The sequence below is a fragment of the Myotis myotis genome, unplaced genomic scaffold, assembly GCF_014108235.1.
Source record: "Myotis myotis isolate mMyoMyo1 unplaced genomic scaffold, mMyoMyo1.p scaffold_m19_p_10, whole genome shotgun sequence".
Lineage (NCBI taxonomy): Eukaryota > Metazoa > Chordata > Mammalia > Chiroptera > Vespertilionidae > Myotis > Myotis myotis.
Window position 1 is genome coordinate 69,150,738 of NW_023416314.1, and position 211,064 is coordinate 69,361,801.

The 211,064-nt window shown below is 42.2% G+C and overlaps 3 protein-coding genes and 1 long non-coding RNA gene across 11 annotated transcripts; 1 reads left to right on the top strand and 3 right to left on the bottom strand.

Moving 5' to 3' along the window:
- Positions 1–5,878: 5,878 nt before the first annotated feature.
- CUNH11orf96 (chromosome unknown C11orf96 homolog) lies at positions 5,879–7,242 on the bottom strand. The gene has a single exon (XM_036326126.1). The coding sequence runs from the start codon at positions 6,864–6,866 to the stop codon at positions 6,495–6,497; it is 372 nt and encodes a 123-aa protein (XP_036182019.1). The 5' UTR covers positions 6,867–7,242; the 3' UTR covers positions 5,879–6,494.
- A 17,832-nt stretch (positions 7,243–25,074) lies between these two features.
- Positions 25,075–57,750, bottom strand: ALKBH3 (alkB homolog 3, alpha-ketoglutarate dependent dioxygenase). 3 transcript variants are annotated; one of them, XM_036326133.1, is made up of 10 exons: positions 57,619–57,750; positions 55,630–55,779; positions 55,184–55,287; positions 53,663–53,697; positions 51,165–51,212; positions 50,161–50,264; positions 48,364–48,452; positions 42,344–42,553; positions 26,415–26,513; positions 25,075–25,450 (listed from the first exon to the last, which is right to left on the bottom strand). In XM_036326133.1, the coding sequence occupies exons 2-10, from the start codon at positions 55,706–55,708 to the stop codon at positions 25,358–25,360; spliced, it is 861 nt and encodes a 286-aa protein (XP_036182026.1). In that variant the 5' UTR covers positions 55,709–55,779; positions 57,619–57,750; the 3' UTR covers positions 25,075–25,357. The 3 variants fall into 3 exon arrangements, with proteins under 3 accessions (XP_036182026.1, XP_036182025.1, XP_036182027.1); XM_036326132.1 differs by having other exon boundaries at positions 57,377–57,702; XM_036326134.1 differs by lacking the exons at positions 25,075–25,450; positions 26,415–26,513 and adding an exon at positions 26,530–26,742 and having other exon boundaries at positions 57,377–57,706.
- Positions 57,751–57,783: 33 nt separating this feature from the next.
- Positions 57,784–66,807, top strand: LOC118665115. 2 transcript variants are annotated; one of them, XR_004970541.1, is made up of 3 exons: positions 57,784–57,852; positions 58,248–58,392; positions 65,255–66,807. It is a non-coding gene; the product is annotated as an uncharacterized LOC118665115 (long non-coding RNA). The 2 variants fall into 2 exon arrangements; XR_004970540.1 differs by lacking the exon at positions 57,784–57,852 and having other exon boundaries at positions 57,864–58,392.
- Positions 66,700–204,446, bottom strand: HSD17B12 (hydroxysteroid 17-beta dehydrogenase 12). 5 transcript variants are annotated; one of them, XM_036326130.1, is made up of 13 exons: positions 174,122–174,204; positions 169,480–169,606; positions 162,276–162,322; positions 156,691–156,766; positions 111,791–111,898; positions 96,421–96,485; positions 95,271–95,315; positions 86,529–86,563; positions 76,759–76,840; positions 76,120–76,191; positions 75,150–75,215; positions 68,400–68,549; positions 66,700–68,105 (listed from the first exon to the last, which is right to left on the bottom strand). In XM_036326130.1, exons 4-13 carry the CDS (start codon positions 156,749–156,751, stop codon positions 68,001–68,003), a joined length of 789 nt encoding a protein of 262 aa, XP_036182023.1. In that variant the 5' UTR covers positions 156,752–156,766; positions 162,276–162,322; positions 169,480–169,606; positions 174,122–174,204; the 3' UTR covers positions 66,700–68,000. The 5 variants fall into 5 exon arrangements, with proteins under 5 accessions (XP_036182023.1, XP_036182020.1, XP_036182022.1 ...); XM_036326127.1 differs by lacking the exons at positions 169,480–169,606; positions 174,122–174,204 and adding an exon at positions 204,181–204,446; XM_036326129.1 differs by lacking the exons at positions 169,480–169,606; positions 174,122–174,204 and adding an exon at positions 183,685–183,814.
- Positions 204,447–211,064: the final 6,618 nt, after the last annotated feature.

The following is a 211,064-nucleotide window of genomic DNA, read 5'->3' on the forward strand; positions in this document are numbered from 1 at the left end:
TCAGCTATGGCAGGACCCCATTCTCGTGCCCATTTTTATATTCATCAGGGTAAGGATTATTGGGTGTGTGAGTGTGCGTGTGTGTGTGGGGGGGGGGAGGGCGCATGCCCCACAGTGCACAGGGCATGGCTCAGCAGGTCCTAGCCCTCACACAGACCACTCACTGATGATGCAAAGCAGATTTCGTGTGCCCAGCAGCTTTTTATGGGGTGGCATTGTACAGCAGACCAAAGAACAGCTCATTTTAAGACCTCAGAACAGATACAACAGCCAATACGGTGGGTTTTATGAGGCATGGATCTGAGGGTCGCAGGCTCAGAAGGTCTGGCCTCTCCGGGAATGTCTTGCACATTCCGGAAAATGTGGGAAGGGGGAGTTCTGTCAGAACCCTCCCCGGAAGACCAGAGGTAAGGTCAGAGGCTACCTGAAGGCCAGCCTGGCAGGTCAGAGAGGCAGAGCGGGGCCAAGGGCAATGACACATTGCTGAGGTCTCGAGCCGGCAGCAGGGTGGCACTCATGTGGTTATTTTGGGTTTGGAAGGAATTGTTCAGCACAGACAGACCAGCCCAGAGTTGCTTGGACTCTCCTCGGGGCTGGGAAAGGGGGGTGGGATGAAGGCCTCCATCTCCCCATCGTGCATGAAGGAGCTGGGTGCCGAGTCTGTATGAACGCTGCCTCTGCCCAGCCACCAGGGCCAGGACCCTACGGCTCTAAGGTGCTGTATGATAGCCCGGGGCCTTTACAAACTTCAGAACATAAAGGTAAGAAAGCCATCAGGGAAAGAGAGAAGAAGTGATTTGCTCAAGGCCACATGCAAGGGAGGAGCAGAGTGGGGCTGGAGTCCGGCACGTCCCGCTTCCCACTAAGCACTCTTACAGACCCACTGCCATCTTCCCCGTCCCCACAGCTGGAGCACATCGGGGTGGGAGTCGCATGTCCCCACCCTGGTGAGGGGAACAGGACATGGCCCTGTCATGAGGAAACCTGCTCTGGGTCAGAATGGCCGAGGGAGGACTCTTAGGCTGCTACCAAGAGACCCAGCAGGAATGCAGCAGGTTCGGGAAGACAGGAGTCCACATTCCACAGCCACCACAGGCAGCTCGGTGTCACCAGACGCCCGGCCACTGCAGTCATGCTCGGCCAATGGCAGCCGCAGGTAGCCCCCTGGTCTGTCTTTAGGGGAAAATAAGAATGACCTGCCCACGTCTTCCGGCCCGGGCCCAGTGTGACAGGCACGCTTGCTTGCTCATCCCTTCGCAGAGAGCTTCAGCGCGTGGCCATGCTCTCACAGAAGAGACAGAGATCGGCCGACCCTGTGCCCAGGAAGATGCGGAAAACAGGCTCCAGGGGAGCATTTGCGGTCTGCACTGCGGGCTGCCCGGCTGGCGGCCAGGTGTCAGTGTCATCTCCCACAACAGAACACGCTCCGCCCCCTCCGAGGAAGTGGATCCCAAACTCCACCTAGTTACACTTCCAGGATGTCTGGGGAAGGACGTCCTCTCCGCCACATACGGTTCCGCATGGTCTAGTGACATGCAAACTGCAAGGCAAGTCATGTGTCCCCCGCAGCTCCGGGCACCTGCTGGGAGGTGGAAGGGGGTGCCAGGCAGGGTTCTCTGAGCAGTGGATTGACAATAGGATTAAGCGTGCAAGGATTTCAGTAGGAGACATGCCTGTGTGGAATGAAACAGAGAGGGAGCCAGCAGGCTACGAGGCAAGAGACCCTGAGAGGAGAGCGGGGGAGGTGTCTATGGACAGCCCTGCAGTCTAAGAAAGCTCCTGCAGAGCCATCGGGAAAGCCTTGAGCCCAAGTCCACCAACAAAGGAATCTCAGGCCTCCCAGGACAGTTCTGCCTTAGTTTCCAAGCCATGCACACAGGCATTGGTGGGGAGCAGCCTGTGGGGAGCAGGGGATGGATTTCAAAGCCAGAGCTGCTCTGGAAGATTCTCCTGTAACAGAAGGTCTGCAAGGCCCATTCTCATGGCTACCACAGGGTGTGACAGTAAGGAGTTGGGGTTCATATCCTTGAAAGAACACAGGCTTTGAAATTAAAAAAAAAAAATACTGGGTTGCAACCCAGCTCACCACTGACTAGCTATATGGCATTGGGCAAGAAACCTAACCCTAACCCCGTTGTAGGTTTGTCATCTGTACAACGCCTGGGACAGGTTATCAGGACGGAAGTGGAGTACCCCTCTGAGGTGCTCACTCAACAGCAGCCTTTATCTCCTCCTATTTTGCCAGAGCCCAGTGGACTAGGGTCCACCGCAAATGTGCTCCCTAAGGGAGGATGCTCAAGTCCACGGCTGACCCATTCCCTGGAATCACACACAGCCCATCCCTCTCACCCCCACACCAAGCGGGCCCAGAAATGGCACACAGTGAGCTGCAGAGACCAAGCTGGCCTTCAAAATGGTCCAAGAAACACCCTGATAAATAACTCCCTGAGCCAAAGAGAAATATTTAGAAGAGGCTGCCAGCTGGAGCTGGGATGGCCACTTGTTACCTCCTCTGGGATCCAGCTTGTTTGAAAACTGGTCACCCAGGACAGGACTATGGGCTGAGGTCCAGACGGGGACGGGAAGGAAGGAGGTGTCTCCTTGGACAAGCCTGCAAATCCCAAGGGCTGTAAATCCAGACGGCTGGGCGGGCTCCCACCCACCCCAGCTCCGCAAGCGAAGCAACTCCCTGAGAGGCACCCTCTCTCCTCCCATGCCCATTCTCCAGAGCACGTCTCTCTCTCCTTCCCTCCCTCCTACTCTCTCTGGGTCCCTTTCCCCACCCCCCACCCCCCTCATTTCTGTCCATCTTTTGAAAATTTCTGACTCCTGACTCTCTCTGTGTTTCCCCCTCTCTCCATATATATCCCCGAGTTTCCTGTCTCTCCAAGGCCCTTCGTCCTCCCCATCTTTCTGGTTCTCATGCTCTCTTGCTCTCTCAGCCCATGTCTCTCCCTCTCTTTCCTCTTCTCCCACCATTTGGCCTCCAGGCCCAGCTCAGCCGCCTCTGTGGAGCTGTGTGCTGCCTTGGAATGCCTTCAAGCTACTGGGAGGAGCCGAGCCCCAGCAGTTCCATAGGGACCTCATAGGAGCCCCTCCCGCCCCCTCCTTTCTCTGCTGTGCAGGGAAGAGATGCCCAGCAGAGAGCATCCTAGACCAGCCTGCTGCCTCTAACATGGGGGCATCCCAACCTCCCCCTCCCTTGCCCCTCTGTCCATGTCACTGCCTCTTCCAAACGTCTTTCTATATCCAACCCTGGGAACTAATTGCCAGTTGTAGGCAAAACAAAGAAACTGGGACAAATTGGACTCACTTTTATACCAGAGAGTGGGGAATTAGCTTGATTAAATGCGGAACATTTATTCAGTAGAATAACTTAAAGACAAATCAGGAAGCAGGCAAGATGAGCATCAATCTTCCTCACTGCCTCCTTACTCATCTTAACCCGACAAACACTGCGGAAGCACTGACTGAGTAGCTGAGCAGGAGCTGGTGATGGGACGTGGTCCCCACAACAACCCCCGGATGCTGGCCAGGGTGACCCACGAAGGCCTTCAGCTGGGGAAGGAGGCCTTCCAACAGGAAGAGGGGTATTGTGGTGCCCACAGGGGAGACGCCCAAGCCAGGATCTCTGGCCTACAGGGTGTGACAGCCACTGGGAAGGTTTGGGGCACTAGCCCCTGACGAGTAAAAAGAGGAACTACTGCTGAAGCTATAAGATAAGAGAGGTTGCCAAAACCGGTTTGGCTCAGTGGATATAGCGTCAGCCTGCGGACTGAGGGGTCCCGGGTTCGATTCCGGTCAAGGGCATGTGCCTGGGTTGCGGGCACATCCCCGGTGGGGGGTGTGCAGGAGGCAGCTGATCGATGTTTCTCTCTCATCGATGTTTCTAACTCTATCTCTCTCCCTTCCTCTCTGTGAAAAATCAATAAAATATATTAAAAAAAAAAAAAAGATAAGAGAGGTTGGGGGACAAGTTGAGGGAAGAGAAGGGGAGTAAGGGGATTCAGAGTTCAGCAACCCTCCTCACTCCCCGAGGTGCTCAAACCAGCCTAGCCATGTCAGCTGCCAGACATCAGAATCAAAGCCTCACTCACAGCTGCCTCCCAGGCTGAGGCGTGTGCAAGGAAGGGCTGTCTGTCAGGAGCCCTGGCCACAGTGGAACTGGCTGCCACTGCGAACTGCCATGGCCAGTGTGTTCCCTGGGTCTAGGACAGCGACACAGACCCCAGTCCCCTCTGAGCCAGTGAGGGGAACATTCAGGCCCTGTGGGTCCTATTTTTCTTTCTTTCTTTCTTTCTTTCTTTCTTTCTTTCTTTCTTTCTTTCTTTCTTTCTTTCTTTCTTTCTCTCTCTCTCTCTCTCTCTCTCTCTCTCTCTCTCTCGATCTAATTGGCCGCCCTAGCCGGTTTGGCTCAGTGGATAGAGCGTCGGCCGGTGGACTGAAGGGTCCTGGGTTCAATTCCAGTCAAGGGCACATGCCCAGGTTGCGGGCTCAATCCCCAGTGTGGGGCGTGCAGGAGGCAGCCAATCAATGATTCCCTCTCATCATTGATGTTTCTATCTCTCTCTCTCTCCCTCTCCCTTCCTCTCTGAAATCAATGAAAATAAATAATTTTTAAAAGATCTAATTGGCCTTATTTAACAATTCAGTACATAAAAAGTTGCTCCTATTTTTGTATCTTTGTTTTATTTCCTCTGCTGCCTCGTTTTCTGCAGAGTCGGGGCCTACAAGAGGTGCGGTGTGAAGAGTAAAAGTCGGTTCATCCCCCCACCACCAGAGGGCGCCCAAGCACAGAAACTGGGAAACCTGGAGAAAGAAGGAAAAGCACCCAAGCTCCCAGCCTGGAATGGTGGGTCAACCCTGAAGTAATCGTGGAGGGGTGGGATGGTATGGGCTCCAAGTGGGGATCCTGCCCTCCTCGACTGAATGTCACTTATTACCCCATCACCACCGCTGCCAAGTGGCCCTGTTACGCTGCCAACCCCGACGGCTTAGAGCGGAGACAGGGGTGCGGAGCAGCTGCTGTAAAGCACTGGAAAGACAGGCTCCGGTGATGTTAGGAGCCCTGGACACGGAGTCGGGGGAGCTGACTGCGACTCCTAGCTACTCTCCACGTGACCTTTCCTTCGCTGCTTGCGAAGGTTTGTTTTTCATCTGTAAACAAAAGGGGGTGGGGAGACTCGGTGGTACCCAAGCGCCCTTCAGGCTCCGACCTAAGACATGCCCCACCCTCCTCGCGGAACCCTGGAGAGGCCCAGGTGAAGGGCTGCACGGAGGAAGCGAAGAACTGAAAACACCGCTGTTTGCTCCCGAGGCGCAGGGTCGCGGGCACTCCTCTGCGTCAGGGCGCGGCAGGCAGGGGGGTGGGGGGGACACCCACTCTCGCCCACTCAGACGGGCTCCCAGCCCCCTCGAGTCCCACTACCCACCCAAATGTCCCGCCCGAGTCTTCCACTGCCGGCTCAGGCATCTCCCCACTCGCCACCAGGAAGGGCACGGAGTGGGTGGGTCCTCCGGGGCCGGTGGAGGGCGACGACCCTGACCCCAGCCTCCCGGAGGACTCAGCCGCAGAAGGGCTCCCTCCATCCTCACAGCGCCGACTGCCGCCTCACCAGCGGCTTCAACTCCATCCCGGACGCCGGCGATGGGGAGCAGCCCAGGGAGGCAGGTGTGGATCCACCTGGGAGGCGAGCAATGGACCCGGGCAGGGGACGCGACCTCGTCCCAGTAAGCGAAGCCCGTGGAGTTGCCTCCACTCGGGGATCCTGGCCTCCCATTCCAGCCACACCCAACCCCCCCCCCCCCCCGCCCCCAACCTCCCAGTCTGGTGAGCCTGGGCCCTGAAGGTTCAAGAGGTCAAGAACCTGGAGAAATGCACTGTGCAAATATATTGACTTTATTTGTCTCCGTTCGGGAGCCTCATAGACATATCCAGGTAAAAAGACCGTTAAATAAACGCCGCCAGCCATCGCAATGCAAAAATAAATACCCATCCTCCGGCCACAGCAGCGGCTGCGCTGCACCAAGTCCCATCGGCCGCGCCTAACGATTATAAAAGTGTTCAGCGAGCTTATGTTGGCGTGAGTGTGCACTGGGGGCGCTGGGGGGCGCGGCGGTGGAGCGGTGTGCAAGATCGAAGTTGCAACCCCTCGGGCAAGGGCGTGGAGCGGCTCTCCAGGGAGCCCTGGCGACCCGGCGCGGGTGCGCTCCCCGCACACACTCACAGCAGAGTTCGTACTGGGCAGAGTTTAAAAATAAACATGTACAAGGGCAGAGAAGCGGCCCCCTTCCTGGCGCCCCCGGCGCGCTCGGACCCAGGACCAGCGCAGCACAAGGCGCACCGACCAGTTCGGTTTGGCGGGAGTCCCAGCGAGCGCGAGAGGCGGTCGTCCCAGGTCCTCGGGGGTCCCCGGGGCGCGGGCCCTACCGGGGTTCGCACGCTAGTCCCCGGCGGGCCCCGGAGGCGTGCGTCCCCGCTGCCGGCGGCGCCCTCACAGGGCCGAGTCGGAGTCGCTGGAGTCCAGGCTGTTCCTCAGTTTGCAGCTGCTGAGCTGCTCCCGCTGCAGCGACAGGCTCTGCGTGCTGCGGCGCAGGCACTCCAGGCTCTGCAGGAAGGACTTCTTGGCCTTCTCCTCCTCCATGGGCGACACCCCCTCCTCCTCCACCTCCTGGATCTCGTCGAAGGTCACCGGCTGCGTCTTGAAGCGGGACTGGCGCGGCCGCCGCAGCCGGCCCTTGCCCTTGGTCAGCTTGGCGGGCCGCACGGGCTGCGGGAACGCGTCGGCCAGGCACACGAAGTGAGGCATCACCGCCTGGTAGCTGGAGCAGATGCCCATCAGCTCGCTGGGCTTGGCGGCCGCCATGGCGCTGCCGGCGTCTTCGGGGCCGGGCGGCGGGGCGGCGGGGCTGTCGGGGAGCGGCCGCTGCGCCGGGGCCCCCCGGGAGGCAGCAGCCTGGGGCTCGCCGGGCGGGGGATCCAAATCTGCTGTGGGGTGGCGGCGGCCCTCGCGGGCCCGGCTCGGCGCTCCTCGGGAGGGCGGGCGAGGGCCCGTCGGGGATACACGGCGCGGGGGGCGCCGCTCCGCTGCGATCCGAGGCGCTGGCTGCTTCCGCGCGTCTGCCCCGCGGCGTCCGCCGCCGCTTATATAGCTGCTCCTACCCACACGGCCGGGCTCGGATGACAGCGAATGCCATTTAAAGCGTGCGCCCCGCGCCCTCCCGCCTGACGTCGCCCGCCGCTCTGGGAAAGTAACGGCCCCTTTCCCGGAGCCCCCCGCCCCCACCGACCCGTTCCGGAAGGCAGGCCCCGCCCGCGGGGATGCCGGGAGCCTCCCGAGCCGCGGGGCACGCGGCTGGCCCAGGGCGGCAGGGAGCAGGGGTCCTGGGATGGTACTATTGGTGCTGGGACCCCCAAGTCTGTAGGAACCGCGGCGGCCGCGGGACGCAGGTCCCGCTTCCCGGCGCCTAATCTCAGAGGCACACACTCGGCGCGCCGGTTGTTCTGCCTCGGGTTCTGCGCGTGGGGGTGGCCGCTCCTGTCCTCACAGCGGGCAGAGCCAGGGCACGGCTCCCCAGAACTGAGTTCGGAGGGAGAGTTGAGTTTCTTCTCTGGATCCTTGTTCTTCTCCCTAACCCCACCCCACCCCACCCCCTCACACACACAGAGGCACGCATGAATACAGTCACAACCTGTTATTCCATTCTGGTTCTCCTGTTCCCTATGTCTTCTCCATGTTTATCTCCTCACTACCCCACCCTCTTCAAGTCCCTCAGGCACACCCCCCCTCCTTCATGCGTAGAAGAATGACACTTGGATATTCCACTAACAACAACAACAACAACACAACAACAACTACCATCTGGAGAGTTGTACTCCAAGCCAGCCAGTGAGCTCTGTGTTACGTATTCAATCTTCCTAACAGTGAGGTCATCGGTATTCTCCCAATTTTACATATGAGGTGTCAGAGGCACCGTGGGGCCAACTCCAGAGTCCGCGCTCTGTAGTAGCCAGCTGAGGGTGATGCCCACCAGTGCCCGGGGGTCTCCTGTCAGGTGTCCCAACTCCCAGCGCAAACCAGCGGAGCTGAGGGCCTGCGGGCCAGAGCAGTGCCCCCTACCGGCTCCCAGAAAGGAAACTGTAAACCCGGGGAATCAATGGGATTTGGCCTCTATTCCTTCCATAGCCATTCAAGGAAGATGTATTAAGAACCTACTGAGTACCCGCTCAGGAATGGCCTGCCCTCTGGAAGTTACATTGGGGGCAGGGAGATACAGACAGTAAACAGGAAACAAGAACATGCACTAAGGTTGGGGTGGCGGGGGTGCAGATCCAGCCACGTGCATGGGCAGTGCCTGGGCGGAGGGGTGGCCAGGAAAGGCTTCTCAGAGTGGGTGGACAGTTCAGGTGACACCTGAAGGCCTGCAGGACAATAATAACACTACCAAGTACTTGGTGTGTGCCATGCTCTGGAGCACTTCTGATGCATGAACTCGTCTGACATGTTAACTCCTGTACTTATCCTTGTAGCAACCGTGGTAACAAGTCCTTGTAGTGTCGCCATTTACAGATAGGAAAACCGAGGCACAGAGAGGCTAAGCCATTTGCCCCAGGCCACATAGCTGGTAACCAGCAGAGCTGAGGTTCCAACCCAGGCCCCTTGGCTCCTAAGCTGCTTCGTATCCACTGCACTGAGTCCGTGTGCCCTGTGGAGGGCAAAGAAGAACCCAGTGTGTGCCCACTTTGGGGGGAAGCATTGGGGCAGAGGGGCCCAACCCTAGTGCAAAGGCCCTATGGAAGGATTGAGCTTGGGTTCTTCAGGAACTTCTTCAGGAACTTCAGGAGAGCTGCGAAGGGTTGAGAGCATTTTATTCTAGGGGCAGTGGTGAGGCGCTGGGGTTTTAAGCAGGGGAGCTGCACACTCCAGTGTATGTTTTTAAGACTTCACTGTGGCTGCCATGTGGAGAGCAGACGGGAAAGGGACGGGGGGGGGGGGGGGGGGCGGGGGGGGGGAGAAGCAGGGAGTGTGCTGAGAAGATCATCCCTCCCTCACTCTACCCCCCTTTCCTTCCTATCATGCTTAACTACGATCTAAAAGGCCTTCTCATCTGCTTGTTCCCATCGGTGTTGTCTGCCTTCCCCACTGGATCACAGTAACAGCCACTGCCTTTGCAAGCAGGAGTCAGGGGTCCTGTGGAGTGTACCACCTCCACCCTGCCCCCCGAGCCTGCTCCCACAGCGCCTGGTTCCACCACAGCTTTCTTTCCAACCCATGCAGCTCCTCTGGACCCCAAACTCCCAGGCTGGGGACTGGGGTCCCTAGGCCAGCGGTGGCCCGTGCGGTCCGAAAGGTTGGCGACTGCTGGTTTAAAGAAACCTTTGGAGCAGCGGACCATTGGTGGTCTGTGAGGTCTGAAAGGTTGGCGACCACTGCCCTCAGCCACTCCTGTCGGCTTCCCTGTCCAGATTCTTGGTCCCACTGCTGACCCTTCCCATCCGTGGCTTCTCCCCTTCAGGATGCCTCATGGTCCAGCCCCATACTTAGTGGCCTTTTCACACTGTTCTGTGCCCTCTGGAAGGGCTGCTATCAGGTTAGAACACAGACCAGATTCTAACCCTGATCTGCCACAGGCTCATTCTATGAATTCTGGGCAGGTCCTACTCCCTGAGACTCAGTGGCTGCACCTCAGAGCACAAGTAATGCCCCGGGAGCCAGCGATCGCTGTAGGGGAAGCTCCTGGCATAGTGCCCAGCATGTTTTAGGCATGAGGCACACCTTCCTTTTGTTTTCATTGTCTCACACCCCATCCTGCCCAGCCCCCAACGTGGCTGAGAAGATGTCCGGGGAAAGTGCTCCCGACATCTGGCTCTGGTGGCTTATCCCTCTGCCTAACTCCGTGTAAGGGAGGAAGCCAGACAGAGCAATGTCTCCAGGCATGGGATTCCCGGGGAACCAGTGCCCAGAGGTGGTCCTAGGCAGCTTCAGGGGATATCAGCCTCTTTCAACAGACCGCCCCTCACATGTGTGATGAGGATGGCAGATCTAGGCCCACAGCCTAACCAGGTATCGGGTTCTGTTGACCTCTGGCCTTGCTGATTCGCAGGGTCAGTGTTGGGTTTTCCAGGACAGGCTACGTAGCCTTTCTTGGCCACCTTGGGGCAGGGGATGGCTATTAAAGGGGATGCAGGACAGTCCCTCTTCTCAACAGGCCCGTGTCCCTGGGACGACCAAGGAGAGACACAGAAATGTCATCTGTTGAGCACCTATGTGCCCGGCACTGTGCCAATGATGCTTGGCACGTGCCTCACCTAATCATCCTCATGGCATCCTTTGAGGGGTAGCATCAGCTCTATTTTAGAAATGAGGACTCTGGGTGCTTTGTAGCCCACCAAGGCCCCCCTCAGTGCCAGTGCTGACACAGCTGTCTGCCTGACCCCAGTCCAACACCCATGCTCTGTGCCCGCACCCGTCTCGCCATCCCTCTGAAGTGACGGAAACAGCACGGACTAGATAGAGGTCAGACCCCCAGGTTCCATCACCCGCATATGCTGTGGCCTTGGACCAGATGCTTCCCATCTCTGAGCCAGTTTCTTCATCTGTGAAGTAGGGAGACTATGCTCTGATTTACTGGGGGCCCCTCCAGCTCTGACATTCTAGAATCCTCAGAAGGATGCAGGGATGGGGGGACCCATTCACAGGAAGTTTCAGGCTTGGGCCAGAGAGTGGTAAGCAGCCCCGCTGAGGTTGCGGGGGCGGCTCGCCTCTGTGGAGGGGCTGCTGGGGGAGCAGATGGGGCAGGAAGATGGCAGCTGGCCAAGGAGGCCTGTGCCTCCACCTCCTCCACTGTCCCCACCCACACTTTGGCTTTGGGGCAGAGCCAGGGTTTAAAAAAAGCAACTCCAGCTCTTCAGCTATTAGCAGGGCTTTGTTTCCAAGGGAGCCTGCAGTGCCCAGGCCAGGCAGGCAGAGCAGGGATGCCCAGTCTGTCTGGGATGCAGATGGGTGGTGAGCCACAGAGCCAGGTGGGAAGAGCCCGCCGGGCAGTGCTCCCTTGCTTTTCTGGGGGGGGGGGGGGGGGAGCAGGGTAGGCCCCTTCCTGTGGCTGCTCTGCCACCCTGGCACTGACCGACTGCCAGCTAGATACCTTGGTCAACTGTCTGTCCCCTCACCCTCACCCAAAAGCCTCTCCAGAGGGCTGCCAGGCCTCTGAGTGCTGAGTGAGGTGGTGGTTACTCTAGACCAGCCATGGGCAAACTACGTTTGAAATGAATAAAACTAAAAAAAAAAAAAAAAAAAAAAGACCGTACCCTTTTATGTAATGATGTTTACTTTGAATTTATATTAGTTCACACAAACACTCCATCCATGCTTTTGTTCTGGCCCTCCGGTCCAGTTTAAGAACCCACTGTGGCCCTCGAGTCAAAAAGTTTGCCCATCCCTGGGCTAGACCTTGCTGTTCTGGTCAGTATGCACATGTGTGCATTCAGGTGTGTGGGGTGAAATGAGAACGTGAGTGCGGCATCAGGGGCGGGAAACGGTCATTGGCAAACAAGGTCCATGGCAGGCAAGCAACAAGGCCTCTCTAGGCATCCTGCCTGCTGGCTCCACCCTCACCCCCGCGGGGGCCCAGCCCACCCCTCGGCGGGCTTTCCGCACAAAGCCAGTGATTTCAGCGTCCTACCAACTGCTTCTGTCTCACTCAGAATTACCACTTCGTCTGGTATGATTGTGAACAAAAGTGTTTTGATAATTTTGCTGGAGGGTTGCCATGACAATCTCCAGCGAGCTCCAAGAGGGGTGTCAGTGTGTGCATGGGAGGTAGACAGAGGAAGAGAGTCCCAGAGACTCAGGCACAGAGAGACAGCGGAAGGGAGAGGATCAGGGAGAACCCCCAGTGACATTTCCAAGTTAGACCTTCAGCCTTCCTGGCCCCCCACCCCGGGGGGGGGGGCATTCATGCTGCAATGAGCTCATGGTCTAATCTGGGCCTCACTGTAGGCCCTGTAATGGAATACCAGCTGCTAGGGCAAGCTGCCATAGCTGCCATGGCAGGGCTGGCCCCGCAGGGGAGGCTCCTCGGCACCCCCCACTCCCAGGATGAGCCCCAGGAACACCAGACTGGAGTGGGGGCAGGGAGGTTCTTAGGGACTCAGAGGGAGCCAGAGCCCAGGGGAGCCTCCTAAGAATCACCCCAGCCTGTGGGCCTGGCTGTGCTGCTGGGAATAATGGGAGCACATTTCCCGCCATGGCTGCTTCCTGGCACAGCTTCCGCAGCCTGGGTCTGTGCTCAGTCCTTCCGGCATGCTTTCTCGCAGGCCGGAGGGTCTCTCTCCTGGGACGACCAGTCTGAGAATCACTAAGGATAAGGCTAAAACCCTGCACAGTCTGTGGCCCTAGAGCTTTGCAAAGCAGTTTCCCTCTCTGTGACTTCAGCAAAGCAGGACTATCTGCTGTCTTTTGAGATGAGGACAGAAAGGCCCGGAGAGAGGCGGGAACTAGATCAAGGTCACACAGCAAGGCAGGGGAGAGTCAAGATGAAACCCAGTCCTGGACTCTCCCCCAGCCTCACCACCCTCGGGGAGGACAGGTTCTGTGGAATGGCCCATCTGGCACTACCCCCTCACATGGACAGGGAAACGGAGGCCCAGAGACATGCCCCAGCTAGTACACATAAAGCCCGAACTCGCAGCCTCGGGTCCTAAGACGTTTCACTGCCTCTACTGAACCACAGCCCCATGCGTTCCATAAACAAGCCCAGGAAATATCTTGTTCATGCCCCAGTGTACAGTGTCCGCCTCTGCCTCGGAAGGAGAATCTTCTGGTTATTGGCAAAATAGAGCAGAGGGCAGCGGGGCTGGCCAGGAACACAGAGGCCAGGCCAGAGGCTCGCCGAGTTCCAGCTGCAGAAGGCGGCCTGCCAGCGGCCTCTCAGCCTGCGCTCCTGGAGCTGTGAGGCCCTGGGCCAGTCACGCTGGCTGTCGGAGCCCAGTTTCCTGAGCTGCTGAGAGCCGTGCATAGGAGCCCTCGGGGAAACTGCTTTCCAAGTGCCGGGAAGCGCCTGCCAGGAGCAGCAGCCCCTGGTGAGAGAGGGGCCCTCAGCCTGTCTCCAGCTCTGCTCAGATCTACCTTTCAATTATTTACCATCATGGGGGGTGGGGGAGGGAGAACCACAAAGAAAGTGCTGTGGGCTCTGAAGACAGCCGCAAAGATGACTTCCCTGCAGTCTTGGTAATGAGTAACAGCATGAGCATGAGCAAGCAGCGCCCCAAGACTGCCTGCTGGAGTCCCCTGGTTCCAGTGAAAGTTCTCACTAGCTGTGGCTGTGGAAGCTTTGTGTCTGCCCCATCCTCCTCCCAGGGGGGTGTTTATAAGGCTCAAACCAGATGATTTATAAGAACACTGTGAGGTAAAGCCCTGTAGGAGGGTGAATTTTAAATGGATTCCAAGGAATCAGGGTTAAAAGATGCCATTCTCTGAGCCCTGCCTCAAGACAAGACACATTGTCAGCCTTGTAAATAGCTACTGGCTCATTTTGGGGGTCCAGAGAGTCTGCTCTCCCCAAGACCTGCCTGTCTTCCTTCTTGGACACTGTCTCAGGCTGCCCAGCAGACAGGCGGTGCCTGCTGTGCCCCAGCCTCTGCACGTTTTGGACATGTTGGGGTGGGGGCTTACTCTCAGGCCCCCAACCTCAGGCAGCCTCTCTCTCATGTTGCTGTGCCTGTCACTGGCCAGGGAGGCATCTCCTCCATCTTTCTCCAGCCGTCCCCTCACAGGGACAACAGGATGGGACTCAAGGAGAATGAGTTTATCCTGAGCATCTTTGTCACGCCAGTCACCAACACACAGCACTATGAACCTATCTTCGCACCCGTAAGTTTATCCTCTGAGACAGGTGTTATTATCCTCAAGCTTTAGCAGAAGAATAGGCCCAGAGATGTCAGGGAACTTGCCCAAGGCCACCCAGCCAGGCAGAGATGCAGCTGGGAGTTGATCCCAAGCCCACCAGTTGCCAAAGCTCTTCTCACCCATCAGCTGCTCCAACAATGGTGATCCTGGAGCTGCCCAGGCAGGTTCAGTGGGAGGATGGACACGGCGAAGAGTCTGGAATTCTAACTGGGAGCCAGGTCCCACTTCCCAACAACTTTTGCAGGGAGAAGACTGCTGTCCTCCGGCCCACGCAGCAGTCAGCGTGCGGCGGGGAGGGGAGCATGGATGACATCCAAACCCAGTCCTTCTCCCAGGGTGGTGGCAGGAGGGGTTGTGGGGGCCGTTCCCCACTCCCAGGCCCCAGCACTTGAGACCCAGACAGGGGCAGCGCCAGGGCCTCACACCTTGAACTGAACTGGGGCTGGGGGCCATCAGAGCACACACGCCAGCAACTCAGCCACGGGCCTCGGGACCACGCCTCCAGTCAAGTCTCAGCATCTGAGATTGGAAACCACTGTCTGCAGATACAAGAACTAACGCACAAAGGCTCTGCTGGCCGATGGGGTCCGGAGGACCGCCGGCTGTCGGAGCAGGGAGGAACGCTCAGGCGAGCTGGGCCAGTGTTTTCATACCAAGAAGTGGGACTCAGTCGGTTAGGACAGAGATGTTCAACCCATGTGCCCCCAGAATTTTTAAAACATGTAACACCTGACTACTTAGTCCAGGGCACTGACCTCTTTTCCCTCAGATTGCCAAATAAAAAAATGACAACAGCCAACACAGTAGCCGTCCGGTGTGAATGAATCAAAATTATACCCCTTTTTTGGTCAGATTGGCAAAATATGTTATTTCTTGGTGTGCCACAGAATTTAGGTAATTAGTCTATGTGTGCCATGAAATGAAAAAAGTTAAAGATCGCTGGGTTACGAGGCCATGACTGGCATTTTAAAATAATGTGCAACAAAACAAAATATCAGAGTAAATATTGTTTCGCAAAGCTTTAGCTTTAGTTTAATGTGTCTCTGTAAAAAAAATTTTTTAAGTCTTGGGCTGTGGTCAATAAAGCTACAAAAGCCATTAAATTGGCTCGACCCTGTATTTTGCAGATGGAAAAACTGGGGCCAAGGTCAGGAAAAGGCTTTGCTCAGGGGCCACAGGCAGTGGATGCGGACCAGGCAGTCCCCCGATGCTGGGACACTGCGTGTGCCTTGCCCCAGGCTGCCTTCCAGGGGCCCCACATCTCACTGTCTCACCGTCTTCTAACCTTAGCCGCCATCAGCCTTGCATTGTATCTGCTGTTCCCAGGCCAGAGTGGGAAGGACCCAGAGCTTCATGGGGCGGGGTGGTGGGGGTGCCGCGACAGAACAGACCCAGGCCTCCTTCCTCAGCTGTCCCTTCTCTGCCTCCTTTCCCCCTCCCACCCGCTCTGGGGGAACAGTCCATCATCAGGTCCCTCCACACCCCTCCCACCTGCCTCCACAGTGGCCACTGTGCAGCCACCTCCCCCTCTCTCTTGGCCATACTGGGCCCTCTCTCCCCCAAGGCCTGTCCTAGGCCTGTCCTAGACCCGTCCACGCACAAGTCACTCCATCTCCATTGCGAGATTTGGCCAAAGCCCCTGTGAGCCCTGCCCTGCCCCCAGGTCGGGGGCCTTTCCTTCACATCTACACACTACTGGATAAGAACAGCTGCCAATACTAAGAAGATAGGCACAGTCACACTCAATTCTTAAACTCTGTTTTAAAGAGAAACTCAGGCTAAGAAATTGGCCTAAGGTCACACAGTGGTAAGTGGAGGGGCCGGATCTAGAACCAGGTCTATATGGCACCAAAACTGACAGCTGGGTGATCGACACCTCGGCAGTTGACACCTGCCTGCCATTCCTGGCAGCCTCTGCTCCAAAGCAGCGTGGTCCAGGGGCGGACGCCATGTGGGAAGGGGACAAGCATCTCCTACTCTAAGTTGCAATTAGGAAGAGACCACTCCAACCCCAGGAGGGACAAATATAGGAAAAACAACATCTACCCTTCTCCCAACCCTCCCTGCTCTCTCTCCCAGGAGAGGAGGGCTGACTTCTCCGATAAGGGAGCTTGGGACAGGGGATCCCTCTCCTGCTCACTGTCAGTCCTGCCTCCCCGCAGAGAGTGTGCATGCAGCTCGGCTCCTGAGTCCCCCACTTGGGAAGGGCCAGTGTGCACCTGCTGGAAGCAAGTCTGGAGGCCCGCCTCCTCCGCTCCCCACTTGCACACAGGCTTGGGGGGCGGTGGCAGGGACCTCCTGGCTGCTGGCAGGGCGGGGCCTGCTGTGCTGCTTCCTTGAACGATGCCCCACAGCCTCAACGAGGTGCAGGAATGTCAGGAAGTCTGACTGTGGTCATGGATGTGAGCCAAGGTCTCCCGTCCAGCTTTGTCAGTAATAACACTGATATTTTTAACCTAATAGCTAAGTCCTGCATTTGTTTTTCTTTTGCTTCAGCACTTGTGGGAAGAAGGGGTGTTACTTGCGCCATGAAACCCAACATCTTTTCTCTTCACCACTCCCAGGCCTCAGGTATCTCTGCTTGGACTCCTATCATGGTCTCCTACAGGTCTTCTCACCTCCACCCCATCCCCTCACTCCCACCTACTAAATACATTTTCCTAAAAGTTGCCCTCTCAGCTCTCAGTGGCTTCCCACCACCAGAGCCCTCTGCGTGAGAGGCCTCCCAGGCCTGATCGGCGCCTGACTTCCTCTTTCACTATCTTTCCCCCAGCTCAGCACCCCCTACACAAGCCCTGGAAACAAGCCACCCAGGGCCCTCAATGCTCAGGAGTCTTCAGATGTCACTTTGCAAGGTCTCCTCCCCAGTCCCCAAGTGCCTCCTCCACCATGCAGCCTTCCCTGACCACCACCCTAAGTTACATCTCCTGTTCCTCTAACTCCTGTAGCATTCATTGTCGGGACCCCTCATTTTACATTCCCTTTATTGAGGTACATCAAATGTGTGTCTTGTTTTCTCAACAAATGACACAAAATATAACAACAATGCAGCTGCTGGCTAAGATGTGCTTGCTTTGTGCAGGGCACCGGACGGCTTCTCCTTCAAGGGGAAAAGCGTCATAAGGTACAGAGCGCAGAGCCTGGCCCACCATTGGTGCTCCCGCCACAGCATGAGCTTTGCAGATATGCTCGAACACTTTTGGTAGAAGAATCAGTTGGCACAAACTTTCTGGAAAGCCATTTACATTACGTATTCAAGGCCTTAAATAACATACACAGCCTTTGGAGTCTGGGCCAGCACCCCCCCTTTTAGAAATGTGCTTGAAGACACAGCCGTAGAGTGCACAAAGGCCCCGGTGCCGGCAGCTGCAGGAGTTGGGGGCTGTGCTCCCTCTCCCTCAGTTGTAAAATGGGATAAAAATAGAACCCAGCCCATGGCCGTTGTGAAGATTAATAAACCGTGAATTAATATATATATAAGGCATTTAACACTGCCTGGCACTGTATTCAGACTCTATAAAAATGTTACCTCTTCCTTTTACTATTTAAATTGAGATCGGAATGAGGCCAAATCCTGGACTCATAGCTATAACACCACCCTGCCTCCCACATCCACTCCCATGACTTCCGAAATCAACAGAACAGTTAGTTACTGATAACAAAACAACACCAACATCAACACTGGTCCAGAGATCCAACACAAGGGGGCGGGTTACATAAGCGCAGACATCGCTATGCAGCCTCTCAAAAGCCTGTTATGGCACAATAATCGATGCCACGCACCAACATACAAAGGAAGCGGAGAAAGGCTACAAGAGGTGAGTGCAGTATGAAGTTACTTTCCTCCCAGTTATACAAACGTTTAGAAAAAAAGACACTGCAAAAGGTAAAAACTCATCATCCCAGGGCTGTAAGTTACAGATGACTTTCCGTTTCCTTTCTATCTTCCTGACTTCTTGCCTAGGACACATAACTCCTTTTGTAGCTAGGAATAAAAACTAATTTTGAAAAAGAAAATAGGAGCCACGCTGGTTCACTTCTGTCTGTGAAAGCAGGGGTCGTGTCTTCCTTTCAAGTATCCCCACTGCATCTAGCACGCCATCGCTGGACACAAAAGCCCTGGGCTCGGACAGAATCTTGCTTAATCTTCCAGGCCAAGGCGTTCTGTACAGAACTTAGAAATGGCCTGCAAGGACAAGGAAACAATGACTGGCGGGGATGCGTCTCAGCCTGGTTGGTGACCCACTGCTGGGAGACGTCAAGAACTGACCTGAGGGGGAGGGGTGGCATCGGGCCAGGGCGGGTGCATTAGGAGACCAGTTATCTGGGGAGCATGTGGTGGGGCTGCCAAGAGTGCGCTGGGCCTCGACGCGAAGCCACTTTGGCACCTGGGAGCTCTCTTCGGCCGTTTTTAAAAGCTTCCCAGGAGACGCTTAAGTGCAGCTGAATCTTAACATGATCAGCCTCACTGGTGAACCATTTTCATTTTGCCCAAAGCCTCTGGGGGTACCCCTGCTAAATGCAATTGAGGTATGGGCACTGAGGGAGCCTACCAAGGGGAAGGGCAGGGTCACAGGGCCATCGGGCAGCCACAGAGGGATCACCCACCTGACATGACATTAGGGCTGGGGGTGGCAGGGCATGTGCAATGTTCTACTTACAACAATTACATGACTAAGCACATTACCATCAGGCACGTTACATTCATGCTCTCAACCCTCACAAGACCCCGGAGAGGTGGCTGCTTCTGTGTCCATTTCACAGCTGAGGAAACTGAGGCTTGGGGGCTGCCTGACTGGTCCCCGGTGGCTCAGTGAGGAAGGGCAGAGTGGGACTAAGCCAGGTCTGCCTGACTCCAGGTGAGGCTGCTCCCCCAGGGCCCCAGCAGTAATTCTGATAGACATGGAGGCTGGGGCAGGGGTGGGGGTATCGTAGCTGCTCCCTAATTTCACCCCTGCAGGCACCACTGTGACTGTAAGAGGCCCCTCCCCGGCCCTGGGCTGGGCTTGCCTGAAGTTGGCACAGAACTCGGCTTGCACTTTTTTCGGCAGGAGGATGCTGCCTCCAGCTGCAGCAGGGACCTTTGCCATATATCGAGCTGCCCGCTGGTGCGGCAGGAAGACCGTCAATACCGCTCCCTGGAGGGCCGCCCCGGTGGGCACCGTGACCTTCTGGGGCTGTCTGTGCCTGTGTTCCCTCTTGCCACCGGGTTCTGCTTTAGCTGGGGGTCTCAGAGGCCACAGAGCCTCAGAGGGGCAAGAACACTGGCCTAGGCACCCGAGGATGGTCTTTGAGGTGGTTCTGCCTCATGTCCTGGGTGGTCCTCAGGGGAGCCTTACCTGCTCCGGGCCTCAGTTTTCTCATCTGTCCAATGGGGAAGTAGCCCCTAACCTACACCCTGACAGGACTTTGGGGAGACAAAGGGCAAGGTGTGCCCAAGAATTCACTAGCTCTCCTCTCTGCCCACCCCTCCCAACACAGGGAAGACTGGGGAGCCGAGGGCCCTGGGAAGGAAGCCACACATTCAGACTTCCCTCTGGACTTTCACCTCCAGGCCAGCGGCCTTCCTTCCCTTCACTCTGGGTGAAGAGGCCAAAGGTAATGTCGGGTGGGGAGGAGGATGAAGGGAAGAATTGGGTGGCTAATCACTTGATACATTTTCAGAGGAAACATTGCAGAAAAGTTTTCTCTAATCCTTGGGGCCTCTCTCCTCTTGAACTCTCCTGCCTGAGTGGTCCCTGCAGCCTGAGTACCCCTGGGCCAGAGGTTGGGAAGCCATGCCCTTCATCCACCCATCCCACCACGATTCTTTAAGTAGAATGATTTGCCCTCAATCAGAGTCGCTGCTGGAGGGTGTGGATTCCCTTCCTGGTGGGTCTCACCCTTGCCCCTTCCTTGCCTGCCCCTTCCCCAGGACTTGCCCCTACTCCAGGCCCTGCCCCTTCCCCAGGCACTGCCCCTTCCCCAGGACCTGCCACTCCTCCAGGACCTGCCCCTCCTCCAGGACCTGCCCCTTCCCCAGGTCCAGCCCCTCCTACAGGACTTGCCCCTCATCCAGGACCTGCCCCCCCTCCAGGACCTGCCCCTTCCCCAGGACCTGCCCCTCCTCCAGGACCTGCCCCTTCCCCAGGCCCTGCCCCTTCCCCAGGCCCTGCCCCTTCCCCAGGCCCTGCCCCTCCTCCAGGACCTGCCCCTTCCCCAGGACCTGCCCCTCCTCCAGGACCTGCCCCTCATCCAGGACCTGCCCCTTCCCCAGGCACTGCCCCTTCCCCAGGACCTGCCCCTCCTCCAGGACCTGCCCCTTCCCCAGGACCTGCCCCTTCCCTAGGACCTGCCCCTCCTCCAGGACCTGCCCCTTCCCCAGGACCTGCCCCTTCTCCAGGATCTGCCCCTTCCCCAGGACCTGCCCCTGCTCCAGGACCTGCCCCTTCCCCAGGACCTGCCCCTGCTCCAGGATCTGCCCCTTCCCCAGGATCTGCCCCTTCCCCAGGCCCTGCCCCTCCTCCAGGACCTGTCCCTCCTCCAGGACCTGCCCCTTCTCCAGGACCGGCCCCTCCTCCAGGACCTGCCCCTTCCCCAGGACCGATAAGGAGGGCAGGGAGGAGAGGCCTGGGGAGCACCTTCCCAGGCAGCCTCTTGAAAGGACCAGGCAGCCCTCCATCTCCACCACTAACTGCAGCAGGAAAAGTTTTGATCGGATCCGGTGGTGAGGCATCTGGGTCCTCACAGCCCTTGCATGGCAGGTGACTGTCACCAACCCCTCTGGACACCCTCCATGATCACAGGGCCCTTCCTCCAGACTCCTCCCATGGGGAGGAGCTCCCAGATAAGGACCAGTCTCCACCTTTGCTTCCCTGATGGAGCCAAGAGAACACTCCCTCCAGCCCCAGGCGACTCCGGCTGCTGCTGCCCCACAGCCTGGGGCTGGGGTTGGAGGAGGCCCAGCAAGCACAGAATGCCTGCTGACAAGTTACCACACAGGGCTCTCCCCGCCCAGCCAGGATCTCAGGATCTGACCAGTCCTCTAGGAACCTCAGTATCATCATCCATTATAAGCAAACAAACCCCAACCACCTCCTAGGTTGCTCTTAGGAATAAATCAGACAATAGATGTAACCGGCCCAATAGATGTAACTGCTCCGGGCCTCAGTTTTCTCATCTGTCCAATGGGGAAGTAGCCCCTAACCTACACCCTGACAGGACTTTGTGGAGACAAAGGGCAAGGTGTGCCCAAGAATTCACTAGCTCTTCCTCCTGGCTTTCCTTTATTTTCCTTTCAGAAATGCAGAATCTGTGCTCAGAGTTAACAGCTCGTGGGGTTGGAGGCCAGGATTCTGCCTGAGCACGTCCACAGGCTGGAGGCCACAGGAGAGGGACTTTCCCCGGAACCCAGGGAGTGTGACTTCACCATTGCACTGAGGAGAGTGAGAGCACAGAAATAACAGTAGTGACAGCGCATCACACAGACCTCAGCCAGCTCCAAGTTGGCTCATTTGAGAAAATAATCTTTTAGGTCATGCTGACGACAAAGCTACTACCTAATTTTCCTGTTTTCCTACTCTGCTCTTGGCCCCCATGCCCAGCCCAGCCCAGCCCGGCCCAGCCGGGGCTCTGTGTGTGGCTGGGGAAGCTTCCATAGCTCAGCACTTGGCAGGCGCAGCAGTAAAAGGCTCAGCTGGAAAGGCACCGTGAGTCAGGGTGCCACTCTAATACTCAAACATCAAAGCCCCCCACCCCCACCCCAATCGCTGACCCCAGGCACAGAAATCATATCCAAGAATGGGTTCCACAGCACAAAACTGACAGGGGCCTCCTGTGGCGGTTCCTTCCAGAGAAACCAGGAGGGAGGAGGGGACAGCTGTAGACTAGGTCCCTGCGAGGGGGCATGTGGATGGAACCATGTATAAGTAAAGATTTAAACAAACAATGCATCGCTATGAAAACATTTGGCTTTTTCGAAGGCATTATTAAGAATAATAATCAAGAATTCAGATTCAGCCTTAACTGGTGTGGCTCCATGGATAGAGCATCGGCCTGCAGACCAAAGGGTCCCAGGTTCAATTGTGGTCAAGGGTACATACTGAGGTTGCAGGCTCCTCCCCAGCCTGGGCCCTGGTCAAGGCATGTGCAAGAGACAACCTATCAATGCGTGTCTCTTACATGGATATTTCTGTCTTCCCCTCTCTCTAAAAATCAATGGAAAAATATCCTCAGGGGAGGATTTAAAAAAATAATAATTCAGATTCAACACTACGAGTGTTTACTTCCAGAAAGGGCAAAGTGAGTCTCAGATATTTTGCAGCCAAACAGAAGTCGCCAGAACTCAAGGAGACATTCCCCACAGGGCAGGGACCCATCATGTCAGGCTTTCTCTTAATTAAGCCCTCGAACTGGGGCATTCCGCTCATCTCGGCGCCCACTCAACTCTTCTGGGGTTGCTGTGACACAAATCAAGAGAAGGTGCCAGTTGCTGGCAGGGTCCCATCGGCCATGGAGGCAGCAGGAGGGAGTGCCACGAGGACATGGCAGGCTTACAGGCTGTGTCCCACACTTATTAGGAATCTCAGAGGCCGCCTGAGCCAGTGGGCCCTATTTCCACACTGCGGATACACTCTGATGCCAGGCACACGTTCCGACCCGCGCTTCGAGACAAGCATTTCTCTGGGCTGTCTGCTGGCTGGCACTGTGAAGTGTTGTGAAGAAGCCTGATGCTGAGTCTGGGCATCATTCACAGTCTCCAAATGTACTCCCAGGTAAGAATAAAGGGAGGAAGGACCATTCATCTACCTCTGAAAGTTTCTTAGACATGGTCAGGAAACATTACCAGGAAGGCTGGATGAGAACTTGTCTAACTTGCCAGAAACTGGATTCTTTCCCCGCAAATGGGCTTCCCCAGTAAAATGGCCAATGACTAGTCCATTTGGCACATGGTCTCTGACAAGGAGATGCCAGGTTGAATGGGAGGAGTTACAGATGCTGCCCTAATGCACAGGAAAGCCAGGGGACAAACAAGGTGGCCTGGTCATCAGCTCTACCAGCAGCTACGGGGCTGCTGGGCCACCAGCCTTGCCAGAGGTATGGGGAGGCTAGGTTACCAGCTCTGCATGAGCAAGCCCTGAGCTCAGGGCCCAGGGGTGCTGAGCAGACCACTCTGCCTAAATTCAGGAAGGCAGAGGCAAAAGCAGTTTAGGGACTGGCCTGTGCTTTGAATTCTGGTTCTGCCACTTATAAGTCCTGTTAAATTTCTTAAGCTCTTGGAGACTCAGCTGCTTGCTTGGTCTCTGTCAGGGAAACAGCATCTTTCTCGCAGGGCTATGAAGAATACTAGGGACTCTGCATAAAACGCTCCTAGGACAGTGTGTGGCAGGATATTAAAGCTCAAATAAAGGGCAGCTAAAAAACAAAACCTGTGTTTTCCATCATGCTACAGCCACATATTTGCTTCCTCTGCTTTACCAGGAATGTTAGAAGAATAGCTTCATTCCTAATCCCAGGGAAGATCTACCACCAGCAAAAGCCCAGCAGCAGGCAATGCAGTCACTGAGTAGGGCTGCCCCCGCCAGGGTCTGAATTCCTGTCTCGTCCTAAACCCTGTCCTATGACTCTATGGCGAGTCCCTCCTGCAAGGTTCAGGAGGGACACTATTTTCGTGGTGGGGAAATGGCAGTTCTGGCACCGGGCAGCAGGAAACAAAACCTCTGGTGGCGCTCAGCTGAAGAAAGCCAGCACTCGCCTCCCTGGCAGACGGGGCTGCGATGAGTGAAGAGGTCGGATCTGCAGCTGACGCAGGGGAGGTCAGGCCCTACATTAGGAGGGATGCTGTAAGACGTGGGACCATCTGCCAGTCCTTTCATGTCTGGGAATGGAAGAGGAATTTCCCTGTGTCAGGTGTCAAACTCATAACTGAAGCAGACTCTACCACCCTGGCCAGGTTTTTTGTTTGTTTGTTTTAATAGGAGAAAAGCTGGGGATTAAAAAGAGGCTTTGTTTTTATGGTGATTTGTACCTCCCTCACAGGAAGGCTTAGTATGATGGTCAGGTTTTATGAGGCATTTAGAATTTCTCAGAGAAAGGAGCTGTACTCAGGTAACAGCATTAACAGAAAAGGTGGAGGGACTCCAATGCAAGAAGCCGAGAGCTTGCGGGAGAGCCCGTCAGAGCAGAGCCTGGCTAGGCGTGGTACTACACGGGGCTAGGAGCTCGGGGCAGACCCCGCCCAGCCTCCAGCACTTCGCCCTGATCATGGGACCCTCAGCCTTACAGCACTGGATGGAAACAAGATCAAAAGCAAGGAGGCTCTGTAAATTTTCCCCACAGGCAGCTAGGGAAACTAACGCTCCTGGCCTATTTTCATCCATTTTCTTTCCCTCTGCTTTTTCTTATCTTGGTTTGGAATTAATCTGGCACACTGCCTAACTCACGAGGTCAAGACCACATGGTTTTATGGTGCAATAGGGGCCGCTATGTTGTTGTGTTTTGGGAACCTTGGTGACATCATGGACTAGGCCCTGAGTCCCGGGAACTTGGGTCTAAAGGGAACACTGAGTCAGAAGACAGCCTTAGTCACAGGGCCACTGGAATCTCAATGGAGAGAACCATTAGGTAACCGAGTCTGCTCTCTGCGGGGCTACTCCAGCTTCTGTCTGGTTTGGGTTTAAATGACTCAAGTCATTCTCCAGGGGAAACTAATTTATGTGGAACAGCTGCCACTAGCAGAGCATTTGCTGCTCCTGAGCCCAAATTTCTCATGACATCAGGCAAGTATTCCTCCCTCTGAGGGGACAGTTTTCTCTTGTATTAAGCAGTCTGGGTGGCGGCTTGAAGATGGCGGCCTAGTGAACACTGCCTTCACCTTTATTCCCAGCTGTAACCTGTCTGGGGTGTCCCGGGAGGACTGGCAGTTAAATACAGTGCCCCCAGAACGCGCGGCTTTCCATTACAATAGCACACACCGCTAAGGAGTCAAGGCCGACTTCAGCTAGGCTCTGTGAGCCACGTCTGTTTGGGTTTTTGCAGCTGTCTGCCTACGGACGGCTCCAGAGTCCCTGACGCACATTTATATCTCCACTAAATTTAGTCACGAGGAACAAACACGTGTGCATTTACACCAGCGCAAAGGCCATTCACGTTTTTTCAAATGGAGCAAGGGAGGGCAGCAGAAAAACTGTTTATGGACAGACTCATCCGTGAGCACAGCCGTAGGGGTTTTTAATTTGCCTAAACAAAATATGTGCTTTCAAGATGTGATTAGGGATTACTGTTCCCACAGTAAACATTTTATGGATGTGAACTGCTGGCTGGTAGTTAACAGGGCTCTGAGCTGGGAAGTCAGTCCACCCTAGTCTTCCAAACAGCCATCCGGAGAGATCAGCTGGACCAGCCTCTAGAAGTTTCTTCACGGTGGAAGGGTTGCTCAGTCTCGGCACGGCTTCTCTCTCAAAGATTTCACATCACTGGTGCGCCCCTCTCGGGTCTGGATAGACTGTCCGAAAGGTCAGGTTTATTCTCTGTGCTCTAGAGTGGTACTCTTTGGGCACCCGATGCTAAATGGAAATAGAAATAACTTTGACATAAACACACACACATTTTTATTTCAGAGCCATTTGAAACTTATTTATGAGTATATAGACACATTTCAATTTTATTTGCCCTTATGTAGGCAGCGTTAGATGTTTAGAGTCTTGTGGAGAATGGTCTCCTCCTCTGAAACCACCCCCCCACCTCTACGAGATGCCAGCACCCTCACAGTGCTACAGTTTTGTCTTATCTAATACTTGCTCTTCCTCTCAGCCTCCTGCCATGTTTCTGAATCTCATAAGAAAACAAGTAAATGGTTGAAACCAAAGAAAGATGTGGGATTCTGCTCTTACGCTAAGTGTTCTCACATTAATTTGCACAACATAAAAATGACCTGCCCTGCTGGTGTGCTTAGTGGTTGAGCATTGTCTATGCACCAGGTCTCCAGTTCAATTCCGGGTCAGGGCACATGCCAGAGTTGCAAGCTCAACCCCTAGTAAGGGGTGTGCAGGAGGCAGCAGATAGATGTTTATCTCTCATCAATGTTTCTCTCTCTCCTTCCCTCTCCCTTACTTTCCTTGAAATCAAGACAGACATTTTTTTTTAAAATGACCTCCCCTTAAGATGGCCTGGCCCAAGCTGTGGACCTACACAGCTCAATATGCTGGTCACTAGATATCTGAAGCTACTACATTTATTTAAATTAAAGCTCAGTTCTTCTGCATACTAGCCATATTTCAGGAGACCCACAGTCACATGTGTCCAGTGGCCAGAACACTGGGCTGCACAGATATAGGACATTTCCCTCACTGCGGAAGGTTCTATGGACGCCGTCGCTATAGAGGTCCGGTTCGACTATCAGTAGCATCAAAACTCCTGGGCAATTATAAAAGCAACTTGCTCTGCACCATGTTTATAAAAATGGATTATTGTCAGCCAGGCAGACGCTGCCTCCACATGAGCGAATCCACATTATTTGCGCGTTCTCACCTGCCAGTCCGCTTGTGTAGCTCCTTCCATGATTAGCAAGGTCCCGTGATCCAAGGGTATCTTCACTCTTTCCACATATGTGTAGTCTCCATTCTCTTCCTAGAAAACAGCATTCACTGCACTGAAGTTTGTGCTCGTGTGATCAAGATGCAACAGAACACAACTCTGGTCAAAGAAACGGGCGCCTCCCCAGTCAGACTGCAGGGGTCAGTGAATGGCTGTCACTTGGCAGCAGCTTGGCCTTTGTACTGTGGGGATGATGACAGCACCTGCCACACTAGTCACAGGGCCATCGGGAGCCTCCAGTGATGCAGTGTGTGGCAATCACCTGGAGACCAGCACAAAGTGAGTCATCGTAAGTGCTAGCTATTGTTATTATTATCAGCATCCAAAACGCAGAAGAGCCCATTCTGGCCCATGAAGGAATTACAATTCATCTATCCAAGAACTCTTTACGCCTGCTTTATGCTGTGCGCTGTTTAACATAGCGTGGGAGGATGGCTTTCTAAACAAGACATGGTATGATGAGTTCTGATCATTGTCCACAATTTATGCCAATTCACTAATCAGTACCTATGTTAAAACTAGTCCTTCGATGTTCTGGCGACATATTCCTGTTTCTTCCCAGAACAGTCAACAGTGACATTTTCTCAGAGAAGTGAGCTCTGGCTCGACCAGAAAGCATAGCAAACTGAGACTTGCTGTTTAAGCCTTGGAAAGTGGGCCACGATTCCTGAACACTCGGGACACAGACGCCTGGCATTTTACATTGCCCTGTCTTCCAGAAAGTGCAGGCATGGCCGGTATCGCAATGAAGCTCCACGGCACAGTCTGCGAAGCAGCCAACAGGTGATGTTGCTCCTCCCGCACAGCTGATGGGGTGCATTGCACAAGTTCCCTGCTCGCAGAGTTGAGACTGGGACTGACCCGCACTTCCTGATTTCTTCATCTCTTTTCTGAGCTGATCCACCCATTCCTCTGGTGCACGGGGCTACCTCTAAGTTAGTGCAGGATTGATTTCACTGCAATACCGTGTTTATGCTCATTATTGCAGGGGTGCTTCTGAGAACATAACAGTTTACAATGACTTCCCCCAGGAAAATCAAAATCAAAACAATAATGAACTAGAATAAACAGTCTAAGTTCCAGGCCCCAACCATTGGCGGAGACTGTGCAAGCAAACTCATAATTTTTACAGACAGAATATAAGAAACAATGTTTGAAATAACTTTCAGTGATTGATTTTAATGGTGTCTGCCACCTCTTTTCTTCCAGTAGTATGTATGCACCAAAGCATTTACCTCTGACCCCCTCAGCCAACCAGAGAGCAGTGGGAAGGTGACCTTGTCCTTCTCAGAAAGGCTCCATCTCAGAAGAGCAAAAGGTCTCTCTGAAATAGGTGTTCCAGACGGAGGACATGATGTCCTACTAGAGAGAAGATATCAGGAGGGAGTGCGCTGTCCATGAGATTAGAAGGTCCCAGGCCCTGTGACTTAGGCTGGAGAGTCAGTTACCAGACCAAGGTTCGCACAGCGAGAGGCAGACCTGCTGCCCTCTTCATAATCTGGGAACGCCATGGGTCTTAATCTACCAAGCATAGACACGAGGACAGGAAAGGGAAATGAAGCAGAGAGGAAAGACGCTCAACCACAACATGAAGGCAATCCTGAGATGAAGATCTCGTAGAACATTTAAAACAATATAGGGAGGAGGGGTGCCAGGCCAGTGGAAGAGAAGAGGTGAGCACTGTAATTCTACCTGGAAACATGAAGCAGGAATAAGCCTAGCAAGTGAAAGAGAATTCCAACTGCAAGAGGGAAATACCAGCACTAATGGAAAGTGATGCTCAACTGATCTTCATTTCTCTTAATGCTCCTAAGAGCTGAACTTTTCAAATGAGAGAAGGCCGCAGGTTGGTATGAATAAATTTCATCCAGTGTAACCATTAGTTGGGCCTAAAAGTGGACAGGGGTGAGCCTGCACTTGGGAGGAAGCTACTCTAATCAGTCCCCAAAGGAAACAGCAACACACCTCGCACCCACCATGAAAGGTGACACCAATACCTCAGGGTTTGTTATGTGTTCCTTCCAATACCTCTGGCTTAGAAAATGTGTTCCTGGTTTGCAAGAGATAGAAAAGGGGGCAAAGGATTCTACCAGGGCAACACAGAGCTCACAAATGCTTCCTTCTCCTACGGCCAGAGGCAACAGACCGCCGTGCCACCGCCGAACTTAACCAACACGCACAGAGACTTTCCACTCAGGAAGCAGATAACAGGCCAGAGGAGCCCATGTGGCTGTGCTGAAGGCTGAGCTGATACATGGGTAAGAGCAGTAGTGGAAGCACAAGCCAGGCTGTTGAGAGGAGCACATTCCCAGGCATTAAGCATGGTTACTTTACCAAAACACATCTCTGTAACCGTTTCAATCTAATCAGGTCTTTCTTCAAAACAAAACAAAACACAGCCCTAAAAAAACATGGCTTAGGATAAAATTTTCCATCCCCGATCCCAGTTAAAAGAAGTTTTTAGGGCCACAATCAGTCTACAGGGTTGGTTTTATTGGTCCTGGTCTCGGTTTTCCACGCATGTGAAACCTCACAAGTAGATGGGAAAAGGAAAAATATATATTTTATATTAGTGGAGATCAACATTCTCCCTCCTTCCCAACGACAGTCAGTTCATTTGAATGCTGAACCATAATTTCCAAGGGAAGTAGGGCTTCCCAAAATTCCACAACTCTCATGTCCACCTCACCAAGATATGAGCCTTTTCAGTTTCCTTTAGAACAGTGGTTCTCAACCTTCTGGCCCTTTAGATACAGTTCCTCATGTTGTGAACCAACCATAAAATTATTTTCGTTGCTACTTCATAACTGTAATGTTGCTACTGTTATAAATCATAATATAAATATCTGATATGCAGGATGGTCTTAGGCGACTCCTGTGAAAGGGTCATTCGACCGCCAAAGGGGTCGCGACCCACAGGTTGAGAACCGCTGCTTTAGAAAAATGCTATTTAGGAAAAAAAAGTCTGGATGTATTTATTATGTCATTACTAACCACCCAACAGACAGGAAATCTAAACATTATTCTCTTCATTGGAAAGGTAACTTCACACTGTATAAGCTCTGTGTTGATTTTTTCACATAATTATTCCTTCCTTGTCCTAAAAAAGTGTCTTAGAGATTACAACCAACCATCAATGCCTGAAAAATCACCGTTGGCATAGATTTTCTTTTTACTATAAAATCAACATAAGCTTACCAAAGTAAATGATGCACTTGTAATTTGCCTGTTCAATGTCTGCCTTCCTACTCTGATAAACTCCATGAGGAGAGGTCAGTGTTGTCTTGCCTTTCAAAATATGCTCAGTGCCAATCATCACCTACATCAACAAATAAGTGCTGAATGACTGAGGAAAACCACCAAGAAATATAAAAATCACCTTTAATCCTACCATCCAGAATTCATACAACACATGTACAGGAATAGTCTATAGATTATTCTACATTATTCCACAACCGTGTTCTCTACATTTTAACACTATGTTGTGAGCATCTTCCTATGTCTTAAATATACGTATTTCAAAAATATGGCCATATGATATTCCTTTGTCTGAACATATCCTTCCTTCTTTAATCTCACAAATGTATTTTATCACCTGTTTATGTTAGGCACTGTGCTTATGGTAGGATATAGCAGTGAGGTACACATGTTTGGAGACTGAGATTTTCATTTACAAGTACTGCTAAAAAGGAAAGAGAAAGAAAAAACTACTGCAAAACATTTCTGAGTCTATTTCTAGAATATATTCTTAAAATAATTGCTGGATCCAAGGGCATGAACTTGAAGCAATTTGAGTTATACCACAAGGCTGCCTTCTTAAGAAGGTTGTGGTAACGAATGAATCCATCAAGAAAGTATGATAGTGCCTGTCTTCTGGCCATATCATTAATACTGAACATTATCAACTATCTACGATAAAAAAACTTAGGGATAAATGGCAAGTTATTCTCAGAGCCCTTTAATTAATAACCCAGATCAACAATTTCTCACAAGCCTATTTGCTGTTTGCACCTCTGCTGTGAACTCTCTGCTCATGTTTTTGTGCATTGTTCCACAAGATGTTAACATTTTTCTTATTGATCTGTAAGCGCAGATAGATATTTTGACTTTGTCTGTCATACTCATTTGCTACTTGCCTTCTGTTTTATCATATTTAACACAGAGTAGCCCCAAAACTTTTAGAGTCAACTCTAATGACCTTTCTTTGGCTCTCCTCCACAGTTTTTGTGCTTAGAAAGTCTTCTCCTATTATGAGGAAAATTAAATATACAACTGCATTTCCTTTTAGTTTAAAAAAAAAAAAGAGGGTGTTTATATCTTTTAGATTTAATCCTAATCCACTTGGAGTTGAGTTTTTTTCTCTCAGGCTTCTTTTTATAACTATTTCCAGGTATTTAAACCGAGGGACCTGCTGGACTTTTTGGACAGGATTAACCATGGTGTGTGCTGCTCAGGTGCCAGGCATGCTAAAATACTATAAATACATTATTTCTAATCCTCACTACAATCCTCTAAGGGAGGTTATATTATCCATTTTTCTTAAGCCAAGGGAGCTGGAGGGAAAGTACGTTTCTAAGGCAGGAGGCGGGCAGGACTAGAACTCAAGCTTATATTTGCCTAGCTCTAAAGCCTCTATACTTTCCATTATTCTGTGCTCTCCAAAGTGACCTCTGTTCCTTCTGAAATCCTGCAATATTTCCTGTCCTGTCCTAATTATGTGGCACCCTGACTGCACTGTAAAGATCACAAACACCAGCAAGTAGCACAAACAAGGGGTGTGGGCCGAGCACAACACAGCAGGGAGTGGGGACCGCGGAGAACCAGGGAGCATGGGGCCTGCACAAGGATGGCTGCTCTGCAATGCCAGCTCACTGTCCCCCCATGTTGCCAAATCTGGGAAGCTGATAAGTGAAATTTTTATGTAAAAGCTCTTGAGTTACCAATTTTGGCAACTAATGCAGTTTCTTTAAAAATACTGGGTAGTATAGAGGAGAACCAAGATGGCGGCATAGGTTAACGCCGGAGTTTGCTGCTTTGAACAACTACTTCAAAAGTGAAACCAAAAAACGGAAGGGACATCACCCAGAACCACAGGAACGCTGGCTGAGTGGAAGTCCTACAACTAGGAGGAAAGAGAAACGCATACGGACACTCAGAGGAGGCGCAGTGCTGAAGTCAAATTCTGAGGTGCGGAGTGCGCGGAGCGGGCTGGCGGCGGAGGGCGCGGTTGGCGTTTTCAATCGGGAGGGAGTCGCAGACTCTGAGCTCCAGATCCGGGCGAGTCTTTAGGGACCCAGACTCAAACGGGAGAAGCGGGACTGTCTGGCTTCGGTCAGAGCGAGTGCAGCTTTCTCTCTGAGCTTTGCAGCGGGTGCTGGGACTCAGAGAGGCAGAGCCCCTGGGGACAGGACTGAGAGCCGCCATAACTGCTCTCTCCGGCCCACCCTGTTGATCCTGTTCTACCCGCCCCGCCCAAGCCCTGCACACAGGCATTTGCCGGATAGCCTCAGGCAAAGGCTAGATTAGCACCTCCCTAGAGGACAGAAGTTCTCTCACTACTGACACAGCTGATTCTCATAGCCACTTGGCCTAGAGGTCAAGCCCTCCCTGGAATTAGCTACAACAATCAAGATTTAACTATAAGACTGCAAACAAAGACCACTAGGAGGTGCACCAAGGAAGCATAACAAAATGCGGAGACAAAGAAACAGGACAAAATTGTCAATGGAAGATATAGAGTTCAGAACCACACTTTTAAGGTCTCTTAAGAACTGTCTAGAAGCCGCCGATAAATGTAGTGAGATCCTCAAGAAATCTAATGAGACCCTCGATCTTATATTGGGGAACCAACTAGAAATTAAGCATACACGGACTGAAATAACGAATATTATACAGACTCCCGACAGCAGACCAGAGGAGCGCAAGAATCAAGTCAATGATTTGAAATGCGAGGAAGCAAAAAACACCCAACCGGAAAAGCAAAATGAAAAAAGAATCCAAAAATGCGAGGATAGTGTAAGGAGCCTCTGGGACAGCTTCAAGCGTACCAACATCAGAATTATAGGGGTGCCAGAAGATGAGAGAGACCAAGATATTGAAAACCTATTTGAAGAAATAATGACAGAAAACTTCCCCCACCTGGTGAAAGAAATGGACTTACAGGTCCAAGAAGCGCGGAGAACCCCAAACAAAAGGAATCCAAAGAGGACCACACCAAGACACATCATCATTAAAATGCCAAGAGCAAAAGATAAAGAGAGAATCTTAAAAACAGCAAGAGGAAGAAACTCAGTTACCTACAAGGGAATACCCATACGACTGTCAGCTGATTTCTCAACAGAAACTTTGCAGGCCAGAAGGGAGTGGCAAGAAATATTCAAAGTGATGAATACCAAGAACCTACAACCAAGATTACTTTATCCAGCAAAGCTATCATTCAGAATTGAAGGTCAGATAAAGAGCTTCACAGATAAGGAAAAGCTAAAGGAGTTCATCACCACCAAACCAGGATTATATGAAATGCTGAAAGGTATCCTTTAAGAAGAGGAAGAGGAAGAAAAAGGTAAAGATACAAATTATGAACAACAAATATGCGTCTATCAACAAGTGAATCTAAGAATCAAGTGAATAAATAATCTGATGAACAGAATGAACTGTTGATTATAATAGAATCAGGGACATAGAAAGGGAATGGACTGACTATTCCTGGGGGGGAAAGGGGTGTGGGAGATGCGGGAAGAGACTGGACAAAAATCGTGCACCTATGGATGAGGACAGTGGGTGGGGAGTGAGGGCGGAGGGTGGGGCGGGAACTGGGAGGAGGGGAGTTATGGGGGGAAAAAAAAGAGCAACAAATGTAATAATCTGAACAATAAAGATTTAATTAAAAAAAAAAAAATAAGTAACATAAATAGCTGGTTCTGCTTAGCCAAAATAGCCTCAAAATGTTTAAATACTTGGTAGTAAATAATCTGGAATTCTCACTCCATATGAATGAGAGCATTTTCAACTATTGTGTTTTCCTACTAAGTCAACAGACAATTTATTCCAAGTGACTCAGAGGAAACTGCTCCCTTGTCTTAAATAAAACTCATCACACAGCATTAAAACTTGAAAAACACTATAAAACTAAAATAAACACCAGAGCCATCCTGAAAAAAATAAAAAAAAATAAAAAAAAAATAAAAAAAAATAAAAAAAATAAAAATACTGGGTAGTATAAACAAAACAAGTCTGAGGACCAGATTCAGCTCAAGAGCTGCCGAGCTGTGCTGCCGATGGACCCATCACATGACTCCTCCTCTTAGGCCCATGTCTCCGTCCTCCTGCCTGGCTGGTAAGCTCCTAAGCAAAGCCATCATCTGCTGGGCTTCTTGATGCCCCTTTGCTATTCCACATAGTAGTGCCTGATAGGAAGCTCAGGACACACACACTATTTCATCTTCAAGAGTCCTATTCTTAATCTCAGGTACATCAACTCAAACGGAAAAGGCCGTTGAAAACACACAGGAACGCACACGCACACACGCACACATGCACACACACACTCACACACACTCACACACACCACACACACAGATTACTAAGTGCTGGGGACATAATAATGAATAGGACAGAAATGGGCCTAGGCCATATGGCGTTTGCAATCTATTGCCAGTTTATGATCTCCTAAAAATAATGTAGACAAAGATAGCAGAATCAAAGATAATCTTGAACATCCAAATTTAGGGGGTTGAGGCAAAAGAAGATACCTCAAAGGAGATAGAGAAGTAGCAATGAGAAAAGTATGAGAATAACAAAGGTAATATAGTATTTCAGAAGCCAAAAGGAGAAAGTAAAAGCAGCTAATAGATGGCTGAGTTTCCAGCAGAGAGGTGATGGATACTGGTGACCAACATTACAAGGAAGAAGAGAATAATGACGGAGAAGAGGCGATGTGTTTGCTCTTTCTGTCAATGGTGTTGTATACACCACAGTGGTGGGGATGTATCTAGACAGCAGGTGTTTCCAGAGTGAGGTAGGTTGTGAGGAAAGGGAAACTGCAGATATAGACAACTTATTGCAGAATGTGTGCTTCAAAACCAAGAAAAAAAGCAAGATGTTACTGTGAATGTCTGGAGCGTCAAGCAAAGTGTTTCCTCAAGATGGCAACAGATACAATAGGGACTTCCCTGGCTCTATGATCCAGGATCAGACATATGTGGAGCTGCTTGGAAGTATGGCCCAGGCTTTTGTTGCAGACTGAAATACTCAAAATCTAAATGTTAGCTTGTGCTACAGCTGCTTAACCTGCTGAGGGCAACTGTCCCTTGACCTGCCCTGGCTCCCAATTTATGACTATGCCAAAATCATTTTTTCGCCCCCCCACCCCTTGCAAATTGTGGTGTTGACTGGCTTTGAGAACCTCGCTGGCTTCTAGGCTGCTTCCTGGATCATCTGGATCATCTACTCTGGCAGCTATATTTAGACTGCAGCGTTGTTTCTACAGCACCAACACAAGAGCGCAGCTGGACGTCTTGTCCACAGTGGTAATATATTTTTAAAATCTGACAAAAACAAGCATATTAGCTATGAAAATTATGGAAAGACAACAGAGCTAGGACCCTGCAAAGCCATCTCTATAGTGTTCTGCTGACTCAAGCCACACTTTAATAGTAAATGACATCCTCAGCATCGATCTGAAATACATTAATTTCAAAACAGAAGCAGCTGTTTCTGAAATAAGATCTGCTTAAGTGTGGCTAGCTGAAAAAGCATAGATTTGAAGTCCCTGAGGTTATCTGTTCAAAAAGGTTTTAAACTCACTTGCCAAAACAAATCTTTGGGTTTTTACCAAACTTTTTCCTGATTTTTTAAAAAATATATATTTTTATTTATTTCAGAAAGGAAGAGAGTGGGAGAGAGAGATAGAAACACTGATGATGAAAATCATTGATTGGCTGCCTCCTGCATGCCCCCTTACTGGGGACCCAGCCCGCAACCAGGGCATGTGCCCCTGACCAGACTCAAACCCGGGACCCTAGAGTCTACAAGCTAATGCTCCACCTGCTGAGCCAAATAGCTAGGGCATCCTGATTTTTGGCACTGATCTGGCATGGAGGGTTCTGGTGAGGTAAGTGAGAATAGTAAGCACAAGGACTGGCACATGCACTCAATCATCCTACCCTGGCACACCGTGACCTGTGCCTCACCAATGCCACACTCACTCACTTATGGAAGAGGGCTTGCGAGGTCGGGGCAATCACTCACTGCAGAGGCTCTCTCCGCAGGCATCCAGAACTTAGCACTGCACACAACACTAGTACGGAGACGCCCGTCTTTCCTTCCAGACTGGACAGGTTAAAGGCAAAGGCAGCTGAGTATGACATACTTGCTGATAGTGTTTGCTGTTCAGATTTGTTGTTGATATAGTACTGGGGTAGGACAGGGACAAGAAGTTACTAAATTTAAGCAGAAGCAAACTTCTTTACACTTACTGTCACAGTCATTTCAGCTACACAAATGTGCACTTGAAATCAGAGGAGTTCGTGAGATGAAGATTCCATTCTTGGTAATATAATATTTCCAAGAAATGCACCTTAAAGGAACTGTTATCTCAAAGAGCTTTCACCTCAGACTGTTGCACCAAACACAAATGCTCTCTTTCCTCTAAGGTTTAATGAAAACATGTTCCACCATTCCTGACATCCGGCTGATCCCAGTCCCCAGCAAAAGTGCAAACTTCTCGTCACCTGTCAACAGCAGGGCATTCAGTCCCACACCATTCCTGGCACAGCCTGACCAGACAGAATCACACCCCACCCTCTCCTTCCTGCACCTTCCACTGTGTCTTTTGAAATTCCCGTTCGGTGATAAGCAAATATCCCTATATCCTTTCAACCTTGTGTGCTCTGAGGAGTCCCTCTACATTTCCTTGTCCCAACTGAAACCTAGCTCTCACCAGAAGACTCCAAACTCCCTGAAACTTCCTCATGTGGAAGGTGACTGTGTCTCTCCCATCCAGTAGAGCTGAGAAACAAGTGGCAGGCCTCCGAACTTTCAGACCATTATTCCCATGCCTCTCTTCAACACCCTACCCCTTGAGTTTCATCCACGTGTCCCTCCTTCTCTGCCTCGATCCCACACATATTCAAGGTCTAACAACCTCCTAACTGGTCTACTGGCTTCTACTCTTGCTCCTTTCTAGTCCAAGCTCCCCACAGTAGCAACAGACCCTGTAAAACTGTCAGTCAGAGCATGTTGCTCTTCTGCTTAACACACTTCAATGGCTTCTTGATGTGCTTAAAATAAAATCTACTCCTTCCTGAGGTTCATGAGTCTCTGCGTAGCCTGGTCCTGCCCACTCGCCCCATCCCATTACCCGCTACTCTCATTTGATCACTTCCTCCAGCATGGGGCATCCTTCTTCAAATTCACTAAGCTCCTTCCTGCCTCAGCTATGCAATCATCCACCATGAAATGTGGCTTTTGAATAAGAAATCACCACAAGGCTTAGGATTAGTTCCTATGAGTAAAGAGAAGGGAAAACCCCTACCATTGGGAAAGGTCTAAAAAAGCTGAGTTTGGAAGCAGACCCCATACCCATTGCAGAAATCTCACTGGTTGTTCTCCTAGGACTAAACGTACTATTACCGGAAGCACAAAAGTGGAGGGCTCTTTGCAAAAATTAATCATACCCAGTGGCCACCAGAGCCTGGATTCTAGCCTGACATAAAGCCTGAAGGAAGCAAAGGATGATTCCAACTCCCAAAGGATGTCAAGTCTGAAGATAATTCAAGTCCCCCCAGGACTACCTGCTTACACATGCACCCATTCATTTACCCACTCACTCCCTCACACTCTCCAAACCCCTTAAAAATGACCCTAGAGATAGAAGCTCAAAAACTCAATCACCATGCCTGATGCACAGGCACCTTCATCCTCCCCGAGCCTCTCTCTACTCCTTCAGTGAATGGCATTTCATGGGCCCAGGGGATCTTGGAGTTCAGCTTCACTGCTAGTCATTTCCTTTTTCAATTCCCACATCTACAAAGTCACCATGACATCTAGCATTTATAACAGCTTAAAAAAATTCACTGATTACTGCAACAACTTTCATAGTGCCTTTCCTGGGAAAACTTTCTATTACTCCTATCAAGTGGCTGCCAATTACCATATCCACCTACAAAAAAAAGGAGTAAGTATAAATGAGGCAGATGAGTGCTTTTTACCAACATCATTTCAGAAATAGGAAACAAACCTTGATATTCTAAATTTCATTAGGGTATGTATTAAAAAAACGATGATAATCAAGGATTTCTTTCAAGTATTTCTTGTAATTTCTCGGGACAGATGCTGTAAGAAGGGAACAGACTAATAAGTATGGATAACTGGAACAGCATGAGGGGGTGCTAGCTAAGGGGGAGGTTGTTACTACTCTATGAAATACTACACATGGTTTATCTAGTTTTCAAATTGAAGCTAGTCACTATATTATTTTGGATTCCAACATCATCATTTCTTCTAAAGTCCTGGAAAAATGTCAGTATTTATGATCAAACTGACCTTTTTATACTCTGCTCTTAGCAAGGGAGGCACTGGGAACTCCAGTTCATTGGGCTCTCAGAGCCTCTGCCATTAGAAGTGGTTTTACAACCATCTCTCCTGGTGACACACACAGGGTTCACATCCCTCAGAAGGTGCTAGAGGGAGGAGTGGTAAGAGAAATATCTAATTTGCCTCAACTCAATCACCTTATAGTAGATAAGAAGCCCCTCACCTTTTCAGGATCCAGCTGATGGACAGAACTTATCCATGAGTAATTTGCTACCAAAAAAAAAAAAAATGGCTTTTGGCATCTAAATCTCCAGTGTATCACAAACTTCCTGTTATTACCTAATAACAACCCCCAACTCAGCCATCACTGTTTCCATGGTAACTGACGGAGAAATAGCAGCCTGCCAAATGGCTTTTGTAGTTCCCCATCCAGCTTGTTTTTCAGTATAGAATTAAAGCTAGCTGGGCGAAGGACCAGACTAATCTTTACAACAGGGACACGATGCAGTTTGAAAAGTACAACTGCATTTGGGACAAGGAGTGCAGAAAAGCTTGAACAAACAGCTTGCTAGAATAAAAAAGGTTCTTGGTTTCTAAACAATGTCTACTGAGGTATATTTGGTAAAGTTTACTTTTGTCTTAAGATGGTATATCCTGACATTGGCAAGTAAGTAGATAGATAAAGTGTGCTATTCACTCAGTCTTTAACTGAATTAACAAAAGGGATGGGGTGAATGGAAGAGCAAGATCTGGCTAGTTTACTATGCCCCAAGCACCTTATTATCACTAAAGGAAACAATAACCTACTCTACAATCACAATGAATGGGCAGGACAGTGAAAAAGGATGGGCATCTTGGAGGAGAGAAATGTGTAATCCCAGGGATGATGTAAGCATGAAACTGACTGAGCCAACTGCACGAATCAGAGGGGCACTGATGCTTAGGAAACAAAGATCTCCTTACCATCTCAGCACAGGGAGAGATTGTTAGGACTGCAATATGAGGAACTGGAACAGCTTTCAGAAGATCAGCAGCTACAGAGATCTGCTTAAGGTGTCAGACCAAAACAAACAGCTGCTGCAGGGGTGGAGGAGTGTGAATGTAAAAAAGAAAGACTATTTCTCTTTGAAAGTACTCCATAATTTAAATAGATGCCTCTCTGTTTTAACATTGCATATTTGAATAAGTGCAGGAAATCTCATGATTCTTCTATGTCAGTTTCAGATGAGAAACTGACTCAAGTCAAACAGCTATTAGCTTCCCTTCTGATAGGCTAAAACAAACTGGATTTTGAAAGAGATTCCTCTGACAGCTTCCAGCACACTCTGACTGTCTTGGTGACAGGCAGGAAAATTACAACCTATAGTACCATACAAAGACAGGTGCCTAAGAGCTACAGAAAGTCAGACTCCTACAAATTCCACACAGCAGACTCACCCAATTTATGCTTTTAAATTTATGTTTTACCTGAGTTGTATGAGTCATGAGTCATGTTCTCAGCGCTATCACTGGAGTGTGGAAAGAAAGTAGACAAAGACTTGCAATAACCATTTCCTTTCGATCCTTCAGAAAGCTATCATTTTAATAGGATGAAGACAATGTGCTCTAGATGCATTGCAGGCTGTCAACTAAAGAAAGGCTTTTGCACTTCTAGTTTTGCTGGATTTGCAGAGCCCTAGATTTTTATTTGTTAAAGAAACTGGCAGGAGTTTTTGAAAAAGTTTAAACGTGGGTCCTCTTTACCCAAGAATGGGACCTATAGGTTGGGGGGGGGGGGGGAGAATTCATTTATAAACAGTATTCACGTATGCATGATCATAATTTAAATATATTAACATTTAACTTCCCCATCTTAAACAAAAGCCAGAATTGAAGGAATATACAATTGCATCAAGTTCAAGCATAGCTAAGACTATGTAGGAGGAAGCCAAACTTATTAGAGTCAATAACCAGAGGTACTGACACACTTATATTTCTTCCCAAATCTGTTTCCTTTGCCAACATTATTTCAAGATCTCAGGCAAATTTTCTTACTTATTAGATCTGTATTTTTATCAACTCAGCTACCATCGTTACAGTGCAGATTCCCTTGCTACTGGCAAACAACTAAAGGGACTTCACCACATAGTGTTTCATGGCCTGTACTTTCCCCCATGTTCATCAAATAGACTCCAAATGCCTTGAGGAGAGAGGGCTTCCGTGTGAGCAGCCTCTCTCTAACAGGTGTTGTTCCAAGCGGTTGCCCTGAGAAACAGAGCTATGTGACAGTTATATTCCCCACCCCCGCATTAACCTATAACATAACTGAAGTATGTTACCAAGAAACAGCTCTTGAACACCATGAATGTTTTCTATCAGTAAATGAAGACCTTCAGCTTCCTGGAGGCGAAAAGGGATGGGGATATTCTGGGCACAAGAACATTATTAATGCTTAATAGTAGCTGGAGACTGCTTATACAGTAAAACTAATTATCCAGAAGTAATGCTTTGGGAACTCTAAAACTTCAATCTATAAAGAGGCAAAAACGTTTTTAAAAGAGGATGATGGTAAATGTACGGGTGTAAAGAAACAGTCACTGAATACGTAGATACTTGGGAACAAAGAAAATAACTGTGAAGAACTAGACACTAGGATTGCAGTAAAGATTATGTTGGACATATTACAGCTTTTTGCCAATTGGAAGGAAGGAGGGATGACCCGGGGGGAAGGCACAGCACTAGTGCGTGCTGGATCATGACCTCCAAGGGGGAGGATCACTTCATCTTTTTCGTAGCGACAGCCCTGCGCCCAGGACCACACTCAGCACATAGCTGGTGTTCCACACGACTGGCCTGAGAAGAGGGTCTGAATTAACAAATGAGACGTGGTGTTTCTCTGCCACTCATGTAACAGGAGTCTTACTAAGGGCAGGATGAATTCTTCGCATGTGTGCACTTGGGATGTAACTGAGTGGAAGCCTCTGTAGAAAAGCATAAGCAGACCTAAAAGGAATACGGCAAAGGCCAGGCACTCTGCTTCTCGAACGGTATTCCCTGGTGCAAGAGGAGGCCAACTGCCAATGAGAGTGTGAAGGCTACTCAAAGTGCTCAGGGAGCAGGTTCACCCAATAACTAACTCAATGGCAACTGACAATCCCCTGCTAACATCGATCGGTTTCTGTGTAAACAAAGTAAAGAAAACCTAAATCAATGGGAATTATACATACAAAAGGTACTTAATGGCATAAATGTAAAATAACACCTTATGCTTCAAAATACTGTGCTAGGAAACCCAAACACATGTCAGGAAACAGTCCAGTCCATTAACTGCATTCTCAGAGAAGATGTCTGATGAAGGACAGACACAAGCACTGCTTGATTAACAGTAACTATGAGGTCTGGATCAAGTCATATTCAGGACAGCCTTGCAGGCCCTTCCACACTGCCTGGGTCTGGTTCAATGTTGTAAAAGGAATGATCGGGAACCTTGGTTAGAAAAAGACACAAACTCTGGAAATAAGATAATTTGGTAGAGATTTGTTTTTTTCTTAGAGTTTCTACTATCTTTTTATCTACCTTAGTCCTAATCTTCTATACTTAAAAAAAAAAAAATTAACAGCCTTGTATTACTCTACGTTATATAATACAAGAGCTGGGATGGAAAAATGAAATTACTGAATAGTCAGTTTAGTCACTGCTTTTCTATCTGAACTTGGACAGACCACCACCACCTCCAATATCTGGCTTGAACTTCCTCTCTGAAGGAATGGCAGGTGCATCCGTATTCCGGGAAAAGGCTAAGGAGGCAATGCGGATGCACGTGATGCTTCCTCACAGGGAAGAGGCAACAGTGCCATGAAGAACACTCCTTCCTTTCCCTTCTCGCCCCCTCTAGCTTGGGCCATCTCTTTATAAGTCCTCCTTTATAGCATTTACCATCATTGTAATTATGTGGGTAATTAGTAGTATCTGTCTATCCCATCTCCAGGAGGACAGGGGCTGTGCCTGTCCTTTCCACCAAGGAAAAATTTTCTTACTTATTAGATCTGTATTTTTATCAAATTAGTTCCCATAGTTACAGTGCAGATCCCTTTGCTACTGGCAGACAACTAAAGGGACTTTACCAGCACCTGGCACATGGCAGGCAGTGGCGGGTAGAAAAGTAAATGAGTGAATGGGCACTTCAGAAGTCAAAAGTTAACCATGGGGTAAGCAATCAGTTCAAAATGTTTCATCAGCAAATCACACACTTCTATCCTCTAAATCTGAAAACAGGAGCACTCTTTTTTTCACAGAATAACTGGAGGCAGGAAGAACATAAAAGTTAAAAAACAAAAAAGAGTACTCACTGGCGGGGGCTTCTTTCTCATCTCAAAAGTGCGCGTGGCACCAAAACTGAGAGAAGCAATGACCGGGCACCTCCCTAGTGAGGGTTCATCATCGCTGTGCCAGTCCACACTGTCCTTCTCATTGCGGTAAAGGTTGCAGAGCAAGGAGTTGAAGGTGTGGCCCGTGTTCTCCTCAATTTGGTTCTTAAGTGTGCGTAGCACAGGGTGCCACTGCAGTCACCAGGCCAAGGAAAGGAGCAGAGAGCCACATGGAAAAACAGAAAGAAAATGCAAAATCAGTCGCATTTTATACACAGGAGCATGGAATAAGCAAACCACTTGGAATGAAATAGACAGAAGGCGGGAAGAGTAGTTTAATTCCCATCCGTTATTTCTATTTTGAAGCAAGTTAACCTCTGCAATTTTATTAAGGTACTAAACTTAGTATAACAACTCTATGAGGACCAGGCCTATCTACCCATCTCATCCTTTCCATGTTAAATACATGACCCTCGGAAAGAAGAACTGTCCATTCAAGGCAGTCACTTTGGTTGTCAATAAGGTGGGAAGTGGAGCAGTGAGTCTGGTTTGCACCACAGTTGATGGGCTGCCAGGTAGATAGCAAACACAGACTGAAGTGTGAGGAGCGAAACAACTTTCTTGCTGGGTGGCCCTCTGTCCATCCTATTCCTATTTTATTGTGAATGGCAGAATTGCTTTAAAAAATATTTAATATTTCCAGAGTGGCTAGTTTTCTAGAAACTCAACCTAATGGGGGAAAATACTCTTTTCTACAGGATGAAATTATGACATAGCCTTGATAAGTGTATAGTCTGTGAACTAGAGAAGATTTAAGCAGATCCACAGCCCTGCCTCCTGAGCACCAAGTTCATTATGTAGTTTATACTTTAGAAATCACAATCTACACTACAGGAAGCTATGACCCCTGACCTTAGGTTGTACTTTGGAGCTATAGCAGCATAGCTTGTATTGATTCTTGTTAAAATTCTGTCTTCCTCCAAGAAAACGCAATGCTTTACAGAGCTTCTTTTAGGACAGTGGTCGCACTATCAAAACCTACTGAGGACCCCATAGACCTTCTGTTTATATGGGTTATGGCTATGAGATTTGCCATGTTAAAAATTACAGCTGAAAAAAATTTTAGCTATTGGTTAATTCATTTAAAAAATAGCAAACTCTGTTAAAGACACTATAGCCGTAACCGGTTTGGCTCAGTGGATAGAGCGTTGGCCTGCGGACTGAAGGGTCCCAGGTTTGATTCCGGTCAAGGGCATGTACCTTTGGTTGTGGGCACATCCCCAGTAGGAGGTGTGCAGGAGGCAGCTGATCAATCTTTCTCTCTCATCGATGTTTCTAACTCTCTATCTCTCTCCCTTCCTCTCTGTAAAAAAAATCAATAAAATATATTTTTTTTAAAAAAGAAAAAATAGCAAACTCATTACATGTTAACAAAATAATGTTTTATGAAAAATAACTATATTTTCTAATACAAACAATGGGGGAGAAGAGCAGAACTGCTTTGCAAGTCTCTTTAATGTCTGGCTTAACTGAAGCCAGCTGACTGTCAGATCTGCTTCTGTATTCAATCTGTTACAGTATGTTGTTTTTGCTGAAGTACGTGAAGAAAATTGCCTTCACACAGATATGGGGTCAGAAAATAGAGTCTTTGATAGCCTTTTCAAATAATTACAGATAGTCTTTGATATCACACCAAAATTCAACAAGCCATGATTTCTAAAGGTTAGCTGCAATGTGGAATCTGAAACTGTCTGAACAAACTTTTCATATTGTTATATTTAAATCACTGGTCCATGCTGCAGTTCGAATGGATCTTTTAATCCTGTATACTTCTGTAACATCTAGGAAATACTGGTTCACTGAGTTACACAGATCTTCTAACTGTTGACACATTTCATTATATAATATCAAAAAAATGACATCCATTAACTTTACCATGGATCTCATCAGAAAAGGCAAAGTAATGAGAAGAGGTCAGGCTCAAGGTGGTGGTTATGAGTTTTTCCAAAATGCTAATTTTTGCTTGAAAATGCAACCTTTATCATTAGTAATAAATCCTGTTGTTTTTCCTGAAGTAACACTTCATTCATTTTTTGAAATATGTCTGCCAAATACTCAAGTGTGAATAACTATAGTTTGTCTGCTAGTTGATATTTCAAAGAAAAAATGGTCCATAAAAAAGTAGCCAGTTCAGCTTATGGCTTACACAATCACACACTTGTTTTTTCTTGATAACCACCATCCTGGGCCTGTATCAGGATGCTTTGCACATACTTTCCATTTCCTCAAACTATTAAAAAGATTGAGATTTCATAAAACTAATGTTTACTGCTTCATCCAGGGATGTTCTTAAAGGAAACCAGCATTTTTTTAAAAAACTGGAAGTGCACAAATATGAATACAATGGTTTTTAGTACAGTTTGATGACAATGCCTGGTTCAAACTAAGTTATATCCACCATTACTTTTTTTATTCACCATCAGTGCAAATTCAACATAGTAAAAATGTCACCCAGTCTTAGTATTACTATAAAAATAGTTAGACCTTGTGGATTTCCAAAGAGGATTTCGTGGCCCTCCTCCAGGGTCCATAGATTGTACTGTAAGAACTGATACGTTACAGAAACCCTTCAAAGTCCATGTTTGAGTTTTGGTAGCGAAGGAATGAATGTTCAGCAAAGGAAAGCATAATAATAATGTTATTATATTATTATTATTATTATGTATATCCCATGGCTACTGTCAGGTAAAACTGCCAGAGAAGCATATGGGGGAATCATTCAGCTTTGCTGTGATAGGGAAACCATAGCAAAAGCTGGGATTCCTTGTTATGAATGTTAGCATTGCATTCTAACAGAGGATTTTTAAAGATAAACAGTGATAAGAACAAAACTTAGATCAATAAAACAGAAATCTTATTAAATTACCCTATATTCAAGAGAATAATTTTCAAAGTGAAATTCCATAACAATGTTAGCAAGCCATATTTCCTATTTATTTTATAGCTTTAAGCTTAACTTCATGGAGATAAAGATCAGATGCTAGAATTATACTCAACAAGAAAAACGAAGGAAGATAGCTTTTCTGCCATGCGACTGAGAAACCAATTAGCACTTCCCTGACTTGCTTCAGGACTGAGCACTGTAATAACACCAGGTTTGCATTATGTTTCTAAGTGGCTATGTATTTTTTCTTGGTTATTTTTGGTGGTGAAGTAAGGAGAAAAGGAGAAAAAGGGGGATAATGAACTAGAGGATTAATTTAGACTCTCCACCCAATACTCTATATACAGATCCCTCAGAGCTGAATGTCTAAATTAAAATTCAGCGTCATCTCACTGTGCAGTGAAGCCATGCTATCCTTAAAAGACATTTGAGGAAAAGAGTCTGAGAAAATATGAATCGCAGAAGTGAAAGAACCCATTCAGTGGATTTCAAACAGTGTTTTGTACAGTCTTAGGTACCTCAGAGGTGCCCCTGGGATTACCACAGGGGAAAGGAGAGGCCAAGTGGTGGGACTCCAGGCAGCTAAGGCACTCTACTACTTCCATATGTTGGGTTCATATGAGATTTAGTTTGAGCAAAGACTAAAAGAAGTTTAATAACCTATGATTGAATCTGCTCCTTTGTTATGCGATATTAAGCTTGAGATAATTATTTTAAAATCAAACAAGTATCCCCAATACACACATATATACACATTAGTGAATCCCCCTTAAAAAATATGAGAAATGCCCTGGTCTAGTGGTTCAGTTGGTTGGAGCACTGTCTCATACACCAAAAGGTTATGGGTTCGATAAGGACACATATGTAATACCTTAATCAATTAAAAAAAAAAAAGGTTATGGGTTTGATTCCTGGTCAGGACACACACCTAGGTTTTGGGTTTGATCCCCAGTAGGGGTGCGTATAGGAAGCAACCAATGGATGTCTATCTCTCACTCTCCTTTCCTCTCTCTGAAATCAATAAAAGCATTTTTTTTAAAGCAACAATGAATGCATAAATGAGTGGAACAACAAATCAATGTTTCTCTGTCTCTCTAAAATCAATTTTAAAAAAAAGAACAAAATCTTACCATTTGCAATAGAATGAATGGACCTAGAGGGTATTATGCTGAGTGAAATAAGTCAGTCAGAAAAAGTCAAATACCATATGATTCCACTTACATGTGGAATCTAAAGAACAAACTAAACAATAAAAATAGAAACAGACTCACAGATACAGGGAAAAGACTGATGGATGGTTGCCAGAGGGACAGGGGTTAGAGGACTGAGTAAAAAAGGTGAAGGGATTAAGAAATATAAATTTGTAGTCACAAAACAGTCCCAGGGATGCAAGGTACAACTTAGGGTATATAGTCAACAGTGTTGTAGTAACTATATATGGTGCCAGGTGGGTACTTGAAATATTGGGGTATAACCTTATAAAGTACATGACTATCTGACCACAATGCTGTGTAGCTGAAAATAATACAAAATAAGTAATACTGAATGTAAACTGTAACTAAAAAACAAAATTGAAATTATAAGAAAGAAATGAAGTATACATAATTTATTGTATTCTTTTCATATATTTGCCTAAAATGAAATAAAGAGACTGGCACTAAAACATCAGGTGGAAGAATTATCCAAAATTTTGGTATTCTTCATGTTTATCTGCAGTTTCTAAATTTTCAATAATACATACTTATTACTTACATTATAATAAAAGGATTGTCATTAAAAGAAATACCCTTTAAGAGTTGTCAAAATGTCCTCCAAGCATAAAAGACTACTCTATTCAGCAGATCTTATGTGCCTTATGTTTATTCTAAAGCAGTGGTTCTCAACCAGGGGCAGTTTTGCCCCTCAGCAGATGTTTGGTCAAGTCTGGAGTCATTTTTGGTTGTCACGACGTGGTGACAGTGCTTCTGGCATTCAGTGAGCAGAAGTCAGATTAACTGCTAAACATCCTACAATGCCCAGCACAGCCCCAACAACGAAGAATTAACCAGCCCCAAAGCAGTAATACTAAGGTTGAGGAATCCTGTTCTAAAGGATTAACTGGAATAAATGAGGAGCTTCTCCTCCACAGCCTGCTGAATCCTCAGCTTCTCTGCTGTGACTGCTGACAAAAAGGCACATTAATTCGGACAGGACCATGCAGCAGTCTACATTGGGTTGGCCTAGTTCCATTTTCTTGTTTCCAAACCAATCTCAGATATAAGGTCTCAACACCTCCCTGGATCACATTCTAGATGCAGTCCAGAAACAAAGCGCAGAGCTCTCTCCTTACGTAAAAAAGCCACGACCCCACACCAATGTTTTACCCACGAACATTTTAGCACAGGGATAGTTTATAATTATAAATTATGGGAAGCTCTGAAGTGTGTCATGTCACATTTCTGTTTATCCCAATGCCGTAAGCAAACTCCATTTTCTTCAAAGTCTCTTTCCATAAAGCATAACATTATCTGCCAAAGGCAAGATTCCAGGGACTAAACAAGGAGCTGTTTCTTGGATCTCAACTCCATCCTCTGGACAAGCTTAATTTATATACTAGCATCTCTTTGTCTGTCATGGAAATTTTTAGAAACAAGCCAAAGCAATAAGTTGAGGTCTAAGAAGAAATCCAAAGTCAACAAGAAAAACACCAATGTTTTCCACAAATGACAACACAGCCTGAAAAATGAAGAGACGTTCTGACCTCGTTGGCCAGCCATAAGGACTCTGGGCTCACAGCAAATGTGTCCCAGGGTATGCAAAGAGGGCTGCAGCCAGATAGGCTTGGGGGACGGGGAGACAGGAGAAGAAGTGGTTCATTTTCCTGAAATCCAGGAGTCTGATCCCATTTTACTTCAGTTCCACATTTTCTCACCAATGACGGTGCACACACAGACTCAGTGTTTGAACCCAGAGGGTTTTTGAACTAGGAACCATCATGCAGCTCTGTAAGGTGTTTTATTGATCTTTTCTAGTACTCTACAGTTATGTAAAGAAATACAACAGCAATGTTCCAACATACGTGAGGATTTGGTTCCATAGTGATTCTGGAGTAAGTGTAAGGAAGTTCTCCATACCATGCTGTGAGTCTTGGTTGCTGGTAAGTTACATCTGAGAAAGAAAATACAGGGCCTTTGAAATGGTTTAATGCTATTTAAGGTGTACCTACTGAGTGCTAACCACAATGTGCAAAAAGCTATGAGAAATACAAAGGCAGAGCAAGGATGGGCTCTGACCCAGGCTCCACCTTCATAGAGAACATGCGATTTCAAGATGAGAAGAGGTGTTGGCAGAAACAATCTGAGCAAACTATGAGGCGAGAACATGTGACTTAGTTGTGTCAGACACAAATAAGAATGAAGAAGTCAACAAGAGACAAGGAGGATCTAAAAAGCAGAACCCAGAGTCTGAAGCCTTGTAGGTAGGAACTTGTGGCACCAACATCCCTACAAAAAAACAGGACAGGCCCTGGCTGGGGTGGCTCATTTGGTTGAGCATTGTTCTGTGCACCAAAAAAGTCACCAGTTCAATTTCCAGTCAGGGCACAAGCCCAGGTTGTGGGTTCAGTCCCTGGTATGGGTGCCTCTAGGAGGCAACCAATTGCTGTTTCTTTCTCCCTCTCCCTTCCTCTCTCTCTCAAATCAATAAAAATATGTATTTTTTAAAAGAAACAAGACAAACCATTTACCTATGTGCCACCACCATGTAAGCCCCTTTGATTCTGAACAAAGAAAAACGTACTCTGACCAACTACACAGCATGCAGCTGATTTTACAAGTTCTTTATGTCCAATTTATTTAGAAAGGGAGTTATTCATAGATTTATTTCCCCCTGCAATTGGTATCAACTACTACAACAGTAAGAACAATAATAGTAAAAGCAGCTAACATTCATTGAAGGCTTACTATGTACCAGCCATTCTGGTAAGTACTTACCATGCATTATCTCACTTAATTATCACAACAACCTTATAAGGTAGGTATTATTATTATTAGCTCCATTTCACAGATCTGAAAATTAAGGACTAGAAAATTACTGTATTTTGCTTAAAATTAACAATTACTTTGAATAACAAAGTCTGTAATCAAAGGCAAGTCTGTCACCAAAAGCCCTGCTATAGAAACTGCTGGGATTGAGGAGAGAGAGCTGAGTTGTTCGGATGCTTGAGTCAAATGAAGCCAGTATACTTCGCCTTTTTTTTACTGAAAATTTAAATTCACTTGATTTGCCAGAAAGAAATTGTATGAGAGCACAGATGCCCCTCAGTGGCCCGCTCTGGTACTACAGGTGCTTTAGTAGCTTGTGGCTGACCACAGAGCAGGCTCCAAGGCAGGTAATCTTGACAAGCTCAGGAGAGAACAGCTGAAGCTACAGGATACGAGACTCTTCCAGTGAAACAAGAGATTAAAAAGCCAAAAAGCCGGTAAGAAGGATTGTGAAAAAACGTATGCCGAGTAGAATCAGAAAAAAATAGAAAGCCCTGGAAGTTTCTATGAAGAAAGAGGGACACTGCACCATGTGATGTAATAAAGGTAGTGAACAAACGCAAAGGGAGGTGAGCGTGTCAGCCACAGTTCGGCCAACCCAAACGCTCTGGTTCCTTGAACTCCCGCCCACCCCATTCTCCTGCCACGTTCTGAGTACCACTGTTACTCCTCTGTCCCCTCTCTCTGACTGGCTAATTTCTACACATCCTTGAGGCCTGGTAGGCTTCGAATCTCTATTTAAGATAGCTGTGGAGAAAAGAGGCAACGGTGTTGGAAAACACTCCAGAAAGTGAGGCAGGCGGCAACAGCTGCGATCTCAGAGGTCCACTCACCCTCTCTGATGCCGGTCCTCTGTTCCCAGGGAACGTCCCGACAAAGCTGCTCCAATACCCAGTCGGCTTCTCTTAAGTCAACAAAGGCAGGATACAAACGCACCCTTGAAGCAGAAAGAACCATCAGTAACTAAACAACACAAAAAAGACGGGTTGCAGACTCTGTTAGCAGAGTGAACTAAGCTGGATGATGCCTCCTTTCGTGGGGAGATGAAATCATCTCACCACACCTCCCATAGCAAGCAGAGCCCAACATCACCCAGGTCACGATGCTCAGATGTAAAATAAACGTGTGTTAAGACAAATAAAAGCAGCATGAAGGATAAAAGGATTCATAAGGGCTCTTATAGACATGGTTCAAATCTTGCTCCAGCACTGCTTAGCTGTGAAACCTTGGGCAAGTTATTTAACCTCTGAACCTTGGTTTTTGTAACCTGTAACATGAAGTTCATATCCACCTCAGAGGGTTGCTGAAAAGTAAAGCAAGCCTGGCCCTGTGTCATTTTAACAACTGGTATTCTTCTGATACTGTGCCAACTGTAGGGGAAACAATAACTTATGATTACATTGAAATGAAAATATCCAAATGATGGTTCTTTCTCTCAATGTACATACACTTATTTCAACACTGCTAAGTCAGTTCAAATCATTTTGGAGATCCTTCTTAAGGAGTGTTCTGAAAGCCCTTGGGACATTTTCTTGAACTTTTTTACTCTTTGAAGATGCATTTGATATTTTGAAAGAGCCAAAGCTCACCTTAAGCCATACCTGGTTAACAATGAGATGTGGCCAAAATAATGCAACTGGTTTCCTTGTGTGACTGTTAAACTTGCTTTAAAAGGGAGGTTCCAGAAAGGGTTATAACAATGGCAGTGCCACTGAGTAATTACAGAGACTTCTAAGCAATTAATTTAGATATGTAAGTTCTGATATATTTTGCTTTAAATGCCTCATTATTTTATAGTGACAATTAGTACACTTATGCATTGATTAATGTCACTTACCGAGATATGCCTGTGGGTGACTGGCTAATTTCATATGCACCCTCTTTGCTAAAGAAACAAAGAAGACAGACTTGTTAGTATCAAACAAAACAATACCCTCCACCCAGTGGAAGGGCTGTCCTTTGGATTCTCAAAGTCCTGGCTCACCAAAGTCATTTAACAATGAGGGCAAGAACAGCTTCACCTTCTTCTACCACTGAGATAATGGCATTGGGAACAGATCCGGCAAGATCAGACCACGAGATGAAGGCTGTAATAACATAAACTCTGATCCTACCCCTTTCTATTCACCCATAATTTAGGCCGAAATAGTGCCAAATAGAGCGCTCCTTTGGAAACTCTGGAAAAGAGATGCATCTAACAGGTAGCAAGGGCTGTGTGCATCTGTTGCTTTCAGATACATGTCTAATGAGGTTCCTCCTCTGATTAAAGTCCTTCAAGGCTCCCATCCACTTGTCAACATTGCATTTAACGTCCCTGTGACCTGACTCCACCTCCTGATAGCTCAACCAACTTTATTGCCTGGACTCTCCTGACTACACCACCACGTTTCAGCTCAGCATCACCTTCCTGACCTTTAATCCACCCAAATGTTAACATCTCGTCCTCTGTGCTACTCTAAGACCTTACATACAAATCTACTGTTTCATGATACACAGGATTACAATGTACCTGGTCACATGTGCATTTCATTTACTAGACTGTGGGCTACTGAGAAGCAAGAAATGGTTATTACTCTGTTTCCCAGCACCTAGCACATAGTAGTTGAGCAATAAAAGCTAACTGAATTTAATCAAGTTTACAACAGTACAAAACTGCTGCATATGTGCAGGGTGGCGAGGTCCACGTAAGAGAAGTGTTCCCGACTGGATAGGTGCCTCTATCCAGATAACTGTGTCAGATCCTTCTTGGAAAGGTACGTTACTGAGCATAATGTAAAGGGACAGTTTTCACACACCTCTCTGCCATGCGAGTGAGTAGTTCACAATCTCTGAGCAGGTTCTTAGGTAGATGTGTGAGTTCCTCTGAACCAAAATGTAGCAGAACTATTGTTACATATACAGTACTGATCACATTTCTAAACGCGTTGTGTGTGAATTCCCAGAGTGTGAATACAATGTTGCTATGTGATATATTTTGGGCCACATTTAGAAGCTGGCTCACTTTAAATGTGAGCCACACTTCTGGCTATTAAAAAAATCTAGCACAGCTAACTTTAGATAACCAAAATTAACAAGCCCTAGGGTTAAATAGCAAGCAGTTCTGTCACTTTGCTCCTGACTTCCAAACTCACAATTGCCCATTTTGTAACAGGTTTCATGGTTTTATTTATTCTCTTTATCACCAATGGAGACAATATCACACTGGCATTTGTAAAACAATCAAAGACTGTCAGAGCTACCAGACTGAGCCTTACGAGATTAAGTAGTCAAAACACTTAATATTACAGACAAGGAGACTAAAGCCTAGAGAGATGACAATAACTTACCTAAGGACTAGTTACATAGCTAACTAGTGGCAAGCCCACAAAAACATACCCTTTCAGAAAGGGTGATGACAGTTGTGTTAGTTTAAAATATTTCTAAGATATATAAGTCAACCTTTAACAGCCAAACAGCTTAACAGACTGCTCATGAGCAATAACATAAGCATAATGCTAAACTGCTAAAATAAAAGGATCCTTTCGACTGACAATTTAAGTACATCAGATGGAAATTGAAAAGCAGGAAAAGAGGAGTCAAAGCATCTTTAACAATTTTTTAAAAGAACATTTTAGACACAATAATATAAGAGGAATGGAATGTTTACTATCATTTACTTGCTCTGAAACAATTATGTGGTTTTAAGAAATAGACTGTAGGGTCATCTAGATTTCTAGCAGCTTTCATAAGCATTGCTAGTAAAATGGTACTTAAAGGCTTCTCCAAGAGCCATGTTTCAATGACTCAGGAAAAATACTCCCCCACACCCCGTCTTAACCTAGAAGATATTTTAGCTCACTGTCTGCAGTCATATTAGTGAAGGAGGGTCAGGAAATCTACACCAGTCAGAATTTAACGTAGACTATCTGGTTGCATTTTCCACACCATCAGTAAATCCAGAAAGGCTTCTCAAAAGACCCAGCTTAAAGACATCTGAGATAGGAATATCCCAGCCTAAAATTAAGACACTAACTGAGCTGTTATCTCTTCCAGACGGAAAAACCAGGGTGAGGGAACAATCCTAGGCTCTCCATTTCAGTGCAGCAATAGTTAGAGCAGTGGTTCTCAACCTTCTGGCCCTTTAAATACAGTTCCTCATGTTGTGACCCAACCATAAAATTATTTTCGTTGCTACTTCATAACTATAATGTTGCTACTGTTATGAATCATAATGTAAATATCTGATATGAAGGATGGTCTTAGGCGACCCTTGTGAAAGGGTTGTTCGACCCCCAAAGGGGTCGCGACCCACAGGTTGAGAACCGCTGAGCTAGAGGAAGGCAGCAAATTACTTACTCAATCACTCGCGGCTCTGGGGCTGTGCGCACCACCTGCAAGGAAACAGGCAGATCTTACTGTGGCATGGCTCCTCACCCTCAGCGAGGCTGAACTAGCAGGATTACCATATCCTTTCACTCTAGTCAAAATAAATCAGGTTCAAAACTATCCTTTTTTTATTCCAAACTCTTACTATCCCACCAGAAACCCTTGTTTCTGCTCTTCGTAGTTACTAGTGAGCGTTAAAAGGCAATGCAATCACCCTAACCGGTTTGGCTCAGTGGATAGAGCATCTGCCTGCAGACTGAAAGGTCTCAGGTTCGATTCTGGTCAAGGGCATGTACCTTGGTTGTGGGCACATCCCCAGTAGGGGGTGTGTAGGAGGCAGCTGATCGATGTTTCTAACTCTCTATACCTCTCCTGTCCTCTCTGTAAAAAACCAATAAAATATATTTAAAAAAAAAAAAAAAAGGCGATGCGATTGGAATTAACCCATTTTCCTAATAGCCAGCATTAGGAAAACCTTTCTAGGAGATTTTTTAAAACAGAAGATATTCTATAAAGTAAGGGAGGGGTTTTAATCATTTATAAAATCATTACTAGAACACCGCAATTTTCAATCGATGTGCCACAAGAATTTTTAAAACACACAATACCTGACTCTTTAGTCAGGGGCACTGACCTCTTTTGTCTTAGATTGTCAAATAAGAAAATGACAACAGCCAACACAACAACAGCTATCCAGTGTGAATGCCCTGTCTGAACCATAAATATATAGGTCATATAACAGGGTTGCATCTTATTGGTTATGTCACATAATCAGGTTGAGTCTGATTGGTTAATTCTTGGTACCAGAACTCCTATATACAAGTATAGGCAACTGATTCTTTAAAAAGTCACATTGGAGAAAAAAGGATGGATAAAAACTTTCTTTTTGGTAAACCAATCAAAATTATACCTTTTTAAATGTCAGATCGGCAAAAGTTATACTTTTTGGTGTGCTAAAGAATTTTAGTAATTAGTTTACATGTGCCATCAGATAAAAAAGGTTGAAAATCACCGCTACAGCATGATGCCTGATATTTAGCTTTCTCCCTTATTATTAAAAACAGTCAATCTTCACTGTTTCATACATTTTTCCTATGGAAAAAAAGCTAAACTATCAAGCATAGTAGTTGCTGAAATTTCAATCCAATTCCAGAGACATTTGCTGCATGAGCACCGAAAACAGCATGGTTTTAGGGCTGTTAGAACTTAGATAATCAATGAAAGCTCTAGCCATGCTGCAACCTCTAACCTCTAATCATGTATAGCCTACGTGCCAAAAAAAAAAGGGACTTATACGTGCCCATAATTTGGGAGAAGACGACAAAGAATTCTCAGACATAATAAGAAATTGATATTCTCCATTTCATTATTATAGTCCTTTAACTCTCCTTTTATTAGTGAATTTATTCAGTCACTACTTATTTGAGTGTCTACCACGTGAATATAACTTATAAACAATCTGTTACTGTTGAAGGAGAAACAGGAATTTACCTGCTGGGGTTCTTTGAATACAAACTGTTTGTCTGACAAATGATGCTCCTTGTTCATCCAGGTCTGACCAGGGCTCTGGTGGAGATGGCTCTTAGGAGTGGTAGCTGAAGCAAGAGAGAGAAAAGTCTGCTCTCATCACCTCCTACTGAGCAAGGACCAATGAAATCCACTTAGAGGTGACCTCCGTGACATCTACAAATTAATTAGTAACATCTACTGAAGACCTCAACACATGCACTGAAAGGTCTGAGTGTAGTGACTAAACGGGAGAAACACTAAAGATCAACACTTAGCTCACCGTCAACAAATTCAGAGAAAATACCAGCTACATTTCAAATAATTCTTTAACATCGAAATGGGAGTCCATTATAAGCCAGGGGGATATAAACAAAAGAGGATGACAGCTGTCCACGTTCACACACAAGGGTCCCCACACTGGTTCTTGCCTGGCTGAGCAACGGCCTGGCTCTTGGCTGAGCCGGCCCAGGCTCCCTGCACGCGGGCTCGCCGTCTCTTGTCCTCCATGTTGACCAAAAAGGCTTCTGCTCTTAGCTTTCAGAAGATTTCATTGCTGATATGAACCGCACAATGGTTATCTGTTTAAAAAACAAAACAAAACAAAACACATGCTTTTAATAGGGGTTGTGAGAACTTATACTACTAAAGGGTTAACTATAGTCCTTTCAGGCAGAAGAGATTGCTCAACAGCAATCAGAGCCTCTATATAAAACCAACTTCTGGCATCACAACATCTCAATCAAAGAGCCTACTAAATCACTTAGGGCTGCTGGTGTCAAGGTTTACCTTTTGCAATCTTATTATAGTACCTTCCCTTCATTCACAAGTGCACATCAAGAAATTCTAAAACTAGGATTATAAACCACATTACTCTTATGAGTCCCCAGAGCAGAAGTTAGGGAAACTAATACTCCACCTACCTGGAAACTGAGAAATAGGCTAAGACTCAGTTTCCGAACACATTTCCATATCCTATAACACTGGTTGCATCAGACTTCCCTCGAAGCTCGTTACAAACATCCACGGCCTTGCCCTGGCCAGATGTCTCAGGTGGCTGGAGCGTCATCCCCTCCACCAAAAGGATGCAGGTTTGATTCTCAGTCGGGCACATACCTAGGTTGCAAGTTCAATCCCCAGTCGGGGTACATATGGGTGGCAACTGATTGATGTTTCTCTCTCACATCGATGTTTCCCTTTCTCTTTCTCCCTTCCTGTCTCTCTAAAAAAAAAATTAAAAAAATTTTAAAAAAAAACAGTGACCTGTTAGAAGATTTGATGCAGGATGGATACAAGTGTAATAAGCCTTGTAGGAGACATGTAAGAGGACCACAAGGTTAAGTGCCTCACTAACGTCACTCAAGAAGTCAATAGCAGATGTATTACTATTCAAATTCTATTGCTCCAGTCTCCAGCTAATTGAAGAGTCCACCTCATAATGGCCAGTAATGTCGTATTACTTTGGCATTTTCACCAATAAAGTTTAGTTCACAGCACACACAGGAGCATGCAGACCTACCAACAGCAGGGGGCTTAGGCGTGTTTTGAAACTATGATCCATTTCTTTATGAGCCTATCTAAAAAGCTTCTCACCGCAGGTTCTCGACGGTAACAAGCTCATTTCATAGCCTGTTTAGCCTACGGATTACCAGGACCCCCCCCCCCCCCCCACACACACACACCTTCTGATTCAGGACAGCTGGGCTGGGCGCCCAGAAATCCGAATGTTTAACAAATTCCCCAGGTAACAAATATGTAATTCTTCTAATACGTGGGGAGATGATAGAGGCTGTCATCTGCCCTAAAATACCAACTCTCCAGTCCCACAAGACGTGTAGAGGAAGCTCTCGTCTGACATTTTCTCTCAACTGAGGCCTTAAAAGCTTAACACGACAATTAGCTACAGTTCTTGCTCGGCTCTCGGAGCAGCAATCTGCTATTGCGTGTCAGGGGACCGATGTTGAAAATACAGATTCCGGGGCCCCTCGCAGACCTAGCGAATTTGTGATGCTGCAGAAACTGTTACCGCACCCCACCCCACGCCCACCCCGGGACTCCCACCCCAGGTCAAGCCGGCGGACCCCGCAGCGGGGCGAAGAGCTGCGGCGTCGGCCACGACTCGCTCTGAATCCGGAGCTGCCACTTCGCAGCTGCACAACCTGGGGCAAATGATTTCACCTTTGGGGGCCTGTTTCCTCCTCTGTGAACAGGACGCCAGTCTCTCCCTCACGACTAAGATGCAGATTAAACGTCTTGGCGGGTGAACGCCCGGCCCTCTCAACAAGGGTTAGCAACTTTCTCTAAAAGACGCTTCTCTTCCAGGAGGCTCGGCGAGGTCCCGGAGGCCGCCGAGGAAAGGGCCTCAGAGGCGGTCCCCGCCCCCCCAGCCCGGGCGTCCACCGGTGAACCACAGGCCGCACCTGCCGGCGGAGCCGGGCGCACTCCGCCTGGAAGCAACGCTCAGCCCGGACCCGCTCAGCCGCCGGCAGCCCCGGGAACCTTAAGAGTGCAGCACCGACCTCAGCAACTCCCAATCACAGGCCGTGGCGTCAGGCACTTCCTCTTACGTCACGCGCCGCCGCCGCTTCCGGCGCCAGCACCTGGCGTCCGGGCTGCTCCGTGTTCCTGGCTCCGGGGGGGCCGCGTATCTGAAGGTGCCGAAGGGAGGGCCGGGTTGGAGGGGAACACGGGGTTGGAGGGTTAGCGGGATCCCCGCGAGGTGCCCGGATGTGGCGAAGGCGGGCATGAGGACGTGTTTCCGAGGCCAGGGCCCCTCTGGAGACCACCCCCCAGCTCCGCCTATTGGAGGCGCCCAAGCCCCTTTTCCCGCCCAGCTAGAGGAAAGGCGAGGGAGTTGGGGGACCGGTGCTAAGCAAGAGGATTTGAATTTTGCCCAGCCCGCCTTGCGCGGTGCTTGAGCCTCGATCTGTGAACCAGGTTGGGTTCCGGTTAGGGAACATGCCGGGGTTGCGGGCTCCATCTCCAGTGGGGGGCGTGCCGGAGGCAGCCGATCAGTGAATGATTCTCGCACCACCTCCTGTGCGTCCAGACCAGGGATGGAACCGGAAACCTAGGCGTGAGCCCGGACTGGGAATCAGCTGATAGCCTTTGGGTTCACGGGAGGACGCTCCAGCCAACGGAGCCACACCGGCCAGGGCAAGTGATTCTTTAAGATCTACCGAAGCGGAGTCACTGTAAGTCTTCAGAATCAGCCTCCTACTGCTTACCTGCCGGGAGTTCAGTATACCCTATCAATGTATCTGATTTTCACAGCATCCACTATTTGTTATAACTTGTAACACTGAAGGAGAAACAATTTAGCCTGGAGCTGAGAGGAGAGGAAATTTTTAGACCACACCCCCATCAACTAGTAATTTGTCAGTGTCTGCTTCTGGCTCAGGAACGTTGGCTGTATCTTCCAAAGGATGTCATTTCTTTCTTTTTTGATGGTTAATAGTTTTGGAACAGAAACAAAGAAGTCTGGATTGAGGAGTCCCTAGAAGTAGTGCTCTCCGAGTAGAACACTTCTCGAAAATTAATGCATAGCCCGCTTGCATCTACAATAACTGCATCTTTAACAGAATCGCTTGTATTTTTACCAAGTGCCCAAGGTGATTCTGATACACAGAACATTTGGAAACCTTTTGGACACATGTAGGGTGACCAATTGTTCTAGTTTATCTGGGACTGGGTTTTTTTCCAGGATGCAGGGCTTCATAAGTGCTAAAGCCAGGGCAGTCCTGGGCAAAGTGGTGCTCATCCTAGAATCAGATCCATGTGAGTATGTACTATTAGAAAGATGATCTTGATGCAGTCTGGCATCCTGGGTGGCCTCATTTCTATTTGCAGGATTTGTTTCTATTAGGGGTGGCCGTGGAGAAGGGATGAAAGTGAGGTGCGTTGCCAATTCTTACTGATTCTCCAGTCCAAACCCATCCTTCACTGACCTGCTCGCAGTCCTGGAACATGTCTCCTTTTCCGTCCGGCCTGGTGTTCAGTTTCATCAGTAGAGGGCGCTGGAGGGACATAGAGGAGGAAAGGGCTCTTCCTGATTCCAGAGTGCGGTCTCAGCTGGCTTTGCAATGCCTGGTGGCTAGCCGTGTTTGGCAGCTCTCTGTGGGCTGAATTTCAGTGTCAGTTGAATTTAGAGCCTTGTTAAGTTTCTCTTGTGAGGTTAAGGCATTGACTGGGAAGGAATGGGATCCCAAAACTTGAAGCAGGCACTTCTGCTTGGGCCCAGATGAAAGTGACGACCTTGAACACCCAAGTCATCCTGAGCCTCCCTTGGTGGTGGAAGTAGCTTGCCCTTCTTTATCTGAGGACACTTGGAAACCCTGTGCAGCCCTCACCTGGAGCAGATGACTTGAAAAATACAGCCTTGGTCTGTGCTTTCGGCTTTGTGCGTTCCCTTGTATTCTGCCTTGACCTAGAAGTAGACCAACCTAGAGGTGCTTTTAAGTGGCTGCTCTCTCTATCTACTATGTCGGTATTTTTGGAGTTTCCCTTTTCCCCTGTAGGTAGTTTCTTATGATGGTAAATAATTCTTTATTTTATTCCTGTTCGAGTTACTATATCGTTTCTGTCTCTTTGAGTCCTGACGGTTTCAGTATGATCATGATATCAGGGCTAGCAAGTGACTGCCCCCGGGTTGGCCTTAAACTGCAAGTAACTGGTTTGCCTCTGATTTGGGCCCTTTTCTCTAGCGCCACTCTCGGGTTTCCTTAGCTGAGACCTCCCTCCTGAAGTCCCAGTAGGTTTTGCTGGCCCAGTTGCCGTGCCTCTCCTCTGAAACCCGTGTTCCTCACACATGGTGGGAAGACCATCTGCAGAGTCACTGGGGGAATGCATATAAAAACGGAAGATTTTAGGCCCCATCAAGATTCTGAGTCAGCAGGTGTGGGGCAGAACCCTGCATTTGGCATTTTTAACAGTGCCTGGTTTCAACTTGCAAGAACCTTCAAGAGTTCTGCCTTTTCCGGCTGCCTGCCTTCTCCAGGTGATCCCTTTTCCACTCAGCAGTTATCTCATCCCCTGAATGGCAAAACTGATCAATATTTTATGTGTCGGTAGCTCTTAGAAGTGACTCTGGGCGAGTCACACACTGCAGCCTACTTTCAGTTGCCTATTTTCACAGCAGCCTCTTGCCCAGTGTTCCCTGTCTGAATCATGTGCCACTGTGGAGCGCCTGCTGCTGAATTCCTGAGAAAACCCAATCCAAGGAAAATAGTGGCACATCAAGCTAATAGCTCTCTGCGAAGGTGTTGCAGAGGGAAGTCCCCAGCCCGTGTCTCGCGGCCCAACGCTCAGCGGTTCCCAGCTTGAGGAGGGAGGGTGGGACAGGAACCTGCCAACTCCGTGGCGTGTTTGTGTGGAGCCTTTCAAGTCTTGGCCGACTTTAAACAACGCAGAGAGGATGCTTCCCAGACTCCACTCAGGAGCTCCGCCTGCTCCCTCCCAGCACGACTGCAGATGCTGCCAGGGATAAAGTCTTCCAGAAACCGCAGTGTAAACCGTGTGAGGCTCAATTAAAGAACAGCCTACTTGGGTGTGGAATTGTGGAGAGCAGACAAAAATCTGGGGCGGGAGAGATCACTAGAGGTTACAGTCATCAACGAAGGCTTTATGGCGAACAGAGAGCTATGCCAAGGCTCTAGAGTATTTGGCATTCAGAAGGCCCAAAGGTATTCTGATGGTTACATTACCCCTGAAAAAGGGCAGGCAACATTTATCGACTCATTCTTAATGATTAAAAAATGGCAAATAAAACACTACTTAACATTTATTGAAAGTGTCTTGCTTGCCAAATGCTATGCTAATTACTTACATGCTGATCTGATTTTCAGAACGACCTTATGATGTAGGTGTATAAATATTAGCCCCCGGTTTACAAAGGGATAAACTGAACCATGATGCCATCATCCCACTGCAAATGCAAATACATGGCAGAGTGAGAGCTCATTAGGAAAGACAGGACTATTCCTGGAATGATATATGGAGCCATCTCCTGGGGCCACATAGCTGGTGTTTGTTTTTTGTTTTTCAATGACTTCAAAAGTGAAGGGTTGGTAGCAATATAATACAGTATGGAATATGGGAATTCTCTGTACTTTCTGCTCAATTTTCCTGTAAATCTAAAACAGAAGTTAAATATACAATCTATTAAGAAAGACAATTAATAGAAAATATCCAAACACAGAGAGAAAAAAAGATGGAAAACTTAATGGAGGCTCCTGGCAGTACGGCTGAATCTACAACTCAATTCTGGCTAAATTAGAACAAACATAAAGAGTGGCCACAAAGTCCCTGTGAATGCTAGCTTAAAGTTGTGTGTATGGCTCCTCTGCTCTCTGCAGAAATTAAAAATTTTCCCTTTGTTCTATCATATATCGATTAGCTTACATGATACTGAATTCCTACCTAGAAGAAATGTAAAACAAGTACCCAAACTCCCACAAAATGAATCTGTAACTACTCTATAAAATTTAATGCAAGGCTAGAGTCATAAAAAATAATATCTCCATGGGCAAAACAATAAACCAAACCAAAGGGGTGAAAAAAGTGTAAGAAAATGAAATCAGAGCTAGAAGCAGTTAGCGGTAAGAAAATAAGAAATCAGTGGTTGCTCCTTGGGGGAAACACAGGACCAGCGTTTGGAGCAGGAGAGTGACTCGGAATCATTACAAGGTGTGAGAACTGAGCCTGGGACTCCTGCATGGAGTCAGGTACCTCCAGTGGAGTGAGAGTGGTGCCGGGTTGGTAAAGTTCCCAGGCTGCCAACAGACAGAAGCAAAAAATTTATCTCTGAAGAGGAACATCCCATTTTAGCCCTCAGGACTCTCTCCAGATTAAAATCAATCAAATAGGATTTCAAAATAAAAATGCCAACACAATGCCCTGACCGGTTTGGCTCAGTGGATAGAGCATCGGCCTGTGGACTGAAGGATCCCAGGTTCGGTTCCAGTCAAGGGCATGTACCTTGGTTGTGGGCACATCCTCAGTGGGGAGATGTGCGGGAGGCAGCTGATTGATGTTTCTCTCTCATCGATGTTTCTAACTCTCTATCCCTCTCCCCTCCTCTCTGTAAAACATCAATAAAATATATATTTTTAAAAAATACCAACACAAAAGAAAATAAACCACTTTGAATGAGAGTCTGGAGAAATACAACCAATAGATTTAGACTCCTAAGAATTTCAGATTATGAGAATCACCAGACATGGAATATAAAATGCCCACATGTGCAATACCTCCATAAAATTTTAAAACTAAATTTGAAAAATGAGCAAGCATTATGAAACTATCAAGAATGACCAGGCAGATTGAAACAAGAACCCAACTAAAACAGCGGTCACCAACCTTTCGGACCTCATGGACCACCAGTGGTCCACGGACCACCGGTTGGTGACCGCTGGACTAAAACATGTGAAAATGAAAACAGCAGTGACTTGCTTTAACAGGAGATAAAAATATATGAAGAGAGAATTAAGGAACTAGAATGTATATGTAAACAAATTGCACAATATGCAGCTTGGGAAACGAGAGTTGAGAAAGGTTATGAGACAGAATGAAGATAGGACATTTATAACTAGAGACTCGAAGGCAATGAGAATTTTTCAGAAAAGACCAAAGACATGTATTCTTACGCACAGAAAGCATAGTATAAACCAAGTAGAATACATTTTTTAAATTCTTAAATTTAAACACTTAAATACACTGTCATGATACCAAGGAACACAAAGCCAAAGAAATCTTAAATGTGGCCAGAGTTATTTCTACCTATAAAAGAATGCCGTACTGACACTGACTTCTGAACACCAACAACGGAAGCCAGAAGTCAATGACTGAGGAGGTATTTCATTAACCGTTAGATGCCATCAGTTCTAAATCACACCTTTACTCATTCAATATAGCACCAACAGAGAAAAAGTAACGGTTTCAATTAAACTGTGACATGCATCAGAAGGAAGATCTGACATGCGAGAGGTATATAAACAAATTGGTAAATGTATAATTTATTTTAAACCAGCATGATGGTATAAAATAATGAAAACAGGGAATTTATGGGGTTTAAAAACAAAATCCTAGGCCACAAAAACATAGAAATCAGGAAATTAGGCCGGGGGGATTGGGCCTAAAGCCGGCAGGTGGACATCCCGGACTACGAGAGGGCGCAGGCTGGGCTGAGGGGAACCGCCCCCCGCCCCATTTCAGGAATTTTGTGCACTGGGCCTCTAACAGAAATATTTTCTAAGCACGTATGGTACACTTAGAATTTTGTCTATACCTGGCCATAAAGTAAGTCTCATAAAATTTCTAAAACTAGGGAGTAATAGAAAAAACAACAAAAACTTTTTTTCTCAACCCAAGATCATTGTTTACTTTTCAGATTTCTTTAGTTTTCTTTAATTTGAAATGTTTGGTAAGTATAGGCTGGTTATTCTGTGAAATATCCCTCAATTTAGTTTTTTCTGACATTTCGCCTTGGTTAGGCTCAGGTTATATATTGTGGCAGGAATACCACATCAATGATGTATCTTCAGTCCATCCCATCAGAGTGCACATAGTGTGAAATTCTTATTAATGGAAACACCAATACAAATTTTGTTTAAAATACATTTGTAAAATTTAAATTCGTGCTTTTAAAAACTTAATTTTGTGCTGCTAAAAACCATTTCTAAATAATTCATAGTTCAAGGAAATCATAATGTAAATTTTTAATTAGCCCTGAAAAAGAATGTGTGTATGTGCTTTTTTGTGTGCACACACACACAGTTGTGGGATATAGCAAAAGATCATCAAATAAATTTAGAGTCTTAGACATCAATGTAAAAATAGGAAAAAAACTGAGCATGAATGAATTACATGCCCAAATTATGAATAAGAAAAATAACAGAAAGCAGGACATAAAAAGAAAAGAGCAGAGGGGATCAACAAAGCCAAAAGTTGGTTCTTTAAAAAAAAAACAAAAAAACACACTAATAAGTAGCCCAGCCATGTGGTTCAGTGTTTGAGTGTAGACCTATGAACCAGGAGATCATGGTTTGATTTTGGTTAAATTCCCAGTCAGGGCACATGCACAGGTTGTGGGCTCGATCCCCAGTAGGGGGCGTATAGGAGGCAGCCAATAGATGATTCTCTCTCATCATTGATGTTTCTATCTTTCCCTCTCCCTTCCTCTCTGAAATCAATATGTATATTTAAAAAACAACAATAGACAAACTTCTGACAAAATGGTAAGGAAAAGAAAGTGAGGAGCACAAACAATATTAGAAAAGGAAATATAAGTACATATCCAGCAGAGGCTTAAAAACTTGAGTTACTTTATGCTAATAAATTCGGAAAGAAATAATTAAATGCTTAGAAAAAACTTTTGTTTTCTAAATTGACTGAAAGAATAGAAACCCTGAGTATTCTTATTATCATTAAGACAATCAGTAATTAAAATTTTTCCCATGAACAAATAGTAGGGCCAGATTGTTCTTATTTACTTTCAAGGAAAAGATTGTTCCGCTCTTTTACAGAACCTTCCAGAGAATAGTGAAGTAGGCAACACTTCCCAGCTCATTTAATGAAGTTATAATCTTCATATAAAAACACAATTTCCAAAATATAAATGCAAAAATTCCAAATGAAATACCAACAAACTGCATCCCACAGTGTGCAAAGATGGTGAAACATGACCAAGAATGGAAAGGTGATTTAATTCTGGAAAGTCATAATTAAACTAAAGCAAGCTCTCTGAAATCTCCAGGAGACACATCACCGAATATATACTTCAATATGTACATACGCCTAGCCCTTCTTGGAACATACCAGGCACGCTCTCCTTCCTGAAAGGCCCTTCCCTCGGGTCCCTGAATGGCTTGCTCAAGACTATTCAAAGGCCACCCCTCACTGAAACCTGCTCCAAGTACGTTATAATCACAAGCCTCTCACCCCAACACATACCGGTTCCCCATCCTCCTAGCCCTGCTTCATGTGGCACTCAGGCTACATTAATATTATTCTTTCTGCTTATCCTCTGTTTCCCTCCTTTGCTCCCTCCCCTTCTCCCAGCTCAAATGTAAGCAGTGTCCGGGCAAGAGGTTTTGTCTGCTGTGTTTGCTGCAGTTTCTCCAGCATCCAGAAGAGTCCATGGCACGTGACTGACACTCCCATCAACACACACATGGTACGCCTGGAAGCTTTTGTAACAAGGAAGACAAGCTTGCTTGTATCCATTCAGGATCACCTTTGGTAGGACCCAGGTTGCTTATATTTCAATGACACGCATACAAGGAGAGTAGACAACATTGTAATATGTGTTCATGTTAGACACGTGTCCCACTTCTAGATGTCTTCATCCACATCTCAGTAGAAAGAACATCTACGTTTCCACAGGAAATTTAAAGTCTGTCTATATGTATGTGCTTTGCAGCATGAGTGACATAAACATGCCAATCTAGAAATATTAGAATGTCACAAAGTTATGAGTCCTTAAAATTTAGTTTCCAACATATTCAATAAAAAAAGCTTCAATACTTTGTTTTGACCCTGGAAAACTACAGAGCAAAGTAGCAGAATCTAGAATCACCTAAATCTCAGGTAATTTTTTATGTCAACAGACTGAGGGAATTATAGTACCACTTAAGCTCATTTCATTCTCACCAGGTATTATCACAATAAATCTTTTCCTCCACATTGAATCAGCACCATATGTATTGGTATCGGGATTAATGTTCACTCTGTATGAAGTTCAGTTCTATTATATTCCAATGCAATAAATATCAAATGAGAAATCAGAATTCATCTCTTTAGGGCAGGACCACATTTGAGGAAAAGGAGACTAATAATATCACCCGTAGCATTTACTTATTTATTCCCAGTGTACGTGGGACTGACACAAGGACAGGTCAGAACGGCACACGCCATTATGTGTGCAGGATAATTCCCCCCACGCTATTCCACTGAAAGGGCAACAAGAGAACAATAAATTGAAATTTGCTTCCTATGTTGTAAGGAGAGTGTACTCTACATAAATAACCAATACTGTCTCCTACTCGGTGCATTTTGGGTTCAAAGCTTACCCAGCACATATCAGATAATCAAGTCAGTAGAGAATAAGTCTCAAATTTATGCTTTACCATGTTGAAGGTTTTGAGAATATTTGTTTCTCTTTTAGTACAATTTTTCTTTCATGTGTCTGGAAACATAGATTTTCATTTCATCCTCTTCAACCTTGAGTGTCAAATACACGAGGAATTTCGCCAAGTTGAAGAAATCAAAGCCGTAGCTCAGAAGTTTTGAGATTGCTAAGGGATTTCCTAGCCAGAAAATAACAATTTTCCAACTGGGGAAAAAGGAAAAATATTTTGTATACCTGTAAGCCAATCCCTCCCCTCTCTGCCAACTTTCCAGCAATAACTACATGATAACCATCAACCAACCAACCAGCGTGTGAAGGCAAATGAACTATTGCCCAGGTCATTGTGGTGTCAAAAAAATGAAAGAAAAAGACAATGTTTTTCAAAAAAGCTGCCTTTATTCCATTTAAATGAGTATTCCTTATTCTGAGATTGTTCTTTCCACTTTTTGTATGCTATTAAATGTCTTTTATATAACGATGGTAATTTGGTTTTCTGTTTTTATATCCTTAGCTGATAAAATTAAAATCTAGAAACACTTAAATACCCCAATTAAAAATTTTTGTGCTAATTTATTGATGCTTAAAACTCAGCCTTGGAATCACAGCCTAGGAAAAGGTCTACCTTTTTAGATGACATGTCTCACAACATTGAATTATTGCTTAGCAATTTCCCCAAACAAGTTATATAGCAGGATAAAAGTAAGCCTTAATTTATATTAAGCCAGTGTAACAATGGCCTTAATTTCAAGCACCAAAGAAATATACTGTTAATCAACACCACAGTTCTATTACCTTTCATTAAGACTAGTTATATCAGTATTTATAGGGTATTAATCTCAAAGTTCAAGCCCACTTCTCTGATGTCATTGCTGTTCTAGGAACAGCCTCTGTCACATATGTAAGCAGTATTATTGAAGCACAGAAACCAGGCCTCGGGTCCACCAGGCCACTTTCCTGGGCAGGTTTTAGTGGCACCACAGGTGGCTGGCTGGCTCAGTGTACATTTTGGCCCATTTACCTTTGTAAATCATACCATACACCTTGAAGTAGCTACATACATTTAAACTGAGAAGAAATATTAGAGGAAAGCATATTTTTATAGGTTTCACATGTAAAAAAATCTCCAAATTATTTTTGTCATTAGCTGCTTGGAAAAAGATAGTTCCATATAACATACAAACGGGGACAGGCCTTTAGAAAAGCTTACAAAGAACTATGCAAACTGCAGTGTGTCCTCCCCGTGTAAATCCATTCATCTCCAGTCCCTCAAACTGTTAAAAACAAGAACGAGGAGCTGGCCATGACTTTTTAAAGTATGTTTCAGAGAAGATACAAGAGTCGTCATTGACACTTTGGGCCAGATGAAACTGTTGGGCCTTATGCCTGACTCTATCCTGTGATTTGCTGAACTTGTGCTCCTTCCCATTAAGTTGTTCTTGTTAATATTAGTTCTACATCCAATTGATATGAGCATTTATATTAAACTACACAATAACTGCTGCTGGTAGCATCCAGAATATATGTCAGGAGCTCCTGCTTCCTTCCTGATTATGGCCACATTCAGCCTTGTTAGTAACTATTAAAACGCCTGAAGACTTGGGAGCTGCGTGGGTGGCCCGCGAGAAGCGTGTGGAGGCTGGAGCATCTGGCCGAGCTACGCAGAGCAGTTATCAACGCTTAGTTCTTCTTGGCTTTCTTCAGATAGCGAGCCCGTATGGACTTGCCCCTATACATGGACAGTTTCAAATACAATGAAGAAGGCAGCATGCAGACAATTGTACCCTAGGAAAGAAATGGGGAGATATGTAATTACAGCCTACAGTTTGAGCTAAATTAAAACATGTGATCTTATGTTTTACTATAATTTTGTTTTTTAACTTATAGGTAGATTTTAGAGTTCTTGGGTTTTAAAATAAAACATGGATGACTCATTAGTAAGTCTAGCCTATATATATATATATATATATATATATATATATATATATATATATATATATGTTAGCACATTATTTTGGGACTCAATGGAGGGAAAAAAAAAAACCTAAGTGCTGATCTGGGACTTAGAAATCTACCTACCATAAGAGAATGGATCGGGTATCCATTGGTTCGGGTTTTCAACCCCACTGTTTTCATCGCCGACTTCACATATGCCTCTGAAGTGGGTACGGTCAAAGATGGTTTCCGGATTTTAGACATTTTCGTAGCTACAAAGAAGGGCAGGACACTCTAGAAAGGCACACCCCCCAGAAAAAAACATGCCATTGATTAGGAAGGCCACAAACTCCGAATTCACAGTGATGCTTGACTGCTCTGTGACAGAAACATTCTGATGAAATATAAAGTTAGCACCGTTAGAGAGAGAAAAAGAGAAGCCTCTCTCTAAAGGCAGCTTGACAGACACACAGCAGCACAAAGCAAACGAATAAGTCAATCTCTCAATGAAGCAGAATTTGAGACAAGAAAGTCTTAAAAACAGCAGAAGTGTACCTTTTTGAACCTTAAAAATAAGGCATCACAGAAGCCTAAAGAGCAGAGATTCTGCTCCGACTAAACATTTAGAGAACCACTGAGGAAGAGATTTTTGACATTTTACCCTTATAAAGAGATAACACTTTTCCCTATAATTTATAGTCAATTGAGCTTGTCCTATCAGCTTTGGTCCCTCTACAATAAACATTTCTCATTCTCAGCCTTTGGCTACCACCACTTTTCTTCCTTAGTTTTTTACCATTTTGCTTCTGAGTTTTAATTTATTGGGGTAACACTGATTAATAACATATAAATTTCAGGTGTACAACTGCTTCTGAGTTCTATAAACTTTGCTATTAATAAGTAGGAGAACGTAAGCAAACCATTCACAGTGCTATGCCTCAGGCTTCCTGGTTACAAAAAGAGTGAGGATTAAAAAACTGTTTGCATATATAGACCACAAGCTTCTAAAGTGTTCAGCTTCTCAAGACAAAGATGATCTTGTATTTCCCAATTACTTAGTTATAACAACCCCACCCCCTTTATATATCTGTATCTGCATAAATTGGACTATTTAGATCAGAATTAAGTCACACTGCCTGGCCAAACCACTTGATGGCGCCACAAGTTAACTCCTCACTCAGCTAACCCATCTGGAGGTGGAGAAGAGGAGACAGAGGCATGCCCAGAAATTCCAAGTCACATTTTCCCAGCTAAGAAGTACACACTCTATTCTGGAAAGGGCATTCATTTATCTCCACAATGGTTTCAAATCAAGGCGCTTAACATGGCCTGGTAGAGGAAGGAGGGAGTCAGAGATGAAATAACTTTTGAGCTGAGTCTTAAACGAAGTGGAAGAGTTTGCCAGGTAAACAAACAGGGAAGAACATTTTGGGTACTGGGAACAGCAAGGGCACAGGGAAGTGCAATGTCCTCAGAGAAGCGTAAGTAGTTCAGTATGGTCCATATATCAGGTGTGTGTGAAGCAGTGGCAGGAGGAAGGCTGAGCAGCACAGGAGACGAAATCCAATCACCGGACAGTACTGACTGCCAGAGTATAAGCTCTAAGAACACATGGTCTTACTCGCCACTATACTGCCAACACTTAGAATGGTCCCTAGAACAGAGTAGAAACACAAAGAGAAGCTACTAAAGGAATCAGCAGCAGAACACTCCGCTATGCAGCACTGAAGGAGAGCCTGGGCCCTTCCCCTGCTGCAGTCCAGGACGTCATCTACATCAGAAGGCTGACAATGTAATATGAGAGCTTAAGCCACAATTTTAGATATGCCTGAGCTTAAGCAAGATCACCCATCTAAACGAAGGCATACTGCCTGCCCAGAATTTCAAAAGGAACATTTCAAATTATGTAAAAATAAATATCTTACATGTCAAAATGTCATCTAGCTACATCCTTCAGTTAAAAAACCCAATAGACAACAATTAATCCATCTTTCCTGCTTACTCAGGGAAACATTACAGTGACCAGGTCAAGAAGATACTTATACTTTCATAGGAAGTATGTCAGGCAGAGCAAATGTTAAACGTTGCTTAAGCGCAACCATTTGCCATTTTAAATACTGCCAACTGAAACAGCCTAGATCTTGACAGCTACAGATTTGGGCAAGTGCCCTGGTCTTCAAATTCAGAATCCCGAACTGAAAATAATTAACTCAGCCACAAAGCAAAGCTGAAGTGTGATCCTTGCTCATCCCATTTAAAAAAAAAAAAAAAAAAAAAATCCCTAGAGACAACTTGGTCTTTTTTTCTCACACACTGGAGCAGCTGGCGTAGGTATCTGGTTTTAACAAACAATTCAGGGGACCTAAATTAGGAGCCAAAAAGCTACTACAACTCAATATCATGGGGCAGTGGAAGGATGGACGTCCCATGCTGCACGGCGGGCATTCAAGAATTCAACACTGGATCTCATAATTTCACATGGGAGAACAGCTTTCCTGCAGCCATGAGTACTGCACACGCCTTCTCGCATTTAAAAGTAACCAGAACAATTCACAACCATGCTTGAAACACACGGATCCAGGCTCATCCATTTGCATGATATGGAATTTAGACATGGTGCTTAATCTGTCTTTTATGAGCATTAAATTCACCAGTCTAGCAGGCACATATTCTTAAGGCAGAGGCTGCAGCTTCTATGAGGCATCTGAGGGAAGTTTTTGTCCTCAACTCTGTGTATTTATTTTCCATTTCAGGATCTGTTCAATTAAAACAAGCAGAAGGAGTACTATACTCGTCAAAAATACCAATGTCATAAAAGACAAAGGCTGTGGGTGTATTCCAGATTAAAAGAAAGTAAAGAGGCAGGACAACTATATAATACTTGGTCCTAGACTGAATTCTTTACTGGAGGATAAAAGATGCTATAAAAATATTATGGAGATTATAAATTGGAGTGTAAATGGCAAACTAGTTAAAAATATTATATCCAGTGTTAACTCTAAAGTTGGTAATTGTGGTTATATAAGAGAATCTGCTTATTTTTGGAAATATACACTCAGGCATTCAGAGGTAAAGAACCATGATGTATGCACCTCATTTACCAATGATAAAATAAATGGAGTAAATGTTAACAGTGACTGAATCTGAGGAAAGAGCATTTGGATATTCCTTGTATTATTCTTATTCTTGCAATTTTTCTGTAGATTTGAAATTATTTCCAAATAAGACATTTTTTAAAAAACAAGGCTTGTGAAAGTTTTATGCAATGAATTCAATAAGTAAAGTTTTAGGATGTCATCCTAGTGTCAGCTCTTTCTTACCTGCTCAGCATAAATAACTGGTCAGTGCAGGGCACAGAGAGGCCCAGTACTGGGGCCCACCAACTAGCCAGCCAGGCTATACTTCTGACTGTGCTCTTTCAACGAGTTAAACATAATCTGGACTGTACTTTAATTACAGGGCAATACCGAGAACAGATAGTTCTCACCAACAGAGCACACTTTTGATGAGGTTTATGAAAAGATACTTCTTACCCTCTATTGAAAAATCATTAGACAGGGTTTATCAGGCCCAAACTTCGCCCAAGGGCCTTGATATCATTCGGTCACTATGGTTTATTTGCATTTCCAGGAAATGCTCCCATAACAGCAAATCTGAATTCATGAAGGAAATTTTAAATGCCCTTATGGAATTATAGGAAAGAAGTTGAGGGGAGTTTCAGTTCAATGCAAAACATGTTGGGCAGCCACTGGAAGACCACCATGGAAAGTAACATTATCTGTGTTGTATTTTAACAAGATCACCAGGAAATAGTACGTGGGATGGAGTGGACAGGAAAGACTCCTAGTCCAAAAAATGTGCCGACAGAAACCACCACCAGAGAAAGCCAATCATGTTTAATTCTGAGTAATACATAGAGAGCAGATTGTTTTGTTCCTCTGGTCAGAACTAACATGAGAAACTATGGTACATCGGGGGCTGGCTGAGGAGAACCAAGATGGTGGCATAGGTTAACGCCGGAGTTTGCTGCTTTGAACAACTACTTCAAAAGTGAAACTAAAAGACGGAACGGACATCACCCAGAACCACAGGAACGCTGGCTGAGTGGAAGTCCTACAACTAGGAGGAAAGAGAAACGCATACGGACACTCAGAGGAGGCGCAGTGCTGAAGTCAAATTCTGAGGTGTGGAGTGCGTGGAGCGGGCTGGCAGCGGAGGGCACGGTTGGCGTTTTCAATCGGGAGGGAGTCGCAGACTCTGAGCTCCAGATCCGGGCGAGTCTTTAGGGACCCAGACTCAAACGGGAGAAGCGGGACTGTCTGGCTTCGGTCAGAGCGAGTGCAGCTTTCTCTCTGAGCTTTGCAGCGGGTGCTGGGACTCAGAGAGGCAGAGCCCCTGGGGACAGAACTGAGAGCCGCCATAACTGCTCTCTCCGGCCCACCCTGTTGATCCTGTGCGACCCGCCCTGCCCAAGCCCTGCACAGAGGCATTTGCCGGATAGCCTCAGGCAAAGCCTAGATTAGCACCTCCCTAGAGGACAGAAGTTCTCTCACTGCTGACACAGCTGATTCTCATAGCCACTTGGCCTGGAGGTCAAACCCTCCCTGGTATTAGCTACAACAATCAAGGTTTAACTATAAGACTGCGAACAAAGACCACTAGGGGGTGCACCAAGGAAGCATAACAAAATGCGGAGACAAAGAAACAGGACAAAATTGTCAGTGGAAGATATAGAGTTCAGAACCACACTTTTAAGGTCTCTCAAGAACTGTTTAGAAGCCACCGATAAACTTAATGAGATCTACAAGAAAACTAATGAGACCCTCGATGTTATATTGGGGAACCAACTAGAAATTAAGCATATACGGACTGAAATAACGAATATTATACAGACTCCTGACAACAGACCAGAGGAGCACAAGAATCAAGTCAATGATTTGAAATGCGAGGAAGCAAAAAACACCCAACCGGAAAAGCAAAATGAAAAAAGAATCCAAAAATGCGAGGATAGTGTAAGGAGCCTCTGGGACAGCTTCAAGCGTACCAACATCAGAATTATAGGGGTGCCAGAAGATGAGAGAGAGCAAGATATTGAAAACCTATTTGAAGAAATAATGACAGAAAACTTCCCCCACCTGGTGAAAGAAATGGACTTACAGGTCCAAGAAGCGCGGAGAACCCCAAACAAAAGGAATCCAAAGAGGACCACACCAAGACACATCATAATTAAAATGCCAAGAGCAAAAGATAAAGAGAGAATCTTAAAAACAGCAAGAGAAAGAAACTCAATTACCTACAAGGGAATACCCATACGACTGTCAGCTGATTTCTCAACAAAAACTTTGCAGGCCAGAAGGGAGTGGCAAGAAATATTCAAAGTGATGAATACCAAGAACCTACAACCAAGATTACTTTATCCAGCAAAGCTATCATTCAGAATTGAAGGTCAGATCAAGAGCTTCACAGATAAGGAAAAGCTAAAGGAGTTCATCACCACCAAACCAGGATTATATGAAATGCTGAAAGGTATCCTTTAAGAAGAGGAAGAGGAAGAAAAAGGTAAATATAATAGAATCAGGGACATAGAAAGGGAATGGACTGACTATTCTTGCAGGGGAAAGGGGTGTGGGAGATGCTGGAAGAGAATGGACAAAAATCGTGCACCTATGGATGAGGACAGTGGGTGGGGAGTGAGGGTGGAGGGTGGGGTGGGAACTGGGAGGAGGGGAGTTATGGGGGGGGGGGGGAAGAGGAACAAATGTAATAATCTGAACAATAAAGATTTAATTAAAAAAAAAAAAAAAAAGAACTAACATGAGACTTCAGCGTTCTGATATGTTCACACAGAAATGACACCTGTACTTCCTTCCCCTCACCAACATCTGAATTTTTATATTTTCAACAAATTCATTCCAAGTTTAAACCCTGAATGAATTCATATGAAGGAAGACAAGGATCAATGAAATTACATAATTCATCATTCATTATTAGGGAAAAATAAAAATAAAGTCAGGTGAATAGATAAACACGATGTGGTACATTCATACAATGGAATATTATCCAGCTTTAAAAAGAAAGGAAATTCTGATACCTGCTGCAACACGGATGAACCTGGAAGACACTATGCTAAGTGAAAAAAGCCAGTCCCAAAAGGACAAATACTGTATGATTCTACTCATATGAAGTACGTAGCGTAGTCAAATTCAGAGAGATAGAAAGTAGAATGGTGCCTGGCAAGGGCAGGGGGGAGGAGGGAATGGGGAGTACATGTTTAATGGGTACAGTTTCAGTTTGGGAAGATGAAAAAAATTCTGGAAATGGATGGTGGTGATGCTTACCCAATGATGCAAATGTATTTAATGCCACGAAACTAAATACTTATAAATTGGTAAATGGTGTTTTCTGTTATTTATATTTTACCATCATTTTTAAACTGTTAAAAATCACTACTGTATCTACATCACCCTGGTGTTTGCTGTCATCCTTGCTCTAGTACAAGTCAATTTTGTTCAGTTCTTGACCCTCTCTGTGGTTAGTACACAGGAGCACTGGAACAGTCATGGCACACCTTAAATACCTGGCAGCTAAGAGATATTAATAGTCTAATTCTCTCTAAATAAAATCTTAAGAACTTACAATAATTATGCTTCAACTGTTTACACTACATTTAGTTCTACTCCAGGTATCCTGACTTAAAAATTCTAAGGAATAATTTTTTAAAATCTGGACTTGAAGTACATAAAGAAAAACAAAACAAACACATGTCTTTAATTGTGTGCTACCATCATATTCACTTACTTAGGAATGTGATTTTCTTTCGTTACCAAGACAGCAACAGTTGCTGTGGAAACCACACAAAAACAGGAACACTTAACTGAAACAAACTCTACTCACCTGCACAAAGATGCCCTTGCTCTTATATTCCTCATGGATGCACTGAGAGAAGAAATCTACAAAACCCTGGGAGGGGGTGGGAGTGAGAAGAAAACACACACACATCACATCAATCTGTCTGATTTGTAGCCACCAACACAAAAATAATAAACTATCCCAGTTAGCACTATAGCTTCTAATCATTCTTTTTATGTCAAAAAGAATGCAGAAGAGACCTCAGACAAACACCTCAAGCCCTCAAGTCATTTATATCTGCCACTAAATTATTCTCTCACCAAATATCATATCTAGATGAAATTTTGATTTAACTGGAAAAGGCTCTTTTCTTTTTTGAGAAAGAAGAATGTTTAATTATACAACAAAGGATGCAGTCCTCCTCCCTACTTGCCATTCAAACAGAAACACAATATAAATTCTGTTCAACTCTGTTCTAGGGGGATTTTGTCAATAAAGAGAAGAAAAGAACAAGCATCCTCTTGGCCCTGTGGGGTCCAGGAAGTGTAGAGATGAACCTGACAGCCCCTCTTCTTGTAACAGCACGACTTCCTATCTGCCTGTGAAATACAATGCACAGGACCATTTTTCAAATGTGAACTCAGCCTCAGGCTTAAAATGCAAAGTCTCAGTAATGACTCTTCTAGGACCCCAATAATTAGTCTTGTGTCCATGGAGCAGAACAGGTAAGCAGTTGGAGTTCACCGATCACTTCCAAACACCTGGCGCTCGCCATACACATGCCCACTGTGTGTTTCAGAGCCATAGAAAGCAAGCAGATTGCACAGAAAACAGTAGTTGCTGTTTACATTTTCCCAGTGGACACAAAGCCAAGTGAAAAGGAAGGAAGGTGTATTGCTCTTTTCCTTCCCTGATCTATGGTGAGTTCAATAAGAATAACTTTTTTTTATGGCGAGTTCTTATTATGTATTATATTTTGCTCATTTCCCGCTAAAAGTTTACTTAATTTCAGCACCTCAGCAGGCATTCCCATTTCAGAGATGTATCCTTTTGCCTCAACAGTGTATATGCAGATGGTGCTATTGACCTGCAGGCAACAGGAAATGCATTCTAAATTATCTTCCTAGTAGTAACATGAAGAGGTGAATGGTGGAATATAAAATTATGATATCTTACACAGAGTTCTGGAAAATTCTCTCATTCCAGAAGTGACAAGAAATGTCTGTGAATTCTGAATAATGTGTCAAAATACAGTCTATCTTGTGCCTACTATGTGTATTTAAGTGTTGACTGGCTGCAATCCTACTCAGCTCTGCTTACTTGAACCGATGCTATATGAAAGTGACTTACTCATGAATCAAATCCCCAATCTTAGATTCATTAACGTTATGCTCTGATCGACTGAGCTAGGCCAACTTTCTCTGGAAAGTTCAAACTCAATTTTAACAGCAGTAATTTAGTGGGAGGAAAAATACCATCTGTGGATCTGAGATCTTGGTGTCCTGTTTATAAAGTTTATACCGATCAGTTCTCATTGGCTCTGGCTCCCCTGAAACCAGTGGAGGGTATTTTACTTCTCTTCTCTGAGATTGAACTGAGATTAAAAATAATTCCTCATTCTCATTCCAACAAGATTTACTAAAAAATTGTTCACCTTGGTTGCAGAGTAGATGGTCAGCAGTGGAAATGGGTTCATGCCACTGGCGGAGGAGATGTTCAGAATCACGCCTTTAGATCTAAAAAGGAAAATGTTCCATAAACAGAACGAAATCATTCGCACAACTCTTTGTAAATTACAGATGGAGATCCAGGTTTGAAACAGAATGACCTCGCTGTTTTTCTAACACACGTCTTTCCTTGCCTGTCATCAGCATGTGATATGCTTGGTCAGTGAATGAGGCATAACTCAACCAACTAAAAATAGCTCTTGTTTGCAATTAGCTCATTTCTCAGTCTTTGTAATCTGGGGCATGACCGGATCAGATCTACAGTGTCCTGGAGTTGATCTCCACCCCCTGAGGCCTTCTCTGCCCACAGCACCAAGAATTCTCACTTATAGAAACACTCTTACACTCCTTGCATGATTTTATTTTGGCATCCCATCACGTACTACCTTGCTGTAGTATTTAATCATTTGATGTACACACATATTTCTCTCATTCAACAAAACCATAAGCTCCTAAACATCGTAGCCTTTGTCCTCACTTTTCCTCAAAACACTCAGCACAGTCTGAGCATATAACCCAGCCGTGGGCAAACTACGGCCCGCGGGCCGGATCTGGCCCGTTTGAAATGAATAAAACTAAAAATACAAAAAGACCGTACCCTTTTATATAATGATGTTTACTTTGAATTTATATTAGTTCACACAAACACTCCATCCATGCTTTTGTTCCGGCCCTCTGGTCCAGTTTAAGAACCCATTGTGACCCTCGAGTCAAAAAGTTTGCCCAGCCCTGGAGGGAGTCGCAGACTCTGAGCTCCAGATCCGGGTGAGTCTTTAGGGACCCTGAATCAAACGGGAGAAGCGGGACTGTCTGGCTTCGGTCAGAGCGAGTGCAGCTTTCTCTCCGAGGTTTGCAGCGGTTGCTGGGACTCAGAGAGGCAGAGCCCCTGGGGACGGGACTGAGAGCGCCATAACTGCTCTCCCCGGCCCACCCTGTTGATCCCGTGCGACCCACCCACCCTGCCCATGCCCTGCAAAGAGGCATTTGCCGGATAGCCTCAGGCAAACGCCAGATTAGCACCTCCCTAGAGGACAGAAGTTCTCTCACTGCAGACACAGCAGATTCTCACAGCCACTTGGCCTGGAGGTCAAATCCCCCCTAGTATTAGCTACAACAATCAAGGCTTAACTACAAGACTGCGCACAAAGACCACTAGGGGGTGCACCAAGAAAACATAACAAAATGCGGAGACAAAGAAACAGGACAAAATTGTCAATGGAAGATATAGAGTTCAGAACCACACTTTTAAGGTCTCTCAAGAACTATCTAGAAGCCGCCGATAAACTTAATGAGATCCTCAAGAAATCTAATGAGACCCTCGATGTTGTGATAAAGAATCAACTGGAAATTAAGCATACACCGACTGAAATAAAGAATACTATACAGACTCCCAACAGCAGACCAGAGGAGCGCAAGAATCAAGTCAAAGATTTGAAATGCGAAGAAGCAAAAAACACCCAACCGGAAAAGCAAAATGAAAAAAGAATCCAAAAATGCGAGGATAGTGTAAGGAGCCTCTGGGACAGCTTCAAGCGTACCAACATCAGAATTATAGGGGTGCCAGAAGATGAGAGAGAGCAAGATATTGAAAACCTATTTGAAGAAATAATGACAGAAAACTACCCCTACCTGGTGAAAGAAATAGACTTACAGGTCCAGGAAGTGCAGAGAACCCCAAACAAAAGGAATCCAAAGAGGACCACACCAAGACACATCATAATTAAAATGCCAAGAGCAAAAGACAAAGAGAGAATCTTAAAAGCAGCAAGAGAAAGAAACTCAGTTACCTACAAGGGAATACCCATACAACTGTCAGCTGATTTCTCAACAGAAACTTTGCAGGCCAGAAGGGAGTGGCAAGAAATATTCAAAGTGATGAATACCAAGAACCTACAACCAAGATTACTTTATCCAGCAAAGCTATCATTCAGAACGAAAGGTCAGATAAAGAGCTTCACAGATAAGGAAAAGCTAAAGGAGTTCATCACCACCAAACCAGTATTATATGAAATGCTGCAAGGTATCCTTTAAGAAGAGGAAGAGGAAGAAAAAGGTAAAGATACAAATTATGAACAACAAATATGCATCTATCAACAAGTGAATCTAAGAATCAAGTGAATAATCTGATGAACAGAATGAACTGGTGATTATAATAGAATCAGGGACATAGAAAGGGAATGGACTGACTATTCTTGGGGGGATAGGGGTGTGGGAGATTCGGGAAGAGACTGGACAAAAATCGTGCACCTATGGATGAGGACAGTGGGTGGGGAGTGAGGGCGGAGGGTGGGGCGGGAACTGGGAGGAGGGGAATTATGGGGGGGAAAAAGAGGAACAAATGTAATAATCTGAACAATAAAGATTTAATTAAAAAAAAAAAAAAGTTTGCCCACCCCTGAATAACCAGTACTTAATAAAACCTGGAAATGAGTGACAGGTCCTGCCCTCTTACTTCCCTGGATATTCAGGTGCTAAATGAAGAGTTGACTCTAACATGTGATACTATAGCTCCTCAAACCATATTCTTTAGCCAAAGGCAAAGCTTGAGAGCTTCTACTGTAACTTTTGGAGACTACTTAAAGTTAAAAGTCAGAAAGTTATCAGAAGTTACTAATTCTACAAATAAATGAAAAGTAGTTTGAGGAAAGCAATATTGTAAATATATGAGTTGTTAACAAGCATGTGTGGATTAGATAAAGTGTGGAATGAAGGTCTGGGGAATTTTAGATTTAACCACCAACTCTCCCCCCCTCAAATCCATTCTACTCATTGGGGCTGGGCCCCTTCTTTAGCTACGGCAACTTGACCTCACTCACCTTCTGTCCTCTACATCATGTTCCTTTCCTTCAACCCAGTTTCTCATTATTCTTTGTCTGAATTTACTTCCCCCAACGCCTATTTTTTCTTATATTTTTACTGATTTCAGAGAGGATGGGAGAAGGAGAGAAAAAAAATCAATGAAGAGAAAGAGTAATTGATTGGCTGCCTCCTGCATGCCCTCTACTGGGGATCAAGCCCAAAACCCAGGCACATGCCCTGACTAGAAATCGAACCCTGACCTCCTGGTTCATAGGTCAATGCTCAACCACTGAGCCACACCGGCCAGGCTATTTTTTTCAATATTAAAAGAAGGGACTAGATAGGCCTTTTTAATGCAAAATAATCACAGAAACATGATTACATGGCATCTACATTACCTTAGACATAAATCTGAAAGGAAATAATCTCAAAAGGTCACCCAGTCCATCTGCCAGTCTTTGGGCGAGATGCCATGTCAACCGTCAAACCGAGTCTGGATCCTCAGGTTATGGGTCACTGGAGACAAGTTTGTTTTTGTTTGTTTTTTAACTGAAGTCCTTATCTGTAATCCAAACTTTCCTAAATGGTGAAACCCATTAACATTTTGGTCACAGAAATCAAATCTCAAATTTGAAAATGTCATATTGGGGTTTTGAAGACAGTTGGAATTTAGTCAATGTTTTAATTATATAATTTTTGTATTTTTTAAAAATTCAATATTGTTTTGTATTAGTTTCAGGCGGATAGCATAGTAATAAGATAATCATAAACTTTCCAAAGTGTTCCCCTCAATATTTCCAGTACCCACCTGGCACCATACATAGTTCTTACAGTATTATTGACTATATTTACATTTGTGCATTTTTTGCTCGTGTCTCTGACAGCGACAGAAAAGCCTTTTTTTTAAATGTTAAGGTAAGAGTCTCTAGCAGGAGTTAGAAGCCAATCACTAAAAGATAAAAACCCATGAATTAGCAATGACTATCCAGTACTTTAATTTTACCTATATTTATGAGAAATTCCTTTGATCAACACTGACTAAAAACCAGTTCTACTACTGTGCCGGGAGCCGGTCCATCCTTGCTGTCTCAAGGGACCTGGCATATATGGCATACTGTTCTTGATATGTTTGCTCACCTTCTTGGCACTATGTGTTTTAACCAAGGTCACCTCTCTGAGAAAGGTTGTTTCCCCAGGTAGGGATTTTCCCCTGAAGTTAGGGAGGGAATCAAACCTCTTAACTAAGTGCCAGGTGGGTAATTAATCACTTTAACTACGAACAATCATGCTTAAGCTACATAATCTTTACTCCCTGGAATGGAGATAAGAAACGCCCTAACCTTTGGAATAGAGATTGATAGGATTGGAATCAACCGGTATAAATACAGATGTAACAAGACAGAACTTAGAAGACAGAACCTACACAGAACCTAGAGACAGAAGAACTTCGCTGGAGAGAACATGGCAAAAGATCCTGGACAGAAACTGGCAACAGAACCTAGAGACAGAACCTAGCGAGAGAACATGGCAAAAGATCCTGGACTGAACCTGACTACAGAAATTGGCAAGAGAACCTGGCTGGAGAACCTGGACAGAACCTGGCTAGAGAACCTGGCTGGAGAACCTGGAGAACCTAGCAAGAGAACATGGACACAGAACCTGGCTGGAGATCCTAAGCAGAACCTCTCTGGTGATCCAGACTAGAACTTGGCTGGAGATCCTGGCTGGAGATCCTGGCTAGGCTGCTGATCAACTGAACACTGTCTCCGTGTCCTTCCTTCTTCGCTGACTCCGTCTACACCTTTGGGAACCCCTGGACCTGCTGGGGTTGGACCCCGGCACTACTGGAGATGTTTAATATAGCATCAATTTATGATGCTTAAAATATCTTTATCTTTTGATGGTATTGAAAATATTCTGAAATTAGGTGGCAGTGATGGCCTCATAGCTTTGTGGATATACTAGAAACCACCAAATTATACCCTTTATAAATGAGTGGATTTTATGGTATGTGAAATGTATCTCAATACATCTGTAAAAAAAAGAGAGAAAATATATATTTATGATATAATGGAAGGTGCCACCTTTAAGCTCAGAGCAGATCCCAAAGAAGTGGAAGCTACAAGAGCGATAAGTTCTCACCAAAATGGCCTCCTAAAACTTCATTCCCCAAAGCAATGATTTCAATATAAGAAAATTCACTTAATGATAACAAAAACTTCTTTCCTGTTTTCAATACAATAGGCCAATAATCAAATAGGTCACAATCATGCATTTATGCTTCTTTAACTGTTTACTCCTTGAGTCAACCGAGATTTTGGTTTCCCAAATATTCCACTCTAATTAAAATTTCCAGGAGGCAGAGTTAGTTTGAATTAGTGAAAAGTCAGAATTTGAAAGTACTTTATTCACAACACAATATTTGCACTCTAAAATACATCAAAACAAGCCTAAGACCAAGCAAACATAAAGCGAGAATGCACTAGACCTAAGTGCATTTATAAAAGGAAAGCATCTATAACCCTACTAAAATGGCAGCAGGAAAACACCCCTTCTACAAAAACTCTGTGCTACCAAGAAGCACACGAATTTGTCTAGCAAGAGCCTTCCTCCCACATCCACACACGAGACAGCACAAAAAAGCCCCTCTCTTTTTCTTCAAGGATAATCATATTCACCTTAGTTTTGTCTGAATCATAAATAACACACTGGTCTAGCTGCCTTAATCCTTGTACTGTATACAGGATCTTTTCTTTATGCAGAGATGGGGGATGAACACTGGGAGTGCAAGGTACAGAGGACTGGTCTTTAAAACCAACTATTTTGTTGAGCTCTAATCCTCTAAGCAGAATTAGTGACGTCAAGCCAGTTTCCATGGCACAGCCAGACTCATGACAACTCTGTTATATCAAGCAGAAGGACAAAATGGGCTGCACTTAACCGCACACAGAAACAAACATAAAACCAAGCCCTGGTTAATCTCTCATTTTCCTGGAACTTGGGGAACAATTCTAAGATTGATCGGAAGGTACATTAAGAATATTTGCTGAAGTTCATAATGAAGACTCACATTGCTTCAGCGCATTTCCAGTTTGTTATGACAAATAATCCAAATAAGCAAGTCAGGTAATATTTTCTGATACAATATCCTTAATTCATCTCGCTTCTTACTTGCTAACAGCCACATGATGGTGTCTCAGAGGTGCAAATCACTGAGGCTCTACTGGAACTAATGCACCTCAGAAACAGAGCAGAGAACACCATTGCTAATAAGGTAGTACCTTTTCCCATAAACACGTTCTCTTCAATTACTAGCCCTTCTCACAAGTGAAATGTTCAACTCATCCAACCCTATAAAACTCAACATCAAATGCATTCATAGCTTCCTATGGATAGAATTCGCTCAGACTGTGAAATTCCCAATCACAACACTCTCCTCCATTGTCACCTGGATTTAAAAAAATGCCAACCCTTTATTCTTCTATGCATGCCCCACTATTCCATCAGTTTGTTGTAGTAACCTTGTCCATAGCTCTAGGAAAATACTATTGTCACAGAGGAAGTGATAGGTCTCCTCTGAAGTAAGTCACCGATTTCTGCCTTCCTCAGAAACCTCCTCACTGCCCCACACTGCAGGTGAGGAGGGAGAGGTGGGGGTGTAAATGCTGCTGTGGAGAAATGGAGCATGGTCAACCCTAATGTGGACGGCTCACTGTATGTAGAGTTTGATGGCAGTCAAGGGAGACTGTAAAAAAGACTATCACAATTATTCATATTCCCATTTCTAAGTGTGCTCTTGGAGGGTCACTGCTTTCATTTCTAAGCTTGAACATAACATTGAATTTGGTACAAACAGTTCTCTAAACAGACTCTCAAGAAGACCGAGAAACATACCAAAACAGTTCTAGGTCAGAAGAGAATCCTGGAACATGGGGGGCAGGTAGATAATTAGAACTGGCAATCCAAGAGCATTGTACAAATATTGCTTTGTTGAAGAAAGTTTGCAAACACTTACCACACGAAAGAGAACTGTCTGTCCTAAAACACCATAACATGTCATAATTCCACCTTAAGCAATACAGTATGAAAGAAGCTATTTTTAGCTTTTCCATGGTTGTTATGGCAACCACCTCCTGGCTCCAGCTGTACCCGATGTTTATAATTCCAGGGAAGTGGAAAGAGCAAATTTCCTCTATAATGCAATTATGCACCTTCTACCTCTATGGTAATATAATACCTTAGTTTGATTGCAGATATTTGTTTAGTGATGGTCAGTTGGCCTGTGGCTATAGTTCTAGAGGGTTTGGAAAATCTCATACATCAGAGACAGAATTAGTGCAAGGGGGGAGAAACAACAACAAAGGATCTTTATACAGGACTCTGCTTTTACTCAATGTAGATACGAATCCGATGGTAACCAAGCACAGGAAATATGCCATTTGGGGACAGTGTAAAGTGCAGGCTATAATATAATCACTTGTAATGTATAAGGCTTATCAGATGAGCTGGTAAATTGGAGTTTTTTTTCCTTCTTGGGCACACAGCCTCTGACTGAGTTCTGGACAATGGAATGTGGGCAGAGCCAATTACAGCAGTTCCAGGCCTGGACTATGAAACCTCCATAAAACCATTTTTATTCTCTCACTTCATCTGTTAACTGGATCCAGAGCACTCAGCAGAGAACTGCAAGGCCCAAGGGAAGAAGAGGGGAGGCCTTAGATGGAAGGAGCCTGAGACCCTGAGTAACTAGGTAGAGCAAGCCCTTACCACTGACTCATATTGGCTGTGCTGCAAGGGAAAAATCAACTATTATGGTGTTAAACCACTGAGATTTGGGGGTGGTCTGTTATAATAGTTAGCCTACCTTGACTAATTCAACTAGAAACTCTTTTAACTCTAGTGAATATAGCTGTTACTCCCCCAAACCAAAAGAACTGTCTCATAAAATCCACTCACATTTCTCATTAGTTCTTAACAAGTGCCACAATCACCCCATGATGTCAGTTTCAGTCTAGCCTATGATGGCTTTCGCCAGATCATTTCTCAACTTCAATTTAAAATCAACTTGATTTCTTGAAGGCAAGGATCCAATGAATCTTCTGTGTAATCCATGATAAAATTTACTTAATGACTGCCTGTTGAATGGATGGATCCTTTTCTTTGCATTCTTTGTATTTATCTAAGGCTCCAACTACAACTCTGATATGACTGTGAGGTCTACAGAGGTAGGGTGAAGTTCCTAGGGCCTAGTGCAGTTACTAAATATGTAGCTTCATAGCACTCATTTTTAACTTAAAGTACTGAAATTCTATGACTCTTTGAATCTAATATTTTATGATCTGCAAAGATGTCACAATGTTATCTTTTATTATTTAGTTTTTCACCAACACACTAAAAATACCTTTTACGATACCCTCTGTGATTTATAAGTATGTAAGTCTTTCTTTTTTAATGGATGGACTTTCTATTCTGAATTAATACCATATCACTTGCAGCTATCAAAGTAAGACTAAGATGATGGCTCAAGTATCATCCCTCCCAAGTTCTATTTTGTCTGCCCTAATTCTCTGCAGTTTTTTAAGGTTCTCGTCTGGTTTGACCACTGTCCCTTCCACATCTGACCATCAGGGGGACACACTCCCATGGTCAACCACCAATCAGCAGCTTGAAGATTTTAAAGGAAAATTTGACTAAAAACAAGCTATTAAGATATATAAAACTACATATAAAATGGAATTATAAACAAAGAGCCTTAGAAGAAAGAAACTAGAAGCAGTTTCTCAACCAGTCTCTACAGATGCCAAACAAAATGTATTCTTTTTTTTTTTCCTGTTTTTCTTTCTATTTTTTTTTCTTTTTTTTTTCATTTTTTTATTTTTTTTATTTTTCTCAAAATGTATTCTTAATCTCGTTTCCTCATCTGTACAATGGTGGGAGGCTATCAAGGTTAAATGAGTTAACATATATCATGCTCTTGGTACAACACCTGGCACATAATATGTGCTCAATAAACATTAGCTGTAATCCCTGCCTGAAGCTGGTTGCAGAGGTTTCTTCACAGAAGTAGGATCCTAGGTCTTCCCTTTTCAAAGCTGCAATTCCTTTGGAGGGTCTTTTAAACTCAAAGCTATTTTGCAGAGGAAGGATGACTGTGAAGCCCTAAATTTAGCAAATGAGCAAGCAAGCTCAAGATGCAAGCCCAGCTCTTTTCAACGAGTTTTCTTTGAAGGTCTAAGCCATCCTTCAGGCTTTTCCGAAGAGAAAAACAAGGGAAGGACAGAGTTTAATCACAATTTGACACTTCATGCTATTTCAATGTAAGAACTCCACAACACATTTCTCAATAAAAATGAAGACACCCAGCACGTTCTAGTGGAACTCAATATAAAGTGGAACAATGAGGCTAGCAGGCATAGTCTTTTTCCCCCAAGGGTGGGGCTGACATCTTATAATCACTTCATAGCCCAAGTTCCTCATACACCCATGCTCCCCGGAAGACCTGGAAAACCAGAGGATGGGGCCTTTTGTCATGAAACTCCACTAGTTGGGGCTCTGAGAGCACAGAGCTCTGAGAAGGGATTCCCGGGGACATCCCAGGAACTCTATCCACCCCCTCAGAACAGCAGGCAATTGAGTTAGTGTTGGTGACTCAGGCAGACTTTTTATCCAGATCTAAAGGAACCACTGCAACCCTGGAGAGGGGAATGAAAAGGGAATCGAGTGGAAAAAGCCTCCCCCACCAGATGACTCACACTTCGCCCTGTGACTCATCACTGTCACTAAGACATGGAGGAGAGGTTCATTAGTCACTTTAGTGAATTTTTCAAAGAAAGGATTCTCCCTATAAATAACCATGAGCGCTGTCTCCCCAGTGTTGGTGCGTGAGCTCGTGACTCACCTTTCTACCATGCCAGGCAGCACCAAGTGTGTCATCTGCAAAAGAGAAAAACAAAACATTCGTGACAGCTGAGGATGCAGCAGAGAGAAAGTGAAAAGAACCCACCCACAGAAATAAGGGAATTACAAAACCGCTCACCATCTCTACAGATAGCACCTCTATTTTATAGTCTATGTAATATGTGCCAAGAAAAGGAATCAGATGAAATTACTGGAGAGAATACTTTCAGTGAACTTGGCTAAAATTATTCTTGCCTGATATGTTAATACTGGCACAGAGATCTTCAAATAATTAAAGATTTACAGTGAAGTCTAAGTATCTCAAAATGCATTCTCAGGAAAGGACAAGGGTTATCACAAGAAATAATGTGCCTACAAGATTGCTTAAGCTTTCTAATCTCAAGGGCTCAAATGATCTTTCCCTATCAAGAAAGCCTTTAGAAGAAGGCCATGGAGTGGCATGTTGGCAAATAATAAGGATATCTTCACATTCATTTCTCTTGTTGCTCTAGTCTGCTGTGATTGAAACTCATCCTTAGAGAAAGTTGAGGTTAATTTGTGATCTCCAGTAACCAATAATGGAAAAACAATACTTGCATTATTAAAGGACTTAATAATTGTTTACAACATACATAGAAGATGAGGACAAAGACCATTTGTAAACTTTGTTTTAAGACATGCTTAACTAAGGAAAGTTAAGATAGTCACTGGCTTAGTCAAGGCTACATAATAAAGTTCTGAGGTTAAAGCATGAGTTCTTGACTCCTAGATACCACCTTTTTACAAGCAAATTATTTTTGTATTATGTAGCCTCTAGCACTTGGTCATTTTGGGGGGGAGAGCAGTACAAAGAAAACACTATTTCATAAATCTCAGCAAGACAACCAAAATCCAAATGAAAACATTAAAATTCAAGATAGTTTAGTAAGATAAGAAGACATATACTGTCACCTGTATCATCCTTATATGTAAACTAGAGGCCAAGAGCAAGACATTCATGTATTGGGGGGGGGGGGGGGGGGGCGCGGGCGTTTCAAGCGAGAGGGCGCAGGCCTGGGGAGTGGGCCTAAGCCAGCAGGTGGACATCCCCGGAGGGGTCCTTAGCGTTGCCGTGGAGGTGTGAGAGGATCCCGCCACCACCACTGCTCACCAGCCATGAGCCTGGCTTCTGGCTGAGTGGTGCTTCCCCTGTGGGAGCACATTGACCAAGAGGGGGCAACTCCTGCATTGAACGTCTGCCCCCGGTGGTCAGTGTGCATCATAATGACCAGTCGTTCCACCGTTCGGTCCATTTGCATATTAGCCTTTTGTTATATGGGATAAGAAATAGAGTATAACAACTTGTCTTAGAATCCAGGCTATTCACACAATAATTAGGACATGACAAACAGCCACTTTGTTCACTTTTGCCCTGCCCTTTACCCCAGAGTAACCTGCTTGGAGTAAACAGGATCTGAATTCAAGCAACTGAAAAATGAGCCCATACAAATTAGAAGAAAATTAATGCAAATGCCTTAAGCAAGTTCTCAATTGGTATCATTAACAATAATTTAAAAAACCATAGCATAATAGTGAAAAGAATTACATGAAGCAGCAAAAGTGTTGCACAATGCCTGTTTTGGAGAAATTAGATGGTAACTCCATTGGAAATCATACTAGAATAAGATAGCACACATTTTCTTTGGCAAACTATATAATTTGAGCTCCGTGTTACCAAGAATACAACTTAATTAGAAATCCTGACAATTTAACCTGTATGGCTAACTGAATATTTACTGTGCAGGGGATGAAAGCTTAATTAGGTAAAGTTTATAGAGTGCTCTGAGATCTCTACATACTATTTGATTTTCTCCTTTATTAATGTTTAAGTGTTTGTGGAAGGTAAGAGTCTCCTTGCCATTTCCCCCCACCCCACATGACTTAACCTGAAATTCAACCCAACACTATAAAAACCAAACATTTTGTAATAAATTATGGTTTGATATATGCTAAACTAATTTAACAAAAGTAAAAGAGTTTTCCAAAACAGAGGGCTGCATGTCAATTATTAATGACTCTAAAGCCATAACTTATAAACTGTCAAAAATTTAAAATAAAAAGAACACATATATCATCAGACTGTTTTTTCCAAATATTTAGCATACTATAATATGCTAAGAGTTTCCATCACTTAAATTTTCCCAAAATAAGCCGACTTCATAAAAACTGACAGATTTTAGGAGGAGAAAGGAATCCCTAAGTTCTCAAAGAGATCTTTACATTTTCGCCCACATGCAAGAAATTTCTCCTTCACTAGCTTTGCTCTGGGCTAGAAAGAACCTTAGAACCACCCTACAACTACTCCGTTTTTTTTAAAGATGAAAACTATCGAAACAGTGGTTGTCATTCAATTTGGCAAACCCAACATTTTGTACTTATGTTTGGAACAGCCCATTACTGTGAGACCCAAGGGCTAAATGTACCCAATCTTTGAGAAAATTGGAGGAGCATAATGATAGCTGCTTTCAAATGCACTAAAGGACTCCAGGTATTAACTTGTAATGTCTTCATCTAGAAAAGCCCTGGGTGAGGTTCAGTGGTGAAGGCCATACTCACCTTCCTGTAATTTATTAATTTCCTGTAATTTATTAATGTTGTTAACTTGAATTCTTGGGGCAGGGTGGGGATAAATTCTTAGCATAATCCCTAAATTAAATACAATTACACTGCTAAACAGAGATTCTTCTCTAGATTTCCAAATTAATAGAGGGCTCCCCCTACTGGTACCATGTCACAGCCCGAGGCAAATCCTTGTAAGAAAAAGGAAACAAATGCTTTTCATCCATCTGCCCTCCCCCGCCCACCCCCTGCCCCTCGTCCCCTATCTCAACATTTATCACCAACAGACAGGGCATAGCATTGTTACTTCCGGCTGAGTAACATATATACAACAAGAATATAGTGGTACCAGAAGGAAAAAGTTAGCTTTTCAAAAGCATGCAAACGGCCTCATACTCCAAGTGCTTTAATTTCTGATGATCACAGAGATGGAAGAGATTTATTTAGTCAAAGCCATTCTAATCTCTCAGCATCACTAAGCAGATCTGCAGTTTGAATAGACTGAATGTTTGGAATTCCTGAACAGGGGGATGCAAACTCAAAGGCCTGAAAGGGCCAGGTACATAACATACACTAGTACAGCAAATCAGACAATAGAGACGAGTGGGGCCTGTGGAAATCTGGAGATTGCAAGCCTAACTATTTAGCATAATTAGCTGCTACTCAGCTTAATCACTTGTTGCCACTCAGCTCTAATCACTTGTTGCCACTCAGCAGTTCAGCTCAGTATTACCTGATTTTCAGATTTTTCCCAAGAGAAGCTAGAAGTTTGGGTATGAAATGTCCCAGTTTTGAAAATACTGCTTGAGCCAACTGAAATATTGGTAGGGCACATTCAGCCCACAGATTATTGGTTTGCAACTTCTGACCTAGAATCAGAAAAGGAATTTACCTTCTGCCCATTCCCCTTCTGGCAGATTCAAAGATTAGGAAGTTCTTACAATTTACTTCAGCGTAAATATCAACAACTGACCCAAGTTCACCCTTCTAGGGCCCCATACAGTAAGTGTGATCCTTATTCCCAAAGAACTAGAATTTTCAGTTTTTTAATTAATTGTTTCATTTTAATTCAAAAAGCATTCATTTTATACCCACCACATTTGAGGCTTGGGGCTCGGAAATGGAAAGAAACAAAAAGGAGATGGTACTAGTCCTCACGCTGTTTATAATCTGTAGGGAGACACTCAACCAAAAATGAAAAGCCAAGCAAAGGGAAGACAGGCAGCATGCGCTGAAACTGCCCGAGAGACCTCATCTCTTCTGGAGGGTCAGGAAGGCTCCCGACCCCACCCCCACCTCCAAGTGCATACACTTTAATTGAGAACTAAAGGATGAGTAGAATTAGTGAAGTCTGAGGTGAGGGAGCCTTCCATGGAGAGAGACCAGCCTGAGGGAACATTCGGTTCAAAGGACTGAATGAAGGTGCTCTGACCTGAGCACAGTTGGAGGGGGAGAGATCTGAAGGGAAACTGGGGAGGTGAGCAGGGACCAAGTCAGGTGGTCCTTCCCTCCCTGTAGGTCACATTCAAGATTCTGAACTTGAGGAAAGGGGGAAGTTGCTGAAGGATTTAACAGGGGTGCGATACAATCCGATGAGAGAGAGAGAGAGAGAGAGAGAGAGAGAGAGAGAGAGAGAGAGAGAGAGAGAGAGAGAGAGAGATGCATGTTTCCTTTCTTCACCCTGAACATCGCTAGTTCTTCCAACCATTCCTAATAAAACATAGTTTCAAGTTTCCACTCTGGTTGAATATCTAATGAAGAACTACATTATGACCCCCTGCTTAAGACTCTTCCTCCTCATCCTCAAATAAAGCAAACCAAACTCAGTGGTACTTCACTTCAAGTGGAGGTTATTAATAAACTTTACCTTGGACCACGCCCTCACCTACTTCCTTCTTTGCTCTAAGAAAGGTAAGATAGAAGGTTGGAACATTCCCTTCATGGGTCAGAATGGTAGCCTGGAAATTTCCTAAGGGATTCAGGTCTAGGCAGGGCCATTCCCTGTGATCCACTTATTCACCAAGCCAGTAGCAGCTTCTGGGTCCAGTACCATCAGAAGGAATAATTTCCCCACCCTTGGGGAGCTAGTTTGGGCAGTGTTCATCTGAAAAGGGATAAAGAGTCTATGGTGTCTTGAGATCTTAAAACTTATTAAAGAAATAAAAAGACAAGCCGGAGGAAGAAAGGCAACTCCAATTATGGCAAATGCTAAAACAAGTGATCTCAAATCAGAAACAAGCAACACAAGATCTATTTTAGAGCTTGTCCTTGGATTGGTGTGAAGCTCATTATCCTACCTGTTGAAACTGGACTTGTATTTGCCTGCCTCTGGAGTTGTGGCACTTCTTCCTTTTTCACGATTCCTCTAATAATCAATAGCAGCACAACAATTTCATTTGCAAAATCTCTGTGTTTTGAGATGTAAAACCCTCCAGGCATGAAACTGGAAATATTTTAGAAGAGTGTGGTTCAATATCTGAAGGTTTAAGTGTCCAGCCCATCTTGCTCAGTCCCCATCAGCCAGGCCCCAGCAGCAAGCTAACCTACCGGTCACAGCACCTGCCCCTTGGTGGTCAGTGCACGGCATAGCGAGTGTTTGAGCGACCTTAGCATATCATTAGCATATTATGCTTGGATTGGTTGAACGGCCGACCAGACTGGACACTTAGCATATTAGGCTTTTATTATATAGGATTTTAGTCACAGACCATTTGAAATCACAAGGAAAAATTCCCAGCTAGTAGGGCTCTCTTCCAGGTTAAGGCTAATCTATCTGTCATATTGGCCACCTATATAGAATTTCCATACCCCTGGTTCTTCTTACCTTGACATTTACCTGCTCTGCAGGAAAAAGAACAAGACTAAGTTTAACCCTGAAAGATTTGAAAGCAAAATTGGAAAGCAAGCAACAAGGCTTCTAAACATCCTTTAGGTTGCTTCAACTAACAGTATCATGCCTGGTAAAGAGAAAGCCCAGTTAAGTAAGTCATTGAGAGAGAAAAAAAGGAATAAACCTAAACTATTGAGTAAGATGAAAAGTGAACTGAAGGGCTTGGTAGCTGGGGAGAGAGGGCTAAACTGGACTCTATGATTAAACATCAAGGATCTATAGGCAAAAGCATTCGGCTGGTATTTCTCTCCCAGTATTCTTCTGTACCACTCACCACTACTTCAGCTGGTGATGACCTCTAATTCCTTTGGTCAGGATATTTCTTTTTTTTTTTTTTTTTTTTAAATATATTTTATTGATTTTTTACAGAGAGGAAGGGAGAGAGATAGAGAGTTAGAAACATCGATGAGAGAGAAACATCGATCAACTGCCTCCTGCACATCTCCCACTGGGGATATGCCCGCAACCCAGGCACATGCCCCTGACCGGAATCGAACCTGGGACCCTCCAGTCCGCAGGCTGACGCTCTATCCACCGAGCCAAACCGGTTTCGGCTGGTCAGGATATTTCATTTTTATTATTCTTCTGCTGGAATATGACACTTAAGTGATTTTTACTTTATCTGACCTACTCATATAGGACCTGGACCAAGCAATAATCCTAGACCTGAAGGAATGTAAAGCCAGGTCATTCAATGTGAAGGCATAGCACCAAACTTAAAAGATGCTGTGGCCCTACCAGCAAACATCTCCAAATTCCTGGCATGCTTTGCAGCCAGTCAACCCCTATCGTGGTTTGGTAAGGAGATAATACTTTGACCATCACTGATGGTGAGAAGAGGTTGTTCTCTTTCTTATATAAACCTTTTTGATGTTTTATTGTGGCTTTAGGCTGCAGACATCCATGCCCCAGTTCCCCTGATGTCCAGCCACCATAAAATCTTGTAAGATTCTAGAGCCAGACCAATTCTCATCTTGTTTTAAGTTACCCCAGGGCACCAAACAACCATTCCTACTGAAAATGCAGCCCTCGCCCTGGCAACATAACACAGTCAACAAAAGGACAATAGGCACAATTCATCAAAATATACCACAGGACAGATGACAGCAGCATGAAAGAGCACTAAATCCAGGAGGCCACACACAAAGCTTCATCAAGGCCAATGCCCTTTTCTCAGTATAAGCAAGACAAACACATGTACTGTAACATATGTATTGCCATGTCCCTCTGCCACTAGACCGGTCTTTCTGAAACGTAGATCAGATCACACCTATTTCTACTTTTCAGCTTCCAGTGGCTCTCTATTCTTTTGAGTACACCACTCAGCTTTGCTGCACAATCATGTCTTAACTTACTTTTCTGGCCTTCAGGTTAGCTGCCCCACACCACTCACCTCCTGCTGTGAGCCAAACCTTTCATACCTGAACTACCTGTCTGTGCTGCAGAGATGGTAACCGCATGGACCCCACCAATAGTACAATAAAGAGGGGCTGTACTTCAGATGTCATTAACTCCATGACAACTAAATCAAGAGTTTTAAATGGTTTTTCCAATAAAGTGTGCATCACTAAGGTACAGGAAAATTCATACTTACACTAAAGATAAAGAATGATTATTTGGCTTAATGAAGAAGGGTTTTAAATAGCAAATGCCCTGAGTGTCGTGAGATTTGATTTGCAAAAAAACAAGTTTACATACAAAAATGTTAAGCATTTATCCAGTTCTGCTTGTGATCCTTCCCATCTATGTATATATATAAGGGTAATATGCAAAGTGTCTCCTCGGGAATTCGACAGAGAGGCCAGGAGTTCAATCGCTCACTATGACATGTGCTGACCACCAGGGGGTGGCACGGAATGAAGGAAGGCCTGGGCCGGCAACTGGAAGGCCCATGATCAGCCCTGATTGCAGGCCAGGCCTAGGGACCTTACCCATGCACGAATTTCGTGCACTGAGCCTCTAGTCAACAATATAATAGGATATGGTATGTTTAATAATTTAGCATTGGCTCCACTAACTCATTTCATGGGAAGAAGCATATTTGCCAGTGTAAAAAGAGAAAATGGAAGAGGAATAATGAAGAGGCAGGAGAAGCATTTTATAATTTGTCAAGATATTAGGACTGGTGGTTCGTTTTTATGTCATCATTATTTTGAACAAACTGAAAGGTGCTCTACAGTGCTGTTGGATCTGAGCTGCTTTCTCCACATTTCCCCCCTGACTGCTCATCTTTAAGCAGAGACATGAGGTGGCCACCACCGACCGCACAAGCTGATCTGTGGTCAGATGCTGCTTGAAGGATGCAGTGTGTGGCCAAGGAGCACAGCAAGCTGACTGGTTCTCACAGATCAAGGTCAGGACCTAAGCCTTTTATCATTAGTGTTCTGTATACTGCCAGCCAAAAACACATGTTTTGGGAGACCGAGAAGGCCAGGGTTTTATACTACAAGTGTATACACCAGTTCAGTTCAGTTCTGACAAGCAGGAGAAAATACTAATGTGTCTAGTATAAAGTTTTGTATCGTTTATTTGACAGAGGGATTAAAATTATCAGGAGATTAATTTGTAGCTAGTATCAATTCTATAAAATAAAATTTAAACATTCGAACATATTTTTCGTCATTAACTCATTACACTATATTATGAAACATACACATAATTTTAACTTATTATTTTTTTAAATATGTTTTCCTTTTTATTTGATTTTAGATTTGATAGCTGGTCTTCCCTTTAGCATATATTAGCTATGGTGTCTTTGGTCAGCATATACAAGTGACAAGGCTTTAACGCATGCCTAGCAACTAGAAACTTGAGTTGTTTTTACATGTGGCTAGGAAAAATCATTCTTTATAGTGCCATACTTCCCATACAATACTTTACCACAATATTTAACTCATCAACTTACCTGTATTACAGAAAATACAAAAGGGAAACAATTTACCAGTGATGGCTTGCATCTAGATGAAAACTTTGTAAAAATCAATCTTCAGACTAAGTTAGATTGTGTGGTCCCTGGGCCTACCATAGGGTTGCATATAATGGAGGCATTTAATTAATGTCTCATTGTTAAAGAGCAAAACTATACAGATACCTGTTTGGTATTCAGTTCTTTTTACTTCCTGAAGACATAAGAAAATAGACCACTTTCATCTGGAAAACATACTTACATCAAAAGGAGAGTTGACTGAAATGAACAAGCTGGTTATGTCAGTGTTCTTAAACAAAAAAGACCAAAAAGGGTGAGAAGCTGCTTACCTTACAAACAGAAAGAATGTTAACATTTAACATTTTCTTGATGGTCTGCAAAAAAACATATTGATTATTTTATATAGATCATGGACATGACCACATAATACACATGTGATATGAATGATCTGGAGATGCACTGAAAGTTTCCCCGGGTATAGTAGAGGTCTTGGGAAATGACAGGAGTTGGGATGGAGAGATAGATTTTATTTTACTCTCAGTGTTATAGTACTTTTCTACCAAAAGTACCAATTCATGCTAATCTGCAAAATCCAAGACCTTAAGTTACCCCAGGGCACCAAAGCTGCCCCACACCACTCACCTCCTGCTGTGAGCCAAACCTTTCATACCTGAACTACCTGACTGTGCTGCAGAGATGGTAACCGCATGGACCCCACCAATAGTACAATAAAGAGGGGCTGTACTTCAGATGTCATTAACTCCATGACAACTAAATCAAGAGTTTTAGTGTGCATCACTAAAGGTATCTGTGCAAGGAAAAACTGAAAGCAAAAAGATAAACTTAATCTAAAGTAAATATGAACCATTTGTAATTTCCTCTCTGCTAATACAAAAAGGAGAAATGATTGAAACTAAGGTTTTCAACAATTTTTTTTTTAAATTTCACATGTTCCTTCAATGATACCCTCTTTCAGTCTTTATTAAAGAATTATGCATGTATCAAGGACACAGCTTTCATTTTGGTAGAGCTAGTCTACCTGAATCACTAGAATATTGTTGTCTATTAACAACTTTATGATTTATAATTGGTGTTCAGAATCCTAATACTTAAAACAAAGCTATATAATAAAAATTATAATAATATAATAGACATTATATTATTAATAATATTATATAATATAATGATATAATAAAACTAGAGCTATTATTGCCCCTGGTACTGTACAAACGGGGTTATAAATATTTTCTCATTTAATCCTTCTAACATCTTTATGAAGTCTATTGTATGGCGAGGAACCGGACACTAAGTATGGTGGAGATCACCCTCAGAGTAACTCAGGTAACAAATAGAAGCGCCAAGGATTGAACCTCAGGCAGCTGGACTCCAGGGCTCACAGTCTGAGCCCTTTTACCACACTGCCTTCCCAATACTCGCATGTATTCCTTTTGTTATCATAATATACAAAGAAAGACTTACATTGTCCAAGTCAGGAATTTCCAAAAAGTATTCAGGATACTCATATGATATTCCCACGTTGTTCACTGAAATAAGACAAGATTGTTAGCCTGCTAACATATATATTTTATAGATTTTTTAAAAATATTGGGATTAAAAGTTTCAATAATACTATTTATGGTTGGAGTGACCTTTTCCACAACTTTCTATCCAAAAATGTATCCATGTGTGTACAGTTCAAGAGTCTCCTCTGTCATGAAGCCTTTTTGTACCTACCACCCAGCTCCTGATAAAAGAACTTATGTTCACCTTCCAATTTCCATAACCCCGTGGAGTATGTCTATTCTGCCTCTGTAACAGTTATTTGTAGATATTGTTCAACCCCTTTCTAGAGCTTAAATTTTCATAATACAGTAGAAAGAGCAGAGAGTACTGTAATAAGGGAGACTGGAAACTTGAGTTCTACCTATAACTATTTCAGAAAATGTGTGACTTGGGATAAGTCACATATGATAGGCATCTGTTTCTTCAACTCTGAAATGAGAGCTCACTTAATGATGCAACAAAACCGGAAGGAAAAGTCAGTTTCTGGCATCATGGAACATACAATCGAGCAGGAAGAGAAAGGCACTACACAAAAAGAATTAAAACAATTATTTCATTACAGAGTACAGTGTTATAGGAGTCTATACCTGGAGTGTCTGAGCTTATCTGGGAAGGCTTCTCTGTGGAGGCCAAGAGAGTGGGTCAAATGTCTCCAGCAAACCATCCTTGCCTACTAGCCCATAGGCCTTGAAGTTATGCCTCAGTCTTCCTGTATTCCTACTCCTCAACCACCTACCTAAGATTGGAGCTATAAGACAATTGAGAAGCTATGAATAAGCATAAATAATTAGGTACATGATTAACACTCAGATATCCTTTAGTTTCCTTAGCCCTGGAAAGACAAAGACAAACTCAGAATAAGGAGTATTTACAGGAATCATACCAATATCTTAGAATTTATTTTAACCAAATAAATAGTGAAATGGATTATCTATCTATCTGTATTTAATCATCACAACAACTACATTACCTCCCTTGTACATATTAGAAAACTGAAGTTCACAGCAGGTAAATTACTCACCCAAGATCAGAGAGAAGGAATTCAAACTCAGGAAATTTAACTTCAGAGGCTAGGGCTAGGCCCTTAACCACTACATTAAAACCATCATATGCCTTCATCCAGTCTCAGTTCAGAAAAAAAATCAGTAATAATTGGAGAATAAACAGAAATCTGATAGCGATGTTTAATAAAACTGTGAAGTATTAAAAGAAATGTTTCAGTAGCAAAATAGATAATGAAGTTATGATTGGTCTGCTAAAGCTCATAAGGAATTGTGCCTGATAAACCCGATAATAGTAATAGTAACTTTTTCAATAGACTAACAAAATTAGTAGCTCAAAGGAACTCAATAAGGGTTCTATATTTAGCAGTAAGCCAGTCACTTGAGGCTGTGAGTCTCAAGATTTTACTTGCACAATTTGGTCAGCATGGCCTGAATAAGCTCGCTGAAACCTGTCTGAAAATCTGAAAGCAAAGGATAATGACAATGTAAACTGTATTTAATTAGGATTCTTGCCCATTTGAATAGGCATAGTACCTACACATAATTAATAACAGCAAGTCTAAATCCATTTTTATTTTATTCAATAGGTTCTCTACCCACCAGGGGTTCTGGGATTCAATTCTATAAAAGAGCTGTTAAAATTAAGCCCAAACTAGTTGAAGGTGAGACTTTATACTCACTGGACTTTGCTTTAACCATCTTCGGAATTAGAAAGGATGAATAACTTATTTACAGCATGACTAAGAGAAACAGCAACACCCAAAATATCTCTTAAAATGCTCCACATAAAATAGTCTTTACAAAGTCAGTTTAAGACAACAGAATCCTGGCCCTAGCCCATGGGAACATTAATGCTTTACTTCAGAACACTGAAGAAAAGTGAGTAGTATAATTATAAATCATTTAAGACCCAGATTAGGTTTTTTTTAAAAGTCTAGGATTTTGCAAGCAGCACAGTTGACTTTGCAATCTTTGCGACATGTACAGAGTCCAGCTAAGGAAGCGCACAAATAAATAACTAAGCCAGTGGGAAGTGTTATTCTGGTTAAGGTTACACTAATGATAGAAAGTCTTCAGATACGTCTCTGCTAACTGAGCAAAGGAAAGCTATCAAAACTTTCTACTCAAACAATGAAAACCTGAACATCTACTTAACACAGCTCTAAAAGAAAACCCAGTCAACATGGAGAACTTCTGCCCAAATAAATAAACAGTATCATGCATAAGGGCTATACTTTCACAACTAAAAATACACACAGAAAAAAAAGATAAAGTGGGAACAGATCTTTGAGAACACTGAGCCATATTTTATGAGGGGACGAACCTGCCAATGTCAGATTGGCAACAGGTCCCTAGCAGCAATTTTCAACTGGTGTGCTGAAAGAATTTTTAAAACATGCAATACCTGACTATTTAGTAAGTGGCACTGGCCTCTTTTCCCTTAAATTGTCAAAAAAAGAAAAAAAAACACCAAAAACATAAAAAATGGCCCTGGCCAGTTCTTCCCATGGACCAGACCAAAGCATCAAGGGTTCAATTTCTGGTCAAGGGCATGCACTTGCATTGCAGGCTCCAGTCAGGACACCTGCACAAAGCAACCAATCAATTCTCTCACGTTGATATTTCTCTCTCTCTCTCTCTCCACCACCCCTTCCACTATCTCTAAAAATCAGTGGGGAATGGAGGGGGGTAAAATATCCTCGGGTGAGGATTAACAACAACAACAACAAAGTGATAACAGCCAGCACAACAATAGATGTCTGGTGTGAATGAATAAAAAGCATACCTATTTTTGTTCGGTCAGCAAAAAAATATATTCTTGGTGTGCCGCAGAATTTTAGTTAATTTGTGTGCCATGGGGTGAAAAGGTTGAAAATCGCTGTTCCATACTAGAGATTAGGGCTCTTAAATCCCTTTATGCTTTATTGGTTGCACTCTTTGCTGGTGAGATATACGCCTCCCACCTTCTCTCCAAAGAGGCTGTAACCACTTCAGAGTGCTATTATTTAAGATATAGAGGAAAACCATCTGTTGCTCTCAAATAGTTATTTCCATAAACCGCACAATTGTGCAAATCTCTTGGAAAAGGCAAACCAATAGCAATTTTATTTTGTGACATTAGGTGGCAGCAATAACCCAATGGCTGGAGGAAAGCTTTCAGGGAACTGGAAAAGAAAGAAAACAGGCTTAGGGTAGGAGTCAGTGATGGAAATATTTCCATGATAATTTAATTTCATTAAGAATGGGTGCATGCGATGTCATTTTAAATATTACAGGATTCATTATAGGATTCACCAAACTAAACAATGCCAAGTTATTCCTACATTATTCAGATAGTTGAAAACCTTTCTAAAGGAAGCATTTTATGTCTTTTTTTCTTGATCCTCACCCGAGTATATTTTTTCCATTGATTTCTAGAGACAGTGGAAGGGAGGGAGGAGGGGGAGAGAAAACATCGACATGAGAGAGATACATGGATTGGATGCCTCCCCTACATGCCCCTTTGGGGGCTGGGGAATCTGAAACCAAGGAAAGTGCCCTTGACCTGGAATCAAAACTGAGTCCCTTCAGTCCACAGACCAACACTCTAACCACAGAGAAAACCAGTCAGGGCAATGGAAGCATTTTAAATTGGCATTAAATAGCTGTTCATTAGTTAGGTGTTTTGTGTGTTTTTTAATCCTACAAGTGAAGCATCAGAGAGAGATTTTTTAAAAATTGTAAGCGACCCACAAAACCCTTTTACTAGTGTAACACGTCATGTCTTTCAGAAAACAAAGGATGTCTGTAATCTGAGAATTCCAACCACTACTCCAACGATCATCACAGGACCATGAACAGATACAGCATCTATCACATCAGTTTCTCACTGGAGTTGCAATACTGAGAAGAGCTCAATAGAACAGAGGAGACAAACAGAGAACAGAGGTGAAGACAGGCCAAGAACAAGGACGAGGTGAGAGGTTAGAGGAGGTGGCAGGTTCTCCACGACCCCCTCCACAACTCTCAAAAACACCAATAGATAAGAACTGTATTTTAAAGACGCAGAAAATCCACAGAGTAATTCTGGATGTTGTATAAATACTCTAAATCAGTGGTTCTCAACCTTGGCTGCACATTAGAATCACCTGGGAATCTTTTTAAAATCCTGATTTCTGGGCCCCATCCTCCGGAAATTCTGTTTCTTTGTTATGGGGTGGGGCCACAACATTAGTAATAAAGAAACAGAATTTTCGGAGGATGAGGCCCGGAAATCAGGATTTTAAAAAGATTCCCAGGTGATTCTCATGTGCAGCCAAAGCTGAGAACCACTGCTCTAAATGCTATCATGATGCGGTTTAAAAATCACTTCCACGTCTCATACCTAAAAAGAAAAGAAAGCATACACAAGATTTCTGTTTCTTCTAAATTCATTTGCTGCTGCTTCTGACCTACTGGATGTTTAGAATCCTTTATCAACACCGGCTGCTACAGAGATAATGACGTCATTAGAAAATTAGATTTTCAGTAACTGGGTTGGGTATGAGGGAGGAGCAAACAATATAAACTAGACAATAAAAATCCATTTGAACAAACACAATAATAACAGATATGAATATATACACACATCACTTTCAAGCTGCTGCTTTTTCTAGATTAATCAGAGAAATAAATTAAGGTGATTTAGAAACATTGCCTAATGGTTGGGCTTTCCAATACATATCAAATAAAGCAAAGTACTCTATTTCCTTCTCATCATATCAAAGTGGAAAACATTTAGTCTACATTTCAGTTATATTTGTAGTTATATATACTCATTCAGCTCAAACGAAAGATTAGAGAAATGAAAAACCTATTAGAGTTCATTAATGAAAATGGATTAGAAAAAGGTGCCGCCACTTCATTATATTTCAAAATTAACCAAAAAATTTAAAATGTAGGCACCAGTAATAGTGTATGTACCCAACGTGGGGGGAACCTCTCCTGTCTTAAGCTTTTGAACTAAAAAGGTATGGATCTCGGAGTCCAATACACCCAGGTTTTAGTCCTGATTTTACTACTAACAGCTCCTAACAAGAGGCAAGTGATTTTACCCCAATAAACCTGTTTCCTCATTCTCTCTCTCTCTCTCTCTCTCTCTCTCTCTCTCTCTCTCTCTCTCTCTCTCTCTCTCTCTCTCTCTCAATGTAGAGAATTCAACAATAACATGCAAAAATACTGAACCCAATCCTGAAACATATTAGTATGTTAGTAAACAGAGGAAGAGTTGCTGTTATTTTGCATGGCCATGTAGTTGTGCAAGTGTTACTGAACTCCTATTTCATGCCCTATTCCAGGTGCTGGGGAGGGGGCAGGACGGACAAGGTCGCTGCTTTGACAATAGCACCTGCATCCTTCTGAAAGAGCTTTGGGCAATGGTTCATCAGAAGGAATGTTTACACTGATTATATTTGTCCTGATTGCCTCTCTGCCATCTTTCACTCAAAGAGAACTAGTCTTCCAGTCTACAGAGTGTGGAAAGTGATGCAAAGAAAATTCCTTTTTTGCCTTATTTAACATATTGCGGGAGCTAGCACATGTTCATACTCTGGCAGATGATATTTGAAACACCATGTAAAACATTTTGCGAACTTCACAGTTTTCATACACTTGTGAGTAGCAATTTCTAAATAAAAGAGTTTACAAGGCTTTAAATTTGCAGTTCCTTTAATCAGAAATTGGAAAATTAAGATTGAGTCAGAAGCAACATGACAGAATGTTTCATTTCCACTGTTTAATTATAAATTGCTATGTGATCCTCATGACAACACTCAGTAAGATTTGCTATCCATAAACTTAGAAGACAGGATGAGGAAAGGATAACATGAGGTTGGTAGTTAAAAGAGAAGCACCTATCAATTTCATGAATGAGGGTTCTATTTACATTTCTGAAATCACAGCTAATTATCCAGTTTTAAGTTAAAGATTCTGCTCTAATTGATACCATTAGTGGGTTTCTAGTAAGAGGAAATACATTTGAATTCTAAGTCTTATTCTCCCTTTAGAAATCCAATCTCATTCAATACATCCAATGGAACTATACTTAGTCTGATAATGTTGCTGATGACTCTCCTAGTATTAAAATTAAAAATTAAAAATTAAAAATTAAAAATTCCATGTACCTCTTCTGTTTGCCATGATTGGCTATACCAGGTTGCTGCCTCATTCAATAAATACAAAGGAGGCATTTAGGCCAGCGATCCAGTCATCTACTTGAATCTCCCACTTGGATTTCTCAAAGCCCTCTTAAGTTTAGCGTATCCCACAGTGAAATCATTATTTTTCTCTAAAGAATTTGCTCCTGATCCAGGGTTTTCTGTTATAGAGAAATAGCACCCAGTTGCTTAAGTCAGAACCTGGAAGTTGCTAATTACTAATTGTATAATCCCAGATAATGTAATGCATTTAAATTCTGTAAGTCTATTTCTTGTCCATAAAAATGGCCACAGAAATATTAATACCTACCTCGTAGGATTGTTGAGGACTAAATGAGATTCATTAGCATGGTATCTGGCATATTTTAGAAAAAGCTTAATGAATGTTGGTAATAATAAGTAACTATTATTGCTATTCTTCACTCCTGTCAGACAAGACCTCTGAAGAATACCTTCATCAGATCCTGGTTCTGTTTCTGTTTCTTTTTCTTTTTTTTTTTAAGATAATTAAATTTTGATTTAATAAGGGAGAGCACTTTACACACTACTGATACTTAGACTGAAACAGTAATACCTTATTTTTCATAATAATTTAAGTTCAAATATCTTGTACATTTTGTTTTAAATTTTTTATTAAGGTATTACATATGTGGCCTTATCCCCCCATTGCGTCCCCACCCCCACCCCCCTTCCTCTCCCCTGCTCAAGCCCTCACCCCCTGGTGCCTGTGTCCATTGATTATGCTTATATGCATGTATACAAGTCCTTTGGTTGATCTCTCCCCCTTGCCCCCACCCTCCCTCTACCTTCCCTCTGAGGTTTGAGCATCTGATCAATGCTTCTCAGTCTCTGGATCTGTTTTGGTTCATCATTTTATGTTGTTCATTGTAATCCACAAATGAGTGATATCATGTGATATTTATCTTTCTCTGACTGGCTTATTTCGCTTAGCATAATGCTCTCTAGCTCCATCCATGCTGTTGCAAATGGTAAGAGTTCCTTCTTTTTTACAGCAGCGTAGTATTACATTGTGTATATGTACCACAGTTTTTTAATCCACCCATCTGCTGATGGGCACTTAGGCTGTTTCCAAATCTTAGCTATTGTAAATTGTGCTGCTATGAACATACAGGTGCATATATCCTTTCTGATTGGTGTTTCTGATTTCTTGGGATATAGTCCTAGAAGTGGGATTACTGGGTCAAATGGGAGTTCCATTTTTAATTTTTGAGGAAACTCCATACTGTTTTCCACAGTGGCTGCACCAGTCTGCATTCCCACCAGCAGTGTATGAGAGTTCCTTTCTCCACATCCTCGCCAGCACTTGTCGTTTGTTGATTTGTTGATGATAGCCATTCTGACAGATGTGAGATGGTATCTCATTGCTGTTTTTTGATTTGTATCTCTCAGATGATTAGTAACTTTGAGCATGTTTTCAAATGTCTCTTGGCCTTCCTTATGTCCTCTTTCGAAACGTATCTATTTAGGTCCATTGCCCATTTTTGATTGGGTTGTTTATCTTCCTTTTGTTAAGTTGTATGAGTTCCCTGTAAATGTTGGAGATTAAACCCTTATCGGAGATATCATTGGCAAATATGTTCTCCCATGCAGTGGGCTTTCTTGTTGTTTTCTGGTTCTGTTTCTACTTCCTAAACATCTCTCCAGTCATCCGACTCCCACTGCCATCATCCTAATATGAAACCATCATTATATTATGTTTCACTGCTGAAATAGACATACTGGTCTCCTTTTATCAATTCTTGTCTGCTTCAACTTGGGAGTCAGAATGATCTCTCTAAAATTCTATTATGATGTCAATTTACTGCTTAAAGCTCTACAGTGTCTACATTGTCCTTCCAATAAAGTCCAAAAGTTAATAAACCTGGTTTTCTAAGCCTTTTTGTGATCTGGCCCTGCTTCATCTCCAGACTCCAGCCACTTCCTCTGCAATCTATGCTCTAGATCTATAGGTCCTCTACCAGTTCCCCCAACTTGCCAAGCACATTTTCCTTAGGGCTCTGTACTTTCTGTTTTCTACCCAGAAACCCTTCCCACAGCTCTCCTTCCAGGGTTAATCAGCCTTCAGGTCTCAAGTTAAACATTACTTTCTCAGAGAGAACATCTTAAACACCCTTAGCTTTCTCAGTAACATACTCTTTCATGACATGCAACACACTCCCAATTACTTGTTCAATGGCTGACTTCTATGAGAGCAGGAACAATATCAGTTTTACTTACTGCTCTATCTCTGAAATTTTACTTGTTGATACTCTGGTTTCTCTACAAATCTGTCACCTTTTACTTGTTGAATGAATCAGTATATGATTGAATGAATCAATCAACAAATAGGAAAGGAGAGCTGCTGTATCATAATTTTTTTGGTCTTTTTCAGATCCCTAGGGTAGATGTTCTAAACCTTTGGAATTTCCAGGGTAACAGGATTGTCTTTGTTATTCCTGGTGGGCCTGTGGATCACACCAGAGTTTATACTACCAAGATGATTCAGAATGAGGAATGGTCACGGTGAAGAACAACTGTGTAACTAGAGGGTTGGTTGGGGCTCTGAGCCAGCCCAATCTCTGGAAAAGGGAGCAGGGCTGCAAAATGAGTTCAGTCACTGGAGAAATGAGTCATGCCTACAGAATGAAACCCAACAGAGACTCTGGACACTGAAGCTCAGAGAGCTGTCTGGTTGGTGAACAATCAGTGTGAGGGGAGTGTGATGAGTCCTCACTCTACAAGGAGAGGACCAGTAGCTCTGTGTTCCAAACCCTCTCAGACCTTGCCCCATGTGACTCTTCATTGGACTGGTCTTGATTTGCATCCTTCATATGAAAGCTGTTTTCTTAAGCTCTGTAAGAAGTTCCAGCAAATATTAAACCTGAATTTGTAATGAGTTGGTCAGAAGTGCAGTGTTTGGCCTGGGGAGCTCCAAATTTATAGGTAGTATCAGAAGTAAGGGCAGTATTGTTGGGAATTGTGCCCCTGAACTTACGGAGTCTACACTAACTCTGGGTGGTCAGGGTCAGAATTTGATTACATTACAAAAGCGAAGTTTTAGAAGTGTCCCAAACCTCTAGAAAGCACAAAAAATCATATCCCAGTATAATAGAGATACTCCACGGTCTCAGGAAACGAGCATCCTATCATGCTCCTATAATCCTTTCCTCTGTAACTAGGCTAATAGCCTCTACCCTTCTGGGGCCTGAGCCATTTTATGCCTGGGCTACAGGGAAGGAAAAAAGAAAAAGAGAGTGGATGGAGGAGATTACTTCCAAAAGTATGAAGTTTATCTTTGCTGTTCTCTTAACTAATTACTTTTTCCCCTTCTATTTTCCTCCCCTCAAGGATCTCACTGATCACTAACCTACCCCTATAATCTTCTCTTTAAGCCTCTTCTTTTCTATTTCAAAATAATTTTTCCATGTATTTCACTTACTAAGATAGTCATTTCCTCAAGGTGACTGATCCAGCAAGTAGACAGGTAATAAACTGAATGTACCAATCCCAATCTATATATAGAAAAGCATAAGTGACCCTTACGACAGGACGACTAGCCGGTGGCTATGACATGCACTGACCACCAGGGGGCACATGCTCAACACAGGAGCAGCCCCCTGATGGTCAGCGCGCTCCCACAGCCAGCCAACCTCCCGCGGTCCCTCCCCCCAGCCGGCTGGCCCGATCGGCCCTGATCGCCGGCCAGGCCAAGGGACCCACCCGTGCACGAATCTGTGCACCAGGCCTCTAGTAAGATATAAATGAAGATGACATGGGTTCTTTCAGAGCTACTTACATTTCAAAAGGCAATTTAAAACTAACTTCTCATTAGTAAAGTTCTGAGAATGGCAAGAAGATAACCTGCAGCTCTGCATAGTTCTAAACCCTCTGTAACTTCCCTCATCAATCGAGGCTGGGAAGCTGCATAACTTCCTGGTATGCACATATCCTTCCTTGGGGGAACGTAGAGACAGTTTCCTCAACCTGTGTCTCCCTCTCCTTGGCCTACATCGATTTCTTCTCCCTTTGATACTTTAGGGACTGAACTCTAAGAAAGCCATCCCAATTAATTACCTGGGAATTTGCCATTTGTAAGCTAACTGGTCCTTTCCCCCAAGTAGCTAATAATACCCTTGGGTCTTTTGTTAAGAAGCTTTGGAAACTTAAGTATAAACAGATACATAATCCTTTCTTTCCTTTTGTTAATAGCTCCCTTGCCCCACACTTCCTCCTATAAAAACCTTCCATTTTGTACAACACTCAGAATGCCCTTCTAGTTGCTAGATGGGATGCTGCCCAAATCATGAATCCCTTAATAGGGCCAATTAGAGCTTCACATTTACTTGGTTTAATTTTGTTTTTTAACAGTAATAAATAGGCCTAAATACACTCAGCCAGCACCAGCATGGCATCACAAGTCCCGCTGTCTGCACCATGGACTCTCTGGTTTCTATAACTTATATAAACAATGGCAGTATGGGATGCAGAAGACCTTCACAGCATTTGGTGTGGAAATTCTTGGTTTAGGGTAGGATGCATTAAAAGTTGGAATAAAAGCTATGATTGATTTACTTATTAAATGAATCACAAACTAAGTAACTATATTTTTCCAGGAAGACCCTTCTATTTTTAATTCTAAAATTCACTTTTTTAAAAGTTAAAAACTCATAGCAGTGTAATTTGAAATAAGTATTATCTGTGGCATACTTGAAATCCAAGGCTACTCCGTTGGCCTTGGTAAATTATGCCTCCCACGATACATTGTGCAAAGTCCTCCAAACCAATTTGGAGCACACATGAGAGTCTCTTGAGGAATCAAGTAAGCATTAGAGCAGTCCCATTTTGTTAACCAATTGTTTGCTTACTCAAAGCAATATTGATGTCATTTTCTCTGAATAGTTGAAATTTTTTAATCTTTCTCAACTCTGTGTTTCCTGGCATTTGCCCGAGAGAAGACAGCAGATGCTTACTTATTTTACATAACAGCGTTAAGAATCCAACTCCTCAACCTTATGCATTTAGAGTCTTATCAAGTTACCGTGACCTTTCAGTATGAATTCACACAATTTGTGGCTGTTTTCCTTCCACTTATCTTATTGAAAACTTAATGTTTCTCTCATGACAAAGGGCTTTAGCATTTTCCTTGGTAGTTCAGGAAATATTAATTTTCTTTATTAAGCACTGACTATACTTTGGTAGTTAATGTTATTCAAACAAATGGAGTGTACTGTGGTGATTTATTTTTCTTTTTATCATTACTGGTTTTGTTAATAATCAGTAGAAAAAAATTCCTTCCTGTAACTTAATATGAATTGCTAGATCTTACCAGAAATCAATTCCCTAAAATAAGGGAATATTAGGGGAGATTGACATTAAGCAGAAGAAGTAGGAAAATAAGATTATTTCCCCCTTATTGGACAGAGGTGGGGGCATGTATGATCTGGATGGGGATGAGAGAGGGAAGAAAGAAGGTGAAGGAACTGCCGGGGTCCAACCCCAGCAGGTCCAGGGGTCCCCAAAGGTGTGGACGGAGTCGGCGAAGAAGGAAGGACACGGAGACAGCGTGGACCCCTGGACCCGCTGGGGTTGGACCCCGGCAAGGAACTACAGACCCGGTAATCATAAGAAAAAGAAAACATAAACACTGTACCGCCCCTAAGTTCTGTACCCACACTATAAGAGTTGAAATATGACCTAGCAATAAGATAAAATTAGCTCATAAAGGTGTCTTTATAATTCTCTCAAAAATCTTGACAAACTAAAATTATAATGCAATGTACATAAGTATAAGGTATCTGCTAACAACTGTCAATAATAATTATGCAAAGCTTATGATTAAGGAGACAGGTGTGGTAGAGGAGGAAGAAAATTAAATGGATAGCCAGTTAATAAGATAATGTATTCAAAAGTGCTGCTATAAACTTTAAAGGATTATGTAAATATTACCTATAATTATTTTTATTATTAATCTGTAACCAAGTAGAAATCAAAAATAATGTTGTGTGTATGTCTCAATAAGTATTCAATCAGAATTATTTAATTATAGTGTAACTTTAAAGTGTTATCTTTCCCATTAGAACATTATACTACAATAATATCAGGCACTTTCTTGTTCACTGTTGGGTCTCTAGTTCATTGATGAATGAATGAATGAATGAATGAATGGAGGTATAATATGAACTGCAATTGCAATTTACTAAGGAGCTGGATTACAGAAACAATGGTTCCATTAGCATATGTGGCCTAGAAAAACATCAGTCCATATGTCTACATATCAATGTTTATGTACTGACACAAGTCCTAGGATTCTAGAAGTGGGGAAAACATGCTTCAGAATCACATGCCCTGTATTCCCATTCTTAACAGATCTGTCTGTTGTGCCTAAACTCATACTGTAGACTTTCTATATATTGAGTCAGGAAAGAACAGATGAAGAACGCCTTTTTTGACCCTGCAGTCTGACAGCAACCAGATGCCCAACTTTTACATCTTCAAGGGCATCGGCTCTAAGTATTTTTTAAAAAATATATTTTAGTGATTTTTTACAGCGAGGAAGGGAGAAGGATAGAGAGTTAGAAACATCGATGAGAGAGGAACATCTATCAGCTGCCTCCTGCACACCCCTCACTGGGAATATGCCCACAACCAAGGTACATGCCCTTGACTGGAATCGAACCCAGGACCCTTCGGTCCGCAGGCCGACGCTCTATCCACTGAGCCAAACTGGTCAGGGCGGCTCTAAGTATTTATAGTTCAAAGTTACCCAGTGAAAAGCAGCTAAAATGTATTTAAAGCTAAGAACAATTGTGATTAACAAAACTACTTCTGAAAGAAAATTTTTTTCTCCAAGAACACAAGTTGAAGGTGTGTCTCCGCTCATTAGAGCTCCTCAATCCATGTCTCTGCCTAAGCCAGCCTTCATTCTTCAGAGCATGCCTAGTTTGAAATGGATTATGACGGACTATGGCAGTATCTATCCTAATTAATAAGTCATAGCTGCTACTGATTTGGGAGTTTAAAAAAGTGAAGAATTTTACAGATGTTAGTGGTGCTGCAGGTGTTCCAGATCTAAGCTGAGAAAAGAAGAATTATGAAAGACTCCAGGCAACATTATAAGTATTGACACAAGAAGAACATGTAGACAGAAGGCAAAAACTAGACCTGTGTCTTCACTCATATTTTGCTACTGGCTCTCCTATAAGTGAGGCAGTAGCAGTGTGGGTAGGTGGGGCATGGTGATGTGTGATATGGACCATGCAGGAGCTGAAAAAGATGGCATGGCTAAGCCAGGTTTAAGGCACTGTGTAGGGATATATATGTTTAACTTGTTTTTAAATTGCATTACCAAGAAATTATATGAAGAACCATTTTTTTATAGTATGAGGAAAGGAGGTGAGGTTGTGAATAAAGAAATGTTAGAAAACTTTTTTAAAGCTTTCTCTTTGTTTCTTCTCCTTTTATAGTCCAACTAGAGGCCTGGTGCATGAAAATTCATGCACTGGAGGGGGGCCCCTCAGCCCGGCCTGCCCCTCTCACAGTCTGGGAGCCCTCAGGGGTGGGAGGTGACCTGGCGATCAGGGGAAGGCGATGCTCCCATCACACCTCTGCTGCTGCCACTGCAGGCAGTTCAAGCCTCAGCCAGCCCTAGTTACTGTGCCTCAGGCCAGCCCTGGGCAGCTGGAGGGCTAAGGGGACTGGGGGACTCTGGAGGCAGGCACCCTGGCGGGGCTGAGGGGATTGGGCGCTGCCATCTTGTGGCTGTAGGTGCTGCCATCTTTGAGGGCGGGGCAGTAATTAGCATATTCCCTCCTTATTGGCTATGGGTGCCGCCATCTTTGAGGACGTGGCAGTCAATTAGCATATTCCCTCCTTATTGGCTGTGGGTGCCACCATTTTTGAGGGCAGGGCAGTCAATGAGCATATTTCCTCCTTATTGGCTGTGGGTGCTGATATCTCTGAGGGCGGGGCATCCAATTAGCATATTCCCTTCTTATTGGCTGTGGGCGCTGCCATCTTTGTGATGGTGTGAGGGTCAATTAGCATATTCCCGCTTTATTAGATAGGATAAAGAAGACATGGCAATTCCCAGGTTCACACCAATTTAGGCAGGGAGATAAGAAGGTTCAGCAGAGGAAAGTTTTTCTGAACTACATACCCTATTTCTTCACAGAAATGGCTCAAAGAATTTTGGATAACTTTTCAAAGCCCGTTTTCTTTCCTTAAAAGCTGGCGAATATTTTTCATAATAAAGTACAATACTTCCATATCTCAAAAAATCATGTTTTTTGTTAATAAGAGCAAGGTGTGACAAAAGAGAGTAGCAGACTTAGATTTAAAAAAAAAAAGAGGGGGCTAAATGCCAGTTGTGTCACTCAGTCTTTATGTGGCCTTAGGCAAGACCCTAAGCTCTCTTAGCCACATCTTCAACAGGGGTGATGTCTCCCCCAAGGGGACAAAAATTGGTTGGGGCCCAGCCAGCATGGCAATGTGGTTAAGCACTGACCTATGAACCAGGGGGTCATGGTTTGATTACTGGTCAGGGCACATACCTGGGTTGCAGGCTTGATCCCTACCTAGTAGGGGGTGTTCAGGAGGCAGGAGATCAATGATTCTCTTTCATCATTGATGTGTTTTTCTCTCTCTCCCACTCTCCCTTCCTCTCTAAATAAAAATATTTTTAAAAATTGGTTTGGGGCTAAAGAGCATAAGATCTTATTCTTTATATGTGTAAAACAAAAATATACATACATAAATGAGAAATGCTTTTCTAAGCCTTCATTTCTCAACCATAAATATGGGTAAGCATCCTTCACCTTACAGGATTACTATGATACAAATATAAATATATACAGAGAATGAGAGACTGGAAATAAAGCAAGCAGAGAAAACAACCAAATGAAGAATAGTCATTAAAATATAACTAAAAATACAAAGATTCAAGTAAATATAGATTAATATAATCTAATAATCAATTGTATTAATAAGATAATTTTTGACTCACTAGTTTTATCAACTGAGCACCTAACCTCCAAAAAGAAAACATATAATCATAGTAAAAATCAAACAATAAATGCAAAAAGAATATATAACTGTGGCAAAGATACAAACCTAAAACACCAATTTTAAGGCCTTCCAAGCTTGTTTTAATTTTATCATATATATCTTCGGATGCAAAGTCAGCAGCAATCGTCTTTGTTTCCACTTTGAATTTTTCTCCTGGGGAGAAAACACAAATGGGGAGAGAATTAATATATGGCAATTAAGCACTTATGCCATTGTCCTTCCAAACTCTTTTTACCCCCTAATTTGATATAAAATTTAGACCAGGATAATTTTAGGCAACCATGAGACGATCTAAGACATGATATAAAGACAACACAATAATTCCACAATAAAATTCTAGTGTTGTCACAGAGTTGGAGGGATGTTCCTTAATCAGTTCTCTTTCCAAAAATCAATGACTACTTTTTAAACCCTTAGATACAAATAATAAAACATGATTCACATCATAATGTTATATACTCTTTAAATATCACTGGCTTTGTGATTTTAATTGCAAACTGATGCTTCATTATCTCAGGAAGAAGTCTTTATGCTGTAATGTATTTTAAAGTGTGATATGTTAAAACAAAAGTTCATCTTATTAAAATGAAAATAAAAGTAATAGGATTCTATTGGCATTTAAAAGCTTGGGTAATAGTTAATAGTCACTACATTTAAAAATCCACACAGAACAGTAACAGAGCTACAAAGTGACACAAGGAAGACTTCACAAGACCATTAAGTTCCAAACAGAGCTCATGGAAATAACAGATTGCGAATAAGACCCTGGGAAAACAGGACTCATCTGATGTAACCATAATGTTTACGCCTGCCTGCACTAGTGAGTCCTTTTGAGAAGATAGCATAGACTGTGAGGTCACCCAGACATGGGTACCAATTTCATTTCCACACTTACTTGCTAAATGACTTTGACATCCCTTGTCTCTGTGTGAGGTTCAAGTGTTATCTACTGGCATACAGGAGGCAATCCACAAAAGTTGGTCTCCCCTTTCTCTCCTCAAGTAATCCCACACTCATATCACTCAGTGAAGTTCAGTGGACTAAGAAAGCTTATCTTTGGAAACTGATGAGAATTCATTTAAAAATCCAGTTTCTAAACGAAATGATTCTCCATTCGCACACAGGCAAATTAGCGCATCACAGAGTATGCAGCACTAACCCAGGAAGCTTCCACTCCTGACCTAAAGGATTTATGTCTAAAACTAAAGAGCCTGTTCACAAGAGATGTGGTTCTTGGTTAGACTCAGTGAAAAGTATTGACCCCAGGTAGGAATCCATGAATAAACCGGAGGGTATTAACTGTATGGCAAATATCTTGTCTGCTGTGAAAGGCACACTTACTATTCCACATAAGTGAGTTACTATATGTGCTCATGTAATGGAGAGCCAGATAGACACAGAGCTGTCATTTCATATAGCTGATCCAACATGTCTCACTATAAATGGTTCGCAGAATTTACCACAAGTAAATAAAAAATCTTTTATTAGAGGCACCAATTCATAAGGGAGGGTGGGGAGGAGGACAAAATCAAGAAGCTGAAGAATACCTTTTATTAACTATAAAATAGGAGAAATTTATCTCTTTATTTTGAGAAAACCAAAGTATGTTGCCATACTAGCACCATATACTGACATTTAGGAAAATTTCTCTCTAGTAATAAAAGCCACTTCACAACCCCTTAATCAAACTTATTTTTTCCAAGTCTCATAGGATGTACTTATGTTGCAGCCTGGTATAGATATGCTGCTAAAAACAAACAAACAAACAAACAAACAAACAAACAAAAAAAACAAAAAAAAACACATTCAGAGACACTTTTGGAAAAAAACGTTATTTAATAAGAACCCTAAAGTAAACTCTTTCTTTGTGTTCACATTAGAATAAGCAAAATGGCTTCTGATGCAAGTTCTTCAAGATAAATAACATTTGAACTTATACCTGGATTATTGTGAATCATATTCTAGTTAACACTGCTGCTTTTCTCTTAACTTACCTTCACTGCCTCAGGCTTTCTCGTTTTTTAACGTAGGTCAGCTCATGACTCTCCTCTCCTCACAAACCTCCCAGAGTTCCATCTCACTCACAGTAAGGGCCAACGTCTTGGGCAACAACCTAATTCTCTCTGAACTTATCTCCACCTACTTCTCCCCCAGTTGCTCCCCAGTTCCAGCACAGAGGCCCCGAGGAGTTCCTTAAACACACAGTGATCTCCAAGTACACTCAATGCTTTTGCTCTTGCTGCTCCCTCTGCCTGGAATGTCTAGAAGTCGGACATCCCTCTCACTATCCGAGACCACTGGCTCCTAACCACTCGCCTGCCTGCCTGCCTCATCGCCCCTGCTTGCCAGTCTGCCTGATTGCCCCTAATTGCCTCTGCCTGCCTGCCTGATCGCCCCTAATCACTCTGCCTGCCTGCCTGATGCCCCTAACTGCTCGTCTGCCTGCCTGATTGACCCTAGCCACCTCTGCCTTGGCCCCTGCCACTTTGGCTTCATCCAGAAGGACATCCGGAATGACGTCTGGAAGGTCGTTTGCCGGTCTGGTCTAATTAGCATATTATACTTTTATTATTATAGACTTTTCTGTTCTTTCATAATACCCTAGCTTTAATTATTCTAGCTTTAAGATAAGTTTTAATATTTCTGACAATGCAAGTCTCTGTTATTATTACTCTTTTTCAAAAGTTTATTCGTTATCCTTACTTTTTTAGTCTCAGTTTTTATTGGGACTGCATGAAACATTTCAATTAAATTTATGGAGAACGACAATGTGGCATTCCTCCAGGCTCTCCATTTACTCAATGTCTCACAGAAATCATGTGGTTATAAATTCTTCAATAAATTAAAGAACTAAAGAATTCCACTATTAGAATACTACACATCATTATGCAAAGATACTCAATGCTGCTAATTATTCCTACTGATTTGAACCAGTTAGTATTTGAAATTGGATTGGCTGGCATCCTGCTACTTACAGTTGTGGCCAAATACAATCATGCCCCCCTCCCATTCTGAGATGGTCTTGGCCCACTGTCTCTCAGCCTAGTGGCTGAAACCAAAAACTAAGAAGCAAAAAAACCCACAACTCTGATAATTGATATGAGATGTTCAAGGCAATCAACTTACTAGAAATGGAGGCAAAAATCAACTCTGGCTTAAATGGTAGAGAATAAAGCTAAGAAATAGCTGGGCTGATGATACCATTCATTCCCTTTTTATCTACTAGACCACTGAAAACCACATAACCACAATTGTGGAATTACAGAAAGCAAACATTATTCATTACTATAGAGCTATATGACAATGAAGGCCCTCACTCTCTCAAGCCACTCCATCACCTGCAAGAATGGGTGCCCCCCTCCTACAGACACATTGCTGATTTTTACTCAGAGGACCTGAATTAGGTCCAAGTCAAGCCTGGAATTGACAGAAAGGAACTGCACCCATATGTAGTCTCAAGATGCTGATAAAACACCTCTCAGTATTCAAACTAAGATATTTTTAGGTTCAAATCTAAAAAAATCAGGAACACATTCCGAATAGCTTTATGTTTAACATATTTCTGGTCTGGTCATCATTATTTTCATTTTTCTCAACAAACTGCTATCGCTTAAATCTAAGTCTTTCTCTAAAAGACTGGAACAGAAGTGAGGACCATATCCTAAGTCTTTCTCTAAGAATAATTTTATAGGCCTTAGAAAGACTTTCTTCATTTCCCCTTTTGATGTCTAGGGATATTAGGTCTGAGAATGCTAGAAAAGAGGTCTAATCTACATAAACCCATGCATTATTTACAATTTTTCTATTAATAAAAACCAACGATAATATATTAATTCATTTGTCCCTACATCTGCTCCAAATAAACTATTTGTTTTTCCCCCTAAATTTTAGGTACTATCCATTATGAAAGTTTGTCACATTTACCCTTCCCCATCTTTTCCGTATTAAAACTTTCATCATTTAAGATTCACATTGTGCCACCACCTCTGTGGACTGATTTTTTACAATTCCCATTTTCTCCAAGGTTAAGCTATTTACTCTGTTGGCTGTGTTCCTAGAGACAAAGCTTCCATATAACCTTATTAAATGCTTACCATACTCTATTATTCAAAGAGCCCTTATTTCCTAACAAACATAGATCATTTTTTGTCATCTCTGTGTTCCCAGCACCTAGCACAATGCTTGGCATATATAACAGAGGTCACTCAATGTTTGTTGATTGAGTAAATGCATCTAGGCCAAGACGACTGACTTATTAACATCATCTTCTCAATACTTCTCGAACTCTTCCCTATAGAAATAAAATTACATTGCTGGTAAGAGATGTCTATGTGAGATACAATATAACGTAAAGTACTTGCTATAAGCATGTTTAAGCATTAAGATAAATTGAGAACAACTCAGTTCTTCCATCTGTCCTACAAGGACACTATCATTCTCATAAAAATAGAAACATTTTATAATTATAAGAAACCTCAGAAACCATCCAGGAGCTTAACCCAGGGGCATGGAGATGTTGGTTAAAGGTATTTAAAGTATGGGCCCCTCTCTCTTTACCCTGTCCTGAAAAAAGATAATTAGGGAGAAAGGAGAGACTCTTGGAGAAATAGTCCTATATTCAATGCCTATCGATTGTATCTTCTTAAATCTAAATTCATTCAAATCTATTTATAACTATAAAAACATATTGCATGCTTTTAAAAACTCCATTTTTGTAGAAAATGTTTTCCAATAGTCAGAGATGTAAAAAGTACGAGTCTTTTGTACTTTCTCTAACTTTAAGGAGAAAACAAACAGAAATTCTCTTCACTTCCCTCTTTTTCTTATTTTCTTTATTTCAAAGAGGCTTTACCATCTCCCTCCACTCCCTACTCCTTGGGGTGAGACACCACCCTTAGGTAGCTCTGGAGAAAAGGTGACTGTGTTCTAGGAGGTAATAATTTATCTGACTCCATTTTTAAAGGCATATTTAATTATAAAGATCAGATTGCTAAACAAATAATGTTCCATTTCTTTTCTACATTGTCCTTGAAAATATATTAATGATAATTTTAATCTCATGAAGAGACCCACTTTCAGTGAAATAAAAAAATTGATCATAGCATTATCAGGATTCCATCTCAAACCAAGTAGCTCTTTCTTTTAAGCCAGTGGTTCTCAACCTTCCTAATGCCTCGACCCTTTAATACAGTTCCTCATGTTGTGGTGACCCCCAATTTCAGTGTTACAAACTGAACATAATTAAAGCATAGTGGTCAATCACAAAAACAATATGTAATTATATATGTGTTTTCCGATGGTCTTAGGTGACCCCTGTGAAAGGGTCATTCGACCCCCAAAGGGGTCGCGACCCACAGGTTGAGAACCGCTGTTTAAGCCAAGGTTATTATATTTTATTCATTACAACCTATTTAACTAGAACAACCATCTGTAATAAATAAAAACCTTATACCATGTGAATCTGTTCTACTGATAGGGCATGAATAGGACCCACTTTTTGAAAGCCTCGAGTTCTACCCTTGGTTCAGACACTGTAGACCCCTGGACAAGGCACCTTTGAAGAAATTTTCAAGTAAGGATGTATATTTTCTACACTTTGGGGGGGGGGGGGGGAGAAGCCTGCCAATGGAAACATCTGAATTTTATTTTTTGAGGTGAGAAAAATGTAGAAAACATTCCTCACATTACTATAGTTAAGATCCAATATGATTTTGCTAATACTATGGAAGCAGAGTGTTTTGGACTGAATGTCTGTGTCTCCCTAAAATTTGTATGTTGAAGGCCTAACCCTCAATGTGATGGTATTTGGAGGTGCAGCCTTTGGGAGGTAATTAGGCTTAGATGAAGTCATGAAGGTGAGGCCCTCATGATGGAATTAGTGCCCTTATAATAAGAGGGAGTCAGAGAGAGCTCTCTGCCCACTCACATGCACCAAGGAAAGACCATGTGAGCAAATAGTGAGAAGGCAGCAATCTACAATCCAGAAAGTGGGCCTTCACCAGAAACGGAATCTGCCAGGACTTCCCAGTCTCCAAAAACATCTATAATCATAAAAGCATAATATGCTAATTAGACTAGATGTCCTCCCGGACGACCTTCTGGACAAAGCTTCAGTGGAGGGGGCTGAGGCAGAGGCAGCACAGATTTCATGCATCGGGCCTCTAGTGAGATGTCTGCTGGTGAGGATGCCCAGACTATGATATTTTGTTACTGCAGCTCAAGTTGACTAAGACGCAAAGCTTGTTTGAAAAACCATGGCATGAAGTTTAAAGCCCTGGACTTGAGTGCCAGCTCAATCACTTGTTGGTTGAGGGCTCTTCCTTCAAGTCTTTTAACCTTCAGGAATACTATTACTATAAGAAATAACACCCACCCTTCAGAGCTCTTATGAGGATTACATGTTATAGAACATGAGAATGTACTTTAAGAAACTGTAGAGTCTTATACAGATAGATGTTTTCTTATATCTGCCAATGTCTACAAAGATGAGTACATCACATATAGTTGCTTTTTTCCCTAAGTAGTTCAGGCTACGTATGGTAGGCATTATTTGTATCACTAAGTCTTTCCTCTTTGCATCAGATGCATATCTTTTTTCAAATAAAGATATGCACATCCAACTCTGCCTTTAAAAAAGTGATGTATTTATTTATTTATTTATTTATTACGGCATCATCCATGGAATCAATGGTCATGATATACTACTTTTAGCCACACCTTTTGGTGAAGGAGTTATGTGTGAACCCAACTGTTGCTCTAACAAATATGAACAAAGCATGCAAAGAAAAAGCAGCTCATTCCTGCAGAGTGGGATTTTAAATAAGAGGTGACATTTGCATTGAGTCCTTGAGGAACAATCAGCCTTGCAGAGAATGGGGAGTTTGGCAAAGGCAGAAAGTGGAGGAAAGGCGCAACATGTTGAAAGAATCCCTGTGGATAGAGTATGTGGTACACAGGGAGAAATGAGAAGAAAAAACTGTAGAAGCAAGCTGGTGGAGGTTGTGTGTGCCGGGATAACAAGCAGGGCCAGCTACATAATTGTGGGGCCTAGTGCAAAATAAAAAGGCAAGCCCCCTCTCCAAAAAGTATTAAGAATTTCAAGATGCTGACAGCAGAGCATTTAATCAAGTCCGGGCCCTTCTAAGCACAGGGCCCTGTAAATAAGCTTATACTTCATCCTGTGTGTTATAAGTACTTAGCAGAGGCGATTAAGCTAGGAAGTGACAAGGTCACACTTGCGAAATGCTAGTGGCAGAGGAGAGGGCACATGGCCTGTTATAAAAAGTGATGCGGGGCAGGAAGAGGGTACAGCAGCTGCTGCATGAGCCCCACTAGAGAAGAGGCCCTAAGGGAGAGAGGCAACAGCAGGAGTGGGAGGCAGGCAGCTCAGAGACACTTCTCTGTTAGAGGCTGATGGATTTTCCCACTCATTAGATACACGGCTTTAGGGAGAGAAAAGATACAATGGTTTATCCATTTGCTTTAGAAATCTGGCTAATAAACCATCGTATCTCAGAGCTAAAACAGTCTTCATAGTTTCATGTATGAGGCAATATTACTATGATTATTGCTTATACATTTTTATCATGTAAAATATGTCCCTGTTATTTTTTAGTAAAGCAAGTTTGTTTGTTTTTTCTTAAGGTAGCTTACTTCTTCTCTTTGTTGGTTGAAAAATGAAATTACTACCAATAAGACTTGGGCCAGAGTTGACCAATTTTCCATGCAGGATAACCATGAACTGAAATCAATTTGGAAAGCAAAAGAGATATTTTTGTAACCCTCCATAACATTCCTCCCTTCTTCTTTCAAAGAGAAAGATAGCTAAAATTAATTAGAAGTCAAATATCACACAGTACATTTCTTCTAAAAATGCTGATAGAGCTCCTTTTTAAAAATAACCTCTTTTAATTTTAACCTGTCACTTTGTTCTTATATGATTCTGTTCTGGTTTTGTGAAGAAAAGTATTCTTTTCAAGATCTGAGTCTCTCACTTTGGTATTTAGAAAAAGGAAGCTTAAAAGTTGCTTTTGTTTCTTTAAAAAACAAAAGCCAACCAGAAACTTTTGAAAAAATTACCATAAAATTTTAAATATCAACTATTGAAATGAGTATTTACTTTACAGCAATTAACACTCTGAAGGTCAACATAGTTAAACAAAAAAAAACCCACCCCCTTTCATTTAAATTGTTCAAAGAGCATAGTTTTCACACATTAAACCAAAATAAAAGCAAAAATGCTTTATTTGGAGTCTCTTCCTGCTCTCTAAGAACTAAGGATAAGAACCTGACCCAAAATGTCACAATATGGCCTGTCCTAAAGGACCCTGCTCAAATTTGACCAGTTGTCCCAACAATGTCCTTTACAGCAAAAAGGATCTAACTCAGAATCACCAGTCATAGTAGCTGCCACCTCTATTTAGCCTCTTCCAATCTGGAACAGTTTTTCAGACTTTTCTTCACCTGTATGACTTTGACACCTTGAAGATTACAGGCCAATTACTTTGTAGAATGTCCTCATGATTAGATTCAGGTTATGTATCCTTGGAGGGAATTGCACGGAAGTGAAGTGGTGTTTCTCATTGCATCCTATCAGATGGTACACAATTTCAAATGTCCCATTACTGATGATAGCTTTGATTTCTTATTAAGGTGGTGTCTCCCAGGCTCCTCCACTGTGAAGTTACTATTTTTCCCTTTGTGATTAACAAGTATTTTGGAAGGCAGCTATGCTCACCATTACACCAACACTGCACAGTTAACAAATATTTTAGTACTTTGTGGGGAGATATTTTAAGACTACATAAAATCCTCATCAAAATTTCTATTTATTTTGCATGCATTTATCATTATTAGTATGAACTCATAGTTTCCTATTTTATTCAATAGATTATAATTTGTTTCTCTCCTTTCAATTTTAATGTTAAATTTGTCCAGATATGGTTCATGGGACAGAGTCCCTTGAAGCTGGCTTCTGTATCTTTTTGACATGCCTGCATTTTTCTTTGACTATTTTCTTGCATTCTGGCACAAGATATTCCAGGTTCATCTTCTAATCTATCTGCCCCAGCCCTGAAACTAGCCATTTCTTCAAGGAGCTCTGGATCCTTTATTAGAAAACAGAATCTAGAAAACAAGATCTGGGTGCTGAGTTTGCTCTCTGCTCCCAGGAAAGACCATAAGCTTTAGCAAACCAACTGTTGCAGAGCACAGGCACAGTGCAAGAACCTATAGGGGAATGTCCCGCAGAGGAATTCGTTGCCATTACCTGAGAAGCTTTGACAGCAGAGCCAAAGATGCAGTAGGTAGGCCTTGGGGTTCTCTTCCAGAGCTCAGATCATTGCAAATCATTTTTTAAATTAAGCACACAATTGTCTTTGATACAAATTGCATAATAAAGGCTGATGAAATGCTATAACTTAAGCCTTAGTTTAAGAAGGGATAGCTTTATTTGTAGTCTTCATTTGGTAGATACAAGTCTAAATAAATAAAATATTTGAAGCTTTTTAGGGGCAAAACAAGCTCTTGGTTACTTATTGAGTTTCATGTTAAAGATATATAAGCAACTCCATTCTTTGCCCAAAGCATTTCCAGAAAGTGTACCAAACAGATATTGAAAAGTAGATTTCCACAGAAACAATTTTATAATTGGAATTTCTATTACTAATATCAATCATAGCTAAGCACAATAACATAATATAAATACACAAACATATATCATTAGCCTCTATAATAATTTAAAATAGTAAAATAATGCTCCTAGTACTGATTGTCTTGAGGACCCAGCTTACTATAAAATATATATAGCATATAAAAAATGTAACTATCATATCACAAATTTGGCCTTAAACCATGTTTGTTAGTCTGACAATACATAATAAAACTGCCTTCTTAGAATTTAGGAGAGCTATTTGGACAATATGGCCCTTTAAATAAAAAGTTCAAAGAAGCATAAGCTAAACCTTTTATATTAACAAATTTCTCTGTAGCAGACAGTGTCGTTTCCATTGCCCTTACAAGTTGCCTCAAAGTAATGTTGTAGAAATTCCATAGATATTATTAGAATGTAGGTAGCATGAAGGCAAAAATTAGTACTTAAAAATAGCCAAAATAAGATTGGCTATTAGGCCATAATATTAATACACATTCATTGGATCCAAACCAGTTATTAGAGTAGCCCCTGAACTCCCTAAAACTGTAGGCAAAATATTCTGTATACATAAATCCTCAATGTCATCAATAGGTTCTGAGACTTAGTTAAATGAAACGATGTTTAATGAAACCAATTTTATCACAGGCTAACTGATATAAACAAGAGTTAAATTCCTAAGGCATATCTCATCAATGTTATAATAAGACAACATTGAACCTATTTGAGGTCCTGCTGTATATACATATTTTTAATAGGGTTAATTTTTTATCACTGGGATTCACAAAAAGATCCATGACACTCAAAAGAGGAAATATTTTTGGTTTTGTGAAGGGTCTGGGCTGTAATCTTACTGACCTTTCATGATGCACAGCTACATATTATATACACAGAGTTGGTTCATGAGTTTACTATTTGTGGTATGGGGAAGGTTCTTTTTTTTTTTAACATAAAAACAGACTTTTTCTAAATATGCTATGCTGCTATGCTGCAACTTGCTTTTTTTCACTAGAGATTGCCCTCCATATCAGTACATACAGACAGACATTTTAAATTACATAGAACAGCTGGGCCATAATTTATTTAATCAGTCATTCAAGACATGAGTAGGCACATATCAAAAGAAGAATTCATTGTATTGGAGAAGGGGAATATATCATAGCACGTTAGAAAGAAACAGAATGTCAATGAATTCAGAGGAACTTTTACAGGTCATCAAGACTTTTTTTTTTTTTTTTTTTTTTTAGACAAAGGAAGGCTGGGGAAACTGCAGCATGTGTATATTTGTTACCTCCAAAGCAAAAGCTGTTTGACCAGAAGTAATGGATGCAACTAAGGTTGCCCCGCTGCTTCCAGGATCCCTCTCCAACCAAAGACATTATAATAAAAGAGAAAAAGGCATACAAATAAAGTATGTAAAATAAGTCATAACCCACATGTAGTCTAGGGAAGCCCGTCTTAGGGGAAGGTCTGGGGAAGAATATAGGGAAGGCTATACCACAGGCAACAAAGGCAAGAACTCATAAGGAACAGCATCTGAATAACGTACTAAAGAGCCACACTGAGCCAAAGCACTCAGTGCTTTGTGGACCCTGGACACATATTTCACCCCCATAATTACGGTCCTGACAGATGATAAACCATGTGGCTGCAGTTTTAATCATTCATTTTAAGGGTTGGAAGAAAGCACTGATCAAGGAGAGGTGGACGCTTACATTCCCACTGTCTTGTATACAAGCTGGTCCAATAACACAGCATCTGTGAGGGCTGAGCCCTGTCTCTAACTAAAGAGAAGAGTGGACTAGGGAGCAAACAAATTAGTCAGTTTCTCATTTTTTGCTGCTATAAACAATTTTATGCTGCCTGAGTTTCCCTGTAGGAAAAATTTCTAGAAGTAGAATAGTCAGATCAAAGGGTACATGTGTTTATAGACTGGGTAGAGGAGGAAAGGGAATCACATTTTTACAGTTTGTACAAATGAATTAATTAGTTGGCTAATTTCAGAAAACAAGTCGCACCTTTGTCATTTTAAGAGAAAAAAAAATACTCCCTTTGGTCAAGATGGGCTCCCAGGCCTACAAGAACTATAAAGAGAGCCAGGCTGCAAGTCGTAAAATATACAAAGAAACAAAGTGTGTATCAGAAGACAGAGGAGTGCTGGAGTAGGGAAAAAATGAGTCACTGGAGGAGGTCCTGGAATGTTCATCCAAGCACAGGCTGGGGAAAACGGCCAGAGGCATCAAACAGTTGGTATTCGGGCAAGGTTGCTCCTGTCATGGAAATGGAGATGCCAGTCTCTCTTCACTTCATGCCCTTAAACATATAAACTCTCTGGGCAAGAGATGGCATGCTCGTGAAGGGAGCCTCTGGCTTTATTTTGGCTTCCTCTGTACAGCTGCCTCCAGGGAGGAGTTATACTGTCAGTATACTGATTAGCTATCCTGTAGGTATACTGATAAGCAGGCACCACAGTCATTCAAACTAAGCTTTCGATTTTGTTTATCAGCCCATTAAATGTGGTTTCATGCAAGTTTCCTCTCGAAAGGCATGCTCACTGAGTATCCTGACAAAAGTAGGTCTCAGGACCTATAAAGTTATCTGCCAGCTCCTCAATCTTGGTCAGTTCTCAGGAGTCTGCTTTGGAGCCTAACAGGTGGAACTGAAGCTTTCTGTCTTGGAGGCACATGGACCGTCTGTGCCCCGCCCAGATCAGCGGACTCTGGCTGCAATCCTTGGTGCATCACTGCAAAAATTGCAGGTGCACAGCCCTGGACCATGGCACTGCCAACAGGCCAGGCTCCACCCTGGAACTGGGGTTGAACACTTTCCTCTTGCAATTTAGAGCTCTGTTGTTCTATTTTGGACTTAAATATTTCTGTCATCTCACAGTGGTGCTCTTTAAAAAAATCACAGTAGCAGCTTCTGAGTGCCGGACACTGCACTAAGTGGTTTATGTGAATTATCTCAGCTAATTCCAATAACGATCCCAGAATACAGGAGAACTGTCTCCATTTCAGATGAGGAAATTGAAGTGAAATAGCTTGTCCAATGCCAGAAAGCTCTGTTAGAGGCCAGATGGGAAGCCAGGTATCCAGCACCTGAGAAGGCATCTTACTTCCAGCTACACAAATCTCTTAATGTCAAACGCTGTTTCCTTGTCAATTGAGGCTACAGCCTTACATTTAGATTCAAATTTTTGTAAGATACAAAATAAGAAAATTTTCAGTAACTGTAATTACTCTTGTTCTTCTGAATACTGTCACTACATTTAACCTATAAATCTAGTTTTGAAACTCTCAGTATATGATTATCTGGAAACGGCCCTGGACACTCTGGGACTGACTAATCTTCTGTTAATAAAATTAATTCAAATCTGGATAGTCTCATGATGGTAAAAAGCATATCCTCCAAAGTCTCTTTATAAGGCAACTGATGCTATGGACATTCATCTACTCATTCAATAAGTATTTATTGATGCCTACTATGGGTCACTCAGGCACTGTTATGGGGACTGGGTCAGCTGTGACCCAAATCAAGCTGCTTACCTTGGAGCTCAGAATCCATTGAGTCAGTCAGAGAAAGAAAAATATCACATGATCTCACTCATTTGTGGAATATAATGAACAAAAATAGATCCAGAGACATAGAAGCATCAAACAGATCTTCAAACCTCAGAGGAAAGGCAGGGGAGGGTTGGAAGGGGTGGGGAGTAAGAAATCAGCCAAAGGACTTGTACGCATGCATATAAGCTTAACCAAGGGACAGAGACAGTAGGGAGGTGAGGGCTGATGCTGGGGGACGGGAGCGGGCTGGGAGAGGTCAATGGGAGAAAAAGGAGACATATGTAATACTTTCAACACTAAAGAATTTACTTTCAACAATAAAGAATTTTTTTAAAAAAAGAATCCATTGAGGGGCAAACAGGAAAGAAATAGTTGAAAATATAATGTATCAGATTTGGTAATAAATGCCATCAAGAAAAAATAAAGCAAGGTGAGAGGTATAGAGAGTGAGAGAACAATTCTTTGAAAATGAGAATATTTTTTGAAGCTAAAAAACTGCCTATTTCCGATTTGTTAAACGGGTACAATATTCTGTTTAAATTCCTATGTCAAATCCTAGTGTGCAACAAATTTGTACTGTCACAGGTAATGAATGGATCCAATTATATAACTGATTGAATGCTGAATCCTTAAAAAGTGAATTTTCCTTACTTGTTTTTTTTATACCTTTTAATTATTTCTAACCAAAATAAAGGTTTGCTTGGAGGTATTTATTTTATAAATGTCAACCAATTTTATATAAAGCACAATGTGTCTATCATTAATAAACTCCATGTCTCTACATATGTGTTTTAGTCAGATTTTTAGGAAGTCTAATTGGTAGCTTTGAGGAAATCAATTCATAAATCCTAAAGATAATCAATAAACCCAGTATAGTTTTACATAAGACATCGTGATTTCCTCTTTAAATTCTCTTCAAATCACTAGAAAATGTAGCACCAGAGGCTTGCACCGTCACATAGTAACTACTGGCTAGAGCTCCTATCTTATTTGGGGTAAGAGCTCTGGTTCTCCAGGCTTCCCCACTCTCTCTTGCCTCACCCTAATTCACTTGATCCATTTCCACTGAATGAATGGTCTCCATGAGCATATGCATTTCTGACTTGGATCTCAACTGAACCCTTTCCGTATATGCCCAATGTATAACAGAGAAACAGAAAAAACAGGTAGATAGTAAAATATATATTTTTAAAACATTCAATGTTTAACTTAAAAAAGGATGAGAAGCAAAAAATACACTTTGCATGCTATTTTTTAAAAGTCTAAGGAGGAATTAAATGCAGACATTGAAAAGAAACATTTTGTAGGCAGAATAAGGACAAAATTTGAGATTTAAATGTATTTACTTTCAGGAACAGGAAAACCTTACATTGCACTATAGATTTGGGGTGATCATGATTCATCAACATAGGTTCATCAATTGTAGCAAACATACCAATCAGGTATAGGATTTTGAGAATAGAGAGTATACATATGGTAAATTTCTGTACCATCCACTCAATTTTGTTATACACCTAAAACTGCTTTAAAAAGTAAAGTCTACTTTAAAAAGTAAACTGCAAAATAATTTTAAAACTAGAAAGATGACACTTTCTCCATAAAATATTCTTTACTTTTAAAAAAATTCTTCAAAATGGCTTGGAAGTATTTTCTTTCCTTCAAAACCATTCATAAAAACCTGACAACTTAAAACACATTCACAAAAAATGATCAAAAACCGCTTACATTCCCTTGATGCTCCACTTTACTCAAGAGAAAGTCTGGACTTATTCTCCATTCATACATGATCACAAGCTAGTGTGATCATAAGATACTTTACTTGCTTCTAAAAATATATGAATATTCCTAAAAGTCTGTGCAGTATACTCAATTTTCTTCATCTGCTATAAACAGCTGCATTGTATAAAACTCCCAGGAGCAATGTGCTATGTAAAATGATGATTTAAGTAACATTAAGCCCTTCTTACAGAAATCATCTTGTAGTTGTGCCAGGAGAGAATTCAATTAATAACATTTTAGGTATTGCATGTGAAAAGGTGATGGAAAGAAAGCAAAGCCAAAAAAATAACAAAAATATTTTAATTCATGATTCGATTAAGATGATACATGTTAGCCCTAACCGGTTTGGCTCAGTGGATTGAACATCGGCCTGCGGAATCAAAGGTCCCAGGTTCGATTCCGGTCAAGGGCATGTACCTTGGTTGCGGGCACATCCCCAGTGGGGAGTGTGCAGGAGGCAGCTGATCGATGTTTCTCTCTCATCAATGTTTCTAACTCTCTATCCCTCTCCTTTCCTCTCTGTAAAAAATCAATAAAATATATTTGTAAAAAAAAGATGATACATGTTAGCATATGAATGCACATATCTGTTCTATAACATTTTCAAGAGTAAATTTTTAAGGGAAAACAAGAATGGAGAGTGAGGAAGGAGGCTTACGCCTGCTTACTTTATATTTAAAGCAGTAATTTACAGCATATTTAGTCCCAACTATCTTTAACGTGATCTTTAAAATGATAGTTAAATCACCTCACCACCTGGAACCATGCCAAATGAAGGCAAACAGCCAGGTGAACCAACTTATAAAATCTTTGTAGGCTGAAAACTTTTAAAGTAGTTAAATGAAAAGGTTAGATGTTCAGCCTTCAAAACATGTTCAGGTTTTTTGGGTTTTGTTTGTTTAGGTTTAAAAGTTAAGACATAAAAATAGTTACTCTGCAATCTCATTAAATAGCTTTTGTTTCATTTTTGTTTTCCATGCAGTGCACAGAAGGAATAAGGTATAGGTGCTGATTCTGAGTCTGCTACTATATTTGCAACATGATCGTAAGAAATGTTTTGGAGCCCAGTCGGTGTGGCTCAGTGGTTGAATGTTGACTTATGAACCAAAAGGTCATGGTTTGATTCCTGGTCAGGGCACATGCCTGGGTTGCAGGCTCAATCCCCAATGTGGGGCATGCAGGAGACAGACCATCAATGATTCTCTCTCATCACTGATGTTTCTATCTCTCTCCCTCTCTCCCTTCCTCACTGAAATCTATCTATCTATCTATCTATCTATCTATCTATCTATCTATCTATCTATCTATCTATCTATCTATCTATCCATATGCCTAATATGCAAAGTGTCCCCTCAGGAGTTCAATCAGGAGACCAGGAGTTTGACTGGGAGACCAGGCATTCGATCGCTTGCTATGACGTGTGCTTACCACCAGGGGGCGGCACTGAACGAAGGAAGGCCCCAGCTGGCAGCCAGAAGGCCTGATCGGCACTGATCACCGGCCAGGCCTAGGGACCCTTCCCATGCATGAATTTCGTGCACCAGACCTCTAGTAAAATATATTTTTTTAAAAAGCAAGAAATGGCCCTGACCAGTTTGGCTCAGCGGATAGAGCATCAGCCTGCGGACTCAAGGGTCCCAGGTTCGATTCCGATCAAGGACATGTACCTTGGTTGCAGGCACATCCCCAGTGGGGAGTGTGCAGGAGGCAGCTGATCAATGTTCCTCTCTCATCGATGTTTCTAACTCTCTATCCCTCTCCCTTCCTCTCTGTAAAAAAATCAACAAAATATATTTTTTTAAAAAATCATTTAAAAAAATAAATAAATAAATAAGCAAGAAATGTATTGGATAACTCTCTACTAAAGACCCTGAAACAGCAAAGCCTTATGTATGACAAAAAGCCTACAAGTACGTCTCAAGATAAGTTCACTTATAGGTATAGATCCAACAGAAATGCACACACATGTCCTCCAAAAGACATGCGCAGGACAATTCATAGTAACAGTACTGGTAATAACCAAGAATGCAACAACTAAACTCATCACATACTCATCAAAGGATGAAAAGAAATGTACTAAAGCTACATGTAAAAATACAGATGAAGCTCACAAACGTAATAAGTCAAAATTCAAAGGACTGCATACTGTGCTATGCAATGTATATATAAAGCCCAAAGAAGTATCAATTAAGTGACAATGTTAGAAATTGAGACCATGATTACTTCTAGGCAGGAAGGGGGTAGTAAATGGGAGGGAGCATATGACTCTCTCAAATTTGTGATCACTTATTAAGTATTTGAGTAATTTATAGTTTTCCTACATCTTACATTTATATTGTTTTTAATATCAGCATTTATAGATGTGTTTCTGTTATGAGACAAAAGCAAAATAAAGAATATGTTATAAAGTATAAACATACCACACTAGAAGAAATGTATTTCATTGACAATAAGGCATATCCAAGTGATAAAAGGTTCTACAGTCCCTGCAAATGAAACAGAATTTCTTTCCAGATGTGTTTCTTAGAAAGGCTGTAAAGGATAATAGTGGATGCAAACTCAGCGGTCCTCAGGGGCCAAGCACGTTACTCAAGTGAGTGAATAGAGCCTAATAGAAGTATATGCACATGCACAGTGTGAGTGGGGAGGGCTGTGCCACCCTGGACAGGGCAAGGCCATTTAAAGGGCAACTGGCCCACAATTCCAGCTGATTGCTGCCCTACAGGAAGGTTGGGCCCCGAGTTAAGAGATCATTTGGATTTTCAAAAGAAGACATAAATTAAAATTTATGTGAATAACTGACATGTGCTGGTTTTTAAAACAAAAAGTGGGACAAGCAAAACTTGTCTAAAAGGTACCTGTTTGATATATCAGAAGAGAAGATTGCTATGGCAACAAGTCTCTAAGGAATCAGGAAAAACCCGAGGAATCAAGATACCAGCAAGAGATGCCATTTCTTCCTCTGAGGAAGATAAAAGCCTAGGTATCTGGAGACACATGCTGAGTAAAACAGGCCCTTTGTTAGGAGGAAAACAATAAGAAATGGCAGAGAAAGTGTGGGGAGATCTCTACAGCAGTGGTTTTCAAACTTCATTGCAATCCGTCCTTTTATCAAGATAATGCAAAGCTCAAGTTATTAAACTGATCAAAGCACAGTGACCAACACTGAAGCAGTAGGAAAGCTGGAGTCCCACCCATGAGGACAACCCCTATCTGGCTTGTGGTCCAACATCTAGCCACACAAATCACTACTTAAAAAACACACAAAGGATGAATAAAGGCTTTTTAGAGTTGGGTAGTGATAGCAGCACCCTCCATACAATTCAGATCTGGGAGTTAAAAAGACAGGTTCTAAGCAATTCGAGATTAGCAAACAAGGTACACATTCAAGGCACCTTGGGACCCTGGATTAATACCATAAAGGATAAACTGAGGGGGGTGGATAATTAGAAATATCAACCAGGAGTAGAAGGAAAACTAGACCTACAGTTAGATGGCCTGCAACTGAAAATCAGCTTCTCAGCCTTCCGTGTGATCTTGGGTTACCTTGCCAGGCTGTCCACATAATGGTTCATAGGATCAACTATGAATATTCATCCCACTGCTTATTCAAAAAAATCTCAAATATGACTGTTAATCAAAGCTTATTTTAATGTCAATACACAGCTTTATTCAGTAATTCAAAGTCATCCTTAAATACATGGCTATGTCTTAAACAATGAAGAGAAACAAATACATCTATTTTAATTAAAATTTTCATATATCCTTTAAATGATCCAAAGATAATAACTGTAATTCAAACACCATCACAATGTAAATTTAGCTTAGTTTGTTTTCTTATTCTCTTGATGCTGTATTATTCTCACGTTATGTTTTGGGGATATACCTCCAAAGTTACCATTCAGTGACCCAGCAATAATGTTTAAAGTATATTTAAGAGAATGGGTATAATGGAGCACACAGTTATGGAGAAGCTGAGGTCTGAACTCCATTCAACTCTTATTAATTAGGTATGACTTGATTTCTCAGACTTAGTTTCCATATTTACAAAGTGAGGGTTTTAGTCCATCAGTAGTTTCTAAACAGGGATGCCCTTTAAAATCATGTGGAGTATGTTTTCCTAAACATGCCTAAACATGATTCTATGGATTCCACAAAAGTGAATATATTTATATTTGTGGCTTAATATTTTTTAACATATTTTTTGTTGACTTCAGAGAGGAAGGGAGAGGGAAAGAGAGACAGAAACATCCATGATGAGAGAGAATCACTTATCGACTGCCTCCTGCACACCCCACACTGGGGGTCGAACCTGCAACCCGGGCATGTGACCTGACCGGGAATCGAACCGTGACCTCCTGGTTCAAGGTCCACACTCAATCACTGAGTCATGCCGGCAGGACTGTGGCTTAATATTTTTATCCTATTGAAGAGTGACTCCATTTTAGATAATATACATCTCTACAACATTAAACCAAATAGAAGCACAATAAAGGCTGATTCTATATCAACATTTTTTCTATTTCTAGTAGCTTGCTGTCATTAAATATTAATCCTATTTGTGTGTTTTTTTAAACAAAGGAATAAAGTAATTCAAAATATATGAAGTTTATAGCTGATTTTAATGGACTCCTCTTCTCTTTGGTTCTAGTATTAGATATAGCACTAGATCATTTAAGTTAGTTGATTTATAGTTATTTTCAAGATTAGTATGAAACAAATTATGCATTTAATAAGTAATGGTATAATGACATGACATTATCAAAACAATGAATAATTAACAAGAAACTGTATAACTTCACTTGATGGAAAAGTCCAATTAAAGTGACCCTTTTTGCCCTAGCTGATTTGGCTTGGTGGATAGCGCATTGGCCTGCGGACTGAAGGGTCCCAGGCTCAGTTCTGGTCAAGGGCACATGCCTGGGTTGTGGGCTTGATTCCCAGCAGGAGGCAGCTGATCGATGATTCTCTCTCATCATTGATGTTTCTCTCTCTCTCTCTCCTTCTCCCTTCCTGCCGGGAGCTGGTCCATCCTTGCTGTTTCAAGGGACCTGGCATATATGGCATATTGTTCTTAATATGTTTGCTCACCTTCTTGGCACTATGTGTTTTAACCAAGGTCTCCTCTCTGAGAAAGGTTGTTTCCCCAGGTAGGGATTTTCCCCTGAAGTTAGGGAGGGAATAAAACCTCTTAACTAAGTGCCAGGCGGGTAATTAATCACTTTAACTACGAACAATCATGCTTAAGCTACATAATCTTTACTCCCTGGAATGAAGATAAGAAACGCCCTAACCTTTGTAATAGAGATTGATAGGATTGAATCAACTGGTATAAATACAGATGCAACAAGACAGCAAGACCCAGAACTTAGAACACAGAACTTAGAAGACAGAACCTACACTCAGAACCTAGACACAGAACCTACACAGAATCTAGAGACAGAACCTAGCGAGAGAACATGGCAAAAGATCCTGGACTGTACCTGACTACAGAAATTGGCAAAAGAACCTGACTAGAACCTGATGACTGAACCTGGCTGGAGAACCTGGACAGAACCTGGCTGGAGAACCTAGCGAGGGAACATGGCTACAGAACCTGGCTGGAGAACCTGGAGAACCTAGCAAGAGAACATGGACACAGAACCTGGCTGGAGATGCTAACCAGAACTTCGCTGGAGATCCTGACCAGAACTTGGCTAGAGATCCTGGCTAGGCTGCTGATCAACTGAACGCTGTCTTCGTGTCATTCCTTCTTCGCCGACTCCGTCCACACCTTTGGGGACCCCTGGACCTGCTGGGGTTGGACCCCGGCACCTTCCTCTCTAAAATCAATAAAAATATATTTAAAAATAAATAAATAAAGTGACCCTTTTCCATAAAACTTTCAAAGTACTTTCTCTCTACCATGAAAAAGGAAGAAATCCTATATAAAACTACTAAGCTTTACAACTGTTTCAAAGAATATGCCTTTTTATGTATTCTTTCATAGCTGAAGGCTGTACCCCAAATTACAATTATCCACTTATAACAACAACTAAAAATTCAATAGTGGGAGGAAAAACACTAATCATCTACTTAACTGGGACCCATTTCAGAACACCTTGGTCCCACATTCCCCCAATCAAAAAAAGGTTTTTTACACAAAAATCCCTGAACCATCAATAATCCAAGGTAAGACCACTTACTGTTTTAAAGAAACCATACAAACATAAGCAAACATTTTAATTAAGAGGTATAGCCAGTGTCTGGCCATGGAGCAGCACACACCCACATGCCAGCTGTAGAACAGCCACGTTCAAACAGCTGCCTTGATTGGAGATGCAGACCAGCACATGCTAATTAGCCTGGGACAACTAATTAGTAGGTATGCTACATTTTTAACAAAATATCCACCCATATTACAGATGTTGCTCTCTATCTCAGTCAACAATTTGTAACAAACAGTAGTAACCAAGGTGAAATAAGGTACACTCCGTGAAATTGCTTAGTTGAACAGCTTTACAACAGGATCCCACATTAGCTTAGAAAACCACTTGTGATAAAATTGGAACATAAACTAAATTTCCATATAAGATTAAGAATAAGACGAGGTTTCCAAATGGCTCTTCAGTCACCAAAAGAATACTTGTTAAGTAGGCACACCCCTTTAAACCATGCCAGGCTGCATGCAAACATTTTCAGAAGGATTGTGTCCTTTTCTCTTTAAAGTCTAATGCAGACAAATGTTTTTAGGCATATGTGGAGTTAATTATATTTACCAGGAAATCTATAATAATAAAAAAAAATGGGGGGAGAAGACGTAAAAGGGGCCTTCTGCTCCCAGTCATAATGTTATAACGGAGGTCAAACTTATTCTATTGCCTTAAACTAAGAAAAGTGGACTAAATATATGAAACAATGGTTCTCAGATCTTGAACAATAGAAGGTTCAGGCCAGCAATAGCCAAGAGAAGGTAAACAAATGAGGGTGGTTGTCCTAGTTTATTGTCCTGAGATATTTTCTAGGCCAGTATGAAGAGGAACTCAAGTAGAGACCAGCATTCCCCCCTGAATTGAGGAAACCAATGAGCATTTGAGGAAGACAGAGGCCCTGGAATTAACAGGCAGAGTACAGAGAAAGAAAAGAGAGTGAGAGAGAGAATGAGAGCAAAAAAGACAGGCAGAGGTGGAAAGGCCATACATACTATTTATGTTCATGAAAGTAGAGGGAGAACATTTTAAGAAGAGATAAGAGCCGAAACCGGTTTGGCTCAGTGGATAGAGCGTCAGCCTGCGGACTGAGAGGTGCCAGGTTCGATTCCGGTCAAGGGCATGTACCTGGGTTGCGGATACATCCCCGGTGGGGGATGTGCAAGAGGCAGCTGATCGATGTTTCTCTCTCATCGATGTTTCTAACTCTCTCTATCTCTCTCCCTTCCTCTCTGTGAAAAATCAATAAAATATATTAAAAAAAAAAAAAAAGAAGAGATAAGAAAGATATAAAAATGACCTAAATTTTCATATGGAGAAAAAAAATACAATGTCTACATTAAAAAAAAAATTCACTAACAAAATTAACAGATTAGTCACTGCAGAAATAAAGTTAATGAATATTAAGACACGCCATGGCCACTATCTAAAATAAAACCGACAGGAAAAAAAGGAACGCAACATCAGTGAGTTGAGGGACAACCTCACTCTGTTTAAATATATGTATAAACGCAATACCATATTTCTATGGGGGAATAGAAAAAATAATTGATAAATAGCCATTTTTTTTCAAATATAATGAAAACTAAAACAAATAAATTTAAGATAAACTCCTCCAACTAGGAGAAACATGAAGAAAACTACACAAAGGGACAAAATATTCAAAGCATTGGTTAATGATAAAGAGAAAATCTTAAAAATAACGAGAGGATATTTTTCTTATTGTCACAAGGAAAAAACTGAAACACACACAAAGACATGGAGGCTAAATAATTGGTTACTAAACAATGACTGGGTTAACAATGAGATCAAGAAGGAAGTAAAAAGATACCTTGAAACAAATGAAAATGAGAACACAACAACCCAAAAATCTATGCAACATAGCAAAAGCAGTCCTAAGAGGGAAATTCATAGCATTATACGCCTACCTCAAGAAACAAGAAAAATCTCAAATTAACCTTCTAACTTTACACTTAAAGGATCTAGAAAAAGAATAACAAACAAAGCCCAAAGTGCAAAGAAGAAAGGAAATAATTAAGATCAGAGCTGAAATAAACAAAATAGAGTCTAAAAAGAACAATGCTAAAGACTGATGAAATGAAGAGCTGGCTTTTTTAAAAAGTAAGCAAGATTGACAAACCTTTAACCAGACTCATGAAGAAAAAGAGATAGGACCCAATAAATAAAATCAGAAATGAAAAAGAAGTAACAACTGACACCAAATAAATACAAAGGATTACAAGAATACTAGGGACCCAGTGCATGAATTTATGCACCTTAAAAGGAACTGGGGGCTGTGAGGCTACAGTAGGCACAGGGGCAGGACTCGGCCCATCCTCCACGACACTCCCGGCCCCTCCTGTCGTGGCCCCGGTCCCCTGTCTGCAAGCAACCCCACTCCCGCTGCCGCCACTCCCACACACTGACAGTGTTGGCCCTGCTCACACCCACTGACGCACCCGCTGACGGTGCAGAGCGATTGGGGCCGTTGCCAGCAGTGGGTGCAAGTGGGGCCCGCGTTGTCAGCAGGTGGTGAGCCACGGCTGCTGCCTGATCGCCCCTCAGGCGCAGGGGGAAGTGGAGAAGCCCTCAGGGGCAATTGGGGCCAGCAGCCGCTGCTTGCACCTGCTGATGGCACCAAGTGATCAGGACTGGTGCCAGGCACTGGCTGCAGGTCTAAGCGGTGGCTCCGGCACTGGCTGCGGGTGCAAGCAGGGCTGGGGCTGGCAGTGGGTGAATGCAATGGCTCCAGCGCCAGCAGCGGGTGCAAGCACCAGGCGGGACCATGGCATGCAGGAGCGAAGAATTTTCAGTAACCACCAGAGGCTCACCCTGATGACAGGGATCAGTGGTCTGCCTTAGTGTAGCACCACCCCTCCCCCCATCACCTGCTCCACCATCCCTACGCAGCCAATGCCCGCCATGTTCCACACACACACACCCTGGTGGTCAGCGCACGTCATAGTGACTGGTTGTTCGGTTATTCCGGTTGTTCCACCATTCAGCCTATTTGCCTTTTATTATATTGGAGAAGGAGGATATTACAAACAACTATATGCCAACAAATTGGACAGTCTAAATGAAGTGGAGAAATTCCTATAAATATACAATCTTCTAAAACTGAGTCAGGAAGAATCCAAGAATCTTGATAGAGCAAATATAACTAATGAAATCAAAGCAGTAATAACAAAAACTCCCAGTAAACAAAAGTCCTGGACCAGATGGCTTCACAGGTGAATTTACCAAACATTCAAAGAACTAACACTTACCCTTCTCAAACTATTCCAAAAAATTCAAGAGAAGGGAAGACTCCCAAGCTCATTTTACAAGGCCAGCATTATCCTCATTATCAAAACCAGATAAAGACACTACAAAGAAAAAAATTATAGGCCAATATCCCTGATGAACATAGATGATAAAACCCTCAACAAAATATTAACAAACAGATCCAGCAATACATTAAAAAGATCATACACCAGGATCAAGTGGGATTTATCCTGGAGATACAATGTTGGCATGATATCTGCAAATCAATTAATGTGATATACCACATAAACAAAATGAAGAATAAAAATCACAAGATCATATCAATAGATGCAGAAAAAGCCAGCATCCATTTATGATAAAAACTCTCAGCAAAGTGGGAACAGAGGGAACATACCTCACCGTAATAAAGGCCATATATGACAAACCCACAGCCAACATCATACTCAATGGGCAAAAACTGAAAGTGTTTCCCTTAAGATCAGGAACAAGACAGGATGTCTACTTTCACCATTCTTATTCAACAGAGTACTGGAAGTCCTAGCCACAATAATCAGACAAGAAGAGGAAATAAAAGGCACCCAACTGGAAAGGAAGAAATAAAACCGTCATTATTTATAGATGACATCATACTGTATATAGAGAATTCTAAAGATTCCACCAGAAAACTACTGGAACTGATAAAATGAATTAAATAAAGTAGCAGAATACAAAATAAATATCCAGAAATCAACTGCATGTTAGAAATGAACTATCAGAAAGGGAAACTAAGAAAACCATTCCATTTATAATTGCATCAAAATAATAAAATACCCAGGAATAAATTTAACAAAGGATGTAAAAGATCTGTACTTGGAAAAATATAAGACACTGAAAAAAAGAAATTGAATAAGAAATATATAAGTGGAAGCATATAGTGTGTTCATGAATGGGAAGAATTAACTTTATTAAAAGGTCCATACTACCCACAGCAATCTATTAAATCTATAGGTTTAATAAATCTAGGCAATTCCCTTAAATCTAGGCAATTCTCATCAAGATATCAATAACGTATTTCACAGAACTAGAACAAATATTCCAAATAATTATATGGATCCACAAAAGACCCTGACTAGCCTAAGCAATCTTGAGCATAAATAACAAAGTTGGAGGAATCACACTGCCTATCAAACTATACTACAAGGCCATAATAATCAAAACAACATGATACTAGCATAAAAATAGACATATAAAGGGTGTCCCAAAAATGTATAGACACGCTTTGAATAATTACAAAGGCAGTGTTTATTAAAATACATTTCATTTTCAAAATTGAGTTATCAGCTGTTAAAAATGTGTATGTATATTTTTGGGACACCCTATAGATCTATGGAACAGAATAGAGAACCCAGAAATAAACTCAAGCCTTTATGATCAATTAACATTTGACAAAGGAGGCAAGAACGTACAAATGGATAAAGATAGTTTATTCAAAAAATGGTGCTGGAAAAATCAGACAGATACGTGCAAAAGAAAGAAAAGAAACTAGACCACCTTCTTACACTATACACAAGAATAAACTCATAATGGGTCAAAAACTTAAATGTTAGACTCGAAACCATAGGCAGTAAAATCTTGAACATTTCTCGTAGCAATCTTTTTTCTGATGTATCTCCTCAGGCAAGGGAAACAAAAAATAATAATAAACAAATGGGACTACTTCAAACTAAAAAGTCATTTTACAGCAAAGGAAACCGTCAACAAAATGAAAAGACAACCTCCTGAATGGGAGAACATATTTACCAATGATACAAAGGGGTTAATATCCAAAATTTATAAAGAACTCATAAAACTTAACAATAAAACAAACAGCCAGAACCGGTTTGGCTCAGTGGATAGAGCGTCAGCCTGCGGACTCAAGGGTCCCGGGTTCGATTCTGGTCAAGGGCATGTACCTTAGTTGTGGGCACATCCCCAGTGGGGGGTGTGCAAGAGGAAGCTGATCGATGTTTCTCTCTCATCGATGTTTCTAACTCTCTATCCCTCTCCCTTCCTCTCTGTAGAAAAGCAATAAAACATATTTAAAAAAACAACAACAAACAATCCAATTAAAAAAATGGGCAAAGGGCCTGAATAGACACTTCTCCAAAGAGCACATACAGAGGGCCAATAGATGTATGCTCAAGGTCACTAATCATTGGAGAAATGCAAATTAAAACCACAATGAGGTATCACCTCACACCTGTCAGAATGGCTATCAATAAATTTTAAAAAAACACACCAAATATTGGAGAGGATGTGGAGACAAGAGAACCCTTGTGCACTGTTGGGGGAAATGCAGATTGGTGCGGTCACCGTGGAAAACAGTATGGAGTTACCTCAAAAATTAAAAATGAGCCCTGACTGGTTTGGCTCAGTGAATTGAGCATCGGCCTGCAGACTGAAGGGTCCCAGGTTCAATTCCAGTCAAAGGCATGTACCTGGTTGCAGGCACATCCCCAGGAGGGGTTGTGTAGGAGGCAGCTGATCGATGTTTCTCTCTAGCTGATGTTTCTGACTCTCTATCCCTTTCCCTTCCTCTCTCTGTAAAAAATCAATAAAATATGTATTTAAAAAAAAAAAAATGAAACTGCCTTCTGACCCAGAGATTCAACTTCTTGGAATATATCCAAAGAAACCTGAAACACAAATTCTAAACAATATATGCACCCTTATCTTTATTGTAGCATTATTTACAATAGCCAAGGTTTGGAAGTAGTCCAAATGCACATCAGTATATGAGGGGATAAAAAAATGGGGGTACATTTACACAATGGAATACTACTTGTCAAAAGAAAAAAAGAAGGAAATCTTACCCTTTGCAACAGCATGGATGACCTGGCGACTATTATGCTTAGTGAAATAAGCCACTCAAAGAAAAACAAGTACCATATGGTTTCACTTAGATATGAAATATAATGAACAAAATAAGCTAACAAACATAGAAACAGACTCATAGGTACAGAGAATAGACTGACAGCTGTCAAAGGTAAGGGGGCTGGATGAAAAAGGTGAGAGGATTAAGCAAAGAAAAAAAAAAACAACAACAAATCATAGATATAGACAACAGTATGGTGATTTCCAGAAGGAAATGGGGTGGAGGGAAGTAGAAGATAGTAAAGGGGGGATAAATGGTGATGGAAGGAGACTGAGTGGTGAACACACAATATAATATACAGATGATGTATTATAGAACTGTACACCTGAAACCTATATAATTTTATTAACCAATGTTGCCGGAAGCCGGTCCATCCTTGCTGCTTGACACAGTCCGCTGCAGGAAAGAAACATCTGCACAGCATATGTTTCAAGGGACCTGGCGTATATAGCATACTGTTCTTAATATGTTTGCTCCCCTTAGTGCTGTGTGTTTTAACCAAGGTCACCTCTCCAAGAAAGGTTGTTTCCCCAGGTAGGAATTTTTCCCTGAAGTCAGGGAGGGGATGCCTCTCCTAGAAAGGTTGTTTCCCCAGGTAGGAATTTTTCCCTGAAGTCAGGGAGGGGATGAAACTCCTTAACTAAGTGCCAGGCGGGTAGTTAATCACTACAAACAATCATGCTTAAGCTACATAATCTTTACTCCCTGGAATGGAGATAAGAAACACCCTAACCTTTGTAATAGAAATTGACAGGATTAAAATCAACTGGTATAAATACGGATGTAACAAGACAATAAACAGCAGAACTTCGCTGGAGATCCAGACCAGAACTTGGCTGGAGATCCTGGCTGGAGATCCTGGCTAGGCTGCTGATCAACTGAACACTGTCTCCGTGTCCTTCCTTCTTCGCCGACTCCGTCCACACCTTTGGGGACCCCTGGACCCGCTGGGGTTGGACCCCGGCATCTGGCGCCCGAACAGGGTTCCCTTAGGTAAGTCCCCCCGTATTTGGGACGGATAGGACTGCACCGTAGGGTGCTTCAGACCCCCCCCATAGAGGATAAGTAGGGTAAGCGGGTAGTTAGTACAGAACTTAGATTGACAAGATGGGTCATACTGAGTCTAAAGAAAAAAGACTCTGTATTAATCTTTTAACGCATATGCTTGCTAGCAGAGGAGTTAAGGTTACTCCCAGTCAGACAGAAAGTTTTATAGAAGACGTATGTGAATGGCTTCCTGAGGATGGAACTGTTAATTTAGAAACTTGGACTAAAGTAGGAGAGCAATTAAAGAACTATTACAGCTACCATGGATCTGAGAAGGTCCCGGCAGTTACCTTTTCTCTCTGGAATTCAATTTGTGAAACCTTGGCACCAGAGGCAAAAACGGTTGAACTTTCTCAAAATTTAAATAGTCCCTCGGCTCCACCCAGAGAAGATACATCATTATTGTCTTCAGCTCAATCTAAAAGCAATTTAGCTATGCCTAGTGATCGGGAGGAGAATAAATATCATAAACATGACCATTGGTCCTTTCCAGTCAGTAGAGAGGAGAATGGCCCTCCCATTCAAAACAGGCACCCCAAATTAGAAAGGAAGCCTAAACCAGGTCCTGTGTCTCCTATGAGCTCCATGTCTAAATTTCAAAGGGCCATAAGAGAAGCTGAAGCTAATGGAGATCTTGAATTCTCACTCTGCTTCCCAGTTACATATGAGAATGAGTCTGGTGGGAATAGAAACCCCACCTTGGAGCCTATACCTTACAAAGTACTTAAAGAATTAAAATTGGCCTGCTCTGAATATGGACCTCTCGCTCCTTACACACAAACCTTGGTAGAAACCCTAGCCAGTAAATGGATGACTCCTTATGATTGGTCACAGGTTTGTAAATCCTGTCTCTCAGGAGGCGATTACTTATTATGGAAAACTGAATATGAAGATCTTGCTAAGAAAGCTGTAGCCACTAGCGAAAAAACCAGAAAAGGAATAACCCTAGACATGATATTAGGAGAAGGTGATTTTAACACGGCTGAGGAGCAAATGAATATGCCCACAGAGGCACTTACCAAAGTAACCAGTTGTGCAGTAAGTGCCTGGAAATCCCTACCTTATACAGCAGGAGAAACAACCACCCTTACAGAGGTTAAACAGAAGGTCGAGGAACCATATCAGGATTTCCTTTCTCGCCTCATACAGGCAGTCAAGAGAGTAATCAATAACAAAGAGGCAGCCGATATCCTAATCAAACAACTGGCTTTTGAAAATGCTAATAATACCTGTCAGGCTTTATTAAGGCCGATTCGCAGAACAGGAACTATAAATGATTTTATAAAACAGTGTGCTGATGTAAGTCCAGCATTTATACAGGGTGTAGCTATAGCTGCAGCTCTCAAAGGGGAGACATACCCTCAATATGTACAGGGTATAGGACAAGCCAGCAATACTACAGGTAATAAAAGAAATATGAACTGCTACTCTTGTGGCTTATCTGGGCACTTTAGCAGAGAATGCCCAAATAAAAATAATAATAATACTCAGGCCAGATGGCAAGCTCCTCGACAGCCTGGAAATACATTAGGGAATAATATTAATCCTCCAAAAACCGTCTGTCCCCGATGTCAGAAAGGATTCCATTGGGCAAAGGAATGTAGATCAAAATACCATAAAAATGGTCGGCCTTTAAACTCTACAAATAGCTCCCAAGGAGGTTATATCCCATCACCTCAATCGGGAAACTTGAGAAGGGGCCAGCCCCAGGCCCATGCAATAATAGGGGCATCAACCTTCAACCCCTTTGCAAATTTCGATCAGTCAGTGACCTCTTCAGGGCAACCCCAGGCAGTGCAGGATTGGACCTCCACTCAACCACCCATGCAGTACTAACCCCAGACTCGCCAGTAGCAGCCATTCCTACAGGAGTGTCTGGGCCACTGCCTGAGGGAACTGTAGGTTTAATATTAGGACGGAGCTCCACCTCGTTACAGGGGATCTTAGTCATCCCAGGAGTTGTTGATGCAGACTACACAGGAGAAATACAGATTTTACTTTCCCCACCCACCACAACTATACAGATTCAGCCCAACCAGAGAATTGCCCAATTAATCCTGTTACCAATACATAAAATAGGGACAGCTGTTACCCAGGAAGCTAGAGGGGCCGGAGGCTTTGGATCTAGTGATGCAGCATTTTGGATACAAGAAATCCATGCTACTAGACCTACAAAAATTTTACAAATTCAGGGAAAACCAACTGAAGGTCTATTGGATACAGGAGCAGATGTTTCCTGCATAGCAGGGAAGGATTGGCCCTCTTCATGGCCCACGCACACCACCTCCACTTCCCTAGTAGGACTAGGCAAGGCATCTAATGTAAAAAAGAGTTCTCAGATTCTAACTTGGGCTGATGAAGATCAACATTCAGGAACATTCTGTCCCTATGTAATTACAACTATCCCCTTTACATTATGGGGAAGAGATATCTTATCTCAAATGGGAGTTCTATTATATAGCCCCAGCGGTGTTTGATTTACTCCTGTTACAAAATATTACAAGAAAATGAGTTTAAATATTCCTCTCCTCATCATGTTCTACAACATGCTCAATTTGTAATTAAAATACTAAATGTAGATTCTGAGGGAAATTCCCCGATGTACAGGCATTGTAACCCTGATCTAACTAAACCTAAAGCCCTCGTCAAATGGAGAGACTTGCTTACAGGAGCCTGGAAGGGACCTGGTGTACTTTTAACCTGGGGGAGAGGATATGCTTGTATATTTCCACAGGACGCAGACTCACCTGTGTGGATTCCAGACCGTCTAGTCCGACCTTATGTCTCACCGCCCGCCATCTCTGCCTCATCATAGCACACCTGACCAGTGCCCGTCTGCAGCAGATGTGCAGACCTGAGCTGGAACAATCTGTCCATTGGGAGGATCACATGTGCCTCCGTTTTGTCCTTCCACATGTCCCAGCTTTGCCCCACATCTCCTTTCCTTTTTCCTTTTTTAAAAATCTAACTACTTGTTTGCTGGTTCTTTGGCCTTTCTCCTTCTTTCCTGAACACAGCCTTTTCTAGAATCTCCCTACCCTACTGTTCCAGGAAGGGCACCTCCCTTTTATGCCGTGACTAGGGGTGTTTGGTATATGCCCCATACATGGAGTTGTCTTGTGCCAAGAGCCTGACATCCTGGGCTGAGAGAGCCCTGTTCCAGGACTCTCCTTTGTCCTGTATTGGCGCCTCTTACCCTTGTGCCAAGAGGGACCCTCTTCTTACAATCCAATTGCCCATAGCTGTTGCCTGAGCTCTCTGTTCATGCTGAGGTTGAAGCCTCATGGTGGCTGGTACCATGGATCTGTCTCTGGCCCAATGGCGTAAGCTAGGCCCTCTCTAGAGAAGAAACCTGAGTTCCCTATGATCAATGCCAGAGCCCCGCCAGCAGACGAGGGAATCCAAAGGCAGTTGCTGGGCATGGAGGCCAGAGGGACATAGGCTATCAAGGAGACAAAACTGAACCACACATCACCCTACTTGGCCCAGAGATGGCTGGTAGTCAACGACGGGTAAGACTCCACAGGGTGGGGCAACCTAAGACAGGCACAGTCGGGGGCCAGTAGGAGAAAACTTGGGGTGCAACAAAGGTGGGGCACAGACCCCCCTCCCCAATGGTGCAGGGGCTTGAACACTCGCCCCTTCTGAGGAAGGTCTCCTGTCCCCATGGCTGCTTCCTGCTTCCCATGCCCAGCTCAGATCGGGACCCAGGTAAAGACAGAGACTGGCTGACAGCAGCTGCCCTCTCACTGCAACAGGACTTGTTTCCCATTTCTACCTGGGACCACAGGGAAAGGGGAAGCTGAAGGAAAGGGCTGTGTCAGGATGCTGCATTCTTCCCTTTCTTCTCCCTCTTTTTTCTAAACACTTCCATGCCTTGTAGTTCTTTTGCTTTCTCTTCTTTTTCTACTACCCTCCATTTTCCATATCAGCTGGATCCAGAGGGCACAGCTTACTCCTCCTCGGACATCGACACCACCATCAACCACGGCCCTGATGGACCCTTTGATGCAGCCCTTCAACTTGCTGACGCTTCGGGAAGCCTGTCACCAGTGACGCCGCCCGCTAGCCAGACCAACAAAGACAACCAAACCAACAACTTGAGGACAGCTGAAATCCCTTGACTGAAGAGGCTGGCAACCTTCTACAGGAATGGGGCTCCTTCTGCGCTCCATCCACTATGTTTATAGCTATGCTCACTATCATTGCTTGCCACTCTTCTTCCGAGACTTAAATGGCCCAATCTGAGAGGTGGCCACTGATTTGCATGCGCTATCATTTAAAAAATAAAAAAGGGGGAATTTGCCGGAAGCCGGTCCATCCTTGCTGCTTGACACAGTCTGCTGCAGGAAAGAAACATCTGCACAGCATATGTTTCAAGGGACCTGGCGTATATAGCATACTGTTCTTAATATGTTTGCTCCCCTTAGTGCTGTGTGTTTTAACCAAGGTCACCTCTCCAAGAAAGGTTGTTTCCCCAGGTAGGAATTTTTCCCTGAAGTCAGGGAGGGGATGCCTCTCCTAGAAAGGTTGTTTCCCCAGGTAGGAATTTTTCCCTGAAGTCAGGGAGGGGATGAAACTCCTTAACTAAGTGCCAGGCGGGTAGTTAATCACTACAAACAATCATGCTTAAGCTACATAATCTTTACTCCCTGGAATGGAGATAAGAAACACCCTAACCTTTGTAATAGAAATTGACAGGATTAAAATCAACTGGTATAAATACGGATGTAACAAGACAATAAACAGCAGAACTTCGCTGGAGATCCAGACCAGAACTTGGCTGGAGATCCTGGCTGGAGATCCTGGCTAGGCTGCTGATCAACTGAACACTGTCTCCGTGTCATTCCTTCTTCGCCGACTCCGTCCACACCTTTGGGGACCCCTGGACCCGCTGGGGTTGGACCCCGGCACAATGTCACCCCAATAAATTAAATAAATTTTTTAAAGAAAAAATATGCACTAATATAAACTTTTAAAATATTTAAATACTTGGTAAATGAACCAGGATTATATAAGAATCCAAGTTGTACAGAAACCAAGGTAAATCTTTGGGTTAATAAGATTTGTTTTGATCATTTAAATTTAAAAATAGGTATATGTCTTCTTCCTGTATAAAATATAATGCCACTGTTACATTTTATTCTCTGAACTTTTAAATTTTCTACACAGGTTCTACCAGTTAGATATATTAGTACTGCTTCCACAAATGATTTAAACTTTTAAAAATTGATGTCTTTATAAAAAGATTAGCTCTTCTAAACTTCAGACGAAGCTACATATCATTTCATTTTCATTACTCTTCCCATCTGCTGTGTAAAACTTTCAAATGTCCTGACAAACCTGCTATCAATAAAGATTGCAGTGCTCTGCCATGTCAATCCTATATAATAAAAGCCCAATATGCAAATCAACTGAACGGTGGAATGGCCGGTGGAATGACCAGTCGCTATGATGCACACTGACCACCAGGGGGCAGATGCTCAATGCAGGAGCTGCCCCCAGCCCTCAGACCCAGGCCAAGGTGGGTGCCAGCAGGGGCCCCCACATTGCCCCACATAGCGGCCCTGATCGCTGGCCAGGCCTAGGGACCCTTCCTGTGCACGAATTTCATACACCGGGCCTTCAGTGTAAATATAATTCTGATGATTCTTAATTGACTTAAGATACTATACCAATATCAGAGTGAGTTAAATAATGAGGAATCTTTGGTTACCTGAATAATTTCTGAACTCCAATTAGCATGGCAAATTCAATTTAGTATATACATTATTTTATAACATAATAACAGAAAACAAAGTTAATACATTTTGAGCTCCAGGTAAAAGTGTTAACTTGTCATCTGGTATGACATATATTAAAATCAACAAAGAAAGCTTAGGAATTAAACAGCTTGAACCCAGTTGTTCAGATGAAAACTGATCTTTGATAATATAATCTTAATGAGAACGTTATAAAAAATTATCCTGTGCCTTTAGTACCTAGCCTAGCCAGCAAGGTTCCTTATCTCCCCAGAACACTCTCACTTCCTAATAGCCTGTTAACTTTTTGAGCTTTTGTGTTGACTTTTGTCATGCCCTTGAGTCATTTTTAGTAAAAGTTTCTTATTTCTGCAAAGGCTTGATTTCCTAATAATTATTGTTTCATGTAGCTTTGTTTTAATTACTGTCACTCTAAACCAAGACTGTAATCATTTCTTGCCTTGGGCATCTATGACTTATGCTTATATTTTTCTGTAATCACTAGTCTCCTGGCAACTCTTTGTAATACAGCTTTCACAAATTGGGGCCCCAAATTAAGAATAATAAAATTGTTAAGATATATTTTTATACCCAAACTATTTCTAGTATCTCAGATAGCCACTAGATAGCACTACTGATCAAGGAAGAGATAAGGAAGAACTAGATTTGTAGTGTACTCTCCTTATCTTTAATTAGCCCAACTCTCTTATGAGAGTTGCCCTAATATAAGAAAAGCCAAACCCTAGCTGGTTTGGCTCAATGGACAGAGCGTTGGCCTATGGACTAAAGGATCCCAGGTTCAATTCCAGTCAAGGGCACATGCCCGGGTTGCGGGCTTGAACTCCCCCAGTAGGGGGCAAGCGGGAGTCAGCCAAGCAATGATTATCTCTCATCACTGATGTTTTTATCTCTCTATCTCTCTCCCTTCTTCTCTGAAATCAATAATATATATTAATCTATATAATAAAGAGCCAGGGTTGTAACGACCGAAAGCTCAACCAGACCGGAAGTCAGTGCTGGGTTGCTGTGGAGACCCAGCACTGACTGGGGCAGCTGCAGGCGCCCAGACCCAGCACTGACTGCCTAGGGGGCTGTGGATCAGGCCCGGAGACAGGCCTGCAGAGAGAGAGGCAGGGTCTGATCCCTAGCTTCTGTGGCAGCCGTTGATCAGAACTTGCCTCTCTTTCTCTCCCGGCCTGGCCAACAGCTGCACTTCCACTTCACTTCTCTCCAGGCCTCCACCAGGTCTACTGATCAGCCCCACCTGTCTGATCAGGTCCCGTTGATAGGCACAGAGATGCTGACTGGCATAGAAACTGACCAATCAGAACCAAACTGGCTGGCAGAGGAGGGTAGTTGGGGGGCAAATCAGGCCTGCAGGGGAGGGCAGTTGGGGGTGAGATCAGGATGGCAAGGGAGGGCAGTTAGGGGTGAACAGGCAGGCAGAGGCAGTTAGGGACGATCAGGCAGGCAAGCAGAGAGGTTAGGGGCGATCAGGCAGGCAGGCAGGTGAGTGGTTAGGAGCCAGCGGTCCCAGATTGTGAGAGGGGTGTCCAACCACCGGTTTAGGCCCGATCCCTGTGGGATTGGACATCCAGTGGTCGGACATCCCCCGAGGCGTCCCCAATTGGAGTGGGTGCAGGCTGGGCTGAGGGAACCCTACCCCCCCTCCGTGCATGAATTTCATGCACCAGGCCTCTAGTATATATATGAAAAGCCAAGGTATAACTATTAATAAATATGATTCAACATCTGTATACTTTTCAGGGTAAAAGAAACATTCATGATTCATGTTATCATGAACAAAGACTGGCAGAAGTGAACAAAATTATTTCTAAGGTTATGTTTCTAAGTATAAGATACTCTTGTTAATTGATGGCAATTTAAAAACATACTCTATAGAAGTCCCTGAAGATTTATCAATGTCTTTAGTGTCCATCACAAGGCTCATGCCCTCAGGATAATCACTGACTAAATTATTAATTAGCTCTATATTATATCCCAACAGGGGATTCCATTCTGACACTGTTAATTACTGTAATAAAGTAACCAGAGACCATCAGTCTTATTAACAGGTGGTTCCTACTTTTCCTTCAAGCTTGCCAAAAATCTTAAATCAGAAAGTTGAGTCTTTAGGAAGAAACATCCAATGACTAATAGCCTGAGTGTAGGCCTGTATCAGTACACTTGGCTATTATTGATGCTGCAGAGAATCAACTCAGGTCAGGCTTCCTTCCCAGTGTAGCCCAACACTGCCACCAACAGCAGACCATCAGACAAATGCAACAGAAAACAGTGAATTTACAGGCCTGTTTATTTGAAAATCAGACACTGTAAAAGCATGCAGCTGATCCAAGTTCCAACGGAATGAGAATTAATTTTGCAAGACTAAATGGACCAATGAGGAAAATTTAATAGTGGTTTGGAGAAAATATATTTTCTTCCTTCTTAATTTTTTATTAACTCTCATTGTGTCTGGCTATATTTGAGCAAATCAGAATGATAGGCTCTGAATGAATGTATGTTTTCTGGGAAGTCTTAATATGGCAGACTGTATTTCCCAAATCCAGATTTTATTTTCAAAAAATATCTCCCTTCCCACATGTTCTCCACAGCTACCAAATCACTCCCCCATCAAGAGGTGGAGCCTTTTCCTCCCCACTTGAATCTGGGCAGGTTCAGGGCTGCTTTGACCAACATAGAGTATGGCAAAAGTAACACCATATGAATTCTGAGAGTAGGTCACAAAAACAAATCAGCTTCTGCCTGGTTATCTTGGAACATTCCCTCTGAAGGAAGATAGTTACCACTGAGGAAATCCAACTACCCTGAGATGGCCATGCTAGAAGGCTACCCGTGGGCACTTGAGTCACCATTTCCAGCTCTCCAGTCATTCCCCATGGCACCAGCCTGTGAGAGAAGCCATCTTGGGTCTTCCAGACAAGACCACCCATCAGCTGAGTATCAGTAAAGGACCTTGGTAATGCCATAAGGAGCAAAAGAGTTTTCCCACAGACCCGGCAAATTTCCTGACCAGCAGAATGTGTGAGCATTTAAAATCATTGTTATTTTACATTGATAAGTTTGGAGTGTTATGCAGCAAAAGTAACTGAAACATAAACTAGTAAATCATTGGGTGAATTTAAAGAGGGTAATTGTGTAGAAAACACAACACATTGATTGGCCTTATCTGCAAAACTAATCAGAACAATCTACACTAATAAAAGAGAAAGATGCAAATTAACCCAACAAAGATGGTGGGTTAATTTGCATATGCAGGCACCAAGTGGCCAGGTGCAGGGCTGGGCGGGGTGGGATTCAGGCATTCTGCACCGCCCCAGCCGCTCTGGGCCTCTGGGCAGCATGGGAAGGCGGAAAGGTGGCTCCAGCCAGAGCAAAGGCGGTGCCGGCAGCCAGGGGAAGGAAGGCCCATTCTTGCACAAATCTCCATGCATCAAGCCTCTAGTCCTATATAATAAAAGCCTAATATGCTAAGTGTCTAGTCATCTGTTCAACCAATCAAAGCGTAATATGCTAATGATATGCTAAGACCACTCAACCACTTGCTTGACAGGCACTGTCCACCAGGGGGCAGACGCTCCAACCGGTAGGTTAGCTTGCTGCTAGGGTCCGGCCGATTAGGACTGAGCAAGATGGGCTTGGATACACCCTGGAGCACTCCCACAGTCCCTCCCTGACTAGCCAACCTCCTGCATCCCTCCCCAGCCCCGATCGTGCACCAGTAGGATCCCTCGGCCTGGCCTGCACCCACTCACAATCCGGGCTAAGGGACCGCCACCCCCCCCCCCCCACAGGTGCACAAATTTCATGCACCAGGCCTCTAGTGGTTAAATATTATACATGTCTTTACTGAGTTTTTTTTTATGTTATATGACAATGTAATTATTTGCATAAGCTCAATAAGAATCTATCCTTCTCCCTATCAGAAAATAATTATAGGAAACAAATTTGTAACCATGACCATACCACAAATGTTTCATTTAATTAATTTCATTTAATTAGGCATAACAAGCCCACTAGGAAGGAAAAGGGTTGCTCTCCATTTTGTGGAATCTGCTGCAAAAGCCTCCCTGGTACCTCCATGGCTTGTGGAGTCCCCGTTTTATAAGTAGTAAAGAATGTCACTTTCTGGAAGGCCAGGAACACCGATAAATTTGGAGATCTTGGACAAAACCAGGAAAGGCAAACTGGATAGTTCCTGGTTCCTTACCTTGGACTATGTGAATGAACTCAAAGGGCAAAAGAAATATTTCTGCTGCTATAGAAGTGATAGAAAAATATATGTGACTCTACAGGCCGTATTAGATTAACTCTCTAACATCATGTGGCTCTAATTTTAAAATATAAAACACAAAGGTCTTTATGTGATCACTAATGCTTCATTGACCTTATGCAAATAAAACATGCTAAATATAAAAAGCATTATACTAATTATACTGATAGTGCATCAGAAAATTGAGCAACAAACTTATTTGGTCAAATCCACATCAGACCTGCGCAGACTTGATAATAGGTAAAAATTTAAAAAATGAAACTGATATTTCTTCTAAAAGCTTTGCATTTCAAGAGAGAAAGTCGTGGAATTACAGGGCCATACTAAAGCTTGACACCTGAGATAAATTACAAAGAAGAGAAACATCTTTTTTTAAAAAAAAAAATCAAAGACAGAAATGTTTGCTTTCTTAAATCGAAGCTGTCTGAACTGTATGCAATCAGATTTACCAAATAATATAACTGTAAATATCACCATCTCTATACATACTCTGTAATAAGTTGTTCTGAAAGCTAGTTACTTTATTGCAAGTAACAACTCAGGTCAGAGTTCAAATCAAAATTGACTAAAATAATAAATTACTAATCCTAGATAACAATGATAATACAATAAGCTTATTATATGTGATGACTTTCAGTTTGTCTTAATTCCATAGGTGACAGATACCGTAGCCTTACAAAGAACTATACTTTTATCAAAGCAGTCAATCCTGAGAAAGTATTTATCCATTGTTGGCAAAACATTTAGCTCCTTACTAAATTATATATAATCCTTTAAAATTTTTTCTGAAGAACTTCGACTTAGGAGTAGGTTGTCCTCCGCACTCTTAAGGAATTGCTTCTAAAGGCATAGAATCCCCAAGTCTGCATAAAAACAGTGGAGAATTAGAAGGTGAGGAGCCAAAAAGTCCCCTATTTTCAACTGGCACCTGGTTTTCTTTTTTTTTTTTCTTTTTTGTTTAAATTGATTTCAAAGAGGAAGGGATAGAGAGAGGAGATAGAAACATCAATGATGAGAAAGAATCACTGGTTGGCTGCTCCTCATACCCCCCATTGGAGATCGAGCCTAAAACCCAGGCAATGTGCCCTGACCAGGAATCAAACCGTTATCTCCTGGTTCATAGGTTGATGCTCAAACACTGAGTCACACTGACCAGGTGTGGTTTCTTTTTCAATCTACTCCTTTCCTTTTTTCTTCTTTCAGTCAGATAGGGGAAGAGAGAGACTGAGTTTAATCCACTGGAGTGAGTTTAAGTGCTGTGCTGGGCCAGAGGAGACAAGTTAGCCTAGTTAGTCTAACTTGCTAGACTTGTTACATGACTGAACTCTGACTGGTACAGTAAATGGCATCAGGAGTGGGGTCCCACATAAACTTCAAAGAACTTTTTTTTTTTTCATTTACAAAAGGGTTTATTTCTGCAAAAGAATCAGACTGTCCACTTTATATTTAGGGAACAAACATTAATAAACAATTACCTGAGCATATGAAAGTACGTATTCAGTATTATATTGATTGAGGAATTGTTTTTTTTTTAATTGAATTTATGGGGATGATATTGGTTGATAAAATTATATAGGTTTCAGGTGAAAATTCTATAATACATCATCTGTATATTGTATTGTGTGTTCACCACCCCAAGTCAAGTCTCCTTCCATCACCATTTATCCTCTTTCCCCTACCCCCCCACACTCACACCCGTTCCCTCTGGTAATCACCATACTGTTGTGCGCGTCTATGAGTTGTTATTTTTTGCTTAATCCCTTCACCTTTTCACCCCCCACCAACTCCCCTTCCCTCTGACAGCTGTCAGTCTATTCTCTGTATCTATGAGTCTGTTTCTATTTTGTTTGTTACCTTATTTTGTTCCTTAGATTCCACACATATAGTACTCGTCTTTCTCTGACTGGCTTATTTCACTTATACCCTCCAGGTCCATCCATGCTGTAGGATTTCCATTTTTATGGCTAGCAATATTCCACTGTATACTACAGCAATATTCCAGATATACCACAGCTTTCTTATCCACTCTCCTACTGATGGGCACTTAGGCTGCTTCCAAATCTTGGCTATTGTAAATAATGCTGCAATGAACATAGGGGTGCATATATTCTTTGAATGAGTGTTTCAGGTGTCTTTGGATATATTCCCAGAAGTGGAATCTCTGGGTCATAAGGTAGTTCTATTTTTAATTTACGAGGAACCTCCATACTGTTTTCAATAGAGGCCGCACCAACCTGCATTCCCACCAACAGTGCATGAGGGTTTCCTTTTCTCAGAAGACTTCTGTATTGGTTTGATTTGATCCATCATGTAACAGCATCACCATTCATCAAATAAACACTGGTTGCTGGTTATAATGAAGTATTTACTGAAGAATTGCTTTATGAAACCAAATGACTACTACATTTGAGTTTGGCAAAAATAAGTACAAAGATTGGGACATGGTAGGGCTGCTTCTGAATGCACTGGAGCACTTCCCGAAAGAAAACAGCAAGCTTGGATCTTTAAACTGTCAGCTCAGATTTATGATCAGAAGAAGAGAGAATTACTATGGCAGCCCTAATAAAAACTTTTATGTTTTATATAGCCACTGAGCTCACCTTGCTAACATCAGACTTAACTGTGCCAGTTGCAGAATTACAATGTAAGTTGAATTCCACATAGACTCACCATGTTTCATGTAAAAGTGAAAGCACAGAATGAGAAAGAGTGAGATCCTGAGACAGGATAGGATATCTAGGTGGACTCAGCTGAAGCCGAGAATCCTGAACCCCCAAAGTTACTCTGAGCCTCCACAGCCAGTGAAAATAAAAATAGCCTGCTCTCCTGTATCTGAAGAGACTAGCTCTCCCTGGCTTCAAGAACCTGTAATAACCTCACCATAACTCTAAGGGTGGTTTTCTTGCAAGAGAATTCCTCTTCTCAAGACCCAACTGGTCCATGCCTTACTGCCACCCATAATAGGGTTCCAGCAAACATTCTCTGGGAAAGAAGTACCAAGTCTGATCACAAAGTAGTTAACTTACACACACAAATAATTGCAAGATTTTGCTATTTTGTATTGGTAGAAACCTGGGACATCTGTGTGAGAATGAATTCTAAGACTGTTAGACTGAAGAAAAGAGAATATAACACCAGATTGGGCCTTTTTTTTTTTTTAAATATGAGTCACTTACCAGAGATTTATAATTTAATGGTTAGCTTATACAATTGGAAAGGATTCTTAAGAGTTATCGTGGTCCCCATAATAGCCTACAATTAATACGATTGGGAGGTCACAACTTGCCTGACATAATGTAGAGGCAGGGATCCGAGAGTTTATGGAAACAGGAATGTTGGCGTGGATTTATCACATGTAACTTGTAAACACAACCCCTACCACCTCTATATCAAGAGGGCCCAGTGAATACTCCCTCACCAAGGCTCCAGCTTCATAACAAGAGTACAATTATATGGGCAAGAGGTTATTAACCTGGCACTTTAATGCCCTGCCAGTTAATAAAACTCGCCATGTTGCTACTAAATAAGAATCTCTCCATTTTCTCTCTCTAGCTCCTTTTTTGTTTCTTAATGGTTCTTACTACAAATGGCAATTATTTACTTGTCTGGTTTTCTGTTTTGCTTGTTGTTGTTTTTTGACCTATATGTTTCTCTGTCTCTTCCACTAGCATATAAATTCCATGAGGGCAAGGACTGTATCTACCTCACTCACGCTGTGTTCTGACTGCCTGGCACAGAACCTGGGACACAGGCATTCGATGAAGATGTATTGAAAGTATAAGCAGAGTTAGTCTGTCTTTACCAACATTAAATTTTGGTCCTTTCTACTCCTGGAATAGATCTGTTCATGAAAACATTATCCTCCCAAAGAGATGATCTACAATGAGTTGAAAACTTGAACAAATGTATAAATCTCCTCCATGTACTTCAGCTTAGAACGAATGGACTGGTCTGCTGATATCACGTCTTCCATTAAATTTTTATTATTCCCAGAAAAAAATGTTTTTCAAATTTTTCAACAAGGAAAAAAAACAAAACATTTCCTTATAATAAAAGTCAATTTAGTACCAGCACCATCTGTTCCATCATGAATGTTTGAACAGGATCTAGTCTTACTCCAATCATATTTCTGTCCACAGTCACATGTCACCTCAGATCATAAGTTAACCAAATTCTCAAATATCATTAAAGTAGATCTTCTGACTCGTTAAGCAATTTTTGTACAGGCTGTAGCACTTGCCTGAAAGAGTGTCATGAGGTGGCTTTTCTTGTTCCTGTATCAATCATTCATATCAGAGCATTTAAAAATATAACATTCCATTTAATCAAAAATTTCTCTTTTCTGCATATGAACTTTTACTGTTTGGCAATTGAGAAAGAAACAGTGCTAAGCCCTGGCTGAGTGGCTCAGTTGGTTGGAGCATTGTCCTTACACCAAACTGTTGCAGGTTTGATTCTCGATCAGGGCACATACCTAGGTTGTGAGTTCGATCCCCAGTCGGGTTGTGTAAAGGACTGACCAATATCTATCTATCTCTCTCTCTCTCTCTCTCTCTCTCTCTCTCTCTCTCTCTCTCTCTCTCTCTCTCAAATCAATAAGCATACATCCTCGAGTTAGGATTAAAAAAAAAAAAAACAGTACTAAGATCCAGGCAGTATGCAAAGATCAGCTACTATTTAAGTAACTACACCTCAGGCTCATTAGTGTCACAGCTTCATTCAAATTCACACCTCAGCAAAATTGCAAAATACTCTGTGTCTTGGACTTTCAGGGTGGCATTTACATAGTTGAAACCTTGAAAGTTAAAATCCTTAAATGCCAAGGACTTCTCGTGTATCTATATACCACATGCTTACCTTTGTAAAGATCTGTGCTCTCGGGGGTCAAAAAAAATTTAACACACGTAATATTAGAAATCTATAAAGATCATTTTTCACCTAAAAAATTAAATGCATCTATGTGTAACTTGTCCAGTAGAACGAGATATGGTCTGGAAAGAAATAATAACAAAAATATATACCTCACAAGGATGCATGAAGGATCAAAGGGGATAATACATGTGAGGTAAAATAATAAAGCACTATATAAATGTTAGTAATAGGTGGTAATGTTAATAAAAACACAATACATTGTACACCTTAAATTTAGTACATAACTTTATATGTCAATTATGTCTCAATAAAAGGTGCGAAAAAATAATAATAAAATACAGTAACAATCCCCTCTTCTCAAAGAATTGGGGCAGTTTGTTAGCTGGCTACTTAGGTAAGTCAGTTAAAGCAAGGAATCCTATACAATGATAAATACACATTGTAACCATTTTATTTTAATTTAAACCATGTATAAGTAGAATCATTCACCAATCCTCTATGTGGGGCCAAGGCCTTTATCTTTGAGTTTAGATCTGCTGACTGGAATTCCAGCCTTTCTTGCATAAACCACACCCATAATGCAGCATTCATATATGGCAGTTCTAGTTGTTTTAAAATGCAACAAAAGCTTCAACACAATGAAATAATCAGAGAGTAAATTTCTTCTTTCTTTTTATAATTTTTCCAATATTTCACACTTGTCTTATTAGCCCCTAATTTCTGAAAAAACTCCCTTTTCTCACTTTTTTCAGAGCATTCAACTTAGTTTTTATAGAAATAACTTCCCTTTTTACACCAAGATTGCATCAGTTCACAGAATATTTATAACAAATGCATAAATGAGTTTGGGAACCAACACAACTGACTCTTAATAAGTAAATAATGTGACTTGTGGGCGTAAAAGGTGTAAAAGTGCACAAGCATCTCCCCCGGAGGGGTAGCTCAGTTAGTCAGAGCATCGTCCCGATACACCAAGGTTTCGGGTTCAGTACCCAGTCAGGGTGCATACAATAATCAGCCAGTGAACGCATGGATAGGTGGAACAAAATATGAATGTTTCTCTCTGTCTATCTGTCTGTCTCTCTGTCTCTCCCCCCGCCGCCCTCTAATCAATAAAGAAAGAAAAAAGTGCACAAGCATCATACTGATAAGTCTACCAGCCATAGGCCCCATACTGGGAACATCAGTAACTTTTACCAAGGATATGGACAGCAATGATTTATCCATCTAGCTGGTTAATTAGATATCAGTTTAAAAAGTCTTTGCATATGTAGTTCGGGTCTCAAGCACAGCTGACAAAGTTCAAAAGTTTCCCATCACACACACACACACGCTATACTTTGTATTTTTCTTCAATCATATAAAATACATATTTTAGAGACAATAAAGTCAATAAGTAAAAAAACACACAAGAATACTAAAATGAAGCAACAAAAAATATATAAGTGGAACATGATAAAATAATCAGAGAAGTCGACTCCTGACAAACTAAATGAGTCAACAAAAGACATTTTAAGCAAATTATAGTGGCCCTATATTAATTTGAAAAAATTGATGATCCACCTTAAAAACAGCCTGGTAACAGAATGAGAAAGAAGCTTTTGTATTTATTTTCTAATCATGAGGGCGGGGAGGGTGATGTGAGAACTTACTTATTTCACGGGAAACCTCATTCAGTTTATCCTGGGACCTGCTGATAAGGACAACCTTCATTCCACACTTTGCCAACTGAAATAGCAAAAGAGACACCAAACAGTTGAGTCATACCTGTGCATTTTATTGAAAACAGACATTAGATATATTCTCATTTTAAGAAAACCTGACCATATGATAATCCAAGTTAAAAAACAAGCAAACAGCCCTAGCTGGTTTGGCTCAATGGACAGAGTGTCAGACTGCGGACTGAAGGTCCCAGGTTCAATTCCGGTCAAGGGCACATGCCCGGGTTGTGGGCTCGATCCCCAGTTGGGGGCATGCAGGAGGCAGCTGATCCTTCTCTCTTCCTCTCTCAAGTCAATAAAAATACTAGTACATTAAAAACAACAACATACAAGCAAACAAATAAATTCCAGTGTAATAAATGGGGAATCCAAAATAAAGACTTTACAGGACTCCCCAAAGGATTATCTTTCTAAATCAAGTTAGTAAACAAATGTAAAAAGGTTTTAGAAGGAAGACTGTTACTTTTCATTTTGCACCCCGCTATACTGTTTGAATTCTTGAAATCATAATATACACAAAACTTTTTAGTGAACTATTCCACACAGCATATAAATGAGCCATAAATTAGCTGCTATGCACTATTAGTGATTTACTAAACTAATATTCCAGTCTTAAATTCTAAAGTTGGTTTTTATTAAATAATAAGCGATATTGCAAATGAGGAGATATAGAACATTTTTTAATAAAAATAACAAAGGTTGGTAATAATTTATTAAATTATTCTGCTGTAAAACCACTAAAGAAACCATGAGTCCAAACTGGTATGTCGTTTTCTCTTTTTCCATTAACAGGGGAGGGAGGATAAGGAAAATCTTTTATTTATAGAAAAATAGCATCTACTAAGTATAGAAGAAAAGATATCATTAGAAAAGTCACAATTTTTAAACCACCATGGTAATAACTAATTTAGGCAAAATTTTTCAATGGATGTTAAAATCTCTGGGTGAAAATCATTACTGGGAAATGGGATATTCACACAGTCTCGAAGTACCACCCCACATACTACTTATTAATTACAAAGGGGAAAGGCACCTTTATAATGGAGAATTATGGTGGGCAGCATTTTCATAAATGACATCTCTTTTTTATAATTTTTATTTATTGACTTTAGAGAGGGAGGGGAAGAGAGAAAGAGAAAGTGAAAGATAAATTTTTGTTGTTCCACTTGTTTATGCATTCATTGGTTGATTCTTGTATGTGCCCTGACTGGGGATCAAAACCCCATAACCTTGGCATAGAGGACCGATGTTCAAACCAACTGAGCTACCTAGTCAGGGCCAAATGATCTGTCTTAAGGTAATCGATAATAAAACAAGTAGACTTCTTGTGTCTCCTGATAAGATAAAGTCAGGATACAATAGCACCTTGTGTAGCAATCATGCTAAAAAATGTTTAATTAGAATCTAATCACAGGAAAACAATCAGACAAATTCAAATTGAGAAACTTTTATAAACTGGCCTGAATTTTTCAAAAATGCCAGTTACAAAAAAAAAGGGGGGGGGGTGGGAGTGGGGGCCTAGGAAACTCTTCCAATCAAGAGACATGACACCTAAATGCAATGCATAATTTTTAACTAGATGTGAAACCACAAATAAAAGAGCTACAAGGAAAGTTTCTGGGGCAATTGGGAAATTTGCATGTAGGCTATATGTTCGATGTTCCTTAACACTGCCGCGGAGGCGGGAGAGGCTCCTGCCACCGCCATTGCGCTCGCCAGCCGTGAACCCAGCTTCTGGCTAGTGGCGCTCCTGCATTGAGCATCTACTCCCTGGTGGTCAGTGTGCATCATAGCAACCAGTCATTCTGCTGTTCAGTCAATTTGCATATTAGGCTTTTATTATATAGGATTATATCAAGTTAAACTTTGACCACTGTATTGTTGGTTATAAGGGTGAACATTTTAAGATTCAGGGTGAAATACCTAAGGGTGAATTATTGTGATGCCTATAACTCACAAACGGTCCATCTAAATTATAATTATAATAAAATTAAATGTGGCAAATGTTAATAATTGGGGAATCCCAGTAAAGGGTATATGGGTGTTCATTATATTCTTCTTGGAACTTTTCTGTAGTTTTGCTATTCAAAATAAACTAGAAAAACAAAAGAGCCCTGGCTGGTTTTGCTCAGTGAATAGAGCGTCGGCCTGCGAACTGAAGGGTCCCAGGTTCGATTCCCATCAAGGGCACATACCCTGGCTGTGGGCTCAATCCCCAATGGGGGACTTGCAGGAGGCAGCCGATCCATGATTCTCTCTCACCATGGATGTTTCTATCTCTCTCTCCCTCTTCCCTCCTCTCTGAAATCAATAAAAATATATTTAAAAAAAGAAAAGAAAAACAAAAGAGGATTTTTTAAACAAGGAAGAAGAACCTTTAGGAGTGACAAATGAGAGATTCAGTGGATCCGCCAGGATCTTCATCTCAGCTGGGCAGTGTCATAGGCTGTGGGTGCCTTCTCGGAACTGGAAGGCAGGGAAGCTTCCCTGAAGAGTTCTGCCAAGGTTCCTGCTTTGTATGATGGCCTTCAAACTAATGGTTTCCTATCATTTCATTACATTCCAGAGAATCTGAACATTTTGCCTGTGTCTGCCAATATCTTTCTATCCATCAAAGTCCTTCTCATGAAAATGATACCATAAACTAGCATGGAAATATAACCTATATAATAATATAACCACCTTTTGGAAAATAATTCAAAACTGAGGACTATCCAATTACTCAAAAAAAAAAAAAAAAAAAGGCACCTTCTTACATAATATATTCCATATAGCATACAAACCATAAATTCCAAATGAATTAAAGACTTAAATTTAAGACTCGAAACCATAACACTCCTAAAAGACATAGGCAGTAAATTCTCTGATAATTCTCTTAGTAATATTTTTTCTGAAATATCTCCTCAGACAAGAGAAACAAAAGAAAAAAATAAACAAATGGGGCTACATCAAACTAAAAAGCTTTTGCACAACAAAGAAAAACACAACAAAGGAAATCATCAATAAAACGAAAAGACAACATACTGAATGAAAGAACATATTCCCAATGGTGCATCTGCTAAGGGGTTAATATCCAAAATTTGTACAGAACTCATATAATTCAAAACCAAAATAAACAGTCTAATTAAAAAATGGACAGAGGACCTGAATAGACACTTCTCCAAAGAGGACATACAAATGGCCTATTGACACAAAAAGATGCTCAATATTACTAATCATCAGAGAAATGCAAATTCAAACCACAATGAGATATCATCTCACACCTGTCAGAATGGCTATTATCATTAAATCAACAACCAACAAGTGTTGGCAAGATGTGAGAAAAGAGAACTCTGGTGCACTGTTGGTGGTATTGTAGATTGGTGCAGCCACTATGGAAAACAGAATGGATATTCCTCAAATAATCCTATATAATAAAAGCACAGTATGCACACAGTATGTCTCCTCGACCGGGAGTTGTCCAGAGTTCGACCAGGGGGGCGGGACCGGCCGGGGGAAGGGAGTGAGTACCCGGCCAGCGGCTGGCAGTTGCTAGGGACCCTACCAGTGCATGAATTTTGTGCACTGGGCCTCCAGTTAAAAACAGAACTATACCCAGTAATTCCACTTCTGGGTATATATCTGAAGAAATCTAAAACACTAATTCAAAAAGATATACGTATCCCATGTTCATTATGGTGTAATATTTACAACTAGAGGCCCAGTGCACAAAAATTTGTGCACTCGGGGTGGGGGTGTCCCCTCAGCCTGGCCTGTGCCCTCTCGCAGTCTGGGACCCTTCGGGGGATGTCCACTTGCCAGCGGGGAGCAGGCCTAAGCTGCAGTTGGACATCCTTAGCGCTGCTGAGGAGGCAGGAGAGGCTGCCACCACCACCAGTGTACTGGCAGCCATCAGCCTGGCCTGTGGCTGAGCAGAGCTCCTCCCATGTGAGAGCGTCCTGACCACCAGAGGGGAGCTCCTGCATTGAGAGTCTGCCCCCTGGTGGTCAGATGTGTCATAGTGATCAGTCATTCCCAGTCGTTCTGCTATTAGGGTCATTTTGCATATTACCCTTTTACTATATAGGATAGAGGCCTGGTGCACGGCTGGTTTGCCCTGAAGGGTGTCCCGTATCAGGGTGGGGGTCCCGCTTGGGTGCCTGGCCAGCCTGGATGAGGGAATGATGGCTGTTTGCAGCTGGTCACACTCCCTTCAGGGTGGGGGTCTTGCTTGGGTGCCTGGTCAGCCTGGATGAGGGGATGATGCCTGCAGCTGGTCACACCCCCTTCAGGGTGGGAGTCCCCACTGAGGTGCCTGGCCAGTCTGCGTGAGGGGCTGAGGGCCGTTTTCAGGCTGGCAGGTGACTGAAGCTCCCAACCTCTCCTTTTTTCTTTTTTTTTATTCTGGGATTTATTTACCTTCTATGGCTGTCACTGGAGCTGAGAGCCGCCTTTAGCTCTGAGGCGGGCTCTAGCTCTGAGGCCTCGGCTGCTGAAAGCAGGTATCTGCGTTTGTTTGGCTTCTATAATTGAAACACTGTTGCGGTCCTGCTGGCTGAGGCCCGGCTGGCTGAAAGCAGGTATCTAGGTTTGTTTAGCTTCTATAATTGCAACATTGTTTCTTAGAGTGCAGCTCAGAGCCCAGCAGCGGCAGGCGGGGAACCTTGGCTTCCTCCATCACTGGAGCAAGCAAGCCTCCTGTTTGCTTCAGCTGCCTGGCTGCCGGCCGCCATCTTGGTTGGCAGTTAATTTGCATATCGCCCTGATCAGCCGATGGGAAGCGTGTCAGAGGTACGGTTAATTACCATGTTTTTCTATTATTAGATAGGATAGCCAAGATATGGAAGCAATCCAAGTGCCCATCAATACACGAGTGGATAAAAAAAGATGTGGTAATACATACAATGGAATATTACTCAGGCATAAAAAAGAACAAAATCTTATCATTTGTGACAACATGGATGGACCTAAAGGTCATTATACTAAGTGAAATAAGTTAGACAGAGAAAAGCAAATACCATATGATTTCACTTATAGGTAAAATCTAAAAAACAAAAGAAACAAACAAAACAGAAACAAACTCATAGATACAGAGAACAAACTGAGGGTTGCCAGATGGGAGGGGGCTGGGGGACCTGGGTGAAAAAGGTAAAAGGATTAAGAAGTACAAATGGGTAATTACAAAATAGTCACTAGGATGTAAAATACAGCATAGGAAATATAGTTAATAATATTGTAGTAACTATGTACGGTGCCAGGTAGGTACTGAAATTATCAGAGGAATAACTTCGTGAATTGTATAATTGTGTAACCATTATGTTGCACACCTAAAACTAATATAAAATAGCTTTAAATGTCAACTGTAATTACAAAAATAAAATTTAAGTAAATAAATATAAACCAAATACTGTTCATATTTACACAATATAAAATAAAATTACACTAACTTTTTCACAATTCCAACTTTAAAAAGTTTTATTTGAATTTTGTTTTTGTATTTTTTAATACCAAAAAGAAAGGTCTTGAAAATTACCTACCTCTTCTGCATATGATTTTCCAATTCCATCAGTACCACCTGTGACAACTGAGAAAAGAGAAAAAGTAACAGTTTAGTTTAAGAATTATAATTAAGAACTGATCATACATAGCGAGGAGCCACCAATTAGACACAAGATGACCTGTGTGGTATACTTTGGTATAAATTTGAACCACCTGGAGCAATACCAGCAGTTCAAATTTAACTCTGAAAACCCACCATAATGACTAATATTAAAAAGCTTAGCTGGTTTGGCTCAGTGGATAGAGTGTCAGCCTGTGGACTGAAGGGTCCCGGGTTCGTTTCATTTTTTTTTACTACTGACCACAGATAATCAGACATATAAAAATTCTCGTCGTCTTTAAACTGGTTGAAAAATAAACTTCCATATTGTTAAAGTCACTATTATAGGTCCAGAAAAGGAAGGGTAAGCTGTCAGTAAAGTAAGTTATTAAAACAAAATATTTAGTATTCACATCATTACAGGAATATTTACTCAAGGTAATTCACTGATACCCAATTAATTCTCACATCAGCTATCACCCCAATCTAAGCTCTCACCACAACGCACGAGGACTTGTGCAGTGAGCCCTTCAGTGCTTTCTCACTCAATTCATGCTATACAGTTAAGAATTCACTTTCTGAAACACCACTTTTATGATCTCGTTCTTTTCTCAAGTGACAATGTTTCCCTATTGCCAATTATTAAAACTTCTTGCCATTCACTTCTCTCCACAACTACTACATGCGGCTACCATCATTCATCTCCCACAAAAACTACTGCAGCCACTTTCTAACTATTTCACCTGCTTCCATCCTCCAACTCATTCTCCACATTGCAACCAAAGTGGTCACTCCAAAGGGCAAATCTGATCACTTCCCTGCCTAAAACCTGTCAATGGCTTCCCACTGCCCTAATTCTTTACAAGGTCTTCCAAACACCATCATTTTCCTCTTACCACTGACTGCCTATCATACTGAAATTTTTTCAGTTCCTCCAAGATAATATGCTCTTTCTTTACAAATGCTGTTCCTGCTACTCCCAATTTCACTCCAACCAGTGTCTCTCTCCCATCCTTGAGGTATTTGGTTGAATTTTTCCTCTCCCACCATTCTTTCCTTAACCTCTAGACCAGGGGTCCTCAAACTACGGCCCGCGGGCCACATGCATGCAAATACAAATATTGTATTTGTTCCGGTTTTGTTTTTTTACTTCAAAATAAGATATGTGGAGTGTGCACAGGAATTTGTTCATAGTTTTTTTTTAAACTATTGTCCGGCCTTCCAACGGTCTGAGGGACAGTGAACTGGCCCCCTGTTTAAAAAGTTTGAGGACCCCTGTTCTAGACTAACAGGATCTCAAAACTCTCTGTCCCAATTGTACTCTGTATTCCCTCTTACTAGCATTCATCATATAGGTTGCCATAAGGGTCTGAGTGACCACTGTTGACCTTACAAATAGAAAAATTGCTACAGGTATCACCCATAACCAATAGCCTCAGGTATTACCCACAATCCTACGAGGTGTGGGAGTACATATGATGGCCAGGGGCAGACCTGAGGTAGGGGTAAAAAAAAGAAGGGAAGAGAGGAAATAAAAAAGGCTATGTCTCCTATATAAATACTAGAGGCCTGGTGCACAAAAATTTGTGCACTCGGGGGGGAGGGGGGTCTCTCAGCCCGGCCTGTGCCCTCTCGCAGTCTGGGACCCCTCGGGAGATAACGACCTGCTGGCTTAGGCCTGCTCCCGGGTGGCAGAGGGCAGGCCCAATCCCTAGGTGCAGCCCCTGGTCGGGCTCAGAGCAGGGCCGATTGGGGGGTTGGGGCACCACCCTCTGTCACACTCAAGGCAGGGTCGATGGGGAGGTTGAGGCGCCACCCCCGTCACCCACAGAGCAGGGCTAATCCGGGGGTTGGGGCGCTGCCCTCTGTCACACACAGAGCAGGGCCCATCAGGGGGGTTGGGGAGCTCCCCCCGTCACGCACAGAGCAGGGCCGATCAGGGGGTTGGGGAGCTCCCCCCTGTCACTCACAGAGTAGGTCCGATAGGGGAGTTGGGGCACCGTCCCCTGTCACACACAGAGCAGGGCGGATCACTGGGTTGGGGCGCCACCCTCTATCACCCACAGAGCAGGGCCAATCAGGGGGTTGGGGCGCCGCCACTCTCACACTCAGGGCAGGGCGGATGGGGAGGTTATGGCTCTACCCCATCACACACAGAGCAGGGCCCGGGGGGGGGGGGGGGGGGGGGGGGGGTGCCACACCCTCACACAGAGCAGGGCCGATCAGGGTGTTTGGGCACTGCCCCGTCATGCTGATCCCGGTGCCGGGAGGCCTCTCGGCTCCTCTGATCCCGGTGCTGGGAGGCATATTACCCTTTTACTATATAGAAGAGGCCTGGTGCATGGGTGGGGCCAACTCATTTGCCCTGAAGGGTGTCGTGGATCAGGGTGGGGGTCCCCACTGGGGTGCCTGGCCAGTCTGGGTGAGGGGCTGAGGGCTGTTTTCCAGCTGGGGGTGACCCAAATGCTCCTTTTTCCTTTTTTTTTTTTTTTTTTTATTCTGGACCAGCTTTAGCTTGAGGCTTGGCTCCAGCTCTTAGGCCTCCGCTGCTGAAAGTAGGTTTCTGGCCTTTGCATACAATGTTGCGATCCTGCTGGCTGAAGTTGGGCAGTATTTGTTACAATGTTTGAAACTGCAGGCTCAGAGGCCTGCAGCCGCAAGCGGGAACGTTGGTTTCCTCCGTCACTGAGGCAAGCAAGCCTCATGTTAGTTTCAAGCTGCCTGGCTGCCGGCCACCATCTTGGCTGACAGTTAATTTGCATATCTCGCTGATTAGCCAATGAAAAGGGTAGCAGTCATACGCCAATTACCATGTTTCTCTTTTATTAGTGTAGATAACACCAGAACCAAAATTTGCAAGCCTTTGAGAAGATGGAAACTGACAAATATAAAGAATATCCCAACTAGGCATCCGAAAGTATCTAGCTTGTTACAGATTATATAAAATACTGGCAACTGACCAGGGCTCAGCTTCCAGATTTTATACAGTCAACAACAATACTTTAGGTTGTGTAGGTTACAATTATTCTACTTTTTGTCCTCAATTTGCTAGGAACAGATATTTTTAGTAAGTACCAAATCAACTTATCAAAATTAAACATCAAAAATAGACTAGAATAGAGGAGCACTGGAAGCAAACATGTTATTTTTAGCTCTTCTGTCTATTCGCTGCCACTGCCTACCAAATTCTGACTGCAGAGCCCATGCATAAGAGCTTAGTTATTCCAGGCAGGTTCCTCCTCGTGATCCTTTTTTTTTCTCCCTGAACACCTGGATGCAGAAAACACTCGATTGATTAAAGATTAATACTGCCGCAAACCATGACAGCTGCCTTTCCTCTGAGTGCTTTTGGGGGTGGGGAGAATAGAAAATGACAGAGAGCTTGCATCAGTATTCCACTTGGGGATCTATTACATGGAAAGAAAATTGCTATTTCAATTCCCTTTTGTTGCTAAAAATAGCAGTCTCGATTGATTCAAGCAAAGGGGGAACCGGCTGAGCAGTGCTGAATTTAGAAACCACTGAAGTCCCAAGTGCAAATGCTAACGTAGTCTAACACATGCCAGCTCATATCTAACAAAGAACAAAGAGAAGCATGCAGGCTGCAAGTTAATAAAACAGCAGCAACTTCCTGCATTTTTATTAAAGGTAATCAGTGAAAGTGATGCAAAATAAGAAAAGACTATTGTAACTTGTTCTTCTAATAATATTTTAATTGTAAAAAATTTACAGGAAAAAAAATAGATTATGCATAAAACCAGATATTGTAGGCATTTCCCGCAACATCATGGTCTGGGAAAGTTACAGATTTTTTTCAAGCACAGTATGTTACTAAAGAAAGAAAATGCCCAGTGTACATATATGCTGTCCCAGGAGAGAGGCTCCTCCCACATAGTCCTCTCTAGTTCCCTAATGACCACCCTCTTCAGCCTTCCCTCCTCCTCTCTTGACCCAACCAAATACTGCAGATAGTTATAGCATGCCACTTAAAAACCTAACAAACCAAGAAGCAAAACAAAACACATTCAAAAACAGCCCATTGGTTCAGAAGAGGGAGAAGAAAGAAGCTCTGAAAAGCAGGATCTGCTGAAGACAGCTGATCCTCTGGGCTGACTTCCAGGCAAGGACTTGTAATGCCTTCTGGTGGCACTAAAACCCCAAAATACCTTCTGCCTGAATTTTTCACTTTACTTGGTTAACTGACAACCTTTCCAGATAATGATTCATTTCACTTAATTCCACATCCTCTTTAAAAATGCAAACGCCTGTGTAAGAATTAAAAAGCTATCAATCCTGTGCCTCGATATCATTTAGAGAGGATTCAAATGCTCTGTGGCTTTTTCTGGGGACAACCAAAATGTGACATGGAAGGGGCTTCATGAGAGTAGGGATTCTGGCTGGGGGGGAAAAGAAGTTACTACTTCTGGACCACAAGCCTAGTAAAACCATAATGGAAAGGTGTTAGGCTTTTGCTAATTTAATACAAAGAGAATATATGAAGTGGTTAAGAATATGGGCCCTAAAATGAGACGGGCAAGGTTCAAGTCTAGATTCAAATGCCAATTCTACCATCTATCATAAGCTGGTTAACCTCATTTGTCTGTTTCTTTATTTGTAAAATGAAGACAATATTATCTGTCCCATAGAGTCATTGAAAAGATTCAATTAAAAATGTTAATAATGGTACCTGCCTACAGGATAGTTTGAGAATTACATGGTACAATGTATATAATGTACTTAATATGGGACTTGGCACATAGTAAATGCTCAATAAATGTTAGCACTAGCCAAAGTAGAAAGGAAAATTTTAAAGTAACTAAGGATAGATATGATACCAAAACTATAAGCAACAAAAGAAAAAGTAGGTTGGACTTCATTAAAACTAAATGTTGGGGTGTTTTTTTATTTTTTACATCAAAGGACAATATCAAGAAAGTAAAAATAAATCCCAAAGAATGGGAGAAAATATTTGAAAACCATCTATCTAATAAGGGTCTGGTATCCAGAATATATAAAGAACTCCTACAACTCATCAACAAAAAGATAACCCAAGATTAAAATGGGCAAAGGATTTGCATAAATATTCATCTAATGAAGATATACAAATGGCGAGCAGGCACATGATAAAATGTTCAACATCACTTAAGAAAATGAAAACCAAAACTACAATGGCAAACTAGTTTGGCCATAATTTTTTAAAATGACAATGGAAAATAAAGTGTTAGTAAAAATGTGGAGAAATTGGAGCCCTCATATATTGCTGGTGGGAATTTAAACTGGTGCAGCCATGGGACATTTTCAAAAATAGACTACATATTGGGTCACAAGCAAAGCCTCCCCAAATTCAAAGACTGAAATCATACCAAGCATCTTCTCAGACCACAATGGCATAATATTAGAAATAAACTACAATAAAAACAATCCAAAAAATTCAAATACTTGGAAGCTGAATAACATGTTACTAAATAATGATTGGGTTACCAGTGAGATCAAAGAAGAAATTAAAAACACCCTGGAAACTAATGACAATGAAAACACAACAATCCAAAATCTATGGGACACAATGAAAGCAGTCCTGAGAGGGAAGTTTATAGCACTACAGGCCTACCTCAAAAAAAACAAGAAAAAATGATAGTAAAACATTAAACTCTACAACTCAAAGAATTAGAAAGAGAACAACAAGAAAAGCCCAGAGTGAGCAGAAGGAAGGAGATAATAAAGATCACAGCAGAAATAAATGACATAGAGACAAAAAAAAAAACACATTACAAAAGCTCAATGAAACCAACAGCTGGTTCTTTGAAAAGATAAACAAGATTGATGAGACTCTAGCCAGGCTCACCAAGAAGCAAAGAGAGAGGACTCAAATAAACAAAATCAGAAATGAAAGAGGCGAAATAACAGACGCCTCAGAAATTCAAAGAATTGTTAAAAAATACTATGAACAACTCTATTCTAACAAACTAGACAACCTGGAGGAAATGGACATATTCCCAGAAAAATACAATCTTCCAAGACTCAATCCGGAAAATTCTTAAAATCTCAATAGGCCAATAACTATGGAAGAAATTGAAGCAGTCATCAAAAGCTCCCAGCAAGATGGCGGCATAGGTAAACACCGGGAAATTGCCGCCTCCCACAACAATTGAAAATTACCACAAAGGACAGAGCAGACATCATCTAGAACAACAGGAAGGCTGGCTGAGTGTAAATTCTACAACTAGAAGGAAAGAAAAGCACGCTGAGAGCCAGAGGCACTGCGGAGGTGAAGTGCAGAGGTACAAGTGCAGAGGTACGGCGGCTCGCGCGCACGCGGAAAGGGGGTGGCACCTGAGGACGGCTGTCTTTTTGAATCACAAGCTCCCGACTGCTCTGAACTCCGGTTCCGGGAAGTCTCTGGGGACCCAGGACTCATATGGGGAGAAGCTGGTCTGTCCGGCAGCGGGCGAACTTGAAGGCGGCTTTCCCTCAGAGGTGCTTGCAGCAATTAGCGGGTCACTGAGACCCGCAACTCCGGGCGGAGAATCAGCCATAGCCCCTTGATCCGCCCTTTGATTCCCTGAGACCCCGCCCCACCCAGGCTGCGGCAGAGGCTTTTGCATGTGAATGTACCTAACTGCAGCCGAGCCAGGCAGACCCAGAACTTCCAAGAGAAGGCCCAAGGCCCCGCAGCAGCTTGCATTGCTTCACAGCTGAGCCTCTTCGTGGCTCCTGCTGTGTGGCCTCAGGCAGAGGCTGAATTAGCACCTCCTTAGATCCAGGAGCCACTGTACCCAGTGGTCAGAGGGGGACCATCCAGATTGCAACTCCTCAGATCCATAAGGGACACACTCAGGGAGCAGACTCAGGGAGCACCAAAGCCCCACTGAAGCAAGTCTTGCCCCAGAAGGGTGTCTTCAGCACAGAAGTTCTCCCACTTTAGACACAGCTGATTCTCACAGCCAATTGGCCTGGAGTTCAATTCCTCCCAGTGATTCTACAACAACCAAGGCACCAAGAGTGCACCAAGAGTGTCCACCCCAGGTAACTGGGGAGGCTGAGCTACTGGGCCCTACAGGACACCTGGCGCACAGGGCCACTCTATCAACACAGGGAACATACAGCAAGGAAAAAGAGTGGTGGAATAGTTATGAGAGTCTTACCTCTGATATGCAATGTAATCCTGGTTTTATTTTCTTGTTAATGTGCAGTAGTTAACATTCAAATGAGACTTGTCCAGCCTATGCAATTGTTTTATGTTCAACATAAACCATAGCATTGCCTCTACTCCTATGTAAGAAATTTACATATCGTAAATGCCTATAGGTTTGAAGTTACTTCCAAAAGTCCAAATTGGAACAGTCCTATAGCTCAAAATAAAAAATGTTAGCTTTGACATACCTTATGACTTTACACATTTTAACTGGTAGAGTAATAACGAAATCAATATTCCCTTAGCTTATAAACAGTATGCAAATGCACTATAGTAGAACAACAGTATCTACTATCTGAGTGTCCTTGAAATATATAACACCAGCCTGGTAAAGTGAAAGAGCTGTAACGAACCTAATTGCTAATTCCAATAATTAACTTCTTTTGAATGGTCCAAATTTATAAACACCAAGGTAGATATATAGGGAGGGTATAGTGTAGGTTATTTGGCTTGTTTCAACCTAATTCATCCCATTTAAGCTTTGAACCAATATTCTTTAGGTAAGAAGTGGGTAAATTCCTCTAAACAAAGACATTTTAGATATTAGTCAACTCTGATAATTAAGTCCCTCCCTACTAAGACATTATTCTGCTTTTAAGCCACTGGGTATCTTACAGTAACACTACAATAAAGTCCTATTTTGAGCCAGAGTTTCTTAGTGAAAATTGCTTTTTCCTCAAAGATTAAACAGTTCCCTAAAGGTCTAAATGTTGATGCGTCAGCCAAAGGAAATAGGCCTCACTACATCCCTAGGTACTTTACCCCTAGGAGAAATCAAGTTCGTCTACTTGTCATCCCTGATGCTGGCCTGGTCAAGAACTTTAAAACAGCTTCCTCAAAAGACAATTTGATAAACAATTTACAATATATATCTTGATGACTAACTAATATCAACAACAAATTTAAGGAAGGAAATAAAAAATGCTAATCTATTCTCTCTACTAGTTTTTTGTTTGTTTTTGTTTTAAACTCATCCCTGAAGAGCCAAAACCATGGAAGCACAATTCCCTCCTGTCAGACAACATCTGGCTGGAAACTCTATTTTTTAGGAAAACTCAAGACTGCCAATGAAATTATGCTGAGCAACTCAACAATTATCACACTTTTCAAAATGAGCATTCAACGAAATACATTTCTAACTGAATCTTTTTAAAAGGAGCTTCATGTAATAATACACTATTTTTCTCAATTAAAGAGATTATATTCCACATAAAATAGTGGTGAGTTGACTAGCAGTCAGGAAACCTATGTTCTAGTCCTAGTTCTGCTAGCTAAATGAACCTGGACTAGTAATTAACATTTCTGAGCCTGAGTGTCAACATCTTGTAGTGTAGTCATACATTAAATGTATGGCCAAGACCCTATGATTCCATGGCTATGATGGATATAAAGTCATAGCAATGGCTTCTCTCTCATCTTTAATGTCTAAAAACACACACATCCACAAGTTTTAGAAAGAGTATTAAGTCAACTCAGAACTGTGATTTAAAACAATAGAAGAGCCCTGGATGGTTTGGCTCAGTGGATAGAGCACCAGCCTGTGGGGTTCTGGGTTCAATTCCAGTCAGGGGCACATGCCTGGGTTTCAGGCTCCATCCCCAGAGTGGGACATGAAGAAGGCAGCCGATGAGTGATTCTCTCTCATCACTGGTGTTTCTGTCTCTCTCTCTCCCTTTCCCTTCCTCGCTGAGGTCAACAGAAATATATTTTTTTAAAAATAAAAGAGCCCAGCCAAGTGGCTCAGTCGGTTGAATGTAGTCCTGTGCACTAACCTTGGTCTTCCCTGGAGCCTTCTACTCAGATTTAAACACAACAGGGCTGCCCAGCCAGTGTGGCCTAGTGGTTGAGTGTCCACCTATGAACCAGGAGGTCACAGTTAGGTTCCTGGTGAGGGCACATGCCTGGGTTGCGGGCTTGATCCTCAATGTGGGAATGCAGGAAGCAGCCTGTCAATGACTCTCTCACATCGTTGATGATGTTTCTCTCTCTCCCTCTACTCCTCTCTGAAATCAATAAAAATATCTTTCAAAAAAGAAAACAAAAAAATGTTTTAAATACAACAGGGCTACTTTGGGGATACGATATAGAATAAGAATAATTAAGGACATATCTACTGAAAATAATGAGGACTGCTGTAACATTTTACATTAAATTTGTCTGATGGAATCTACTTATTCCTTCTGACAAGGGCTGCTGGATCTAACAGAACCAGTAAGGCTCCACAGACCTTTTGGCCTTTAACGGGCCACAGTCCTCTCTGTCATATGCTTATCTGACTACACAACTGTTCCCGTCAATGAGAATGAGCATGACATTGTATCATGACTGAATACTCCACATAAAGTACATTTAAGTAACTTTACCCTATAAATAACAACTATGGCTTCACATTTATATACTGCATACATAAAATCTGCTAATTCATTGTGTAAAGCAAACTCCCCCAGTTAACTTAATAGAAACCTTAAAAATATTTTTAAAATGCAAACACACATTAGCTATTTTTATAAATTTCTATTTTTTTACACTAAGTTTCTAAAGAGTGGACTACACCTGTATTCTGACAAACTGGCAGTTTCTAATTAGGGACAGAATGTGTACCAGAAACAATATGGAAATTTTAATAGACAGGCCATGTCATAACATTTCTTCTAGAAGAGTTTTCAGATACTACCTCAATGTGCTTAATCTTGGAGGCTCAGTCCATTAGAAGGCCAGTGCTGAAGCTGGGAAATTCCTCTTTCATATAATTCAAGAGATAACCAAGTGAAAAAACAAAGACACTCTCTAAGAGCAAAGGATTCTAATGGTACCTGTTGAGCAAAGTACTGGTATATGCTTGGGGCTTAGCAACAGGAAGAGTATCTCTGAAATATGATAGAGCTCTGGGCCAAATGACATCTAATGGTAAGGCTTAGTTGCAGAAATCAGGAGAAACTATTTATACAGCCATCTCAGGCCCAATTCATGCCCTCAATTTCTCCTTGTTCATTTGCTCAGGCTTTGGGGATTCAACCCCAGTAGCGGTCTTCTCACCTACTCTAACCACTGGACTATGGAATGAGATGCTATCTCTCTGGTTGTCTTTTTCCTTTGTTGTCCTTAAAGATAAATACCTCGCCGAGGCTGGCTTGGCTCAGTGGATAGAGCGTCGGCCTGCGGACTGAGAGGTCCCAGGTTCGATTCCGGTCAAGGGCATGTACCTGGGTTGCCCTTGGGAGATGTGCAGGAGGCAGCTGATCGATGTTTCTCTCTCATCGATGTTTCTAACTGTCTATCTCTCTCCCTTCCTCTCTGTAAAAAATCAATAAAATATATTTTAAAAAAAAAAGATAAATACCTCGATCCAATTAACTACCTCAATTCACTCATCTATAAAATGGCAACAGTGATGGTACTTAATTCAGAGATTAATATACTAGTATGAATATGATATCAAATCCTTAAAAAAGTTTATGGCACATAATTAGCATTATATAAGCATCAGCCATATTTTATTATTGTTGTTGTTTAGTGCACTGTTTAGAACTATATATTAGTATCATTATTGTTAGTTCTTTTAAGTATCTGATTGCTAACTGTTATAAGTGAGAAAAATAACAGTAACACGGGAAGTTTTTTAAATTTAGAAATCTTACAAAAACTTATATTCGAGGTTCGTGGCTACTTGATAACTAACACAGCACTCTCACCAAGAGTCCATTTTGAGGACACACCACCATCCTTTCTTAATCTGTTCCTCTCTTGTGCCTTTCTCTTACTTAGCCCTCACTTACTAAAATTACATTGTTCTTTTATAACCTAATTTACATAGGCCCTTCTTTATGAAACGTTTTCTGAGACCCACCTTCTAATATACTAATAACTTACATTTTGGGGGTTTTTTTTCACCTCTCTCCCCGATTAGAATGTAAGCTTCACAAGGGTAGGAATTATTATATTTTATTATGGATGAATCTAGGTAACTAAAATAGAATCTGGCATATAGATTTTCAATAGATATTATTGGATGATGAATATTCAATCTGGCCTTCAGCTCAATAGCAGTTTCCCATAATAGACAAGTAGAGATGCAGAAGCAGCTGCAGATAGATGAATGAACTATGTGATACTGAAAATCTGTGAATTGAAGTATCTAATTCATGAAATAAAGACATCCTCCTCCTCCAAACAGCTGTATAAACAAATCAAAGGGAAAAGAAGAGTTGGAGGGAAAGTGAGACAAAGAACAAAATCTGGCCTGTGTGACACATTTATAAAACCGATGGCCTGTCAGCACGACACTGATGAATATTTTTGCAGGATAAAAATGGCAACCCAGTATCTAAAAATAAACCACTGTGCTGCAGACCTGTCTGGTTCAGCTACACCACTGGAATACAAACACACTCAATCACTAGCACATTTTGACTCAAGGTTTCACAAAGACAGAAAAACTGAATGTTTTGTTGGCAAGAGAAGATATTTTACATGGTTTTAAATCACTTATATTTTCTATATAATATATCTATATCTGAATTTGAATTTAATTTTAAGTGATTTTCACTTACTAAAAAATGATAAATGGTAATAGTAATAAGCCATTAACTCACCTTATGTAAAAGATTAATTTCTCTCAGCCCAATTATAGTAAAACAGAGTGCCATTATGACCATCTTGGGATAATATCCTAAAATCACAATTTAAAAATAAAATTGCAAATGATTTCTAAGCCATGCTGACTTAAATGGCAGATCTTGTCAAAATGTTATCTGCAAATGACTTTGGAGATGAGGTGAAAAGCCTGATCTCATTCTGCATCTGAACTCTACAATAAAAAGTTGTTAGCTAAAATGCAAAAGTGAATATACAGTCTTTCACAAGCAGCGCTTTAATTCATCAAATCCAGTCACCTTACTCAATCCTGCCTTATGTGGTTATGATTCTGCTCTTAGCTAAATTATGATTTCAATTCTAGGAGTTACAAACCTCTGGAAGGCTGTAGAACAGCAGTTCTCAACCTGTGGGTCGCGACCCCTTTGGGGGTTGAACGACCCTTTCACAGGGGTTGCCTAAGACCATCAGAAAACACATATATAATTATATATTGTTTTTGTGATTAATCACTATGCTTTAATTATGTTCAATTTGTAACAATGAAAATACATCCTGCATATCAGATATTTACATTATGATTCATGAGAGTAGCAAAATTACAGTTATGAAGTAGCAACGAAAATAATTTGATGGTTGGGGGTCACCACAACATGAGGAACTGTATTAAAGGGTTGCAGCATTAGGAAGGTTGAGAACCACTGTTCTAGAACATTCTGAATACTGTCATACCAGCATTTTTAATAGTAAAAATGAATTAACTCTCCATAACAAAAAAATGTGAATAATAAATTACACTTGATCCTTTATGACCACCCCATTTGTAATAAATAGAAAAAAACACCCAGATCAACACTTCAGGAACCAATGAAGTTTTCACAACACAGTACAACAAAAACTGCCTGATTCTTGGTAGTATTCAGCTGTGCCAATCACTGCACAGTAACTAACTATGCAGTTTTCCTGGTGGGTGTGGGCAGGTGAGGTGGTAGGGGTAGACATCTTGTCTTCTTAGTTCACAGACCTCTAGATCATAAGCTGCACTGAAGCACATGTGCCTGAGAAACTTCATGTGCATCATGACTTTAATAAGATCCTGGACTTCAAATTGATGCCATAATGGGGTAAGACTTCTGGGAGATGGGCAAGTGTATTTTGAATGCGCAAAAAATGTGAATTGTTACACTCAGAGAGCTGACCATAGCAGATCCTTTCCCAAGATGGCTGCAACAATACCTCCCCCTCTTATGCCACTTTGCTATGGGAGTTTGCCATTCTTCAATCAAAAGGTGGCATCTTTCCCCTTCCGCTTGATTTGACTCCCTTGAGTCAACAGAATGTGGCAGAAGTGGCACTGTCTGACTTCCAGGTCCAGGCTTTAGGATACCTTGCAACTTCTATTTTTACTTTCTTGGAACAATTTCAGTGCGATGTAAGGAAGCTCAACCTAGTAGAGTGAATGATTAGGCCAGCCGTGGGCAAACTACGGTCCACAGGCCGGATCCGGCCCGTTTGAAATGAATAAAACTAAAAAACAAAAAAGACCGTACCCTTTTATGTAATGATGTTTACTTTGAATTTATATTAGTTCACACAAACACTCCATCCATGCTTTTGCTCCGGCCCTCCGGGCCAGTTTAAGAACCCATTGTGGCCCTCGAGTCAAAAACTATGCCCACCCCTGCTACAGACCATCCGGAGAGGCCACATGGAGGAGAACTGAGGCTCCCTCTTCCTCAGTAGAGATGCCCCAGCCAACCATGTGGAATAGAGCAAAGCTGTCTCCACTGAACCATGCTCAAATGCTCGATCCACAAATCATTAACAATATGTTTGGCTGTTTGCTTAAGCCACTGAGTTTTGGGACAGTTTATTATACAGCAATTGGTAATTGAAACACTGAGGAAAAGGTCAGTCCGAGTAATGGAAATGTGTGAATTTTTCAATTTTGAAAAAATACATTTTTAATACTTTTAAACATTCACAATGATTTTTAGAATAATAACCTGGGAAAATATCAGTGAATTAAAGCCCTGTGGAGCTTATATTATAGTGAGGGGAACAAGAAGGGGCCCTTAGGAATCTGCTTTAATAAAGAAAATGATTTCTAATTAGTACACCAGTATTCTAAGTTAGTGTTTGCTAAATACTGTAACTAAATCTAGTTTTACCTTTCTCCTTGAAATTGTTACTTGGATGCTTTATTTATCATTGTACCAGGAGCTATTTTTAGCCAGCCCTTCTTCAGACTGAGCCAGAAGAAAAACAAGGTCAAGATGATATAAGACCAAATTTTGTGCACCTGAGTTTTCAGGTATCTTCACTGTACTGAATTAGAACATCAATACTGTCACACCTTTGCCCCTGCTGACTGCACTTCCTGGAGTGCCCTTCTCCCGATTCTGTGCCTGGTGGACTCCTGATGCCTCATCAATCACCCGCTCCACGTGCTTCGCCTGCTCTTCCACTGCACCCTATGCATACATATAGCATAACAGTGGGCATACCATATTATAACTTCTTATTTGTTTAATCGTCCCCACTAAATTGTTAGTTCTTCCAGGAAAGGAATTGTTCTCCCATTCCTAACATAGAAATCTACATATAATAGTAAATGAATAATAGATCTTTTTTATTAAATCATGGTTCCTTCTCTGAAGAAAAGGTAGCTAATAATCCAAAAAGATGGAACTGCAACTGCCTGGGAAACTATAAGGCATTATTCAAACTTTTTTATCATTATTTATCAGATAGGAGCAAAAATTTCCTCTTTCCAATACTCAAGTTTACTCTCAAAGTAGGAAGACTTGTTATACTTAAGGTCATTCAGAAAAGCATACCAACTCCCAAATTGAAGTATGGTAGCAATCATCTCAGGTAGAAACTATAGTTTAACTTTAACCCTGCTGTTTGGCTTCTGTACTTATTTGCTTTAACAATAGAAAAGTTATTTTGATTTTCTGAATTATATAAAGTATCCCATTCGATTAAATACCCTAGTGATTGTAATGTGAATATCCCATTGGTTGTGGTCATACCGGTCTTAGAAAGCACATTTTCCTTTACCTGGGAAGGACAGCACAGTTATCCCAAGGTCAGAGGGCTCCAGTTAACGTGTCCCTGTTGACCCAGTGACCCAGAGACCCAAAACTATAATTTAGATAACATGCTTAAGTAAAACTGCTTCTGCTTCTGTAAACTGCTTTTTCGCAAACCAGGTTCCTCATTCCAAACCTTGGGATGTAATCAATAACTTTGTGATCTTTGCCTATATAAATCTGGTGTTGGGGCTGGGGCGGGCACTATGAGATCTGGGAGAGTGAAATGCCCCCTCATAGTCCCGGATTTGCAATAAATAAACTCTTTAATTCGACTTCTTGAGGCGTCCTTGTGTGATTCGCGGGCTACATTACAACAAATAAAGTTTCTAAGCAGGTACCTGTGAGTTCTGGTTTGCTGTTTCTTTGGTGTTGTTTACATCAGCATTTTGTTTTGCAGTCACTGTCATATCGTGTGTATCTGTATTTTTATCTCAAAAGCACAAAAGAAAACCTTCATGGTTTGAGACACACCCAAAGGGCAAACACAATTTAATTTGTGGGTTTTAAAAGTCACAGGATTCCAGACCTAAACAGATTTTAAACCTTACCAACTTTCTTTTCAGGACACAATTCCCCTCCTTTTCACATAAATTTGATTATTATACAGTATCGCAAGCAAGATTATAAAAATGTGGAGGAATGAATGAAGCATACAGACTAGCAAAGTCATAATTTAATCCCTGATATGAAGCATACAGACTAGCAGAGTCATAATTCAATCCTTGATACAGCTATCACCTAGCAGAGGCACTGTAAATCTATGCTGCCCAACACAGTGGCCACTAGCCACAGGTGGCTGTGAATTTAACTTTAAATTAAAATTAGATAAAATTAAAAATTCAGTTCCTTAGTCTCACTAGCCAAATTTTAAGTGCTCAATAGCCACATGTTGCCGATGGCAACCAAACTATGCAGAGTAGGTATAGTGTTCTATGATCAACACTTCCTTAAAAGAAATGAAACACAATTTCATATCAAATTACTAAAGAATTCTTCCATTATGGCTTCTACCTGCAGTAATGAAAACAGTGTGATATTTCAGAAGAAATGTTAAATAGAGGGGTAGTCAGGAAAAAAAGAAATACATCATTTTTTTTCATAGTCTGATAGGATGCAAAGGTTTATGTTAAAATTCATTTTTTGAAGTGACTTATATTCCAATTAATGACAATTCACTTTGTTTAATAAGCTTTTCTTCCAGTAACATAAACCTTTTTCTTAATGTATATGTTCAACATCACCATCTTCTGAGTTTGGGTAAAAGGACAATTTTTGAAAAGCCTTCTCATCTTAAAACTCCAATCATTTTCTTAAAATTATCACACTATAGTTTTAAAGTACTTTACCTGCTAGAATATATAAGGCATATGTTATTTGGAACTCTAATAGCTAGATGTTAATTCTATAAAATCTAACTTTGGAATACACTTTTTAAACAGCTTCTTTCTAAAGATAAAATAAATATCTCTGCAAACTTATCTAAATTTAAAAGATGAAAAATGTATCCAGTGCTAGGATTTATCTTGTATATCCGTGAAATAGTTTTTTTTCTTCTGAAATATTAAACAAGCTTTCAAAAGTGGGATTCAAAAGTGGCTTATAGAAATTGCACAAATTCAATGAAATTTTCAAAGTACAACGGTAAATTATTTGCCCAATTAAAAAAATATCCTAAGTACCTTTGTTTTGAGCTCTGTTAGGCAAAATATGTATTTATATTCAAGTACTAGAGTAAAATGCAAAGGAAACATCATTGTAATAAAAATCATTTTCAATATAAATTTTTAGAAAGTGTCTGGTGCTCATTAGCACCCTCTGGAGTCAATTATAGTCCAAATGAACCTGATCTTCAAACATAGCAATTCATTATTTAAAATAAAAGTGACAAAAGCTAAAGAATTTTTAAGAAACTAAATCACATTCGTATTATAATTTTCCATCATAAATTTCAAAATGTCATTTAAAAGTCCACATGTACTTTTTTAAAATGAGTTCATTTTGACAGTGTCTCTTTAAGAAATGTATGTTGTTCTATAAAAGATGGTTCAAGTGAAAGACATTATGCCTTTTAAAGTTTACTATGCAAGATTCTTGCTCAAAAACCTGTGTTGTTAAGGTTTTTTTAAGTCACATGTTTTTATTTCTAATTGTCCTCCGGATGCTTAAATTTTAAGATTCACTCTAAATGTAAAAAAATTTACATAACTCATACGCCATTAAAATAAGATATGGAAGGAAGCTTGTATTTCTTGAATATGAAGAAAATTTCAAATGGCAATTCACTGTAAGGACAGTAGGGCCGGGTTTTAGAGTTAAAAAAAAAAAAAGGAAGCCTGTGTGTACCATTTCTCTGATATCAACCACTAAATTCCTTTAGTGAAACTTATCTCTAAATTTCCACCAACACAAAAACTACCATCAAATCTCCTTTTATGTTTCCCCTTCAACAGGGTAATTTAGTTCTCCCTCCCTGGAAGGCAGACACAGAGAACACCGGCAGACACAATGTGCACATCATCATGGTACAGAATTCAGCACCCTGGACCCCTGGCTCCATTCCCCAGCTCAGTGCTGCCACATGCACCAGCCCACATCCTGAGCATGTGCCTCTGCTGTGCTCACAGGGGCTCAGGCACATGCAGTCACTGTGCCCCCAGATGAAGCCCCCGTGTTCACCAGACCACAGTCAGGCCTGCAGTCACAATACAAGACAGCAGCCCTTTCCACCCAAAAGAGAAGGGAGAAGTGGTCAACCACAATTTTCTGAGTGTTTTAAATATACATAGATATTGCAGCAAAATGTTTCTTGTTTACATCCACTAAATTATTTTTGGTGTTTTCTTTTGTCTCTTCAAAAATTAAAAAAGATAAAGTCATCATCTGAGTTCACTCTAGGGGAAAAAATCCAATTACTCCCTATTCTCCTCTTACTAGATTTGCCTAATGTTTCATAACTGAATATGTCATTAAAAAGGGGACAAAACGCAGCAAAGCATTGCAACAACTACTTGGTTAAAGGCAATTAAGTCAAAACACTGCTAATAATCCCTCTTCAGCTCTTCAACAAACTCACAAAGAGGAGGACTTATGCCTAACATTCTTGCTTATGAGGGGTGAAAACAAGCTCTTTCTTTTATGGAGAAAATAGTTACGCAGCTTGGACCTAACCTGGATCTGTTACATCCTCTCCTCTCTGCTGCTTGTTACCTGGGCTATTTCACTGCCCTGTGTTTTCTCCACTGGAGGGCACAGTTCGCTAAAAGAAAATTTGGTGAAACCATTTGTTCTGTTCTACAGTTCCAGAAAAAGGCTGGGTGAGAAAGGAGGGGAAGCTGCTATCATAAAGGATATTTCAGTAATATTTCTCAATTTCTGCTATCTCTGTTATCATGAAAATCATTATTAAAGATAATCACTAATTGGCTAAGAGTTAAGACAAAAAATAAAAATGTGTTCCAAACACCACGATCTATAAAGTATAAATAAAAGATGAGGTGGAAAGCAAAGAATAATTTTTTTAATGGTGGACACCTTAGGCATCCAATAACCTAAAGTGTGAGTCCAAACAGAAACTCTCCTTTAGTACAGTACCCACAAAACATTTTCACGAGAATGTGCTATTGAATTACTCGGTTCTTTTGCAATGATATAAATCCTGCCCAGCAAAAATAGCTCATTTTTATTTTCTATTTTTTGCATTATCATTTTAGAGATAATCCAACAGGGGATGCTATTCAGCAATTCATTCATAGCTGCCTTTTCTTTATAAACCTAATCAATCTTAAGGGTTTAGTGCAAAATGTTTTCAATATGGTTAGGAAAAAAAATTAGTAAAGAGACACATAAATATTGCACTTCTAGATAAATTAAATAAATGCAGTTTTCAGAGTAGCTTATAAAACAATAGCCTCCTGTTTTAAGACTTGGTTTTGAATAAAACTATTAGGCTTCCACTTACCAGTAAGCTTTCTAAGCTTTTACTGTGTTGAAAGTAATGTGATGGAGGGCACCTCTCTATGGATATTACACAGGGCATTGTATTTTATTAAGTCAACTGACAAGTTATTATAACTTAGTTTTTTGTTATAGATAGGCCCAGTTAATTTTTTTTTCAAGTAGAAAATGGGGCAAAATAACTTAAGTGGGATTACACCTTCAAAAAGATCATCTAAACATGTATATTTAAACAAATTATTCATGTTATATTAAGTGATTTACCAAAGAAACCCAAAAGTCCCAGCTAGGGCTTCAGAATTCAATGGCCTCCGGACCATCCCCTGCAGTCCTAAGAGAAGAAATAATTCCATTTGCCTGACGACACAATTGGTTGCTCCCAATTCTTTCCCTATTTATTTACATCATGGCTATCCATACGAAGAGTCTTCCAGGCAGAAGGGTAAGCTAGTACAAAGTGTGTGCTGTAGATGCATAAGGAACAGCAAGGAGGTCAGTAGGGCTGGAATAGAGAGAGGAAATTCCACTCAGGTCTGAGCTTAAAAGTCACCTGAGGAGAAAATCTTGCCTAACCACCCTATGCAAAACAGCAGAAGTAAAACTTCCTTTCCTTTTTCCTCTGTTATTCTCTAGTATCTACCTTGCTTTATTTTTCTTCTTAGTACATCTCACCACCAGACTTCCCAAGTATGAGTTTGCTTATTGTCCATCTTTTCCTATTAAAATGAAAGCTCCATGAGAGCCAAGGCTGCCCACTGAATTCACTGCTACATTACAAAGAATCCGGAACACCAGAGGCAATCAAATGTTTGCTGAATAAAATAAATAAAAGAAAAATTATGGGTACATTACGAAGTATCTGGCACACCAAAGGTAATCAAATGTTTGCTGAATAAAATAAAAGAAAAATTATGGGAGTCTGGAGAGAGCTCAAGAAGAAACGACACAACTTCCGTGATATTATACCTTATCCTTGAGCTATCCAAGATATATGTCATATGCCTGACATGAGGTATAAATACCAATAAAGGGGCAAAATGGCAATGATATAAATAGCTCCTATTCAGTAGATTAGAATTAAATTATGGAGAGGAAGAGATTAACTTATACTTTTAATACAAACTAAACTTATAAGGTCTATTCTCTAATCACTTGTAGTTTTTAAAAAATGTTAAAATATTTAGAATTAGACCAATCCACCTTAAGAAGTGGCAAAACATCTACCCACAATGAAAGATAACATACATCAAATAATGCCTCAATTCTATTTCTTTGATTATCTCCAGAAATTAACTCCTTTTCTACCTTTTCCTTGGTCTTATTTTGTTGCTTTGTTTAAAGAAAATGAAACCAAGGGCAAATATTGTGATGGGAATTAAGCTAAGCCGGTGGTGCCCCATCCATATCCACTCTGGCCATACCATTGGTGGAGAGTCCAAATGCATCTCTTGGCACAAGGATTTTCTCTGTAGCTGAAACCAGCAACACCCAAGCACAAAGTGGATAGAAGTGCTATCAAATTAATGCTTCTCTCCAACAACAACCCTCACCGAGTAACTAATGGCTGTAGGTGTATAAATTCTGAGTATTCTGACTCCACGGGTGAAGTAACTCTGAAACTTAAATTCTGCATAGCTCCAGAGTTCTGCTGTGGGATTAGAATACAGTTGACCACAGCACTTGATAATGGCCCCTTCCCTGTCTCCCTCCCTATGTCAAGCTTGAAAGTCTTCCAAATTATATCACAGTTGAAATGGCACTTCACTACCAATAATTCCACTATATCCTTACCATTTCACCTAGCCACGGTTTTTGTATATGTTAAAAATAAAGTTGAAGCTTAAGGTATTTCTTTAAAAAGAACACAATTAGTGCCAAAGCCGGTTTGGCTCAGTGGATAGAGCGTCGGCCTGCGGACTGAAGGGTCCCAGGTTTGATTCCGGTCAAGGGCATGTACCTGGGTTGCGGGCATATCCCCAGTAGGAGATGTGCAGGAGGCAGCTGATCGATGTTTCTCTCTCATCGATGTTTCTAACTATCTCTCTCCCTTCCTCTCTGTAAAAAATCAATAAAATATATTTAAAAAAAAAAAAAAAAAGAACACAATTAGTGCTTAAACTAGTTTAACTTTTAATTCAGAAACCAGCTTACAATAATAAAGTAGTAAAAAAAATCTGTTTTAGACACATTCTAAAATTGACATAATAAATAATCACATCAAAAGAGACTTAGGTGTTGATCACGACAAAGTTGCAACAGATCCCAAAATAAATCTCTGAAGCAATTTGAACTTCGCACAAAGGGTTTGATCAACTCATAGGGCAATTCTATTTCTAGGCTTCTGGCTGAGAACGGAAGGGGGGAAAGCAATGTCTCATTTGTGTATAATGCTTTGTACTTTCTATAATGCTTCCAAAGACTGTTCAGAGACTCTTAACATTTCTGAAGACAGAAAAAGTAAGTATTTTTAGACATATGTGATAGATCAAATAAACAGAATGGCTGACCAAAGATTCCGCAGCTAATAAATGTCAAAGGTAGGAAGGTGGAATATGAATTCAGGTCTTCTAATGGTCCAATACACTTCCTTGCTTTTCTGCCTAAAAAGGAAATAGCAAACATTTACCGAACTAAGGCACAAAGTGCTACACGGAATACACTCAAACCATTCAAAAATAATGTTCTCCCTTTCCTAAAATAGTACATGCTGAGGCTCCCAACTTTTCTATAGACCTGTATAATGTAGCATATAAGTTATGACTACTAAAATGGTAGCTGAACCAAAGGACTCTGGTAAGGAACTTAGAACATTAGCTCAGCCTAATACTAATCTATAAGATTGCCTGGGAGAAACTAAGATGGCAGCATAGGTAAACACCGGGAAATTGTCGCCTCACACAACAATTGAAAATTACCGCAAAGGACTGAGCAAACATCATCCAGAACAACAGAAAGGCTGGCTGAGTGTAAATTCTACAACTAGAAGGAAAGAAAAGCACGCTGAGAGCCAGAGGCGCTGCGGAGGTGAAGTGCAGAGGTACGGCGGCTCGCGCACGCGAGGAAAGGGGGTGGCACCTGAGGACGCGGCTGTTTTTTTGAATCACAAGCTCCCGACTGCTCTGAACTCCGGTTCCTGGAAGTCTCTGGGGACCCAGGACTCATACGGGGAGAAGCTGGTCTGTCCGGCAGCGGGCGAACTTGAAGGCGGCTTTCCCTCAGAGGTGCTTGCAGCAATTAGCGGGTCACTGAGACCCGCGACTCCGGGCGGAGAATCAGCCATAGCTCCTGGATCCGCCCTTGGATTCCCTGAGACCCCGCCCCACCCAGGCTGCGGCAGAGGCTTTTGCATGTGAATGTACCTAACTGCAGCCAGCCAGGCAGACCCGGAACTTCCAAGAGAAGGCCCAAGGCCCCGCAGCAGCTTGCATTGCTTCACAACTGAGCCTCTTCGTGGCTCCAGCTGTGTGGCCTCAGGCAGAGGCTGAATTAGCACCTCCTTAGATCCAGGAGCCACTGTACCCAGTGGTCAGAGGGGGACCATCCAGACTGCAACTCCTCAGATCCATAAGGGACACACTCAGGGAGCAGACTCAGTGAGCACCAAAGCCCCACTGAAGCAAGTCTTGCCCCAGAAGGGTGTCTTCAGCACAGAAGTTCTCCCACTTTAGACACAGCTGATTCTCACAGCCAATTGGCCTGGAGTTCAATTCCTCCCAGTGATCCTACAACAACCAAGGCACCAAGAGTGCACCAAGAGTGTCCACCCCAGGTAACTGGGGAGGCTGAGCTACTGGGCCCTACAGGACACCTGGCGCGCAGGGCCACTCTATCAACACAGGGAAGCTGCCAAAATACGGAGACAAAGAAACAGGTCACAAATGGCAGAAATGGAGGAAAGCAAACGACTGGATATAGAGTTCAAGGCCACGTTTATAAGGTTTTTCAAGAATTTTATGGAAACCGCCGATAAATTTAATGAATCCCTCAATAAGTATAGTGAGACCATGGAGGACATGAAAAAGGACCAACTAGAAATTAAGCATACACTGACTGAAATAAAGAATAATTTACAGAGATCCAGCAGCAGACAAGAGGATCCCAAGAATCAAGTCAAAGATTTGAAATACAAAGAAACAAAAAATACCCAACCGAAAAAGAAAAAAGAAAAGAGATTCCAAAAACATGAAGATAGTGTAAGGAACCTCTGGGACAACTTCAAGCGTACCAACATCAGAATTATAGGGGTACCAGAAGGAGAGAGAGGGCAAGATATTGAAAACCTTTTTGAAGAAATAATGACAGAAAACTTCCCCTACCTGGTGAAAGAAATGGACTTACAAGTCCAGGAAGCGCAGAGAACCCCAAACAAAAGGAATCCAAAGAGGACCACACCAAGACACATCATAATTAAAATGCCAAGAGCAAAAGATAAAGAGAGAATCTTAAAAGCAGCAAGAGAAAGACAGTCAGTTACCTACAAGGGAGTACCCATACGACTGTCAGCTGATTTCTCAACAGAAACCATGCAGGCCAGGAGAGAGTGGCAAGAAATATTCAAAGTGATGAATAGCAAGAACCTGCAACCAAGATTACTTTATCCAGCAAAGCTATCATTCAGAATAGAAGGTCAGATAAAGAGCTTCACGGATAAGAAAAAGCTAAAGGAGTTCATCACCACCAAACCAGCATTATATGAAATGCTGAAAGGTATTCTTTAAGAAGAGGAAGAAGAAAAAGGAACTCTTACCATTTGCCACAGCATGGATGGAACTGGAGAGCGGATAAATACCACATGATCTCACTCATTTGTGGAATATAATGAACAACATAAGCTGATGAACAAGGACTGATCCAGAGACGGAGAGGCATTGATTGGCCTGTCGGGACTTGGAGGGAGGGGAGGGGAGGGTGGGGGTAAGGGGGAAAGATCAACCAAAGGACTTATATGCAAGCATATAGGCCTAATCAATGGACATGGACAACGGGGGGGTGAGGGCATGAGCGGGGGGGGGGGGGGGGGGGTAGAGGGTAACGTGGGGACAAGGACACATATGTAATATCTTAATCAATAAAAAATATATTAAAAAAAAAAAAAAAAAGATTGCCTGACATTCACACAGAACCTGTCAAAAATGAACCTCATTATTTTCCTCCCAAAGCCTATTCCTTCTCTTTTTGTTTTTCCAATGTCAGTGACTAGTGCCAGCGCCTACCCAGACCTCACAGTCCTTGACTTTGCGACTCAACTCCATCACCCCACAACCCAGGACTTCCACCTCCTATCTCTCTCATCAACTCCCTGGATTACATCCACACCCCCCACCCCCTTAATTAGCCACCATTGCTCAATCCCTGGCTTATCACCACTGCAGGTCTCTGTTGATCTCCCTGTCTCCTGGGTTGCCCTCTCCACATCCATTCTCCAAAATGCCAGAGTAAACTGTCCAAAATCTAAACGTAATCCTGACATATACCACTTAAAATCTTTCAGTGATTTCCCCCTGACCTTAGGATAAACAAAACCCCCACCAATAGCCTCAAGGTCCTTTGTGACTGCGCACCTGCCCATTTCCCTATCTAGTCTTATCTCTTGCCTCTCCTCCTCCCAAAGAATCTCAGCCCAAAGTTCCTGAATGTTTTCACTGGCCTCCAGAGCTCCACCTAAAGTGTTCCCTCTGCAGGAAATATTCTCCTGCCTCCAACCCCTCTCGCCTGTCCATCCCTAATTCATCAATGCAGTTTGCATAGTGGTTAACAGGATTTCAAATTTCAGATGCTCCTCCATTTACTAGTATGAGAGTTTGGGCAAATAGCTTTCTTTCAGCAAAAATGAGGCTATTAATAGGACCTACCTTATTGGATTATGGGAGGAGTAAATGATTTTATTCAGGCAATTAGAAAAGTATCTGGTATATGGTAACCTTTTTAATAAACATTGTATCTCATTACTATTATGAACATCATCATCTTCTTCTCCCCCACATGTTGGATTAAGTGTTACTTCTTTCAGAAAACCTACTCTAAACCCTTGGACTAGGTTAATGCTCCCATAGCTGGCTCATATTACATGTTTTGGAGCTGCTTATATAATGATCTATCTTCTCTGCTATACCAGTGGAGGAAAAGATCATGGCTTTTTTGCTCACCACTATATTCCAAACTCAGTACTATATCTGGAACACAGTCAGCATATCATGAACATTCACCTGCTGAATGGATGAGTGATCCCATTCCACTGTTTAATCACTACAAAGATCACTGAGCTGGTCAACTGAAATCTAAATTTCTTCTGGTTAAACTTAATCCCATTTCCTCCTTCCTCATCATTTGGGAGGACTTTTAAAAAAACTTAAGGAAAAAACTAATTGGAACATCCTCTTTTAAGTCTATTGGCTCTTTAAGAATCATCATCAATAAATCACATTAATTTCACAATAAAGATAAATTATTTAGATCCACCTATAAAAAAGCAGATTTAACACTTCCAGGTCAGGGCTTGTGCCGTTTCAGGCTCAATACTCAGTGTGGAGCATGCAGGAAGCAGCCTGTCTCTCTCTGTCTCTCTCTTCCTCTCCCTTCTTCTCTCTCTAGTACAATAAAAGTCTTTACCAAAAAAAAAAAAAAAGCAGACTTAAAACTTTCTTTTCTCTAAGTGTAAAAAAATAAAATAAAATCTTCAGCTATCCTTTTATGGTCCTACTTAAACATAAAGCAAATAAAAATTTCTGTTATTTGCAGCTACTAAAAACCATTCTTATTCACCCTCAATCTTCAATTAGTAAAGACTAGAAATCCTGGATGTGCTGTTTGTGGTTCTCATTGCATAGAAACACGTTGAAGTTCCAAGTTTTCTTTTTTTTCCCTAATCTATTTAAAATGCACAAACACAGAACTAGTCTAAAATAAAATCTCTATGTAATTGTCAAAATTATAAGTAAATATTTAATACAGAAATCATTGGAGGTTTTAACACTATTATAAACCAAGCTCTGGTACCGAGAATAGATATCCAGTTAAAAAGCCTGCATGTAAAACCCACTGACTTCTTCTAGGACTAGCTTGACCTTCATACAGTGTTTCCCAAAATGCATGATCTTGAGAATTATCTTATTTGTTAAAAATACTTTCCCATGTTCTTTTCTTAGAGATTTTTATTCACTAGGTCTGTAGTGAAGCTATCTACACTAATAAAAGAAAAACATGCAAATTGGTGTCACTCCACTACGCCCACCAGCCAATCAGAGTGACTATGCAAATTATCCCAACAAAGATGGCAGTTAATTTGCATACCCAGGCATGGAGTGAAGACTGAAGACTGAAGACTGAAGGCTGAAGACGGAAGAGGCTTCCACAGCAGCCACAGCAGAGAAGCCAAGCTTCACTGCAGCTGCAGTGGAGAAGCCTCGAGGCTTGGCTTCTCCACTGCAGCAGGACCCAAGGCCTGGATCCCGGGTACCAGAGGAAAACTGGTGCCAGTAGCCAGGGGAAGGAAAGCCTATTGCACAAATCTTTGTGCAATGGGCTTTTGACATATATATATATATATGTTTTTATTGATTTTTAGAGAAGAAGGGAGAAAAATAGAGAGATAGAAACACTAATGAGAAACATCAATTGGCTGCCTCCTGCAAGCCCCCTACTGGGGATCAAGCCTGCAACCTGGGCATGTGCCCTGACCAGGAATTGAATCAGTGTCCTCTTGGTTCATAGGCTGATGAGCCACACTGGCAGGGCAACCTAAATTTATATTTGTAACAAGCCCATCCAATTGTTTCTCATGATCCACCTAGTTTGGATATTGTCAAAGCATTAACAGACCTTTTTCACTTTCAGACATTTGAGGAACTCTCCAATTTATAACCTCTGGCACGGGTATTCCAAATTGCCTCAGAATCATCCTTATCAGGAACTTTGGCAGGAAATTGGAAAGAACATGGAGCCTGGAGTTAGAAAACCTAAATTCAGTTTCTTCTGTCATTTACTAGCTGTGCAACCTTTATACTAGTCACTGGTCCTTGCACATTATGTGGAAATAACAAAACCAACCCTAACCTGCTTCACCAGCTTGTGGAAATCATTTGAGAATACTTGCAAAAGCACTTTGTAAATTAAGATGTCATCATCACAGTAAAATGTCATTAATTCAGCCTCTTCTAATTCATAATGTGTGAACATCGCTGTCTAACCTGCTGTGTTTTTTTCCACATTATCTATAAAGAGATCCTCACCTCCTTTCACATGACAGGCACTGATAGGTATTGGAACACACAGATAAGCAGCACCTTCCTGTTTCACAGCAAAATTATGAGGCTGAATGGGCAAGATTAGGGGAGCTTATTTACTGTATTAGTTCTGTTTATGTGACAAGACTGGAGTTTCGGCTATCATTAAAGTAAGCTTGGCAATATTTCTACTGGAAGTTAGCTTGGTGGTGAGCCGTAAATGACAGTCATTACAGTAAAGCCAATCTGGAGAATGAGTTTTCTACACGTAAGGAATGTTAAGGGAACTTTAAAACTGGCATCTACTGACTAAAAGATACCGTCTTTTCCTGGCCTCCTTGAGAAGCGTATACTAAAGCAATACAGTATTATCGCCTTGGCAATTCAGTGTCATCAGCATAATCTGTAGTTTGGGGTACAGGTAAGGCTGAGACTATAGGTAAGAGATACTGAATCAACCCACTTAACTTGTAGCACTATATTCAGTGAAAACGTTCCCCAGTCTTAATGTCCATGTAGGAGTATACCAAGAGCATGGCATAATGGCACCTGCCGGGGTCCAACCCCAGCGGGTCCAGGGGTCCCCAAAGGTGTGGACGGAGTCGGCGAAGAAGAGATGACATGGAGACAGCATTCAGTTGATCAGCAGTCTAGCCAGGATCTCCAGCCAAGTTCTGGTCTGGATCTCCAGCGAAGTTCTGGTTAGGATCTCCAGCCAGGTTCTGTGTCCATCTTCTCTTGCTAGGTTCTCCAGCCAGGTTCAGTCACCAGGTTCTAGTCAGGTTCTCTTGCCAATTTCTGTAGTCAGGTTCAGTCCAGGATCTTTTGCCATGTTCTCTCGCTAGGTTCTGTCTCTAGGTTCTGAGGCCAGTTTCTGTCCAGGAACTTTTGCCATGTTCTCTCCAGCGAAGTTCTTCTGTCTCTAGAGAACATTCTGTGTAGGTTCTGTGCCTAGGTTCCGTCTCTCCTCGTTCTGTCTTCTTACATCTGTATTTATACCAGTTGATTCCAATCCTATCAATCTCTATTTCAAAGGTTAGGGCGTTTCTTATCTCCATTCCAGGGAGTAAAGATTATGTAGCTTAAGCATGATTGTTCGTAGTTAAAGTGATTAATTACCCACCTGGCACTTAGTTAAGAGGTTTTATTCCCTCCCTAACTTCAGGGGAAAATCCCTACCTGGGGAAACAACCTTTCTCAGAGACCTTGGTTAAAACACATAGTGCCAAGAAGGTGAGCAAACATATTAAGAACAGTATGCCATATATGCCAGGTCCCTTGAAACAGCAGGCATGGACCGGCTCCCAGCAGGCACCCTCAGGGGCTACAGAGGTACATGTCATTTCTTCAAACGTTCAGGTCTGTACCAAGAGGACTATTTTTGCCCCATCCCAGTTGCAGGAATGTGTGACCAAGTCTAGTTCTGCCAGCATCTTCATTGTTACCACAGATCACCTCTGCTTTTCCTCCTCACCAGTTTCCCATTCTTCATTCATCGCTGATGAGTCTCTTCCACTCTGCTGTCAGCACATGCTGCTCTGCTCATCACTCCTCCCACTGCTATTAAGCAGTCTACCACAGATGCACCCCGGTGACCTGCCTTGTCTAGCTGTTCTCTAGCTGAATGCATGAACTTGAGCAAGTCATTGCCTCTTCAAGCATACTTCCCTCAAAATAGTTCACCTGAAGAGGTCAGCCACAGCCCTCCCAGTTTTGTTAACCTATCATTATTCTCTTCTGCTTTCTAATGATTTTGCAATTTTCCTACTGACTATACTTTTGTAAAGATTGTCAACCAATTGTAGTATTCATTTTTTTTCCATGAAGCAATTAAACTATATGTTCAATGCTCTATGGTTAACTTTCTAGCACTTACTAATTATATACATTTACCTTTCAATGCCTTTACTACCAAAGAGATTTTCCAAGGAATTTGGTTCGATGTCTCTCTCCAACAATTCAAAAAAGTCTAAAGATTTTGCAAGGCTTGGGTTCATTTTATCATGTCTTCAAAACAAGAAAACTACATTTTGGTCAACATATCCTAGACTTTAACTTTTTTACTAATTCATCTCAGCCTTACCAATTAGCAGTATTTTACTGAAACTTTAAATTGGAAGTCTTTCTTACAAAATGAAAATCTATTTGCAACAATTGTGTAAAGATCTGGGGATGAATAATAATATAGTACCAATATTCTTTTAATATTAAGATGAGTTGGTTTCCTATAACAATTTCCTAAACCTTAGATGAAGAAAGGTAGCTTATTACCAATGCTACTCAAGGACCTCTTTTTTATCTCATTGCATTCCACTCTTCCAAAACTGTTATCTCAACCCTGTTGCAGTAATTTTATAACCAGTTTTTATCTAACCAGCTTTGGTTTAATTTCCATCTAGCTGTTTACGTGTTTCACCTGAGGTTTTAAAACAAAGAGGAAAAAGGTATACAACTTATTTTACAGCACAAAACCAAAAATTATAAAACACCCCACCTCCAACTGAACCTCAAGGGAAAAAATATTCATTCACTATTTATTATTTATTGTGAAGTTCTGAGGGGCTCTTAGTTTAGAACAAGATAATGCATGCCAACACATGGATGCATATGCATGCTAACACATACACACACACACACACACACACACACACACACACACACAGTTTAGAACAAGATAATGCATGCCAACACATGGATGAATATGCATGCTAACACATACACACACACACAGCAACGACTAGAAAGGGAAAATGAAGAAAAGTCCACAAGAAAGAACAAAACAAGTACTATCAGAGTTCCAACAGCACATGATCACTTCCATGTAGACAGCTGCAAGGACAAATTCCAACGCTGGACTCTGGGAGAGGGTAAGACTTCAAAAAGAGAAAGAGTGAGGAAGAATGTGCAATATAAGGAAGAGCACTCCCGGCAGAGTGAAATAAATGTTCAACAACCACTGAAACTACTAAATGTCTCTGCACAAGCCAAACCACAGAGAACTGGGAAGAAACTGGAAAGTACGGGCATGGCTGGGACACAGTATGTCATTCAGTAATGCATCCAAGAGAGGATGCATAAAAGGCCACATTAGAAAATGAGACCAGAAATAAACAAAAGATCCCAGGAGAGTGATATTTGCACAGGCATTAGGAAACTGAAGTTTTTGTGTAAGATATAAGAGGTAATTCAATTGGGGATTTTTTTCCGGAAGATGAAACTTGCACCAAGGTGTAAGATTTAGTAGGGAGGTGTTATATCAGGGGAATCTAGAAAAAGGTATGGATGGGAGAAAGAATGTGATGATAGATTCAGTACGACATGGCAATTCCATATCTAGATATGGAAAGAAAAGCATAAGACTTGGAGACAAGGGAGCAAACTGGCCACTTGCTGTATTTGGTTCACTGGCATAATTTATTTGGCCCATAGAGTTAACGTGGGAAATGTGCACCAACCTTAAAAAATTAAGAAACTTTTCACAATGGGGCCCACGTTACTGAAGGCAACAACTGGCTGAGAAGTGGCCATGCTAAGTCAACCACACTGGTCACCTGGACAGTTCCCAGACATGTGTTTACACCTGATCCACTTCACTCATTTACTTTATCTTCTGGAGACATTTGAATTTGCCAACCTGATTTAGAGGCTAGGTGATTCTAAAATTAGCAAAATAAGGAAGTCCAAAACAGGCTGAGGAGAATAGAAAAGATGACTTTTAGACATGCTAGGATTGAGATCTTGGATAACCATCCAGAAGGGAATAGAAAGCAAGTTATTAGGAAATTTGAGAAAAAGTCTGGAAAAGAGAAGATGGATATTGATAGAAATAAGAATCATCCCCAGGAATAAATATGATAGCAAATACAACAACAGCAATATCAGATAGCATTTACTATTTAAATGCCACATACTTAGAACAGTATCTGGCATCTTACACCCATTCACTCATTTAATTATTACTTTAGCCCTAATTGGTTTGGCTCAGTCGGCCTGTGGACTGAAGGGTCCCAGGTTCGATTCGGGTCAAGGGCATGTACCTTGGTTGCGGGCACATCCCCAGTAGGGGGCATGTAGGAGGCAGCTGATCGATGTTTCTCTCTCATCGATGTTTCTAACTCTCTATCCCTCTCCCTTCCTCTCCGTAAAAAAATCAATAAAATATATATTTTTTTAAAAATTATTACTTTAAATGTATTGTTATCCCAATTTGACAGATGAGGAAACTGAGGCACACAGAAGTTAAGGTGATATTGCTTATAAACTGGCAGACCTGGGATTCAAAAGCAAGTAGTCTAGTTTCATAGTTTATACTATGAGAATTCCTTCCTGAAGTTATAGCCTGTATTTTGTTTCTAAGATTCATAATAACTTCAGAAAATATAGAGAAGATAATTCCCCCAAATTACATTATCCTTTAATCTCAAAAATAGTGGAACACCTTACTTAATAGATATTTTCATTCATTCAACAAATATGTATTAAGACTATGTGCAGGCACTATTCTAGGTGCTTAACATACTTAAGTGAATAAAAAAATAAATTTAAAAAAAAACAGACCTTGCCTTTATGGGCTTCCATTCTAGTGGGTAGACAAATAAGAAACATCTAAATGAGGGAAGTGTACAGTATGGGAGATGGTGACAAAAGCTATGACAAAAAGGACAAACAGAAAGGACAAAGAGATCACAAGTGGGATGCAAAAGAGAGGGTTGTGAATTTGAAGGTAGTAGGGAAGGTCTCAATGAGAAAGTGATATTTGAGCAAAGTTTGAAGAAAGTAAGAAGAGTGAGCCACATGGATATGTGGGGAAAGAGCATTCAGGAAGAGAGAACAGCCAAAGGCCCCAAGGCAGCAATGCCAAGCCAAGTGTGTTCAAGGGGCTGACTTCAAAGAAATGTGTTCAAGCAAGAAATGCTTGTGTTGAAAGGGAGAGTGAGAGGGAAAGCGGGCAGAGATGAGATGAGATGAGACGTAAAAGAAGGCAGGAAGCAGGTGGTTGAAAGCCTTGTCAACCACATGAAGAATTTTGGTTTTAATCTCAACAGGATAAGAAGCCATTGGAGGGATCTGGGCAGGGGGATCACATAATCTAATGAGATTTTCAGGATCACTCTCGCTACTGTGTCAGAATCCATTGTAGGGGAGCCATGATGGAATCAGAGAACAGGAGGCCTTTATTATATAGAGGCAAGAGATTTCAGTGGCTTATCCCAGAGTGGTAGAAGGAATTGTACTCTCGATATGTTGAAGTTATAGTCAATGGGATTTCCTAATAGACTATACTTGGGGCAAGAGAAGACTAAAAAATCACTGGAAGGTTTTTATAAATGTAATTGAAAAGTTGCACATAACAAAATTTTTCTAAGTTTATCATATCTTAGGTTCACTAGGGAGAACCATACTTCAAGGAACCACTTAGTAAATCTTTCACAAAGCAAGGAATTCTCCCTGTAGTAGCACTAATCACCTCCTAACTGATCTGTTAATAACTTCAGATTTCCAATAGTATGTCTGCTGAGTAAACTACATTATTTCTTGGTTTCAACAATTCCTTTTCATCAAATAAGACTAATTTGTACCAATAAAAGATGTTCTTAACTATGTTACTTGGTATCCATAAAAACACCGAGGACTACCCTAGAACCTCATTTACATCTCCTTTCCTTGTCATCATAATCCTGAAAAAGAATCAGCTCCATTTAATAGATGAAGGACGTTATGCTCAAAGACTAATGATCTTTGGCCAAAGTCAAACAGCTTGGTAACAGCAAAGTTGACTCTTGCTGCACTCACTCCAAAGCCAATCTTCCTGTTGCCACTACTGTTCCCCAGTATAATATTATTGAGAAGCAGTAATTGTTCAAAATCTTGTTTCTTAACCTCCCCTCCCTTTCCCCACTGACTAGGTCATTTAAATGGAAATAACAACACTTAATGGTGGTAAAGATAATTCTTCAGAAACTTAATCATCTCCCTGGAATTGTCAGTAGAAAGAGGACAAATGCGCTGTTTCACTAGACAAAATGAATACATAAAACAAAGTATTCCCTCTGATATGGATTTGTAACAGGCTTCTCAACTATCACACTAGTGACCTTGAGAAAGCAATCACCCAGTTTCAGGGTTCATTTAACTGCCCTAAATCCCCAGTAAGACTGGAACTTTCCCACATCACAGAGGTTAGATTTTTCCCCCAGGGAGAAAGAGTTTCTGAGAGATGATATAACCAGGAAGTGCACAAAAGTGGCATCCCTTACTATAAAGTGTGAACTTATTTTTTAAAGGCAATTTTAACTGAGATTATCTGAATAACTTGTACTGGTCTATCTTTGTGGCAGTGCAACTTCAGGAAGATCACAGAAACAAGGAATTCTGTTTAAAGTTGCACTTCGACATTACCCTCAATTGTTTCCCATGTTCTTAGGGGTCATTAAGCAGCCTGTGTGCTGGCCCCTTCTCCCCTCTCCACACCCATCTGCCGGAAGCCGGTCCATCCTTGCTGCTTGAAACAGTCGCTGCAGAGAAGAAATATCTGCACAGTGTATGTTTCAAGGGACCTGGCGTATATGGCATACTGTTCTTAATGTTTGCTCACCTTCTTGGTGCTATGTGTTTTAACCAAGGTCACCTCTCCGAGAAAGGTTGTTTCCCCAGGTAGGGATTTTTCCCTGAAGTTAGGGAGGGAATAAAACCCCTTAACTAGCCGAAACCGGTTTGGCTCAGTGGATAGAGCGTCGGCCTGCGGACTGAAGGGTCCCAGGTTCGATTCCGGTCAAGGGCATGTACCTGGGTTGCGGGCATATCCCCAGTGGGAGATGTGCAGGAGGCAGCTGATCGATGTTTCTCTCTCATCGATGTTTCTAAACTCTCTTTCTCTCTCCCTTTCTCTCTGTAAAAAAATCAATAAAATATATTAAAAAAAAAAAAAAAAAAAAAAAAACCCTTAACTAAATGCCTGGCGGGTAGTTAATCACTTTACCTACAAACAATCACCCTTAAACTACATAATCTTTACTCCCTGGAATGGAGATAAGAAACGCCCTAACCTTTGGAATAGAGATTGACAGGATTAAAATCAACTGGTATAAATACAGATGTAACAAGACAATAAAAGACAAACAGAACTTGGCTGGAGATCCTGGCTAGGCTGCTGATCAACTGAACGCTGTCTCTGTATCATTCCTTCTTCGCCGACTCCATCCACACCTTGGGGAACCCCTGGACCTGCTGGGGCTGACCCCCAACACCCATCTTACTCATGTCCACCCTTTCTCAGCTTTAGTCACTATGCCTTGTTTTACCATGGCCTGCACTATTTCTGCGATGTGAGCCAAACGTTTGAAAGGAATTCCTGGTATCATTATTTCAACTAATAAGACTGAGACTTTCCCAGTCCAATCCAATCAGACCTGCACACCTATATCTCCATTAGCATTTTCACCAACCAATCAGGACAACGCTTTTTAGACCAAACTGTGAAGATTTGGTGTCCTCATTTGCATAAGGACAGACCAATCAGGGACCAAGATTGGGGATTTTTCTCTATATAGGTCAGCTCCACTCTGGCTCATAGAGCACACTTGCCCTTTCCACCAAAGACTGAAGACTGTGTTTTCCCAGCTGGAGCTGAAACTCCAAAGACATCTCACAGATTTCAGCAGAACTGTCTAGCAGGAGGGAGGCCTCGCCCTAGGGCCACCTCCCCACAGCCATGTGTTCAGTAGCTCAGTATCACAGTTGAGATGTTTCCACTAAATAGTTTCCTTCTTCATTAACACCCCAAATTGGGGATTCCTGCTGGCATTGAATTGGCACCAATGACCTGTGGTTGACAATATAAATATATGTTATAATATATAATAATATATATAATAATAACAAGTTATTACGCAGTTAATGTGCCAGGCACTGCACTATCTATTTTACATAAAATAAGTGTTCTCTTCTCACTTGCCCTTCACAATAATCCTATGAAACAGGCACTAGTATTATTCTCATTTTGGGAGATATTTACTACCTGACTCAATGTTAATAAGTACAGGACCTAGAATTCAAGTCTAGGTTTGAGTCTCCAAGGCCTCAAGTTTGACCTCCAAATAGGAAAACTGGACATTGCACAGAAAGGAAGGAGAAGAACAGAAAAAGTGGGGATGGGGGGAGACAATGGGGACTGGTGGGAGGGTGTGTGGGTGAAGGAGATATTCTAGTACAGAGGACAGAGGCTGAATTTCTAATTCCAGGAAACCTTCCTCCTCAGTTTTTCCTCCAAGTAAGATCATGCTTTTATTTATTTATTTATTCCTCACCCAAGGACATGCTTAGAGGAAGGGAGGGAGGGAGGGAGGGAGGGAGGGAGGGAGAGACAGAGAGAAAGAGAGAGAGAGAGAGAGAGAGAGAGAGAGAGAGAGAGAGAGAGAGAGAGAGAGAGAAAGAAAGAAACATCAATCGATTGCCTTCTGCACATGCCCCAATGGAGGACCAAACCCGCAACCCAGGTATGTACCCTGATCGGGAATCAAACCAACAACCTTTCAGTGCACAGGACAACACTCAACCAACTGAGTCACTCCAGCCAGGCAAGGCATGCTTTTAGGTTTGATTCTCTAGCTGCATCTGCTGCTTCTTACACGGTTCTAGCACTAGTGCTCTAAGGGCACCCTGCTAACTCCCATCTGGAGATCTTGTTCCATTTAGGCTCATGGACTCTGTTTTCAGAGATAAAGTACAAATGAATAAATATCTTTCAGAATTTTTATAACTAAATTCATTTGTTTCTGTGCCCTCCTACAGCTGTCTACTTTTTGAAAACAAAACAAAAAAACAACAGTTTTAAAAAACAGACAAACAATTAAAAAAACCCTCTACTATGATCAACATTAGCTCACCAGCAAGAACAGGTACCCTAGAGTTTCCCGAATGTCAACAGGGAACACATTACATTTACCAAGATGGACCTCCAGAGAGTCGCTAAATCTATTTGAGGATGCCAGAGTGATAAACAGAAAACAGCATCAAGGTCAGGTCCAGCCATATACTGAGCACCTGAGTGCCTTTCCAAGTTTTCTCAGGCAGCAACAAGATTCATGGTTGCAAATCTGAAGAAAATCCTGACCTACTTGATTTCAAAATCAAGTAGCTATTTTGCAATACTTCCAGAAACACCAAACATGTGTAAACTTGAAAGTGTGCCTTCAATCAAAAAGCAATAGTTTCTAGGTATAAAGGAATCCACCTCCACATACTATGCAATCTGTAAGCTAATCAATCACCAATACACACAGCATGTAGATGTTGCAGAAGAGACAACTTGATTTCAAATCCTGATTCTGTAACCCACTAGCTATGAAATTGAAGACAAGGGATGTCATTAACCTAAGTCTCCATTTCCTCCTCTGGGAATAATGTAATACAGTTCAAAGAGAGAGTAAAGATAATCTATGTTTTCAAGCCTCAACCAGAGCACCAATATACTCAATGGTGAAAAAATGAAATCTTTACCTGTAAGATCAGGAGCAAGATAAGTAAGCCCACTCTTGCCACTGTTATTCAATATAGAGGCCTGGTGCATGAAATACGCGGGGAGCAGGCCTAAGCCAGCAGGCAGAATCCCTCTCGCAGTCCAGGACCCCTCACTCCTTGCACCCCAACTGCTCACTGATCCTTACCCACTAGGCTCACTGCTCCTTAGCGCTGCCACAGAGGTGGGAGAGGATCCCGCCACTGCCCACTGCACTCGCCAGCCGTGAGCCTGGCTACTGGCTGAGTAGCGTTCCCCCTGTGGGAGCACACTGACTACCAGGAGGCAGCTCCTGTGTTGAGCATCTGCCCCCTGGTGGTCAGTGCACATCATAGTGACCGGTCATTCTGGTCATTCCGCCACAACTAATTAGGCTTTTATTGTACAGATTTTATAGATAATACTGGAAGTCTTATCCAGAGCAATTAGGGAAGAAAAAAGAAATAAAAGATATCTAAGTTACAGGGTTGTACAATCATGAAGAAGTAAAATGAAGAAGTAAAACTGCCACTTTTTGCAGATGGCATGATTCTTTATATAGAAAACCCTAAAGACTCTAACAAAAAACTTTTAGAAAAACAATAAAAAAATACCATAAAGTTGCAAGATATAAAATCAATGTACAAAATCCAATGTGTTCCTTTATACCAGTGGTTCTCAACCTTCCTAATGCCGCGACCCTTTAATACAGTTCCTCATGTTGTGGTGACCCCCAATTTCAGTGTTACAAATTGAACATAATTAAAGCATAGTGATTAATCACAAAAACAATATGTAATTATATATGTGTTTTCCGATGGTCTTAGGCGACCCCTGTGAAAGGGTCGTTCGACCCCCAAAGGGGTCGCGACCCACAGGTTGAGAACCGCTGCTTTATACTAACAATGAAATCTCAGAAAAAGAAAGAAAAAAAAACATTTCCTTTTGCAATTACAACAAAAAGAATAAAACACCTAGAAATAAACTTAACAAAGGATGTGAAGGACCTATATACTGACTACTACAAGACATTATTAAAAGAAACTGAAAAAGACACAAAGAAATGGAAAGATACTCCATGTTCATGAATTAGAAGAATCAACATGGTTAAAATGGCCATATTACCCAAAGCAACACACAGATCTAACGCAATCGCCATCAAAAATTACAATGGCATTTTTTTAAAGAAAAGGAAAAAAAGTCATCAGATAAGTATGGAAACACAAGACTCCAAATAGTCAAAGCAATTCTGAGAAAAAGCACTTAAAATGAACCTTGAAATGTGTACTAAAGAAGCCAGTCACAAAAGGACAAATATTGTATGATTCCATGTATATGAAATATCCAGAATAGATAAATGTATACAGAAAGTAAATTAGTGGTTGACTAGGACTCAAGGGGTTTGGGGTTCGGGGCTGACAGCTAATGGGTACAGGGTTTCTTTTAAGGAGGATGAAAATGTTCTAAAATTAGACTGTAATGATGATTGTACAACCCTGTAACTATGATAAAAATCTTGAATTGTACTTTAAATGGGTTAAAGTGTATGGTATATGAATTATATCTCAATAAAGATATTTTAAAATCTAACCCATTAACTGATTAGTGGATCCTTTTTCTTTCCTTCCTAGAGAAATATCCTCTCCATTAAAAACTAAAAAGAAGAGCTCAGAGTGCTTTCTTGGGTTTGAAGCTATAAAATATCTTGGCTTTGGAAATATGCTTACATCTCTTTGCATTCATCTTCTCCACTTGATTTCAAATATCAATCATTTTTTATGAACTCCAATGAATGCAAAATATTTATGCCAGGATAAATAAATGCAAAATGTATCTACGCTCAAACTAAATCCTACAGATTACATTCTCTATTGCTCCCCAACAATAACTGTTCTCTGTTTTAGTACAAACTGACCACCTTTGTTAACAATCTTCTTTTGAGTACTTGCTACAGTGACTTTCAAACAACTAAAGCTCCACTTTCACAGGATCTCTTTGTTCTCCTAAGAAATACAGGGAGTATGGCATCAAATGACAGCCCAAACAATCTTTCCCTGTTAAAACTGGCTAAACCCATCTGCTAAGGGCCTAAGGACATCAGCATTATTCACTTGAGTGGGAATGTTATAGGAGCAACCTAGAGAAGAGACAATCTTGCTCTTGGTTAGGAGATAAAGGAGACAAATTAGAATATGGGCCAACTAATGGATAACGGGTTTAAAAAACCTAATTAGACTAAGGAATCTGTTGTCTGGAATATTTTTACTGATTGCAAAGGGAATCTGTATTTCGGGAGTTTTCCAAACTTTTTTTAAAATATATTTTTATTGATTCCAAGAGAGGATGGGAGAGGAAGAGAGAGATAGAACCATCAATGATGAGAGAGAATCATTGACAGGCTGCCTCCTGCACGGCCCACACTGGGGATTAAGCTGGCAACCCGGGCATAGGCCCTGACTGGGAATAGAACCATGACCTCCTAGTTCATAGATCAGTGCTCAACTACTGAGACACCCCAGCTGGGCCAAGCTTTTGTTTTTAAGTTTAGAAGAGCTTATATCTGATCAACATGCCAGGTACTGTGGGAAAATACAGAAAAATGCCTCTCAGAATCTAAAATATGAGGAGAAATTAAACATAGTCACTGAAGAGACTTAAGAATAACAAGGATAAAAATATACTATCAACTCAATGCACATTCTATATAATAAAAGCCTAATTTGCTAAGTGTCCAGTTGTCCATTCAACCAATCAAAGCGTAATATGTTGATGATATGCGAAGGTCGCTCAATCATTCACTATGATATGCACTGACCACCAGGGGGCAGACAGTCAACCGGTCAACCAGTGACTATGACATGCACTGTCCACCAGGGGGCAGACACTCTGACTGATAGGTTAGCTTGCTGCTAGGATCCAGCCGATCTGGACTGAGCGAGATGGGCTGGATCCGCCCTGGAACCCTCCCTGATCGTGCACCAGTGGGGTCCCTCGGCCTGGCCTGCACCCTCTTGCAACCCGGGACCCCTCGGGGGATGTCGGAGAGCCAGTTTCGGCCCAATCCTGCAGGCCAGGCCAGGCCGAAGGTCCCCACTGGTGCACGAATTCGTGCACTGGGCCTCTAGTTACTATATAATACTTAAAATATTGACTTGATTATGGAGAGGAAGATATTAAATGAACACTAGTTCTAGAAAGTAGGTGATGCCTCCTTAATACTGCCTGCTACTTGCTTTTATTTAAAGAAGGGTGCACAGGTCCAAGTAAGCAATTCTGTAAGGGAGAAAACTTATTTGTACTATTCACCAATTAATTCTAAACTCCTAATCTTGGTCGAACAAATTACCTGTTTTTTAAGCACAATTTAACTCTATTTCTTCAAGTGTCATCTCTGCTGGTTTGTTCTTCAAATTATTTAAGTTCACCCCTCCAACTGATACAAAGAACTGGTTTCTACTCTTAATAATGTTGTTTCTTAAGATTCCCTGAATTTGGAGTGATAAAGGAAGTACTTTAGGATCCAGACCACAACTTATAAGTAATGTTACAAATAATTTGGTCATTTCTTCTGCTTAAGTATTTTAAAAAGAGAGATTTTCCAACAATTCAGGGTAAACTCAACAATATTTCACTTTATGACACTATATGATCCACTCTGCTATATTCCAGTTCAAATTTCATTTCTAAATCTTTTAGACATTTCCCTTAATTTATCAAAAATCCTTCCTCTGGGATCAAATCTTTTCAATACAAATATTACTCACCAAATGACAATGTCACATCACTTGACTTCTACTGTGGACTCATATAGATGACTTAGGCCATTTGAGTTCTCAGCCACAATGGTCAATTATAGATATTTTTTTAAAGCTATTAACATTAATCTTTGCTTACAAATTACAGAACTTCATCTTGATATATGATTTCATAAGACACTGGAATCTTGTGTAACTATTTCAAAAGTCCACAATCAAGTTCTCTGAACCTCATAATCAAGAACTTGGGCAAGCTAATTGTGAAATTATAATCTTGATTATAAACAAGTTGAGCACTTCACTTGTACTTTCAATGATTATTTTTTTTTAAGTGATTTTTAAAAATTAGTCCTATGTTAATAGCTACTTCACATAGTGGACAGAGCTCTCACATATATATTCCTATTTGAGATGTTTTCTTTATGTTGCCACCCCAAAAGATTATTTAAATGTATTTGAATAAGAGACTATGGAGTAACATTATTTGTGTACCTTACTTGAACCTAGTCTGATAGCAACTCCTAAACACTCCAGAATTCAATAAAATTCTTGGTGAAGTGAACATTCAATTATAAAACAGCAGAATAATCACATCAGAGAATGACTACAACATATCACTTGGTTTAAAAAAAACACGCTAAAAGAAACGAAAAGATAAGAAACAAAAAAAGTAGAATAAGAAAAAAAAAGCTAGCACAAGCCTTTCCTGCAGGCAATATTCTCAGCTTCTCCAATCTGACTTTCCTCTTCCATTTTCAAAATCCTCCGACTGGATGGAACAAGGTCCATTGGTTTAGCTCACTCTTTGTGAGAATACTTTTTTCTGCACAATATATTTCTGATTTCTACATGAAGAGTCACCGTTTTTGCAGAAGCAATAGTTCTTACTACTTTTTAGATTCCACAACAGTTTAGCGAGGATTTTTTTTTTTGTAAATTACATGAAATTGGCCGAATCCAAGTGATTCCAAGGAGCAGAAAGACTTTGTAAATTCTATGTCCTCTTCCTCCAGCCCTCAACCCTACCCCTCCGCCCCACTCCTACCCCCCCCCCCCCAAAAAAAGTCAACAGAATGCTTTTGCATCCTTAGCAAAGGGCCAGTGTTCAAATCAAACGAAAAACTTTTATCTTTAAAACACGACTAAGAGGCGAACCAAGGTGGGCAGAGTGTAACTGAAAAGGCTGCAAGGAGTCTGACCACGTGCCCAGAACCCGGAACGGCTTAAATGACACGAGCCCCTGAGAGTTCGGTCCAGATTTCTTCCGCACCTACCAAGTGGCACTGTGGAGTCGCTGAGTTACGCCACGAGTGTGTTTAGCTAGCACTTAGAAACTCTGCAAGTCTAGGCGAGCCGGACATGGCTAAGGCGGCGGCCCGGGACGCAGCAGTTTCGGGAAGGAGGAGAGGAGAATTGGAGAAGGGAGGCCACGCGCTGGGCCCGGAACTGGTCGGCGCCAGCCAGGCCGGGGCCCCGGTGGCGCGAGCCGCTGCAAGAGCGAGGAAGCGGGCGGCGCTGGATCCGACTCACCTGCCCATTCACCGAGCTCTGGTCCAACCCCAGGCCCGTGACCCAACCCCCAGACTCGAAAGGCCATGAAGAGCGAGTACGAGATGCGCAGGGCCAGGTAGGCTACGGTGCCCGCGCCCACCCAGTACAGGAAGCCGGCCGCAGGGAGAGCGCTCTCCATGGCTATCAACCAGGCCTTACTACCCTCGAGAATGAAAAAAACAAAAAAAACTAATGAATGAATCCTGGAAGTGGCGCCCGTCGTGACGCAGCGGACGACTAATAGGCGCCGCTCCGACACCATATCTGCCTAAACCCCGCCCACAACGCCATATCCGTGCCACCATTGGTGATCTATTGTTTCCTTTGCGCGTATGCGCCAGCTATTGGCTAACTTCAGTTTCACTTCCCCGCCCATATCCCCTCCCTTGCGTTCATCGGGGCGGGTTTCCGTTCTAGAGAGGCTGATCCCCAGCCAATCAAGATTCAGCCCCGCCCTACACGTCACCACGCCTCGGGGAACTCGACGGAGGCCGCCGGTCTCACCCCACCAAATAACCCAGGTCTTTCATTGGCTGCAGCTGTCCTCGCGATTGCGGAAGACTGCACTCCGATTGGCCACTCAGACCCAGCGTGGTTTGAAGAGGGAACAGGTTGAGAAGCCACTAGTGAACAGCAGATTGTAGTAAGAAGCAGGCGTGGAGCCCGGGTGTTATTTTCAGCTCTTTAAAAAGGATTTTATCATTGTTAACTGTGCTGTGATGGTTCCCATTGTTGTAAGGATGCCTCAAGAAGTCAAATTAAAGAGTCACACTTATTGTAAATCCCGGACTATGAGGGGGCATTTCGCTCTCCCAGATCTCATAGTGATAAAATGGCCACAACACCAGATTTATATAGGCAAAGATCACAAAGGTATTGATTACATCCCAAGGTTTGGAATGAGGAACCTGGTTTGCAAAAGAAGCAGTTTATAGAAGCAGAAGCAGCATGTTATCTAAATTACAGTTTTTGGGTCTCCGGATCACTGAATTGACAGAAACACATTATCTAGAGCCCTCGGGTCTGGAATGAGAAATCTGCTCAGACTTAAGCATGTTATCTAAATTACAGTTTTTGGGTCTCCGGAACACTGAGTCAACAGGGACACGTTAACTGGAGCCCTCTGACCTTGGGATAACTGTGCTGTCCTTCCCAGGTAAAGGAAAATGTGCTTTCTAAGACCAGTATGACCACAACCCTTGGGATATTCACATTACAATCAATAGGGTATTTAATTGAATGGGATAATTCATATAATTCAGAAAATCAAAATAACTTTTCTATTATTTTAGCAAACAAATAAGTACAGGAACCAAACAGCAGGGTTAAAGTTAAACTATAGTTTCTACCTGAGATGATTGCTACCATACGTCACCATAAACCTTTCCAGATAAAGTCTTGCATCTGCTGCTCCTGTGCCTTCCCCACAGCACCTCTTCGCTCTGGTGGCACTCACTCATTGAGGGCCTTTTGAATGCCCGGCCTCCCTCCCCGGACGGAGCATTAAACTACAAACATAGTTCCCAGAGCCTTTGAGATCAAAGCAAATGGCTTCATGGAGACAAATTACTAATACACTATGACACAGAGCTGTAAGATGAATGAAAAATATAGGAACACAGCTTGGTGTACAATTAGTTTGGGGAAGGAACTCCATGTTTTAACTGGGCATTAAAGGATGATGTTTTTCTTTTACTTTCTTTTTTTATTTCCTTTGTTGTTGTTGTTGTTGTTGGAGGGAAGTGAGTTGTGAGGGGGCACAAAAGTGTGCAATATGGGAACTACCTCAGCAAAATTCCAGAGGAGTGAGTCCATAAAATACGTTTAAGAAATTGTGTAATGCAATAACATGCTTACCCTGTTGTCCTCCTATCAAGTATTTTTGTTTCCTTTTCTGGTATGGATTTGGGCTCATAAGGCACCTACTTTTTTTTCCTTTATCTCTTTCTGCCTAACTCCCACTCTCTTTTGAAGAATAGAGTGAAGAAATAAAATGGAGTCGCTATAGTCAAGATGCCAAATTACTAAAATCAAGTAGGTTGAGGCATGTGAAAACAATTCTATTCCCATTTTAACTAGACTGAAAACTTAAACTTTCAAACTTTCCAAATTGAAGTATGGTAGCAATCATCTCAGGTAGAAACTATAGTTTAACTTTAACCCTGCTGTTTGGCTTCTGTACTTATTTGCTTTGTTTAACAATAGAAAAGTTATTTTGATTTTCTGAATTATATAAATCACCCCATTCGATTAAATGCCCTATAGATTGTAATGTGACTATCCCATTGGTTGTGGCCATACTGGTCTTAGAAAGCACATTTTCCTTTACCTGGGAAGGACAGCACAATTATCCCAAGGTCAGAGGGCTCCAGTTAACATGTCCCTGTTGACTCAGTGTTCCAGAGACACAAAAACTGTAATTTAGATAACATGCTTAAGTCTGACCAGATTCCTCATTCCAGACCCTGAGGGCTCTATCTAGATAATGTGTTTCTGTCAATTCAGTGATCCGGAGACCCAAAACTGTAATTTAGATAACATGCTTCTTCTGCTTCTGTAAACTGCTTTTTTTTGAACCAGGTTCCTCATTCCAAACCCTGGGATGTAATCAATACCTTTGTGATCTTTGCCTGTATAAATCTGGTGTTGTGGCCATCTTATCACTATGAGATTTGGGAGAGCCAAAATGCCCCCTCATAGTCCCGGATTTGCAATAAATGTGACTCTTTAATTCGACTTCTTGAGGCGTCCTTGTGTGATTCGCGGGGTACATTACAACACAGTCTTGTATCAATGTGTGGATATATATCAAACCTCCAGAAAACCCTCTACCCTATGAAGGACTAAGGAAAGAATGTTCCTGTATCCCGACTGCCTGACATCCATTTTCCAGATCACCAGTCATCTAGACGATTGTCACATTGGACTAATCCATAGGCTAAGAATACAGAACTGATTCTTTTTAAGAATGTATTTTTTGCCCTGGCTGGTTTTGCTCAGTGGATAGAGCACTGGCCTGCGGACTGTAGGGTCCCAGGTTCGATACCTGGTCAGGGCACATGCTTGGGTTGTGGGCTTGATTCTCAGTAGGGGGTGTGCAGGAGGCAGTCAATCGATGATTCTCTCTCATCACTGATGTTTCTATCCCTCTCCCCCTCTCCCTTCCTTTCTGAAATCAATAAAAATATTTTTTAAAATGTACTTTTTATTGTAAGAACTCTTAGCTTTTCTTTCTTCTTCAGAACACTCTGAGTATTGCCCAGTCATGTTTTCAGTTTGCAAACTCTAAGATCCTTAAATAAATATTTGTAATTTATTTCTAGCCAAAGCCTCTGGGCTCCTTTTGAGTTCATTCAATATTTATCAAATTCATTAAGTATAACCCTAAAGCTGTACTGTTCTTCATAAACTGTCAGTTGTCAAGCAAATTCAGTCATATGAGTTGAGCTGGCACCATATTTTGTTTTAATTGAATTTGATCCCTTTGTCTGGGGCTGTCTCTCCAATTGAACTGAAGTCCCACCATTCCTCTCCCCCGGCCTCTCCCTCTTGCTCCCCGCTCTGACTACAGTATAGTCCCAAATTTATATATCCCAGCTTATTATTGCTCCCCACCAAAGGCACTCCAGATAGTCACTCCCCTTCTCCTTAGAATAGGGTGGGAGGAGGGGAGGAGAGATCTTATAAATTAAAAATACCTATTTTTGTTGCATTTGTATGTATGTCGATGGCCACATTAGAATTTATGATTATTGGGAACCATATGCTATGAATCCACAGGACATAGAACAGTTCCTGGAACTTAGGGGCCTCAATAAATGTCTGACAAATAAATAGAAGTGTAGATCCGTTCATTCAACAAATATTATTGTGCTCTAATCATGTACCAGTAACTGGACTAGGTACTGGGTATACAATAGTGAGCAAATGGTCAATTCTTAGTCCTCATCCTACTCTACCATACCACAGTCGGGGGGCCACTGTTTTCCTCAACAGCTGCTTCTTCCCAACGTCCTTTGCTGGCCCTTCCGCATGCTGGCCTCTAGTTGATGCAATACCCTTGGGCTCAGACCCCAGCTCTCTTTACTTCTCTACACCGTCTTCTTACATGGTTTTAACCACTCCCTTGTTAATATCAACTGTAAATTGATGATTTCCAAATGTCTCTGGCCAACCTCAATTTCTGCTCAGGTGTGTGTGTGTGTGTGTGTGTGTGTGTGTGTGTGTATCCACATGTCTATCAATATCTCCACTGAGGTGTAAAATAGAAATAAATATCTCAAACTTAAATGTCCAAAACAGAACTCTGCCCCCACCACACATACACATTTTTTCTTCCCATCTTTGTTAAAGGCACCACTATTTACCCTCTTTAAAGATCTAAAACCCAGAGATCAACCTTGAATCTCTTCTTTCCATTACATTCCCATGTCCAATTCTTCAGCAAATCTTGTTCACTCTACCTCTAAAATATATCTTTTTTTTCTTTTTTTTAAATGCAGGTGCTGGTTCTGCAGGTCTAGGGTAGAGCCTGAGAGTCCACATTCATTTTTTTAACTATATTTTTTATTTATTTCACAGAGGAAGGGAGAGGGAGAGATAGAAACATCAATGATGAGAGAGAATCATTGATCCACTGCCTCCTGCACGCCCCCTACTGGGAATAGAGACCGCAACCCAAGCATGTGCCCTTGACCACAATCGAACCTGGGACCCTTCAGTCCGCAGGCTGACCCTCTATCCATTGAACCAAACCAGCTAGGGCTAAAATATATCTTAACTGACCACGCTTCCCAACTCCTGCTACTACACAATCCAAATCATAAGCACTTCTTGCCTGGAGTATGGCAATGGCATCCTAATTGGTTTCCCTGAAGCCTGGCTTGAGGTTTGTTCTCCATGAAGCAACTAGAGTATTTATATTTTTAAAGTAAATTAGATATTTTTTCTTTTGCTTAAATACCTCAAGAGCTTTATGTCACATTAGGAACAAAGTCCTCAAAGACTAGTTTATCTGCCCTGACTTCTCCAGCAGCAACCACCCTCTCCAATGCTTACTTGATTCCAGCCACACTTCCTGCAGTTTCTCGAATAAGTCAAGTTCATTCCAGTCTCAAAGCAGTTCTACTTTCTGTTCCCTCTCCCTGGAACCCCTTGCCCTCTATTTCTCAAGGCTCACCTCTTTATATTATTTAGGCTTTTGCTCATACATCCTCTTCCTTGGAGTGGTTTTCTCTGACTGCCCTACATAAATATCCAAGTAGCGTCTTCTCCTTTGCCCAGTTGCTATTTATTTTTTAGCTTAATTTGTTTCTCTCAAAGCACTTAATGCTTTCAAATCTTTTATTTGGTTTTGTCCTTCCCAATAAACTGTAAGATCCTGAAAACAATGACTTCTTCTTGTTCACATTGTATCTTCACTTAAGATGTGCACCTAAGAGTATCTGACACTTTGTAGAAGTATCTGACACCTATAATGATGCCCTACTCCTATTTAGCAATATTTTGTGCTACAATTTAACATATAGACCAGGGTTGCTAGAAATTGACAGAGCCATACTAACCAAACATGAAACCATTAAGCTTTCCAAAGAGAAAGCAGTATCATAACATTTTTTTGGTCTCAGGTAAATCTAGGACCAAACCCTAATTCTAATTTTTTAAAAATATGTTTTATTGATTTTTTACAGAGAGAAAGGGAGAGGGATAAAGAGTTAGAAACATCAATGACAGGGAAACATCAATTCAGCTGCCTCTTGCACACTCCCTACTGGGGATGTGCTCGCAACAGAGGTATATACCCTTGACCAGAATTGAACCTGAGATCCTTCAGTCCACACGCTGACGCTCTATCCACTGAGCCAAACCAGTTAGGGCCCTAATTCTACCTTTTTTTTTAAAATATATTATATTGATTTTTCACAGAGAGGAAGAGAGAGAGATAGAGAGCTAGAAACATCGATGAGAGAGAAACACCGATCAGCTGCCTCCCGCACATCCCCCACTGGGGAAGTGCCCACAACCCAGGTACATGCCCCTGACCGGAATCGAACCCGGGACCCTTCAGTCCGCAAGCCGATGCTCTATCCACTGAGCCAAACCGGTTTCGGCCCTAATTCTACCTTTTATTAGCTGTATGATTTTATGAGGATTTAACTACTAAACATTCAATTCTACATCTGTAAGATGGGACATTATTGCTTAAGTGTTCCCCAGTGATTGGCAGATAAATACTAATATTTAGTGAGGTAAGTACTACTCCTATCCCCATTTTAAAGATGAAGACACTGAAGCTTAAACCATTAGACAGTAGATGGAAGAATTGGGATTTCAACTAAAAAGTGTGGTTATGAAACCATATCTCAAGAACTAGTTCAAGAAGGCAACATACAAGCATGGTTAAGGCAGAGAAAAGTTTCTAGAAATATTTGGTCGTTACACAAATAACATACTCAGATACATCCACATTGGATCTTAGTCTCATTTATTTAAAAGATTTAAAGTTCAGAGTAGTCTTTAAAATGGAAAAAATGAGAATAAACAATATTGTATCATATTAGTATACAAATGTTCCCATTTAACTTTAAATTCGTTTTTAGTACTTCTGTAAATTTACTTTCAGATCAGATTTTCATGAGGAAATCAGGGGTTGTTCAATGTATTGAAAGAAAATTCCACAGTGAGGGAATTTCACAGAATTGAGACATTTTTAAGAATACTATTACAACAGAGCGGAATCCTTTATTTGGGTGCACAATAAAACTTGCATATTTTTTTTAAATATATTTTATTGATTTTTTACAGAGAGAAAGGGAGAGAGATAGAGAGTTAGAAACATCGATGAGAGAGAAACATCGATCAGC

What these genes read in the sequence shown, in the direction of transcription:
- ALKBH3 (XM_036326133.1), bottom strand. Translation starts at nt 55,708, where the DNA reads ATGGAGGACAAGAGACGGCGAGCCCGCGTGCAGGGAGCCTGGGCCGGC. An exon ending in TCACCCACAGGCATATCTCG is followed by an intron (nt 50,265 to 51,164) that starts GTAAGTGACATT and finishes TTCTGCTTCAAG; the next exon opens with GGTGCGTTTGTATCCTGCCT. An exon ending in TGAGAAAGAAGCCCCCGCCA is followed by an intron (nt 26,514 to 42,343) that starts GTGAGTACTCTT and finishes GCTGTTTTCTAG; the next exon opens with GAAGAGAATGGAGACTACAC.
- CUNH11orf96 (XM_036326126.1), bottom strand. Translation starts at nt 6,866, where the DNA reads ATGGCGGCCGCCAAGCCCAGCGAGCTGATGGGCATCTGCTCCAGCTAC.
- HSD17B12 (XM_036326127.1), bottom strand. Translation starts at nt 204,340, where the DNA reads ATGGAGAGCGCTCTCCCTGCGGCCGGCTTCCTGTACTGGGTGGGCGCG. An exon ending in AGAGCTCGGTGAATGGGCAG is followed by an intron (nt 162,323 to 204,180) that starts GTGAGTCGGATC and finishes CTCTTTTCTCAG; the next exon opens with TTGTCACAGGTGGTACTGAT. An exon ending in TGAGGTTTCCCGTGAAATAA is followed by an intron (nt 111,899 to 156,690) that starts GTAAGTTCTCAC and finishes TTTTCTCCCCAG; the next exon opens with GAGAAAAATTCAAAGTGGAA.